This window comes from Pogoniulus pusillus, chromosome 13 (genome assembly GCF_015220805.1).
Source record: "Pogoniulus pusillus isolate bPogPus1 chromosome 13, bPogPus1.pri, whole genome shotgun sequence".
In the NCBI taxonomy this organism is placed as follows: domain Eukaryota; kingdom Metazoa; phylum Chordata; class Aves; order Piciformes; family Lybiidae; genus Pogoniulus; species Pogoniulus pusillus.
Window position 1 is genome coordinate 32,113,780 of NC_087276.1, and position 280,951 is coordinate 32,394,730.

General features: G+C 45.6%; 12 protein-coding genes across 27 annotated transcripts; 6 read left to right on the top strand and 6 right to left on the bottom strand.

The window, feature by feature from the left end:
* The first annotated feature begins 3,213 nt into the window (after positions 1–3,213).
* Positions 3,214–53,616, top strand: MYH11 (myosin heavy chain 11). Its single transcript, XM_064153891.1, has 42 exons — positions 3,214–3,277; positions 9,486–9,844; positions 13,983–14,139; positions 19,952–19,979; positions 25,340–25,442; positions 27,050–27,070; positions 29,378–29,470; positions 30,352–30,415; positions 31,159–31,257; positions 32,194–32,337; positions 32,662–32,757; positions 33,093–33,211; positions 33,374–33,526; positions 33,966–34,139; positions 34,331–34,504; positions 34,941–35,055; positions 35,884–36,077; positions 36,241–36,362; positions 36,461–36,530; positions 36,668–36,828; positions 37,272–37,380; positions 38,199–38,330; positions 38,605–38,811; positions 39,136–39,273; positions 39,874–39,997; positions 40,307–40,478; positions 41,041–41,253; positions 41,393–41,537; positions 41,622–41,828; positions 42,725–42,829; positions 42,917–43,069; positions 43,481–43,729; positions 43,956–44,168; positions 44,842–45,054; positions 45,373–45,534; positions 46,405–46,533; positions 47,071–47,159; positions 47,382–47,505; positions 47,632–47,840; positions 48,381–48,489; positions 49,037–49,209; positions 52,919–53,616. Exons 2-42 carry the CDS (start codon positions 9,503–9,505, stop codon positions 53,055–53,057), a joined length of 5,943 nt encoding a protein of 1,980 aa, XP_064009961.1. The 5' UTR covers positions 3,214–3,277; positions 9,486–9,502; the 3' UTR covers positions 53,058–53,616.
* Positions 53,617–56,643: 3,027 nt separating this feature from the next.
* On the bottom strand, positions 56,644–70,293 carry NDE1 (nudE neurodevelopment protein 1). 5 transcript variants are annotated; one of them, XM_064153895.1, is made up of 9 exons: positions 70,231–70,293; positions 65,443–65,572; positions 64,333–64,486; positions 61,651–61,799; positions 61,195–61,331; positions 60,028–60,207; positions 59,150–59,241; positions 58,079–58,212; positions 56,644–57,144 (listed from the first exon to the last, which is right to left on the bottom strand). In XM_064153895.1, the coding sequence occupies exons 2-9, from the start codon at positions 65,526–65,528 to the stop codon at positions 57,051–57,053; spliced, it is 1,026 nt and encodes a 341-aa protein (XP_064009965.1). In that variant the 5' UTR covers positions 65,529–65,572; positions 70,231–70,293; the 3' UTR covers positions 56,644–57,050. The 5 variants fall into 5 exon arrangements, with proteins under 5 accessions (XP_064009965.1, XP_064009964.1, XP_064009963.1 ...); XM_064153894.1 differs by having other exon boundaries at positions 70,166–70,289; XM_064153893.1 differs by having other exon boundaries at positions 70,040–70,289.
* Positions 70,294–73,277: 2,984 nt separating this feature from the next.
* Positions 73,278–98,612, top strand: MARF1 (meiosis regulator and mRNA stability factor 1). 8 transcript variants are annotated; one of them, XM_064153897.1, is made up of 27 exons: positions 73,278–73,451; positions 74,671–74,878; positions 76,655–77,323; positions 78,322–78,496; positions 79,305–79,531; positions 80,346–80,463; positions 81,214–81,386; positions 82,140–82,571; positions 83,078–83,250; positions 83,373–83,537; positions 84,255–84,444; positions 85,097–85,275; positions 86,157–86,237; positions 86,572–86,808; positions 87,599–87,718; positions 88,061–88,236; positions 88,466–88,686; positions 89,328–89,470; positions 90,206–90,339; positions 90,805–91,007; positions 91,959–92,186; positions 92,980–93,210; positions 93,312–93,524; positions 94,277–94,337; positions 94,426–94,560; positions 95,490–95,660; positions 96,213–98,612. In XM_064153897.1, exons 2-27 carry the CDS (start codon positions 74,732–74,734, stop codon positions 96,443–96,445), a joined length of 5,235 nt encoding a protein of 1,744 aa, XP_064009967.1. In that variant the 5' UTR covers positions 73,278–73,451; positions 74,671–74,731; the 3' UTR covers positions 96,446–98,612. The 8 variants fall into 8 exon arrangements, with proteins under 8 accessions (XP_064009967.1, XP_064009972.1, XP_064009971.1 ...); XM_064153902.1 differs by having other exon boundaries at positions 95,562–95,660; XM_064153901.1 differs by having other exon boundaries at positions 83,376–83,537.
* Positions 98,613–101,293: 2,681 nt separating this feature from the next.
* On the bottom strand, positions 101,294–139,671 carry BMERB1 (bMERB domain containing 1). Its single transcript, XM_064153906.1, has 6 exons — positions 139,207–139,671; positions 125,202–125,325; positions 111,685–111,758; positions 108,814–108,928; positions 105,839–105,921; positions 101,294–104,456 (listed from the first exon to the last, which is right to left on the bottom strand). Exons 1-6 carry the CDS (start codon positions 139,310–139,312, stop codon positions 104,344–104,346), a joined length of 615 nt encoding a protein of 204 aa, XP_064009976.1. The 5' UTR covers positions 139,313–139,671; the 3' UTR covers positions 101,294–104,343.
* Positions 139,672–152,054: 12,383 nt separating this feature from the next.
* Positions 152,055–181,382, top strand: PDXDC1 (pyridoxal dependent decarboxylase domain containing 1). 2 transcript variants are annotated; one of them, XM_064153907.1, is made up of 23 exons: positions 152,055–152,144; positions 158,173–158,246; positions 160,671–160,736; positions 161,253–161,336; positions 162,201–162,347; positions 163,087–163,276; positions 163,981–164,049; positions 164,552–164,630; positions 165,371–165,455; positions 166,655–166,703; positions 166,812–166,913; positions 167,120–167,245; positions 168,746–168,796; positions 169,843–169,906; positions 171,529–171,617; positions 172,208–172,313; positions 173,595–173,766; positions 174,427–174,545; positions 175,304–175,425; positions 177,308–177,400; positions 177,494–177,590; positions 178,714–178,818; positions 179,580–181,382. In XM_064153907.1, exons 2-23 carry the CDS (start codon positions 158,197–158,199, stop codon positions 179,819–179,821), a joined length of 2,307 nt encoding a protein of 768 aa, XP_064009977.1. In that variant the 5' UTR covers positions 152,055–152,144; positions 158,173–158,196; the 3' UTR covers positions 179,822–181,382. The 2 variants fall into 2 exon arrangements, with proteins under 2 accessions (XP_064009977.1, XP_064009978.1); XM_064153908.1 differs by lacking the exon at positions 152,055–152,144 and adding an exon at positions 152,496–152,580.
* Positions 181,383–181,632: 250 nt separating this feature from the next.
* Positions 181,633–190,286, bottom strand: NTAN1 (N-terminal asparagine amidase). Of its 3 annotated transcripts, none has more exons than XM_064153913.1 (10): positions 189,928–190,088; positions 188,760–188,862; positions 188,604–188,669; positions 187,906–188,014; positions 186,852–186,925; positions 185,498–185,551; positions 184,650–184,703; positions 184,050–184,147; positions 182,104–182,217; positions 181,633–181,933 (listed from the first exon to the last, which is right to left on the bottom strand). In XM_064153913.1, the coding sequence occupies exons 1-10, from the start codon at positions 190,006–190,008 to the stop codon at positions 181,754–181,756; spliced, it is 933 nt and encodes a 310-aa protein (XP_064009983.1). In that variant the 5' UTR covers positions 190,009–190,088; the 3' UTR covers positions 181,633–181,753. The 3 variants fall into 3 exon arrangements, with proteins under 3 accessions (XP_064009983.1, XP_064009980.1, XP_064009981.1); XM_064153910.1 differs by having other exon boundaries at positions 189,990–190,069; XM_064153911.1 differs by lacking the exons at positions 186,852–186,925; positions 187,906–188,014 and having other exon boundaries at positions 189,990–190,286.
* Positions 190,287–191,481: 1,195 nt separating this feature from the next.
* Positions 191,482–206,602, bottom strand: RRN3 (RRN3 homolog, RNA polymerase I transcription factor). The gene is made up of 18 exons (XM_064153909.1): positions 206,526–206,602; positions 206,272–206,379; positions 205,728–205,784; positions 204,597–204,686; positions 204,382–204,511; positions 203,847–203,906; positions 202,791–202,854; positions 201,797–201,866; positions 200,097–200,195; positions 199,455–199,550; positions 198,881–199,016; positions 197,977–198,107; positions 196,716–196,846; positions 195,545–195,729; positions 194,964–195,072; positions 194,424–194,576; positions 193,497–193,584; positions 191,482–192,818 (listed from the first exon to the last, which is right to left on the bottom strand). The coding sequence occupies exons 2-18, from the start codon at positions 206,362–206,364 to the stop codon at positions 192,660–192,662; spliced, it is 1,851 nt and encodes a 616-aa protein (XP_064009979.1). The 5' UTR covers positions 206,365–206,379; positions 206,526–206,602; the 3' UTR covers positions 191,482–192,659.
* A 3,355-nt stretch (positions 206,603–209,957) lies between these two features.
* LOC135180990 (transmembrane protein 238-like) lies at positions 209,958–213,894 on the bottom strand. The gene is made up of 2 exons (XM_064153915.1): positions 213,294–213,894; positions 209,958–210,459 (listed from the first exon to the last, which is right to left on the bottom strand). The coding sequence occupies exons 1-2, from the start codon at positions 213,689–213,691 to the stop codon at positions 210,366–210,368; spliced, it is 492 nt and encodes a 163-aa protein (XP_064009985.1). The 5' UTR covers positions 213,692–213,894; the 3' UTR covers positions 209,958–210,365.
* An 817-nt stretch (positions 213,895–214,711) lies between these two features.
* RSL1D1 (ribosomal L1 domain containing 1) lies at positions 214,712–219,950 on the bottom strand. The gene is made up of 9 exons (XM_064153914.1): positions 219,789–219,950; positions 219,528–219,667; positions 218,595–218,733; positions 217,835–217,983; positions 217,587–217,688; positions 216,954–217,047; positions 216,742–216,870; positions 216,080–216,292; positions 214,712–215,213 (listed from the first exon to the last, which is right to left on the bottom strand). The coding sequence occupies exons 1-9, from the start codon at positions 219,822–219,824 to the stop codon at positions 214,887–214,889; spliced, it is 1,329 nt and encodes a 442-aa protein (XP_064009984.1). The 5' UTR covers positions 219,825–219,950; the 3' UTR covers positions 214,712–214,886.
* Positions 219,951–221,395: 1,445 nt separating this feature from the next.
* Positions 221,396–234,364, top strand: IL4R (interleukin 4 receptor). 2 transcript variants are annotated; one of them, XM_064153917.1, is made up of 10 exons: positions 221,396–221,944; positions 225,787–225,895; positions 226,650–226,791; positions 227,868–228,019; positions 228,979–229,133; positions 229,703–229,859; positions 230,601–230,700; positions 231,295–231,364; positions 231,469–231,545; positions 231,645–234,364. In XM_064153917.1, exons 2-10 carry the CDS (start codon positions 225,826–225,828, stop codon positions 233,749–233,751), a joined length of 3,030 nt encoding a protein of 1,009 aa, XP_064009987.1. In that variant the 5' UTR covers positions 221,396–221,944; positions 225,787–225,825; the 3' UTR covers positions 233,752–234,364. The 2 variants fall into 2 exon arrangements, with proteins under 2 accessions (XP_064009987.1, XP_064009986.1); XM_064153916.1 differs by having other exon boundaries at positions 221,396–221,788.
* An 8,416-nt stretch (positions 234,365–242,780) lies between these two features.
* IL21R (interleukin 21 receptor) lies at positions 242,781–257,522 on the top strand. Its single transcript, XM_064152743.1, has 9 exons — positions 242,781–242,877; positions 245,150–245,221; positions 247,866–247,971; positions 248,425–248,612; positions 250,226–250,377; positions 250,700–250,877; positions 251,946–252,042; positions 252,855–252,936; positions 255,710–257,522. Exons 1-9 carry the CDS (start codon positions 242,781–242,783, stop codon positions 256,607–256,609), a joined length of 1,872 nt encoding a protein of 623 aa, XP_064008813.1. The 3' UTR covers positions 256,610–257,522.
* A 9,455-nt stretch (positions 257,523–266,977) lies between these two features.
* LOC135180378 (interleukin-9 receptor-like) lies at positions 266,978–272,921 on the top strand. The gene is made up of 8 exons (XM_064152733.1): positions 266,978–267,056; positions 267,449–267,557; positions 268,825–269,018; positions 269,667–269,803; positions 270,120–270,294; positions 270,514–270,628; positions 271,586–271,670; positions 272,345–272,921. Exons 1-8 carry the CDS (start codon positions 266,978–266,980, stop codon positions 272,840–272,842), a joined length of 1,392 nt encoding a protein of 463 aa, XP_064008803.1. The 3' UTR covers positions 272,843–272,921.
* Positions 272,922–280,951: the final 8,030 nt, after the last annotated feature.

The following is a 280,951-nucleotide window of genomic DNA, read 5'->3' on the forward strand; positions in this document are numbered from 1 at the left end:
AAAGCTTAGCACTATGTGGCTGGTGTCCATTTACCTCACCAGACTGTGCTCATGATGAGCTGTTCTCTTTGGATGCAGACTGTCCTGATTGCAAGAGCAGAGCTCAGCACAAGTGGTAACCCTGCAGTACGCTTGTCAGTTCCAATCTCCTCTGTCAGCTTGGAGAAATGTGGATGGTTAGCTTAGAACCACAGAATCACAACATGGTCTGGGTTGGAGCGCATCTCCAAAGGTCATCCAGTCTAACCCTCTTGCAGTCAGCAGGGACATCCTCTGCTAGATCAAGTTGCCCAGAGCTCTCTCAAGCCTCACTTTGAGTATCTTCAAGGACGTGGTCTCAACTGCTTCTCTGTCCTACCTATTGCAGTGTTCCACCTCCCTCGCGGTGCAGATCTTGTTCCTAACACCCAGTCTCTCATTTCAAACCATTGCCACTTGTCCTGTCACTGCAGGCCTTTGCAAACAATCCCTCTGCAGCCTTCTTGCAGTGCTGTCAGATAGGCCACTATTAGGTCTCCCTAGAGCCTTCTCCTCTCCAGGCTGACAACCTCAGCTCCCTCAGCCTGTCTTCATAGCAGAGGTCCTCCAACCACCCCACCCCCCCATCATTTTTGTGGCCCTGTACTGGACTTGCTCCATCAGGTCCATATCCTTCCTGTATTGAGGGTACAAGCTAAAAACAGCCAGGTAGAAACATGTTAAAACACACAATTTGCTTACCTGTTATTTAGCAATCTGAGCCCACTACCCATGCTTTCTTTCCCCCCACTCTGTTGTATTCAGGTTACACTGTGGTAAGACAGATGAAAGTTCACTTCTTTCTTTCTTGGGTCCTTTTCCCTCCCCTCCCTCCAAGTACAATATTTGCAGTGCAAATTCAGCAAGGAGATATTTAAGGACAATCTTCTCAATAGGTCATTTTTTCTAGAAAAGTAATTAAAACAAATAAAGAGATCAGGGGATTTAAAATAAAGCTTGTTTTGTTGTTGTAAAAGCACTGTCCACTGAGAATCCACAGCTTTCATTTTGAGGCAGCTTGGTTTAAAACCCTTGGGTTTATAAAAAAAGCAAGAACCACAACATTTAGGAAACTCTAGGCAGGCTGTTACATCGCTGTATTCTCACCTTAACCTTGAAGTGAAGCCTGGAAGCCATGCTTACAGCTGTCAGCTTATACCCCACCTGGCTCAAGAGTGCAACTGCTTCAGTCCCAGCAGCCATGGGACCTTTCCAGCCTTTCCAGTCCCCTTTAATGTCCCCTCAATGTATCACTTTCCAGCACTGCCTCTGCTAAACACACCACTCAGCCAGCCAGCCTGCATCTGCACATGCATCAGTTTGCAGACCTGCCAGAATAATTTCCACTCCTTTTTAAGCTACTACTAAAATGTGTCTGGTTTTGTGAAATGGCTGCATGGGTTTAAAAGGAACTACTAAGGATAACCTTGATGACTGTTAAAATGCACTGCATTACCTTACTGCACTGCATTACTTTAGCTATACTCCTGTTTAAAAGCTAAGTTTGCAACCAGGAAGCTGAGGAAAAAAAAAAAAAAAGATGAACTACCCTGTGAGGAACTTTCTAACGAGGGCAAGTCTCTTGGATTTATGTCCTGGTGGTCATTTCCCTTGGCTTTGCTCCAGCACAGGCACAGTGCAGCAGTCCGATGGGACACTGCTACCTCTCGGGTCCCAGCGGTGCTCTGCATGGTCGCATGGCATCCCTGCACCTCAGCAGACACTGACCCTCTGCCTGCAGGGACAGGCTGGGACCCTGCCAGCGTGTTGGCAAATCTGGTCTTCTGCAGCTAGGGCCTGAACAGAGGTCCATCCCTGGCATTTCTGAGCTGCTGCAGGGAACAAAGCCCTCTCCTCTTTGCCCATATTGGTTCACCACTGGCCAGAGCTAGAAGGGGCAACAGGTCCCTCACACCTGCAAGCTCTTTGGTACTTTGACCAAATGACAGCAGAGATTTCCAGTCCTGCCTCCACTCATAAGTATTTTTTTAGGACGCTGAGACCAATATGAGCCACATCCATCTTCCCCAGGAGGGATTATTTTCCAGAGAAGACAGAGCTGTTGATGTCAAGAGAAATTATTTCACCCAGGCCTATGCTCTGACCCCTTGGGTATACACCATATTTAGTCTGTTGCTGAGAGGGGGTTGTTTCGGTATTTTGGATTTGGCACGTTGATGGGAATTCCTAGAGGATCCTAGCTTTCCCTTTTTGGGATGTCTCCATCCACAGGTCCTACGGCACAAGGCTGTTGGCTACCAGCAAAGGAAGCAGGGGGGAGAGCTGGGTACTGAAGGTTTGCGGGTTGTGAGAAAGGTTTGACAAGGACCAGATCACTTCCTAACCCCTGCAGGTCTGCCCCTGTCCTCCTCTCCCTGCCAGTGCAGGGTGCCTGCTGCCTGTTCTTTCCACTTCATCCCGGGGACTGTTGCCCTCAGTCATTTATCACTTCTCCTCTTCCTTTTATGGACAGAGGGAGGTATTTAATATATAAGAAAAAGTATTTACAGTCCTTTTCCAAGATCTGAGCTGTGCATGGGATCACAAAAGAAATTTTGGCAAATCTACTGGGGAGGTGGGAAACAACTGTCTTGCTCCCCCAGGGCAAAGGAGGCTTAAACCAGCCCCAGGCTCCAGATGTCACATAAACACACCGAGACCCATAGCCACCCCTACCCACACACCTCTGCTATGACACTAGTAGCCCTCCTCTCCCAGTCGGCCCCTGAACTCAGGGACTTAACTCCAAGAAAAGGAACTGACCATGGGCAGGGAGGCTTCTGTGCCCCACACAACCACTGTGACCTGCCCTTTGTCCTAGGCACAAGGGGTGAGGATGCTGTCAAGGTAGGAAGAAGTTTAGGGTCCATTTGTTTGACCAAACAGTTTCATCCCAGGAAAAAGCAAGACCTCTGCACCTGTGAGTGAGGAGTACCCATTCTGAGTCAGGGGTACCCTTTTCATGGCTTTCCAAAAGCCAGCAACACCTCACTTCCCTGAAGAGTGTCTCAGGGCAGAGGCAGCTGCCCAGAGTTAGGCCCTGCTGGGAGTGAGGTCCTTGTCTCAGGCTGTCTCTTTTAACCCAGGTACCAAGAGGATTTTCCAGCGGGATGTGGTTTCCAGGGCCCCTCCCCATTGACAAGATTCTCCTCCTCTATATAGGGAGGCTGCAAGGCGGGAGGACTTGGACCGTCCCTGCTGGTGGCTGCACAGGTTCCCGACGCTCCAGTTCCCTCTCTGCTCCCCTAGTCGGACGCCTGTAAGTACTGCAGGGGCCGAGCACCCCCGCTGGGGCTGGGGGTTCGCCGTGCTTTGGGATGGAGCACTCGGCAAGCTAACCGTTATGCTAGCGGGCACCTACATTCGGGCAGCTGGCACGCAGGTGGTGCACAGGCAAGAGGTGGGGTGGGACGCGTCGGGCACGCTCAGGCGGTTTATCCCGATCCGTGTACTGCTGACAATACATCAGAGACCATGCCCGTCTGAAAGCGTGCAGGGGTGTTCTAGCCTGTTCCTCAGCCACTACTCACTGCTGCTGCCGAACCGAGCCTTCGGGATGCTGTCTGCAGGGCACGAGTGGCGCTCCAAGCGAGGCAGCCAGCCCGCGAGTGCCGGGTGCTGCCTGCGGCGGCGGGCACACCACCTGCGCTCCGCAGCGAGGCAGCTCCTAGCCTGAGCTGCTCACCTTCTTTAACTGCTTCTACTTTTTCAGTCCTAAGACAGGAACTGAGTGCACTTTCCATGCTGTTTAAAGAAAGTATAACCAAACGGAATAATTAGTTTGCTAGTTATCCGGGTTTTAGACCGGGAGAACGTTTTGAAAGTAGAGGAAGAAATGGAAAAGTTTTTTGCAAAAATGCCCGAATATGTTTGGGATAAAGTTTAAGAAAATCCAAACGGATAACTCCCTGAACTGCATGGATTCAGACGATTGCCTTTTTGCGCAGGGGAAGCTAAAGCAGCAAGCTCTGAAGAGAGCGCCGGGAGGGAGGGAAGGCAGACAACAGTAGATGGCAGCACAGCGAGCGGCTGTGCCGTCAGCTGTGTGCCCTGGCTGCTCCCTCACACACGTGTGTGTGCATGTGTGTGTGATGCTCACCCATGGAGATGCTGAGCTGTACGAGAGACATTCCTGGGTGCCTATGAGGAAGCAGCATGAGCTATTTTAAGCAAGGGAGAAATCGGAAGGGCTGCGGTTATCGCGTACCCCCCACTGAGTGTACTTTCTAAAACACACTAGTTCAAAGCCAAGCCCACCTTCTCCTTCACTCAAAGCCTCGGCCTGACAGCAGGGTAGCACGCAACAAGACCCTCCGGAGGGACTGACTTGCTGAAGTCCCGAAGTCCGGAGTTTTCCCAAGCCACTCAGACAGGGGCTAAAACGATGAAGCCCAGAGTGCAAAGTGCTTGAGGCAGCAGTCACTGAGCCCACGACTCTCTTCTGGCTGCGTTTGCTTGGATGTAAACAATGATTTTTATTATCTCATTTGCAATTGACACACTAGTCCCTAAAAGGTATTTGTTTTGAATCTGTTATCATTACATTTTTGTGGACCAGCTAGTATTGAGAAGAACATCACCATATATGGTAGCACACATAGATGTATGCAGAGGATCCCAACTCTTTAAAGTTCACTAAGACTTATTAGTTGCAAATCTGTTGGCTTTTCTTTTAAATATGTTAATTTTAGCTGGAGCCAAAAGCTAGAGATAGCTTCACAACTTGTGCAAAGTCCAGCTAAAGCGTGGATCATTTGTGAATTCTAATGAATATGCAGAATCCAGTTTACTTAATAGAATGACATTTGGGGGTATCAGAAATAGTATTTTCAAGATAAAGGGAATCTATGCCTACGTGATGCAATTCCAGTCTTTTTCCCTTCTTTTCTAATTCCTACAGTTTATAACACAGGTAATAACTGAAAAAAAGCTATCAAGTATTTAACCAGAGTTATGCAGTAACTTGCATTGGCAGAGCCGAGAAGATCTGCTGGGAGACAAAGGCACTTACAGGCAATTTGATTAAAGTTCCTGGAGAATGTATTCCAAAGCAACCAAACAACCCAAAAGCCACAGCCCTGTGAAATTACTGAAAATGTTATTTCTTCTAGTACAGACTTTCCCTCTTCTGTGTCTGAACAACCATAGACTAGTACTGATGACACCTCCACACTCAGATGAAACTACCCATGATGAGAGTAAGCATTTGAAGGGTGGTCCCAGTAACCACTGTAGAGAGGTCAAAAGGCCAGGAGGGTTTGGTGGCCATGCCTGTGACACAGCTAACTGTGCTGGGGAACCAGTTCCCAAGCGAGGATCACAAGATTAGGACTCACCCATAGGTTTTGGTCAGGGTTTTTCCAAACTATGCTCAATTAGGTAATTCAGCTAAGTACTGGAAAAGTAAAAGACAATCAACCTGGAAAGCTCATAGTCAAGAACTACTGTAGCCCAAGAAATGCAGCTTGAGTCAAGCATCAGAGTACCAGCTCTTTCATGAGAAACCACTCAGGAGAGCAGGACCTGGCCTCTGGCAATCACTCATACTTGGTTAATATTTCCCTCTGCTCCAGCTGTTACTCCCTGTATGGCTGTGATAAGCTTTTATACTGACATGCACATCCTGCAGAGGAAGGGAGAAGTGCCCTTTATCTTCTCATTAGGGTGAAAAGTAGTCCCTCTAAGTCTGACCTAGGAGGCAATTCTGCTCGGCCAATAACCTTTTAATTAAAGCTCACTTCCTAGAGCTATTTATACTATATCCTTGGAACAATATACTCAGGATAAACCAGTTGTAAAGCCAGTATTCAGCTTCTGTCACTGACATGGTAAGGTAAAAGGCAGCAAAGTTCAGCTGCATACATCTGCAGTGGGACAGCAGGAGGAGCAGGAAGATGTGGAAGCATACACATCTTTAAGGCAAGAAATTCCATAGCAGTAGTATTTTTGTGATTGCTTTTTCTCTTCCCTTCCTCTGGACAGCTCACCTCTGAGGATGACTTAACTATATACCCTTGTACAGGGACTGTCATCTACCCAAGTGGTAGAGAGGATGAGAACCTCTTTCCATCTTATCTTATCTTATCTTATCTTATCTTATCTTATCTTATCTTATCTTATCTTATCTTATCTTTCCAGATAAGATACTGGCCTCCATTTCTCTCAGTCAGCCCTGAGGATGAAACCCAGCAGCTGGCCAAGGGGTAAACTTCGCCTTCTCAGGGAAGGCTCTCACCAGGCAGTAATGAATCTTTCCTTTTGGCCCGTTGCCCCAGTAACAAGCACGCACTGGACCAGTGCAGCAGATCTTTTGATTAGAGATGGAGTAGAAGGTTTACTGCCAAATTTTAACCAGAAAGCTGCAGCAGCTCATTAATTTACTGCACAGGGCAAATGAAACTGAGTTTGTGGAGCTCATCTTCTACCCCTTCCTTTCCAAAATCTTGCTTTATTATTAATATGGATGAATATTCATTAGTCCATTAAGCTATTAACATTAATTAATCCAGAGTTCATAGAATCCTTTTTCAGTACAGTGGTACCCAGCTGCTACTCAAACTCCACCCCCATATTCCAGAGGATCAGTCACAAAAAGATCTTTCTACACAAATCCATGTATTTTTCTCATTGCTTTTCATTGTTCCATGTTTCCTGTAGGGATCTATTCTTGCCACATTTAAACTAGTCAAACACAGTGCTGAGATCTAGGGCACAAAACCCTCTATTTCCAAGCTCTGCACTTCATGACATCTCTTGCAGCTTCCAACCTTATCTTGCTTTTAAGAAGACTGAATGCAAATAACAAGGTGCAGAAAGGTGCAGGAGAATGTAAAGAAACACAGAGAGGTCAGCTCTGTTTCATACTGTAAGCTGTGAAAGATGCTTTTGACCTAGGATGTAAGAAGGAATGGAACTTTCCTTTGGTCCTTGGGCATTGAAGCAGGGAGGAACTTTTGGGTGACCCAGCATGTGACAATGCTTTGTAGCAGGCCAACAATTTTATATTTGGTTGGGGTTTGGAGGTAGGTGGTCAGGATGATTCAGCAGCTCGATTTCCACCACCATTTTTTGTGGACAGCCTGAAAGCAGCAGGGCTTCACTCCATGAAACTCAGCTTGGTGGATCAGTCTGACAGCAATACCAAATTCCTGTTGATTTGAGTGTGGTGTCCCTCAGCCACAGGCAGCACGATCCAATTTTCCTGATGCTTCAGGATAACCTGGGGTCTGCCCTGGGCCTGCGAGGGATTGAAACTGTCACACTCCATTGCCTCCCATGCTGCTGGGGCAGTGGGGCAGAGAAGATGCCTTGCCCATTTCTACCACAGCAGGATGAGAGGGCCCATAGCAAGTTCCTGCTGCTGCCCAAGCCCTCTGCTCCTCGATGCACAGCCCCGGCAATGGAGCACAGCTCCCTTCGTTCCCCTGTCCAGCCAGCTTTACCCTGCAGCCGCCAGCTGGAAAGCTCAGCTGGAGAGAATACCATCTCCATTATTGGAACTGTGCGGCTCTACCAGCCCTCTTGGCAGCGAGGGAACATGTTCTGCCTTACTGCACACAGAGGTCAAATAGTTTCCTCTTGCAGCTCTCTTCCAAGAATCCCCTGGGAGCCAGTGAAGGGCCACATCCTACCGAGCTCCCTCACCCAGGAGCACTGCACGCAGGCCAGTGGCATGCACAGAGCCAAGCTGTTAGGGTCTCCTTCCTGCCCACCCAGACCACCATAGGTGAATTTGCCTGCTGGAGATTTCCAGGCAAGGCTGGTGGCTCTAGAGCCAGCACATTTAGAGGAAAGCTGGTTCTATTTCAGGTGAGAGAGCATTTAAAGAGCCAGGGCATCTCATGCCCACTGCGTCTCAGTGCAATGCCATCTAACTCTCTCAGGCACTTCTAAAATCCTGGCTTTGTTTTTAAGCTTTATGCCACCTTCAGCATGATCCATGCTTCTCTTCTCTCTCAGACCTCTCACACACTTTGGCCTTGCAAAAAAACATTAATCTGTGGGAAGGCTTCAGGGACAAATATTTGGAAGGCAATCTCTGATGCTCCCAGAGCACAGAGTGTCCATCTGGCTGCATACCACAGAGCCTGATCCTCGCAAAGATCACTCTGCTTATGGGTTGATTGCTGACATCTTTAGCAGTCAGTGCTCCAAGCTCTCTCAAGATACATGTTTGTCTGCATGCTGTAAATGTTAAATTCATTCTCAATAAGGAAACGAAACAGGCTGTGTCTCCTAGAGCTATTTCTCTTGGGCACACGACCTTCCATGCTCCGGCTGTAGCTCCTCCCCAGCTATCTCTCTGCTGCCCCGCATGGCAGGTTTCCCACTGAGCGCCACTCTTTCCCTGCCCTGTGGCAAACCACAAATCCTCTGTTTACTCCTACCCTTAGAATTGTGTGTCACGTAGGACAGAGCAGACCACCCGTGAAAGCTGCAGCATTACCAGCACAGATGTCGCAGCTAGCTCCTAACTTCCAATGGCCAGAACAGCAAAGAAACTGCTGCCTGCCCCTCAAACAGGGTGCAAAGCAGCCAGACCCTGCCACGGCTCTCGCTAACAGAGCAGATAGTCCTGGCTGCTTTGTCCGCGTGTGACCGCACGATGCTGGTGTATCCATGCAACTGCAGGACACAGGCGCCTCACCCTCCCAACGTGAGCATCATGGCTCACGTTATCGAAGAGCTGATGCAACCTGCAGGCTTGCTGCTTTGCTCTGCTCTCTCACGTGACAGACATTTACCCTTCGTAAATGATCAGGTCCCACCGTCTGAACCACGGGAGAGCTGCAGACTACTGCTCCCTCACCAGCAGTACTGATAGCAGTGGTGTTTCTGGCTTGTTTTCTCCTTTTTAATTTGACCTGTCCTTAATCATATTCTTCTCTAACCAAAATGGTACCAGAGTCATATGAAACAGTCCTTGGAAAGCCAACTACATTGCTGTCCTTTCCAGAACACAGCCTGTGAATTGTTCCACTGATGATTTCATTATTGCTCTGCTGTCAGTAAACATTCAACAGCACCTGAGAAACTGTGTACGTATCTGAACCCGGTTAAGCTTGTGATGGGCAAGACATGAGAGTGCAGGAAGCTGTTCAGCTGGAAGTCTGAGTGCAGTCCTGACGGTCTCCTTGCAGAGACATCAGCTATGCCCTACTCTTCTCTCTGATCTCCAGTACAACAGAAGTAATAAGTGCAGGCATTCTCATTCAGTTTTGTGCCAAGAAGCTTTTGATTTAGGCGAATTCAGACACAGCAACAAAGGAATGGGAATCCCAACACAGGTACTCTAAGGTGGATATCTTTTGGGCTGGCACCTGAAAGAATCTGCATGGAAGTGAAAGATACGACAGAGGCCCCTAGTGCTTAGGAGCTACCCCAGGGCAGGTCTGACAACTGCGTTTGGCCTGGAATGTCTCCACATTTGTCTCCCTTTAAAGCAGAATATTTTGCTTCCTCAATAGGTGTCTGCCGAGTCACAATGGCTCAAAAAGCTCTCAGTGACGACGAGAAATTCCTCTATGTGGACAAAAACTTCGTTAACAACCCACTTGCCCAGGCCGACTGGTCAGCAAAGAAACTGGTTTGGATTCCATCAGAGAAACATGGATTTGAAGCAGCAAGTATCAAGGAAGAGAAAGGGGATGAGGTGACAGTGGAACTGGCAGAAAACGGAAAGAAAGTGACACTGAGCAAGGATGACATCCAGAAGATGAACCCCCCGAAGTTCTCCAAAGTGGAAGACATGGCAGAGCTGACCTGCCTCAATGAAGCTTCAGTGCTGCACAACCTAAGGGAGAGATACTTCTCAGGTCTAATTTATGTAAGTGAGAGCAAGCACGCACACCGCATGGCCCACTGCATGCACCCCTGGCACAGGGCAGCTGACCCAGCCACTGCTGGGGGCACCTCCTTGCATGCAGCGCTGCCATGCAAGTACCAACCCCTCAGTGCTGGCATCCTAAATCAAAACTGCTTTTAGTTCCCTTTATTCCACACAGCACTGCTGCTTCTTTAATAATTGCTTCTTTACATCATGAAATTAAAACATATGAAGATTTCTTCCCCCAAACTTGCTGAGTCTGAAAGGATAGTTGGCTTGGAAAGTACTTTCCAATAGCTGAACACTACGCCTCAGCCCTGATGGTTAGAAAAAAAGATGCAATAGAGAATAGTTAATAACTCCAATGTAAACCTGAACAAATTTCCAGTAACTTGCAAAAAGAATATATGGAGAAGCTGAATCATGCAGCATGCAGGGCTTTCTGAGGCAGAGCTCCCACTGAGAGGCAGTGACAAACTCTGGTTTAGTGGGTGCTTGAGTAAAGCCTTGTGTTTGAGTGAGTAGATCAGCACACTAGAACTCACCTTAGTCTGCTCTCGAGGACCAGTGTGTAAATCAATCGAAGTCACACACACCAAGAGTTTTTTTCCCCCTCCCTGGTCTTGATCGGCCAAGCCTGGGCAAATGATAACCTTCTCCATGGCCATGTGGATTAGGGCCAAGATTTTCCTGTCTTCCAGTTCACACAAGTATATTAACAGGAAGTGTATTTTTGACATCGATAACCCCACAGATAGCAAATTGCTCAGTAAGAAAGCCCAGAAAGCATCTCTGGACTTTAGCTGCTATCTGTGACTCCACACGAAAGATCCCTATGGTCTGCAGCAGAAAGGTAATCCACAGTTGCAGTCTCTGAAAATTCTGTCTGCATGACAGGATCAGTGACAGGTGAAAGAAAATACAGAGCTTAAGTAAGAAAGTTTGAGAAGCAGGAGTATAGCTCTCATCATTAATATGAGGAATGCTAAATTGGAAAGTAGGAAATGAAGCAGGAAAGAAGGTAGTTCCATACAGTCCAGCAAAGGAACTATTCAAACGTTATGTATAACTTCGAGGAGCTAAACTCAAGATCTTTCCTTCAGGAATGCACCCAAATGCACATCACCAAGATCCCTGAAAGAGCCTAGACTCTCCCCCCTGCCAGTGCTGGAGTTTGCTGTTTTCTCGGCATGGGCACCATCAGTTACTAAACCAAATGTTCTGCACTGCTGCAAGGTCTAAGAAGTAGCTGAAGAATAGTGGGATTTATTTCTTTATTCTTGTTCCCAGCAACACTCTGCCCCAGGATTTACAATGTTTACTTGGAATTTTTGTGGAATTTTTACTTTCTAGAGGAAAAGAAAATTAATTTTAAAGAATGGATAATGCCATTAGAAAGAAAAAAAAAACCACACCTAAATCTATCAGAAATGAAGTTTTGCTTCCCAAGAAGTTAGATTTATAGATGGTCTTTTCCTTCATCATAGGTGATTAGGAGAGAAGGGCAAGGAGTGTGTTGTCACCAACTCAAATTTCACACTGCTCAGAACAAACGGAATCTGTCTTGTCCACATGCAAATTTGATTCAAAATGATTACACAGACATCTATAAATCAGGAACCCAGATTCTGGCGAGTAGATAGATGAGGCAAGTTTCTTCTACCTGTATTCATTGGCACAACTCAGTCTTCACCTAGGAGTGCAAAATGCTTTCCTAAACACAGGGCACACTGCAACCAGAGATGGGATTCCTCTGCCCAAACAAGGGCAATACAGATACAATAGAGATGTGTGGGTTTGTGCCAGCCTCTCTTAAAGACCCACCAGAAGTGGCTATCCAAGGAATACTCAAAGTCAGCACTCCTATGGATATTATTCTTAAGACACTTGATATTTCATTCTGCCTCCAGACCCTCTAGGAAAAGATATGGCTGGAGGTTCCCTCCCTGGACAGGCTGTTCCCGAAGCAGAATGATTTCAGGAACGGAGCCTTTCCCACACATGCTCAGGCAACAGGCTTAGTTACTTTCATCACTTAGCATTTATTTAGTGTCCCCAGATCCTAACAAAGCAGATACCCAGAGCTACACGTGGTGAAACCAGGGGGCTGGTCAACTCTCCTGAGGTGAGAGATGGTACCAGTCACAGTCCAGTTAGAAATTTCCTGAAACTCATCATCTCCACCTTAGCAATCTGCTTCTTGTGCCCTGAAGTCAGCTCTTCAAAAGCATGTTGCTGTATTGCCTGGTTGTGCAAACAGCCCTGCATGTGGCAAGCAGGCAAATGCCCAGCAGTCTCAGGGAAGGGCAGCCTAAAGACATCTCTGAGTTAGAAATTTACTCTTCTATTGTCTGTCTTGGTTCAGAGTGATTCCTCGAGCAGAGTAAACGCAGGTTTACTGAAAGCACCCTGCAAACCCAACCCCTTGCTTATCGATTCTTTAAGGCCCTTGGTGGTCATTCTAGGATAAAACAATGTCACTTCTCACGTGTATCGTCCTGGCAGCACTGAAGCTTGCTTTGACATGATTAGCACAGAGTTTCATCCTGAACTCCACTGCCAGTGAAATCCAGCACAGTGATTATCTATCTCCCACACCAAGGGTTCTAGCTCGGAGATATGGAGAACCAGCAAAGGCCTTGTTGGCTTCTTTGAGACTATGGTGACACGGTCACAACCTGAAACAATAGGAGAGGTCCTCATCACCCAGACATTGTCCTGCCCAGCGTGGAGCACCCAACCTGCTCCTTGCTGCTGGGGGCTGCTGGACGCCCCTGCCGTGTGCTGAATGCCATATAAAGCCCTTGCGCCGTGCCTAGGCTGTGTGGTGCCATTGCCTATTATGGTCAGGAGAGGGAAATCCCAGCACCCAGAGCCGAGCCTTCCAGATGCCATCTTACAGTCCTGTGCTGCGCTGCTTCCTATGGGGGGAGCAAGCCCCGGGGCTAGGGCCTGGCAGCAGCTGCAGACCACTAAGGGCTTGTTCAGAAACGAAACAGAAAATCCAGACCCACTTACGCCTGCAGCAGAAGCAGCAGAATCTCCCTATCTCCGTCTTTCGGTTTTGTTTAAAGTGGCATGGGTTTACAACTAGCAGCCATAGCCCAGCTTAGATGCCACACCAGCCCTGCAATAAGAATCTAAAACACGGTAGAAATCTTTTTTTGGAGGTTCTAAGTGAAAAACCCTTGTACCTTGCTTACTTTTAGCAAGCGTTAGTGCAATACGGCTCGGCTATTACCACCTGCTGTTACTTCTGCTCCATTTCAATAGCTGAAGCATTCCGAAACACAGGAGAAATCAAACAAAAAAGAACGATTAACAAAAGCTGGAGGAAGGGCTCTCAGCCGGTAGCAAACATTCTTGTTGGTTTACCTATTTTTATGCCAATACCTTCTTTAAACTGCAATCAGAACGGCCCTTTTCCCTTAAATTTCCTAAAGCAACAGTCGCATCAGGAGTGGTCACTGCGCTGAGGCAGCTCTTTGGAACCCCAGGACGTTCTTCTCAAGGAGTCTCAGCAGTCATTTTTGTTACAGCTCTTCTTACACTCTTTTATAAACCTTCCTTCTAACACCAACCCGAGATGCTTACCCAGGATTCCAGCTTACAAAATGTGACACCTGCCTCAGCAGAAGACATACCCTGGATGCCTCCTCCCTGGGGGTGGTCAAGGCCAGGTTGGATCAGGTCTTGAGCAGCAGCTGAGTCTAGTTGAGAGGTGTCCCTGCCCATGGTGGGGAGATTGGAGCAGGTGATCTCTGAGGTCCCTTCCAACCTGAGCCATTCCAGGATTCTGTGCTGTAAAGAAGGACCGCAAATGGTTGCAGCTGTTACATCGTCACTGCTAGGTGCTGAAAGTAACCGAGGGCAGGAGCTGCGCTGGCACTGCACAGCGTTCCTACACACTGCTAAAGTCAGTACTTCCCAGCAGCTTGCTTACCAGAAAGAATCCTCTGTGCACTTGGGAGCCAGCCATGGGAGCACCTCTGCAGTCACTGCTTGCTTCGTTACCTTAGGCAGAACAGAGAGAGTCACTTGCTAAAACCCTGTGGGTTTAGAGCAGCTGCTGCCCTCGTTTGCCTGGCTAGACATGGTAGATGAATTAACCCTGGGTTCTGTTTGAATTCCCTTGCAGACATATTCAGGTCTCTTCTGCGTGGTGATAAACCCATACAAACAGCTGCCCATTTACTCAGAGAAGATTATTGACATGTACAAGGGCAAGAAGAGGCACGAGATGCCCCCCCACATCTACGCTATCGCAGACACAGCCTACAGGAGCATGCTGCAAGGTAGGCCAGCCCAGCGCCCCCGCGCTTGGCGACCGCTGCACCTTTGGACCCCACGTGTGCTAGCGCAGGCAGAGGAGATCTGCTGCGGAGGGTGACACAGGCTTTCCAGAAGTTTCAGAGGAATTCTTTGGCAGGAACAGCAGTTCACAAACACTGTGACTCAAAAAGGAAAAACAATCCTTTCACCCATCTGTGTCGAGGCATGTGGGAAGGTTTCAAAGTCAAGCAAATAGTTTTGGCAAATACGGGCATGGAAAATGCTTCCCCTCCACCAGAGCAGAGTATTCCAAAGTTAGCTGCTAGTGCTGCTGGGTCTGTCCACGCTGCTTCTCTCTCTCTCTATCCCCTCGCAGAACAAATTCAAACAATGCTGGGGGGCTGCTTTCATTACTTTGAAGCCCTGAACAGTAATGTGCTGGTTTGTAACAATAATGGCAAGGAGCAGCAATGGGAAAGCAGTCAGGCACCAAACGGTGCAAAACAAAACCTTTGCAACTCATAGTCTTTGCCTTCTGCAGTCACTACTGGCAGACTGAGGGGGTTTTGCTCCAAATTAAAACCAGAGTTTAGGGATGAAGAAGCTGCAGTGATGAATGTGTGAGTCTGTGACTTCCAGGCTAGGTGCTGGGAGGAGGAGGAAGCAGCTTCTTTCTTTTCACTTTTTTTGGTGTTCATAATAATCCCCTGGCCCCGCCAGCTCTTGGGGAAGCTTCACACCTCATCATTCATGTGCGCCCTTTCAAAGGAATTCTTGACAGCAGAGTGGAGGGCGAGAGCGAGTAGAAAGAGGGAACAGATCATCAGCTGAACCTTTAAGAGAAGGCTCTTCCACCCTCTCCCATCCTCACCACGCACAGCTGGCATGGCAGCTGGGGAGCATTCCCACAGGAGTTTGTGTCAAAAGCCCAGGACACCCACACTTGGCTTGCTTATTTACTTGCACATGCCATTTGGAGTCTCTCCATCCCTGACGAGGGCCTCAGCTAGTTTTAAAGCTGTGCTTTTGTTTGTAAAAATGTGCTCATATTTTGGGCACAAAAACCTGAAAATAGCTCTAATTATTCATCCAGATTCTATTCACTTTGGAGCGGTGACAGTGGGTGTCAAGCCAATTGCCCACATGCAACACCTACAGACGCAGACTGCTTCGCTGCTCCTCCAAACACGTTTGCAAATGGAACATAAACAAAACTTCTCATTCACAAACATAGATCAGGGCACTCAGTATTTCCCTTGTGCGATTTCAGTATTGCTCCTTATCTGGGAAACTTGCATACTTTCTTCCTGACAAAGTAAAATGTATCTTAGCTTCAGGAGACTGAAGAATTATTCTGGTACTTTGTGACCAGAGCCTCTTGGTCAAGAGCAATCAGCTTGTTCAGGTGTCTCAGGGAATCTTTACCTTAAATCAAGCTTTGGTGTCTGCAGATCGCTGGTCCTATTGTAGGGTCATCATCTGGGAATCCCAGCTCTTCACACTCTCATCCTTTCCTCTGTCAGCACAAACATCCAGCAAAACAGGCATGCAAGGCTGCTTTAGAGTTTTACTTGGTTAATGTGTCCCATAGGGATCATGTCCCATCAAAGTTGCTCTGGTAGTAGCACTTACCCAGGGCTGAGAGAAATCAGACAATTGGACTTTCCTCCAGAGATGCAGAAAAGCTGGAACTTCCCAGGACACAGGAATTTACAAAGAGGTTGGCTGGGCAGACAGAATTTCCACTTGTTCCAAGTGGTTCTGAGCACCTAAGGCCCTTGTACAAGTCACATCCATGCTGTCTCAGGCTGAAGCTGGGGTGCTGATGCCTTGCTCAATCTGCGGATTACCACATCACTAATGCAGGATGATCATTGCCCAGGCACAGAGACTCATTCCAGTCAGAACAAGAATAAACTTCAGCTTTCTTTAACCTAAAAGGCTAAGAGAAAGCAACATTCCGTGAGAGCATTTGTGTGTGTATCTGTCCCCAGGAGCTACCACACTGAGCCCCACTGCCTGCCTTTACAGACAAGCTGGCTGACCACAACTGCACTGACCACAACTGCAATCACAAGAAGTCACCTCACGCTTCTGCATCCACCTCCCTCTCTTATGTTTTGGATGAAGAAGCTCCTCAGGAGCACAGCTGCCACATGAAGGGCTTCACCCCCATGCCAACTCATGCACTTGCAGCAGCAGTCCTCATGTAGTCAGAATGCAAAACTGCTTCAGGTGAAAACCATCCCTTGCTTTTGCTGACATAGTTATAAGGTGGTCCCCAATCCTGATGCACAGTGTGGCTGCATTAATGCTGGTCACAGCAGCAAGGACAAGGCACTGCAGGCAAGGAAGGAGGAGCTGGAGATAGGTGGATGGCTTCTTGTAGCTCTGCCACCTTTCAGCAATGATGCAGCTGAGGCACCAGTCCAGTAAAGATGAGTAATTCTGTCACCTTCTGCTATCTTCCCTGCATTCAGCAAACAGCGAATTAATGCTCAACACCACAAATGCAAAAAGCCAGGTTATGCAGCAGTAGTAATAGCTATGAAGTTGGATACTTAGGCTTTTTATGAAGTTCTCTGGCAATAAATCACCATGAAGAAGACATATTACAGCTTTCTGTGGATTCAAGAAGGTTATCTATGTTCTGCAAAGCCATTTTTATGCAAGCTTGAGTTGAAGATGGAAAAACAAACAACCTGGTAGTTACTGGGAGGTATGGGAGGGAAACATAGTTCCCAAGACCTCAGAAAAGAAGGCTGCTGTGGAAAGCCATCTGTGCACGGTGTCCCCAGCAGGACTGCGCAGAAATGTCCCTGCTAGGCAGGGTGGTTAGTAGCGAATGTAAAGGAGCACTAAGCCAGTGCTGGAACATGGCTCCAGGCTCCTTTTTGCCTTTTATGGTAGCGCTGCCAGCTCGCTGCTTCTTTGTGATAAACCATCTGATTTTGTTTGTGATTAAGCAGAGCTAGCCAGGCTATCACGAACAGAGGGACAGAAGATCCTTGCAAGACATCTGGAGGTGTTGGGTGCAAAAAACTAAGCAGACTCCAGAAAATGAAAAAATGTGAAGTGCATGTTTGGGAAATCTGGTGGGGGCTAGAATGTAAATGCCAATCTCTATGCTATTAAAAATGGAGGAGAAGAAAATCCCAGTAGATTCTAAACATCTAATTAGGCATACAGGGGGTGGGTATGATAGTCTTCCAGGTAGTTTAAAAGGGATTAACCAAGAAGCTATTGGAATCTACAAGACATGCTTTGTTACTTTTTTAAGTCTAAGGAATCATGCTCAAGAAGTTTTCTTTGTGCAAGTCATCCTCTTCTGATAGACCTACCCACATACAACTGCAGATTCCCAAAAGAAGACACAGTCCTTTCTATAGAGTAAAATGTTACAGAACAGAAATAGGAGTAAACTAATTGGAGATCCCTTGAAAGTAAATGAGGATCTGCAGCTCAAGTCAGGGCAGAAGAGGATTAGATTTCGTGGTAGGTTTCATCCTTACCTCCTCAATTCGTTAGGACTGCTGAAGGAAATAGAGTCACCTCTGGAACATCCATGAATGTGTACAGGACAGTTTGTCAGCATGGGGCTGTGCAGTACAGGTGCATAGTTCAGCAGTGCAGGGCTGAAAGCTTGGAGATTTCACATGGCTGTCAAATATAAGGCAAGCTGGAAGGGGATAAGCCCAGCTACCAAGAGAGAAACTTGCAAGAATGCAGTGGGGTTGTTCACCCACAGAGAACAAGCAGAAAATATAGGTCCAATCTTGGAAACCTTTCAGACTCCAAAAGAAAGCTGGAAGCAAATACATATTTTTTATTTACCCCTAAGAAACCTAAACAGCTCTCAAACTGCTGTCAGCCACAGTCACAAAGTGCTGCTTCACCAGAAGGCATCTCTGGAGAGATGGCAACCATCCAGCAGTCAATCCTTTCAGTCTGAGTCCTTCCCACCATTCCCATCTCATTCCTATTTCAGCAGGATTTGTTGCCTCTAGCTGCATGACAGGCTGGGCTGATCCAAAGAAACCTGGAAACTCAGGCTTGGCTTGTACAGCCTATTCTCTGTCCTAGGGCATGCGGCTCAAGTTCTGACCTTCCCAATACCTTTCTGCCCTTGTGTTTCAGCAAAGCTGCTCAAATGCATGCATCCATGCAAGCCTCTGTGGTAGGCCTGTTGTGAGATACCTTTAGGAAGGAGTTTTCACTTACTGGGGCAGCAATGAGCAGTGAGAAAATACCTGGCTTGCAGGCCAACATTTTCTAACGTTCCCTGAGCTCAGAGATTCCACTGGCAGTTCTGTATCAAGGAGGCACTCTTATTTTCTGTATGGTACTTATGGGTTTGCAATGCACTATCGATATATGCCCGTGGTTTCCATTTACACAGCAGGGTATTTTTAGCAAGAATTCCACCGTGGTCTCACTCTATTACCTCAAAAGCAAGCCTAGCTCCTATCCTGCGGTGAAAAACATGGCTTAGGTCTCCTCCTCCCACCTGTCTATGTGGTGGAAGAGTCCTGCTGTGCCGAACGCTGACAAATACCTCCAGTAGACATTTAGTGAGGCATTTGGCACCAGTTTACAGACTAAAACAGTTAAGTGGCGCCATGTGCCACGCGTGCGATCACTAAAGCAGTTAGTGCCACAGCTACAGAGGAACTGGGACAGTGAGAGGGGCAGGCAATCCGACAGGCAGCCCCGCGAGTCACCCCACACACCGAGCATGAGGTGGAGGAGTTCGTGTCCTACCAGCTCTGGCCACAGGCTGCAGCGGGCTCACGCTGCCTCCGAGCCGAAAGACACGAACACTTGCTTCTGCCTGGATTAGCTGCTTAAAGACTCAGACTTGTTAACTACACACACTTCTCAGAACTGCGTTTGACCTGCCTGGGAATTTCTGTTCTGAAATCAGAACTGATCACAGCAAACAGCTTAGCTGTACATGTTTACAGAGAGGGCAAGCCGTAGAGCCCCCTACAACCACAGACTTCTCTGCAGTCTTGCTTCCCTAGAGCTTTACAAAATAGGTCAGCATTGTGGAGCACATCACATAACCTTAGTGGTTTTCCTGCCCATCACTGCCTAAAGATCTCAGCCTGAGAACAGCCTTTTGGTAGAAAAGTCTATGTCAAAGTTCTGAAGGTAAAGAGAAATTACAGAAAGCATAAGCATGGGAGGGATGCTGCAAGAGCAGGCTGTGGAGCTGGGATGTAATCCCAAACCTTCCTGCAGCACTACAGCATCCTGTACTTTGCTGCACAGAAGCTTCCTCCATGCCTCACACAGTGGAAATGGAGACCTGGCCCCATCTGTTTGTAAGTCGTGATGCAGAATGTGTTTGCTGGCCCTGTCCACGTCTCTCGGTCTGAAACGAAGCAGAGTTTGTTATCCAGGGAGTCGAACTGCCCCGCTTTCAAAATTCAAACCTTTGCATAACCAGCTTAAAGCATTCTCAGGTGCCCTATCTGCCCAGACCGTCTGCAGCGGGCTGCCAGCCATATTTCAGAAGCACAGGAGAAACCTGAGTGTCAGGTTTGAAGTCTTCTGTTATAATCTGCTTACAGGGAGCTGATCCTTTTGCCGTCCTCATTACAGTTCATCTCCAATGGAATTTACAAAGAAGGATTTTTGAACTCTTCACCTTTTGTTCATTTTGGGTACAAAATCTTTCCACTAGAGATGTTATTTAAATGCAAGGCAAATTAAATGAGATGTGAGCCCAGTACTTTTGCCTAGTCGTGGGTTGTCAGGTTTTGGAGGGTCTAGGCTGTCCAGTGCAGAGCCTTACCAGTGCTAACTCATGGCTCCTTTCTCTATTTGCAGATCGAGAAGACCAGTCCATCCTGTGCACGTAAGTGAGCCCATCTGTCTGAGCACTGTTAGTGTCTTGCTTTGTGCAACATGGATTCAATGCTGATGGAACACACTGAACTCGCCTCTAGTAAGCCTCACGTCCAGTTCTAAACATACTCCAGCAGATTCACTTGTTGATAAAATACAAAGCAGGTATCAGTGTCATAGGAAGCCTTAATGAGCAAACCTCTTTCTTTTAACTGGCTTTTTGAATTTAGAGATGTAGCAGTTTACAAAGAGCAACTGGAGAGTGTGATGGTGAAGCTCTGTGCATAGAGAGAACAAGAGATTGTAGAAGGTTCCTAGAGGAAGCTGAGGCACTGAGGCACACAGGGCCCCCCGGGTACTCACTGTGCTGCTCCTTGGTGCTGACTGTCTCACCACGACGGCCCAGCTGCCGTAGTTTTTTGTGCCGGGGCACGACAGACTGAGATGATTCCACTTCACTCTTCTGCTAAGGAAAAAGGGCAGTAAAATAATAAGGCTCTGGCTGAATTGGAGATGAAAATACAGAAAGGTTGTATTTAAAGATATGCAGGAAAAGACAAGGCACATGTGAATCCTTAACACCTAATGAGATACAGGACAATTCCCCCAAAACCTTCCCCCCAGACAAACAAAAAACCACCACCAGAAGCCCATTGTTCATTTTCTCCCCTTCCCCACTGTCTCCCATTTAGGCCCAAACAGGCCAAAATTCACTTCAGGCCCCTGGGCTACAGGGTACCTCCTGCGTGGTGACCCAGACACCATCCCTCTGGAAAAGCTGGAGAGGCAGGGAGAAAAGAGAACGAATCGACCTCGCTGCCCACTTTTACAGCGTTTGCAGGATTATGGGATTGAACAAGATGGTTATGGCATCTGGGGGCAACCACTTCGTCCCCTGGCATGGAACTTGGTGTTTGTAGTTTTCTTAGGGACTCTGGGATAACCTGGAACCTCCTCAAACCATGGCACCAGTTCAGCTGTCACTGCAGAAGCCTCCGATCTTTTGTGTTTGTGCTGTTTGCATATGCTGTAGCTAGCACGGGGAAGGTTTGGTACCTCCCTGATGGCAATGGGTACCCACCCCGGAGCCTGGGGACAAGGCTGAGGGCTCAGCAGCCCTTAATCACCAGTGAAACACCAGCAGGCCCCCTTTGAGCTCTGCCTTCGCTTGCTGGAGGCTCTCCCTTGAGTTTTGTCCTGCCAGCGTGATTCAACTGTTGTGCTGTGGGTCAGGCAGTCCGTTTATTGCAAAAGCTCTGCTGTGCACAGCTGGCTATGCCACGAACTCCTGCTGATTCTGCAAAGCACTCAGACAGTTGACTTGGACTACCTGGCCCTCAGGTTTGACCTTTGCTCCATCCCTCCATTGCTAGTTGACGTTAATTACCTGAAGGCCATTAGGAATGCTTCTGATGTAATGTTGTGTTTGTTATATCAAGCATCTCGGAGTTTCTAGTGCTGAAAGAAATAGTAACAATTCTATTCTGTGCCTGGTACCATAAGGGCTAGTACAGCTCTAACCTCTCTAGGAGCAAGAGTCCATTACACCTATCAATCCAGATTTTGTCCTACAATGCATTAACACCTAGAAGAGATCTAAAATTGCTTCAGTGATGAAATAAAAGCTGGCCATCACACTCTTCCCAGGATGAAACATGTCATGGGAATGAAGACTAATTTCTGATATGCATTTCCTCTTCTATTCCTGTACTTTATTTTCCATTAGTAAATCTTCAGATCTTCTTTTAACTTTGGAATACTTGAATTTCGAAGAGACTTACTTCTGCAAATCTGCACCTTTCTGTTCATGATAACCCACTAAAAGATCCATGTCTGACAGCTCCAAGGCTGGAGCTGGCAAGTGCTGCTGCCTGGCCCTTCTCCCCATGCAGCTATCTGGTGCGGCGCTAGCCCCAGGCTGGAGCTTGGTGCCAAACCAGTTTGCTCTCTTCTGGGATTCCTCTGACAAGTAACGAGTGGGATCAGTCAGCTGGCTTCTCAGGCAGGGCCCTAGGACAAAGATTCCCATTGCCTTTGCACATCTCATACTGCAAGGTGGAGGCTGCCAAGCCCCAGTGTGCTTTGGAGCACCTCCTTGGGTGCTCTGTGCAGAGGCTCAGCCTGAGGGACATGTGAACAGGCATTTCTGTGCTGCACTGCTTATGGCAGCAACTGTTGCAAAGAAGCTCTGCTGCTACCATGCAGGTGTTTCCAAAAGTGGAATTAAGCTAAGTCTTGTGTTGTAATACAGAAAGCTTTCAAATATTCATCCAGAGCCCATGCTGTTTACACTGATTTTCTCGGTCTCACACAGACATACTGGGGTCTTAGCTGCACCGCAGGCTCACCCACACACTCCAGTACAGCTGAGTACTACACAGGTGTCTAGTCCTGTATGGAGCTCCTAGAACAATGCCTGCCACGAAGCAAGGGAAGGATAATCTAGAGTGCTGTTTCTAACAGATGAAGCCTGTCCATCTAAAGGGTCCTTCTGCTCTGGGAACAGCAAGGATTTCTTAGGAGGAAACTCCTTCTTGGGAAATGGATAAAGTAATGCTGTTGAGCTGATCACAGCTGTGCTGTGGGACCTGCCTTCACATTGTTCTGGCGTGAGCTGGCTGCTCTATGTACAGCAAGCAAGAAGGATGATTTGAGATGCCTCAATTAAACAAATGACCAGTCTGCTCCCGGAAGGCCATGACTAGGACAGTAGTAACAGGGGTTTATATGGTGAACACCTAATTTGGGTTAAAAACTGAGGAAAACCAGCAGTTGGAAGAGGGAGGGAGATGCATCCTGGAACAAGCCCATTGTGTACGACGCATGTCCAACTACTGAAAGGTGCATGCAAGAAGATGACTCCTCTTTAAAACCTCAGATGCTGAAGTTGAGAAAGCATGCAGATTTCAAACCAGGTGGGATGCTTCACACCACTTCACAATGAACAGTTTCTGCCAGCCCCAAAATTATGGTACTTCAAGGCATAAGCAGAGAAAATCAGCATGATTAATTCTGTTGCAGCTCAAGACTTCTAGGAAAAATTTCATCCATCTGTGAAGCAAGCCAAGAGATTCACATGCTCTCTTCCTCCTGAGTCTCTCCCCTTCTAAGCTTCTTGATGTTATGAGGCGCTGAACCTGACCCAGCCATTCCTCCTCATTAGTTAGTTACCAAAGACACAGTGTTTTATCACTGAGATGAAATCTAGACATTGTCACACAGATGTGATGCATTCTTCAGAGTGTGAGGGCTGCTAAAGTTATGTAATGAATACTTGTTTATCAGACCCGGCTGTTACGGACATGGAAAGATTATCGGCTCTGAACATTATTCTTCATTACTGACTGACCTTTGAGGGTTTTTTCCTACTTGTTGCTGTTGAGATCCTCTCTTGTTTTCCATTTCATATTGGGGAACTTTTCATTGCCCACTTCAAAAGAAAGTTATAGCTTCAAAGGTTATCTGCAAGGAAAAAACCCAAGGAAACCTTTCAGCCTGTGCAGCAGCAAAGAGTTAAAGATGAAAGCAGGGAACAAAAAGTTGAGTAACTTAAGCTTTAGAGGATGGTAGGCTAATTACAAGCAAAAGGATGCCATATATGGTAATACTCAGGGATTCAGGGGCCAGCCAAATGATGGGCACTGCTGCCCTGGGAGAGAGGAAATGCAATTCCTGTAGTGATGAACTACAAATAACCTTTAATAAAATGGAACAGTTCAAAGCCTGCCGTTGGCTTGAAGAAAGCCTTTTTTCATTTTTCCCCAAAGACACAGAGCTGCAAGGTAGATTTATTTGAAAGCTTTCTATGTATGTGTCTTCAAATCAGCGTGTTTGCCTTGGAATTGTTCCCAGGACACTTACTTGTTATCAATAAAACACAGAGATGTTTTAGCACTGAAGGCCAGGCAGAGATGGAGCCAGCTTCTAAACTGCACAAATTAAGCCCAGCCTTGTGGAAAAGAAGGTGTTCATCTCAGCTAGGGCTGGTTGAAACTCTAAGAGCCAGGAGAAACAATCCTCGTCGCGTTGTACCTCAAGCAGGAATCGTTTCCGGTTTCCCAAGGTTCACATCAGTGTCGTTGCATGACGAAGTTTCTGCCCAGCGCTTGCCGTATTGTTCAGTGTCCATTTACCACTGGTCCCTTGGTAGGAAAAGTTAACTCTTGTATTTCCTCATCAGGGAAAGCAGCAGAACTGCAATGGATCCAGCTAAAGAGTTTCAAAAGAGCTGACAAATACCCTTGGGATTTTTTGAATCTCTTGTTCATAGAATCAGCCAGGTTGGAAGAGACCTCCAACATCATCCAGTCCAACCTATCACCCAGCCCTAGCCACTCAACTAGACCAGTTCTTATTTTTAACTCCATCTTAGTTTAAATCCCAAAACAAAGAGGTCCAACTTACGTTTAGACAGTGGACTTCCTTGCAGCACTAGCTTGACATGTCTGGAAGAACTAGGTTATCACAGCCGTGCCCACCTGCATGCTCTTTTGGATTGCTGAGACAGGACAGCATAAAAACACTTCAATCTATATAAACATCTAGAAGCCTTCAAATGATGAAAGGTGACAGCGAGGGAAAAGGAGGCTGCAGAACTTCTTCTGAGAAAAGACTGTGAAAATCTGGACCTCGTACCTGTACTTCGAAGAACACTGTTTTACTTTAAGAGAAGGCTTAGGAATTGCAAATAAACTTAACCTGAAAGTCCTCTGGGAAGCAAAAAGCTACCAGACCCTTCCTGCTTCCCATGGGACACAGAGCCCCACAGGGCACAACTGCGATGCCAATTCTGCTGGTCAGACATCTTCTCACTCCAGGTGTTCACTGCTACTCTATTAGCAGGACAGTCCTAGCTTTGGTCTCACTGAGTTCAAGAAGCTTCTAATAATGGAGTTAGATGAAGCAGGATCATTTGCCCAGCACTAATGCAGGCTGTTAGTCTAGTGCCAGAGTTTCAGCACAGGAAACTATTGTATTACTGCTGTTGTTTTTTCTTACTGCTGTACCAAATCATACTTCGTGTTGCATTTTTTGGTCTTAAAATACAAGCACACTTCTTGCCAGCCTCACTTCTCATAAATGTTCAGATGCTGCCAAGATGAAGTGCTGCTCAGAAATGCACCATGCTTCACAGTTGCCTTAAATGGCCCAGTGTACAGCGTGCAGTCTCAGGGCTAACAGCACAGAGACAGGGCTCTGATAACACTCTTTGGATGCTGAAAATCAGGCAGATTTGGAGAGTGCTGTCCAGGGGCGAAACTAACCAAGCCAAGCAGGTTCCACTCCTGTTTGTATGCACTGAAGGCATCATATGGCAGAAAGAGTCCTCTAGTTACCTACCTTCTTTCGTGTTACTTTCTTTCCTCTCAGAGGTGAATCCGGTGCTGGCAAGACAGAAAATACCAAGAAGGTCATTCAGTACCTGGCTGTTGTTGCTTCATCACATAAGGGCAAAAAGGACACCAGCGTCACTGTAAGTGAGCTCTTCCATACTCACCTCTTCACCAAGTCTATTGGGCTGTGCTAACAGCAAGTCAACATCTGTGGCTTGCCAAATGGTCGACGTAGTCAGAACAGCTCTGTTTATGGAGGGAAAAGAAAGCTTGATTGGCACTGCCTTAGGCATCACAGCAGAATGTACTTCATTAGGAGAGAAATACCGGTAGCCTTCTATGTGCATAGCACCTATTTATATCCTCCTATAAAGGCCCTGAACCCTGTGGGGGCTCAGGTCCTTATTTTACCCTTGGCCCCTGGCATCTAAGGAGTTTGGGAAAGCTTTCAGCTAAGACATTGCCAAACTGCATCACAGAAACTTATACCAGCATTTAAACTTGCAGAGTTTCGATTTGCTTTGGCAGCAAGTGGGGTTTTTTTCAGGTGGCCAAGAGCCTCAGCACAAAACCTGTCTTTGGTTTGTGTTGCTCTGTCAGACAACAGGTTCCAAAGGCACCATTTTTTAAAAGGACTTTGTTCCTTCCCAATTTGGAACAGGTTTGCCTCGGTGACTGCAGTTTCTTTTCTTGCTCTGAACCATAACCCCAGCTCGTTCCTGCTCAGTTCCCAGAGAGCAGCAGCGTGGCTGGGGCTCTCAGCTGCCTTTGCTGTGTGCAGTGACACAGCTGCAGGCTCTGTGCCATTGCCAGGCCTTTGGAGCTTCTGCAAAACAGGGCAGCAGTTCACTTTTAGAAACCAGTGTGCCCCAGATGCACAGCTGGGTCCAAAGGAAGTGCTTAGCAGGGCAGTGGGAAACAAAGCAAAGATCTGACCACACCTGCGCTGCGTCTCTGCCCTTGCCTGCTCTGCGTGGCAGCAGGCAGAGGACACCAGAGCAAAGGGTGTCCAGCCTGGCCTCTTCCCCCAGAAGTAACTGCTGTGTATGTACAGCTGATTGTGCTCCGAGGCAGCACACGGAATAGATGTCCCTTGGCAAGTGTATCTTCTACAAATCTGTGAGTAAAGCTTGTGGAAGCAGTCCAAGACTAAAGGCCCTGCTCAGTGCCTGGGGAAGTGAATTTGTGGTTTCAAGGCCATCCCTAACTGGCATCTAACTGCAGTTCCTGCTAACTCCTCTGGGAAATTATATGAGTCTTGGGATCAAATTGGACCCGAGACAGACATGAAGGCAAATATCCACCAGCTAGGAGCTGAAAGAAAATCTAAGTTGTTTTATAAGATGCTGACAAACAGCAAGTCAGTGACCAGGACTAATGATGCTGCAACATCAGTCATTAAAAATGAATGCACCACAAAATGCTTGAGTTGTACTAGAGAAGAACTGGGGGTTCACCCTAAAACATCTGATCTTGTCTGGTCCTGGGAGACTAATCTGGTACTGCATAGAAGTGCCACCCTTTGCTCCAGGCTTTGGAGTGTTTTTTATTCCAGATTAAATGCTTTCTAGATGTTACTGGTATCTGTACTCCTGGTGTGTCTGCCATAGACTTCGGGTGTCTGTATTCCTGGTTTAATTGTAGGGAAACTGCACATTGGTTATTTTAATACAGGGAAGAGCAATAAACGTGTCTGTGTGATGGAAATGATACTGACATTTGTTTTATGCCATGTTGTTCAATGCAGCAAGGTCCATCTTTTTCTTACGTGAGTAACTTAGCCTGTTTGGTGTGTGTTCAAGGCACTGAGTGTAGACCTGCATGCTATTGTTGCACCTCCAACTTCTAAGAGAGATTTGGTTGAAAGATGTTGTGTGATACCATAAAAAGCAACAATAGCCCCAAAAGCTCTCACAAAACAGCTCTGTGTCAGGCTCCATGGTAAAGAATGAGGTCTGGCACAGGCAGCGTCATCTTTCCAGCATCACTCTCTTCTGTGTGTATGTTTGAATCACATCTCCCACAATCCTGAAAGAGCCACTCAGCCTGAAACTGAGCCATGTGATTTCTGGATGAAAACGCCCAAGTGCTTTCTGTGCTCCAGGTTGAACTTTCTAGGACTGCTGTGAAATAATTCCTAAACCTCACAGCATCTGGTTGAGCTGTTTGGCTGCATGCTTTCCATTTGCTGCTGCTTCCAATCTTACCCTTAACTTTCCACGTGACTGTTGAGAATTACTCACACCCCGAAAGTTAGCATGCTCATAGCTTCTGCTGTGGTGTGCTGCAGCAATGCCAAGGGGCTGCAGGTGCTACAGCAGTTTCTGACAGGCCCTCCTGTATTTGGCACGCTGTGCCAGCATGCCAATGCTTTGGGAATACAGGCAGGTCTGCTGAAATATTCTTTCTGTTTCTGTGCCAGGCAAATGGGAATATTTTTTATGAATTGGTTTATTTTTCCTCCATTCCAATTGCTGCCTCTCAGATTTTGGCTATGATGAAGGGCAAAGCATTGCCCCTTAGGTAATTCAGTTCTTCATTTGACGAGCTCTCTGCAAAGCAAAAAACAATTCATTGCTGGCATAAGCAACTCTGTGTAGTCCAGCAGACCTAGAGCTGCATCACGGCTGTGAAGCCTGAGCTGCAGTTCCACAGCTCAGGTTTACATTAGGAGCAGGTGGTATCTCCCTCAGCTTAGGCTCTCTCTTGGCTGCCCCCACCTGACTTCAGCAACAGCCCTTGCTTATAGTGCAGGGCGCAGGTTTGCAGAGTGGAACTGTCAAGAGCTGCTCAGTACAGAGACACTTCAGAGACTTAGGAATATATTATTCTAGGGCTCCTAGAACAGCAGGTTTGGAAGTCTTCCTTCCCTCTTCCTGCAGCTCTTATGTAGTAAGCTTGGGGGGGATTTTTTGAGAGGTTTTTCTTTACTTTTTTCAGCTTCAGTCTTGATACAAGCCTTAGCGCTCAAAAGATCAAGGCCCTCAGGAAGGTGCTCATTTCCCTATCTTACACCGTGCCGTGAAGCTCAGCTATTTGTTACAATCTGTTGTCTTATAATGATAGTCTTGAGACAGCTCTCGTTACTGCTACCTAAATCACAAGACTTCCAGCAATGGCATTCAGTAAAATGTTACCAGCTTTGCATGCTGAGAAGCACTTTCAGTTTCCAAATGATTTCCCCTAGCTTTACTTAAGTATTGCCATATTTTCTGATTAAAATGATATCATATTATCTATCAAGGACTCTCTGCTTTCAGGGTGAGCCATCTGACATAATGCATGCTCCCAGAGAGCAGCAGAGAATAGCATGACAAGAAGCAAATATGAGAGGGAGTGAGCTCATAGGACAGAGCTGAATGAAATGCTCCAACAGGCTGCATTTCTAAGCCAAGGATTTCTTCAACTTCATTGACTTGTTTACAAACAGGAGCACTAAATGCATGTGTTTTCCACTGCATGGTTTGCTTCATTAGCAGTTACCGGTTGCAATTAACAAGGCAACAGGAATTCTGTGTGTGTGCATGAGAATTCATGATCCCAGTTTCAGATTCATAAGTGCATTCCCATGTTTAACCTAAAGAGCCTCGCATGGAATAGCATTAATAGACTTGATGAAATCTGCTTTGTAGCTTTGTGCTGCATTACATTCAAGTGATTCTTGGCGAGTTGTTCTAATGACATCCTCATTTGCTAGCACAAGATAGAGAATTAAACTAACTTGAAAAAGACATGCTAGAGGTTCCTTTAAGAATGGCCCTTCTAAAAATTATATTAAACTGGAAATTAAACCCAGAATTTGACAATGAATGGCCCTTTTTCCAAAGAATGGCCAGCCATGAGGCTAACCAGATGAACAGATTCATCTGTCACAGGCAAAGGGCAAGAAAAGGGTCATGTGTGCAGGACAGCAGTCAACTGCACAAAGAGCACCAGCAAATAAAGCCACACGAAGTGGAGTACTCACCAAAAAAGTTAGAGGTTTCAGTTATCTTTCACATTTATCTCCAGTGTACATGTAATGACTTTAATTAACTATGAGGTTTAGGGTTAACTACATCTGAATGAATTCTAGGGTGAGCTGGAAAAACAGCTTCTGCAGGCAAACCCTATTCTTGAGGCTTTTGGAAATGCCAAAACGGTGAAGAACGACAACTCCTCCAGATTTGTAAGTAGGAGACATGCAGCTGGGGCTGGGGGCTGGTGGGGAGGTACAGCATCTTCTGAAACACAGTGCAGAGAGTGGCCTTCATCAGTATTTCTCTCTAAAGACCACCTTAAAGCCCTTCAGAAAGGTTCAGAATTCCTCTCTGAATAGGAATTTTGCCTTACAGAAGATTAAAGATCAGCTCAAACATGACAGCACTGTTGTCCCACACAATTCAGCAGTCTGTGGCCTTTCAGTCATTTCCTGCTCCAGGACATTCAGCTGCCCCTTTCAGCACATTTGCAAACAAAAATCCATGCTTCCTCTTTCTCTACACCACGGTTGGTTATGTATCTTATAAAGTGTGACTATTACTCAGCAAGAGTGGTTAATAAATTAAAAACTGCAGGAGAAAAAAGCCTCACAGATTCAAGTTAGAATGATACGAGCTGATGGCTGTCACTACTTGCTGGCAACTCTTTCTGGGAGTGGAGGCAGACAGCTCTTTTCCCTGTAGACCCTCTTCTCCTCCCATCTCTGCTCTCTCCCTGAAAAGACCAGGGATCCAGGCAGGGAACCCTAGCAGAGGGACGTTGTCACTGACCTTGTGGAAATCCAAGTAGCAAACAGACATTGTCATAACACCAGCTTCCAAAGCCTGGCCCAGCGGGGAGGACTCCTTTTCCTCTAAGAGCCTGAACAAAACACAGGAGCAAATTTCTGCAGAGGGAAGATCAGAGAAGTTTACTTCCTTTCAGGTTTTAACAGGGGCTGTCCCCGCAGGAGGGCAGCAATCACATTACTCTTAAGATGATGATGCACATGTGTTATTAAGCTAGTACTAGGAAACCTGGCATACCCTTGAAAGAACAGCCCAACCTAGATCTGCTTTTCATTCACAGGGCAAATTCATCCGCATCAACTTTGATGTGACAGGCTACATTGTCGGAGCAAACATAGAGACTTGTATCCTTTTCAGCTGAGCTGCGCTGCAGACAAAGTAAGGTGGACAGAAGGAAATAAGATAAACAGGCCCCACCACATGCCTAAGAAAGGCAAATATTGCTGAGGCTGCTATAAACAGCAGTGAAGGGAACTGGCTCTGTTCACGCTGATACCAGCCTCCCAGTGTGCCCTACTCCTATGTTTACAGTTTCAGGTCTGTTTTCTCAGCTAGAGCAAAGTGAGCATTTCCTCACATGTGGCTTCAAACAAACCCAATACCTAAGGCAGTGGCAGGGGACTTTAAAGTAGAGTCCCAGTAACAGCAGTGGGAACAGACTGGATTGTGGTTAGGGCTGGATGTGCTCTCGGGAGCCATGCGGTCGTTTTGTTTCGAACCGGCGCGACCGTCCATGGGTCGCTCTGGCTCCTCCTGCTCTACTTTTGCAGCTGCAGAAAAAGATCCGAAACTTTACTGTTCCTTGCTGGTGCACTTGGGGAAAAAAGTCTGACTGCACTGCTATTATCACTGCCATTTCCCAGAGACTTTACCATTCAAGAAGAGACAGGCACTGGATCCAGTCGTTGTGGTGAGAATCATACCAAGCCCAGAGCTCCTGGCACAAAATTAGACACATGTTCATGTTAGACAAGCTAATGGCAAACATTCCATTTGGGCAATGCTGTTGGTGGTTCTGAGGCTGATGGCACAACTAAAGAAGGACCAAAACATGCTGTTGTGTTTTTTTAACACACTTGACAACCAGATCTGCTTGAAAAGTCCCGAGCCATTCGTCAGGCAAAGGACGAGCGAACCTTCCACATCTTCTACTATCTGATTGCTGGAGCTTCTGAGCAAATGAGAAGTAAGTGACTTGCTGACGACTCCTGGATCTCATGGAACAGTCTCAGCAACGTTTTACTTCAGTAAACACCCTCAACTTCTTTAAGCCTATGTAATTCAATCCTTTCTGTAAATAAGCAGCTCTTTAGCTGTAGAAAATAATTATCTCAAGTGAATGATAAGAAAGCTTCAATTGATGCTCACCTGAGACAGGTTGTTTGCAGTTTACGGAACGATTCAATTTACAGCAGGTGCAAACCCACGTGGATCCCATCTTAAAGGAAACTGAGAAGGCTAACAGAAAAGAGCATTCTGGGGTTTCTTCAAACAAAAGAATTTGTGGGTTTAGATTAAGAAAATGTTTTCCGCACAGCACATTATTACAGTGTGAGCTCACAGCTTCAGAATGTTGAGAAGGTGAGAAGTGTACGGATTACACATAACAGCATGTACTGAAACATCCTGGTGCAAATAGGATACCTCTCCTTAGGTCACTGCTTGCAAATGAATGTATAAAACAATTAATAACTCTGTATTTTCCCTGGGTTTTTTGTGCCACTTTTGCTGGCCACTGAGGAGTCTTTTGGGTTGGCCTACTGTGGTTGTTACCTGGATTCACTGTTACCTGATATGAGTTTCCATAGGAAGAGATGTAATTGAGTAGGTTACACATGGTGTGAAGTAAAACTCTTATCAGAAAGAATGGCTCAGGTTTGAGTCCACGGGGTGCAAAACTACCCTGTGGGGCAGAGATATTCCTCAGTTACTACTGAGAACTGGAAATTTAACACAAGCTTGCTAAACAAAGAGTTAGGTTGAAAACATTAGCAGGCCACAGCACCCGAAAGTCCTTACACAAGCGGCCCACAGCAGGGTTCCTGCTCTTCAGCAGGGGAACTCAGAAATCAAGAGCAAGCAGCTGATGCACTTACCTGAAGCTTCTCTTCTTTGCTTTTAGATGACCTGTTGCTGGAGGGCTTCAACAATTACACCTTCCTATCTAATGGCCACGTGCCCATTCCTTCTCAACAAGATGACGAGATGTTCCAGGAAACCTTGGAAGCCATGAAAATTATGGGCTTTAACGAGGAAGAGCAAATAGGTAAGAACTGTTAGCAACACTGGACTCAAGGCATACACCTGCAAGTGACACCATACAGATGCCCAGGGATGCAAACTGCCATGCCCCAAGTGACACCTGGTGGCAGGAACTGCATTAGCCCATCGCTTCAGCCGTGGACCTGCTGAGGAAGCAGAGCTGTCACATCGCACCCCTGTGTCAGTGACTGAGGGCTGCTGAGAAACAAACCTGTCTTGCCTTGCAGAGCAGCAGTCCAAACTCCAGCCTTGTGTGTGAGGGAGGTGACAGCAGCATTCTCCACTACAACAGGAGTTCCTTATCTGTATTATCTGTTTCTCCTAACAGCTGTACTGAGGGTTGTTTCATCTGTCCTACAACTGGGTAATATTGTCTTCAAGAAGGAGAGAAACACTGATCAAGCTTCTATGCCAGACAACACTGGTATGGATTTGCAACTTTAAAAGATCATTAACACTAAGAAATTAATAAAATAGCAGCAGTGATCACTCTTTATCAGTACTTTGTAATTAATTGTTATAATATATATGCATCACGGGCTTTAAAAATATTCATGCTTCAACTTAGCTCAATTCTTATTACCTTTACTAGTAGTCTGGATAATACTTCTGTGGCAAGAGGCATCTTCTCTGTGCACGGCAGAGGAGCTCTTAGAGAAGATAAAGAACTTCACACAGTTTCTGAGTTGCTCATGTCACACTTAATGACGGGCTAGGAGAAAGCTCAGTCTGAAACAGTATCTCCTCCTTCTATTTCAGCTGCACAAAAGGTGTGTCACCTGATGGGCATTAACGTGACCGATTTCACAAGGTCTATTCTGACCCCAAGGATCAAAGTAGGGAGAGATGTCGTTCAGAAAGCTCAGACCAAAGAGCAGGTTTGTACTGGCACTCTGCTCAGCTCTCCTGAAACAATTCCCTTGGCTTCTTTGGTCCTCACACCTCATTTAAAGGGCCATGCCAGTTTTCTGTCCTATCCCTGCAGGAATGAGCAGCTGTGTTTCTTCTTTCCCTGACGATTTCCTCTTCCTTATTTCCAGGCGGACTTTGCCATAGAGGCTTTGGCCAAGGCACAGTTCGAACGTCTCTTCCGCTGGATTTTAGCTCGTGTCAACAAGGCTCTCGACAAAACCAAGCGGCAAGGCGCTTCCTTCCTGGGGATCCTTGACATTGCTGGATTTGAGATTTTTGAGGTACGAGCTGAGGGACACAAGCTGGCTAACCTTCTACAATCACACAGCGGTTTGCATTTCAGATGACAAACATTTAAGCAGAGAGTCACAAACCCAGCGTAGTTCTTTCAAGCTGGCTTGCAGCATGTAGCCAACACAATCCAGAGACCTGCTACACCTGGCCACTTGCCTTTCCTGTGGGCAGGAAGGGCCGGGGGCTGGCAGCATGCTCCTGCTAGGCAGCTGCAGGGCTCAATGTATAGAGCCAGGTTCTCCTTTTATGGCTTATTGAACAGGTCCCAGTGCAAACACTAGCAGTTTAGAGAAACGTGGGACCTTGTAATTGAGTTATTGTGCTGTATAAAGCCAAATACACACTAGCAAATTCCATCTTCTTGTGTAAGTGCCCTCTGGAAGGTCAGTTTCTAACCTTAGGAATTCACTTTCTTCCTCTGCACAGATCAATTCCTTTGAGCAGCTGTGCATCAATTACACTAATGAGAAACTACAGCAACTTTTCAACCACACAATGTTTATACTGGAGCAAGAGGAGTACCAGCGAGAAGGCATTGAATGGAATTTCATTGACTTTGGCCTTGACCTGCAACCTTGCATTGAGCTGATTGAAAGACCAGTAAGATTGTATCGCTGTAGGTGGGATACTGTAGATGTTGCATCAGGATCAGTTATATGGCAGTACAATATCGGCCGTTGAAGGTGTTTCAGGTTCTTTGGTGCCCGGGAGGATTTCTAACACAAGGGATAATGAAAGTGGTGCCCTTCTCTGCCTGTGCTGAGACTGATCCCATATTGTTCACATTGCAGACCAACCCTCCAGGTGTCCTGGCTCTGCTGGATGAAGAGTGTTGGTTCCCCAAAGCTACTGACACATCTTTGGTGGAGAAACTATGTCAAGAACAAGGCAACCATCCCAAATTCCAGAAGCCGAAGCAACTCAAGGATAAAACTGAGTTCTGTATACTGCACTATGCAGGAAAGGTACTGGGCAGATTTGAGCTATTTTGACTTAGGAAACTTTGATTCTGGTAGCTGCATCAATAAGGGACAGCTTTAGTTATAGAATGGATATGTTAAGGGCTTTAAGTACAGAACACCTGAAATAAGATTTGCAAAAGGTTCATGGCTGTGCTAAGGTCACTTGAAAACAAAAATGAGCAGCACTAGGGTTATTGGACATCCTAGCTATTCAGATTCCTGTCTGGCAAGCAGATTCTTAATGGGTTTGCTTCAACTTTAGTAAGTTTATGTCTGTAAGAAACTTCCGAGGCACTAGTACCTGCAAGAGCTCGTCTCAGCCACAGAGAGCTTTCCATGTCATTCTCCTCTGTGCAATGCTGTTAGCAGCAGCCTGTGCTCTTGCATTCTCCAGACTCCTTGGTCAAGAACAGATTCTTGACACAGCACCTTCCTGCAGGTGACCTACAATGCAACGGCCTGGCTAACTAAGAACATGGACCCACTGAACGACAACGTGACCTCTCTGCTCAATCAGTCTTCAGACAAATTTGTAGCAGACCTTTGGAAAGACGGTATGAATTGCAGCTCTGAGCCACAATGGGGCTTAAAGTGAGACACTCCTGCCAGATCTTTCTGACAGCCAGCCCCTGCTGGCAGGACACATGTGTGGGCACGATAAGCGTAGAAGAGACTGAACTAAGAAACAAGAATAATGCATTCCAAAGACAAACTTCATGAAAGCATCATTTCAGTGTTTCAAGTACTATCAGTAACACTCCGTAGTTACCACTATTCAGCAACATAATGGAAATCATTCATTGTGTTATCACGTTATAACACTTCAGACTTCATTTAGTACATGCTTTAGACTTCGCTTAGTACACGCTGTCCCTGCAGTTTATGAATGTCCTCGGCAGAGGAAGGTCTGGATGCAGATAAACTCTGTTACAGGGATCTGTAACACGCACTACAGTACAGGTATCTAATACATGGGCGTAAATGTGCATGCAAACATCAGCAAGGTGGCTCAATTATCAAACCAGTAAGGGAGATGACTAGCTAGACCTTGAGAACCATGGGTAACATGGGAGTCAAGAGAACTTCCTGGTCCTGATGCCAACCTGCCAGCTGAAGATTTTGCAGGACTGTCCTCTTTAGAGCAGACAAACTGTCTGCTCTATTCTGCCACCAATTAACAAAAAACCTCGTTTTCATGTTGTACAGTTGGGCAAGCTACTCCACAGGCTCTTCTAGTGCTTCTGTTAGTATGCTTCCAAGGCACCACAAATATAGTGGTCTGCTTTGGGAAGCTGAATTTTCACCATTACCACTGGCAGGTGGAATGTGAGGTGATGACAGTTCTCACAAGAATTCCATTCCTACTTTCTTTCCTGGTTCAGTGGATCGCATAGTTGGGCTGGACCAGATGGCCAAGATGACCGAAAGCTCCCTCCCTAGTGCTTCAAAAACCAAGAAAGGCATGTTCCGGACCGTTGGGCAACTTTATAAGGAGCAGCTGACCAAACTGATGACCACCCTCAGGAACACCAATCCCAACTTTGTCCGCTGTATCATTCCAAATCATGAGAAAAGAGTAAGTTTCAAATGCTCCATTTTCCAACTCCTGGCACGTTATTCGTGCTCAGCCACCCATTGTGCTGGTACAGTACAGAGCTGAGTGATGTTTTCAAACATGTGTCTGGCACGACTGCTGTACATTTCTAATGTGCTAAAACCACTTTCTGCTCCTTCCTCAGGCTGGCAAACTTGATGCCCACCTAGTGTTGGAGCAGCTGCGTTGCAATGGTGTCCTGGAAGGAATTCGCATCTGCAGGCAGGGATTCCCCAACAGGATTGTCTTCCAGGAGTTCCGGCAGCGGTAGGCATCCCTCACGCGCTCCCAAAGCTGGGTTTAACAGATTTGTACAAAAGAGCCTGATGGATTTCAGCCTCCCTAACATCAATGTCTTTTGGCAGATATGAAATTCTTGCTGCAAATGCCATTCCTAAAGGATTCATGGATGGGAAGCAAGCATGCATACTGATGGTGAGGAATGTATTTTGGATCGTGTCAATAACCAGTTCTATACCTCTTACAGAAAAGCTGTTGAGACCAGAAAGAATTAATTTTTAATACCCTAAACCTCAGCATTGGGGTTTACAAATATCCATGTTTTCTTCCAGATCAAAGCATTAGAACTTGATCCCAACTTGTACAGAATTGGGCAGAGCAAAATCTTCTTCAGAACTGGCGTTCTGGCTCATCTGGAAGAAGAGAGAGACCTGAAGATCACAGATGTTATCATCACATTCCAGGCTCAGTGCCGTGGCTACCTAGCAAGAAAGTAAGAATACTCTCCAAGAACATTCATGTTCTCTGTATATCAAAAAACTGAAGTGCTCTTGTGTTTTGTTAGCTGTTATTTATAATGCACTAGAACTCAGCATGCGCCCAGTGGAGTACTCATTCCTTTTGGTGTAATTACAGGGAAGCAATTATATTGAGAGGCTGCTCACACACACTGTACAGTAAGGTTTCTGAGGCTATGACCTAAAGAGTGCAAACAGCTAAAAGCCAGAAGAGTTTCACAGAACATCAGAAAGCTGAACAGAGTGATCACCTCTCTTCGAGAGTGCAGGCATTGCTGAATTGCTGAAAGATTTTGTGCCACATTCTGAAACCACGTGGCTCATCAGGAGCCTTTCATGGCTCTTTGCTTACCAGGGGTATCTTGCAGACACCTTTGTTCTCAGCCTGAACCAATGTTCTTTGTATCTGTAATGACAGAGCCTTTGCCAAGAGACAGCAACAGCTGACTGCAATGAAGGTTATCCAAAGAAATTGTGCTGCTTACCTGAAGCTGAGGAACTGGCAATGGTGGAGGCTGTTCACTAAAGTAAGTGGCTCTGCTCAGCTTTCCAACAGAAAGCAAAGGCATGTTGTCAGGCACACGCCTCGTCCAAAGGCCCTTTCAGCTGACGGCAAAAGCCTCGCCACTTCCACAGAATTCTGGGCCTGAGATACTCATATAATGCATTAGCATCAGGGTTAGTCCTGGCTTCAGAAGAAAACATACTAGATAAGCAGAGGTGCTTCAAAGATTTTGCATGGTTGGGTACTTCACTTCACAGGGGTGAATAAGACAACAGTAAAACTGAATTCTGTGACAATGCACTTATATGTCCACAGGGCACTCAGTGGCTCAGGAGTTCCCTGACTGGGGCATCTTCCTGCTAGGCACTTGAGTAGCTTGAGTCTGTTTTCTGTTGAAGAGGCCTGGTACTCTTCTCCAGAATAGCCTTCAGTCTGGATGCAGAAAACTGTTTCTGCTTGCACTGATGGCAACTTCCTCTGCAGCCAGAAGCAGGCAGCAGCACACACCTGTGTGTGCATGTTGCCTTTCCATGCAGATGGAGCTGTTGACCATGATCAGTGGACAAAACCAGGCTTGGAACCATTCAAAAAGTGACACTTTTGGAGGCAGAAGTGCTCACGAAGCCCTAAGAACTGACAGAGATGGCCAAGAGCAACACTGCAGAAGCTTCCTAGCTTAAAGATGCTTACATCAAGCTTGGCAGGACAATATTTGTCCACTACCTGAGCCCCAACAGACAGTGCTGCCATCAGTGCCAGTCAGCCTGGCAGCTTTATGTGTTGGGCTCATTAAGATGAACACTGACAGGAACCATTCTTAAAAACACCTTTCATGTTCAGGTGAAGCCACTGCTGCAAGTCACCCGTCAAGAAGAAGAAATGCAGGCCAAGGATGAAGAACTACAGAAAACTAAAGAAAGACAGCAAAAAGCAGAGAGTGAGCTGAAGGAGCTGGAACTGAAACACTCACAGGTATTCCCAGCTGCAAGCCTCTAGAAAATGCTAGCTGTTCTCTCCCCATGGCTAGATGTTTTCACAAGAGAAGGGGGGGTTGTTCTTTGCTCACAATTGTATTCACACCAAAAGTTTAGTGCAGACAAACTCCCAGTTCCTTCAGTAGACCCCCAACACCCACAGTGGGTCTCACGGTAGAGCTGCCTCCCTGCGCACCAGGACTGCCTCGTCTAGTCACAGACAATTTATTCACCATCCAAGACTTAAATTCCTATCCATTTTATTTGCGTAGCTTTGTGAGGAGAAGAACCTCCTCCAGGAACAGCTTCAGGCAGAAACTGAACTGTATGCTGAAGCTGAAGAGATGAGAGTTCGTTTAGCTGCTAAGAAACAAGAGCTGGAAGAGATTCTCCATGAGATGGAAGCCAGAATTGAAGAGGAGGAGGAACGCAGCCAGCAGTTGCAAGCAGAGAAGAAAAAGATGCAACAACAAATGCTGGTAAGGAGGCATAAATGACAAATAGAGAGAACAACTTGTACCTCTTAGAGAAAAAACACCCAGAGACTGGCAAGCCATAGCCTATGGAAGTCCTTGCTACACAGCATCTCAATGTTAAGTCCTCTTTTCTCAAAATCCCCACAAAATTCAGCAAACCTTTCCTTCTAACTAAATCACCACACATTAGACTGTCCAATTCTTAACAAAAGCAGCACTCTACAAGACTCCTCACATACAGGGACAAACATTAGGCATTTCCTGTTACCTAAGTAGTATTTTTATTTCGAGAATTCATGTTTTGTGGATTTCTTTTTCCCCTTAAAGGACCTCGAGGAACAGCTGGAAGAAGAAGAAGCTGCAAGGCAGAAACTGCAACTTGAAAAAGTGACAGCAGATGGCAAGATAAAGAAAATGGAAGATGATATCCTCATAATGGAAGATCAGAATAACAAGCTAACCAAGGTAAGCCTTGTGGGGCCATTTTCTTACCTTGAGAGAGAAAACCTCCTCTTTCAACAACAGCAATGCTCCTGGCTATGCAGACTCCCCAGACCATCAGTCCAGCCCCTGTCAGATTGCTTTCTGATCATCTTTGCTCGTTCATGAAAACAGTTCAAAACTGTGTAAAACTGCTGGGTTTGAGACCTGCCATGGTAAAAATATCTTCAAGCAAAATACTCACAGCAGTTACGCACAACCAGTGCTTATGGTCCCAAGTAGAGTAAATAGTTCTCTTGGTTTTCAGCTAATTTAAGCCAAAATTTGTTATTAAAACTGGGACTAAAGAGGGATTCCAGTACTTTTGAAAGGGGGTGTTTCCTCTGAACTGCATCCTGTGCTTACCAGCCAGCAGAGTGAGTACAGGGTTCTGACAGCAGCTGAGCAGAGAGAGTGGAAGTGCAAGACATCACTCCTCAGCTTCTCGGTAATTGACAGATTGAAATGTATCACTACAACCTCAAACATGTAGCTTTCAAAGACAGTATGTTTTCAGCTGGCAAAGAGTTGTTTTCATGACCACCAGTGACAGACACTTGACAGAAGTATTTTATTTTTCTTAAGGAAAGAAAACTCCTTGAGGAAAGAATAAGTGATCTGACAACAAATCTTGCAGAGGAAGAAGAAAAAGCTAAAAATCTCACAAAGCTGAAGACCAAACATGAATCTATGATTTCAGAACTTGAAGGTAACAAGAACAGAAATAATTTCTACCAGGTTTTTTGCCTTGGCAAGCTGTCCCTCCCCTGTCGTGTCCCCATCCCCCACCCTCCCACAAAACCAAACTCATCCCCCCTCAAAAAATCCCAACCAACCCCAAACCAAGCAAGCAACCAAAACTCTGAAGACAGCCTGGAGAAGCAGGCTGCTTCCCCAGTGCAATACTTGTATTTCAATGCACGGCCCCACAGGAGACCAGAACAGTGTTTTGCCTAAGTTCATGACCAGATTAAAGACTCCTTCACAACTGCACTCCCATGACCAAACCCTTTTTCAGTGCGACTGAAGAAAGAAGAGAAGAGCAGACAAGAACTGGAGAAACTGAAGAGGAAGCTGGAAGGGGAGTCAGGTGATCTACATGAACAGATAGCAGAGCTCCAGGCACAAATCGCTGAGCTGAAGGCACAACTGGCCAAAAAGGAAGAAGAGCTGCAGGCTGCTCTAGCCAGGTACTCGCTTCTGAATCTGCAGACAGGTTGAAATTCCAGACTTCAATGTGTCTCACCTCCCTAGATAGCGAGATGCTACAGCCATGAGATTCATCTCTCAGTTACATCCTCCCTGCATGCTTTCCCCCTTATCCAAATTTCCTTCCTGAGAAACAATGCTGTTGTTTGCCCATGGGCACTGGAGCTTGCCTCAGGACAGCAGCAACAACTCCTCTTCCCGATGGCATTGGCAGTGCTGGCAAGTGAAGAACGAAATGTAACAACTCGCTTCATAGGCAAAAGGCAGAAATGACTTAAGAGTGAAACCCTGATCCATTCCATAGTCTGTATAAATTGAAGTGGGACAACACTCAGCCACAGCTTTTCCTGAGCCAGCTGATCAGCATGTCCAGGCTCTGTGTCCCGATGTCAGATCCCTTCTGCACCAGTCTCTTTGGTACTCTTTGCATACTCTTGCTACTGTCTTGCACAGAACCTATACATATTTAATCTCTGTATATTGATCTCCCAAAAGTGATTAAAATATATATATTATATATAAAATTAAATACTTTCTTTTCAGGCTTGAAGATGAAACTAGTCAGAAGAACAATGCCCTCAAGAAGATCCGTGAACTGGAAGCTCACATCTCTGACCTCCAGGAGGATCTGGAGTCTGAGAGAGCTGCAAGAAACAAAGCAGAAAAGCAAAAGAGAGACCTAGGTGAAGAGCTGGAGGCTCTTAAGACAGAGCTTGAGGATACTTTGGATACCACGGCCACCCAGCAGGAGCTCAGGTATGGAGATGCAGCACACAGGTCACAAATGTCACCAGGCTCAGCACACACACTCTAGGAGCTGTGCAGCAGTGCTGCTTCCCCAGGAACTGGAACATTTTGTCCTGCTGCTGCTCCATTCACACACATTACCTTCCAGGGCAAAGCGAGAGCAGGAGGTCACCGTCCTGAAGAGAGCTCTGGAGGAGGAGACTCGGACTCATGAAGCCCAGGTGCAGGAGATGAGGCAAAAGCACACTCAAGCTGTGGAAGAGCTCACAGAGCAGCTGGAGCAATTTAAACGGGTAAACATAAATCCATCTCAATGAAGATATCCACTAGGTAGCAAAGCCTCCTTTTATACATCTCTCTTCACTCCCTGCTTGTAGGCTAAAGCAAACTTGGATAAGAACAAGCAGACACTGGAGAAAGAGAATGCTGATCTGGCTAATGAAGTCAGGAGCCTGAATCAGGCCAAACAAGATGTGGAGCACAAGAAGAAGAAGCTGGAAGTACAGCTACAAGAGTTGCAGTCCAAGTACACTGATGGAGAGCGTGTTCGGACGGAACTCAATGAGAAAGTGCATAAGTTACAGGTAGGAAGGACTGTGGCACTTGGACCGTGGGAAGGTTGGCTTGTTCAGTCTCATGAGTATGTAATGTATCTGGAGGAACCTTCAGCTGAAACACTCCTGCTTTTCTCACTTGGCCCTTCTCTGGACTCCTCCCTCAATTAGCACACGAGTAAACAATTACTGCCACGGTCTCTGGAAGCGAGAGCTTTTAGCCCCCACCACCACTCTGCACACACTGCAGCCTGCAATGCCACCACTAGTTCAGTGACTGCCACATGTTTCACAGTTTCAGTTCATCTGGTTCTGGGTAGTGGAGAACCCTGATAAGACTCTTGGAAGTTGATTAGACAGCTATTAAACACTTGAGATGTGCTTAGAGAAAAATGACGCTGAAGCTTATTGATACGCCTGTCACAGCAGCACTAACCTCTTCCTTACATGACTGGATACATTAAAAATAGAATCGTAGTGTATCAACTTCTGCCGGACCTGGGAAGAGGAAGGAAAAGCCATGAAATCCTCATGCCCCTTTGCAAGTCATTGAAAGGAACATTGTAGAGCTGCCTTCTGAACAGGACTAGGGTTTGATACATAGTAGTAAACTACTAAGGTGAACTAGGCAACAATGCCAATCGACCTTGGAGGTCTCAATACTCAGGTCACAAAGATGACACATGCAGACATTGCAGTTTATATGTAGGATTTAGTTCCACAGGAGTCAAATTCCACATATTGGCCACAAAAATGATGGAAACAGTTGTGAATTCCAGTATCTGGAAGCACTGTTGGTACCTAAGGTGACCCAGAAGCATAGGAACAGATTCAGTTAAGATTTCAATCTGGAGCAAATTAAAGTTTGCAGGAAGATTCTGGCATTGTGCAAAATAACAGAGTTTATTCCCTCTGGTGTCTCCTAGGTTGAGGTTGAAAATGTTACTACTTTGCTCAATGAGGCGGAAAGCAAGACGATCAAACTGACCAAAGACGTCGCAACTCTAGGATCTCAGCTACAAGACACGCAGGTAAGCTTGCAGCCACTGGCAGCTCACAGAACATGAATGAAATGCACTATAGAGAAATCTCACTGTCAACTGATGTGGTGTCTGCAGGAGCTGCTGCAGGAAGAAACACGGCAGAAGTTAAACGTGTCTACCAAGCTCCGTCAGTTGGAGGACGAGAGGAACAGCTTGCAAGAGCAGTTGGATGAAGAAGTAGAAGCAAAACAAAATATGGAGAGGCATATTTCAACACTGACAATACAGGTATCAGTGCCACATATAAATCACTAGCTCTGCTACTGTCAGATCTGGCAATGACTCCAGAGGTGCCAGACCTGTAGAGCTACACTGGCACAGTCAGGGAACCAGTGCTGTTAGCCTAGATGGCATCAGTGAAGCTCCACAATGGAGCCAGCAGCTTCCCTCTTCTTTAAAGTGTGACCTCAAGAACAGGTACAAATGTAAGGTAGCTCCCCATTTAGTCTTGCACACTAAGCCTCTATGTGCCTACTAGGGCTGTGGTCTACCTCCTTTTTTGAGGGCTGGGTGATGAGTAACTTGGTGCATTACCTTGGTCAAATTAGGTAAGATTCCTGGGCATTAGTAGGTTTCTGGCCACCTTGTCAGCAGTCACAACAAAGCAGTACACATTTATCCTCTCAATTCAAATTGCAGCTCTCTGACTCTAAGAAGAAGCTACAGGAATATACCATCACAATAGAAACCATGGAAGAAGGTAAAAAGAAACTTCAGAAGGAAATTGAAAGTCTCACACAACAGTTTGAGGAAAAGGCTGCTTCTTATGACAAACTGGAAAAAACCAAGAACAGACTCCAGCAGGAGCTGGATGACCTGGTGGTAGACTTGGACAACCAGCGCCAGTTGGTCTCCAACCTGGAGAAGAAACAGAAGAAGTTTGACCAGGTACGGGTTCTCCGTTGCTGTGCTGTCACCTCACCAGAGACTGGTCTGGTGAAAGCTAAGGCAGGGACAAGAAATCAACTGACGCTTAGTTACACACAGATCAGATAAATGGTGTAGTTGTATAGTTTTGCCAAAAGGCAGGCATCTGTCTCTGTCACTGACACCTGACAAGACAGGCACAAGAAGAAAATATCCTTACTAATAACTCCCTCTATTAACTCTACAGATGCTAGCCGAAGAGAAAAGCATCTCTTCAAAATACGCAGATGAAAGGGACAGGGCAGAAGCCGAAGCTAGAGAAAAGGAAACAAAGGCTTTGTCGCTGGCCCGAGCACTTGAAGAAGCTTTGGAGGCCAAAGAAGAACTGGAGAGAACGAACAAAATGTTGAAAGCTGAAATGGAAGATCTTGTTAGCTCCAAAGATGATGTTGGCAAGAATGTAAGTTTTGACCTTGGAATGATTTCCACAACAACAACTTAAACTAGAGACTAAGGAGCAGAAGGCTGTGCTCAGTGTGGGAAGTCCTCTGTAGCACACAAAGCCATCCAGCAAGCTCGGGTATTTCATTAGGAATTCAAAGGGTCTTCCAGTTGTGCCCCAGCTTCCAAGGAACAGTAACCCAGCTTTACTATCTAACATGGCTTCAAGCAGATTTGCACTGATTTCTAAGACTGAAAAAAACATTAAAGATATGCTAACTAATTTATTAGTGTATTAAGTAGCTTTGAAGTTGTAAACTCCACAAATCTGGTTTCATTAGCCGTCTTCGCCACAAACCTAGTATTTACCCACACAGCTGCAGCAGATTTCCACTGCTGCATTGTCAATCACTTCTTTTTTTTACAGTGACATAATATTACTTCTAATACCAAATAAATGCAATTATGATACTTGACTAGATCGAAACTGAGCATTTGAGGCAAAAAGAATCTCAGGTTACTTTAAGACAGATTGCAAGTGTAGGAAAAAATACTAATTTGCCATTTTCAGTGCAGATGAGTTCATTCATTGCCCACAGCTGATGCTTTCAGACGTGGCCTATACTGCAGGCAGAGTGTTTAACTGGAATTATTTCTTCTAACAAGCCTATTAAATTCTCATTGCTCAAAAGGTACATGAGCTAGAGAAATCTAAACGCACTCTTGAGCAGCAAGTAGAAGAGATGAAGACACAATTAGAAGAGCTAGAGGATGAGCTACAGGCCGCTGAGGATGCCAAACTCAGGTTGGAGGTCAACATGCAGGCACTGAAAGGCCAGTTTGAAAGAGATTTACAAGCCAGAGATGAACAGAATGAGGAGAAGAAAAGACAACTCCTTAAACAGGTACCATTCCCTACTATTACCTCTGTAAATTATGCACCAAGCCAGCTGAAAGTCCCAGCCTCACACCACTATTAAAAGCACCTCGCTGTAAGAAAACCTGACACTGCCCCCTGCTTGGTAGAGAAAATACAGAGCAAGCAGGTTATTGGGCTGAGAAAGGCACAAGACTGCCTAACAGTTTTTTTTCCCCCTTGTGCCAGTAGCTGATGCACAGCTGCCTACAGATGCAGCAATGCAGCACCACAACCTGTATTACATGAAACATATGACACAGGCAGAACCTTGCCCTGAGCTTCGCTTCTTCTCTTTAATGATCAGCTCCACGAATATGAAACGGAACTGGAAGATGAGCGGAAGCAACGTGCCCTGGCAGCGGCAGCCAAGAAGAAGCTGGAGATGGATGTGAAAGATCTGGAGAGCCAAGCTGACTCTGCTAACAAAGGTCGGGAGGAAGCCATCAAGCAGCTCCGCAAACTGCAGGTATGCAATCCCACAAAGACAGGTTTTTCCCACTGCTGTCTTCTGTACAGCCATGATAAAGAAGTTAGGTGATACCTGTGAACTTGCTGCCTATGGCAGATGATTGGCTAGAGGGGCAGTTTTAGCTGGGCTCCCAGATGAAAGGATCTGTGCTGTAATGCACAGTGGGAATGACAATGGAAAACTTCACATAGCAAAGAACAAAAACTTTAAGTTTCATCACTGCAGAGACCTCCCAAAATTCTCTGGTCAGAGCTCATCTGCTACTGACTTCCCACATGAAGGAAAACACAGATTCCCATGGAGAGAAAGGGCTAGAGGATAAAAACCTCTTACAGGGCTTCAGACCTGTTTTCAACCTGACTCTGAAGCAAAAAGACTGTTCAGAAATGATCTTGTCTCTGAACTACCATTGCTGTGTTTGTGCTGCAAGTCCCCATATCAACTGTTCTGTCACATGCTGGCAGCCAAACAAGAGAGAGATGGAGCATGAAGATTACCACTGCACATGTATTCAAATATGCAGAGGAGACACAGACAAGAGGTGTGACAAAGGACAGAGCATGCAAGTAGGAGCACTGCTTTTCTGGAAGAGCATTTCAGACCTTGCCAACATATGCTAGCTGATCTCTCCAGACAATGCCATTGAAGCCAGCATCCTGATTGTGTAGATACCTGTCTTTGCTTTTGGCCATGGTGCTTTCTGCTGCAGTCACAGGAAAGCCAGACAAAAATTGAGGCCTTGAGTTCTAGTGGGAGGTGTCCCTGCCTATGGAAGGTGTTGGAACTGGATGAGCTTTGAGGTCCCTTCCAACCTAAACCATTCTATGATTCTATGAAATATAAATCTCTGTTATTCTTCTCAACAAGGCTCAGATGAAGGACTACCAACGAGAGCTGGATGATGCACGGGCTGCCAGAGAAGAAATATTTGCTACAGCCAGAGAAAATGAGAAGAAAGCAAAGGGCCTGGAAACAGAACTCATCCAGCTTCAGGAGGTAAAGTGGGAAACTTAGAACAATATGAAGCAGACAACACATGAGCCTCAGCAGCAAAACAGAAGTGAAATCATGAAATACTTAGAGCTTTCCATCCCCAACAGCACCTATAACAAGTGCCATGTGCTCCATTAACTCCACTAAAATTTTGGGTGTGCATCTGAGCATAGCCAGATCAAGCTGAAACAAATGCCCTTGGAGGAAGGCCCAGCTCACCAGTCTTACAAGGAAATTAAGTGGATGACCCAACATAAATTGTTTTAAGTAGCTATGAATACGTGAAGTCTTCTTATTGCTATTATTCCTACATGTACTAAATTACCTTCTTGCAACTAAACCAAATAAAAGAGAAAGCAGCTGTCAGGCTGGAAAAAGTGTCTTTTATTGTACTTCCCTAGCATTTATGACAAGAATTTATTGCATTAAAAGGGCGACTCCCCAGTTTTGCTAAGTTTTCAGCCCTCTGTATCATGCTGTAACTGTTTTAACATTCACTTGCTATGTTTGTTACCATGCTGCCTTTTCCTTTTCTCCTAGGATCTGGCTGCTGCAGAGAGAGCTCGCAAACAAGCAGATCTGGAGAAAGAAGAGATGGCAGAGGAGCTTGCAAGCGCTGCTTCTGCAAGGTAGGAATAGCCTGGATCATTCACCGGGCTGCAGATATGCTGCTGAACATCAGGTGTTTGCCAAAAGAAGCTATGTACCTGCTCACGGCCATCTGGTCTGGACATCACAGCACACACATGACTAGTTGCACTGAAATGCCCACTTCTCTTTTCTTGATGAATTGCTCTCACTTCACAGTAGCTTCAGACACATTTAACTGATCAGACTCATTAAACTCACAGGGCAAGCCTTCAGGACGAGAAACGGCGCCTGGAGGCAAGAATTGCACAGCTGGAGGAAGAGCTAGAAGAGGAGCAAAGCAACATAGAGGCAATGGGTGATCGCATGAGGAAAGCGGTACAGCAGGTAGAACCCATTCCAGCACCTGTCCCTCCCTGTTTGTGCTCCAGCAGAAGCTCTCTGGTTCTGGACAAGGACTTGGAGGTTTGCACCTGTCACTGCTCTCGGTAACAGCCACTCTCGCCCTTGCAGGCAGAGCAGCTGAACAATGAGCTGGCAACAGAGCGCTCAGCAGCACAGAAGAATGAAAATGCTCGGCAGCAACTAGAAAGGCAGAACAAAGAGCTGAAGAGCAAGCTACAGGAGATGGAGGGAGCTGTGAAGAACAAATTCAAAGCTACAATTGCTGCTCTGGAGGCCAAAATTGCTTCTCTTGAAGAGCAATTGGAACAGGAAGCCAGGTACTGGTCTCCTAAAGGGCACAGCTGTCCATTCACTGTTCCAGTTACTGAGGCAAAGTCAATAAAGGCATACGGGGCTTGTGTCATCAGGCTCTCAGTGCCACTGAGGCTTGATAAAGTCTCTCTCTTCACATTAGACATATGGCCAGGAACTGCATTTGTTTCAGTTTCTGATTAAGAACCATTTTATTGCTGAAAAGTTCTGCCGGTGTCTAAGGCAAGGATTTATTCCCCTATATTCTGAAGTAGCTGCCCTACAACCCTGCCATGTTAGTTGCCATAACACACTGTGCCATTTGTAGGATTGGTGTGGAAATCACCGGTGCTTTAGAGCAGATCTCCTGGAGCACCTCCAGCATACAGCAAGGATGGGTATCTGATCTCATCAGAACAGCACCTTTAAGTGTTGCTTAGAACTCTTCTGTTCAGTTCAGTAAGGCCTTTAACACACAGGTCCTTGGTGCCAGTTTCACACCATGACAAAAGCAGGTGAAGAGCACAGACCTTCCACGTCACTAACCGCTGCACTGTCACTTGCAGAGAGAAGCAGGCTGCGGCCAAGACTTTGCGCCAGAAGGACAAGAAGCTGAAGGATGCCTTGCTGCAGGTGGAGGATGAGAGGAAACAGGCAGAGCAGTACAAAGATCAGGTATCAGACCATGTCATGATGGTCTTAGTCTGGGGCACAGGGAGGTTCAGGTTTTACCCCAAGAAAGGAAGATTCTGTGGTTTGCCTCGAAGAAATGGCCCTCCAGAAAGCAGACTGTGTGCTTGGGCCCTATGCTGGCAGAGCTATACAGCCCCTTGCTAAACAGTCCATGCCAAGTGCCAGAGTCCTAGTCCTTTTGAGTCAGCAAGCTGCCACTCCAAGGGACCAGTGACAGACAGGATGGCACAGAACATGAGTGGAGGTGGTGAACACATTTTGATTTAAAAGTTTAGCATCACCTAACGCACACTAACCTGTGAGCTAGGAAAGCAAAGGTGGGACTGTGCGGAAGAAGAAAGGAGGTAGTGTCTGGATACAGTAACTACTGGCAAATGGACTTCATGAAGCAAATGTATTTTCATGGGGTTTAGATTTTAAGTTCCTAACTTGGATCCAGGCCATGTTTCAATAAAACTCTCAAGAGAAGAAAGAAATTAAAATGAGGGATCAGTTTGAAATAAAACATTACTCTAAAATTCCCCCTCAGGCAGAGAAGGGCAACACACGCCTGAAGCAACTGAAGAGGCAGCTGGAGGAGGCTGAGGAGGAGTCTCAGCGTATCAATGCAAACCGCAGGAAGCTGCAGAGAGAACTGGATGAAGCCACAGAGAGTAACGAAGCCCTGGGCCGTGAGGTTGCAGCACTGAAGAGCAAGCTCAGGTAGAGTGCCCTTGTTTGGGACAGCCATTCCCACACACTGACAGCCTTGAAACGTAGAACTAAAATACAAAAAGTGAGAACAAAATCAGCTCAAGAACAGACACTGACAGTGCTGCAAACACACTCCTTGTGTTAGCTGCGCAGATACAGCAAAAGACCAAAGTCAGAAGGTGAAGAGCAGCTCATAGACTGCAGCAGCCTCAAGATTTCAGCTGTGGGATGAAAGAGTGTGATCAAGTGACATGGGCCTTGCTCTTTTTCTAATCAAAACCCCTGCTGGCTTAAGTAGGAACAGGATTAGGCTTGGTTGCTTCTGCAAACACCCCTTCTAAAACGGCTGTATCTGTCTGTACAGTAGCAGTCGCCAAGGGGTAGAAATGCCTGTGCTTTGCACACCTACACATGCACAATTTGCACACGGCGACCATGGCAAGTCTTAGACACCACCACATCAGGGATTCAGCATCATCACATCAATGTCATCAGGCCAAGGAAAAGATTAATCTGTTCCTTTGCATTTTCTGGTTAAAGCTGACTGGGAAAGAGAGGAAGCGGTGACCTGTCTGCTACATCCCTGCACTCCCGGGGTTAGAAAACAGCTCACTGGCATAAAGAGACTGATCTGAATTATAAGAAGATTGCTCTACCTACATCATCACACCACAAAGATTTGCTTTCTACTTAAACCCATTAGCACTTCAGATGAAAGCAAAGCCCCTGTCTAGCTGTGGTCTTGAAGCAGTTTGCCTGTGTTTACAGTAACACATGAACTGCCACGTGCAGATTCAGCTCAAAGTGAAGTTTGGGATGTGGTAGCCTTTCCCATTAGCATCATCTGGTGTGGTGCATGCTCCTGGCTGCTTTACAAAGGAGTGGCTAGACACAGCCCTTTTTACATAGAGACCCATAGGTTCATTTTTGGTTTATCTAGATGTAATGTAATTGGCTGTAATGTGCTTTGTTTAATTATTTGAAAGTAATCTACCTACCTCTGACCATGACCATGTGCTTAGTTTAACTGCCTGGGACTCTCTATCTCTGTTTCAGAGGGACACAGGAACCTTCGCATGACTAAGCAGGTACCATGCCTTCAACTTTGCAGCTAGCTTGTGTTGCACAAATTCCCCTTTTCTTTGGCCCAAGTGACAGTTACGTGAGGTTTCTGCAAACTGTGAAGGCTTGGCTATCTTGGCATTAACCTGTTTTACCAAGACAAATATTACAATAAGCTAGCTACCACCAGCAGTTCAGCAGCAAGCCATCTTTCTTGCCAGTAGGTTACCTACTGATGGAGCTTTACCAGCGTGCATTCCCACAAGCTCTACCAAGAGTACCCAATTAAGTACTCTGACATTTTATGCATGAGAATTGCCTTTTTTGCACCTCAGGTTTGCACACAGCCAAAGATTAAACCGTTAAATACACCACTGATGAGTAAACCTCATTAAAAGGACTAATGAAGTATCACAGCATGTCAATAGAGTGCCACAGGTTATTTCTGGCACATGGTGACATTGCCACCAAGGCAAGATCCCACCTAACTCACCCAAGGTTTCAGAAGATCTCACTTGCATGTGATTTATCACACATACACTACACAGAGAGAAAAGAGAAGGTCTTGTTCTTCATTACACAGCACTCTGTGCCTGTGCTGCTTACAAGCAGTTACTACTTGGGCTTTCAGAACTACCTTACAGACGTTACATTGCTTGCCTACTGCCAGTGAAACACAGAGCAGGACACTGCCTTGTAATATTTGTTTATCTTCTCTTTTACATATGCTGAGGTTTGCTGCAAACATACAAATATTTAAAGAGGATGCCTTGTCCTTGCACCTGCCTTTCAGTCAGCCTGGGGTTTCCAGTTTGACTACTATCCAAGCACTACTCCCATAACACTTGTTCAAAGAGACTGAAAATAGAGATGCTAAGCAATTGCTAATGCTTCAGGCTTGTCTCAGCTGTAGGCATTAGTATTAGGCTACTAATGCAGGAGACCACACAAATATTATCCAACCCATAAACCTGTTTAAGAGGAACAGATATAAACAAAAAGTTCCAGAACCAGTTTAAAGAAGTATTAATTTTATACATACTGCAACAGTTCACATTAATAAGAGGCTGGAGTGTGACAGGGAGTTCACTTTGGAGCTAAAGTTTAGGGTACAGTTTAGAGTCATGCTGTTACTCACCAGCCCCACATTCTCCTACAGCACTTCAGTGAATTACCTTACAAGTGACTGGGAAGCAGCTGAGTCCAAGAGGGTGAAAGGCTCTGCCTTCCTTGACAAGAACTTACGAACTCACTCATCTGGCCAGGACTCTTGTTAACCAGCAGTAACAAAGCAAACACTGCTGTTAGACTGTCAAGCACATGCCAGAGCTGAAATTACACAACCTTGTATTCAACACATACCATCAGCACCACCACAGCTAAGGTTAACTAATAGCAGATCATAAATGAAGCTTTATTATCCAGCTAGCTTCTTGCTCACACTGACTGTAAGGCAGAATTGTGGAAAACAGACTACATGCCACATTTCCACCTTGGAAACACAACTTGCAGGAAGTTTGTCCAGCCAATGTTCACCCACTGCCCTCATATGGAAGATTGAACTTTAGTCTTAAACAGCTGCTTCAGGAGGGACATCGACTTAGCCTTTTGCAAGGACAAGACAAGCCTTTAAATATTTATGCATGATTGCTGTACCCCAACTGGCAGATGGATGTATTTAACACAAAATTAGTAAATTTGGCCCAACATTCAGTGACCATTATTTTATGGCATATTTCTGTAGTCTCAAGCCTTTACAAAGGTTTGCTTAATGAGGGGTAAGGGAGAGGCCATGTTACAAAACTGAAGTGTTTTGTAGCACAGTAGCAATGGAGGCCAAGAAGAGATAAATCCATCTTCTGTCTCACTTGCTCACACCTCCCAAAAAATAACCTTAAGGACCAACATGTCCTTGCCTTGGGCTGTGGCTATGAAGGGATGGGAGGCAGATGGGATAGGAAAAGGGGTAGGATGAGAACAGCATTTTCTGTAAGCTCTTTTGCAAGGCATTTGCAATGTTAAGCATCAGCTCCCAAGTTAAAACAGTTCCAAAGCAGTGATGGTTTCTTCTCTCCCTTGGGAAAGTGATTGGAGCCATGCACAACCCAAGAGGACAGAGGTGTCCTGTGGTGCACTCACCAAGGCAGACCGCAGAGGGCCTGTGGGCAGGACATGGCTGCCCATCACACTGCTCCAGTCCCAGGCCTGAGGGGCCCTCAGCAAGAGAAGGGCTTATTCAGCCTGCCAGTCAGAGAGCCAGCACAAGCTCTCTTTCTCCCCGTGTTTTCCAAAGGGGCGGGAAGGACACTCCCTCGCTGCTGTGCGCGCAAGCAATGCCCTTTCCCATTCCCTCCGAGCACCACTTGCAGTCCCCATAGAGGAACACGGCAAAACGAGTAGAGGAGAGCTGGAGCAGAGGAGACTATTCAGACGAGAACTTTAAGCCTAAAACCAGGAATCCCATCACCGTTTCAAACAACTGGGTGTCCCACTCGGTCCACAAATGACTACAGAACAAAGCTGTGGTAGAGGCCCACGGCTCTTAGCTGTTCTGCATTTAAAACCATCAGCCCCACAGGCATCCTTACCGAACTGCCTATTGTGAGCACTGCCAACGACCTAACAGCTGATTTCATTGTTTAACTCTTAACTGCAGGAGGGGAAATGAACCAGCATCTTTTGCCCCACCCCGCAGATCTGGAGGCAGAAGAGTAATTGAGAATGCAACAGAAGGAGGTGATGAAGAAATGGATGCCAGAGATGGAGATTTCAATGGAACCAAAGCCAGTGAATAAGCACGCTTCAAAAACTGCACTGCAGCGAGGGGAGGGAGGAGGATAGTTAGCACTGTGTAAGTTTGCTCGTAGTGTCAAGGCCACATACACCCACTCCTCTGACAAAGATGAAAGCACAACTGCCCTGTCTCCCGTGTATAGATTGATGCTAAAAGTACTCCAAAATCTATTGTATCATGAAGGATGTTTGAACAGGTAGGGGGCTTTTAACACTCAGCATAATTGACTTTGAGAAAACTCCAGAAAGTGATTTACAGTAACTCAGATGATTTAAATCCAAGTGAACTACAGTTTACACAGGATTTATGAGACTGTTGCAAGAAAAAAAAGGCATTGGTTAGTTAATCTTTTCTGCAACTTTCATTTTGTCTTGATTACTCAATTAACACAGGGTTTTTTTCCTGGTTATTACACCCCTGATGCACCATTCACAAGGTGGAAGTGCCTTTTTAATCACTTACTGAAAAATAAAATATCCTTTGTTCAAATTAAGTCAACTGTTACAGTTTTCGATGCACCATGGATGTGCTTACACGCTAATAAAAGGCTACAAAAACCACTCCAGTACTCCTGTGTAGAGCTCTCACCTGGGTGCAACACGGCACGCCTGAGGGAATGAGGGACGTAGCAGGGCTTCTGCAGAGCGCAGATACCTTTCTGAGAAGGTCATCTCTAAGCACTAGAACAAAAACCTGAGCTTCTCCTAAGCAACTGCTTTGGAAAGAACAAAAAAACCCAACTCTGCACGCTGAGCTAGACATACAATGGCATGAAGTACCTGGGAAAGCTTTGATTACGACCGACAGTGCTGAGGCGCCCTAGGACGCCTTGTCGCATCCAAGGCTATGACAAGACCTGCAGGACACTCGCAGCGTTCCGGTGCAGCAGCTGGAAAGCAGGCAGTGTCTGGCTCTAGACATCTGAAACCACCCTCATATTCTGTACGCGGAAGGCTATTTCCAACTAACGCAGGGTGAAAAGTAAGCAGAAACAGCAGCCCACGCTGAACCCAGCCAAGCTATTCCGCATTAAGCAATCAGCACGTGGTTCTTTCTTTTTTGGTGCACTCCAACAGGACAGCAGCCCACTACTAGATCCGTCCCGTTCCAGTACTGCAGACAGCAGCCATCTCCGTGGGCACGCTGTGGCAGCAGAGAGCCACGCACAGCAAAGCCAGGAGCAGAATGCTCCAAAGCCCGGAGGACAAAGAGCTCACTCCTAGGTCGTACAGCAGCGTGACCACAGGGAGAGCAAGTCACTCAAAAACACCCGCTTGACAGCTAATGCAACATCTAAGCAATGTTCCAGAAAGCACAGAGATTAACTGGAGATACAAACTAAGCAGTATTTAGCCAGCAGAATGGGAGGTCAAAGAACTGTCTCTGCACGTGGAAGACTAAGAGCTAGCTGTTAAAATTCACATCTTGCGAGTTCGCACCTGTGCAAGCGAGGAGCCCCAGGAAGTCAGACTTCTTACAGAATGGTCTTAAGCACCAGTGCTTGGAGCAGAACCAAGACACTGAACCTGGAGCCCTTCTAAAAGGAATTACTCTGGATTTCACATGCAAATTGGTAGATGTTGGTCTGATGGCTAGAGCATTGCCCTAGAACTTAAGAAACTCAGGTTCCAGTCCCGGTTGTCCAAAGTTTTTTGGCAAAACAAGCAGTTAAGGGTTTCTTTAGTAACACCATAGAAACATCTTTCTGCAATGGTGGCAGAACTGGAGTTCCTTCCCGCCCCCCCCCCCCCCCAAAAAAAAAAAAATTCCTCTCCACAATTACAGAGTTTTTGGTCTGATTTTGACCATTCTCCAAAATAAAGGGGGACCTTACTGCTCTAACTACCTGAAAGGAGGTTGCAGGGAGATGGGTATAGGTCTCTTCTCGCAAGTCTCACTACAGCCGTAGCCACATAAATGATGGGTCTGTAAAACACCTAACAACATGGGCACAGCTGTGCAGCTTGCTGCCTTACCGCAGTGCTGTGTCTGAATCTGACCACAAGCCAACTTGTTCAGCAAGCAGGCAAATTCTGGAAAGATAAGGAAAACGCAGCTTGTCTTGTCTGTTCCCCTCTGGGCTGCACAGCCCACGTGCCAGCACACATACAGTAGGCCTGCTACTCATGGGCAAGAGAAGTGTGTCAGCTCCCAGTCAGAGGGAGGGCAGAGGCTCAAGATTAAGGGAGCACGGTACAGCCCAGAAGCATATTGAACTATGGCAGTATTTACATTCTTTAGGGTAGGAAACCATGAGAAGAAAGATGCAAGAAAATCTTTGCATGTCATCCAGTACAACAATGCCTCTCCAACTTTATTGATCAGAAACAGAGGAGTAACTGGTAGCAAACATCTGTGCATAAACCAGAGCACCAACTTGCAGAACCCAAAAAGAACCAACAACTAGCATTCACAATAAGCTTTATTCCATTCCCCAGGCAAGCCAGCTTTGCAGGTGACCTGGCAATGGTCTGTGGGTATATCCTATCCCAAGGAAACAGATGCATCAGTGGCTATTTTCACAACATTTTCTTAAAATAAAACACACACACAAAAAAAAAAAAGAACCAAACAAAACCACCATGAAACACCCAAAAACCCCAAACAGAAAAACATAACTAAACAAACCAATACATTTATGCATTCTCTTGTCCCCTGCACCCACAAAGCGCATAAAAATTGTTTAATGACAATTATTTTTGAAGTGCAGGCTTCCAAAAGGTACACTAATATACTGTTAGTGAATCTACTCATCTAAAAAGCAACCCAAAATGCAGTATTATTGTGTAGAGGAGAAACTATTTAAAAATAATTCTCTACTTACATGCATTTGTATAGCATAAAGGACTTCTCAGCTTTAAAAAACATTTCTACATTAGGAACAGATGAAAGCATTTCTCAACAACAAGACCAAAACATCCCAAAACAACCCCAAACCACGGCACATTAAAAAGGGCAGGTTTGGGCACCAGTAAAATCCATCCATTAAAGTGTTAGCTCTCAGAACCTAATCAGCTCCTCTGCTTCCTCCAACTGCCAGGCTTTATGGGCCACAGTATGGGAAGCAAAAAATGAGCTGTCTCTGCTAAGCCAGCCCAGAGTCTCCCAGTTTGCTGTTAGCTCTGGGGTGTCTCGAGTATTCTAAAGCTTTCAGCATTCCTCACCTGCAGCTATGACCTGCTCCTGGCAGCGAGTCATGGCTTACAAACCCATGTTACCACTGCAGAGACAGGTTTGTGTGCAGCAAGACTCTGGCCAGCAAACATCCCACAAAGAGCCAAGCAGCTTCCCTGCAGAAATACACCTACCTCTGCATAAAAGCACTCATTCAAGGGACTGCAGCACGCAACAGTCAAAGCCAGCACAACCAGAACTGCAGCTAGAACACCAACAGCCAAACCGAGGAGCTGCAGGAGGGAATGCTGTCTCTGCTGCATGTAGAGCAGGGGTCCTCAAATTACGGCCCGCAGGCCGGATACGGCCCCCCAGGGTCCTCAGTCCGGCCCTCTGGTATTTACGGACCTCCCACCACCCCCCCACCCCCCCCCCCCGGCGTCGGAGGTTGGGGGGGAAACCAAGCAGCCACTTCCTGCCACTTAAATGCATCCGCCGGGACTGGGCTGGAACCACAGTCCGGCCCCGGACAGTCTCAGTGAGCCCGCCCCCTGTTTAAAAAGTTTGAGGACCCCCGACGTAGAGGGACAATGGCTTTACTGGCAGCATCAAGAGAAGTCACTTTCAAGGAGATATTTAGAGCAACTGATGTAGGAAACAATTGTAAGTCCTGCACAGCTAGACAGCATTGATTTATCACACTACCCCCAGAAGCTGGCCAAGAGGCCGGGACAGGCAAGGACACTGCCAACTGCAGTTTCTTGTTTAGCTCTCACCTACCCTGAGACTGCTGCCCGATTGCTCAGTGATATTCCTTTAAAAACTGAAGTTTAATATATATATACTTTAAAAACTTCTCCTCCAAAGCCAGTCAGGCTTTTCATAGCAGCATCTTGACAACACTTTGTGAGGAATGGCTCATCGGTCCTGGAACATTTGAAGACCGTGTTCCAAACTCCAGGCGTTTTGCTAACCTGCAAACACAAACCAGAACATTTCTTGCTCAGTGTCACCATCTTCAGAGTAACTGGTTACTTCCAGAGCACACCACTCAGCCCAGAGCTCGACAGATACAAGAACTGCATTCCAGGCACTCGTGATCCCACTACCAAACTCAGCTGATTGTGTACTGTAACACAGGGCTCCATTTCCCTCCAAGCAGCAGGAAGGGAGACTCTTACAGGTCTTGGAATTGCAGCTGTAGCATTACAGCAGCAGATGTATAATCAGCTGCATGAATATCTAAAGGTATGACCCTTGAGGGCATCTTTTAGAGGCTTTCATGAGGTTTCTCCCCAGGCTGGCAGAGTACTCCCTCCACACAGCTTTGGGCACCAGATACAGGACAAACCAGTATTCCCAGCACAAACCAGTATTCCCAGCACAAGGGTCTAGCTGAGTAATTCAGCTTGGAACTGTAGCATAAGCACTTAAATTGCAGAGAAACTGAAGGCACAGGATCAGCAGGGTTTAAGCAGATGTGAACTACAACCTGGAATGACTTTGCTGGGTTTAGTTCATTGGTTTGAAGAGGAGGCAACTGTTTGAGTGTTCAGACAAGTTTGCAAGTTGAGTCAGGTAACTTCCCGTCAGCTGATCCCTGGAAATACAACCTAGCAACAGTCCAGCATTCGGATTGAGCAAACCCCTTATTTGCCTTTCTCACAGCTCCCCCATAACTAACCGTCTTAACTGTGACAAGGGAAGTCCCTGTGTACCATAACCTTCCTTGTACAAGGACACAAAGCCTAAAATGAGCCAATTAGCAAGAACTCCTCTGCTGTACTTTGCTACCTTTAAACACAGGGCTTATAACAAAATTAAGTTTATAACTTAATTTGGATTTGTGTTTTCCAAAACTGGATTTAATACTACCAACTGTTACCAAGACAGGAGAGCAGCACTCACCCCATATCACAGAGAGGCTGGTGAGGGCTGAGGCGTGTTTCTAGGTCTCTGCTCATGCACATGGACACCGTGGCTCTCTTCGGAGACTGGTCACACACAAAGTTTCGGCAAGATGCAAGTTTGGACTCCAAAGCCTGATGTAAACAGAGGTGAGGCAAGTGTCAGATATGACTTCCCTCTCCTGAGGGGGCACACCCTCTGTGGCACTGTGTAGTACTGTGGCACACCAGTGTGGCATTAAGACAGCTTGGGTTTGGGGTTTTTCCTTATCCTGAAGTGAACTGTCTAGTAGAGGAACCTGCTGGACCCAGTGCCAAATGAGCTCTGAATTTTTGCAGAGAGGCAGACAGTCATCTCTGTAAAGCTGAATCCCTTTTTCTCCATGGAAGGTTAAGGAATCTGTGGTGTTCATCAGCAGGAATACATCCTCAGCTTACTCAGGGAGATTTTGCCATCTTTCTTACAGGGCTCTTTAGATTAATAAATGTTCATCTGCATTATCTGCTTCCCTAGACACATAGCACTTAGACTCTGCTAGGTAGTACACCTCAGGATCCAAGATGTAAATATCATATTCTCTCCCACACAATCCCATCCTAGACCACTCTTCCTGTGTCACTTGTGCCAACGCCCTGGCACAGTAAGGGAGAAAAGAGAGGGAAGTCACAGGAGAGATCTTCCAGCATCAGCACTGCCTTAAATACCAAACTACCACCCAACATGACATTAGGCCTTGCTCAAAAGAAAGTGGACTCCTAAGGCAAACTTCATCAGAAGCCCTCTGGAGAGCAAGCACCAGTCTGCTTTCTTCTTCACCTTCCAAAGGAACAGATCCTTCTCCATTTGCTCATGGTGGCTCATTCTTTCTGCACTTGCACTTTCAGAAATGTGTAGAGGAAGCAGAGCAGGGCCTGTCTTTATTTGGCACTTGGTCAGAAATACAAAGCCCAGATGAAATTTCAAAGCCATGCTTAGCTAACCTGGGGTCAAGATGCTCTTTCCAGTCTCCCCTGAGCAGCAGCAGGCTGCTGCAGTTTCAGACAGAGCATTGGCTATCAGGTAATCACTTACTCCCACTTTTCGCAGCAAGTCTCCCACGATGTTAAGTGCAGATATTCTTGCAGCAGGTGTGAGAGGAGTGGCACTGTAACTGTCCTCAAGACCTGCAGGGCACATTAAAGCAGCACACATCACTCACTAAAAATCTCAAACAAAATCTATGAAACCAAAAGAAAGCTTTGCCACAGGAAGTCAGAATAGAGGCTGACACAGAGAGCCAACATTCACCTTTTTGTAACATCTCTGGATCTTTCATATCCATGAGGAATATGAAAATATCTCCCTGAGACAGCTCAAGTTACACTGTCATAAGCTTAAGTCCTTAGATGTGCTGTGGCTTGGCTTTCTAGAGATCTGGTTTTACCAGCCTACTCTCCATCTGTATTGCTGCAGTAGGACCAGAGGAATGTGGCCTCAGAGAGGAACATCATCTGTTCTTTTACTACAGATCTTGAAAAGTAGGAGGAATTTGAGAACTGTTAATTTCCTCCACACAAAACATACTTGTAGGTTAAACATATTGAATCCAACAGTCAAGCTCTGTCAGCGCTCAGAGCTATCGTACCACAAGAATACACAGCACAACTCACTGCACTGCATGCATACACCTGAACAGTTACACACTGAAGTCTAAATCCCTCCACTATGTCAGCCTAACATCTCTGGGACAGCTGCCAGCTAACAGCACAATCCCAACAGCTCACCTTGTCCCTCACAATTGTTATTACTAACGGTAGTTCAAATCAAAGGGAAAAGAGCAGCCCAAAATCACTGTCGACAAATTCTGAAACAATCAAACTTGCTCCCTACTGTTCATTCCTCCTTCAGTCAGAAACTAAAGAAATCAAGATCATGCAATAGTATTTCTGTGTGGGGTCCCTGTCAGTCACCTCTCCTAAGTGTCACAGGAGTGTGCATGTTGCTGTTGGGCACCCGGTGCACTGAGGGAGTTGAAGGCACGGATAAGGATGCTTGAACTGCAGTGTCTGTTCTTTCTGTTTCCAGGGCAGATCGCATTGGTGTTTTTGGTTTCTCCTGTTTCTGCTGCACTGCAAGCTCCTGTCGTAGATCTATGAAGGAAGCAAGACAAAGCAAGCCTTTGGAGTATATATGCACCAAAACAAAAACAGGTGACAATGTTTTTTCAAAAGACTGTTCCTCTTGTGGTAGTGAAGTTGCTTATCCTTGTAAAATCACTCCAGGCACATGCTTGCAATCTGGATGACCACTAAAGACTTTTCTGGGATTGGATCAAGATGTTCTTGTTGTATTAGTTCAGTTGCTATTATCTTGCTTCAATTTTCACACCCTTACGCAATGCTCCCTTTGAGGCAGGGAATTAACTCCTTTCCAAATGTAGGAGACAGTACATCAAGACCAAGCTTAAGCACCTTGGTGACATTCCAGTTCAATGTCAGGTTAAGATACTCCCATTGTACCCTTTACTCTTCTACTCTGGTTTCCACATGAAAACAGAGCTTAGGGCAGGTGGAAACGACACCATTATCCAGCCAAGGAAGAGAGCACTTTGGTCCCACAGCCTGGCTGTAGCTTATGGAAACCACTCAAGGACACAGAATCTGAGCAGACCTGAAAATAGAAGGTGCTCTGCTAGATCCATGGTCTTTCTTTTCTCAGCCAGCCTTACTGACAGGTATCCAAAAGCCAGCACACGAGGCTGTTCAAAGGTAACTAGAAGTCAGCTGTAGCCTTCCTGTTTTACTGCTCAATTAGCTCTACACTGGCTCTGCTTTTCACAGACCAAGAGGCAATGAGGCCAGCAGTTATCAAAGATGACCTTTTCGGGTACAAGAAGTCAGACAGCACATGTCCCAGCTGCACTGGTTCTTCTTAGCCCAAGGTCCTGAAGCATTCTGTGAACTCCTCTGGAACAAGGACTGTTTAAAGGGAACAGTCTTGAAGGTTCCTCATTTACTTCTGTGTTTCAGATAGCATATTATAAAAATGCAAATTAAAAGATCTAAGATACATGGAGAGACGTGAATGGTGATAAGCCAGGAGAGAAGAAAGGCAAAGAGGAGTAATTTCTGTCCAACCTCTAGCTTCATCCTTCAGGCGCTGCACAGACTCCAGAAGGTTCTCTTTCTCATCCAGCTCACTCTCCAGAAAAGCATTTCTTTCGATAGCCTGGTTCAAACGCTGTTCAAAATCTTCCAGAGACATTATAGTGGCTCTGAAAGAGAGTGTACGAGGTATCCCCACCAGATCCTTCAGGTACATAGAGGAACTCCTCTCACCAGAAAAAGGCCAACATTGCATTTTGGCTGGGTTTGCCTCATTTTATCATTATTTTAGCTTGTAAGATATGAACAAGTTCAGTGGAAGGAGCAGAAGGGAAAGAAAACAAGCACATTTTCCATCTTCACCTCTGTGACCACCCCAGTGATTAGTTCAGAATGGCAGTGCTAACAAGTACAGCACCAAATACAGTGCAGTGACAAGTTCCCAGGACAGAACAGAGAGGAACAAAGAACATACAGGAGGCAGGTCACCTTTTTGCTCTTTCCAAGTCATCATTTGCTTGCTCAAGTTCTCGAATGTATTTCTGAAGTTGATCTTTAACAGCTTTTGTCTGCGCCAAGTCATCTTCCAGTGCAGAGATTTGCCTGTATCTTTCCGAATGCTCCATTTCAATCTTTTCCTAATCAAAGGCAAATCAAACAGTACATCAAGGACTTTGCAATGCACACTCTGAGGCACTTTGAGCCCCTCCAAAGGGCAGAGAAGGATGGTGTGAAGTTCTTTTGAAAAATGTCACCTTACAGCTGGCAAAATGCCAAAGCAGCCAATTGCTTAGGTACTTGTAGGCTGCCAGCTGTCTCCCTCCTGCTGTTGCTGCTATCTGCAGAGTAAGCGCCAAATCATGTGCCAGGGAAGCTTCACAGCTTATTCTCTACTACAATGATTTAGATACCCCCACCTTACTATCAGAGCACTTCAGCAGGCCAGAGACTTGCCTGAAGCTCCAACATTGCTCTCGGCAGCACTCCTGAAGTGTTTTTGCCACCCAGAATTTAAGTACAACATTTGAAGTTGCTGAAAATACATCCACACTGGAATTTGAAAACCACAGCATGTAGTTTAGCACAACAGACAATCTAAAGACAGCTGGTTTAGCACGTGAAATGCATAGGCAAAGAGAAGGGAAAGAGATTCCCATTCTGAATGAATAAGTTCTTCTTTGATTACAGTATGCTGACAATTCCAGACCTTTGACACATGGTTACATGCTGAATATAAGGGCACACAAGTTCCAAGAGGCAGATTACTTTCAACAGACTTTTCAGGACTCTAAATGAACCTTCCAAAGCATTCTTTCCATTTTTAGGTAGTGTGAATTCTGGTTTCTGCAGGAAGAGCAAGCACACACACTAGCCTGGCAAGCTCAAAGCCACAAGCAGCGTGGGCCTGGCAAAGTTCACTAGTGTTGACCTAGATGCAGACACCAGCCCTTGATGGGCTCAGTTAACAGGGCTGCTCAACAACTTCATGAGCTTAATGCTTTGCTCTTGAATTGATTTAGATAAAAGATCAGAATTGCAAGGTTTGAGTCTTTGTTTTTAGCCAATTGTAATGAAGTATCAGCTGATCTGGCCATCAATGGTGTCTCTGTTCCCTCCCTGCAGGCTGTCACCACGGTTTTCAGGCTGCATGAATAGCCAATTGTTGAAAGGTTCAAGCAGAATGCTCTTATAAAGTTATCTGCTGTGAAGAATAACCTCAGATTTTCTAAAATATGTTTACCCTCCACTTTTTGTGGCTCTATGTTGTTTCTTATGGTTTTAACTCAACCACTTTGGCTGGTTGCCTTCTCTCATCCTAGTTCCTTTAGAAAAAGAAAACAGTCCACCTTCTCACTGAAATGAACTCAAGTTTAGTTGAACTTATGCCTTCCTTCTCCCCAAACTCAGCAGTTTCCAGGGGTTTGTGTGACTGCATGGAAGAGCAGGGCAACACTCCATACAACATGCAGAGCTGAAACACGCCTCAGGTTTTATCAGAACGCTGCAGGGATCATTGTGTTGGCGCTAGAAGAACAGAAAACTGCCTGCAATGGAAAAGCACGTCCTTGAGAGTCGTTTGGATGAGAGCTTAGACAAGAGGCATTGCAGACCTGGATTCACTCAGTGATTAATCACTTGCACAAATATTTTCACTCCCATTAGCTCATTATTGCATCCAATTGTGTAGAAGTAGTGCAATTAAATTAATCTCTGCTTCCACAAATATTGGCCTAGCCCTACAAAACATAGTATTATGTTTCTTAGGTGACAATACCTCACTTGTAAGTAAAAGCCAATGAGAGGAGGTTTTCAAAAGGCATGCCAATTTCAGTCACCATTTTTCCCTAAATGTAAGAAAACTTACCAGTATTTCCTAAACCTGCCAACCAGCACAAGGGGACTAGCAGCAGCCTTCACGAGACTGAAGTGAGGTAGCCTCATCACTCCTCATACTTCAGATAATTTCACTCTGGGCAGAAGTTCCATTTCAATAAATTCACATCCCCTAGCTTTATAATCGTGCAAGTCAGTGCTTTTCAGCTGAACCTTAGTTTGTTTCACAGAATGCTAAGCAAAGGCAAAGAGGATAAATTCTTCTTCCCGAAGTACAGACAAACTCCTTAATGAAACCAAGATTGAAAATGTTTCATGCCTCTCAGTTCCGCGTGCTATCCACTGACTGCTGCTTCCCAGTTTCTGATACCAGATAAAGACACCACACGGTAAAAAGGCTTTTAAGTTACTGAGTTTTCTTACGCAATGCCAGAACACAGGTGGAGTGTTTGTATTTTGATTGTTCTGCAATACTGCCCATGTCAGCACAACACAGACAGCAAGAAAGGCATGAATAAAATCACAATGTAGATAGAAGAAGCAGCTCTGCTATGCTCACATTTTCTCTCCACTGCAAACAATTTTCTTCCATCTCAATTCTATCCCCACACATAGCTAAGCCTGCTAACAGGGGTTCAGCAACATTGCCCAGGGGTCCTCAAAGCAGACATCAGATTGGTATTTCTTAATTTTTCAAGACTTGCTTTTGTGCAGTTCTCTGTTCAGTTCATTTGTAAGGCAGAAGGCCTCAGCCCACGAGGCAAGCTGCATCAACACATGGCTCTTCCATTCCCCTTTGCATTGAGATGGCAGATACTGTGTGCCACCCACTCTTACTTTGACTGACTCCAGCTCCATTCGCAGACGATTGTTTTCTGACAGGAGGTCTCTGTTTCTGGACTCTGTTTGCTGCAGCTGAGTCTCCAGTTCAGCTTCATACTCTCGACTCCCTTCTTGGAATTCATGCAACTCCTCTTGTGTGTTCTCAGCACTAGAAAGCAATTCCATCAACATAGGCCATCATAATGAACAAAGGAAAAAAAAAAATCTCTTTTTACTTAAGGTTAATAAAATTACAGCCTTTTACCATAGAAGGCTTTATGTCCTTCACCATACACATTTGACTGGAAGAAAGAGCCATACACTTCTCCACCAAGCAGGGAAAGGCACCCAGTAGCAAACTGGTAAACAACTTTCAAAAGCCCAAACGAATAGAAAAATGCCAAAGTTTGCCTTCATGCTACAGGTGATGAGAACGTGTGAAGTCTCTTGAGCATGCATAGTGTCCACTTCCATCTGCACTTAATCCAGTTTTTGATTCAGTTATGTACTCAGAAATACAAAAGACAGCTCTCAGTCAGCAAGAAAGAGTTAAAGAGAGAAAAATGGAAGGAAAGCTATTCTTAAACTATTTTCTTGAAATAATCCTCCAACCAACCAGCACTAAAAGGTCTGAATGTCTAAGGAAGGACCCACTAATAGCAGCACCCAAAGAGTTTGGATTTTTTTCCACATTTACTGCATTTAGATCAACAGACTGAGCTAAGAGGGAGAGCAAAGCATGTCTATTCACAGCCATAAACCCTTTTCCACCTACATGCCATCAGACCTTTCTTGATCTACAGAGAGATGTAAAGGGTGAATGGCAGCATTTCTTCTGCAGTGGCCCAGAACTGCAACAAGGCTCTGCAGTGAGTTACGCTGACTTGGCTGCCCAGAAACGCAGGCAGGGACACAATCTCAGCACACGTAGTCATACTCAAACCACAGTATTTACCAAAACCAGCAGTGCCACAGCAGCACAGATTCACTGCTCAAATAAGCATCAAGGACTCTGGGCTGCTGTAGTAGCAGCATTGCTACTGCTGCCACTCAGGATAGATGAACCACCTTGCAGTGTTGTGCACTCTGTCGAACAACCTGAAAAGAACAAAGCCACTGCCTTACCACTGCTTGTATTTCATAGCCATCTCTTTCCAGTATCTGGCTTCCTCTTCCACCGAGCTGAAATGATGTCCTTCTGAATCTTCCATGATGACTACTCAAAGTTTAAAACTCTTGTTTCATTTTTTCACCCCTGAAAAATCGAAGGATTGAGCATAAGAACTAATGACGTGAGCTACCTCAGTACTTCTTGTTGCAGAGCAGTGCACCTCTCCTCCCAGGAAGTCACTGGATACCCACAGACCAAACTAAAGACCAGCCTTGACAGGGCTCTGTCAGATATGCCATAAACATTAAAGAATCCCTACCAAAAGATCAGGTCCCTTTTCCCAGCTCTCCCACAGCTGCTCCATGCTTATGCCACAACCCCAGCAGCAAGCACCTTTCCCACCGTCTGACTAGACAGCACAGGGCATCAAACATCAAAACCTAGCTGCAGCTGTGCCAAGGCACACAGAACACATCTCAGGCACAGCTTCAACTCCAAAGTGCAATTAAGCTCGATTTCAACAACTTTGAAGACCCTTAAGATGAAATTAAAGAGAAACTTTAAAGAGATAAAGACAAAGTACTCAAGAAAATGTCCTGTGTTACCATTTCCAGGAACACCTAAGCTTTTCAAGGACATAATTGATGGACACATGAAATATTTCTCCCCAGGTTAACACAGAGCTACCCAGTTTTAAAGCTAAAATATTGCATCCATTAATGGCTAAGCACCACAGCATATCTGGATAACTCAAAGAATCAGCCATGGGAGAAAAGAACCCCAGAAATTTCCAGGGAAGCAAGGATAAAAGCTTCACAGAGGTTTTAGTGAGATACCGCCTGGTTGGACTAAGTATGCAGATAGATTGCAAAAAAACCCATGAACTATCCAGACCATCCAACTGTCCTAGTGCCAGCACCAACTCAGTCCCAAGACACTATCCCAAAGGGGAATGACACATGAGAGAGCTACTCAAGAACCTCAATTTGATTGCTCTTGCTCAAAGACTTAAGTAACTGGACACCACAATTAAAGCAATGCCCTCTGACGTGCATGATGCATGCTACTAAACAGGTCACTAGCAAATAGAAGGTTATATGAGTTAGTCTTGACAATGCAGAAACATGAAACCTCAGCGTTCTGGATAACCTGGCCACATCCAATCCCTCTGAGCCAGATTCCACACAAATTATCAGGTGAATAGAAACCCAGAGAGACCAAGAAGAGTAAACAGAGGTGTATAATTCATGACAAAAGCAACTGTCAGAAAACTATCACTGAAAACTAACGATTGAGGAAACAGTTCTTCTGCCAAGTTTCAATTCCAGATCTATTGAGCAAAACCTTTCCCAGTGGCAACCCTGAAGGAATAAAAAGGAACAGCCAATACCTTTCATTTAGGTATCAGTCCTGCCACCTTCTCTTCTTATTTATGATACTCAGGAAATGCTGGAGTGGACCTTGTGTGCAGCGTGTCATAGCTAATGAAAATGTGTATCTTCTGCACATCTAGTGGACTCAAGGAAGAAATATTCAGAACTCGTGTCAAGACCTTCCTCTCCAGAAAATCACTTGGGCCATCTATCTAACTCACCTGAGACAAACGGGAGTAATCCTTACCTCTGCTACAGAAAACACTACCTAGGACTCAAGGGAAGCTGCACCGTACAAGCCCTTTCCACAGCCTAGGTGACGTTCAGGAGATTGAGCAAAGACGAAGCGTCTGTTACAGCTAAGTGGGCTGTGCCCACACACCTCATTGCACAACACCAGCTAAGCACTCAGAAATTACAGTTACTTGGAAGGGGAGATGGAAGGTAAGGGAAAATGTTACTAAGCTTTAGTTTTTATAATTCAGTTCCTTGATGCAAAATGTTAATTAGACAAAGCTACATATCTTCCTTCTAACAAATAAAAGCACTGTGGTATAGTGACACACTTCCAGAGAGATGCCTCAAGGCTGCTGGTCTTGGTATGGATTTACAGAAGCATCCACAGAAGAAAAAGAGGAAAAGGAGTGCAAGTAAGGAGGAGTGATTTTCCAAAAGAAACCCTTGACCATTAAAAAGAAGAAAATCACAACCAAGTGTAATTGATGTACTTGACCTCGGATAGCTTAGAGCACATCTATTATTTTTAAGCACACTGAAAGTGCCTTTGATGCTAACAAGCATGTCCTTATGCTCAAGGCAGTATGGACACGCACACACCAATGCACACAGCAAACTTGTGAGAAGTCTTCTCTTTTACAGATGAGTGACAGGGAGGGAGGATCAGACAAAGAAGTGATGCAGGTGCAAGGAAGAATGGAGAAAGACCAGCATCCATTAATGCGGTCAAACACCAAAGAACAGCAATCTACGGTTTGCTTTAGATGGTTACTTCTCAGCACTCAACTCACAGGAAGGTTCTGTAGATCAAGAACAGAGATTCTGCCTGGTTTTGTTGCACAAATTAAAATGTATTTCATAAGCCTCCAAAAAGGAAATCTTCTGACAAGTATTATACTAAACCACGTATCTGGGTTCAGTCAACAAAAACAGTCAGATAAAAATGGAGTGCAAGACACTACTCCTAGAAGCTTTCAAACAGCCCTCTGGAGGCAAACCATTGAACTCCCACTGGCCTCACAAGCCTGAACACACTTGCGTCTGGCTTGCAATTGTGTTTTCATGTTGCACTTCAGTTTGTTCTTTTTGTCCTTCTAATTTTAATTTTTGAGATGCTATGAGCTTTTCCTAACCAAGCCCTATGATTTATAAGAGTTCCACAGAAGCATAAAGATGGTGTCCCCCTTGATTTCTAAGCACATCCTTGTGAAGATGAGATTACAGACCCACTCGGGATGTTATCCATTAAGAGTACGCCGTTTCATGGTTACCATTACTTAATAGGACTTACAATTGTTAAACTACATACACACAGGATTGTAGACCTATATTTATTCCACAGACGTGTCAACGTGGCCGAGATTGTTTCACTACTACCCCATGCCACAGGCACATCTTTTTGTCTGCAACACAAAAAAAGACCTGAGTTTCCTGTACCCTTGCACTACATCATAGCTCACAAAGGTTTTCAAACTTAAAGATACAAACTTAAACTGAAAATTTCAAATTACTACTTTACACCAAGTAGTAAAGCTTGTTTTTCTGAAATAAAAAAAAATAAACCAACAAACACCTACAGTAAAACTCATGTACATCTTTCTAAACTGCTTGCAGAGCAGGTAGGATTTTGATTTTCTTATTTTTCCCCCTGCTGCCTTCTTCCTTGATTTTTAACAGCTTGGGGAAAGGATGCAAAACCCTTGGAGAGTAATTAAACCAATTAGGAACTCTACACTGTTTAGGCTCACTACATAAGGGAAGAGAGTCGGGGGTGATGAAGGTTTTAGCAGTGTTTTGTTAAACACTGGCAAATGTGGGGGGAAAAAGAGGAGTGGAAGTCCTGATGCCTAGCAGACACACACTGGCTGCACCGTGTTTGCTTTCACACACATGATGCCGGAGAGACACGCGGGCAGACTTCTTCCCTGCAAGCAGCACAAGTGCTGGTCACAGACATTACAAAGCCTCTACATCATACAGGAAGTGGAACAGTTCGTGGGTGGGGCACAGACTTTTGCAACGAGAAAAATACCTCAGCATGAATATTGCATTTTGCAATTTCATGTACATAAGAGCACAAGTAAAAAAATATTCACGAAGGAAAAAAACCACCACAAACAAACCAACAATATCAAAAAAATGTAGAGCCACAAAAAGACACACAGAGGATTACTGGAAGAACTTCCACTTGGCAGTCGGTCCGAGTTCACCAGATTCGCGAGGACCCCAACTTAGAATAAAGTACTCCAAACAAACCTGCGTACAAAACACTTTAAAAAGCAAACACCAACAACCAAAAAAACCCAAACAACAACAACAACAAAAAACAACCCACATCCGAAAACTAAAAGAGCCTTTTGGCTTGAACAATGTTGGCCTATCTTTGTATCACTGCCTGATGTTCTCAGACAGCGAAATTAATGTAATAAAAAGGAGCAGAAGAGTATCATAAACACTACTGAATTATGCCTGGCACAGACGAAGCTCCTGTCAGACAGTATTTCTTAATCGAAAACCAAGCCAACCCCCCTCTCTACTCCTGAAAAGTAGCTTTCTTATCCTATGAAAATTATATTTCCTTAAAACAGTCCCTTAGGAAGTGCTTTTCCGTAACGCAGGGGTGCATTTTCTTTTGCTTAAGCCATACAAAAGGAAACTCACACCAAAGTGAAAGAAGGGGAAGAGGCGGCGGGAGCGGCTGGCTAACGCCAGCTCCCACAGCTCGCACTCGCCGATTAGCTAGCTGGTCGGGGTCTTCTCGACCAAAAAGCTAAATTCAGCAAAGCCCGCAGCTTTCCAAATACCAGTCCAGCTCCGATACTTTGACTCTCCAGCAATTTCTAGAGGAAAATCCACAATTTTCTCTTCAGAGATGCCCGAACTCGATTCCTCCAGCTGCAAGCCTCGGTCAGCTAGGCAGCGATCTGGGGTTTCCCATTCCGAGCACGAAGTCTGAGGGGAGGTAAGCCAGCAGGCGCGACTCCCACCCTGCCCTCCTCACCAGAGCCGTGAGAGCAACTCCAGAAGCACAGCCAGGTTCTAAAGGATGTGGGGAGGAGCGGGGTCCGTCTCCCTTTGCCTCCCCGATCCTGCCCCAGTTACCACCGCAGGACGAGGTGAGCCGCACCGAAGGCGCGCGGCCCGGCCATGCCCTGCCGTCCGCGGGCAGCGCAGGGAGCTCCCAGCCCTCACCACAGCGCCGCGCGGCTCCGCGCCAGCAGCCGCCGCTCGAAACGGCCCGGCCGGTGCGGACGCGCCATTGGCTGCCGGTGCGGACGCGCCATTGGCTGCCGGTCACGTGCGCGCCGGCCCCGCCAATGAGCGCGCGCCCGCGGGGCGCCTCGACCTGTTTCGTTCCCTTTTCAAACGGCGCCGGGGCAGGGCGTGGCGCGGCCCGGCCGGAGCCGCCAGCCGCGCACGCAGCCCTGCGCGGGGACGGGGCTGCTGCCGCCCTGTCAGCCCTTCTCTGCTCCCTGAGGTGCGGCGCACCAGGCTGTCCAGCCAGAGCTTGGCGCCGCGATGCAGCTTTAAGCACATGTTCAAAAGGAGGAAAAGCTTTACACCGAGGTGCGTGTTGTCCTTCATTCCAGCGCAGCGAGCAGCGCCGCAGCGGCCACAGCTACTGAATGTCAGCACGGTTATTTATAGTCTCCTTTTCGTAACCAAGGGATGCTGCAGCCCGTGTCGCAAGGACCAATCAGTCTATGAAACATTAGATACTTGCACTCATCCACGTCTCGGCACGATGTCATCATTCCAGAAAATGAGCAGCAAGCATCCGCAGGAGTGAGCTGCGTACAGGCAGTGGGACAGAGCTGCAGCTCAATGCAGCCAGTAAGATTTATGCCATGCCCTCAGCATGCAGGGTCAGTAGGAAGGCGACTGAGGTATGGGGCGGCTTTCTCAAGTGCCCTAGGTGCGTTCCTACCCAACCGCGTACACAAACCCTTGGTCATTAGGCGTGTCTGGCATTTCCTTCCCGAGTCAAAGCAAAAACACAAATCAACACCCAGGTGCAGGTATGCTCCAGCCCACGTACATGTGGCCGCATGTCACGGAGTATCACTTCACACCCCTGCAGCAGGTTTTAGGAACTGCTGGATGACAGGCACCCACGCATGGGCCCCGAGCCCAGCTCCCTTTACTTCCCTGACACAAAACCAGACCTGGAGCAATCTCATCTCGTATGGACTTAACTGTCGAAACTGGGAATGTGGCTCTTGCAAAGATGTTATACAAAAAGGCTCGGACTGTAACAAAGGGGGTGGAAGCTTTTCTGCATGAATATTCATTAAAATAAATCTATCTGTTGCCATGGTAACTCTAACCAAAAAAGGAGGCCATAAATAATTACACTTTCAGGTGTTAAGCAAAATAACTCTGTTTTGAGGTCTGATGTTCAACAGAAGGGAGATTATTATTATACAACTCTGAACAGAAAACCGACGTAGGTATTATAAAATTGGGTTAATAGCAATTTGCAGTTCTGTCATTACTCAAGAACGGTTTTGTTATCAGATGCATTGCAGAAAATAAACCACATACTATCACAGTGTGGCCTCAGGCCTGGGGCAAGTCTGGGACTAAGGACATTTCACTTAAACTCTGAACAAATCTTTGAGGGCACTGTGAGTACATAGATGGTATCAAAGGTACCTCTGAGGATTATTAAGTTCTCAAGCTGAAATATTTGTAAAAAAGACAGCAGAAATTCTCAGATTTGAGAGGAAGCTGTTAGGCTCTCACCCAGTTCCAAAGCAGCCGGAGCCTCAGAGGCAGCCCCAGCAGCACTACTGTATACCAGCAACAAGTATTTTTTCACATGACTACAATTGCTGTCTCTGCCTTGTTTGCAGTAAGAATCAGAACCTGTGTCTATTTTAAAATCAAGAGAGGAGAAGGAATGATTCTATGCTTTTTAGTTTTATGTGTAATAATTAATAAACAGCAGATTTCGGCGGTGCTAGGGTCCGTGTGCTGGTCATTTCAATGGGATTCTTCCACGAAAGCTAAGTGGGCAAAAATGTACAGACTTTGACTTCTGCTAAAGTTACATCACCTTATCTTTTGGCAGTAGGCTTCTTATGGGAATTTGCTTTGCTGCAAGACTTTGGCCCAGAACTCTGAACAAGCTGCTAAAATGTGAGACAGAGTTGTGTTTGTAGAGACAGCAAAAATGAAACTACAAATAGAGTTGTTGAGACAAGGACTATTAGTAGCACAGGTGTTTGAGGAAAATATCAATGTGGAAAGCTAGAAAATCCTAGAAAGAATAAACTCATTAATCTTCAGTGGGTTGGCAGTGTCACCCACACCAACAGACCCAGTAACTCACAGGTTATTAAAGCTGAGGTAGCAATGGTCCCCTCCCTTTGATGCTTGGCCAGAAGACTTCAGATTTTTTATCAGGAGGCAGGGACCATGTTAATGACTAATCCAACGGTCTGTTAGCTTTTCCTTTTTTTGCTAGCCAGCAAAAACTGCATTTCTTAGAGCTGCACCTATCTTATTTATGGAATGCTTAATACAAAGCCAGTGATGGCCAACGTGACCCACAGAACATATAGGAAGGTCAGGCACTTCCAATGAGATCAGCACATAGCAGGTTTTTTGAACACGGCTGTCCTCAGTCTTACCACTATACACTGCCTCTAAGGGAACCGGATCCTGAAAGTGCTTACCTGTCCTTCCCTGGCCACCTACCAAGATCTTTTGTGTGCAAAGAGAAGTTCTAAGTGAAAGCTTAAACTCTGCTCAAGGCGCCACAAATTATTACCCGCAGGGGTCCAGGTCAACGCCACGGCAAGCTCCTCACTGGCCGCACATTCCGGGCAGCAGAGAGCTGCTTTGGATACCCAACAGGACAGGCTCCTCCGCAGGACTGCTGGAAATTCCTCCAAGGCAACTCTGCCCGGCCTTTGAAGGGCTTTAGGTGTAACTAGACTGAGACCCACCTCACTCGTGGGTCTAACGTGGGGGGGCTCTCCTCGGTGGTCCCGCCAGAAGGACCTCGAGTGCGCTTGAGCAGGGCATCCTTCATCCCCATAGGTGCCGCCTTCGTCCCCTCAAGGCGGCCCTGGCCCTATCCAGCTGGACGCGGAGAGCACCGCAGCCCCTCTACCCTGGCCTTGTCCTGGTCCCGGTCCCGCCCCGGCCCGCACGTCAGCCGGAGAGCCGGGCCCGGGGCAGCCTTAAAAGCACAGCCGGCGGCCTACAGGCCCGCTGCGCGCCGCGGGGAGGAGCGGAGCGGAGCGTTACGACAGCGCCTTTGCGGCAGCGGCTGCTTTCCGGTGCCCCGCGTCGCTTGACGGCAGAAGGAGCAGAGAGGGAAGAGGGAGGACAACAAAGGGAAGGGGTGCGAGGGGCCGCGGTGGCATGTGAGGGGCGGTGGCGCTGAGGGCGGCTCAGCTGAGGTGAGACGCGGCGGGCGGGGACGAAGCAGAGCCAAGTCAGGTCCAGCGGCTCCCGCTAGCCCGAGGCTGTCTCCGTTGTCCTGTGGCAGCGGAAGGGCCCCGAAGGAGCGTGGCGGACGGGCAGGGACGGGGCCCGCTCTCCGCCCGGGCGGAGCTGCACGGCAGTTTCGGCGCGGCGCCTCCCTGCGGCGGGAGCGGCCGTTTGCCCGACAGCGCCGTAGGGCGCCGGCGCTGCTTGTCTGGGCAGGAGGAAGGTCCAGGCCTCGCCGCTGTCCCTGGAGCTGCCGGCCAGGCCGAGCTGGGAGCACCCGCGGAGCTGCGAGCCGCAGAGGGCGAAGCACGGGCGTCGTAGTGAACTTCTTGTTTGTTTGTTTTAATTACCAGTTTCATTCCTAAACGAAACGGTGCTGCTAGACATTTTAAAAGTAGCATACTCTGGAAGTGTGGAACTCGATTAATGGTATTTTATACAGAATGATTTTGGAGTACCTAAGGCTCATGTGAATAAACATTTCTACTCAAAGCAAAAATAATTTGTGGCCAAAAGTAACACTGTGGAATGTATTCCATGGTTATTGCATTTAACGTTTAGGCCATAAAACCCGACGAAGTGTAGGCTGAGTACGGTATATAGTTGTAGAGTAAGAAGCTTTTATTGCAGATCTGTTTTTTCCTGGTGCAGTGTGGCTGGGCCTTAAGTTCTTTGTGGTTCTGTATAGCTTAATTGATGTGGGCAACTGCAGAATTAGTAAAGGTGTTCATAAATAATTTTAACGATTTAAAGCTGCATTTAAATACTAAATGTGCTGTGCTTAATGCATTTTGAATATAATTGCAAAAAACAGTGAATATGCAGTTTAGTTCTTCCAGAGGAGTTCACTTTCACTGATGAGCTATTCTTGAAAACTTACCTCATGACTCCATTTTCTATGGCAACACACTGAAAGCTTCAGGGAATCTTACAATGATTGCATCAGTGCATTTTGGTGACTCTGGCTAATGTCACAGTGTTTTCTGCAAACTGCCTCACCTGTGCTGCAGGTTGTGAGGAATATTCCTCTGCTAAAGAGAAGTAGTCAAGGCCATGTACTATGTGCATAATTAAATCTAACATGAATAATGGAGTTTCGGTGATCCAATAGTAGAGGAATTCAAAAGACCAATATGGTTTATCTGTCTTACCTTAGAAGTTATTTAAAGCAAGCATTTTTTTCTTTAGCAGGTGGGAAGAATGAAAGGGAAGAGGAATGAAAGAATGTTGAACCTTTTTGTTTGGCTGTATGATGGAAGGAAACCGGACGGAGAACCTCAGCAATAGATCATTTGGATGGCTTCAGCAGCAAGAGAATGATGCTAAACCATGGCTCTGGAAATTCTCTAATTGCTTTTCTGTTGCTGAACAGTCTTTGCCTTGCAGTGCAAAAACGGTAATTTGCTGCTTTACTAAAAGCATAAGTGGTGTCCTGATACAGAGTGGTGTAACTAACTATACCTAACTAGCCTGCTGTGGAGAGGGGAGAAGGCAGTTACCAAGGTAAGTGCAAAACCTGCCTGGGAATTTAGGGACTTCAGTTGTGCCCACAGCTTTCATTACTCTTGATGAAAGCAGGTGAGTTGCTCTGCTTGACAGACTTTACTCTAGAGCTTCATTTGGAATAATGCAACTGAGTGTCTAAACGTGTATGGCACCCTCTTGAAAGCTCTCTGAAGTTATCGTGAAAGGGTAGAGTAGGAAAGTAGTCTCTGGGTTTCCAGGTTTTAGTCAGTTTAGTTTGGAATCAAATTTAGAATTTTCTGAGTTGCTATTGTAGTCACAGCAATTGTGGATACTGCTCTTCACGAATGTCTAACTTTTACTTGCCTCAGTTTCTTTAAATGTTCAGTTCTGTAAATGTATGTGATTATATCTAGGATGCAAAGTGCTACAGAACAGTGCAACACACCTTACTTGAGCAAGCAAACTCCAGCTGTTAGGCAGCATTCATGCATGTTCAGGCTAAATGTCAGTAAAAGACACAGGAGAAACAGAGAAGCATATGTCCTGTGGTGTTCCTGTTCTTATGCATTGGGCGTTTGGAAGGGAGATGCCGTAAGTTCTGGAATTTAGCAGCTAAGCCAGTTCCAGAGAGATTTTTGGCAGTGTCGTCAATTTATAAGATGTGTCAAGTAGAGAGGAGTGGTTTTCAACTGAAGTAATCAATTATTCAGTACTGTTTAGTAGGAAGAGCATTGAATTCAATATGGGAAGTAAAAGTTGTTCCAAAGTGCTGGCCTCAAAACTCTGAAGCAGTGAGTTGTATGAGGGTTAGTCATGCTGACCTTGACTGTTTTGGTGCTTCTCATAATCTTGCTTAATTTTTGCTTTAATTTAAAGCCTGTGCTTTGTGCACAGCCTTTGTGCCTGTACATCTCATTATCTTTGAACAGGTAAAAAAGCATTTGTATATTCCTGTGAAAATATAATATTTTCTGTTCTCTGTTAGTTTATTTCCTTGATATAAATTCTATCTAAAGGGAGGTTGTAGCCAGGTGGGGGTTGGTCTGTTCTCACAGGCAACCAGCAATAGAACAAGGGGACAGTCTCACGTTGTGCTGGGGGAGGTCTGGGCTGGATGTTAGGAGGAAGTTCTTGACACAGAGAGTGATTTGCCATTGGAATGGGCTGCCCAGAGAGGTGCTGGGGTCACCATCCCTGGAGGCATTCAAGCAAAGCCTGGATGAGGCACTTAGTGCCATGGTCTGATTGACTGGATTGGGCTGGGTGCTAGGTTGGACTGGATGATCTTGGATGTCTATTCTAACCTGGTTGATTCTGTGATACTTCTAAACAATGAAGTTTTTTACTTTGTCACATCTGTTTGCTCTTACAAAAAATCTTTCTCCTTTTCAGCTGCAGAGTATCAGCCTTAGCCTAACAGTTTTCTGCTTTTCATATTCTATTTTCCAGACACATTGGTATGTGGTTTATACCTTTTTGATTTTGTCCAAAATCCACTGATACCAGTGTAGCTCAGGCTGGCACATAAGACTGGTGTGTTTGTTTTAGTATTTTACATGTTCAGACAGTGAAGTAATAGTAATAAAGACAACACTTCTCAGTTTCTCTTACTAGTCAAATTGTAAGAGTCTAAAAATGTGCTTGCTTGAACTATAAAACTGTTGGTTTATGTGTCTGAATGTAGCTGAACTTTCACTTTTTTTAGAAAGATTACATGGAGAACAAGAAAGTTGCTGCAGAACTGAAGGATGCTTCATCACTTCATAATGCTGGCTCTAAACAGTTTCCATCAGTACCACTTCCTGATGTTCACCCTCTTCAACAGCAAATACAGCTTTCACCTGGCCCGAAAGTAAGCTGCTGTGCTCATGGCTCTGACTCTTCCTGTACTCCACAAATGCACTGTGGTGGTGGTGGTGGTGGTAATTTGGTTCACCCTGGCACAATATTAGACCCCAAAAGCACTGGGACGATTACTTGTCAAGTGGGGTCAGGATTTGCTTATCAGTCTGCATCTTCGCTGAAGAACCCTCCATCTAGAAGCAATTTGTCAGGCATAGCGAGTGAGTTCCCAGGCATGTGCGTAGAAAACAGTGTCTCTTCCTGTCAACATCTGCCCTGTTGTGGAAAACTCCATTTCCAGTCCTGTCATGGTAACATGCACAAGCTGCATCAGTTCCCAGCCCTTCAGAGCTGCACACCTTCTGGCTATTTCCCTTGTTCTGAATTCTCGAGTGGGGCTCCAGGTCACTTGGATGAGCATATTGCACAGTCGGAGCTAACATCACATGTGTGCGCCAACCCTTTGCACCTAAACATGGCACCTTCCCTTTGTGTAAAAGGCTCTCACTGCTGCAGTGACTGCTTGAGCAAGGTTTGTACATATCCCATTTCTTCTTCATTACGCATGCTATATGGCTAGTGTTGAAGTAACCTGTGAGCAAAACACAGCTTCCACAGGTTGCATCTTGCATCCTCCTGGCTGGTGGAGCACAGTCCAGCTGTGCCAGATAGCCTTTTTGGAAACTCTTCTCCTAGGTAATTTAGCTTGCTAATGAGGCCCTCATGATGTTCAGCTTACAGGGGATTTGTAATGTACTCAAGCAGAATTTTGACTGGATTTTGAAGACCATTGCCTCTCTTGGACAGCTCCAATTAAAACATTGCATAGCAAGGACTGAGAAAAGGCCAACAGTCAACATGACTCACAAACAGGCCTTTAGTCATCAGCTGTTTGAGAGTGCGAGTGGACTGACTGGTGCTGTAAGGATAGGCTTGTTTTGGTGTGATAGGTCTTAGTTCAGTCTCTGCAAATTTGTAATTTGTTTCAATACCAATGTAGTACCTCTCAGAAGTCTTTTAAGACTCTGCTTGAATTTTAATGGGATTTTCAAGTGGAATAATACACTTAACTTTGCAAGCTGTTACTTACATTTCCAATTTTGAGTTAGTGTAAAAATGAAATGTTTCCATTTCAATAGATGGTGAATAGTATATTTGGATTTATGACCACTATGGGTTTTTGGACAGGGAGATGATTCAGCCTTGTACTTCTGTGCTGATTTCACATGCTTGGTTGAGGGATTGATTTTTATTTAGTTATTAATTTTTAGAATACTTATTAGTGCTTATTAAAGGTGACATGTCTTGATGTGCCGTTTGGTATAATGTTTCCTTACGTTTGGAAATTGAGCCGTATGGTAGAAGACTCTAGGGTAGAAGCTTACACTTCATGCAGTGATAGGTTAATTGGCTGTGTGAAGTACCACTTCACTTGCTCTTAGTGCAGAAGGTAGACAGTGTTTCTAGCAAGGAGTGGCATGTATTGATGTATGCTAAATGACTCTGTGTTTTGAAAAATTGTTCCAACAGCCAACCAGAAACAGCCTAGCTGATGCTACTAAAATCTGGCCAAATATTCCTCCTCCAAGTGCACAGACTGCATCTGTTCCTATCCCAATATGCAATGGCTGTGGAACCAAAGGAACAGGAAATGAGAAGAGTTTGCTACTGGCGAGCAGCCTTGGCAAATCACCACAGAAATATGGTAAGCCTCATTTGCTTGAAACTTGGACTTACTAGATGTCATCTGTAAATACTGCTGAAGAGTTCTCTTAAGTTGCACTGTTCTCTAGAAATTCTTTGAAATTGTAGAAAACTAAGCAGTAAATGACCTGTTTTGCAGAATCATTAGAAGGATGTAGGTTTTGGCTACCTAGTTAGCTTCCTGTATTGTTTCTGTAGAGCTTGGTACTATTCTCTTGCTTGGTTTTGAACTGTGAGGATTCTGTGTTGGTTTTGTGCGTCTCTTCCAGTTTTGTGGGGATGAAATGGGTGTATAATGTTAATTCAAAATTAAATAGCTACTCCAGAGCATTGAAACATCGGAAGCTTCATTTGCATTTCTTAGTCTCTAATAGCACAAGCTCTTAACTTCAGTCCCCTGAACTGTAGGATGCCTTTTTTGTTCCATGTCACCTTAATTTTCTGAAGGCTCTGGCATTACACTGGATCTCTCATCCACTTCTGTTGGTGCTTTATCTAATACACACTGTAAATTTGAACAGCTTTCATGTTTCACTTTTGTTACTGGTGTATAGCACTTGCTGACTTTAGTGTGACACAACTTCACACAGTTTTTTGCCAATTGAACATTTGATAACTTCTGTTAATAGATTACTGGGTGACTTGAATTTAAAAGCTAAGCTGAACTTGTATTTTTACACTAAACTCCTATTAAAGAATCTAAGAGAACACGAAGTTGAACTTGCATTCCTGGGCATGTTGTCTGAAAGCTAACTGTGCCAAGTTCACAGTATCTTAAGTGTAAAGTGAGCTGTGTTAAACCTGTGCAGGGTCTCCGGAAGTTGCAATAACAGGCCAAGTTCTGGAAAACTTGCCTCCCATTGGAGTCTTCTGGGATATTGAAAACTGCTCAGTTCCCACTGGTCGCTCAGCTATAGCAGTTGTGCAGAGGATTCGTGAGAAGTTTTTTAAAGGTCACAGAGAGGCAGAATTCATCTGTGTGTGTGACATTAGCAAAGAAAATAAAGAAGTTATTCAGGAGCTGAACAACTGCCAGGTATCTAAACACCATCTGCTTGATGTTCTTGCTTGAGAACGTGTGTCCTCTCTGCTCTAATAGTGATTGCTGCTCTCTGAAGCTTTACAGTCGCTTCTGCTGGTTTTAGTGCATGAGTTCATAATGGGTGGAGTCTTTAATGCTGCACTTTCTTGATGTGATACATCTGAAGACTGAAACTGCATTGCACTGTGTAGATTACTGGTTTAGCTTTACTCAGAGCGTACATGGCATTTCTAGTGTTATCTCAAACCTTTGGCTAAGCCATTAACTATGATTCTGTAAACATAACTTTTGTACTGTTGTTAGTGAATACTGTGCTGGTATGCTGGTGGTGAGGAGTTGCATCCACTGGGACACCTTTCACACTGCCTAGTTTTTCCTCAATGCTATTATGTTTCTTGGTATTAAACTTTGTATGTGTTTCTTAGAAATGCCCTTCCCCCCCCTCTGAATTGCAGATACTGTAACATTCAAGTTGACAGTTCATCTGCTTTTGGGAGGTAAAGTTAATGATAGTAAATCCTTGCCGTCACCCTTGTATTTCAGATGAAGGCTTATGGAATGTTTTTAAGGTATGTTAATTGTTCTTGTAACACTGTAACAGAAGTCACCCCTGCTGAACAGCTAAGGCTGAAGTTCATTGCTAATAGAACAGTTTGAGATCCATACACAGGCTTCATGCATGTGTACATTTGTTTACCTAAAAAGGTGCACGTGAAAGCTTGTATTTCTTAGCTGTGAAAAGACACGTAAGCAAGCACAGTTCAGTCAAGCTTTTCATTTAGAGCATGTCTGTGTATTTCCTCCATAGGTGACTGTTGCACACATCAATGCCACAGCAAAGAATGCTGCTGATGACAAACTCAGGCAGAGTCTTCGGAGATTTGCTGATACACACACTGCGCCTGCCACTGTGGTTCTTGTGTCGAGTAAGTGCTTATGGTACTCAGCTGCAGCATACAATTGGGTTCCTTTTATCAATAGCGCTTTTGCATGTGGTGCTGTTCTGCTTTCCAAGGTTCATGTTTAGAATTGGCTTTCATGGAATTGCTCAAGAATTATTAATGTCAGTGGCAGCAAGGGTAAAATAGGGTCTGTAGGATGAGGACTTGTCTCAGTTAAAGCAGCACTGGAATTTTGTCTCGTTGGGTGTCAGCTATATCAATAAACATGCTCTGAGGGTAGACAGCTTCAGCAGGAGGCTCACTGAGTCTCCTGTGTGGTAATCTTTCAGAATGCTTTGAGCAAAATGTATTTGGTGTGGGTTTTCACTTGCGTAGCAGTGTAGTCCACAGTTAAATATGCAAGCCACACAGCTCATGGCCGTATGTTGCCTGGGCTTTCTCCCTGACACTAAACAAGAGCTTGCTATGGAAGTGTGCAGTACTAGTGGAATGCCTTGCTGAAAGCTGTTACTAGAAGGAAGCCCTTGTTGGAGACTAAATGTGAGCTGCTGATCTAAGTGAGGTCTTTTGAGAAGCCTTGTAGCTGTTGGTGCTTTTTCATTGGAAACTATCATTGATAAATAGAACTTGTCAAATGAGATCTGGGGTTTTCCTGTCCGAGCCTGTTTGTGGTTGTGCTTGTTTGTTTAGGGATTTCTGTGTGTTTAGGATGGCTTTTTGGTTGGTAGGGCTTTTAGCTTTTTCATGTTGATGTTTTTTTTTTTTCCTCTCCAGCGGATGTTAACTTTGCTCTGGAGCTCAGTGACCTGAGACATAGACATGGTTTTCAGATCATTTTGGTGCATAAAAACCAGGCTTCAGAAGCACTCTTACATCATGCTCATGAGCTTATTTGTTTTGAAGAATTTATTTCAGACTTGCCACCAAGGTTACCGCTGAAAGTGCCGGTAAGGTTTTTAACAACAACTACTCTAATGTGTCAACTTCCTTTTTTTCCCCTCCTCTTCTAATTTACTGGGAGAGCAGGTTAAGATGTTTTTTTGTAGCGAGACATGATGTCTATTGCATCTATTTCAGTTACTCCCATGTAATTATGTACTTTCTGCTTCATAGCTGAAAGAATGAAATGGGAAGATGTCATTAACTAAAAAAGTAAAGTAGCAAGGCTGCATTATTACTAAATAATTTATCAGGTGATGTATCTTACATGCTTTGCACTGGCAGAATATCAGAGTAAGAACTTAGCTGTGCATTGAAACAGCTCTTGTAGCTCAAAACAGTTAAAAATGCATCACATTCTACTGTGGTCGTTTTAGGCTTTTTTTTGGTTTTGCGTTCCTGACAATTCCCTCTGGATTTGCACTGTTGTCTTTGCACAGCACTCATAGCTTTCTCTTTCTTTGAAATAACTTGTTATCTGTGTATGGGGTTGCAAGTGGTGATGCTTTCTTACCTGGAGAAGTGATCAGGTTGCTTTCTTACATGGAAAAGTGATCAGGTATTGTCTTCTAACTTGGTATTGGAAATGGCAGTTTGATCTATTTTGGTCTGAGAGTTTTGCAAACAAATAGAATGCTGCCAAAAAGAATGCCATGGGGGATTTGTAGGGGGAGAGCACGTCACCAGAATCAGCTTTAAAATGCTGGCTTTGAAGAAGAGGCTGTGCTGACATGAATTAAAATCTTACTCCCTTTAAACAGGCATGCCATACCCTGCTATATGTTTATAACCTACCAACAAACAGAGACAGCAAAAGCGTCAGTAACAGACTCCGGCGTCTGTCAGACAACTGTGGAGGGAAGGTGCTGAGCATCTCTGGTAGCAGTGCCATCCTCCGCTTCCTAAACCAGGAAAGTGCTGAGCGGGCTCAGAAGCGAATGGAGAATGAAGATGTTTTTGGCAACAGAATTGTAGTGTCCTTTACTCCCAAGAGCAAAGAGCTTAGTGAAACAAAAAATGCCAGCTTTGTGGGAACTGAAAAGGTGAAGTCCCCCAAAAAAGTGAACAAGAACACAAAGCTGTGCCTCCTCAACAAAGACTCAAGTGATCAGTCTTCTGGCATCAAAGGCTCTGCTGGGAAAGGACTCCTGGTCCATGGATCTGTCAGACTAACAAGTGTTAAAAGCCTACAGGTACTGTTGTTAGACCTTTTTTAGTGTTCTTGCTTTTTCTCGTGCTCTCAGGATTGCTTGTGATGTCTTTGCCTTGTCAGTCTGGTTTAATTTATAACTCCAATGTACAGTGAACTATTGTTGTTTCATTGGAAAGCAGACAAATTTGAGAGTTGTTTTTAACTTCTCCCTACCTCCTTTTCCTCAGTCTGGGAATACTGCTGGTACTTACTGCTGTATCTCAAACCTTAGGGCCAGCTTTAGCTTGTGTATTGGTGTTGAATATAACATCTAGAGTGATCCACTTACCTAGTTTTAAGGAAATTTAGAGTAGATGTGCAGTGTAGCAAAAATTTTAACAGATTGACAACATCTGTCCCTGAATATGAAACGGTTTTGGTTATGAAATGCCAGTGAAAATACAGTTAAAGAAAAATGTATCAGTTATCTAGGTTTCCATCACAAGTAAAGCCTCTAGTAAGCAGGGTCTAGTTCATTTATGCTAACCTTTCATCTGTTTCATACAGGAGCTGTGCTGCCTTGAATCAAAGACCATCAATAGAAGTACGGAACATCAGCAAGAACATTTAAGAGAACAAATTCCTTCTCTTCAGAGCAACTCTAATGCAGCAGTGATTCCTATGTCTCTGGCAACCAAAAAAACTGGAACAGGAGAATCATCCTGTAAAACTAGTCAGAAGTATGTTCAAAAATAAAGACAGCAAAAGCTAATTTTGTTGTCTTTTAAAAAGTCAAAAAAGCTAACTATTTTCAGTGTGAATTCTGCAATATAATGTGTGTTTTTTTATATATATTTCTAAGTAGAAAAGAGACCTCTGCTTCCAGAAGCATTACCAACTCCCCTGTAGATAAAAAAGACAAAGATGAAGCTGTATTTCAGGTCAGCTATCCTTCTGCTTTCAGTAAGCTGACAGCCTCTAGACAACTCAGTCCTTTATTCATGTCTCAAAGCTGCTGGTCATCTCGGTAAGTGTCTTATGTGGGAGGTAAAAGTGAGGCTTCACCAATACGTACTTTGATAATGACAGCTGCCTGTGGGGTTGTGTAGGCTAAGCACATTAATACACTGATTTATGTGGAGCCAAACAAAAGAGTGATGATGTTTCATAACAGTTAAGAGGGTGGATATAAATAGAAGATGTAATGAACTCTTTCAGAAGCTTACTGTATTACAATTGTTTCCTGCAAACTTCTGTCTTCGAAACTTCTGAAAATGTTGTAGGTCCTTTAGACGTCTTCTCTTAACTGCACTGCCTTTGACATTCCCAGTAACTTAGCCAGGCTCATTCAGTTCTCATAGACTTAATCAGCTGACCTTTGCCAATTATTGAAGTCACATGAATGAGTTTGACTTTTTAATGGTAGTAATGTAATAGAAGACTTGGTGCCACATATGAAATGGTGTGACTTTGAAAGATAATATGAATGATTTTCTACTTTATCATGAATGTTGTGCTTGATTTTTTTTTTTAGATTTTTTTTCCCCCTTTCTCATGGAAAGTGCTTATCTTGTCATGAATGTTGTGCTTCTGGCAAAACTCCTTTAATCTGTGCACGAGTACTAAACAGATACCTTCTAAGTGCTGGATTTGTGCACTTGACTTGTGTCTTCTTTTTGAGGAACTTTGAGGTCTGTATATCAGAGTAACGCCACATTATCTCAAATACTTTTGTTTTGCCCAGGAGTATGTCTCCAAACCTCTCCAACAGATCATCTCCACTCACATTTAATGTGGTAAATCATAGCAGTGGTACTGACTGTCCTGATCCTTTTGCAAATGGTGCAGACGTCCAGGTCAGCAATTTGGATTACAGATTGTCCAGAAAGGAGTTGCAGCAAAACTTGCAAGAAAATTTCTCAAGACATGGCAAGGTGAAGTCTAAAATACCTTCAGTAAATGTTGTTTGCAGTATTTCTTTGTGTAGTTACAGATGTATTTCTGGTCTAGACTGAAGCTGGGGAGGAATGGCAAGCTATCCAAATGGGACTTCTGAACTTCCTGCTTTAAGAGGGAAGCAGTGTGCTTTTCTTTAAAGACTGCATCTTAGTCTGTAACATTCCTAATGTTGACAGTTCATTAGCCATGCAGGAAAAGCCTTAGGCTTCAGCCGTATAGTGTTTTAATGCTGTAAAGCTGAATTCCTGATGTCAGCTTAAAAATCGGTGTCAGTTAACTAAGTTTCTGTTTTGAATTGGAAGTGATCACAAAGTGTGATTCAGTGGAATGCAAGCGTGCAAGCAGAGGTCTTTTCTACAGTAGTCCTGTCTGCTCTGTAGATGGCATTCTTCTGGCAGTCTTTGAACACAAGCATCACCTTCCCATGTAAAGCAGTGTTAGTGTCTTGCCTTGGTCAAGGCTTGCTGCATTCAGTTCTTGCCTGCTGTGTACTGTTGGCCACGGTTCATTGTACTCGGTTCCCTTTTGTATTGTGTTGGTCTCCTGGTTAAAGCAAGGCTGTACTACTCCTGCTGGCCTTGGGCTCGTATTTTGTGATAAATGTATAAATTCTTCTCCTCCTTGCAGGTAAAAAATGTAGAGCTCAGTCCTCATACAGACTACCAGTTGAAGGCTACAGTTCAGATGGAAAATCTGCAAGAAGCAATCAGTGCTGTCAACAGTCTTCACAGATACAAAATTGGCAATAAAAGGATCCAAGTCTCATTAGTAACAGGGGCTGCTAGTAAATCACTCTCTCTGCTTAGGTAATAAGCACTTCTGTGGCATACTAATTGTTGTAACACATGTTTAGTAGATGAGAATTAAAATATTGAGCAAAGGAATGGCAGAAAAAATAAAGTAACCTCTGTCCTATGAGCTAATGAACATGTTAAATGCAACTAGGCCAATCTTCACTTCAGCATTTTTACTCTGTTTATTGTAAGCTGCATCTGAAGAGGCTGAATCTGTTTGTATTTAGTAGTTTCACCGCCATTTCATAATACTGGTGTGCATTGTTCTGACATATTTAGTTTGCAGCAGAGTTAAAATTACACTTGGCATCTATTTCTTCTTTTCCTCTAGGGAAGTCCATAGGAATTTTAAGGCTAGGATATGAGGTTTAAGTGTTTTTGCTGTTTCTGTTCTCTGTATGGAAGAAGTGCTAGTGACAAGTGTCTTGTACCAATTTTTTCTGTACTGGAAGCATTAGGAAAAAAGTTGTCTTTGTTTTTCACTGGAAAGAAGTGCCTGGACCCTATATAGAGTATCCTGCAATTGTGTACTGTTTGCAGTTGTACTCTACAGCTTCATTTCATTCTTGCCTTTTATGCCTGTTCAAAGGTCGCAGTGAAAATGAACAGGCTAGTAACTTATGCTGCACCTTTAATGTTTCACTTCAGAGATGTTCAAAATCTTGCCACCACCTGCAAAAGACGCAGCATCTTCAGAGGTATTGCCTGAGGAGTTAGCAGAAATGCTACTGAAATAGTGCCCTGATCTGAGGTGTTAGCTTGTATAGTGCTGGGAGGAAAGGGAAAGCAGTTTGTCCTGCTAAATTTATAGTTCACAGACCACATCTATCGATACCTCACCAGTCTGGGTTAGATACTAATGCCAACAGATTAACTTTGTGCTTGTCTTATAGCTCAGAAACGATGTCCATTCTGCAAGATGCACCTGCTTGTTGTCTGCCTGTGTTCAAATTCACAGAAATCTATGAAAAGAAGTGAGTTCTGAATTGTTTGTTTTCTCTAATACTTTTGAAAGAAGCTTGATCTTTTGTTTACAGGCAATTAGTGATGGAATGGAATGGAGTTACAGGGTGTTGAGATTTGCGTTAGGTGTTGCAGCATATCTATCCAGAGATGATTTTCTTAGTTCAAAGGCTTTTCATAGAGGGCTTTAATTTCAGTGTTTTCTGTCACTGATCTACATCGAGGTGAATAAGTTAGTTACTTTGTGTGGAACACTTTCTACCCTGCTATTGTTTCTTAAACAAAAAATGCAAGTGACTGCTTTCTGCCTGCATTTCTAATATGTATTTATCTCTCTTCTTGTAGATTCGGACATAAGTTAACCGTATCAGACCTGTACAAACTAACAGACACTGTGGCGATCCGCGACCAAGGGAATGGGCGCCTGGTGTGCCTTTTACCCAGCAGCCAAGCCCGGCAGAGTCCCTTGGGATCTTCACAGTCACATGATGGTTCTTCAGCAAACTGTAGTCCTATAGTATTTGAAGAGTTGGAATATCATGAGCCTGTTTGTAAGCAGCATTGCCTGAATAAAGACTTTATGTAAGCACTGTATAAAATACTACAAAATCTTAAAGTATCTGAACAGCAGCTGGGATGGGCAGGTGTGTTACAGCTGAGGTGGCCATTCGTACAGGGTGTTCCTGGCACTACTTATGTGCTTAGAAGAATATCAGGCAGAAAATAATGAGATGGCGCTGTGGGATTTCTAGGCAGTTCTTGTAGCTCAGTCTCTTCAGGTAAGATTCAGGTATTCTAGCACAGCTGCCAAGGTTCAATACTTGTTAAGCAGAAGCTGAAAGCCCTCCTCTAGTTGTGTAGGAAAGTTATACATACTAGAGATCTCAGCCTGAATTTGATTACATAATTGTGGCTGGACCAGATCATTGTCCTCTGGCTGCATAGAAAATGATTCATGGTAGGTAGAAGAGTTCCTGAAACCATGCATTTAGTGTTTGTCTTTTATTCAGCAGCAGCCACCATGTTGTGCTGCGAGTTACTAGATGTTCACTGTTAACTGCCTGGTATGTGCTGCTGAACTTACCTTATTATTAGCAAAACTTCTATTTATTGGCTAAATTATTGCTGGGTTTTCCTTTTCAAATTGAAATGTGGTCTTCTCACTATTGCTTGTCTTCTTGAAACCTGCTATAGCTGTATTTTTGTGAAGAAAAGATAGGAGGTGCTTGTGACTGTACAAAGTGGTAATGCCAGCCTGTAGCAGTGCATTGTATGCATCTAGTATGCTTGCTGTGGGTATGTGAGCACAGCCATGCTGTGCTGAGGCTTTTTGTAGAATGAGCATATGAACTTCAACTTTTTCTTTTCACAGTGAGCATGACTTTGATCCAGATTCTTACAGAATTCCTTTTGTGATTTTGTCTCTGAAGACATTTGCTCCCCAAGTCCACAGTCTTCTTCAGACACATGAGGGTACTGTGCCTTTATTAAGGTAAAGTGTTTTGATGTGGACTTTTAGTGTTAAGGGCTGAGATAGGTTAGAGGTTTAAAACTTCACTATGTCTGGTTAGTGCTCTGAAAATAGCTGTTCTAGAAAAGCTGTGGTTCTTAGGTCCAGCAGTGTCTTCTATAGCAAATAAGTACCTATCCTTGTTTAATTCTTGTTGAAAATCCCCCACATCTGTTTCAAGTGTGCATTCTGTGAAGATTTCTGTAACATGTTGGTAAACTGTTGAAGCATTCTTTAAAGTGTCTCAAAAGAATGCTGCTTTTAGGATAATTGTTGTGGTGTTATTTTAGTACATAATGAAATCTTTTTTCTTCTCTTCTGAAGTTTTCCTGATTGTTATATGTCAGAGTTCAGTGATCTGGAAGTAGTGCCAGAAGGCCAGGGTGGCGTTCCTTTAGAACACTTGATTACCTGTGTTCCTGGAGTTAACATTGCCACTGCCCAAAATGGAATTAAAGTCATTAAATGGATACATAACAAGCCACCACCTCCCACTACAGGTAAGCATTTCTGTTCAGAATCCTTTTTTCTGAGCTAGCCTTTGAGCTATTAAATTTAGCATCAAGTAAACTTCTTGTGTAATTGTTAAGCTTCTTATAAAGATAAATTTGTGGCTTGAATGTTTGTTTTTTTCCTAGCATGTGGTGTGGCCTGGGTCATAAATAGACTGCGATGTTTCAAGGGAAAATATTAGTGAAAGGTTCAGTAATACAATTTTCTTCTTTGTAGATCCTTGGCTTCTACGTTCTAAGAGCCCTGTAGGTAATCCACAACTTATTCAGTTCAGTAGAGAAGTGATAGACCTACTTAAAAACCAGCCATCCTGTGTCATACCTGTCAGTAAATTCATCCCAACTTACCATCATCACTTTGCAAAGCAATGCCGTGTGTCTGACTATGGGTATTCTAAGCTAATGGAGCTGCTGGAAGCAGTGCCTCATGTGCTGCAGGTGAGTTACACAGCACTGTTCCTCTTGGAATTGTCATCAGCTGTCTGAGCGCCTGCTTGGTGTTGTGTGACAGAGGCTATGCCCTTACCTCATCCACCTTTTAAAGAGATGCTTAACTGGACCTTGAAGCCTGATCATTTCTCTTGTCTCTATTATCATTCTCACCCTTATGAAGCAAATCCTGGTAAAACTACTTAATCTAAGTCTCTGGAATAGAGCTTGAAGCTACATTTAGCCTCTACTGCTTGAGTAAAAAGTTTTGGTTGTGCCGTTTGTATGAGCCCAGCAGCTGCTGACTGCTTGTAAGTTAGGCTGTGATTGAAAAGATTGGCGTGTGAAATCAGTCAGGAGAAAAGAAACACATCAGCTGACTGTGGGGCACAGCAGTCATCATTTGAAAATGACCAGTACAGGTGTGCAGCAGGTGCAGTAGCACTGGCAGAGGAAGCATTTCTTGTTTTCTTGATGTCGAATGACTTAGTACAGGAGGTGTTGATAGCTTCACAAGACAGCCTTTCCAAGCACAGTGCTGTGTATTCTTTAGTTCTAGCCTACCCATACAAGGACTGACTTCTCAGTGCCTCGTGGAAGAATTCCCAGAGGATGCTGGCTGCCAGTGATCAAATGCCGTTTTCTTTCAGATTCTGGGCATGGGTTCCAAACGCTTATTAACTCTGACGCACCGAGCTCAGGTGAAGCGCTTCACCCAAGACCTGCTGAAGCTGCTCAAGTCACAGGCCAGTAAGCAAGTCATTGTGAGGGAGTTCTTGCAGGCTTATCATTGGTAAGTTATTTGTCATGAAGCAAGAACAGCTGTGCAGTGGTGACTCCAAAACCTAGTGCAAGAGAAGTACAAACCTACATTACATCTCTGTTGTGATGTGGAAGTTCAAAGTTCTAATGAAAACAGAAAGTGAAAGCTCTGTGGCAGGTTTTGACTGCCTTGAGTGCTAGGTTCAGCTAACTTTATTGAGTTAGAAGTGAGTCGTTGTATTTCATTACTTTTTTTTGAAGCCATGGCTGCACAGTTGGATTAAGCAAGCGGGTCATGGCAGATTACCATAAACACAAGGAGATGTAGTGTTAGGTTCTCCTTAAAGGGGAAGTATGGACTGATTGCTGTAGATATCCTTGCTGCTTTAACTGGGTCTGTCTGTAACTGTTGAGTAAATGCAGACTGAAAGTGCAGCCAAAAGCTGCTGTAGAACACAAGTGATTAAGACAGCATAATTAAAACCTGGGCTTGAAAAACGCTATTTTGTGTTGTCACCACAATTAAGTCATCCACCGTTTGGTATGTAGAGCTTGCTTCCATCATCAGATGAGCTGTGTCTTACTTATCTTGTCAGAATGGCTAGGTCATTTGAATTCCCCTTTGCTTCAAATGCCAGTGTTCTTGCCAGTATGAAAATGAGAGGGGATTTTAAGGACTGAAGGCTTATTCTCTCATCTTACACACTTGTTTTGCGTACCCACTGTGCATTAATACCTGTACTGTACAATTTCCTACAATTCATAGGTGTTTCTCAAAGGACTGGGATATTACTGAGTATGGGGTGTGTGAACTGGCTGATATCATAGCAGAGATTCCAGATACAACCATCTGTTTGTCACAGCAGGATAATGAAATGGTAATCTGTATTCCCAAAAGAGGTATGCTCCTGGTACTTTTGCTACTGCCAAAGAAACTGGGGAGGTTGACTGTTTTAGGTCTGTACTGATTGTGTTTCTGCCCTCATCACAAGACTGTGAACTTACAGCAAATAGGAAATGTATCATTCCAGGAATACTGAAGATTGAACAGACAAAACAGTTGTCAGAACACCTGCAGAAGTAGGAAAGTTACATAGTTAAATGTCTTGTGGAAAGATTAGGATGGGTTGCTTCCATGTGGCAAAAATACCAACACATTTGGCCATTCAGTGTCTTCTAGTGCTGGTCACCTGGTATTTTGTACTTTAAACATGTAAGCTTATCGGGGGTCCTCACTAGTAGAAGAAAATAGTGACTTGATATGATGTGTGATCAAGATGATCAATCACTGCATTTGCTTATTGTTTTCTGTTGCATTTTCTGAGTGTTTTGATGAGTTGTTCTTGCTTTGGCTTTGAATTTCAGAACGTACACAGGAAGAAATTGAAAGAACCAAACAATTTTCTAAAGAGGTAGTAGACTTACTACGTCATCAACCCCATTTCAGAATGCCCTTCAACAAATTTATCCCATCTTACCACCACCACTTTGGTCGTCAGTGCAAACTTGCTTACTATGGGTTTACAAAACTACTTGAACTCTTTGAAGCCATACCAGATGTCTTACTTGTAAGTTTTCAAATCCTCAGCCTTACTAAAGCATTTTTTCTGAGATCTGTACAGCTGTTTCAGGAATGCATGTGGTTCTTAACTTTAGTGTGTGCTATAAACCATATACCCGGAATAATGGTTAAGTTTGTTAACAAATCCAAGTTTTCTAAATGAGATTACAATATCAAGTACATCAAAATTATTGCTGACCATAGAATCATAGAATGACTCGGGTTGAAAGGGACCTTGAGCTCATCTACTCCCTGGCATGGGCAGGGACACCTCTCAGCTAGACTCAGCTGCTCAAAGCCTCATCCAACCTGGCCTTTGAACATTCCCAGGCAGGAGGCATCCACAACCTCCCTGGGCACACCTCTTCCAGAGTCTCACCACTCTCATACTAAGGAACTTTTTCCTGAGGTCCAGTCTAAAGCTGCTTTCTCTCTGCTTAAAACCCTTCCCTTTTGTCCTAATGTTAGACACCTGCATGAAAAGTCCCTCCAGCCTTCCTGTAGGACCCTTTCAGGTATTGGAAGGCAGCAATAACATCTCCCTGGACTATTCTTCAAACTGAGCACCCCCAGCTCCCTCAGCCTGTCCTCATAGCAAAGGTGCTCCAGTCCTTGGATCATCTTTGTGGCCTCCTCTGGACTTGCTTCAGCAGCTCTTTTGCCCTCCTTATAATGGAGACAGCAGAACTAGACGTGGTATTGGAGGTGAGGTCTCATGTGGGTGGAGTTAAGGGGAAGAATCCCCTGTCCTTTCTGTGGAAGTTGTTTCTGAAATGTTAGTAACTAGCTGCTGCCTGTATTTCATCATTTGCACATCTTTTTCTTGCCCTGTCAATTCTGTTGTGGTATCTGAGCCCTCCATAGAAAATCATTGCCTGCAGGCACTGCAGTTCAGTTGCAGGTTGCACTTTTTTCACCCAGACTAAATAAATCTCTTAGTTTAATTTCTATTTCATAGGTATTGGAATGTGGGGAAGAGAAAGTTCTCACACTGACAGAGGTGGAACAAGTCAAAGCGGTTGCTGCCCAGTTTGTTAAACTGCTACGGTCTCAGAAAGACAACTGCCTTCTGATGAGTGATTTACTGCCCGAGTACAGTAAGACCTTTGGGTACACACTGCGTCTGCATGACTATGATGTCAGCTCCGTGCCAGCTCTGATGCAGAAACTTTGCCATGTCGTAAGGGTAAGCTTTTAGCTTTGTAGTGTGTCCTGTTGTGCTATGGAATTTCCTGTCTCAAATCACAATCTTCTTAATACTGTACTCCACAGATAGTATTTCATGAAGTTAGGAAGTCTAAAGGGATTTTAAATGCATCATAGAATCAGTCAGGGTTGGAAGGGACCACAAGGATCATCTAGTTCCAACCTCCCTGCCATGGGCAGGGATGCCCTACCCTTGATCAGTACCTTCTGTGCTCCTGTGCTCCTATGACAGTCTGTATGCTTTTAACACTTCAGCTTTTCTGGGAAGACTTGTTCTTATTTTGCAGATCAGTAAAAGATTGCATTCTGGTACTTAAAGAATTCAAATTAGTTTTCCCCACTTCTAACTGTATAAAAGCAGTAAATTCCTGAGAAGCATAGCAGTTGTCAGTCTCCTAATGCATTATCCTAATTCTTTTTTATCTGTGGATTGAGGCTTTGATTTAATGTCAATATGCAGAAGATCTTACATGTTAGTGGAAAAGAGGTTGCACGGACATGGACATGCTGGTTTAGTTTCTGTAGTTCTTTTAATTTAGGAGCTGATGTTCAAGATGGAGTTTAGTGAGGCCCAGAACAGAGTAAAGCCACTGCATGAACAAACTGCTCCACAGCTTTTGTGTATTTAAAGAAAACTTACATAAATTTCTGTTGTCCTTTGTGCTTTCAGCTAGAGAAGTGTCAGATGCAGCTGTGGTCCAACCCCAGCTCCACAACTTAATTTATAAATTAATCTCTGCTGCGTCTAACTTATTCCCAATTCATTTTTCTAGGTTGTTGACACGGAGTCTGGCAAGCAAATTCAGCTGATAAATAGAAAATCTCTGCGGACTCTAACTGCCCAACTGCTGGTCTTGTTGATGTCCTGGGATGAAGCATCCTTTCTGTCTGTTGAGCAACTTAAACAGCGTTATGAAACAGTCCATGGTACTTCACTTAATCCATGTGAATATGGGTTTGTGACCTTAACTGAACTCCTGAAGAGTCTACCTTACCTAGTTGAGGTATGTAAGCCCTTTTTTCCTTTCTGGTGTGTTTCATACTCTGAAGAGACATTGTGAATAGATGGTTTGGAAGTACTCAAATTCTTTCTCTTTTCCAACAGGTTTTTACTAATGGCACAGCAGAGGAATACGTGAAACTTACAAATCTGTATATGTTTGCGAAGAATGTGAGATCCCTGCTTCACACTTACCATTACCAGCAGATTTTTCTTCATGAGTTCCTTGTAGCATACAGCAAACACACCGGAGAAGTGCTGCAACCCAAATCATATGGATGCAATAATTTAGAAGAGCTCTTGGGAGCCATTCCACAGGTGTGAAAATGTCTGGTTTGTATCACTGCGTGCAGGTTTCCACATGGATTCAAGAGCAGCACCGCTGCAGTTTCTGTTGATGCATGTGAATCACTGTAACAATTGCCTTTGCCGAGGAGCCTTACACCAGTTGTGTTTTAGTAGCTTCTGAGAAGTCTGGACTATAAGGAGTGCTCCTGGGTTTGATTCTTTGGTGTGTGTGTGGGGGGGATTTTTTTTAACCTGTTATAGTCAAATTTTGCTGAAGAGGTGAGGCTGCAAATGTCCCTGGCTTCTGTATTAAATTATATAATTGGCTCATTCAAGACTTGAGTCAGCTGTACTGAGGCTTTGTTTTGTCAGGGGATTATTTGCTTTAGAAGTGAGGCATTGTGGGACCTTGTCAGAAGCATCCCATAATGCAGTTTTGCTCTGGCATCTTGTCATCCACATGTCCTAAGTGCTCTAGGATAATTTGCTGATGCAGTTTATGGCTATAAACCTTCTTTTAATCTTTCTTTGTCACTCTGTATTTCAACATAGATTTGTGAGTACATAGTTAATAAACTTCCTAGCCATAGAGTTTGCTGCTTTTGCATCAGCTATTTTGAGACAGTGCTGGGGTAGTGTAGTGCAAATTAGCACCACAGTTCAGTTTACTTTCAGAAATGGTGTCAGTGCAAGGCTAGATCGAAGGCAATGAGTGAGCTGCTTTAGACTTTGAGCATAATGTGGGCTGATGTTTCATTCTGCTTTTTTATTTCCCTCTATAGGTGGTCTGGATTAAAGGACATGGCCATAAGAGAATTGTGGTGTTGAAGAGTGATATGAAAAGTAAGCCAATTCAGTTTTCAGCAGCATCTTAGATCCCCCCTTTTTAAGGACTCAAGTAGGTGACCCAAATGAACTTGTATTTTTGTAGCTCGTTTTAGCTCTCCTAGTCTTCCTCCTGCTGATCATGTGGATGATCCTGGAAATCAACTTGCTAACCATAGTGGATGTGATATGGGGAACCGAGGATCCACTTCATCACTGGAACTAAATCTAGGAGCACCTGGTAATGGCAAACTGATTTATCTAAGGAATTGGCTGCTTATTTCCCCAAAGATGGCAATCAGAGCAACACAGGGAAAGCTGAGTGATTTAGTCAGTCTGAACTCCTGTAGAAATGCTATGCAGCTCAAGAACTAGCGAACCTCTCCCAAAGTCTGTAGTTTAAGAATGTCTCCTCCTGACAAGGGCATCTGTTCTCAGCTGCCTTTACATGTAGTGCTTCTATGAAAAGACGGTCCCTGGCGGATTTTGGTAGGAGTGTATGCTGCATTTGGTGTGCTCCTTTGCCATGTCTTCTGTTGGGTGTTACATTGGTTTGGTTACTTATTTGCAGCAATGGCAGTCAGGCCTTCAGATAAAAGTCACAGAGATGGCAGCCTCATACTTGGTTCATGTTTTGCTGTGGTCTCCAGTTATTTACCACCTTACAGGCTGCAGAACCTGTGGAAGGGTTCTTGAGTGGTTTCAGAAGTTCAGGTTTATCCCCTGTAGTAGGGGCAAGCCACCTTATTTTGGAACTCTGGGCTTAATTTTCACACCTGAATGTGTGATGGTCCGTAAATTGTTGGTGGGCATGTCTGCTACCTGCCTTGTCAGTTAGACTACTCCTGTGGGACTTGAGTGGAGGAGCTGAGGAAACAAGTTTGCTAACTACCAGATTTTACTATAGGTATATAATCAGGCAATAGGTTTAGCACACTATTGCTCTGTCTGCTGCGCTGTCATTAGATAATCTTGATCCAGCAGTGTAACTATTGAATTGATCTGAAATTAGTTAACATTAATTCAACTAGCTCAGCGTTGCTATTTCCAAAGTGGCACAGGTCTAAAATCCTCACAATTGTATCCAAAGACTTCACATTTACTAGCTCTAAAATAGTGACCCCTTCACAGCATGCAGATCCTTTGAAAGGTGTTCACTTATTTTTGTAGTTCCTAATCAAACTGAGCAAGAACTTCTTTGCCTCACAAACACATCTCCTGTTGACCTCTTGTGTGAGCCAGTTCCTTCCTGCCTACCATCCCCACAGCTGAGACCTGATCCAGTGGTTCTGGAATCTGCAGACCTCATTCAGTTCGAGGAACGCCCTGCACCCCTCTCCGGTAAGAGTTTACCCATGGTATGTTACAGAGGGATGCTCACTGATGTGGTGCCTTGCCCAGGGTGCTGGGTGGCTTGCATAATTTGGCAACCAAAGCATCCACCAAGTGGTGAATTGCCTGGAATTCCATTTGAAGGCATAGGTACGTGTGCCTGTATTGCATGCTAGCTTGTGGTGGAAGTGCGGGTGACTTCCCTGCTGTCACTGTGGAGTGAATTGTGTAGGGACCTTACCCAGCACTGAGCTGGGTATTTTGTCAGCCTGTAGCAGTCTTTCCACCATAGGGATTTTTTTGTAGTGCTTTTCTGAGCACTGAGATGCTTGGTGTGTGAGAATTCAATTAAACCTTCAAGTCGGTACATGATGCAGGCAGAGCCAGAAGCAAACCTCACATCAGCTTGCAGAGGTGCAATTGACGCGTTCTCTGCCTTCAAATCGGGCCGGCGAGTTCTTTTCAGACGTTTTATTGCCTATTACCAGAGAAGCATTCTTGATTGGTGTATTTCACCCCCCGGGAATAGAGCATCAATAACAGAGTTGCCTTTTTTCCTAGAAATAATGATTTTAACAGAAGAAGAGAAAGAAAGAATTGTTACCACAGCTCAAGAGAAAATGACCTCTGATTCTGTTGTATGTAATACCACAGAGAATGCTTCAGTGCCTCCCTGTCAATCTTCTGAAACCCAGCTAAACAAGGAAGCAATGGACAGCCCAGCCAAAAGGCAACACAAAACCAAGGTGAAATTAGCAGCAAACTTTTCACTTGCACCCTTAACCAAGCTTTAACTCTATTTTTAGTGTGAAAGACAAGTTCCTATGGACTCTGCACAAAGTAACCTGTTTGCTAGCCCTTATGTATTTTAATGAAAGGCCTAGAAGAATTAATTTCTATTTACTGTATCCTGTGAAGATTTTGTTCCTTTTACAATGAGCACAGCTGTTAGCAGAGCAGATATTTTCTATTATTTTGAAAAATTTCTGGCATTTGTTAAATTACTCCTAAATTTTACAGTTTTTCATAAATGTGTTCAGTAAAAGCAAACTATCAATTCAATTACAATGGAACAGGTTTTATTTTCCCTAAGCCTCACTGGTGGTGTAATCATACCTATAGCATACTGTGTTCTATAGGCTGTTGCTTACTGGTGTTGTTTCAGACAGTATTAATAAAATGCATGATCTGTCTTGCCGAAGCCTGTGGAGGAACTTAAACTTGCTGACATGAAATGCCAAGACTGAGGGAGCTCATTGTACTCCAGAGGAGGAACTTGTTCTCTAAGCTTTCAGGTGACTTGTAGCTGCATTGGCCATACTTTGATCTGGAGATGTCTGTAGAAGGTTATGTGGCTATTTGGTAAAAGCTGTTTTAAATCTAGCTTCCAGTTCCATTTAGGAGCTTTCTGCCACATCCATGCTGTAAGCTTCCCTTTTCTATTTAGTTCCAGTCTGGCACAGATCTGGTTAAGGAAAAGACTGTCTTGGTGTCATGAGTTGAAGATACAGACACAGACATTCTTTTGTGTCTGAAAATAAAGTTAGGAAGATTGATATTTCTGAACTATGCATTTAATGCATAAATTACAGACAATGGAGCTGGTCTTGCTAAAATGTGTTGTGCTGGAAGGTGTTGATGCTATTTCCACCTGTAAGGAATGTTGTAGCTACATGTGGAAATGCTAAGGTTGTTCTGCTTAACCTTGTTTTCTATTTTTAAGTCTGTTCAGTAAGTGGGAAGTTTATTCTTTGATGTGCTGTCTTTTTAGCTGTGTCTGGTTTTATTCTGAAACTTACTTCTAGTGTTGGAAGCTTTTTTTTCCAGTTGGTGGTATCTTGTGTTGGCTTTGAAAGGGCTGGATTTGGAGGAGAGGTTAGATCAGTGGATGACCTTAACTCTAGCAGAATTGTGCAGTGTATGAGACTTCATACCCATTCTGGGTAACTGTGGCATTTACAATGGGTTGTATTTGCCAGGCAGCAAATTAATTGCTCGTAGTATTGAAAGAGCCTACACTAGAGGTTTTCCACTGGCCCACTGATTTTTACTTTTTTAAGGTGAGTTCTATTGTAATGTATAAAAGATGGAACATGAACTCTGATTTCTCAGCCAGCAGCAGGAGATGCCACTGAATGGCTACAGGCAGAGTTTTACCAGTCAGATTTTGCTATAAGATGTTTTAACTTCAGGCAAGCTTTACCAGTAGTGAGCTCCTCGCCATTGTGAGTGCAGAGAAACACTCGGACCTTCTTCTGAGCATTGTGGCACAGTGTGGTGAGTCTTTAGGAAACTTCTACAGACATCCAAGTTTTGCCTTCTATAGTTGTAAGTGAGCTGTCTTGGAAGGCTTGTAGTGAGTTAAATGCAAGAATGTCTGCTTTTGCCTGTTTTGGGAAAGGCAGCAGCGATCAGTCCAGATCTTTCAGATGAGCCTGCATTGGAGAAAAGAGGACAGCCTGAAATCAGACTTTGGGATGCAGCTACAAGTCCTCTGGAGTACTAAAGAGAGCCAGTTTGTTTTTTTAGAGGAGAAAGTGTTCATCAACCCGAGTGTGGCAAGCATAGCACTCATGGAGGTCAGCACATCTTGTCTGGAGTGGTGTGTGATTCTGATGGAATTGCTGTTGGGGAAGTTGAGCTCCTAGTGTCACAAAGCAGCTGGTGGACTGGCAATCCATTTTTTTTATCCAAAGGATTAAATGAATGATGTGACTTGCAAATTGAAAAGTGTTACAACCATGAAATTCTTTCAGTGTGCTACTGCGGATTTGTGTCTGTTTCAAAAACAAATGTCACCTAAGCCCTCAGTTCATGCACTTTTTTCTTGCAGTGGGAAGGAGAAGAAAAGAAATTCTTTTCTTAGCAGTCTACTTGGTTTGGACACTTTCTTTTGTGGCTCAAGTGCTGTTTTGTGTGTTGGGACCAAACAGTTGTGTCAATAAAATTTTCAAGCAAGCATCACTCTGTCCTTATTTGAAGACCTGTTGAAAATCTGTCCTAGAATCCTTAGCTTGTTGCATCACATTGACTTTAATCCAGGTGGATCAGAGGGGGAAAATTGGGATTTATTGAAGAATGTAAACCTTGCAAATCCCAGCCTGCTCTTCTGGACAAAGTGCTCCCAAATGTTGCAATTCAGTGTGTTGGCAGATGTGGTCAGCCTCTCCTAGGGCTTTATGTGTGGTGGCTTGGCCCTGGCTGAGTGCCAGATGGCCACCCAAGCCACTCTGTCACTTCCCTTCTTCGAAGGGCAGGGGAAGAGGGAAAGTGTCCTGACTCAAAGGCCTTTTGTTATAGAAACTATTTAGTAAGACAAAAAGCAGAGGCAGAAGAGCAAACCAAGCTGCTGTTCTCATCTGCCCATCAGCCAACAGTGTTGGGTTGCTTCTGGGAAGCAGGGCTCCAACACATGCAGCAGTTGCTCTGGAGGACCCATGCTACCAGCAACTGTCCCCACACTGCCTTCTTCCACTTGGCTTTTATATTTGAGCTGAATACCCCTTTGGTCAGTTTGGGTCAGCTGGCCCAGCTGTGTCCCTTCTCAAGATCACTCCATCTACTGCTGGGGGGAGAATGTTGGAAAAGCACTACCCTGGTGCTTGGCCAAAACACTTCTGTGTTGTCAACACCCAGCTACAGCACTACAAAAGGTGCTCTGGGGAGAATGAACTCCAGCTCTGCCAAACCAATGCAGTACAACATAATGTTTAGTGTGTCTTCTGGGAGGAAGTGATAGTGTTGATCTGACTAAAGGAAAACACTAGTGCCATGGGGTGGAGGTGTTGTTTTCCCTGAGTTTCAGTCCCCCTCTGAAAGGTTACAACTGATGTGCATGATGGCATTTGGAATTTTGCTGTGCAATGAAGCAAAGTCACTTTTGAGTTCTAGTGCCTTGTTTTCCAACTTGCTGGAGGTAGTAACTATCCTGGAACTGCACATCCAGCAAGAAGTCTACTTTGCAGCTTCATTAGAGTGCTTTAAACTTCCCTTTGTTTCTGTTAGACTCTGAAGTAAAGTTATTCTGCAACTACCTTGTACTGTTCTGTCATCTCACAGCTTTATGGACAAAAGAGCTGCATCAGCTACTCCTGACTTTCTTTTTGTGGCTTTAACTACACCATGTCACTTAATGGAACTGTTAAGTGGAATAATCTGCTAGAGTTAGGCCTGCTGCAGGTAAGTATTCACCTGACCATGTACTTGCTTGTCCAGTAAGCCATTTTAAAGTAACTATCTAAACCCCTTATTTCTCAGGAGACACTCCATAAATAATATATCACTCTTTAAAAGGAAGGGCAGGCCATTTATAGAAACTTGCTGGAGCATCTTAGGCAGCACGACAAATTCTGTTCTGTTCTTCTGGTAGCTGTGAAAGTCTACAGCAGACATGAGAAAAGCCCCTTGCAGCACCTGGGTATGATAACATAGGTGAGCCTGGTTTCAAGGCTGTGTCACTCTTCTCATGAAATAAAAACAGGTCATCAGAGGGGCTTTCTGGCCTGGAGGTGCATAAGCAAGTGGCAAGGGTGTGCTGACAAGTTTCCATGCAGGAAAGTTTCACAAAGAAAAGCTTTAATCAATTTCAAACCCAGCTGTGTACTAGGCTCGAAAGACTGGTTCAGTGGAACTCTGGGCATGTTAGGGAAACCAGGCACGTAGCTCCAGACCATGGAATTTCTCATCTTTCTAAGTGGAGACAGAAATAGTTCTGTGCACTGTTGCTCATCGCTCCTGGTACTTCCTGTGTGGAAGCTGTCTCCTGTAAGCTGGAAATGCTACACTGGAAGTTGTTCAGCTGGAGTGAGCCTGTCTAAAGCATTGTAATGTTGTATTCTAGTGCCACAGTTTACAAGGCAGTACCCGGCTGAGAGCGTCCTCCTCTCCTCCCTTCGCTGCTCTCTCCAGCAAGAGCATGTCCCTACTCACCCCATGCTGCGTGCAGGGGAGGTGGCTTCTGGATGATAGGGAACTTTGAGCTGCATCCTGCTGAGATCTTGTAGGCCTGAGCTCAGGCCTGTTGAAGGTGGAAGGGGTGAAGGATTCTAGGTTTTAGTCTGACAGACTTGTCCCAGTTTGTGAATGTATTCATTCTGCCTGGTTGCCTTCTGTACGTATCTACTTGCAAACAGAATCTCCCTTTAAACTTCCAATCAGTGTTGCATCATCTCCATTTTTAATCCCCCAAAGGAGTAAATATCATGTCTGTCCTCTAGTCTGGGGTAGCTTGTGGCCCTAGAGGGGGACAGCATGTCAAAGCAGATTTGAAAGTTCAGTCTTCTACATGATCCAGTCTCTTATTATCCACTTCTTTCCCTAACTGATCAGGACTTTTAGGTATCAATATATACATCCTGTAGCATCTTACCACAGTTTGCTCAACCTCACGTAAAGCATCACTGCAAATAACTGCCTCTAGTTACAAAATGCTGGAAAGGATGCAAGCTCAAATGTAAATGAAGTGCTACTCTGAGACACTTCCTCATTCCTCTCTGAGACAAGTCATGGACATAAACTCCTTTACCCAAATTATTCCTTTCTTGTAGAATAATAATCCTGTTCTTTTCCAAAATAGCAGCAGAGCTAAGTGCATCCCACTCTACTCCACAACCACTTCTTTCCTTTAACAACAAACACATGTGTACTATAACAGCAGCTTAGTTTATTTGACAATACATTTAACTTTGCAGAGATTCAGGAGGCCTAGAGGCGAACCTTTTGCTGGTGGAATCAATAATTAGTACTTGACCAAGATCCTTTCCATGTTTACCAGTTCACAGAGGAAGTACTGTTAAATGCACCATAGATGGACTTTTTTTAAGAGGCCCTGCCTTCTTTTGCAAGTGCCAGCCAGGATTTCCAGGTCTGTTGGGTGTTTCAGTCTTTGCAGACAGTGAGAGATATCAGCACTCCTCTCTGAAACGATGCCACTCACTTGGTGCAGTCACCTAAAGGGGCTGGTCTGGTATTGCCTGTTGGCTTTCCACGTGGGGAGTGTGCAAGGTGCTATGTTCACGAGACCGTGGAAGTTCTTGGGAATACTCCCTGCTTTTTAAAAACAAGGATGAAGATTTCTACATACTTTATTCCTTCCTAAGTTTAATTTGTTTTAATTATAACCATTATGCTTGAAATGAGCCATCAGGGCACTGTGTTCTGGATGGACAGCACTATAAGCTACTGTAGAAGGCAGCTGAGACCTGACCTCACAGTCTCAAACTTCCAGGACTTTATATTGCTAAGCAGCATCACTCACCCCTTCTAAAGGAACTGCTCATACACTGCAGGCAAGCTGCTCAAACCCACCCAAATAAAAACAAGGCTCAAGCGTTTGCTGGCTACAACCAAAGCCTTCCAGCTGAGCAGGCCAGAACTCCTGAAACTGAAGTTCACTCTCATTACTACTGCTGCAGTTGGAATCCTCAAAGGGACTGTGTATCAGTAGTAAATATTCATACCTCCTGCCTTTTCTCTTCATTTTAATTAAGTGAGGGGGCTCGAGTGTTGCTGTGTTTCCTGTTGATGAATGTTTTTCATACAAACCCACATTCTACTGATTTTTCTTCTCCAGAGACTACAGACTGTGTGCAGCATGCAGGCATTGCCCCAGTCATCAGCATAGCCTCACTCCTTGCCTTACACAAACTGCCAAGTCCTCCTTTCAGTACCCTGGTACTTACCAGCACTCACACTACTTGGTTGCAGGAGCTGATCCTTCTAAGACTTTGGTGCTTCACCAGATTTCCACCCTGCTAAATTCCATCTGCTTTTGTTAATGGCATTGACTATCTGCCTGTGTCCAAAGATTCTGGTAACCCCCTCAGGTCTCAACTGGGTACTAGCCACTTCCAGAGGCTGCTGAATTTTGCAGAAGCCAGGGACTATTTCTTCCTCTCCAGTCTGTGTTCTTCCAAAGAAGCAGTTTTCCCCATACCCCTGCTAGTGTACACAGGTGCTGCAGCGCTTAATGTGCCGCTGTAGGTATCGCTAAGGAGGCAGTAACTGTCAGTGGTTGTTCAGCCTTTGGATACGTTCGGTCCTCTTGCCCGTGTCTTTGGTCAAAGCCGCTTAAGTGCTGCATGTCGTGGTAGAAACCACCTGTGGTTTTGACTCTCTGATCCTTAAACCTTAGGGGACTTGATGTAAATTCTGTCTCGAGCGGGTCTGCAATGCTGAAACAAAGGGTTCTGGAAAGGTGAACGTTCTTCACTGCACCGCTCCAGCACTCGGCATGAGCGTCCACTTGTATGAGAACAGCCTGAGTTACTTTAGATGGTTCTCCTTGAGCCTCAGCAAGATACTTCTAGGCAGTGTCACTGTTTATCCCTTTCAGGTACCTCTTGGTTTTTTGATTTCTAAGGGTGGCTTTAAGTGCACACCTCACCTAGCTTCTTAAAATGGGATTTCCCTCTTGAGCAGCTTTATCTGGGGAATAGCTCACATCTGTTTATTTCTAAGCCTGAGATTTTCACATTAGATCCATATACATTTATTTTACTATTTACACCTGTCACAGTACATTTATATGGAATACCATCACACAGACAAACCAGCTACTGACAGCTAATATAAAGACAGTAGATTCCACAAGTTTTAATCTGCATAGAGACCAGAAACACGTTTAGTGGTGAAGCACAGGCATTCTGCATTTCCCTTCATTTTAAACCCTTTTTGTGTAGAATGTGACCTCCCTACAAATATCTACTCGTGTGTTTGTACGTACTCATACTTTTGTCTAGTCGTCAGTTTGTCTTGGGTGGTTAGTGTCTTCTTATGCCTAGCAGTTTGTATTTCTTAAGGTCATGTAGTTGTTTTGAGCACTGCTTAAATATTAGTTACATTTTGTTTGTCTTCCACTCTCCTCCCAGCCACCTACCGAGGATACGTTTCTCATGCTGCACATAACTTCTAACAACGGACAAAACGCCCTGGGTGAGCGTTTCTCAGACTCCACGTAAGGTGGAGAGCTAAAAGAGAACTGACACAGCTTTAGACTGCACCGTCTATCTGCAGGTTACTGTAGCTGTGCTTGCTAAAGCTTTGCCACAGATTTCTTTTCCCTGGTGCAAGCAATACTAATTTGACTTTGGTAATTCAGAAATCACGTGGGATATAAGAAAGGCCTATCTCTACTTGCAGCATCTTTGTCATTGATCCTCTTTAGGAAGAACTGGAAGCAAAACTCCACAACAAGGTAGTTGAACATCACGCCAGTTAAAGTACTTTGTGTGCAACATCAGTTATCCTGAAGCTGCTCTATCCACCAGTCGTGCTACAGACAACGCTGCTCCTTGTTTTGAAAGCTGGCCAGAAGAGGCTATTTCGGCAACTGGAGTGCTGCTTGGCAAGGAAGAGAAGTGCACATTCTTAGAGTAATGGCCCATTAAAATTGCTGGTTGCCACCTCTCTAGATGAAATCGACCCTCTTTTCACCTTTGTCACTGGGATGTTTTTGTTGATTCTACTTCAGATCTTTTCTGGTCACTGGACAGCACTAAATAGATTTCTTTTGGTTTTAGGCATGCGTGTTAAGTGATCCATGCAACAGTGAAGACCCTGCCCTCCTACATTCCATCTGCTACTGTTGGATCAGTCGCTCTTGAATCTCTCAGCAGGATGCTGTTGGTTCCCCTCACCGTAGTTTCATTCACTGAAAACATCTGAGAAGACAAACGCGGCAGAGAGCCCAGAGCTACATGATGTTGCATTGTGTGGCCCCACAGCAATCTTTAATGATAGCCAATCCTGCTTTGGCAATGGTGGGCTTGCTTGGAGGAGGCTCTGCCTTCTTTTCTGCTGGGCTGCCTGCAATATTCAAAAGAGGACACCATTAAAACCAAGAGCTGGTCAAACTATTCCTTCCCACTTCTGGCTCAAAGAATGCAAGCTTTTCCTTGCCCTGCCCCCTAAACCCTGATTCATCTTTTTAATGCATTTAGGTAACAGCCAAGCTGGCAAGCAGGTTTTATCTGCTCAGGAAAGCTTATCTCTGCAAGGGAAGCAGCTAAGAGCTAAAGAACCCAGACATCTCCACGGGAGACCAAACTTCCTGAATCTTGTTCAGCCCAGGTAACTCTGATCACAATCCTGGGGTCAGGTAACAGGTGCTTCCACAGAAAGTCATCTTACTGTGCTTAAACCCCCACAACCGAGGAGCTGAAGAAGTGTTGCTAAACGTTACTCTTGTTTCAACTGGATGCACTAATTAGGAGAACAGGATAAAGGTATGTTTTGGTTTTCCACGATGAAAAGTTTCTGTTTAATGGTGCATTTATAAGCAGTGACATGAAGTAAAAGAACATGGGAAATGAGTCATGCTTTCTGTGAGTGACTAAGAGAGTGTAAATAACTAGCGATGCATCTTAAAACGTCTCTGTCGACCTTGTATTTGAAGTGCAGAGTCATTACACGTCCCTCTGGCAACTCTTAGTGAGATCTTAACCAGTGCAAAATGGCCATGTGTTTGGATACAGCTGGTGGACCTACCTCCCCTTCTAAGGGCACCACTCTTTTATCTTTCTGCCTAAGAGCTCAGTTTAAGACAAGTCAAAATCAGAAATCAGTCTGTTAACTTTTAGAGCTTATGCTGTAACTGTTTTGTTTGAGAGTTACAGCTAAAAGCTTCCAAGGGATCATGCAGTCAGCCTAGTTTCTGAGAAATTAGCATGTTTGCAGTTCTGTCAATGAGTGATTTGGGCTAGGTGCTCAAAAAGCCTATTTATGCTGTTAAGATGTAAGAAATCTGGGGCAGCTGTGGAATTTTGCAGCCTTTCCTCAAGTTTCTGTCTTGCCTGCAACCTAACAGGCAGACTTTGCTTCTGATATGCTAGCATGTATCTTAGGAGGGTTTTTATCCAGGTATTTCTGCAGAACCAGATGTGAAAACAGTTGGCAAAAGCCTAGCTGCTTACAGAAGCTAGTTGTGGCAACGTGTCCGCAAGTACACTTGGCATATTTAAACAGACACAGCCTCCAAAAGAGGCCGTCGGTGGATTGGAGTCAGTTTGAAGCATCTGAATTCCAGGGGCCAGCAACTGCCGACGTCCTCTCTTGTCCCAGGCCCACCTAGCTGGATTACCCTAGCTTTTGGCAGAGGCTGGCCCAGCCTGGCCTTTGGAAATGCTCTTGTAGCCAGCCGTCTCCTTATCGGGTTGTGCTATCGTTCCTGTGAATGCTTGGGAACTCACTGGTAGGAGATGGTGTTGCTTTGTCTAAGGGTTTTAACTTGGTGCGCAGGAACTCAGCCATCTCTTTGTCCTCTTCTTTCTCTCTGGTGGAAAAAATGAAAATGTTACAGAAATAACACTGGTCGCTCTGCAAACAGGATAGTAACACCTAGGGAGCAAGGGTCAAACACTAGCAAACAGCTCAGTCTCTGTTCTTTCAAACACTTAATTTTGCTGCCTACAAAAGAACTAACTGAAACCAGTAATAACAAAGGTTTTGTAGAATCCAGAGACAAGATTTCCCCCAAGGTTCTCTTCCTTGTTTCTGATAGTGTTGGATTCGTTGTACTCCCTACTCAGCAGGCTTAAACCATAATGTACATAGGAAAGCTACTGAACCCCTAGTATGTGCCCAGAGAAGAGCAGCAAGGCTGGTGAGGGGTTGGAGGCCATCATACGAGGAGTGGCTGCAGGAGCTAGGGTTGTTTAGTCTGATAAGGGACATCTGACTGCTCTCTACAGCTACCTGAAAGGAGGCTGGTGTGAAGTGAGGCGGTTTCTTCTCGTAAGTAACCAGCAACAGGATGAGAGGAAACAGGTTGAAGTTGTGCCAGGTGAGGTTTAGTTTGGACATCAGGAAAAACTTTATTAGTGAGAGAGTGGTGAGAGGTGGGAACAGGCTGCCCATGGAGGTGGTAGTGTGGCAGAGACCATCCTGGAGGTGTTCAAGAAGCTGTCAATGCAGTGCCCAAGGATACAGTTTAAGGGTCGCGGTAGTTGGGTTACAGCTGGACAATGAAGTTAGAGCTCTTTTCCAGCCCTGGAAAATAAACGTTTCTGTGACTTTAAACTGGCCACATGCTTCCTCTACAGCGTAATGCAGAGGATCTGCACTGCTGTGGTTGCATTACTCATTTTCTAAAGGGCCACTCTGACAAAGTACTGGATCTCATGGCACAATGTCCACCTGCAGACCAGTGACAAGTGGCATCCCTCGGGGGTCAGTGCTGTCACCGGTGCTGTTTAACGTCTTTGTCAGTGATATGGACACTGGGAACTGAGTGCAGCCTCAGCAAGCTGCAGATGGCACCAAGCTGTGTGGCACAGTCAACATGCTAGAGGGCAGGGATCCATCCAGAGGAACCTGGACAGGCTGCAGAGCTGTGCCTAGACCAACTTCGTGACATTCAACAAGGCCGAGTGTAAGGTCCTGCACCTGAGTCAGTGCAATCCCAAGCACAAGAACAACTCCAGGCTGGGTGGGGAATGGCTTAGAGCAGCCCTAAGGAGAAGGACCTGGGGGTCTGGGGTGATGAAAAGCTCCACATGAGCCTGCAGTGTGAGTGCAGCCCAGACACAACCCTGTGCTGGGCTGCAGCAAGAGCAGTGTGGGCAGCAGGGACAGGGAGGGGATTCTGCCCCTTGGCTCTGCTCTCCTCTGACCCCACCTGCAGTCCTGGGTGCAGTTCTGGAGCCCCCAGCACAAGAAGGACATGGAACTCTTGGAGCCAGTGCAGAGGAGGCCACCAAGATGCTCAGAGGGCTGCAGCAGCTCTGCTATGAGGACAGGCTGAGAGAGTTGGGGCTCTGCAGCCTGGAGAAGGCTTTGAGACAACCTTGGAGTGGCCTTCCTGTATCTGAAGGGTGCCAACTGGAGGGCTGGGGAGGGACTATTGACAAGGTTTTGTAATGACAGGATGAGGAGGAATGGATTTAAATTGCAGAGGGGAGATTGAAACTGGACATTACGAAGAAGCTCTTTACAGTGAAGGTGGTGAGACACTGGCACAGATTGCCTATGGAGGTGTTCAAGACCAGGTTAGATGAGGCCTTGAGCAAGCTGTTCTAGTGGGAGGTGTCCCTGCCTATTCCCTCTGCCAGAAGATGACCACATTAGGACCAAAGTAACTAACCCTGGCTGTATCTGTCAACGCTATTTCCAAGATGGTTCTTTCACTTAAATATTAACACAGAGTGTGCTGGCCGAATGTCTTGGTTTAGAGCAAAAGCAGGTTTTACCAGCAACAGACTGAAAGAGAAGCCTCGTGCTTGTCTGTGACTGTGAAGTGACACTGATACATTCACACCTGCATGGTGCACGGCAGCACGTTTTCAGTAGCCTACAAGTAAGCCTCTGCACTGTCTGACTGCTGCTGAGGGGTTCGTGATTTGCACACAGCAGCAGCAGATGAGAGCTCTGGACTGTTACTAGCTCAGGTTTCTTGTCAGCTGCTGCCTTTGGCCAGCTCTCTTTGATCAGCGGCAGGACTCTGGAGGCTTTCTTTTCTCCTGTCCTTTGCTAAGAATTTCAATGTGTTGAAAGAGATACTGTCAGATGGGATAAATGGACTGTGAGCCTTGAGCCTCACTGCCAAGAGAGGCAGGGGAAGCAACAGCAAAACCCTGGGCGCCTGCAGAGCTCTGGGCTCAGTGTAACAGCTGGAAATGAACTCCTCTCTGGACAGTCACAGCTTTCTCAGCCTGTGGGCTAGAAACTGAGCTAAGGCACTTCTGAACTCATGCCGACGAGTTAGGTAGGCTTGTGTTAGTGAGTGCAGTTTTGCTTTGTTTATTTGGGGGTTGTTTCCTTGCTATGGCACAGTGGGAATCTAATTATGAGATATGATCACTGGGGTTTGTCTTTTAAAAAGGCAGATCTGCCATGTCCACAAATACATCTCTTAGGAAAATTCAATTTCGTGTCTAATTCTTCTGCCAAGAGGATCCTCTGGTAGCACCGAAAGTCCTTGACACCTGCCGCCTTCCGGCAGCAAGGTGAGAGACCAAACCCCCTTGTGGTCATGAGGTGGCACAATCGTTACTGGGACAAGGAGCTACAGAAGGGTTTTCCTACGGAACCAGGAGGAGGTTTTTAACTTGGTAAGAGGTTTTAAAGGACCAGTTCTCGCCCTCTGATGTAAATGTTGCCACTCCCTGCGGTGCAGCATTAGGCTCATGCAGTCTCATGAAGGAGTTCAGTTGCTTTCAGCTCTTACCGTAATCTCTCCACCTCTGCATCATCTACAAGAAAATCTCTTTTTTGTACCAGTCTATGGATCTTCTGAATCAGTTCATCCTCTCTTTGTTTCTCCATCTTTGTTTTTTCTTTTTCTGGTCAAAAACAGAGAAAAGAGACTACTGCTTATGGTTCTGGGACATGGGAGGGATGGGCACAGCAAACGACTAAGAATGTATTGCTGACTGAAGTCAGTGGTTCTTCAGACCAGAGCCACCAAAACCAGCAAGTTCTGGGCACTGCCTCTTTTGGTTTTGTCTTTCACGTAACTGCTGTCCTCTTATCAGCTTAATGTTCTGGGACTCTGGGGCTTGCCAAGCTCACTTTTGCTGTTGAATTACCCTGCAAGACACTGCTTTCAGTTTTTGGGTTGGTTCTGTTTTTTATCAAAGCAAAGTAAGACAATAGCCCAGGACTGCTGCATTAAAACCCATGGTACAAACCCCATTTCACCACCCTGAAAGGAATGATTTCTTTGTGTTTCATGACAGTTTTGGCCGTTGGCTTTTTCTTGTAAGGCAGGCGAGCTGCACAGCTACACAGACAGCATCAACAGCAACATATGGGAAAAGCAGTGCAAACACTTTCCTTGTGCTTCACAAGCCCAAGTCAGCTGAGAACTGGCCAGGCTGTGGGGACTGGGTTGGCTGTAAATTGCTTTTCTAGTGTGAAAGATGTGCCTGTCACTAACGAAATCTCATGAATATTATGGATTAGAGAGAGGTACTTTGAGGTTACAAAGCAAACTTATTTATGACAGAAATCTTCTAACCTAGCAAGTGGAGCAGAGAGGAGAAAGCCAGAGGCAAATCCTATCCCTATGTGTTTCAAAAAGCTGAAAATTCTGATGAGCTGAGAAGCCACTTTTAGTTAAATCAAGAATTCTGAGTTTGAGCAGTAGAACTGTTTAGAGAACAGTAAGTTGTGGGAGGGAGGGCAAACTGCCTGCAGTCTGTTGTGACTGAGACATATTACAGCTGCTGATTGGAACCTTTAAGATATTTGAAACAGATAAATAAACCATACATTAGAAAGTAATGTTCATTACCACTTAATTTTGGATCATGGGCTTCAGGATGCTTACTGCTGGCAGTTCTGCAATAAATCCCTTCCTTGCCATCTGAGATAAAAGTACCTTGAATGTATTTTCAAGATAATGAAATTCTGTAAGTCTCAACTCAGGAAGTCACACTGCTGGGAGAATTTAAAGTGATGGGCTGTGCCAGCAGCAGAGGAAATAATGTGTAATAGAAGGCTGCGTTGTCTGGGAGGTGTTATCTCTATCTTTGAGAAATTACAAGCTGTTTCTTGGCTGCTGTTTCAAGACTTCCACATTTGTCACCTATGCAGGATTCCTCCAAATCATGTTGAATTTGCAGCAGTAAGAAGAGAAGAATGCCTGAAATCATCACTGCTTTTTCCTCTTTTTGCCTCTGTTTATGGAGCAAAGGATCTCCTCCTTTTACTAATGAAGGTAGAAGCTACTTCCTTTCAAGATGCCCTCTTCCCAGATTAGGATGTGCTCTGCTATGGTATCCTTCAGGAAACTGCCATGACTTGGCCCATTCTCTGCCTGCCATGTGTTTCAGTACAGAGCACACAGGCCAAGTACTGCATCCTCTGTGCCCTGAAAGACTGCTCCATGCCCACCAGGATCCAAGAGCAGGTGTCTCAGCACAGCTGCCTGCGCCAACAGGAGCTGCCAATGAACCTGTTTCTGGAAAGCGATAGTGTAGGTTAGGCAAAGCTGTGTCAGCACTTAGTGCTGTGTGAATGCCAGAAGCTTCTGTGCTTTTAAGACTGAAGTATTCACCTTGTGAGCCTGCCAAAAGGTGGTGCTGCTGGAACTGTGCATCCTTCATTGTTACGTTGCTGAGGTTTAAGTGCTAAAAAGAAGCTGCTGTCTGTGGGCCTCTGCTTAAGACTTTGTGACTGGACAACCATTTCTAAAAGGCCAAGTTAAAAGTAATGGATAGGAAAGCTGCAACTAGATGAGGTGAGGCAAGGAGAGCAATTCTTATTTTCTAGGATTCATAAACCTTTCCCATATCATTTAAACCAAGTGAAATTTAACCGTGGGTGTGACAATGAGCCAGCGTATGGAGGGAAACACCAGGCTCACAGGGATGGCTACAGATCCTTCCTTCCTGCCTTTGTCTCGGCTATCCCAAGCACTTGTGCTTTCTTGCTAGCAGTCTCTGTCTCCCTTGAGATTGCCAAGGGAGCGCAAGCCTTTGGCACCATCTCCTACAGCAAACTCCTGGCAAGGCTGACAGCCTGCAGCTTGGGCTGGGTTAACAGTGTGTGGTGAAGAGTGGTGGTGAATGGTGCCACATCCAGTTGGCAGCTGTCACTAGTGGTATCCCCCAGAGATCAGTACTGGGCCCAGTCCTGTTTAATATCTTTATCAATGATCTGGACAAGGGAATTAAGTCTGCCATTAGTAAGTGTGCAGATGGCACTGAGCTGGGAGCAAGTGTTGATCTGCTGGAGGGCAGGAGGGCTTTGCTCTGCAGAGAGATCTTGACAGGCTGGATAGATGAGCAGAGTCTAAGGGCTGGAGAGCAGCCCTATGAAGAGAGGCTGAGGCAGCTTATTTTGTGAACTAAGGGCAGTGCATGTTGGTGTTTGCAGAGTTGCTGCTAAGGCAGCAGTGAAATAACAGCACAGAAAAACATTTCAATCAGGATTAATGATGAGAAGGAAAAGGGGAAGAAGAAAAGGGTTAGAAAAAAGAGAGATGAAACTCAACCTGAGCAGGATTTCTGCTTGTTAGGGTCAGAGGGTTCCTGATACCATCCCCACCCATGCACCACCCAAGCGTTATCTATGGGTTGGAAACAGCCATTACCTGGGATGGCTACCAAGCTCTGCAGCTCGCTCTTAAGGTTCATAATGTCTTTGCACAGCTGGATGTCATCCATCCTGCAGAAACAAAGAAAGCCTGGTTCAGAGGCATGCAAACTGTGTTTTGTCTTGATGGCACTGTGCAAAGCCCATCTGAATGCACAAGCATCCTTTGCCTGGGACCAGTGCATCAGCTTGAAAGGCAGAGTTCTAACCGTGGCCTACTGACACTGCTCATTGCCCAGTCTAACAGCAGCAAAAGCTGTTCTGTACTGCCTGCCTGCTGAGCCCTCGGTACTTGTCTTACCAGGATCTGATGTGTGTGTAGGGTGTATCTGTCTCTGCCAAGTACTTCAGATTCCTTCTGCTTTCTCTAATGTCACCGTTCTGGAAAGGGAATCTGTCTAACAGTCACAAAAGACAGATCTGCCATGTTGCACATACTGCAGCAACAGCTGGGAAAGGAGAGCAGAAGCAGATACTTTATTTGGCACAGTCCAGACAAGAGGTATATTCCACTGTCAGCTTTCTTTGTGACCTTATTAATAACTCAGCCTTGATACCCAAGACCTGCAATCATAGTTTGCCATCTAACTATTTTGAGGTCTTGTGCCCTGAGTGAATGTCTTCCATGGTTCATGTGACTGCTTGAAATCCTTGATGTGGGCAGAAAGTTCATTACTGACAAAGAAGAGAGCTAAATAAAAACCCCACCGGTAACATTAGCAGAAATTCCACCCTCAGTTCTTACTGAAATTGACACCCTGAGAGCTGCTGTGCTGAATCATTCCCCTGGAAGCTGGCAAACTTCAGCACTGACCTCCTGGCAGATGTTTTATTTCAGTGTCTTAGCCACACTGGCAGCCAAGGCTCTGGTGATGGTTCTGAGGGCCGCATCAGGGGTTTCCATTTCGCACTGATACTGAGTAATATGAAGAAGCAGCCTCTGTGACTCACTGTAGGTTCTTTAGCTCAGATGTCACCACCACTGTCCTCATGTTCACAACCCTGCCTCTGAAGGGTGGGCTGCCTGCTGCCTAGGCGCCTGAGGGTAGCTGAAGTGCTATGAGAACAGGGCTTGTCACAGTGGTATTTCAAGGGGAAAACCCAAGAAGTAGAGAGCGTGGTCATGGGAGCGCACAAAGGATAACGCAATGGAATGGCTGCGTTAAGGCAGGGGTTTGTGGCACAAACAAGATCTTCAAGGCAGCCCAACGGCTTTTGTTCTCCTCGCCACCTCCCAGGCTGCAGGGAGCTGTCCTTCTGCTGCTTTGCTCCTCTTGATCCTTTTATTATTCGCTGCTTTCATTAACCCCACCTTACCTGTTCTGCTCTCGCTGCAATAGGACAGCTATTCCCGTGCCTTTTTACTTCTCTCCCTGTGGAATGCTAACCTCTTTTCGCTGTTTAGGTGCCCCTGTCCCCCTCTCTTGGGGATATGCTTTCCCACCATACATCTGTCTTGTGAGACGTGCCTTTGTTGGGCAAAGCAGTGTGCTAGCCTCAGGGCTGCTCCATGGGTCCATGGGGCACTGCTGTGTGTTTAGGGCACTTGGAGGTAAAGACACTTACACTGATGATCGTTCTTACTTGGGCTCCCTTCATTATCCAAGCTGATGGCAAGCAAAGCCTGTTTTATTCTTGAGATCCATCACGCTAGATGGTACTGGAATTATTTTTATCAATTAAGAGTTTAAGCACTATCCCCTCAAGAGAATGAATATTCCAACTGTGCTGGGATGTGAGCAAGCCTCACAGCTTCTTATCCCTTCCATGTTTGTGCAGTTTGGGTGTCGTTAATATGATGAGTGTTAATGTGTTTGAGGACAAGGGCCATAATTAACAAAGATGACAGTTCCTAGGTGAGATGCTCAATATGGAATGGCTGTCTGCACTACTTGAGGATCTAGCCCCTAGATATCATTTGAAGACAACACTGAGTTTCTAGAAAAGAGGTCTCTAAGACATAGAGGGTGTTCTTTTTTCTCTGTCAGGTGGGTGGGCTTCATTATGGGAAGATCTGGAAGATGTGAATTAAAATACCTCACTGTACCAGTTTGGCTCCCAACACCTGCTGTCACTGCTCTTCTCTCAAGATCTTCATGAATTTAAAGTACTGTGGTCAGTGTGTTCCAAGTGAGCAGTTCCATGTTCAGTAGTCCCTATAGCCCCTATGCTCAGTCTGTGCCAAAGGTTCTGCCAGCGTCTTGCAACTGTGGCTGCAGCAGTTCCTCTTGCAGCTTTGGCTCTTAGGAATCTGCCTGCAGAACGTATAGCTAGCACCCTCCAAACGCATTCTTGGCATCTCTTCTTCCCCACCTAAACTTTGTTCCTGCCTTGTAATTCACAGGAGAGAAGGAAATGCATGGCCAAACACTAATCAACTCTGTGACAAGCTGAATTCTAGCAGTCATAAGCCAGCTAACCTCTCTGGAGCCCTAGCTCCACAGGCCAGTGCGTTTTGATGAGGAACACAGACTAAACCAACCACCTCTACCAGTCCCCTTAAGCACATGGAGCATCTTTCCTCCCACCTGTGTCAAGCAGCTTTTGGCTTCCATCCACTCCACGGTGCTGATTAGGGTAAAGAAGGATGTTATCTGATTAAAGGAAGGCTACAGAACACATTCATCAAGAACATGTGCAGGGTTCACCAGCTGACTTCACGAAAGCAGGAGCTGTAGTTGCTTCTAACTGTAAAACACATCACACACATGCTAGCAAAGAACACTACCTGTAGGGCTACAATTGCTGTCCTGGGCAAAAATTATCTTGTTGCCTTCAAAGTAAAAGGAGGAAGAGAAACTCCCAGAAAAGAAAGCTCTCAGGAGACCATTCAGTCTGTGCTGGTACTATGAACCTTCCTCTTTTTTCCCCCTTGTGCTCTGGTTCTTGGATGCCAGCATTTATAGGAGGCCCAGGAGAAGTTAATGCTTCTTCTGAAAAGAATTCAAATCCCAGTGGATTTCTCATCTGAAAGGTGGGCAGTCAGCAGAGTGTGGCTGAGAGCACAGCTGTATTATCATCAGACCTCTTTTAAGAAGCAAAAGGCATTTGGAAGAATTCTAAAGAGAGCAGGAAGCTGTAGAGGAGAGAAATCAAAGCTCCCTTGGTCCTAACCTACAGAGAAGCTGGAGTAACATGGGAAGCTGAACTCTGCAGCATTCTGTCCTCTGCTATAGGTTAAACCTACTGCTCTGCAAGATGGGCAGAGAAGTTAGGTTATTGTCCATTCTATTTAGGAGCACTACTCTGCTCCCTGTGCACCTGGCATCTCTCTCAAAGGAGAGCAGCAGAGTCAGGCTAATGCATGCAGAATGCAGTGGCTTTTCCCCTGTAGATACAGTATGGCACAGAGTAATCCAACAACGCTCTCCAGGCCTGCTCCAGATGCTTGCAGAGAATTTGCAATACGCAGCCAAGCTCTGCTGAACTCTGATCTCTGGAACAGATAGTGCAGTGGTTCCAGGCCCCAGGAAACAGCTTTTGAGGTTGAAGAAAAGCTATCAGGAAAGCAAACAGCACTCCCAATATATCAGTCTTTCCCCCAAGGCTGAGCTTTAAATGGCTGCCCAGCAAGCTTCAACACCAGTTCTGAGTAGGATAAAACATTTCTCTTATTAAGTGCCCAGATTCATTCCTGGGATAACTGCAATAGTCTTGAACTAGGGATGAGTTCTCAGTGTGCTGGCATGTGTTCCTGACGCCCTGGCTGCAGCTCTGCCTTCCTCTTTCTTGGTGGTTTATTGCAAGAAACCGTCTGTGTGCTTAGAGATAATCACATGCAGTATCCTTTCCCTGCTTGCTATTTCAAGTGCTATCATCTAAACCTAAAAGCAGACTGTATTTGGCCAGAAGGAGGGAAAGCTGAAAAAGCAGCTCACAACAAATAAGCAGCACAAGCAAGAGATCCTCTGAACACGTCACACAACGGCAGGAAAACCAGCGGCTCAGGAGAGCCTGCAGTAGCTTGGCACAGTGACTCAGCCCCATCCTGCCTTCCTGAGGTCCAGTTACCAGAAGAGTGCTGCAGGCGCTGCAAATGAGGTGACAACATGAGTCACTTTGGCTGTGCACCATCTGGGCTGAGGGGCAGCAAGGCGAGGACACAGAGAGAAGACCTCTCCCACTCAGCTGCGCCCTGGCAGCTCTGGCAGGCTGTCTAACAATAGCAGGCAGGACACAAAAAAGCAGCACTCTGTCCCGAACTCGGACGAAGTATTTTGCTTTGTTTCAACAGAAATTATTCCATAACAGCAACACTTTTCTGCCTTTTCAGATGAGGAAGAAAACCACATTCCCTAGTGTAAGACCTAGGTACCACCCACAGACATAGATGGGTAAAAATGAAAATTACAGTGAAAGGCAGCAGGAAAAATCATTTAATGGTCATCCAAAGAAAAAGAGGTGGCCAACAACCTTGATGAATGATTGATGTTTGAGAGTAAGAACTGTTAACAACAGCATCAAATGCCCTTTTCATTGATTTGGGGATGAGCAGAGCAGTTCAGTGTGTCTAGAGAGCTGCTGCCTTTGCTGAATGATTTTCAAAGCTAGAAATAGATCTGTGTTCCCTCTGGCATATCTTCTCCCTCTGAAAGAGGAAGTCTGAGATGATTTTGTTTTCTGTTATGGCACTAAAGGTAAAAAATAAATGCAAAGTGGTTCTGCTGGTTTCCTTCCCTCTCTTCCAAGGTGATCCGCAGGCACTAGGTTACTTTTAGTTCTGCTGTAATATGTTCCTGTTTCAGATGTAAAATGCTGGTACCAGTTAGAGCCTCTGAAGACTCTGATATTGCCAGTCTAGAGGTGGCCTAAGAATCAATTGTTGTGCTAAGTCACAAGTTGCTATGTAGATTAGAAGTATCTGGAGAAAGACTCAATGTAGGGATAAGAAGATCATCTCCTTGGTGGTGTCACCAGTGAACATGCTGAACATCAGGAAAGAGCAGCCAGTGGTGATGAAGAGATTTGGGTGACTGAAGTACAAAGCTACCTAGAAATGAGAGAGGGCTATGACCAGAGATGGCAATGTGTTGGCAAGCTGCAGATTTGTCAGAATAAGGACTGAAGTGGGGAGGAGGGACATCACTGAAGGCTGCCTTTGGGGATTGCAGGTGCTTAAGGCCTTGCCAAAGATTTGTGGAATCTGGAATGGTCTGGGGATACAAGAAAAGAAGGAGTTTATGTATGTCCCCCTTCTAAGTTTGACCCCATTTTGTCCCTGTCAACTGATCTTAATTTCTTAAAGCTTCTACTTATAAATCTGTGAAATCCCAGGCAACATTTAATAAGTACAGCACACTGGTCAGAGTGGTCATGGTGTGTGTTTCTCACCTTATCTATTCAGCACCTGGTGCTGCTCAAGGTGGAAGATGCAGAGTTGGCAGTTAAGGTACCAGCTTGATGAGTAGCCTGCTCATCAGGCCAGGCTACGGATCAGCAGTCCTCTGCTGAACTGCTGAGGAGGAGCAGTGGATGTAAGCACTGGACTGCAACTTGTGATTCAGACAACTGAAGATGGCAGGACTTGAAAATCTTGGTCTCTGCAGGGCATATTCCAGGCATATTTCACTGAAATTCAGAACAGTGCCTAAAGAAGCTGTCTGTACTTCATTCTCACTGACAGTGCTCAGTTCTCTTGAGCATGAATTAACCAGGTTAGACCTCTAAGATCATCGAGCCCAACCTATCACCTTCGAATTAACTAAACCATGGCACTAAGTGCCTCATCCAGCCACTCTTCCCGGGATGGTGACTCCACCTCCTCCCCAGGCAGCCCATTCCAATGCCAAGCACTCTTGCCGTGAAGACCTTCTTCCGAACCTACCCTGTCAGTTTGAGGTTGTGTTCTCTTGTTCTGTCACTGGGTGCCTGGGAGAAGAGACCGACCCCTGCCTTGCTACAACCTCCTTTCAGGTAGTTTGTGCCAACCACGGCATCTACTACACATGGAAAATGCTGTTAACAGATCATTTTCTATTCAACGATTGTTTTCCTAGTTGTCCCACAGAAATAGTTATTAAAATTCTTCCTCTTCCATGTATTTTTAAGACACAAGCATCTCAACTAACAGGTACTAAGTCTGGTATTCACTAAATCCTTGGCTAATGATCTGTTTATCAGCACACAGCACTAACAAACCTCTCTTCCTTTCTGAGCATTCTAAGGCAGCTCCTTACTGCCGCACGGCTGACAGCACAGCCTTGCATCTTCTGGGGCTGACTGCCTACCGACAAACAGGGCAAAGGAGATGGCTCTACAGACAGATCAAGCTCAACAAAGGCATTTTTCTGTCTTTGAAAGCTTATATTTACACTTTCCATTTGAAATGCACAGTCCAGAATTTTACAATTCTGTCCTAAACTCATGCTCCTGAGGCTTCCCAGGCCCCCATCCAAAAAGCTGGGAAATCCTCCCCAGAGCTGGACCTTTCTGGAATTCCCAGGTCTACAGTGAGCATGCTGGTATCCTTCAGGCTCCCAGATCCATGGCAGTCTCTAATCTCAAAAGCCTTCGGCTTTGAGCATTGATTACAGGCTGTGCCATTTCCCAGCTTGCAGTGTCCTGGTTAGGTCATCGAGGACTCTGGGTGTTTGCAGTAGCACACCCCCGGGACAGACAGTCACAGGCACAGGTTCATCCCACCTTGTAGAAGAGTGTGTGCCACACTGGGCATAGTGATGGGACAGCCCTGGCATCGCTCAGAAAGCCAGGCTTGGTGCTTTCCCTAGTGGTACCTTATGGAGCTGACAACCTGGCATCTATGCTCACTGAAAAATGTTGACTTGTCATCACACAGCTGCCTCCTCTGCAGCACCCCGAGGGGCACACGAGCAAGATCCAACCAGGATTCATAGCAAAGGATATGACATTGTTAAAGATTATAGAACTGTGAAGGAGAAAAGATTTACAACTCCTTTCTAGGAGAAGACAGATCTTATCTGAAACCAGACACCAGCAACTACATGACAAAAAGGGCCTGGCCGTGTGGGTGTTCCTTGCACTACAGTATCAGCTAGATGTCCAGCTCCGAGGAAAGTACTAGATGGTGTAGGGGGGTAAGTCAACAGTCCTTAGAGGTTAAGAGAGGACACGGTTAACCTTAGGGAAGAGGAAACAGAAAATCCACAGTGCAACCACAAAAAGTAGCAGAGAAAGAACCAGAAGCAACCAAGTGGCAACACACAAGCAGCGAATTGCCACTCCAATTCACACCCTTGGCAGCCTGTTCATTTCACTGCGCTCCCTTTCACCATCACCCAGGGTGGTGCTCAATGTGGCATTAAGCTGCTGAGAAGCTGCAGTTGATGCTACATTAGTGAGTCACTGGAAACAGACGAACTGTTTAGTTGAGATAGTAATTAAAGTTCGAAGAGAACTTTGTTGACAGGAAGCCAGCAAACATTTCTGCGGGCTGTGCAGAACAGTGCTCTCTCTGAGTTCAGCCAGCAACGAGAGGCTGCCTGCTTCACCTCCTCACTCTGTGTGAGTCTGCTAGGTTTACACCACTTGTGATAAATTAAAGCATAGAGTCTCTAAGTTGGTTTATTGAAGGTTGTCATCACCAAAGGAATTAACCTCCCACTTCTGCAGTTCTCGTGTAGCTTGATGTTGCTTTACTTTGGCAGTGGTTGCATAAAGCCAGGCAATCAGACCTACCTTCTTGTACTTCAAAATGCCAATGTTCTGTGTGTGCTGCAGAAGACATCAGTGTTGATGTGTTCTTAGGAGGAGAGTGGAATCTGAATTCTCCTCCATGGTGAATCTGCCCTGAAGTTGAGAGTCTACCATTATGTCAAACAGTTTACAGGGGTAGGAATGACCATCAGTGACTATCTCACTACCAGCGGTGGCTACATCGATGTCGCAGCTGTAGGAGATTTATGGGGTGGGTTCTTTTCTTTGCAAAGTGGGAAAAGGTCAAAGTGAGCCCCAAGGATTAATGATGGACTCTAGACAGCTAATGAAGCTGTAGGTCTGCTAGTATGAGTTTAGTACCAGACCAAGTCAAGTTACAGCTAATTTATCTGCATAACGGATAATTGTTCCTGGGATTATGAGTAAGCAAACATAATAGTGTTAAATAGTCTAAACCCATGAGCGAACCTATGGAGAATTTCATTATGAGGACTCTGGAGAAGAGGGAGTCATCTAATAGTGCAGAGTCAGAGTCTACAAAAACTATGACTAATTCTAATTCTGCTAAGTCAACTGGATGTGAATTGTTCTTTTCACAGTATGAGCTGAGCCATGTAGCAGCCACACAGACAGAAGCAAATACTGTGTGTTATGCTGGTACTATTTTTACAGATAAAACAAGCTTAATGAAGGAAGAAAAACTGTTTTCAGTAATGCCTACAGCAACCTAACAGAGCTTACTCTGTAATGTATTATGGTCCCTACACATAAAAAAAGCCATTCACTATCACCCACGTGGCAGAAATAGCCACTCCCAAGACAGCCTCACAGGTGGAAGCAACATCCACAGTTTTAGTTCAAGGTCATCCAACAGAGCTGGCTTCACACTTCATGTTCCATCTGGAAAGCCAGCAGTATTGGGCACTGGCAGGCTTCCCAAGGAGCATGGGCCAGGATGACAGGGAGTGCTGTTTTCTAGGAGCTCTGTGCCCTTCCTATTCTCAGCACAGGCAGTAACTGTGGATGATCTCACCTACACTACTCATACTCACTGGGTCAGAATATGCTAATACGTTTTGAAATGCGCGCATTTGGCCCTTAAAATCATTTTGAGGTTCAGTTCTGATCTATTCCTCTATCATATAGATGTCTGGGGTTTTGCTGTCTGTGTCCTCTGCCAGCTAAACATCATTCTCCATTGTTATGATCATGTCTTTTTCCATGCCCCCCAGTTGCATGAATCGCAAACTGCTCCTGCAGCCACACACAAGTATCCGCAGCAGTAACAAAGAGAACACTGCCTGAGCAGCTCCTTCATCTTTCAGGCTGCTATCTTACCAGGAAAGCAGAGAAGGAAGTAGAGCAGAACTGGACAGGGAATGAGAGTGTGCATGTTCTGAAGCGGTGCGCTTGCTTTCTTCAGCAGCAAAGACAGGTGGAAAAGTTACAGTCTGACCCAAACTCTTTTGTAGAGAACACCTCAAGAAGTGAGCTGAGAGAAGCCTGAGAAGCAAATGAGGATGGAAATGCTGGCTAGCTACAAACTGATGCTTTTCTGTACACGTTGTCTGCTTCAGATCAACATATGCCAAGTCCTCAGCTTTCCTGACAATAAACCCAGAAGAGCTGGAGACAGCTTATGATGACTTTAAGCTCTATTTTAGTTTCCTGGGCTGGCTGGAGCCTCTTCTCCTTGATAACAAGCAACAGGACTAGAGGAAATGGCTGTGCCAGGGGAGGTTCAGCTTGGATATTAGCAAGTACTTTGCTGAAGAGATCTCAAACATTGGAATGGTCTGTCTGGGGCAGTGCAGGAGTCATCATGTCCAAGCAGCATGTGGACCTGGTACCTAGGGACTTGGCCTAGTGTTGACCCTTCAGTGCTGGGTCGAGGGTTGGACTGGGTGATCTTGGAGGTTTCTTCCAACCAGATATATTCTGTGATTCTGTGAGATGCTTGCAATGGCTTCTAGCATAGGAGAGATGCTACAGACAGACACAATCACTACATGACATTGACATACTCTGAGGAGGGCCATCCTGACAGCCCACAGCCCTCTGTGCCACACAGCCCAGCAGACAGTAATGGGAGTGCACAGAGCTTGTGAGGAAGGAAAAAATTCTTCACGGCTGTTGCAAGAAGAGAATGTGGTCAGGGGAAAGGTCACTGCGGCGTCCCCGGGCAGGGCAGCCATTGTGCACCGTGTGGGAGAGCTGACACCCCAGGTGGCCAAAGAGGCCACTTCACCCGTGAGGGCACTGCCTTGCATGGCTGTGCAGTGGAACCTGTAAAATAAAGTGTGCCCCTCGTTAAAGGAATATTTTCTGCCCTTTCCTTTCTTCAACCAGAATGAGAAGCCCATGGGCAGGTGAGATCTCTTACTTGGCAGCTGGCCCCAGTCTCTGTGAGTTACTGGCGCTGACCTGGTGTCCAAATCTCTTCCTAAAGGTGGAAAAGTTCTTCCTGAGCTGCAGTGTCCCATCAGTGGCCCCGAGTGAGGGCAGGGAGTCCTGTGGTCACCCAGACGTCTAACCGCCCTACTGACAGCATGACTGCTGCCAGGAGCTGCGGGGAGCGCAGCAGCTACATCGACAGCTTCCCTGGTTTACCTCAACAGGCACTCCCAGCGAGGTGTGTGGAATTTGTTCAGATATGGCTGAGCTGTCCTTCACTTCCACTCTGGGAGCCGCCCCCAGGGCCCGTCAGGTGCACAGGCTAACGCACCACGTAGTGCTGTCTGGGGGTTACCTCTAACACTGCTCACTCTTTTTAGTTTATCCCCACTGCCTCAGCCTCAAACACTTTAGTGCTTGTTTTGAATCAAGTGTCTTTCTTCCTCACCATCCCACTCGTCCTTCACCCCCATAGGGTGACTCTCCTGAAGGTTTCAGTGATGATGAACTGCTCAGTAAGTGTTTTATTTAGACACTTAAGCATCACCAGCTCCAAGCACTGTAAAACACATGTAGTGATGGAGCAACATATTTCATTTTATCCCTTCTGCTGTACTACAGACTTCATCAGTCATTGGTGAAATGCTGCCCACTGGGGAGAAAGAATATGGACCTCATAGTATTACTGTGATCAAAAGAAGGCCTTGGCACCTTTACTTTGAAGGCTAGGAAGCCATCTGTCTGCTTTGCTGAAGACTCTCTCATGCACATGTTGCTTCAAGAGAGACACATATTATAGAGACCACAGCTGAGGAACCACGTAAAAGAATTATTACACCAGGGATGGTGTCACATAGCAGTAGAAGTTCTCTGATTGTCACAGAAATGTGGAAAATGCAAACCAGCTGCAGGTCCACTGAGCATCCAGACTCTGCTAGGGGTGTTTTCAGTTGGGGTTTGGTGTGGTTCTGGAGCTTCATTGTTGCTTTTTCATACCGGCTGATATGGTAACCTGGTGCAGTTCCATGCCTTCATTCCTATTTGAAGGCTACCGAATTTGCTTGGGCAAAACTCTGACACAGGAGCTGAAGGTGACACCTGTTGTTGCAAACTGTCCAAACATCGGTTAAGAGTGAGCTTTATTGTTATCCCATCTCAGACTTCTTTGTGCATCTTCTTCAAGGACAACAACTTCAATTTCACCAACAGTCTTGGAGCAAGTTCCTTCCTTGGCTTAAATCTGCATTGCTCTGACAGGGGAAGAGCTTGCTCTGATTTCCACCAGCAACAGGTCTATATTGTAGTGATTTTTTTCTGCTGTGTGCAGAATCGTGCTGGGTGCTGGTATGCACAACGAGAACTGACAGGCTGCCAGCAGGGAGCCATGGTCTTCATTAGGCCTGTCGATATGCTCATGACCTGTGGCTTGTTTCCTTTATTGGTAATTTCTTTAAAGCACAACTACAATGTATGTCCTTCTAGCTTTAGGATCTAGCTATATGTGAACAGCCATGCAGAGAGAGTGAAAGAATGAACTGTTACTTCTAGCAACATAGCTGGAGAAGTAAGCAGTGTATGGATGTGTAAGATTGAGCTATGTCATTAATGTTCATGCTTTTATAAGAACTAAATGAAGCCAAATTTAACTCAAGAGAACTTCTATTTTGCTGCTAAAGGCACGGTTTTCTTCATTGCTGCACATGTGTTTTATCCTTCTCTTGTGACTGGATGAAAAGCTAAAGCAGGTATGGGAACTGAAGAGATCTGGTTCTCATTACAGCTCTCTTGAACTTGGTGGCCTGATCATAGGTGTAGTACTGCTAGTTATAGCCATGTGTCCAAAGTCAAGTCTGCCTTGAACCTGTTTGAGGTGGTTCAGTTTCATGCAGCTGGTTGTGAAAGTCATTCATAGTGGAATCTAGCCCTGCCAGAAGAAAACGTCTAAAATGCATGTACAGACTTCTGCCTTGGGGACTGGAAATGCATTAGTTCGGTCTCATTCCCTTTTCAGTGAGCTCCTTCTCTGGAGACTTTCAAAACCTGCCCGGATGTGTTCCTGTGCAGCCTGTCTTGGGTGATCCTCCTTCGGCAGGGGGGTTGGACTCGACCTCTGGAGTTCCCTTCCAACCTCTAACACTCTGTAGTAGCCCTGTGTTAATTTCCTTGCTAAAACACCCAGTAGGCAACCGAGAGCAAAGAGCGCAGTGAGTGTGAGCACAGGGACGCGAACAAGCTGGCCATGAGAACCAAACAAGCGGCACACGTGCAGAACGATGATGTCTGCCATGGCTCTCACTTTACTGGGACAGTGCTTTGGTACAGAAAACAACAAGAGAAGCACAGGGTTCAAGTATGGGGCTCCTTGATTAAATTTATGTACAAGCCAGTAACCAAGCTATGGTCAAACCTCTCCTGTTCATTTGTGCCACTACAGCAATACTAAAGGTCAGTGCCACTACTCCCTGTTCTTTTTTCCAAAGGTGTCTGAGCAATGGTTCTGGGCTGAAGTCTTCTGGGCTAACACACAAGGACAGATACCTGTGCTGTTTGAGGGATGGGTTTTCAACTTCTGGCAGTTCAGGGCAGGGCACTGGAGATAACCCCCAGGCATAAGGGCTAAAGCACCAGTCCTGTTTTTGTACTTCAAAGGGAGAAGGCAGCAGGGGAGTTTTTCAGGCTACTGTAGTTTCATTAATGCCAAGGGTCTGGGTTCAGCAGGTCTTAGATCCACTGAGGTTCTTTCCCAGTAAGCAAAGGCATTAGTTTCTGACCTCAGGTACTCCCAGACAGATGGGACTTCAAAACAATATATTCTTTATTACTAAGCTCTGGACTTAGAGATTCTGTCATTTTGGAATACAAAGCCTATTAACCTCATCAGGAGAACTGGATTAATATTCATCAACCTTCAGGGAGGCTCCTATACCTGACCCTGCTGGCAGTTTTGGAAACCTCTCCTGCAGTACTGCTATTTAATTTGATATATCAAAATGTGCTTTGTATTCGTAACTCAATGGCTTCCACTTAACAAATGTTAGACCTGGGCTTTTATTGTTCCAGAACACAGTGTGCTCTCTTGTGATATGAGCTAAGACCACTAATGGAGTGAGGAATAAAGCATGAGTTAGGTTAGACTGTAGAAGCTCCAAATCCCCTGCCTGTTGGTATTTCCTTCAGACAAATACTCTTGCGCCAAGGGCTGAAGTCAGGTAGAAGTCTTTGCTCTGTAGTACACAGTCTGCTAAAGTTTCCTTTTGTAAGTCACAGATCCCTTTTATATCACCTGCAAATCATGCTGAATAAAAAAAGGTAGCTTCCTTTGCAACTACAAAAAACATTTCCCTATGGCATTTCGCAAGCATTCACTTAGCTGAGATGCTCTTTATCTTCCTTTTAAAATGTCAAGCAGATAAAAGTCTTCTAAATAGCATTCTTTGGTATTTTGATTAATTTTGCCCGGTGCTTTCCCAGAGCACTGATACTTACATAAACCTGAGCTCTGATTCTCTTCTGACTAAGACTTCCCGAAGCCTCTGGATCTTTGCCATCTCCAGCTCAATTTCATCAGGCATCATTGTTGTTTCAGCCATTGAAATAATGTCCAGTTCACCTGTGTGTGAAAGCAGAAAATTAATTAAGCTAGTCAAACCATCTTAGTGGTTGGGGCAGGGGGGTGTTTAACATCAATTTTAATCACAGAACTGTCTGGCTATGGGGTAATTAATGCAAGCAGTAAAGAACATCCTGGATGCTGCACTGACTGGTGGCTCTACTGCTTTGCTTATTGCTTTCAATGTAACCAGTTTGAAGTTAAAGAATCCCTAAAAGTGACATTTATTTTGCAGTCAGCATCTATCGCACCCCTAAGGAATCCCAACCCAGTACATAACTGTAGCTATTGCTCATCAGGCAGCATCACTGCATGCTGATAGCACAGCCATAGACTGCTACAAAGCTCACTCAAAGCAATTATTTGCAACTCCAAGCAGTTGCAGTTCTACCTTGGTGCGACACAGTGAATGTTGACTGATGAAGGTTTCCCTTCTTTCATTCTTGTCACTCTCTGTGCTGTCCCATCTCAGCCTAGTGTCTAGGGCCTAGAGCCAATAGACAGGGGCCAAGGATATGATGAGAAATGATGCAGTGTCTGACCCTGCAGGGCTGAGTGCTTCCTACTAGGGTGTCAAAATCACTGGAGAAGATGAGCAGCACTTTGTAGAATTACTTGGCACCATGTAAGGCCGGGCCCCTTCAGCAAACACTTCTCTTTAGTCTTCTAAGAGAAAAACAGGGGCACGAACACTGCTCAGTGAGGGTGGAAGGAACCAATTTGTAGGAGATGGATTGGGAAGGAGCAACTTTGGAAAAAAATATTCCAAAGGCTCACCATACTTGGCCTTCATTCTGAACACAAGTTTAAAGGTGAAAAAGTTAAGAGTGCCTACACGTTTTGGTACCCAAATGGAGAGGTGCTCCTGAAAGCAGACCTGCTTCAGCTGCGGTGCTTTCAAAAAGAGATGTGTACAGGATTAACTCTCCAGGGGGAGTGACCTTGAACCTGACACTAGGTGGTCTTGACCCCTCCCCAGGGGTGCGTCTGAACACTACCAGGTGATGGTTAGCCCACTCTCCCTTCCTGTCTAAAGATCCATAAAAGCAGGGAGCTCCTTGCCTTCCTTCTTCCCAGCATCACCGTCCTGTTCCTGGTTCTTTGTTTTACCACATGGCCATCACCCACGAGTCGGACAAACCCACTGCCATCAAAATCTGGTCGTATTTACACATTTTGTATCTTGTTTTCCCTTCCCTACCCCTTTGTAACTTCCCTACCTCAGATACCTCTCTAATTTATTGTTAAACTTTTCTTCTTTTAACTTCCAAGTCAGGGAGAGATTATTTATTTGGCTGTGCTTACCTTTTCCTCTCTCTACATCTAATTCCTTTCTTTTGGGAAAGAAGGGGGAAGAGGGAAGGGCACTCTATAAATTGTTATTGGTTCTATCAAATATATTTGAGTCTCTGGGAATTTAAATTAGAACCGAGACAATACAAGGTGGCAGAATGCACTCAGCATGATTATGCAGAAAGCAGGAGACAAAACACATCAGAAAAAAAGCTGTTCAACTCATTCTGAAGCCCCTCATGACAGACTAAGCACAAACAGCTGAGAAGAGCTTCTGACAGAAACTTGGACTAGGAATGAACCAAAAAAATCTCAACCAACACCGGCCCTGCCTAAGCCTAGTTCAGAAGCACATGCTCTCCCAAAACGGCAGACATCCCATAGCACACAAAGAAAAGGCACTTTCTGTCTACATAACTAACTAACCTGTCTGCTGGTTTGGGCTCCATTCCATAATCTTCAGTATGAAGAAAATGGTCAAATAAACATTAAGAAGATTGCTATTTTATTCGAGATAGCAGAATCTGAAGGAACAAAAAAGCTACACGAATTTTGAAATGTCTTCCACAAGAGAGCAACCATTTCTCAAGAGCTGTTTTTAAAACCCAAACTACAGAACCGGTTGGTAGGGTCAGGCTGTCTCCTTGTGCATCTGAACACACAAGTGCTGCTGTAGAAGAGGGACTTTCCAGTTAGAAATCGGTCTGCCAGGTGTGCTCAGTCGAGGCGTAGCCGAGATGTCCTAGCGGGTGCTGGTCCACCTCTGCCGTCAACAGCCACGTCACAGTGTGAAGCACATCAGCCCTTTCCAATTCCAGCCACTAAGGTAGCTGTTGACATACAACCTAAAAACTTTGGAAATGCTAGATCCCAGAAGAACGTTGAACACCACTGAAAATGCCTGAGGGACTTTATCCAGCCCCACTCTTCCCTTCCCATCATATTCTTATCTGGATATGTGGAATGAGGAACCACGGCGAAGTCTTGAACTCAGCAGCAGTGTAGCTAGGAGGCTGTGGCACCAGCAGCAGCTGGCCAGAATCAGAATTCACTGCTCACTGCACGCTTATAAAGGACCAGTCAAATGAAACTGTAACAAAGATTCTCTGCATAGTTTTGCCTCTTGTTGCTTTGGGGGTGTGGAGTTATCTTCAATTCTTGCAGCAGAATTGTCTTTGGTGCAAATTTATTTTCCAAACCCAGAAAATTATTCTGATGCTACCATGAATTAAAGCTGACACTACTGGTAATTAGAAAGATAACCCAGAAATATATTGCACATGCATACATGTCTTAAAATGAGTTCCCAAGAGCTCAGAAGACAGAAAAAATCAAGTAACTGTCTTGCTTCCATCTCTAGCTGACTTGCAGCTCTAGCCTTAAACGCCCCAGAGTCACCCTGGATCAGAGTAGCTCTCACACCGATGTCAGTAATTCAGGAGGGGAATCACGAGCAAGCCTTAAGCCCTGAGTATGTGCTTAAAGCTAACACAACAGTTAACGTGACAAGCAGTAATCCAGTCTGGCCTCTTGCAGAGCACTCACAGACTCTCTTCCACATCCCACTCAGCGTGTGCTGGAACCAACACAAATATTTCTGAAAGCTAGCCAAAATGACACAATGTTTTCAAAAGAACCAAAAATGTAATCCAGGCACCACGAGTTTGAAAGTTGAGAGGAACAGAGATAGAAACCCTACGGTACTGCTTTGCAGCTGGTCTGCAGAGATGTCACCAGGACAATGCAGAGAGAGGAGTGGTTTACAGTACCTGTGCTGTGAACATACTGTAAGGTGATTCCTTCCCGTGGAGATCTCAAAATGGAAGGTTTTTCAAGAGCTGAACCGCAGGAACTTTGAGAGGAAGAAGAAAACCAAAACAGACTGGGCAGTTGAAATGGGAAGAAATGTGAAGGTGAGAATTTATAGAGACACTGTGGTGCTGGAAGGGATTACGAGCAGTTTCAGAGGGACAGACGTGACCTTCCAAGGGAAAAAAAAAAGAACGAATAACTGATTTCCACTCTGCAACTCTAGCTGCAAATGCCCCAGGGTGACTTCTCGAGGCCAGGTCATACTTCCTGACGTTCCTCTGGGAACTGCTCCATTCTGCGCTGAATGCCCAACTTCTCTAAGCTACCCCTTCCTAATGGGGAGAGCCTCACACCTTCCCCCATTGTGATCCTCACCAATCACCAACCTGAAATTCTCTTCTAATACTGTGGGTAAGTGTTTGACCTGCCTGGCAGCAGCTAAGCTGAAGAACAGTTAATTATTTTTCATTAAACGGTTTGAGCTCTTGGGATGTAAACCACTTGGGAAAGAATAGGTTAACATTGCTGAGCCTTTGAATGTGGCTCTAGCTCTGTCCCAGTGATGAATGATAGCTTTAGTGCTTTCACACATAGCAGATTCACACAGAAATCTCTCATAAAAAGAAAGAAGAAATGGTTCATTTTACTTAAAGCATGCATGAGTTGACTGGTTTTTACCATACATTGTTATTAAGCTCTTTCTGGTATTCAGCCAACATTCATAAAGCAGAAGTGGAGACAACACTGAGATTAGTCACAGACAGTGACAGGATGGAACTATTTTGTCTGCTCTGTGATATCCAGGATGATTTTCAGTGACAAAGAAACATGGAAAATGTTATTGTGAATGCAAAAATATACTAGTATGAAAACAATACTATAAAGAAATAAAATTCTCAAGCTATCACATATAGTGAGAGGGACTAAAGAGGTAAACCCGTAGCTACTTGTGCATATTTTTGCTTCCATTTAATTGCAGGCTGGTGTAGATAAAGAATGAAGTTCATCCTCAATATGCCAGCCAGAAATGGAACATTAGCCACCTATGATGAAAAACACCAACAAAAAGCCAATCAAATCAGTAAGTACAAAGAAAACTTTAAAACAAGCCTAAAGTAATACAGTGAGCGACAGGAGAATGCAGTACCCCTGGTGTCAGTAACTTCAGACAAATTGGTGAAGGAATGCTGTAGGGAGAAAGTAATCATCAGCGAAAACCCTGCTGCTGCCCCTGCGTGCAAGCGTATTGCTCACTGCAGCTCACCGAGCTGCTGCACGCCTCATCTGGGGAGATCAGCACCTTGTAAAAGACAGGCGGCGTCGGTAACGCACAGGGCGCCAAACCTACTCCACCAGCACCTAAAGCAGTTCGCAGGCAACCTGCAGTCTAGAGGCAGCAAGAGCCCTCCCGAGCCCCGTAGGGGTACACAGCTGCCTGTGGCAGAGCCAGTCCCGGCCCGGCTGTCACGGTGTGTCTTCAAGGCACTGCTTTCCCTCGCCTGTGAATCTGCGGCTGTTGGAAACTCTCACCCATTCAGCCTTGAAGACTCTTCTCAGTCATTTAGCAACAGAAGATCTCCAGCATTTTCATCTTCTAGTGCCACTTTTTCACCTCAGACATGGATGAACCATCTTCAGTGAGACCCTGTGTCTGCTCAGTTATGACTGTGGGGAGCTCTGTAAAGGACTGCAGCTCAAATCAGCCACATGGCTCCTCTAACGTGGATACCATCCAGCAACAAACCTGGCTGCTCAGCACGCTCCATTGCAGTGCTTTAGCTGAAAGTTATTTTAAGTCACTGCTGCCCTGGACTGGATTTGAACTGAGCCATTTGAGCCCTATTTCCCGTCCCTTAAACTGCCATCCAAAAAAATCCTTGTTAAAATATCGTTAGTGGCTAAGTTCTGTTCCAAATCTGGGTCAGCACTTCTGGGGCTTTCTCAAGAACTCAGTTAAACTCTCAAATTAATCTTTTTTCCACAATAAATGCTACTAGAGCACAGCACTCTCTTGCTGCTCTTTCAGATAGCAAAATCAAGACTTTCAAAGCCCACTGTCAGTTGATGAGCTGCAGCAGAAGTATGCAGGAAGCACAGGCTCGAGGTGGATGAAGAAAGAACCAGGTGGTACAACTTCAAACCAGCACACTCTGTGGAAACTCAAATATCTGCATAATACTGGGCGAGAAGAAACTGTTACAGTTAGATAATGTCCTAGATTAAAGAAGAACCAGCTGGGTCCTGCATTGGTCACTAGCCTGTCACCTGGAGGCACGAAGGGCCAGGCTCCCAGCCGGGCCTCTTACTGTACCTTCTGCTGCTGCCTCAAATGTATTCAGAAGCCCCAAGGTTTTTCTTCTCTTTGCTTTAACCCATCTAGGGCAGGCAGCAGTGCCAATAACTAACCTCTGGTTGAACCTCTACACCTAACGGCTTACTGCCAGTCTCGGCTGCTGCGGCAGGCTGTCACTGGGAAGCCCAACAACGTTGGGGTTACAACTGCCTCCTGCCTGCAGTGCTATTTATTCAGCGGTTTGTGCTGGAATTATCATATGAATACAGCCAACAGCAGAGCACAACACAAACATCTGCAGCAGGTTTTGCTCCTGGCTTCCCCAACAGCGTGCCATTAAAACCGGATAGCCTGGGAGAAGGGCGGATGGCATGGCATAGCAGCAGTGTGCAAGTGACCCGAACGTCGTGGTGCTGAGGGCATCGCAGCACTGCTGCTGCTTTGACTGCCTGGCCTCAGGCCATGGACACGGTGCAGCCTCGGCAGAAGCTCCTTTCCCTCTCCTTTTGCTCAGGAGCAGATTTCAGGCTGAGTAACCTGTAGCAAAGCACAGCATCTCTCCGAGGTACCAGGAGGAACTATCACACACTGAAACTTGCCATCTGTGAGAGGAGAGGAACCCTTGCATTCCTAGTAATGCTTGGAGTCACTGGGAGAAGCACTACTGAAGCATCAGCAAGAGAAAAAGGCTTTATTTTGCAACTGGAGAAAATAAAATACTTTCTGCTGTGCCTTTGGATGATAGCTGCTTTTGCACAGCCTTCCAGTACTTGAAGAGGGCCTACAAGAAAGCCAGGAAGGGACTTTTCACAAGAGCTTGTACTGATAGGATGACAAGGAATGGATTAAAGCTGAAGGAGGGCAGATTTAGACTGGAGAATAGAAAAAAAGTCTTTCCAGTGAGGGTGGGGAGACACTGGAACAGGTTGCCCAAGGGGGCACCCTAAATGTGTTCAGGGTCATGTTGGATGAGGCCTTGAGCAACCTGGGCTAGTGGAAGGTGTCCCTACCTAAGGATGAAGGGTTGACACTAGGTGATCTTTGGGGTCACCTTTGTCACAGAGGGGAGAAATTAATTGGTGTGAGATTAATAATCTATAAAAATAGATATTTATTAACTTCAATATTCTGAACTCTCGCCACCCCCAACCACGGAATTTCAGTATTAAAAGGATCTTACACAGTTATGAAAGACATTCTAGGATTAATACCACACCATAACTTATTAATAACTAGCAAACAGTTCAAACTATAAATAGAGAGAGGAGTTTCCCCATGGCTCAATGCTGCTTGGGGTCTATATACTATTTGCCCAGCAGGTGGGCTGAAAGCTCTTTCTGCTCTATGGCAGGAATCAATAGATATTACAGAGGCATTAAAGCATTTACTTACAATTCTTATTAATTATCAATCACCCTCCAGGGCTATGTCACAGCCTATTACTAGTGTCCAGACTTCAGGGGAGTCTTTGCCCATGGACTTTGAGGCTGGAATCTTGAGAGGAAAGGATGAATCTTCCCAGCTTCTGGGGAAATTATGGTCTCTGACCTTGTTCTTCTGGCAAAGGATGCAATCTCTGCCCTTGTCTCCTGGCTTTTCCGGGAAGCTCTGTCCAGGACCTCAGGTGCAGGAGGAGTGTGATGCTGTGCAGTGTCAGCATGGTCTCACACTGGCTACAGAGGCTGATCACGTGCAGACAAGTGGGGTCTGCTCCTGGTTAACTCAGCAGCAGTGGTGCTTACCAGGCAATGATAAGGCAGAGGGTGTGCAATAGAGTACCTGGCTGCACGGGAGTCTGGGCTCCGTAGGTAAAGGCAGGCAATACAGGATCTGGTCCTGATAACTCACGACAGGGGCATGCAGGTGTGTGCAGCTGGCTGGGAGACTATGGGAGATCCTGTCTCCGTAATAACAGCAAAGCAAATAGGCATGCAGGCATAAGCAAGAAGCAGTGCTGGTGAGTCTCAGCCTAATAGTGAGTGAGTGAGCAAGGGACCCTGAACAAGCGAGCGTGAGCAGGGGGGCCTGAGCACTTTGTTTACCTGTGTGCCTCTATTTATCAAATATGGACTGAGATTAATGGCCCTTTGGACACCAGAACAACCAATCAGGTTGGCAGTCAGCCAAACAATACCATAATAGGCAAAAGCCACAAGCCTGGACCTTCTAAATATGGCAATCACACGGGCCTTACACTAGGCAGGCACAAGCTGGGCATGTGGGCTTAGACAAACATGTTTACACAAACACATTACACAACCTGGACCCTGGGCAGGCCAGACTCCATGGCACCAGGCCTATTGTGCCCCTTTGTGCTCGTTATGTGTTCACCTCTGGTTATGGGCAGAAAAACATGTCCAGGCAAAGCAAGACATGTATAAGCCTATTTTTGGGCCTTCAAGCCCTCCACAAGAACCTTCCAGCCCAAACCATTCTATGAATTTATGGATTGGTTGCCCAGGGAGGTGGTGGAGCTCCCATCCCTGGAGGTGTTCAAAAAACATGTAGATATGGCACGTGGGGACATAGTGTAGTGAGCATGGTGGTGTTGGGTCAGAGTTAGACTCAATGATCTCAGAGGTCTTTTCCAGCCAAAACAATTCTATGATTCTGTGCTCATCTGTCTGCCTCTTCTCATCCAGCCTTTGACCAACTGAGTCCTGGCCAGCATTCCACACTGACCATCAATGCTGAATGTTCTGTAAGGTAGGGAAGGACTCCTTTCTCTTTGCCAGTAACAGGCTGTGATGCCTTACATGTACGTGCATGGCTTGAGTCTGTTCCAGCCTGCATGTGTGTTCTGCCTGGTTTGATCAGCCCTCACTGATCAGCACACAGGAATAACTTCAAAATAATACCCGAAACCAAACCTGAGGCTTTCTTTATGCAGCATCTCAGCAGCGAGGCCTACACCATACAGGCTGCAGAGGAAACAGCAACAGGCTGAGAGGACAGGAGTTTGTCCTGAGGAGATGCCATATGTAAACAGCCCTTCCAGGCATGCAGCAAAATCATACTTTAGTAGAATTCAACAGAATTTGAAGGAGCCTTTGAACCACATGGTCATGAAAAACCTTACTGCTGAAAAGCACCAGAGATGCTTCTCACTGCCGTATCATTTCCTTCCGAGGTGTACTGCGGCAGCAGATGTGGCTGGAGATGGCTCCCTTCAGTCTGCCAGCTGTGGTCTGAGCCCGCCAGCACCATTATAGCATCAGGATCCAGGCCATGAATACTTCTAAAAAATTATTCTTCTACATGACCACAATTAGATTTACAGCCCAGCCATATTAGAACCTGGATCTCCACTTCAGAAGAGGCTCTTTCTCATTCTACCATGACCTCATTTTAAAGTCAGGTAGGCAGAGAACCTCAGAAGCACTGTGTGCAGCTGTCTGCTGCACTGCCAAATCTCTGCTCCGCCTGTTCCACGTCGGAGAGCCGCAGGTTATGAAAAGATTCTTTTGGTTGCTTACCCTGTACATTCTCGTTCTTCTCTTCAAACTCTGACATTACATTTTTATTATTTACCTCTGCAGAAAGCCTGTTGGCAGCAATCTATTCTTTTCCATGTCAAGGTTTTGTACCCTGTGGTTTCACTGAGATTTCACAGCAGATTCACAGTGTTGAATATGAACTCCTTCCTCTAACTCTTGAAATCCTTTTGGTTTCTATGGTATCATACTCCAAGTAGTGCACACAATGATTCCTTTCACGCTCGATACCTGAAAGCGTCTGTCTCTGCCCAGTACCCAAATGAGAATCTCAGTTGCTTTGTATCTTGGGTGCTGTGCTTCCGTAGATCAAGCAGTACTGCACTGCAGAAAGGCTGTTTTAAACCTGAACAAGATCCTGCTTCCAGTTTTCCAGTTCAACTGCAAATTCCCAAGCAGAAGCAGACATTTAGGGAGTAAAGATTGTAGTTAATTAAGGATGGTCTTCAGTAATTTTCTAACTAGGTTTATGGTCAGTTGATGGTTCAAACTTTCTAATTTAGGGACCATTTTCTGCTGTGTTCTATGTTTAAAGACATATATCAGCACAAGTCCCTAATGGTAAGATCTATCAAGATCTTGCCTCTCAAAAAGAGCATCAATTAAATTGCCTTGTTTGTTATCCTGAGAAATTTACAAGCAGTAATTACTCTTGGCTTTGTGTTTTGTCTGTTTCTGACAGTTCCAGTTTCCTAAGTGGGTAACTACCCAACCCTTTAATCTTACACTTCCCCCGGGGAGAAAGATCTCTCTAGTGTTAAGAAACTGCTCTGTGCATAGAGTTCATTCTGGCTGTAAAGCTCTCAACAGCTGTTCTTCAGCTTTCACCTTTCAGCGTTCTTCTCACTTTTGATTCTCTCAAAATCTGGTTGTGAAGACAGAGGTCTCAGTTAACTAAGAGGAAAGGATGGTGCCCAGGGAAAAGAACGGTGTATGTTAAGGAGAGGGAAAGAAAAGGCTTTTACTGGAAACTAGTAAACTCTCCAGAGCAGTAACATTCTGAAGCAGTCTTTCAAATAGAATGTTGGAGGAAAAGAACTAAAGCTGTTCTAGACTAAGAACATCTTTAAATAGCCTGGCCTCACTGATTGTCTGCAGTTGCAGGAGGCTGGACTCAGGAGGTAGAAAAACTCCTTTGACCGATATCTGGAACTTTACTTTTTAAGGTAAGATTTGCTGCTTCAGGTGCAGTATCCTCTGCAGTCAGACACTGCCCACACAAATTCCAGCCTCCTTCTCCAGGTGTGAAGTGCGTAGTGTGATCTGACAAGAGAAATCCTATCTTGTCAGGATTGAGACCCATCTCTGCTTTCCTACTTCTTCCAGCTAGACCTAGGGGTGTTTGCTTATGCAAGGAACTGATTCTGTACAATAAGACAATTTGCTTACCAATTACCTGTAACTGAAATAATTTCTAGCTGTAAATTTGTATATGATTTGGTTCTGGTTTACAGCACTATCATCATTTACAATGTAGGCTGTTTCTACCACTGAGAGTTCTACTACTTTATGTCCTGTCTTTGACCTATGACTCACCATACCCTGGATAGTTCCCTATCAGTCTATTTTCGGGGGAGAGAGAGAACTTTCCCTCAGTAGTACCCCCTCTGGTAGCAGTTTAAAAGCTAATACAAGCTGTATTTACAGACCAGGAAAGAGAATGCCAGCACCCGCAGCAATGAGTGCCTAAGGAGTCAGAGCCTGCCACTGAATTGAACCTTTCTTAGAAAAGGTAAGAGAAAGATAACTACCTTTGAGAATTTTCCCATAAGCTGGATAAAAGCTGCAGGCCTGATTTCACTGTGCCATGACATTAAGTCAGAAATACTGACTTTTTAACGTGGCTGAAATGTGCAGGAAGCGCATCTAACGTGCACAGATAGAGGGGATGCAGGAGTATGTCCACCAACGCAGATCACCCTAACGGCACTTACAGGCTTAGGAGCTTTGGCACGCCAATTATGGGACTCAACCTCGCCACTTTGAAGTTGATTCCAAGGCGGTTAGAGAACTTGTGTGCCACAGCTAGTTCCTGTGACAGTCACTGATAACAGGGTGCACACATCTCTTCAGCCCGTTAGAGGGCAAATGCATCAAAATGAGAGAAATGCAATCATGAAAACAGCAAAGGGAGATCAAAATTAATCTCTTTATAAAATCCCTTTTGAACTCAAGGACCACTGAATTAAGAAGCCCTGAGACCTTACTCATAGCGTGCTGGGCTGCAGCAAGAGCAGTGTGGCCAGCAGGACAAGGGAGGGGATTCAGCCCCTTTGTTCTGCTCTCCTCAGACCCCACCTAGAGTCCTGTGTGCAGTTCTGGAGCCCCCAGTACAAGAAGGACATGGATGGAAGTGTTGGAGCCAGTGCAGAGGCCACCAAGATGCAGAGAGGGCTGCAGCATCTCTGCTATGAGGACAGGCTATGAGAGTTGGGGCTGTGCAGCTTGGAGAAGAGAAGGCTTGGAGGAGACCTCATAGTGGCCTTCCAGTATCTGAAGGGGCCTACAGAAAGGCTGGAGAGGGACTACTGACAAGGTCTTGTAATGACAGGACAAGGAGGAATGGGTTTAAACTGGCAGAGGGGAGATTTAAACTGGATGTTAGGTAGAAGTTCTTTCCAGTGAGGGTGGTGGCACAGGTTGTCCAGGGAGGTTGTGGAGCACAGAATCACAGACTGTGCCCCCCTGGGCAACCTGAGAACTTTTTCAGAGCCATTACAGCACACTGGAAAGGCAACATCATGAATGGTGTGACCATGTCAGACTTCGGTTTCCAGCATCCCCAGTGCCTGATCTGAGCCACAACCTTTGCAGGGCCAGCACAGCCTGTTTGCAGAGTAGTCTGTGGTATCTCATCCAGGCAGTTCTGTGTCTATAAAGGAGGATTAAGCGATTTTGAGTGGGATTTAAAGAAAAGCTGTCTATATAATTAGGTCTGCAGAGAATTATGACAGACTTAATGAGGTACTGTAATTGGATTGTGCAAGAACTGTTACTTCCGATTGTAAACAAACTCTAGGCTGGGTATCAGTACCAGATTCCTTCTTGCAGATGCTCTGACAACAGGATTTTCCACACATCTGGCCAGTGGCTTTAGGTGAGGTGTCAAAACAATCCTCCAGACCAACGTTAGCTGTCAGTCTGAGACTGAGTAAACTCAGCCCTGACTACTGGATGAAGGCTGTGGATATTGTTCTACCTAGACTTTAAAAAAGCCTTTGACACTGTTCCCATGGAATTCTTGTGGACAAACTGGTAGCCATGGCTTGGATGTGCGCAGCTCTGCTGGATAAAGCACTGCTGGATGAAAGGGCCCAAAGCACTGTGATAACTGTGAAATCCAACTGAGGGAAAGGTCTGTGCTAACACATGCAAGTAGATGTGCAGCAGCAAGACCCTGGCCGCTAATAATTAACATGTTCTTTCTCAAGGTAGCCCCTATCCGCAATCTGCCAGACTCCCGCTACACTCAGCCCCTTTGTGGTGGATTTTGGTACTTCTCACCTGTCTGTGTTTTTTAGGGCTGGTTGGACTTTGCAGAATACAAAGTACTGTCAAGAGACAACTACGTTCAGAACAGAATCACAGGACATGCTGGGGAATAAATTGGCTGCACGCTCTGCTGAGAAACGTTGGACACACACAGCCCACAGCTAGACAGAAAAGGAAAGCAAAGGCAAAACTCTTCGAGTGGAATAGGGGCACTATTGGGCAAGGGTAGCTCTGAACAAAACCAGACATGCTTACAAGAAGGAGAAAAGCACATGTCTGTATCATGTCAGAGAACCTGCAGAACTGCTGCATGTGTCTGAGTCAACCAACTCAAGCAACCATGATTTCAGCCTTCAATTCCATTTCAGAAAGCATGGAGTTACTCAGTCCTGAACCTATGCCAGGCACTGCAACAAGACCAATGCTGCAACTGAAATAGTGGGAGAATTACACCCCTGTCATCAGCATCTAGTAGACAACACCACAGGTATGGAAAACCCAAGGCAGAGGTAAAGCATGAGTCCAGAACACTGCAGTATCTGAAAAGTCTAACCATAGAAAAGTGTGTGATAAACTCTGCTGTGGGTTGTTAAAAAGCATGCAGGTGAGACTCCACAATGCACATCAGAAGATGGATGGTGAATCAAGAGTATCAGCAATCCCAGAACCTGCCAAGAAGGCATCACAACAAATACATACAAACAAACCACTTTTTCCTGTGGCCTAATCAAACACTTGATGAAAATTAGCAAGATCTTTGTAACAGCCTTTTCAAGATTTCTTGCCTCAGTGGTTACCAGGAAAATCAGAAGGGGCTGACAGGCTCATAGGTTGTAGAGAAGATAATGATAACCAATACCTTAGAGAAGACAAGGGCCTGTGGATAACTTGAACTGGCAGCTAGGTTATCATAACTGCTCTTTATATCAGCATTGTGAAAGGGTCAAGGTTTCGGGAAAGCTCTTCCACCACAGAGCATTTGTTGAGCTCATGAAGAGCGCAGCCCCTGAAGAAGTGAATCAAGTGCGGCGTTCTTGCACTCTCTCCCAGACACAACGGAGAGAACAACGCGGCTGAAATCTGTGCCTTCCAAACGTGAAGCACATTGAGACTCCCAATGTTTATGACACGCCTTATATTAAATTCCAGCTAATAAACACCGAGGGATTGCTCTCGTCCCAGTCATTCTTCCTCGGCCACCTGCACATCGCTTCGCAGCCCGTAAGGTAACCCTGGCGTGCCCGGAGCCGCACCGGTATCCAGCCCTCTGCTCCCCTGCCCCCCGCCACAGAAAAGCCGTTTGTCTCCGACGCAGCCCCCTCGGGAAGCAACGGCCTCAGGGGGCAAAATGGTCACACAAACCATCGTCCCCGAAAGCCCGAAGTGGCTTCGCCCCGTTAGCGGCAGCACCCGGACACAGGGCCGGGAGGGCGGCTCCGCCGCCCCGAGCTGCTCTGGCCAGTCGGACCCCGACTCGCACCCACGCCCCTCACTCACTTCTCCCCAGCGCCTCCGCCTTCCACTCAGTCTCTTCCACTGCCCCGTAGCGTCTCATCGGTCTCTCGGCCTCCGCGCTGGCCGCGATGGATCTCCGCAGCTCCATGGCCGCTCCGGGCGACTTGGTGCTCCGCAGCTCAGTCCATGCCGTCGGGACTACTGCCCGATTGCCGCGAAGGCGCTGCGGAGCTCAGCGCTCCTCTGCGCGGAACGCGGGGCCGCGACCGGGTGTTGGGGGCAGGGGCGCTGCGCACGCTCGGTGCGGAGCTGGGGCGGGGGGAGGCCGAGACACAACCCTAGCCCCAGCCGCTGCGGGGGCCGCGCTCAGTGCGCGCCGCACACGCGTCCCGGCCGCCGGGCCCTGCGGGGCGGGTCGGTTCCCTCCATCCCTCTTGGATGGGCAAGCTGAGCTCCACAGGGGTGCTGCCGTGCAGGCGACAGCCCCCGGCTAGCTGCCTTTGGCTCTGCCCATCCCCGCACCTGCGCTCACGTCGCATAGCCGAAGCGATTCGGCAAGCGGAGTCAGTAAATACGCTCACTGCCAGGGCACTGCAGGACTGGCCTCCCTATGGCCAGCGCAGCACTGAGCATGTCGTCTGGCCTGAGAGGCTGGGCAACAATGGCAAAATCCACAGCTACTCGTGGCTCCGGCAGTCTAAGACATCGCAGGTTGCTGTGCACGCAGCCTTTGGCTTTCCTGAAAGTCCTGCACTGAACAGAGTAACGCTCCAGCATCGTGCTGCCACGAGCAAGGGGGCAGCACCCAAACGAGTGATGGAGTGATGTGAGTTCATGTTCCTCACAACCATACGTATTTTTCATAAGCGTGCACCTCTGTTGCTTAATGCAGCCTGCAGGGTTTAGAGGAGAAGGAGGTGATTGTGCAGAAAGCTCAAGCGTGCTGACAATTACTGTTGTAATTTTCTTCCATTGTAAGGATACAAATCCTGAGCAGCATGCGTCAGAGTGCCCCGTTGCTCTTTACTGTGAGCATCCTTTCTGATAGGAAGACAAGGAAGCACAGTTGGGCAGGTTACCCAGTTCCACGCAGCAAGCCAGGAGCTTAGCACTCCCTGCTTCATGTATGAGGAGTTGCGGGCGTACTGACACCACTCAACGCATACTGAGTGCATGAAAGCTTGTTAGCTTGTCACCTGCCTCGGCCTACAAACTTTGTCTTGCCCTTCAGTCATCACCACTTCAGAAGTACTACCCTGATATTCAGTGATGCACTTTACAACGGGACTGATGCACTGCTGCTATACTCAGGAACCATTTTGTTTGGGGAGTGCTTCACGCGTTGGAGGAAAGAAAACTTGCACGTTGGTTTCAAAATTGTAACACTGAAAACCTCCAATCCTACCTTTGTTTTTCTGAGAACTGGAATTAGCTAACAAATTAAAATTATTTGGACAATGTTTTAGGAGGTCTTCTGGGCACTTTAATTTTTTCTGTGTCAGCTGTGCTGCCCAAGGATATGCCATGGTTTGAGCAGCAGATGTGCCGAAAGAGCTGTCATTGACTGCAATGCTTCACCTTTGCTGGCTTTGGCATTTAGATATGGAGCCCAAACAGAGCTGTGAGTCAAACAGAGAAGCTGGTGGCAGCACTCTGCACATCTGAGTTTGGGTGACACTGCATCTGTGCTGGGGTGGGCTGGACTGACTCACTTGTAGAAGTGAGGAATACAAGTGTGGGAGTAACATAAGAGCCCATCTGGGATCTGGATAGGAGCTGGACTAAAGGAAACAGGATGATTAGGGAAAAGGACCAAATGTTGGTACTTCTGAGATCTGTTTAGCTTCAATCCATTGTTTTAATTTTTTTAGGTCATTATAATGCAAGTGAATTGTTGAGGAGATAGAAGAATGATTGTAGAAATGGTTGATTATTTAAAGCTCTGCATTCATTAGTATGGGAGAAAAGCACCTACTAGCTAAAAACTTGGATGCATAGAGCTCCCTTATGAAAAGCAAAGGATGCATAAGGTGATTCCCTCTGACTAGGAAGTTTTCACCTGCTTATTTTGAGAAAGCAAAAATGTTTGAAAAGGCATCAGTACCCAGATCCATCTCTAGTCGGGACAGAAGTGGCACAGTGTTCGTGCAAACCACCTGCCTGTGTAACACAGGTTATGGGACTTACAGGAATTTGTCCCATAACATCTGTTTGAACACCAAGTCTTGCTTCAGAATGCGTTTGTATTGGAGCAGCTACCAGAATTCCTTAATATCTGATGTCATGGTTTATTTCCTGTGAAAGTGCCTCTTCTTGAATCTTTATTCTTTAAGTCTTATGGTTCTCTGTAGCTCTGGATTCTTAGAAACTCCACACTTACTCCTAGTATCCTGTGCAACCTCTGTCCCTGCATCCCATCCCATTTTAGCAATGCGTTAGGAGCCCAGGGGGAGTCAGCCTCCACACATTCACACTGCTGTGCTAGAGCCCCTCTGACACCTCCAGATCTCACTTGTGGAAAGCATCCAGGCACAGGTGAAAGGCTGTGCTAAAGCACTAAAGGAAAACTCTGTCTGTTGGCAAAGCTGACAGTCAAAGGGAATTTAGTATGCACACACTTAGCTTCACAGTGCTTCCCCTCCTGCATGATCCTGTGCAGAAGCACTGCTGTGGGATGAAGACAAAGAGTGCTGCAGCCACGCTGCAGGTTCTACACAGCCCTTAGCACAACAGGGTGGTTGTAGGGCACCGTTCTTATCAAATAATCCCTGCAATAAGGGGTTTGTCTGTGCTTGAAATTTAGCCAGCTCAGGACTTGCTCAAGGAGCCAACTTCACCCTGTGATGTGGGTAGAAATGAGTGCGCCATACCTTAGAGTAGGGGTTATCTGAAGCTGCTGCAGCTGTAAGCCCTGAATGGTGCACCACTAATTATATGTTTTATCTGACACACTTCACAGTGTCCGGATTGAACAACACTGAAGTGGTCCATGGCCCAGAAACTGTTCTTCTATCTCTGCATATTGCTGCCTATCATTGGTCTTGTGTGCAGTAAATGTTAACTGGCAGCAATGGAGCTGCAGAATCTCAGTGCCTATCTCTTACCCAGATTTGTGATAGATCCTATCTATCACAGGGTCCATGTGTATTTGGCTCTTGTGAAGCTGGGTCCGATCTAGCAAATATTTAGCTAACTCTACAAAGGAGGAGTACTTAATTGCTTTTCTATCTCAATCAACACAAGAGCCTTCCAGGTCCCAAAACACTCTCTGGGCTGGACATAGCTTGTTAAACATTTGGTCAGTTTAAAATACAGTTTACGTGGAAGTGAATTGATGAATCAATGGTCTGTGGTCAGCTATGCCAAGTTTTTTCAGTGTCTGTGTTTGACAGCTGAGTCTGTGCTATAGTAGTTTGCTCAAGGCATAAGCAAGAACTTCAATGGTTTACCACTACATGTAGAGAGAAGACTTTGCCTGACAATCTTTACATCTTGTCAGAAAGAAACTAACAATAACTCATTAGAATTTAAGGCTAGACTGATTTATATGGGTGTTAAACATTCATTAGAATCCATAATTTCTTAGCAATGCAGAAAATCCTCCTTTATTTGAATTCCATTCTAGGTGACATGAGACCTGACATCCCTGGTTTGATTCAGGAAAAACTCTTTGCTTTGCATTATGCAAAGATTCAGAGCCAATGATCTTTTCTTGTCCCTGCTGGCCATGAAGTCTATGAAACAGAATTTTTCAACTTGAAACCCTTCCATAAGGCTTCCTCCTCGTTCTAAAAATAGAAGTTGTTACAGCAGGGAATGGAGGTGGTATCTCTCTTCCAGTTGTGGAATCCGTTACACCCTTCAGCCTCAAATCTTCTGACCTGTTTCCTTCCCATGCAAACTACACTGAGTGTGGTCCTTCAATAAGGATCCCACTGCTAATCTCTGTTCTATTTATTTTTTCTTTTTTCCCCTACCTGAATTCCTCAGTTCCTTTTACAAATGTATTCATTATCCAAACATATCAAAGTTTTACCTCTTTCTAATAAAAGAGAAATTAAGCTTACTGTTTTCAGCATAAGGCTTCATAGATGGGAGTTCTGCTCTGAATTTGTTCAGAAGTGGCAGGTGACTTACTGTACATAACTCACCTTTAAAGGAGTGAATAATCCCTGCTTATCTTTTACTCTGCTGCTGCATTAAGATCTGTGACACCAAAGAGAGCTTTTTGCTGTGTGTGGTCCATGGAGATCCTGTAAGAACCTTACCTAAGATCTGGCTTTGTTTACACATGCGCTAGTTAAACAGACAAAGAGTAGTATGTAAGGCTTACTAAGCCTTGGGAGGATAAGACACTTTTCAGTCAACTTGAACTTCCTTATTTTAATCAAATTCAAGTATTTCTTCCACATCTCAGTGGATTTGCACTAGCAGTAGTGGCAGCACAGGCAGAAAGCACTGGCACTTACAGCAGAGAATCAGAAGGCTGAGGCTGCATAGATTTCAAAGCTGTGCTATATAAAGGAGTTCATGTATCAGATACAGTAACAAAGTACAGCAGTTTCACCTCCACTGCATTAGGAAACAGGTTATTTTATGCTGTGTTACTGGATGCTTGTTTCTCATGTGAAAGACAGAGGCCTTCTGGTGAATTTTCCAAGCCTAGAAGGATGTATTCTGCATACTTGTAAGCACAGGAGCTTCATTTGCATAACAGATTTGCAGTACAAAAATACATTCTGAAATTCTCATTTAGCAAATTCAGGCTCTGCACCTCCATAGCTATCCAAAATAACAGAGAGCTGGGACTGCAACTGATACAAATGTCATCTTGTCCCATTTGCTCTTAGAGAGGATCCACAACACAAACATGTCACCTGAATCCATGCCCAGTAGCTATTGGCAGTGTGTGCCCTCCTTCCTGAGCACCAGCATGGTGTATAATTCTGCCCACCTTTCTGGGCATGAGATCTGCATGTGCAGCTGGCAAGATCAGTGCAAATCCCTGGAATAGTCACAATGCCCTCATGGCTGGTTTTGAAAGGCCAATGGAATCATAGAATCATAGAACCAACCAGGTTGGAAGAGAGCTCCAAGCTCATCCCGCCCAACCTAGCACCCAGCCCTGCCCAGCCAACCAGACCATGGCACTAAGTGCCCCAGCCAGGCTTGGCTTCAACACCTCCAGCCACGGCCACTCCACCACCTCCCTGGGCAGCCCATTCCAATGCCAATCACTCTCTCTGCCAACAACTTCCTCCTAACAGCCAGCCTAGACCTGCCCTGGCACAGCTTGAGGCTGTGTCCCCTTGTTCTGGTGATGATTGCCTGGCAGCAGAGCCCAACCCCACCTGGCTACAGCCTCCCTGCAGGCAGCTGCAGACAGCAATGAGCTCTGCCCTGAGCCTCCTCTTCTGCAGGCTGCACACCCCCAGCTCCCTCAGCCTCTCCTCACAGGGCTGTGCTCCAGGCCCCTCCCCAGCCTTGCTGCCCTTCTCTGGACACCTTCCAGCACCTCAACATCTCTCTTGAATTGAGGAGCCCAGAACTGGACACAGCACTCAAGCTGTGGCTTGAGCAGAATAACCTCCCTTGTCCTACTGGCCACACTGCTCATGAGCCAGCCCAGGATGCCATTGGTTCTCTTGGCCACCTGGCACACTCCTGGCTCATGTTCAGCTAATCTCTACCAGCACCCCCTCTGCTTGGCTGCTCTCAGCCACTTTGTCCCCATGTTGTAGTGCTGCTTGGGGTTGTTGTGACCAAAGTATAGAACCCTGCACTTGGCCTTGTTGAATCTCATCCCATTGGCCTCTTCCCACCCATCCAGCCTGCCCAGATCCCTCTGCAGGGCTCTCCTACCTTCCAACAGATCAACACCTGCTCCTAGCTTGGTGTCATCTGCAAACTCACTGATGCTGGACTCAATGCCCTGGTCCAGATCATCAATAAAGATGTTGAACAGGACTGAGCCCAGCACTGATCCCTGGGGCACACCACTGGTAACCACCACTCTCTGGGCTCTGCCATCCAACCAGTTCCTGACCCAGCACAGAGTGAATCTGTCCAAGCCATGAGCTGCCAGCTTGGCTAGGAGCTTCTCGTGGCAGACAGTGTCAAAGGCTTTGCTGCAGTGCAGGCAGACTCCATCCACAGCCTGCCCCACATTCACCAGGTGGGTAACCTGATCATAAAAGGAGCTCAGGTTGGTGAGACAGGACCTGCCCTTCCTAAACGCATGCTGGCTGGGCCTGATCCCTTGTCCATCCTGTAGGTGCTTGGTGATGGCACTCAAGATGACCTGTTCCATCACCTTGCCTGGCACTGAGGCCTGGCTGACAGGTCTGGAATTTCCTTGTTCCTCCCTCTGGCCCTTCTTGTGAATGGGTATCACATTGGCAGCTTCCAGTCTTCAGGAACCTCTTCAGTGAGCCAGGACTGATGATAAATGATGGAGAGTGGCTTGGCCAGCTCAGCTGCCAGCTCTCTCAGCACCCTAGGATGGATCCCATCTGGTCCCATGGACTTGTGAGGATCCAAGTGGCCCAGGAGGTCTCTTACTGCTTCCTTGTGGATTACAGGGGGACTATACTGGTCCCTGACTCTATCTGCCAGCTCAGGAGTCCAGCTGTCCTGGAGACAACCTGTCCCACTAGTGAAGATTGAGGCAAAGAAGGTGTTAAGCACCTCTGCCTTTTCCTCATCCTTTGTCACTATATTCCCCTCTCTGTCTAACAAGGACTGGAGGTTGTCCTTGGCCCTTCTCTGCCATTCAGATATTTACAGAAACATTTTTTATTCTCCTTACCAGCAGTGGCAGCCTAAGCTCTAAATGGGCTTTTGCCTCTCTCATTTTTTTTCTACAAGATCTAGCAACATCCTTGAACTCTTCCTGGGACACTTCCCCTCTTTTCCAAAGGTGATATACTCTCTGTTTTGTCTTTAATTCCTTCAGCAGCTCCCTGCCCATCCAGTCTGGCTGCCTCCCTCCTTGGCTCGTCTGCTGGCTCAATGGCACAGCTGCTCCTGTGCCTTCAGGAGCTCTTTCTTGAAGCAGCTCCTGCCTTCCTTGACCCCTTTGTTTTTAAGAGATGTTTCCCAAGGAACTTTCTGAGTTAGTTACTTAAGTAAGCCCAAGTCTGCCTTTTGGAAGTCCACTGTGGAAGTTCTGTTGATGCCCCTCCTGGTTTCACTCTCTAATTTCATGGTCACTGGACCCCAGACAGCCTCTGACCACCACATCCCCCACCAGCCCCTCTATTTGTGAGCAGCAGGTCAAGCAGGGCTGCACCTCTGGTAGCCTCATGTAACAGCTGAGATAAGAAGTTGTCCTCCATATGCTCTAGTAACCTTCTAGACTACCTCTTCTCTGCAGTGTTAAAGTCCCAGCAGATGTCTGGCAGGTTAAAGTCACCCACAAGAACAAGAGCAGGTGATCTTGAGGCAGCCTCCAGTTGCTTAGAGAGTAATAAGTCATAGAATCATAGAATCAACCAGGTTGGAAGAGACCTCCAAGATCATCCGGTCCAACCTATCACCCAGCCCTGTCCAGTCAACCAGACCATGGCACTAAGTGCCTCATCCAGGCTTTGCTTCGACACCTCAAGGGACGGTGACTCCACCACCTCCCTGGGCAGCCCATTCCAATGCCAATCACTCTCTGGCAACAACTTCCTCCTAACATCCAGCCTAGACCTCCCTCAGCACAACTTGAGACTGTGTCTCCTTGTTCTAATGTTGATTGCCTGGGAGAATCAACCTCTCTTCCTGGTTGGGTGATCTATAACAGACTCCAACCAGGATGTCAGCCTTTTTGGCCTTCCCCTTAATTCTCACCCATAGGGACTCAACCTGATCATCCTTAATCTCTACCTGCATGACATCCAGAGCATCCCTAATGTATAGGGCCACTCCACCCCTTCTCCCTCGCCTGTCTCTCCTGAAGAGTCTGTAGCCATAGATTACAGCACTCCAGTTGTGTGAGGCATCCCATGACATCTCTGTGATGGTGACAACATCATAGTTTGCCTCTTGTACCAAGGCTTCCAGCTCCTCTTGTTTGTTACCCATGCTGTGTGCATTGGTGTACATACACTTCAGATGGGCTGCTGCTTTTACCCCTATCTCTGGCCTACCACCCTCAGCCTCCTTTGTTTTGTCTCTAGTACTGTTGTGTTTAACCCCCTCCCCCTTCCAGTCTAGTTTAAAGCCCTTTCAACAAGCCCTGCCAGCTTATGTGCCAGGATCTTTCTCTTCCTCCCCCCCCTCCCCTCTGGAGAGACAGAAGGACAAATCTCATCCACACTGAATTACTAGAAGAAGCAAAGAGACGTTTATATATGTGTCAAATTGGGTACTTAGTCACATTCTGTCCTGCAGGACTGATGCTTTCCCCAAGTGCCAATGTGCAGCACCCACCCCAAACAGCTCTGACCAAAGCTAGTTGTCATTGTTCTCTGTTAGAAGATGTTCAAATACTTTTCAGGTTTGTACAGTCTGTGAAATAATTCATTTGCTATAGAGATTTTCATGTAGAAGAAAACAAGTTTGCCCTGTGAAAACATGGTCTCCACAAACACAGCACTTTCTGTTTTCTCTCAATAAACAGGTTCAGTGCCACTTTTTAGATAAGAAATCCATTACATTTTGTTCTGTAAAAGCAATCCTGCACTGACAACTATTGTCAAGTCTGACAAGTGATGATTTTACATTCTATTGCCCTTTTTCTCGCAATTTTAAGTTGCTTGAAAATTAAACTACAGCTAATATTTCTGCCTGGTGAGGCAGTCTGCTATGATGTGTGAAGGGGTACATGCTCTGTAAGTTGGCTGTTCCCAGAAGAGATAGGCTGGCAGCATGCAAATAATGAAATGCTAATATACAATTGCCCTCTCTTGTGGAAAACAAACAGGCACAAAGACAAGCTGTTCCACTGCTTATACTAACCAACAAATGTTGAGAGGGCTGCTAACTTGAAACACAGCAATGAGACTGCAGTGCAATTTATTGATCTTCACCAACTCAGTTTAGCAGTTTGGAATGCATGCAGAACTAAAGTTCTTATTCTCTGATGATTCTTCATCTGCATAGTCCTCTCTTTGGGGCCATATGAATGCTGGCTTCACTGTGCCATCTCCACTCTGTTGGGAAAAGCCAATGAAGGGAGCCCAGACAAAGCCACTGAGCCCACTGTAAAGTGTTCACAGGTGAACATGGACTAAAATGAAGCTTGCAGCTGTGTTGAAAGGAGAGACAGCTCCATTAGGTCTTAAACCTACACACCCAACAAATCCACAGACGTCTCACTGTGCTGGGTAACACTGAGATGGCATCAGCTCAGGGTTTATGAGAAAGGAAGGCTCACCGAGTTACTCTCTAAACTCACCTGCACAAAAGGTCAGTACATCACTCTGTCTGAAGTGAAAAAGAAGAATTTGTTATTCTTACTGATTTCAACCACAAAGGTTCATTTTTTCTTACCACATCCAGTACAGACCGAAACATCTTTGAGTAATGCTATGTAAAAGCTGATCAGTTGTAAATTAAGTTGTATAACTTGGAAGTTGCAGTATTAAACTTGTAATGATTTTCATGAGCATCTATGCTAGGAGTTCGCCACACACATAATTTTTGCTAAGCACAGTGAAGTCTTCGCAGTCACCTGGCAGCATGCACATAAGCACACCTACCAGATGGGTGAGCAAATGTTTGTTTCAGCCATGAATGAAAAATACCACTGAACACTGTTTGTTTCACACTTGCAATGCTCCTTCCAGTTACTCATACATGTAAGGCTTTTCTGTGAAAATCAATGGATAATTTACTCACAGAACAGAAGGTCAACAGGAACCTTACGTTTTATTAGGATATAGCAGGCACTGTTTTTAGAATAACCATCCATAATTTTATATGCTCTTCTTTTCTATCCTACCTGTACAGTTCCTCAGTGTGAAGGGAAATTCACATTGCATCAGAGTTTCTCCTATTTTTTTTTTCTAATCTATCATTCTTCCTTCATCTGAGAAATCCTTAAAGTCCTTAAATTGCTCAGTTCCAAGGCAGCACAAATATTTTTTTCCCATGTAAGCAGAAATTCAAACCAAACCCAGGTACTTGTACCAGAATCTTCTTGAAACAAGGGATTGTGTTTCTAAAAGTGAGATGGCTGTCCCTGGAAAGAGCAGTTCCCTGTAACTAATGATTTTAACAGGTGCTCATCTAAGTGTTGTCAGTGGCATTGCTAACTAGCCACAGGAGTAGGGGTATTTTTGAAGATAAAAGGCACTACAGCCCTCATCAATGCTGTTGCATTGCAGGACTCTCAGTCAAACAGAGCTGAATGCAAGGGTGGTGTGTAAAGACTATGCACCTGAATTAATCCTAGTGCAAATCCTAACCCTCAACCCTAACCCACTGTGCTTCCTGAGCTTTGGTCTAAGGTGCATCATAAGTGCACTATGCAGTGCGGCTGCAACCGTTAAGAGGCAAGTGAAAATGAGGTGCTATTTGCTTTTATATATATATATATATATATATATATATATATATATATACACACACACATATATATGTCTCTTGGTTAGATTAGTAAACTATGGCTGTTTGTTTCCACTTCTGCTGGTTTGCAGTCCAGTTTCTGTTGCCTCACTGAGCAGGGCTGATGCACACCTGCTAGGCAGCCCCGGCCCATGTGGTTCCTCTGCTGTTGAGTAGAAAGCCAGATGTGACAGTTTGGGTGTTCCCTGCCCCCAACACACTTTAGAAATCACCCAGACTAGACTCAGTCGGCTCTGGAAATATGAATGAAGCTATTTATTTACAGCTAGCACAATATACAAGCAGATATTTACAGTATATACAGTTATATACAGAAATATACAAGGTAAAAGGTAATACAGAAACATAACTCCCCTCCCAGAAACCTGAGTCCCCAGGAGGGGCTCTCAACCACCCCTCACCTTCCCCCTACCCCTCTCAACCTTACCCCAGTAAGAACAGAGGTTTGTCCAAGAGGTTAAGAAGCAAAGGTGGGTAGAGAGTGTGTTACAGAGATGCAGCTCAGTCAGCAGCCCAAGTGAGAGTGAGAGAAAATGCTGAGAGTGTTATCTAATGTTTTCATTTCTTCCTCCCATAGTCCTCAGCAAGACGGTGAGGGAAGTAGACATCACCATTGTTTTCCTTTCACAGCCTGTAATCTACTTCTTCTCACCAAAACATTCTAGATAGCTTCAAACTAGCACACCAGAAGTGAAGTCATTTTACCCCAGAGACCTGTGCACAAGTCTCTGTATGCACAGAGCCCATCTGAAGGCAGTTCTGCACAGGGAAGCATGGTGTGGTTGTTAAGGGTGGGGCAAGATGTATTCCAAAATTAATATAATTTATTTTTATATTAATATAGTTAATCTCACCATATAATTTTTTTAAAATCAGGTTCTTCGCATGGTCATGAAAAATATTACACAGAGGGCAGCAGGTAATTTAGAACACTTAAGAAATAACTAGCAAAAGGCAAACATTAATTCAACTAATTGAAATTGGAAAGAGGTCCTTGGGGCCAGTGATACTGCTTGCCCACTAGAGTGACTCAAGAAGCTCCCTTTTGCTTAAAGCAGAAGGCACTTAGGAGGATCTTGAATATTTACTCACAAATGTACCTCCAGATTCCCAGCACTATAGTTTCAGACAGTACCCGAACACTTGAAGGGAGTTCTGTCGGTGTCTTGTTAGTTGGTAAGGCTTCTGGAATTTCCCTTTGTCTAGCAGCATGCTGAGGCTGGGGGGGGGGGGGGAGCGTCAGCAGTCTCTGACCTGAAAGCACTTGATGCTTATTCCTGCTAAACTGAAGCAGTTTCAGGCATAGAAGCCCAAGGCATGAGGGCTTGCTGTTATGCAGCAGGCAGACCGCGGCAGGGTACAATGGCAGAGAGCACGTTGTGCCTACCTGCTCATCTATCAGTTCAGCCCAAGACTAATGGCTCTTTGGCCACAGATTAGCCAATCAGCATGGCAGTTGGCCAAACGTGACCATACTAGGTGAGCTAGGGCTTGCTTTTACCCTTATCAGGGGAGACACAGCGTATCAACACATGTGGGCAGGAAGACATAATGGCACCGAGCCTTTGTCATCCCTTCCCGCGGCTGCTTCCCCCATCAGCACAGGGGAGGGAGAACAGAGGACATGTCTGGACAAGCTTAGGCCGACTGACCCTCCACAACAGTGGTGCAGAGAAGACAGCGCCGCACCCGGGAGGCTCAGGCCCGTGTGCGCGAACCCTCTCCAGGCAGGAGGTGGGTTTAACAGATTTGAAACCATTACAGTCTTCCAGGAACAACTACAAACAGCCACAGATGGCTTGTAGCTTGAAATAGCTACAGCAAGTGGTGTGGCCCGGTGTCTGAGAGATGCCCCGTGCCGGGGCCCACGGGCTGTCTGCACACACAGGCACAGCCGGGGGAAAACAGAACCTCAGCAAGTGCCTGCAAGTCCTGCTATTGAATACAGAGATAGAAGGACGAGGAACATACACCAGAGAATTAGCCCAGCTTGAAAGACCAGAAATAAAGCTCTCGAAAATTGGGTTTGGCTTTCCGGAGCCGCCAAGCAGGGTCGTGCGCCCTTCCCGCCCCGCCGCGCCCATCGTCGTCGTCTCTCCGCCGCGGGAAGCGACGGAAGGCCTGGCAGAGCAGGGCTGCCCGTTGCCCAGCATCGGTGTCGCTGGCGACTCCGACGGGCGCGGACGAAGCGCATTTCTCGGGGCTGTGTCCCCCCGCGGCTCCCATACGTCGAGGAAGGGTTCTGACGTCACCATAACACGCTTCTGTAGGCCGAAGTGACCACACGGCGGTGACAGCCGAGAGACTACTGAAGGCTGGAGCCATGGACAGCGCTCCTGCGATACCGGGCCTCCACCACCTACCGTCGCGGGGACTCGAACCCACTACACAGAGGCGGCGGAACCCACACACTCGACTCCCCGGCAAGTGTCCATCGCCGCCCGAGCCGCGCTCACTGCGCATGTGCGAGTACCTGTCACCTCTCCGGTCGCTCTCCGGGACTGTTCCACAACCCGGAGTGGCACGGGGTGGGGCACGGGGGTGTGCGGGGACTGCCAGCGGGCGGTGTGCGGAAAAAAGGCAGCACGCTACGCTCCCTTCAGCCCGCGCTGTCACAGCGCACGGCGCCTTCCTCAGCGGCACCGCCCCGGATCTTCCCCGCCCGCCTGCTGCCGTTGGACTCGGCTGCGCACGGGGCGGGCTTGCCGCCGTTCCCTAGGTGAGCGCGTTCCGTTCTCCTCCCGCCGCGCCCCGTCAGCGCTGCCAGCGTGGAGCCGGCCGGGGCTGAGGCGGAAGTGCCCGGTAGGGAGGCGGTACGTACCGGAGATCCCGCTGGCCATGGACGCCTCTCTGGAAAAGGTCTGCAGGGCGCAACGGTGCCAGGGCGGGAGGGCGCGGCGTGGGGGGCCAGGCACCTGTGGGTGGAGGGTTGCTAAGGCGCAGCAGGCCCTGAGGGGCGAGCGGGCCGTGGAGGTGACGGAGCACACGGGCCGGTGTGGCAGCGCTCCGGGATCCAGAGGAGGAGGCTGGGGTCGTGAGTGGGTCAGGGCTCGATGCGGCACTTCCGCAGCGCCTCGACCGCGGCGGTGTATGGGCTCCGCCGGGTCTCCCGGCCCGCCTCCGCACCAGGGTCTGTGCTGCACAGGCCTGAGTCAACTTTGTCTGGCGAAGCCTTGAGTCACGAGTGAAGCCCACGGCCGTTCCCCTCTCGCTCCCCAGCCACGACTTATGCCTTTGGTCGCCTGTGTGAACGCCGCCTATTTCCGTGTTTCGGATCCATAGAAAGTCGGAACAGCTACCAGGAAGTGCTTTGGGAACGGGGTTTTTGGTTCATCCTCTTAAAAAGAAGATAGAGCTTGTTTCCTGGAAATGTTTGCCTTCAGCGGCCGAGAAAATATTGTTTGGCTTTTGTGGGTTTTTTTTTTTTTTTTTTTTAAATTTTATGCCGGAGGTGTTTGCTGCCCTGTGTTTGCTCTCATATGTGCCGTGTACTGTACAAGCAAATATTGATTCTGTAATACCATAAGCGACTGACATCTTTTGCTTTTATCACTGAGTCACTCAGAATCTGATAATCTGGGACCTGCCACACTTCTGTCTTTTGTGGCATCCACCCAGCACTTAAGAACACCTGCCCTAGGAGTGAGGATGGAATGGGCACTTGTACATAGCTTATCACCGTTGTTGTATGGCTTTGCAGATGATGTATGTTCGAAAGAATTGACAACTGATACACGTGAGAGATGTTAATGCATCCTTCCCCTTTGCACAGCGTATTATTGCCTTTGGTGTGATCATTGGAGCTGTCTAGTTCTTACACTGGGGGTACAGCTTATGGCAATGCAACATTGTCCAGCTGGCATTGGCAGCTGAGTCTCGGCAGTCCAGGGGACTTCTTCCTCTGCCCCCTCCCCTCTGGGTGGGCAAGGAGGAAAGGAGCCAGGAAAGTCCCAATGTAAGTTGAGACAAGGACAATTTGCTACTCTATTGCAGAGAGATCAGATTACACAAAGGGAAAAACAAAACCAGAAAGGGTACCAATGTGCACAGCAGACCAAACCCTGACAACTGGCCACTACTGCATGCAAACCGAAACCAGAACAAAAGGGACGAACCCCAGCCCAAAGACTGGGAAAGAGACACAAAAACCAGGCACAGGAAACTTTACAAACTAGAGGATAGATGACAAGTCCAGTAAACCCTGGCCAACCACTTTCCTGTCATATGGTGAGCACGCTGTCAGTGTGGTGTAGAATATATGACCCAGCTTGCTCCATGCCTCATCCCTCCTAGTGGGGCCAGTTAGCTTAAACCAACACAAACATGAAGGGTTTTAAAGCATTGGTGTATGAAGCAACGTTCTCCTTTTTGAATTTGTAATCAGTGTTGTCTTATAAGTGGAGAATGGCCCCTTACCCTTCCTCAGCATATCACCCCCTAAAGGTGAGATGTGCTGCCTGTAAATCCAGATACAGATTAGAGTTCTGAGTGCTTAAGAAGTGGTAACAGATTAGTTGCAACATAGGGAAGTAACCACAAGTCAAACCTAAAGCAAGTTAATCTTAGTGGATTGTTGAAGGCATGGTGAACAGATGTTGAAGCCAACAAATGAAAAAGTCAAAGTAGGGTAGTGAATGGAGTGATCTGTGAAGGGCTTAAGGAGGAAGGAAGTGACAGGAGGCTCAACAGACACTCTAGAAGAAACTGTCCAATGCCTCCTCAGAGCTTGAAAAGATACTGCATGTCTTGTAACTCGCCTGATTGCCTGTGGTCACAATCAGTCAGATCCTGCATTTCCAGAGAGGGGACTGAATGCAGAAAGTAGGGCTGGTGTGACATTTCATGCAGCTGTTCTGACCTCTCAGAAAGATGTGTTGTCCTCTGTTTCAGGAGGTAGCATTCAGTAAGTCATGCACCAGTCTTTTAATAAACAGTGAAAGAACATGAAAAAGGCATTTAACTTAATACTGGTTGGATTTTACGCACACTTGATATCACAGACTAGAGCAATAAGCTCCTTCATTGTGGTATATTTCTAGAGTGTATGCAGAAACGTTTTTTACCCCAGTGGTTTGTTGCTGCAGCCTTGACACGCCTATTCTTGATGTTTACAAGTAGGTAGTTTTCTGTTTCCCACCTCCATGCCCTTACTAATGTGAGCTGAGGAGGAAGCATATACAAAATTCAGGGTGAAGCTGTAGAGAGTTTTTTGACTTCCCTTAATTCAAAGGAGAAAATGTTGCACATAGCCACTTTGCAACTGGTAAAAAAACAGAAGGGAGTGATTTTCCAAATAAGCCCACATCCTAATTCAGAGACTTTCTGAATTTCCTAGAGGTTTGTGGATCTTAGTGTTAGGACTTGTAAAACTGTATTTTACATATTCTGCCAGTGCACTAGCAGAAAGGTTTCATGCATGTGCAGTTACTACTAAGTAAGACAGGATGAGCCACGAGGTAAATGTATGCAGGTTTTAATATCCAATGTAATTCAGCGGGCGAATTTTGTGTTAGCAGCAAACAAAAGCAGCTCAGAGCCCTTTTTGCAGTGTCCTGGCATTGTGCCCTCATCTACCACAGATGTGTTTTGAGTATCTGCATGTGAGTCTGAGGAAGGTTGGAGCAAGTAACTGCCTTGGAGCCACTGATCCTGTTTGGTAGAAACCTGAATTAAAGAGCATAGGATAGTCACAATCAGTACATTATGTCTAATCAGTTACTCCCTTGAAGACTCCCAAGAGCAAAACTGTTTTTTTTTTCTTTTCAGAGCTTCTTCATGGTGCCACTCTGTAAACCACTGAAAATGTGTGGAAATACTGCCAATAATAATGTGTAGATTTCTCTTCTAGCTTTGTTTGTTGGATTTTGAGTATCAAGTGCTTGCGGTGCATATATTGTTCTATTTTTTTTTAGATCTCTGTGATGAGGTCTTGAGCTATTTGTATTTGTACTTCTTTTTCAGTCAGTGCTTAAGTTGTGGCCAGTGGATGTTGTAGAAGCCAGAAGTGTAAAAACCCATTTTCTTTGCTAAATGCTGAGAGCTCTTGTGACAAAATACTACTGATTGCTGGTTCTTTTTGTTCTTCCCCCAAATGCTTCTTACTAGCCACTTCTAAAGCAACTGATCCAGTGTGACCATGCTTGGCTGTTGGTTCTTTCAGCCACCCAGCACATGCTGTAATATGAGTTAAATCCTTAAATATTTTGGTAACAATGGTCTGTGAACATACAGCAACTGTCAGCTTTCTTTTCCTGATCAGTGTTCTGGATAAATAAAGTCCTCATTTGAAATAATCTCACTACCTGCTATGATTAAATTTACTCTTCTGTCTGCATCTTCACAAGCAGGTGTGTTTGCTTGTTGCCTGTGTTTCAGTGAGCAGTGGTGGAAAGCATGTGCAGACCTTCAGGAGTACTGTTTTTCAGATGCTGTAGCAGACAAGCTATTATATCCTTGCAGCGTGGGTGCTGTAAGTTTTAGTATTAAAACTTGGTTTGGATGAGGTTTTTTTGAACAGCCACCGCCCTTCCCTCTAGCCGCCGGCCCTAGCAGCTGTCTAAAGGGTTAACTGCTCGAGGCTTCGGTATGTGGGCCAGTCTTTGGAAAAACGTATGGAGCTTGTGCTTACAGTGCATGTGGGATGTAGGGGAAGGGAGAAGAGACTCCATAACAGACATCAGAGTATCCTGGAGGGGTTTGCTGTGTAATGGGAAGGGTCTTGCCTTTACCTTCATGTTGAGTCGTGCTTGTTTTCAAGTACAGTTTAATACTGATCATTATGGCCAAGTCAGACTCTAACAGATGTTACCTTTCACATTCACTAGAAGTTTCTAGATGTTATGTAAGCTTTAAATGCATCAATGTTCAGGTCCAGGTCTCATGTGCCAGTGTTGCAAGCTCTTCCCAGGCTTCTTAGATCATAAAAGTTCATAAAAGAGACTTCTCCAAAGCAAAAGCAGTTCTTTGGAAAAGACTATTTAGTCATCTTTAAATTTATCACTGGTTCAGGAGAAACAACTGCTGTTATTTTTAAAACTCTTCTGCCCTGGCAGGCTTTTAACAAGTATCTGTTGTCATCTGGTTCCAGCAGGGAAATGGGGGCTTTGGACCTGTGTGTTGTAGCCAGAGGGCTGCAGCTGCTGGAAGAGAAGCCCTTTCTGGGCCAGTCTTTCTTCAGCTGCCTTACTGTTACTCTTGTGCCTAACCAAAGTGCATCTCTCCAGTAAGTTCAAGTTAAAAATTGTTTTAAAGGTACTAGAAATAGGAAAAGAGTATTTTAACTCGGCGTTTTCCCTTATGTTTGGAAAACTACTTTTGGAAATGTTTGACAGAAAAATCAGAAAGGCGAAGGAGCAGGAAAGAATGCTGTTTATTTCTGCAGTCTTAAATCATCCTCTTTTGTTTCCTAGGCAAGAAATCTTGCCATTTTTTAGCCTCTTGTGGGAATCATTGCTTGAATAGCTTTGAATACCTCTTACTTGAACTGGTAGTCTGAAGATAAAAAAAAACATACCCCAAACCTATCAATCTATGCAAATTTCCTTCTGAATTTTCACCAAAATGCTCAGTAACCTAAAACCTACCTTGCTGAAATTTTCCAGTCATTAGTTCTCCAAACAACTTATTTTCCAGAAGTTTACTTTCTTGTAAGAACAATCTTGTACCTATCTACTGATCACTCTCTCCTTTGATGAGAGGTTGTTGGGGGAGGTTACTGAATTTTTGTTCGGGTTTCTTTGGTTTCCCTCATCTGGTATGATAGAGGGGCTGATTTTTGGTTGCTTCTCTTTAATGGCAGCCTGTACATCTTAGGAGCTGACTTTTGAGTTATCCCAACTGAGGGTATGGTCATAGGGTTTTTTTGGTGCAGGAAGTTGAGTTCTCAGAGGAAGTAAAAGGATGATTTGTGAAGGTTTGCCTCCACAAGACTTGTGATCGTATTTAGGGTATCAGCCTGTTTTCCATAGTCTGTAGACAGATTAGGTGACCCTTTGTTTGGTTTTACTCCTTTTGTTTTCATGTGGAGGGTTTGTTGGTGGTTTGGGTTTTTTTTGGGTGGTTGCTTTGGCTTTGTTTCAACACATGCTCAATTTTGCAACTAAAACATAACCAGCAGTTTCTTGAATGCCTTGTGCTTCTCAGATCCTTCTTGCTTTCTAACGCTCTTTGGTTATGTATCAAGGAAAGTTCTGACTTTCCTTGTGAAGATGAAACTAGATCTATCAACAGTAAAATCCACAGCACGACTGAGTTTTCTTCTGGGTTGTTTTAGGCCAATAGCGTGTTCTCATTTTGTATATATCCAGGATGTTCAACATACTGTTGTTTTCAAGTGAGTACACACAGAATCTGACTGATGCATGAATTTGTATTGAGAACGTTGTAGGAACACTGGTTAAGATCAATGATTTTTGGCCGTTTCTTAAAAGTTGTTGTCTTTTTCCCTGAAAGGTGGTTGATCCGACTCTGGCAGAAATGGGGAAGAATCTGAATGAAGCAATGAAGATGCTAGAAGACAATCAAAGGTAAGTGCAAAGGATAGAAACTACAAAAACAGTAGCTGTGTCTGCTAGAGGAATGTCATGGAGGGGTTTTCTCTGTTCCTCCCCTGTTAGGGGGAGGTGAGAGATTAATTTGAGGTGGTTTTGAGTTTTTATAAAATTATTTATTAAAATTAATATTTACAAATTTACACCACCCCCAACCACTATGAAATCAAGGTTCGTTTGCAAAGTTATGAAAATAGCTTTGGGATATATTTTTACAGGGATTAATTATTAAGTGGAAATATCAAATTATTAACAATTATTGACAGAGAGAAACATTTTCTTATGCTTAATGCCTCTTAACCACTCTAGTGTTTGCCCAGCAAGGGCTGTAACTGTGTGTGCTTTCAGATAGAGATAACTTATATTACAAAGGAATTAAAGCTTGCTTAGGATGTGTTGCTCTTGAGTATTAATCATAAATCACCCTCCCGGGAATCATCTGTCTCAGCGTGTGCCCAGTATTGGGGTCTTGGTGAGCTGGAGTCTGTCCCGGCTTGCAAGGGATGATAAAGTTTTCCCAGTCTCTGGGGTAAATTGAGTTTTCTCTAACCTTCACTCCGGGGGTGATGTCTGCCTTCTTCTGGAAGCCGTGTGTCCAGGGATGATCAGCTGGCAGGAATTTCCCGATGCAGGAGAATCATAGAATCATAGAATCAACCAGGTTGGAAGAGACCTCCAAGATCATCCAGTCCAACCTATCACCCAGCCCTAGCCAGTCAACTAGACCATGGCACTGAGTGCCTCATCCAGTCTTTTCTTGAAGACCCCCAGGGACGGTGCCTCCACCACCTCCCTGGGCAGCCCATTCCAATGGGAAATCACTCTCTCTGTGAAGAACTTCTTCCTAACATCCAGCCTATATCTACCCTGGCACAACTTGAGACTGTGTCCCCTTGTTCTATTGCCGGTTGCCTGGGAGAAGAGGCCAACCCCCACCTGGCTACAATGCCCCTTCAGGTAGTTGTAGACAGTAATAAGATCACCCCTGAGCCTCCTCTTCTCCAGGCTAAACAGGCCCAGCTCCCTCAACCTCTCCTCATAGGATTTGTGTTCCAGGCCCCTCACCAGCTTCGTTGCCCTTCTCTGGACATGTTCCAGCACCTCAACATCTTTCTTGAATTGAGGGGCCCAGAACTGGACACAAGGATTTGCACGTGTTGCTTCTGACACGGGCTGGCAGCTAGCAAGCTGCGTTTGCAGGTTTGCAGACTGTCTGAGGGTCTGCTGAGCTCTAGGTCTTTCCAGAGCTACAGGACAGCTGGCAAGTAGTATTTATGCCATGCTGCAGGGAGATTTAACTCCGCAGATGAATCAAGATAGCTCTAGGCTAGGCAGGGGGTCTCTCGGCTCCCCATATATGTATGGTGCAGGCATGAATGTGCTCTGCTTCTCAGAGGGCTTGCAGATAGCTTGGCTGCACCTTGAGATCAATGCATGAGGTCTAAGCCTCTGTAATGCTTGGAAGTGAGCAAGGCCTGATCCTGTGTCTAGGCCAATACAAGTGGGTCAGGGCAGCAGGATGCTGCTGTGGATTAGAGCTGAGTCTAAAATGCTCTAAGCTTCTGAACTAGTAAACAGTCTGAATCGTCTGATTGGACTGAACGGGACTGAACAGGACTGAACACGTGGTGCTGCTGTGCACCCCTCTTTAAAGGCTCTGGGGCCGAGATTCGTGGCTCGTTGGACATCTAAAATGACCAATCAGGCTGGCAGTAAGCCAAACCTTGCCCCAATAGGCAGTAGAGATATGCCTGGACCCTCCCAATAGGGGATTACCTGCCCGGCCCTCAGGGGTACAGGGGCTGGGCGTGTGTGTGTTACACAATTTGTTTGCTGCCTCGTGGGTCCTGGCAGAAGAACATGTCTGGGCATGTAGAGGCATAGAAAAGCCTCAGTTTTGGGGCTACTGCACCTCCACCACAAGGAAGGATATCAATGTGGCTGTCATTAAGCAGGGAAGAGCTCATTTGCTTAGTAGTTCAAGGCCACATCATCGTTCTGAAGCTTACAGTGCTACACAGGACACCATTGTTTCTCAAATGATGGCATTAAAAATGTATGTATGCATGTTCTGTAATTCTCAGAGCAAGTGAAGTGAGTCTTTTTTTCAGGTGTGCTAGGTTGCTTTATTCACTGCTGTGCAGGTAGCTTAATTCCCATACATGAAACTCTCTTGTGTTTGACTTTTTCTCTTGAAGAACTGTACCCCCAAACGGGAACGCTTTAATTCAGTCTGACCTAAACTGACATATTGTTTTTATCTGATCTACTTATGAAACTTGTCAGTGAAATAAATTGCAAGCATGTCAGCTTGTATTTCTGCAAGTCAAAGTTTGCTACATGCTTGGTGTTCTAAAACACAAACTAGATACTTAGTTTATTCTTGTGTCTTTAACTTAGGAAAGTGGAGGAGGAAAATGAAATGAAGTATGCACGTAAGGATATTCCTGGACCACTCCAAGGCAGGTAGGTAACAATAGTTTTTAGATAATGCTCTTTACTCTTCAGAACCTGCAAAATGCATGCAACCTGTTAGTGTTCCAAGCAGCTTCTCTATCAATGCAAACACGAACATTTGCCAGGCCAGGCACTAGATCAACTTTTTCCATGCTCATACAGGATTAAAAAGTTCTAAAATGGTACAAATGATTCCTGTAGAATCAGAATCAACCAGGTTGGAAGAGACCTCCAAGATCATCCAGTCCAACCTATCCCCCAGCCCTATCCAGTCAACTAGACCATGTCATCCAGATTTTGTATGAGCCTGAGTTTCCACTTTTCAAAGTGTCCTACTATAATTAAGTAGAATTTTGAGCTGATTCAGCTACCGCATCATCATGATCTCTTTCTGACAGCAAGGAATGCTGTTTGTTGTGAAAGTGCAGCATAGTCTTTATGTCCCAAATGGCCTCTTTGTTAGGTGCTAATCCTTACCTTTTTTTTCCTAATGTGTTTTTTGTTTTCCCCTCCCTGGTATGCCAGTGGCCAGGACATGGTGAGCATACTTCAGTTAGTTCAGAACCTGATGCATGGAGAGGAGGAAGAGGAAACTTCACAGGCCTATCGGTAAAACAAGCATGTATTACTTTATATGGACAATATGTGGTTTTGTTACACTCTGATTAATGTAGAGCTTGCATGTTTAAGTGTTCTGAAGTGTCAAGATATTGTGCAATCATGTCTCGAGTCAGCTTACATTAGATTGTGAACCAGAATAATGCCTTAGGCTTAACATTTTAAAATTGTAAAGCCTTCACTACCAGTTGCTAAATTGCATAATGCAAAGGAATTGTTTCTGATATGACAACTCACTTTCTCCTGCTTTCTCAATGGCATTTCAAGTCTGAAAGTCTTATAAAGCTTTGAGTGCAAATGTTTTTCTGACATCTCTCTGTGTAGATTAGAAAAACAAAGGCAGGGGAAAAAAGGAAATGGAAATAATACTCACTAATCCACAGAAGATTATGGAAAACTAACATTAGAAAACCAGTTTTGAGATCAAAATAAAAAACCAAACACACCCTACCCCCAAGCTAATGAAAGTTATGCCCCAAAAGATACATTAAGCAGTCTCCTGAGCTCTCTGCAGGAAGAGAGAAGTTATGTCTTTAGTGCACTTCAGTGCAGACAAGGTGCTTAGTTCCAGCTGAGGCTGGATGGTTGGCAGAAGAAGCGATGGGGATAAGCAGCAGGGCCAGGTGAAGAGCAGGTGTTTCTGTTGGCACTGACGCTGTAGTCTCTGCTGCACACTGGCAGGAAGGTGACTGGAAGACTGGACTGGGGAACTGTGGTACTGCGCTGCTCTCTGAGTATTTAAAACTGAGTGTCATCAAAGTGCTGCAACTCCACAGTGAAAACATGCAAACCTAAAGTAAGCTGTAATGATTATGACATGTATTGAATTGGCAGTTACTCTGTTCTGGCCTGCAGACTTCAGAATGTCGGTGAGCAAGGTCACATGGCTCTGCTGGGACATAGTTTGGCTGCTTATATATCAGTGCTGGACAAGGAAAGGCTGAGAAAACTTACAACAAGGATCCTTTCTGATACTACTCTCTGGCTTTGCAGGCTTTTCAGGTGGGTTATTGTAAACAGTTTAGGTTTGACTAGGTACTGATAATTGGTTAAAAATGTGTGCAATTGGACTGAGCCAGTCAACAGAAGAAATCACGGTGCCACAGACTTACAGATGTTCTTTGAAATGCCTGAAACATCACATAACTGGGGAAAAAAAGAGAGACACTACTTGTTTAGTGGCAGGAACTTCTTAGTAACAGGTTTGCTGGAAAAATCCTTTTGTGAGCTGCATGTGGTGGCCAGAGGGCAGCTGCAGACAAGTATTTGCTGGTCAGGTGTTTAACCGAATTCCTGTTTCTTGCGACACGTCTGCAAGCTTCTGCCCATTTCCCTTGTTCGTACATCTCATTCCAGCTTTGCTAACTGAAAGAAGTTGAAGTTGCGTTCACTATAACATTACCAGTCAGGAATTTACAGCTCTGTTAAAAGAGATGAAAGCTTTTGTGCATTTCCTTCTGGACTGGGCTCTTAGCAAGCAAGATTTTGAACTCTGAAGGCAATCCTTAGGAACTCTGATATTTTTGCTTTCCTTCTTTATCTCCGATTCTAAATGAGAATGCATCCGAGGCTTCCCTCCTTGTTAATCTTGGGTTGTCTCATCAAAGTTTCCTCCTGCTCTACACAATCCTGGGTTGTTATGTACCTTCTCTGTCCTCTCATGAGTGCCTTTGGTGGTCAGTGTTACTGTGGTGGCTAAAGTGGTGCATTGTTGGTCAGATTTACTCAGCTCTTCCTGCAGGTATGAAAATGGCTCAGCCTATTACCATGAGGATGATCGCCAAGGCCTGCTGAAGATCTGTCGGCTCGTTATTCACACGCGCTATGAGGATTACGCTGTAGAAGGCTTTAATGTGCTCTGCGCTAAGCAGCCTGTCATATACATTAGTTCTGCAGCTAGAATGGGCCTGGGACAGGCTCTCTGTAATCAGGTAAAGCCATGCAGTTGGTTTGAGATGGTTTCATGTTGCATGCTTAAAATGGAGATTTTTACAGTATGTTGAGACTCTCCCTACAAGAGTGATGTTTGCAGGGCGGTCTGGTACGCTGCTGGCAGCAGTGCTGGGAAGCAGTTTGGGCCAGTTCTTTCATATCTGTGTGTCTGCCTGGAATCTCCACGTAGGAGACTTTGATTCCTCAGCAGCCCATCTCATTAGTGATGCAGAAGCTCTCTGGATTTAGCCTCCATATCAAAGGATAAACTTGGTGCTTACCAGCATCTGCACTGTATGATTGAAGTAGGCAGATTGCTCTCTGGTCAGTAGTAAAACGACCCTGAGCCTCCAGTGGAATGCTGCACACACACAGGGCACATGTTTGCTTCAGTGTTGTTTTAATTGTAGGGGTGTTCAAGAAAAAAGAGAACTAAGTTTGGGCTGTGGTATGTGCACAGATATCTTACTAGGAAAAACTGGTGTAGCTGATGTGCTGACCCAAACTTGAGTCTTGGTTTTTCTTGATTCTCCTATGCTTTCTTTTCTTTGCTATTCATTTGGGTATGTTTCAGCAGGAAGCTTACTTTATAATGTAATGTTCCGCCTTTTATTGTCATATTTACTATTTGACGTCTCATTCTGTTTCTGTGAACATTTGAAATGAGTGTATCTGTGTTTGAATTCCATCATTTTCATTGCAGCTGGGCTTGCCCCTTTCTTGCATGTGCCGTGTGCCTTGTAACACCATGTTTGGATCTCAACACCAAATGGTAAGTTTGTCTTCCTTAGGAGCTCTTTTGTTTGTTGTTTTTCTGAAAAGCCTCCTTATATGAATGCTGAGTACATTGTTAGGAAAAGCTTCTTAAGGCATTTCTTATTTTGACCTCTAAGTCTTCTGTGTTATAGCTGTGCAAAATGTAGATGGAAATAAAAAGCCAGCAGCTTTTATCTTGGTCTCATAATTTTCAAGGCATTCTTAGTTATATGCAGTAAGGTGCTTTTTAGTCCAGGAACTCCAGAGTCTGTAGTCAGAGGTGCATTTACAAACTGTGGCGTGTTTGTGTTACATTTTGCACGCTTGCTTTATCAACCTTCAGGTTATTGTTAACCTTGAGAAGAAATGCAAGCCACAAAGACAGACATTAAGAATGTCTTCCAGAATCTCAGGAAGTTTTCCATTTTCACTCAGTGCCTTTTCCAGTTCAGCAGAAACAACTCTGTGTTGTTGAACAGGTGTTTATAAATACTTACCTTTCTCCTTATTGATAACAGGATGTTGCGTTGTTGGACAGAGTGATTAAAGATGATGTTGAGTCTGGAAAGCTGCCTTTGTTGCTTGTGGCCAATGCTGGTAAGTGCTATGGACAAACAGTAACAAAGAATGTAGTGAATAGGTAATAAAATCCAAAATCAAAACGTTTTTTCTTTAACAGCTAAGTTGTCCCATGCTAAGAACTATCAGAAAATAACATCATGATCTAACAATTACCCTTCTGGGGGGGTGCTTGTTTGATTGATCTAAGGGTGAATTGTTCTGCTTATCTGTTAACATGAGAAGTTACTGTAGTGAATGCAAATCTCTGGTTTAAAATCAGTGTAAAACTTGAGGGCTTTGTGATGGATGTTCCATCAATTTTATCTTTATGACTTGTACTTTCCTTCAAGTAAAACATGGCTGCTTGGGAAAAAAATTTGCTTGAAGTGTGAGTATAGGAGGTGGCTGTTACTGCTTTGGACTTGGAAAAATGTCTGGTTTAAGTTCCTCTAGTTGAGGAAGTACTTTGAACGTATTTAAAATGTCTGCTTTTCTTGTCTGAGGCTGCAGAGCCTTCTAGTGCCAAGGACATCTAACTTTCTAAGTAACCGTAACGTGCATTGAGAGCAGAACAAGTGTCTTTATGTTTCCTTCAGAATTCCAATGGCTTATGTCACCATGAACCCGAGAGAAATATTGTCTAATGGGCTCTATTTAAACCTCCTCTTTGCTCCTCTTGTGTGGCTGTTCTGACAAGAGTGCAAGAGGTGCTTTTATGTGGAGTCCTAGTTTGCATGCTTATCTTCTGTCATTGCCTCTTTTCCTTTCTGCTAAAGGGACACCAGGTGCTGGACACACAGATAAGCTTGGCCGACTGAAGGAGCTTTGTGAGCAGTATGATATGTGGCTCCATGTAGAAGGGTATGAAGCTTGAACTGTTTCTGTATAACCATGGTCCTTAAAAAGGCTAACAGCGCAGAAGTTTGCAGCTAACCAGCTAGCAGGGAGCCATGGGACCATCTTTATTTTTGTCATACTGAGCATTTTACGTAATTAGAATCTTCTCACTTTGAGGTACAAATTATTATATAGAAGTGGTTTAAGTGGTTATTTCGGCACTACTTTGTGGTTGTTTTCACTCAGTTGGTGATCTTACCCAGCTCCAAGGGCTGGAGCACCTCTGCTGTGAGGATATCCTGAGGGAGTTCAGCCTAGGGAAGAGAACATTCCAGGGAGGACTTAGAGCTGCTTTCCAGTGCCTGAAGGGATCCTGCAGGAAGGCTGCAGAAGGACTTTCCATGAGGGTGTCTAGAGACAGGACAATGGTTTGAAGGTGAGGGAAAGTGGGATTAGACTGGATCTGAGGAAGAAGTTCTGCAGCAGGAGAGTGGTGAGACTTTGGAGTAGCCTGCCCAGGGAGGTTGTGGGTGCCCCCTCCCTAGGGGCATTCAAGGCCAGGCTGAATAAGCTGTGTCTAGTTGAGAGGCATGCCTGCCCATATAGAAGGTTGGAATAGGTGATCTCTGAAGTCCCTTCTGAGCTGAGCTATTCTGTGATCTGAATTAAAAAATGTAGAGGACAAGTCAGGGAAGATACTGCAGAGGGATTCTTGAGAATGAAATGAGTGTGGAAGGGAGGACACTTTAATGATGGCTATCAAGAAGGCTGCTGCATGTGCCCTGTGCAACATAACTGTGAGGAAAGTAACTTCCAAGGATTTGGACAATATTAATGAAGACTCCAGTGCTCTAATTTTTCTTTATTTTTTAGTTTTGAGCCTAGAGTAGAGACTCTGTTTCTCCTGATATTTTGTTGTGCACTCTTACGTTTGCATGTTCTTTGTTTCTGGTATCAGATTGAGATGGGTTATGCGTAGGACTTCAGAGGTTTATTTCCCCAGAGTTGGAACTAAGAAACATTTAGATGGAAATTATTTTTCAATTCTGTTTTTTAAGCCTTGGAATACCAAGCAGCAGCAGCACCTACTGCAGTGTTAATTAGAAATGTGTAAACAAAAGTTGTTCCCCTTTACACAGTAATATGGGATTTGTAAGCTGAAGGTTAAAAGGCTGTCTCTTAACACATATTAACTATGTGCTAAACCCACTCTCTTTTTCTAGTGTGAATTTGGCAACTTTGGCTCTGGGTTATGTTTCCTCTTCTGTACTGGTATGTCTTACTTTATCTAGAAACGTAATTCATGTGCTCTAGATTTTAAGGTCATGATCTAATCAAAATTTGCATGGCTTGTGTTCTGCTTACTGGAATAAACTTCAGGCTGCTACGAAATGTGACAGCATGACTCTTACTCTGGGTTCCTGGCTGGGTCTCCCGGCAGTGCCTGCAGTGACGCTCTACAGACACGAGGACCCTTCTTTGGTATGTTCAGCATCTCACTCGTCGTTCTCAAGATCTTGACACTTTAGTTTTGGTCGTGGTGTGATGTTGTGTTCTTTGTAAGAATCTAAATTACAATTTGCAAAAGCTCCCCTGTTTAAGCTGTGAAATATTCCATAAGATGGCAAAAGTGGACTAATCAAAGAGTGGCTGGCAGTGGTTTGATCGTTGTTTATTTTCCTCTTCAGACCTTAGCAGCTGGGCTGACATCGAGTCAGCCTGTGGAGAAGCTCCGTGCCCTGCCACTGTGGCTTTCCTTGCAGTACCTGGGCCACGATGGGATTGTGGAGAGGATAAAGCATGCTTCACAACTAGTAAGTAACAGCTTGTTGGCAGAATGTTTATGGGTCTTTTGCTTCTTTAAAGTTGGAGACTGTTCTTGGGAATCCTTGCCCTGTAATAGCTTGAGTCTCCAAGAAGAAATGGAGTTTAGGTGGCAGTGACAGCACAGGCGATATCCAGAGGGCTATGACAGGACACCATAGTGCTTAGGAATATTTTTTGCAATGGCTCTTATCCCATCTTTTAGGTTATTGTGATGCATTGTAGAAGAGTCAGCTCAAAACACTGCAGTTGTTGACAGTACAGCATATTGGGTTGTGTTGTTATTACAGATAAACTATGAAGGTAAAGAATGTGGGGAGGGATGCACTTTTAGATTGTGTATTTTATTAGTTTTTTAATGAGAAATACATAATCTTTGTTCTTTGTAACAGTGAATGTATCACTTGTTCTTGTTACTTCTCTGTTCTGGAAAGCTGCTCAGAGAAAGACTTTGTATTTTCCTATTAGCAGCCTATTGATCTAGGTGACAGTAAATGAGAAATGCCTGACAAGAAGGGCTCAAAGACATTTGTGCAGATGCAGTGGCAAGTGCACTATTTGTGAAGCTGAGTCCTTAGACTAGTAAAGATTAAGGCCTGATACAATATGTTAGTTGGTTTGCAAAACCTTTTTCCTTTAAAGGTATAGCACTTGAAGGGCAAAATGGAAATGGAAAGGTTCTGTAATGGTTAGTGAAGAAGCTGTTGGCATGAAAGATCTAAAGCAGTGGCAGTATCATCAGTTATTACGACTTTGTGGCATCTAAGACTGATCTTAGTTTTATAACAGTCTATTAGTTGTCTTAAACCACAATGTAAGAATGTCTTTTCTAATGAAAATCACTTAGGAAGTCATCGTAACCAGTTGCTTTGGTATCTTTGGGCACACGAGTTGCTCTGCTGCACCCTGCACTTTAGTTAGGGCATCTGTAACAGCTCTGGGACTTTGTCAATAAGCATTCTGAGAGTGAAAACCCTTTTGCAGTTACTGTTCTACTAACACTAGGACATAGTCTTTTCATTACATTCTACATTGACAAATAAGAGCTGGACAAATCTCTGATGTGTCATAGGTCTGTTGGAAACAGAGATGCTGATAGTGACAATGGTTTTAAAGGGCAGTGGTTCAGAAATAGAAATGGTGGTAGGGCAATGGTAGTTTTTAAACTGGAGCAGGGTAGATTTAGATTGTACAGAAGGAGGAAGCTCTTTGTAATGAGAGTGGTAAAATACTGGAACAGGTTGCCCAGAGATGTAGCTGAGGCCTGGTCTCTGGAGACATTTAAGATGAGACTTGATGTGGTCCCAGGCTGCTTTAGTTGGAGATAGCCCTGCTTACTTCAGGAGAGTTGGACAAGATGACTTTTGAGGGTCCCTTCCAATCTGATGCACTTTGTGACCACTTAATGTTTTTCAGAGTGATTTTCAACTTCTAGAACTGTGTTTTAGAACTGTCTCTTCCTCTTGTTTCCCTTCTTTTGTGTCCTGTAGAGTCAAAAGTTGCTGGAAAACCTGAAAAACCTGGATTTCGTTAAAACTTCGGTATGGTCCTGTTGAATACATTGCTTGTGTGGCTTACTCTTGGCATGTGAAGTGAGAAGAGTAGCTTTGATTTTAAAAAAAACATCTGAAATCATAGCTGTCATTCCAAAGAGGCCTGGTATTGTAATTCTGTGCTGGTGTTCAAAGGTTGTATCGATTCCATTGCTGTGCACTCAGTGGAGCTGAAGAACATCCAGAGACGTTCCGGAGGTTGACTGCATTCCGTTTGAAACATGCATTTGTCCAGGAATGCAGTTTCCATAAGCTTCTCTGATATGTTCTGGTTGCCTGTTGCACCACTCTTGAGGCAGTATTGTGAACCTTGTGAAAATGTACACAAAACTTAGCCCAGCTGAGGCTTTGACTCTAGAAATAGCTGTAGAAATTGCATCTGCTGTGTTCATTCCAATTAATGGATGTCCTGTTCCAGCAGCTTGGTGGCTTTTTCTCCACACTCCCAATTCTAGTTGCATAGAAAATATGTTCAGCTTAGTATTCAAGACTATTAGTGGCCTTGGGAGTTCACATTACTGCAACACTTTCCTCTTGCATTGTTAGGACTCTGAATTGCAGCCTTAGCTTGCTTCCAAAAGTTGCCTGGCCCACTTCTCCTGTCTCCAGAGCAGAACAAATTATTGTCTTGCTATTCCTGATGGAACTTTCTTGACATCACCCACTGATTGCAGGGTGATTTCCAAGAGTCTTTTATTTAATGTTAATATCTGAAAGTAATTAAAGCTAAGTAAACTGTTGTAGTCTATTTGTTAATAACATGCATAGGTCTCTTTCTTTATAGTGGCTGAAATGTAGTTATGCCTTACTTAAATTGATACGGTTCTGCTTCAACTGAATTGTGATTTACTTTTCTGTGCTTAGAGACACTTTATTTACACTCCTAGAACTTCTAATCCCAAGAGCATGTGGACATTGTCAGAGCTTCCAAACAAAATTGCCTGCTTTGCTTGGCAGTCTAAGGAATTATGCACGGGTTACATCTTTTAAAAGATCTGTGCAAATGTAGCTAATAACTGTTGGACTTTTTTAAGGTTGAAGATGAATTGAGCTCACCAGTGGTGGTTTTCAAGTTCTTCCAGGAATATTCAAATAGAGGTATGTATATTTAAAGACAAACAAAAAAACCTCTTTAAAGGTTTTCAACAGCTGATTTGTAAAATTAATTTGACGAGGTAAAGGTTCTGTAGTGCACTTCTCTTGTGTCAAGTGAAAAAGCTTGTGAATGCCAGTCATAACCTAGCAATAAAATCCATGCATATGATAGCTTCTTTTTTTAGATAGACTTCACTGTTTTAAAATTTCAAAACAAGGAATTTTTTGCCTTCTTGAGTAAGGAGAGATTTACATGTGATTTTGACCTGTAGAGCAGGTGATGGAAGGCTGCAAGCTGTATTGGAAGTGTAGTGTTGGAGGAAGATCTTCCTTGCTTTTGTTCAGGCTTTCTGGTCTTTGAAAGTCTGTGGCAAGGTCAGTATTTCTGTGTCTGCTGCCTACCCTCACTCTTATGGCAGTTCTGAAAACAGTAAAACAGATGAGGGATAGCTCTGGAAATGCAGTCATGGGTATTAGGTGTACTCTCCAAGAAATGGGTTTTGCCCTCTTGTTTACAACAGAAGCTGCTCTGTTGCATGTATGTGCATGCCTTGAGGGTGAGGGCATCTCCAGCTGGGATGAAGCAAAATACTGCTAGAAAACTCTGTGGGGTTTTGGTGTTGACTGTAAATTTTGTGCGTGGGGGATTGTTCCCGGTTTTAACCCAGTTAGTGGTTGTGCTCACAAAGCTATCCAGGTCCATGACTTGGTAGATTGCTTTGTACATGGATGTTTTTATTTGAGAAGCTTTGCTAGGGAGCAGTCACCTGCCCTCATTACAAGGATGCTCTGTGTGTGTAATGGACTCTTAAATCCTTATTGCTGGTTTTGTGTAGATTAAAACAGAAAGTAACTATTAAAACGTGGAAAGTAGCTGAGTGCATTGAATTAAATACTGCAGCCTGCTGTGACTGGATTTTGCTTTCTGAAAACTGTTTTTATTTCTGTGCCAAACTCAAAGTACCATTTGCTTTGGTCACTTCTAGAACCGGAGCACGGTGGTGTTTGCTTTGGTCGCTTCTAGAACCGGAGCACGGTGGTGTTTGCTTTGGTCGCTTCTAGAACCGGAGCACGGTGGTGTTTGCTTTGGTCGCTTCTAGAACCGGAGCACGGTGGTGTTTGCTTTGGTCGCTTCTAGAACCGGAGCACGGTGGTGTTTGCTTTGGTCGCTTCTAGAACCGGAGCACGGTGGTGTTTGCTTTGGTCGCTTCTAGAACCGAAGCACAGTGGTGTTTGCTTTGGTCGCTTCTAGAACCGAAGCACAGTGGTGTTTGCTTTGGTCGCTTCTAGAACCGGAGCACGGTGGTGTTTGCTTTGGTCGCTTCTAGAACCGAAGCACGGTGGTGTTTGCTTTGGTCACTTCTAGAACCGGGGCGTGGTGGCAGTGGCGTTGGCTTTGGTCGCTTCTAGAACTTGTACACTTAACTCTGTTTTACTTCTAGTATTTGTAATGTACAACATACCTTTAAAAGAAATCCTTGTTAGTCAGCTGGAGCAGCTTGTCCAGATGTGTTGCACACCTAGGAAATGGAGCTGTCTTTTAGCTACATTTTAGGTTGCCTTTTGTTGGAGTAATAAATTAAAAAAAAAATCCACTTCTGTGATTCTTGTATCTTTGAATTCAGATCAAGCCTCACATGCTGCACAGGCCTCAACTATTCAGCACCCCATAATAAGCAACGATAGACACATTTATGATGCTTTGAATCAGTGGGTAAGAATGGATGTTTTTTCTCTTTAACATAAGATGGGTGACAGTGGAAATACTTCCAGGGTTTCATCCGTGACTATAAAATCTGCAGCAGTTATTGGAGAGCTGTTTGTCATTTGATGTTCTTCACAGACCTAGGGGGCATTTTGGATTTGAAAGATGGATTTGCTCTGAGGCAAAGCTACTTTCACATTTACGACTGTTTTACATGTAGTTACTACTGAAATTGTTACAGCATCTGGAGATGTTTGTTCCCTTGCTAATGTGGGAATATGGGAGAGCTTGAACTCTTCAGTGAGCTGAGCACATAGCTGTTTTGGATCATCTGTGTAGTAATCATGGCATGCCCAGCCACAGGGACAGTTCTGCAGAGACTGCTGACTTGTAACACTTGTCTTATCCTGAATTGCCATGCTGCAAAGCATATGTCCAGCTTTGTGATGTCACTTGCAAGCTAAAATACTTTGTTACGAGGAATGATATGAGCAAATCCCGAGATTTTTTCAGTGCAGGGTTTCCCTTGGCTGTGGGAGGTCAGCAACGGCAGGAGGCCATGCAGAGTTCGGTTCTTTGACTGTGCCCCATCCCTTCAGCTAGGGGAGCAGCTGGCACAGCTGGTTCCTGCCAGTGGAGTTGACGTGGTAGAACTGGAAGATGAAGGCACATGTGTGCGTTTTAGCCCACTGATGACTTCTGCAGGTAACGTTCATTTCATTCAGCCACTTGTGAGAACTGGAATTGCAATGGAATTGGTGTAAAAGCAGCTGTTCCCTGCAGGCCCTGCAGTCTGCTCTCCTATGCTGAGGATTTTCTTACAAACCCCCAAAGCTGTCTTGGTTTTAGCTCTCTGGCAGGCCTTGGCAGTGGGTGCACTGCTCTTGTGGGTGACAAGGCCTCACCACCTCTGCAGAGAGACTTTTTCTGGTTGTTTTTTGGACTCATTAACAAGAGAAGGGGAGAAGCTGTTTCTGCCAGTTATAAAATATGAAGGATAAATCATCCCTACCTTACCTTCTCTCAGCTGCCTGACACAAGATGCTTGACCTTTCTGCACAATAGAGCTTGTGTTCAGATATAGCTACATCACTAGAATTGTTTACTAAACCTCTAGGGTTTTAGAATCATAGAATTGTCAGGGTTGGAAGGGACCTCAAGGATCATCTAGCTCCAACCTCCCCCTGCCATGGGCAGGGACACCTCACACTAGATCAGATTGCTCAGAGCCCAGTCCAGCCTGGCCTTAAAAACTTCCAGGGATGAGGCTTCCACCGCCTTCCTGGGCAATGTGTTCCAGTGTCTCACCACCCTCAAGGTGAAGAGCTTCTTCCTCACATCCAGTCAGAACCTACTCACTTCTAGTGTTGCTCTGTTTTCCATAACTGGGGGGGGGGGGGGAATAAAAGTTTGTGTGTTGGGAAGTGTTTAAGGCAGCACCATACATGTGCTTGGCTGAGTCTTAGTGGATGTACAGAGGAACTTGCAGGGGCTCAGAGTGATGCAGGGCATCTCCTTTTAGCTCATGTAGGGTGAGTGGCCCAGGCTGTCAAAACACCTGATGGTGATGTGAGAGGACCTTGGGGTGCAGAAAAGTAGATTTTAGAACAAATTTACTTGGCAGTGCCATGATGTTTTTTTGGTTTGTTCTAAACCACCACGAAAGCTAGTTCATGATCTGTTTGGATATGGTAAAAGGAATTTTTCTGGTGCTAGCTACTAATGTAACAGGAAAGGGTATTGTGTCCTTACTAGCTTGTAACATCATAAAGTCCCTTTCATTAACTTCCTTTTGATTAAATCCTTGCTCTCTGTCTTGATGTATGAGTGCATAAATAACAGATGAAAGCTCACTTGCATGTGGATCGAGAAATCTCAGTACTATTTGTGATTGACTTGGAGAGTGACTTGGTTACAGATTCCTGGATGGAGACATCTGGGTGGTGTCTATTCACTTTGATTACAACTGACTCATAAGCTCTTCAGTTTTAGGAACTGAAATACAGGATGTTGATCAGTTAGTAGACTGCTTAAAAATGAAGATACCAGTATTGACAAGTACACTGCAACTGAGAGAGGAGTTTGAGCAAGAAGTGAGAAGAACAGTAGGCCTGCTGTATATTGAAGATCTTAGCTGGCCAGGATTAGGTGTTGTAAGGTAACTTGTTCAGTGTTTTCCTCATTCTGGATTTGAATAAGCTGTGCATTAGCACAAAGGGATACATTTGCATGTGTGGCTTGCTGGTTATTATCTGGCTTTACACCCAGTTCAATCTGTGAAGTGATGCTTAAAGATTATGTTTTCTATGTTTACTTCAATTATTTCTTTAAAGAATAGCTGAAGAGCTGTTTTAGCAAAGCCAGGGCAACAGTTCTAGTGTTGGAGGCAGTGTGTGGGTCTGAGAGGTGGATTTGTAATGTGCCAGTGCATCCTTCTGTACTTGGCCAAGGGTAACAACCTTTTCACCTATCATGGCATCCTTTGTATAATGAATACCACTTCAAAAATCCCTTCAAGTGTCTTTTCTGATCCTCTGCTGCCTTCTTCTGGGAAAGGTTCTGTGTAGTCCCAACAGGTGAGGTATAATCAATATATTCCCTAGAACACTCCTTTGTTCAGATAAGTTTGCAGCAGCAAGCTCACCCCACTCTAAAATCTCTGACTGAAAATGCCAATTCACTCACTTGTTGATTTAAGGGGTAACATTCTGAGATTTTTGTTTTGTGAAGTGCAGATGTTTGTAGAACCACACTAAAAGTGTGCATGTTTTTGATCGTGCTGTAAGTGAAATGACTCTCTTTCTGGCTTGGGTTGAAGATACAGCTGTCATAGTGATGGGAAGAACGATGGCAAGCAGGAAAAAGAGCTTGAAAAAATCAATGCAGAGCTTCTGAAGAAGTTAAACGAACTGGAGTCGGACCTCACTTTCTCTTTGGGTAAACACTGGTTTCAGACACTCAGCTGAAGCTGACAGTGGCTTCACTGGCTGGGTTAGAATGGGTCAGTGGGTGTCTGTGCATGGGTCATTGCAATGGAAAATGACACTGCTGCCTACAAGGCTGTTGTAGAAACAGCATTTGGAGCTTGGTGTCCTCCTCGCACATTTCAGCTGGTAAATTCTCAGCAGGGTGAGCAGAACTAATTGTGAAAGCTGACTTTGGAGCAACCAGACCGAAGAGTGTTTCCTTGTCAGTGAATACTGCAGTCTTCCTCTTCATCAGCAGGGTCTTCTCAGTTACTGCTATGTCTGCTGAAAAGCAGATCTCATTCAAAACCCCCGGACCCAGTTCACTGCTTTCTGTGGCTGCATCAAATGCTTCAAATGACTTTGATGATGATTAGCAGCACTCGCATTTACAAAGTGCCGTCTTATAGCTGAAACGATGTCCTTACTCAGAACTCTGATCTAGTCAGCTCTCAAAGATGAAGTGCCCTAGAATTGTGGAATTGGGCTGTGTATAAATAGCAGGAAGTAGCAAGTTTGGAGCTTATTCAGCACTAATATCTATTACACAACTGGCTGTTTTCTTGTGTAGATGTTTCTCTTTTTCTGAAGCCTCACAGTGCTGATCTTTTCTCAGCTTGCATGATGTATACTATACAGGCACTGCCCTTAGTTACTGCAGTGTGTGTGCAAGCATGAGAGCTGCAGCCATTGTGAGGGTGCATTGTGGTACTGGATTCTCTCTCACAGGTCCAGAGTTTGGAGGGCAGAAGAACTGTGTTTACATTGGCATGGTAACTGAGGATCTGGACGTGTCCGAGTTAGTTGAAACTATTGCAGCAACTGGCAGAGAAATTGAAGAAAACTCCAGAGTATGTATTGAGAAATCACAGAGCATTTCAGCACCTGGTTTTATTCCCTTCCAGAATGGCTTCAGGACATGGCTTTATTCTTTGTGAAAGTAAAAATTGTATCTGCCCACAACAAAGAGTATTAACTACTGTGGAAGTAATAATAAGCTGCGTCCACATAGGGAGAGCTTTTGTTACAGGATTGCAATACTCAGCTGAGGATGTCTTGATTTAAGTCCTTCATCCTGTGTGCAGTAGCTCTACTGAAAAACTTCAGTGATTCTGAAATAGACTCCTTTTATCACTAGTGTTTAAGCTGTGCACAAAAACCAGCCAAGCAAAACAAACACAAAAGGGAATGTGGGGGCTGATGTGAGCTGGTGTTTCTCATCACTGCTGGATGTGGTGAGATTGAGATTGTCATACAGCAGCTTTAAGATAAGAATGTGTCCTAAAATATGGTTAAATTTTTAATTGGCATCTTAAAACCAGAAGTTGCAGATTCTCTTTTGAAGTACCAGAGCTGCTGATGCAACTCCTCCTTGTCAAAACACTTACCTGATCAGAGCTCTCCATATGTTCCCTAAATGACCTGCATCACAAATGAGCACCTGACCCTTCATTGCTCTAGTGCTGGGCATTGAATGTCCTTACCTGAACAATAAATGGAGCTTCAGAAACCCTGTGCCTCTTTGTGCCATGAGGATGTGTTGCCTTTGCCAGTGACTTTTTTTCCAGCCCTGTTTTCTGCCCACTCTTGGCTCCCTCTGCCACTTTGAGAGAAAGTAAGGTCTGATTGTAGCATACCTGCAGCTTTCATTGTTGTGGCTGAGGGACTGGGAACTGACTGTTGGAACATGGGTCACTGTGATTCTGGAGCTTCTAGGGAGAAAGAGTTGTGGAGGATTTGGAAAGGTGCAGTCCTTGAAAGCAGCTGCAGTAACTTTGTGGTACTGAAAGGATCTTGCACCGTTTGATCCAAGTGTGAGAAGCAGAAGCAATCAGCGCAGCGACACCATTAAGGCAGGTGATATTTAGTACTGGGGGAAGCTTTTAGAAGAACAACTGCTCCAGTGTCAGCAAAGTGTGGGACGTGCAGGACAAAAGGTGCAGGCAAACAGTGGTTCCTTCCTCTCTCCCTTCTGCAGGCAGTGCCTTGGCCTACTTGGCCTGCTGTGGTGGTCAGTTCCTGGCTTGCTGTCCCCTAGAAAAAAATGAGCAGCTTCCTCTTTTTCCTCCAATGAACTGACAGAAACTCAAACTTCGGGCATTTGGAGCAAGTGCCTCTCATCTGGGCCTTGGTGTGATGTTAAAACCTACCTTAAATTATGGAAATTGGCCTTCGTCTTGCAAAAGACAAAGCTGTGACTGTTTCCTGATCACTGGGCTTGTTCATCCATTGCCTTTCCAACTCTCCCAGTAAGCTGCTTGTCCTTTAAGGGGCTGCTGCCACAGGTCCCCACAGGCGAGAAAATTGGCAGCTGTATATTAAACATGCAAAACAGTTGGAGCTAGACTGGCAAATACCTGTCTGGATTTACTGTGAGGCTGCTTTGTGTCTCAGGTACTTTTAGAAACCAAAACATACTCCCTAAACCTAAAAATTCTTCCCAGTTGGAATCAGCATCTGAGAAACACTTATGTGCTAAGCAGTTCCTTGAAGAACTTGGCTCACAGGTGCACTCCTAAATAAAATCCCAAGTACCTGTTCAGAGTGACATTCTGTCCTCTGGCTGTCTCTTCTAAAAATCCTGTAGTCATCCTGTACCTTCTTTAATTTGCAGTCATCCTGAAATAATGATTGCCAAAAGTACTATAACTGACTGCCCTGTGTGCATCCTGAAAAGCTGAACTGAAGACAATATCAAGTGCAAATAACAACCTCATTTCTGGTTTTTAATAGCTGTTGGAAAACATGACTGAAGTTGTTAGAAAAGGCATACAGGAAGCACAACTTCAGCTTCAGAAAGCCAATGAAGAGCGACTGCTGGAAGAGGTAAGGCTGTAAACATGAGTTACCTAGGTGACTTGCAGTCACTTGTCTGGCACGGGCATCTTTCTCAACAGCTAGTGTTTGTGTGCTTCACAGGGACTGCTACGACAGATACCTGTAGTAGGCTCTGTGCTGAACTGGTTCTCTCCGTTCCAAGCCTCACCAAAGGGAAGAACATTTAACTTAACAGCAGGTAGGACTCTGTGCCTCTGCAGTTGTGTTATGCTGTCAGACCTCGTCCAAAGGTCGTACTGAAGATGCAACACTCTTGCACTGCATGATGGTCATGCAGTGACCCTATTCTCAGGATGCCAGAGAGAGGGCTCCTCACCACAGTGCTCTCACTGACACAGTTTACATCTTGGTCCTGCATGTGTCATACTCAGAAGGCCCTGATGGACGTTGGCATTTGTTAGCAGAGGAACCATTTCTGCCACTCATGGCTATGTGTGCTGCAGGTTTGGTGTTGAGCTAACAGGGCAGCTCGGCTCTCGGAGCGTGGGTGTATGTGTGCATGTGAGTGTGCTTGCAGCACACCCCTGCTCTACTGGAACCTGATGTCTGCATCTGAAATCCAGGCTCGCTGCATCTGAAATCCACCCTGAGAAGTGTTTGCAGGTGAGGTAATGCAGAGCCTGATGCTAGCTGAGGAGGGGTATGCAACTGGCTTTGTAGGAGACAGCAAGGAATGGAATCCTGCGGTGTAAGAGAGGATCGTTTTGCTTGTGTTATTTGTGATTCATGGCTGGTGCTGTGAACAGAGCTGTCTAGCTTTTACATCAAAACAAAGCACATTCCAAAAGTGACACTTTGCACTGTAAAAATTGTGGCAGAGTCCTGAGAATATTCCTGAACCTGATGACATGTCCATCAGTTCTAGGCCAGTAGCCCAGCTGCATGCATCTGCAAACACTGAGAAAGGCTTCTGCTGTATTTGGGATCTTTTCTTCTGGAAGGTTCTTGCAGCAACGATGGAGAACAGTTTCCTTGGGAATATTTAACCAACTCATGGCTAGATAACTCCTCCAAGTGCACCATTCAAGAACACGCAGCTGGGAGCAGGTCAGGCTCCCAGTGGAAAGGGGAGAGGAGGAGGAAGGGCAACAGCATCACAAAGTGAGCACGAGGGGAAGCTCATCAGCTTTGGCTCAGGCCTTGGTGTTCAGAAATGGGTTACCAGCCACTGACAGTTTCAGCTCAGCCCTAGCACAAAGCATTACAGATCAGACTGTTGCTTGCCTTAGTAAGCACAGGTGAACACTAAAGTTGTTTGATCTGTGCTCTGTTCAGCTTGATACCTTTTTTTAAACCCACAGGCTCTCTAGAATCCACAGAGTCTACCTATGTATCAAAAGCCCAAGGAGCAGGCACCACTCCACCACCAACTCCTACTTCTAGCCTTGCAAAGCAAAGACTTCCTGGTAAGTTTCTCTTAGTTTTATTTCTAAAACTTGCTAAAACGTTCTGCCACGTGAGTTCTGTGCCATGGTAAGACTCAGGCTTCTCCATCTTTTGATACACGGAACTAAAGCTTGTCTCCCAGTGCCTTAAATCCACCATGACTTCTGAAAACTTGGGCATGGCATCTGTTCTCACTCCAGTTCTTCCTGGGACTACTGGGAGTTGTTAGTCCATTAACTGACAATTGCTAAGTCTGGAGCATTAGGTTGTCACATGAAAAACTGCAGAAGCTGCATTTGAAATACATGACTGGGCATTATGTTATGCTTTTACGTGAGTGTTTCTGTTGCTACCCAATGTTTTGTGGACAAAGGCACTCTAAGGTCAAGGTCTCTTACATCTGTGGCACTTCCTGTGTAGATGTATTGGCAACTAATGTTGATTTGACTGACTACAGTTGTAACTCCCTTGCTGACTTGGTGGCTTCCAGCCTGTGATTATCAGTGCTACCTTTTAGCCTCGAAAGACTTCACCGTGCATGTAGGCAGATGGATTTTAAAAGCCTCTGTGTAACACAAGATAAAAGTGCAGGTGCTGCTGCCTTGCACAGGGGTCTGTACCAGCAGGGAAGTACATCTGTGCTAGGTACAGCTTAGCACCCAGCAACAACTGTTTCTTCACAGCTGGACAATTCAGGTACTTGCTTTAAAACTGAACTTGAGCTTGCTGTGTTCTGTAATTGCTGCCTTCACTGATGCAGTGCTCTTCAAACACTTCACAGGTCAGAAAATATTTAAAAGGTCTCTAAGAAGTTCTGATGCTTTCAGTGAGACCAGTTCAGTCAGCCACTGTGATGAGCTGGATCAGAGACCCCCAACTCTATCCCCTGAACCTCTGGAGACAGAAAAAACAGAGGAGCAGAAGGAGGTGGCACAGGCAACAGAAACAGACACTGAGGACATTCACAGTGACAAATCGCCATATGGCTGCATGATGGCAGAGGAACGAGAAAGTCAAAGATAAAATCCAGACTGCAGATCGCAGAGCTGGCAGAGGAGACCTGTGCCCAGGAGGCCAGGTATTAACGATGCATTTCAAACGTGAAGAGTGCCATATGCTGGTACAGTAATGCCTGCTGTAACCTGGGGGTTTTGCACAAATATAAACTCCCCCTTATGGGACAGACCTTTGTCTTACCTTGTTACAGTTCCCTTACTCCTCTGCCTGCCCGTCACCAAAGTACCAGTGCAATTTCATCAGCATTGTCAGCACAACTGGCAGTTATCCTGCTGTAGGAATCCAAGCATGGTAAGAGTTGCTAATGAGCCGATCAGCCATACACAAGATTAAGAATACAGCTGCACCCAGTAATTGTAAAGTGATCTTATGTTAATACACTTTAAAAAATAATCAACTGCCAATTATTCACCTTTTTAATACATAGAGGCGAGTTAAGCCTCCTGCCAAACCTCTCCTGAAGTGACACTATCTCTCTTCTGCTGCGCTTTTTTCACCCTTACTTAGGACCTTGCCAAACGGCTGTGGTGTGTTCAGCACTAGGAACCCATGCCTATGTATATAGGAGTCACGCCACCATCACTCATCTGTTCTGCTCTTGCATGTGCCCCATTCAGCTGAGGGGACTGGGATGCTTCAGCCTTTTAGACAGCAGTGGTGTCCCCGCATGCCAAGAAGGCTTCCTGCTTCTGCCACTGGAGAGCACCAAGGCCCTGGCACCTTCCTTTGCACGGCCCTTATGAACCAAACACTACTGAACACGTTTATGTAGCGTAACTAACTGAAGGTCCTTCTCTTGTGCATTTTTAAAGGTAGTTGTAGTAAAGCTCGACAAAACAAGGCATTTGTGATGGTTTCAACATACACTTCTTGCATATCAGTAACTTACCTATGGCACAGTCAGGGAAATGATACAGGTTATTACACTGCAGCACAACTCCATAGTGTCCAGGACAAAGCAATGCAATAGATAACTCCAAAACTAAGCTAGAAGCCTCCCCAGTCCCAAATATTTTTAATCACTCTGCTGCAAATTTTTGGAGCCTTTTGTAGAAAAAAAAAGACCTTTCTGAAAAGCTTGCATGAGGGAAAACCACCCCCTCGCTGTAGACCTGGACACAAGTACTGGACTCTGCTTCCTTTGGTTTGGGTTTTGGTTCCTACCTCCCCCCAGAAGACAGAAATTAACAGCAGGTGTAGTGCTAGCAAAGCTTGATCATCTGAAAATTTGGGGTAGGGGTTGAATTGTGCTGTCACCTGATTTGACTTCCAGCTTCTAAATCCTGTGGGGCCGGGGTGCCATGACCAAGGTTATTTTTGCTCTAAATCAGCAGTGCAATTTTTTTTCTAAAGTGCAAAAACAATTAAGCTGAAGTAGTCTTCCTGGTTGGCTTCTTTGGTGCAATGAAATATGTTAATAAGAGTCAGTTGGTGGAGATAAAGTTACCACCACAATAATTAATTTTTAATGTTTTTATATTTGGAAGTGTTAAACCAGAAGTTTTGTTGGAACGAGCTTCATTCTTTAGATACTATCTGAATGTTTCAATAAAGATTCTTCAAATTACTGCTTTGGGAATCAGTTATTCTTGAAGAACACCTCCCAACATTTCAGTAAGCTTTAAGTGTATGCATCTCCCTTTCACCTTGTGTGGAAAATCCTGTAGTGAAGTGCATGGCAATATCCTGACTTCCCCTCTCAGCACCTCACCTCTCTTCCTCTGTGCCCATCACAGCACTGCAACAGAGCACAGAACAAAGCCCAGTTCCTGCTTTGAAGTGGCAGTGTCCCACAGCAGTAATGCAGAACAAGCAAGTTACTTCTGCAAAATACTTTATTTTGAAAAGCATAGGAACAATGCAACTCGCTTTTTGCAACAACTCCCTCATCTTCCAAGACGCTGCTGCCCTAAAGCAGGGGTGGTGTTGGGTTCCAGGTTAGATCTTACCAGGACAAACCTGTTCCCACAACCCTTCTCCATTTTTTTTGTAGAGGCGAGGTTTCCTGTTGGGGAACAGGGAGCGAGAGGGAAAGGGATGTTCCTTTAAAAACGTTAATGTAGATCTGATGTGAGAGACAAAGTGAGGTGGCTCTGCCAGGGGTGAGGTGGAGAGGTTCTGAAAAACAAGATGGTAGCAAGAGCTGCTTGATGTGCGAAGCACAACATTCTCAAACACTCTGCCTTCTAATAATCTTTCCCACCCTCCCCAGCAGTACACTGAGAGAAGTTTTGACAGACATCCTCCTCTCTCCGCTCCACTAGGAGAAAAAAAACTCTCTCAGGTACCTGTAAAATCTGATGATCATCTTGTTCTAACCAGAAATCCACATGTGGGAAAGGCGTCCAGAAGTAAGGCCCAATATGGAGTTGTTCCATCTTTGCATCATAAATGTTGGTCAGCTGTAACAACACAGGCAGCAGCCTTAGGCAACAGCCAGTGCTTACACAGATAAATGACACTGCAAATTGACTTCATTTAGAAAGCCTTAAGCTGCAGCTTCTGTCTTAGACAAGCTCTGTGCCTTCTCAGCCCCACTTCATTCCTGTTGCACTAAAATTATCCAATTACTCTTACAAACAAGACATTAAACTGTAACAGCAACCCCAGAACTGAAAGAAACAGCTGGGATTATGCCCCTGGCCTGAATCTCTCGACATAAATTATCACAGAATCACAGAATTAATCAGGTTGGAAAACACCTTTGAGATCATTGATTCCAACCTAACACCTCTAACTAAACCATGGCACTAAGTGCCTCATCCACCACCTCCCCAGGGCAGCCTGTTCCAATGCCTATCTAGGTCCCTCTGCAGAGCCCTCCTGCCCTCCAACAGATCAACACTTGCTCCCAACTTGGTGGTGTTTGCAAACTTACTGATGGAGGACTCAATCCTCTCATCCAGATCATCAATGGAGATATTAAACAGGACTGGGCCCAGCACTGATCCTTGGGGTACACCACTAGTGACAGCTGCCAACTGGATGTGGCACCATTCACCACCACTCTCTCGGACCAACCATCCAGCCAGTTCTTGACCCAGCACATAGTGCCCCTGTCCAAGCCACGAGCTGCCAGCTTGGCCAGGAGTTTGCTATGGCAGATAGTGTCAAAGGCCTTGCTGAAGTCCAGGTAGACTACATCCACAGCCTTTCCCACATCCACCAGGTGGGTCACCTGGTCATAAAAAGAGATGAGGTTGGTCAAATAGAACCTGCCTCTCATAAACCCATGTAGCTGGGTCTGATCCTTTGGACATCCTGTAGGTGTCCTGTGATTGTATTTAAGATGATCTGCTCTATTATCTTCCATGGCTGACAGGTCTGCAATTTCTCATGTCCTCCTTCCAACCCTTCTTATCATAGAATCATAGAATCAACCAAGGTTGGAAGAGACCTCCAAGATCATCCAGTCCAACCTAGCACCCAGCCCTATCCAGTCAACCAGACCATGGCACTAAGTGCCTCATCCAGGCTTTGCTTGAAGACCTCAAGGGACGGTGACTCCACCACCTCCCTGGGCAGCCCATTCCAATGCCAATCACTTTCTCTGTGAAGAACTTCCTCCTAACATCCAGTGTATATCTACCCCGGCACAACTTGAGACTGTGTCCCCTTGTTCTGTTGCTGGTTGCCTGGGAGAAGAGGCCACCCCCGACCTGGCTACAACCTCCCTTCAGGTAGTTGTAGACAGCAATGAGGTCACCCCTGAGCCTCCTCTTCTCCAGGCTAAACAAGCCCAGCTCCCTCAGCCTCTCCTCATAGGGTTTGTGTTCCAGGCCCTTCACCAGCTTTGTTGTCCTTCTCTGGACACGTTCCAGCACCTCAACATCTCTCTTGAATTGAGGGGCCCAGAAGTGGACACAGCACTCAAGGTGTGGCCTGACCAGTGCTGAGTGGAGGGGAAGAATAACCTCCCTTGTCCTACTGGCCACACTGTTCCTGATGCAGGCCAGGATGCCATTGGCTCTCTTGGCCACCTGGGCACACTGCTGGCTTATCTTCAGCCTACTAGCAGGAGTGGCATACCAGGGAGCTGTGCTTCCAAGCCAGGCTTACCCCGGGGCACTGGCTTCATCTCCATCGACATCCTTTTCTTCTGTTCCTTCTCATTCGTTTCATTACTGACAGGACACAAGCAGAGTATTTCTTCCTCTAACTTCAGGCATTTCATCACCCCCAGCTGCTCTCCCCCTCTGGCAGAAGCCCCTTTCCTCCTGTTGCTCCTACTCACCGGTGCTCCTGTTAAAACATGGGCTGAGCGCAAATCCTCATCCGGCCCTTTTTCTGGGAAGGTTGCAGGGAAGATCTCTGCTGTTTTAACGTTCACAGCTGGTAGGAAGATTTTAAATACAGCACCAATTAGTTCCTATAGACACTTAGTCTAAAAACGACTACACAACTATGTTGCAGGAACTTTAGAACCCATCAAATACTAGTCCTGTATTTCTCAGTACCACAGCCCCCATGATAACTTATTTGTACTTACTTTGCTTTGTAAGCATTTCGATATTCCAGAAGAACATTTTTAGAGATATTAAACTACTTAGAAAAACTACAAATGCACAAGGAAAAGAGGGTTGGATCCTAACCCAAATGTTAGAACAGTATCCTGGTACTGAAAAATCATAACCACATTTAAGTGGAAAAATGTTTGTATTTGCATGCAGCCTCTGCCACCTGTGCATTTCTCCAGACGCGGTATCAGAAGGACCCTTCCAGCAGCCATATCTGTCTTATGGGACAGCCTTTTACCTTGTTACTGTAAGCAGCCCATTTATTACTGGAATCTAAGAAGCAATCCAGTTACAACAGTAATTTGAATTTAGCTCACCAATTCCATAAATGATTGGAAAGTGAACATCCTTTTCTTCTCTGTCATTCAGCTCTGTAAGGAAAAGAAGTCACCTCACACATCTCTCGATTGTTCTTCTGAACAACATTCATTTAGATCTGCTCTTCCCTCCTAACACAAAGCTTTGTGTAAAGACAGAAAGAAACCAAGAAAGAAGCCTAAAGAACTATGATGAAGGTGGTGCAGGTCAGTAACACACTTGGAGCCCAGGGCACAACTCTTCATCACCTAAGCATGGCCAGCTACAGCCAACTGTTGCTCCACTTAGCACAGGCAACATACAGGTAAACCCCAGCACTGAAGATGTCTGTGCGGTGGTGGCAGGCTTCCAAGATGTCAGTCATCAACAGCACTGAAATGCACAGATCACAGAAATATGACCTACAGGTGATGTGAAGAAAGGGAAACTGCTGCCTCTGTTCCCTGACACCACATGCTGTGAGCTGATGGAGTTTATGGATTCACCAGGCCCTGTGGGGAGGCAAGTCTGACAACCCAGCAGGTCAGAGGTCTCCAAGTGCCTCTCTCAGCTGCCTCTTACAAATGTCCACAGACACACAGCCTCCTTCCGCTGGACAAAAGTAGCAAAATAACCTGGTCATGATCACAGGTGGTTCTGCTACCACTGCATTTCAGCAGCACTTGCTAAGGAAGGAATCCTTGTGGCATTATCTTGACATCACCATGCACACACTGCTGGCAATGAAACTGAAATGCTAAATTGTTCTGGAGGACTTGTACTGCTCTTTCTTACAGAACAGATGGAACAAAGCGTGACAAGCCCCCTGCACTTCCATACTGCAAAAGCCATGGAAACGTCTTCTTACCTGTTACGCAGAAAGTCACTAAATGAACATCATCTGGCTGGAGATCAAATGCTCCTACAGCAACAACGACAGCAGCAATGTGTAAGAGTGACTGGTGGCAAAGCAGGTGCTGTACCTAGGTGAGGGGGCATTGCCAGTGCTGGGCACTGCAGAACAGATCCCTACCCCACTGATCTAGACAAGGCAACCGAGTAAAAAGCGTTTTGCAGATTTGCTCCAAAGTAACTTGTTTAAAATTAAAGCCACAGCTAACAAACATGACAATGATGTACAGGGAGCAGCCACTTGTAACAGCAGAATCATGCTGCAAGTGTTCTGCCACGTACTCATTTTATTGGCACTGGTTTAGCTCAGGCACCACATCAGCACTGCTTTAGTTCACTATGCATGACCAGCTCACGTTTAAATGTCTTTTCCTAGAATGTCACATACATAGTGAGGGCACCCAGCCTTTCATTAGCTGTAAATGAATTCTGCTTCTCCTCATCCCACACACTAGAACTTGCCTTTTGATCAAAGTATCAAAGTTCTAATAGCAGTACAGTGTTATTGTTTCAAACTCTAAACTTGATGCATGAAACACGTATCAGAAAGCAGAAGATTAGGGAAAAAAGAGTTATCCAAACACTTTATTCTGTACAGAACTCCCATACCACATACAACACGGTGGGAGTCAGCAAGTGTAATGGGCACAAGGGTGCATCCTGGGTCCTTCACCAGTTTGTTTTTCCCTCTTAGTTATCCCCTTGGTCACTTCCCTCCAGTCCTGACCTATGCCCCCATCCCTGCCCCTTCCCCATAAAGCAGGGCCAAGGCCCCTCCACCCTCAGAAAGCACCTAAGACAAACTGGAGCACCTGGAGGTCAGATGGCTGGCACCTTACATTTGTAAAGCACCACAACCACATCTCTGGACTATAGATTTTACAAGCAGATGTAACATCTTTCATCAGACCATTCCAAACAATAATTAAGTGTTACACCATCACACCAATATTAACTAACAGTCACAGATGTATAGATTTATTCAGTGGCAACGCTTGAGCAAGATCAGGTGCACAGCAGCAGCAGAGCCAGGAATCAAGCCCACCTGAACTGCACCCTGGTTCTGCACCTGAGTAGACATTAGAAGAAATTACAAGCTTAGGGCCTCCACCCCCACACGCTGGCCATATGCAAGCCTCAGAGGTCCAGCCCGTCTCCACACCAAGTTCTAAGGTAGAGAAATCACCCTTCAAAACAAATGTAGATTTCTGTCCATTACTTGAGAGGGGGCTCGGATTACAAACTTCACCCAAAGCCAGTCAGAACTACTTAATGTTTTGGACATGAGAGTGGAAAAAACGTGAACTTACTAAGAAGCTGATTAGTAAGTTTTTGTGATAACTGCCTATCATCATTGAAACCTCCAACTAGGTGCACTTCCAGCCTAACAGAGATGGAACAACAGGAAATTAAAAAGACATCCCAAAATGAACAGGTTTACAAAATCATCCCCAGCCCACACTGCAAAGCAATCATTAGAGAAGCCTCACTTACAGTCGCATGCACCACGCTGGCTGGTATTGCATAGCAAGTCATGGCAATTCCATTCTGAAGGCTGCAGGGACCACCCAGGGAACAGCACACATTGGCAACTTGCATGCAATTTTCTCTAACCCAGTGGTATCTCTGATAATCAGCACCTCTAGTCTGGACTGAACTTAGTAGCCACCTTTCAGTTCCAAATACAGGGTTAATTGAACATGAAGATTTTTGCCTCTGAGACCTCCTCACAACTATTCTGGACCACAAAGCAGGGTTCCTCTCTGAGAAGCATCTAACAAATCTGTTAAGCCTCTGAAAAGGGCTAAGAAATCATGAACTTTTGGACACCACATCTTAATTGAGTTTTTGTTCTCAAACTACAGGGGCAAAAACCTCCACACTCATAAAGAACCCTGCCAAACTCCATCTCAGAGCTTTTTCTCTTCTGACCTGTCCCCACTTCATCTTTTTTTTTTTAAAGTGAGACTTAGAAAAAGCCCAAATGGATTCTCAGATTCCCAAGGGAACTGACAAGACCAACAATCTGGAAGGAAAAATATACCATAAACCCAACCCAGTTCTTTAGAAGAAATCTCACATCTGAAACAAAAGTTAACTGGGAAAGTGCAAACACAAAACTTCATCATCACAGCATTTTGCAGACGCTCTTCAGAGTGGAACTGCACTTTAAGCCCCTGCTAAAAATACTCTCAAAGTCATCACGGAGGAAACTGGTTTCACTAGACACGTGGTTCCTGATCAGCAGCGATTTCCTGCAGTTACCTTGCCTGAACCCCGTACTGTCGCATGGAACTTCCCTGCTTTGCAAACTGCAGTAACTTCTATGAAACACAGCACACAAGAAGTAAGAGCAGAGCTGACCTGCCATATCCTGCAGCGCTAGAGAAGGATTTTACTGAACTCATGATGAGTGACACCTCGGCTTCTGTGTCCGATCCATCACAATGTGTCAAGCAGGTAGCTCCGCTGCCTGAGGAAGACGTGAGAAGACAGCTGATGACACGTGGGAGGCCGTTAGGTATTCTAACTGAAACACCTAACAGCTCACACTGCAAAAGTGGCGTAACAGCTACATCCACCACCAGCTCAGCTCCTCTCAACAAAGCAGCGGCTGACTGAAGGAGACAATAGCCACTTAGTGCCCCACTGTAAAATCAGGACTCATGTGAGAGGCACAAGTGCCCTCTTACCCATGACCAGGCGATGTCAGAAATGCCAACACATAGTGACAATCTCCTCAGAAATCCTACCTCTGTTACTGCCAAACCCTGCAGCACCAAACTGCCAAACACAGCCAAGGCCTGCAACTGCTGCTACCTGCTGGTGACAGCAGCAGGTCAAATTCAGGATCTCTACTCATTAAGCAACCAGAATGCGGAACCTTTGACAGTGAGAATGTTGCCCTTTAAATAACTCCTTTAGTTGCCAGAACGTGTGACTTTTTGAGATGTGGATTTATGTAAATGCAAGTACAATTTATTTCACAGATGCAGCAAAAAGCAACACTGATTCATTGCTTCAGAGGTACAGGTTTTCTTCTGGATGTCCTTTAAAGATACCTGTGTCTCGGAGCACAACTATGTGGCAGGTAGTTGCATCATCTGATCCAAGAATGGAAACAGAACCTATTTTGAAGGAGAAAAACACTAAGAACTCTGGTCTCAATCCCTGCTTCAGAGGAAGAAGAAAAAAAAAACATTTATGTTCCTACATACCATCTTTAGGGGTAGTCACTGCAAACTCTCTCTGCTGGACATAGAGAAGACCTTTGGGTTCCACAACTTGAGCAGGCTGACTTCTCAGAAGTTTTGCCTTTGCCTAAAGACAAATTATAACAGAGACTACAGTGGCTGAATTCTCATGTGTATCCATTACTTGATAGAACCATCACCTCTGAAAAGCAAAGGGATACAGATCAGAAACATCCATGGTTTGTATTACAGAGCATTCTGAATTTTGGTTATGTTTTGCCTTCCTGACGCCCATCTAACAATCGTTAAACACCTAAAAGCCTTCTCCCTGGTTTAGAGGTGACAAAATGGAGGTGTAACAAACAGCAACAACGTTTGACAAAGATTACACCACACAACAAGACTTCCAAGAGCTGATCTTGAAAGTTTAATTAGGGCAGGAAACTTTTGAAATGTAAACGTTTCGGGGTTTCTGCTGCTACAACCCAGCGTATTTACTTAGCCCTTCTCAAAACACTGTGATTTCTTAGCTCGCAGCACATCCAGATTCCCGGGCCGGCCATGGCTGCTCCAGGGCTGTCTCAGACTTGCTGAGCAGGCCGACAGCCTTCATCCCGGGGCTCAAAAACCACCTTACAGTTTTATCACTTTTGCACTAATTTTCTGAAGAAGGCCCTCGGCTTCAATAAAGAATAATTTCTCATGAGAAATGTTCCCTCAATCAGCTCTGCTGGGCAGTTCCTGGCTCAGAGTCCACCCTTAGAATCACACCATTTATGTACTGAAAGCGAGGTCAATAGCCTCATAAAAGTTACTGTCTCTCGTCGTCCGTGTGTGTTGTTTCGCACAACAGCGGACAGCCGGGCCCGGCCGCACGCAGAGCTCCCACAGCAACCCCAGTTCCCCGCCTCCGGGCATTCACCGCGGATCTCCGCCGGGGACACCGCATTCCATACTTCCAGTCAGTCCGTGTCTTCCCGCTCCGGCAGCGCGGGGAAGCGGTGGAGCCGGGACATCTCAGCGCTAGGCCGCTCCTGCCCGGGGCTGCTTCCGCGGCCTCCGCCTCGGCCCGGCCAGCCTTAGCCTGTTGGGGCTGCCCAACGCCGCCACCCATTTCGCCCGGCCGAGGAGCCGGGTTTTCTGCCCGGTACCCCGGCCCCGCCGCTGCTCCTCCGCGCCGCCGCCTCCTCACCTCGAGGTGCGGGTAGGCACGGATCACGTCTCCTGTGGGCCGGGTCAGGTCGATCCGCTCACCGTTAACCAGCAGCGGCATCTCGGGGAGCAGCCGGGCGCGGAGGCCGCAGCGGGTCCGCGCCTCCTCCTCAGGGCCGCGCCGGGCGTCGCCGCGCCGCACGGGGCGCTGGGAAAGCAGCGCAGCTCGGCGCCCGGCGGCGGCGGCACCGCCCGCAGAGCCATCGGCAGCGCCGGCGGCGAGGCCGAGACAGGGCCTGCGAAGGACGCGAAGCCGGGCGGGGCGGGCCCGGGCAGAGACGCCAGAAGCGGAGTCAGTCTCTGGCAGAAAACATGCCCTGTCATGTCGCTGCCTAGCACCTGTCACACGTTAACGTCGCAGAAAACCCCTCCTCCGGCGACTGCGAGGTTATTAGTACATTATCATAAAAGAACACTTTAGAAACAAACACGCCCACGCTCCAAATTCACAAAGAACTCCACCTCTACAACCACAAGAAGGAATTTTCAAGACTGCCCCAAAGAGGACAGCTTCTCCTTAAAGACCAGGGATTTCTCCTCCAGCCGCCCGCGCACGAACAGCACCGCAGCAGCATCCGAGGTCAGCGCACAGACGAGCACAGCCAGGCACTGCACACTGCTTACAGCCACCACGGAGGAAAAACAGGACCCTAGCTCTACGTTTGCAACCCGATTCTGACAGATGCAGCAGATACTTTCTCAAAGCATACATTGTATTTCGCCCTCTGAACCAGCATTCCTCTCGATACTGTTAACATCAATCCTGTTAGTACCGAGAACAGTCTCCAGCAAAATGCCAGCACACCCGTCTGAAATCACTCTCGGCAGATGGGATCTACTCCAGAAGAGGTTACAGAAACACTGTGGAGCTCCCTGTTGAATCCGTGGTTTAAGCAGGTCCCTTTAGTATATGAACATCAAGTCTCCAACTTCAGTATAGATGACCCAAGTTTGCACATTTTCAACAGCATTTTTCTCATCACTTAGGTCTTTTTTCTTTTGCTTTTAATGAGATATGGAAGTTCCCGAGTCACACACCTGGTATTACAGCTTGGAAAAGTTTATACACGGTATTTCCGTCCGGAGAGCATCTTCCCCGTAACCCTGGCTTTCTCTGCCGTGCAGGTGGTGTTCAGCATGATTTGGGTTGAGAGTTGAGTACCGCAGACATGTATGTTTTGACTCATTCTCACGCTGAAGGTGTCAGCGTCAATATTAAACTGCAGTTAACGAAGCAATGGTCTTCGTTCCGTCACTCTAGCCTTCCTAATCTGTTTTGAAGCGGGGTGCTTGGTCTCCTTGTTTTGGCCTTGCTTCACAAGTTTTAGCTGAAACGGTGCCATCTGATCTGCATAAAGCTCCCTCCTTCAGCCGCTTGGCAGGCCAGCTCTGTGGATCATTGTTCCCAGAGAGAACAGAAACATCTCTTGGCTGTAAGCATTTCAACCTGTCTCCTGAAGTCCCTAAATCAACCTGCGCTCCTACCCCACAGTAACCTGGGCAGTTACTCCACACATGCCAAGCCAGAAAACAATTATTTCAGATGGAAATATATTGTTTATTACTCAGGATTAACAGCAGCGAGGACTAAAATTAGAATGAAACCTTGTCTCCATTTATCTAATGATGAACAGATTCATTGAAGCAGGATGCCTAGTTACACAGAAATGTGGTTTTTTTCTAGGGTGTTTTTCACACTGTTTGCACTGATCTGGACAAAAATGCTGTCTTAAAAGCCTCCAAGTTCAGATTCCAAAAAAGGGCAATTAGAGTTTAGTTCCAAATGCACAAAATTTTCAACTAAATGTTACACAAATAACATTTTTTTCCACCAGCCACCAACCATGAAAAGACAATAAACCTACACAGAGAAACTCTACACTGACACATGGACAACACAAAGACATGTGACACCATCACTCCCTTTCAACGAGGGAAGGCTATTTTTTGTATTTTCATCATTCACACATAAACTTCAAAACCTGAAAATAAATACCTGTCTCAGAGCACTTCACAAGCACCCCAAAGAAAACTATCTACAAAACATACATTCAGCTACTCCATCATCCTCGTCACTTTCAACAACAATCACCTTTACAAGTCTGAACTTTCACAGCTGGGAAAGTTGTGTCAGCTACAGAGGTAAAGAGCAATAATGCTGAATTATCCGAATGCATTGTCCACTATCAAGTGGCTTTACCAAATACTGTTCTACAGACAAGAGAAACATAAGAGGTGTGTGCAAAAGAATCACTGTCAGACTGAATTCACGGCTTCCACAACACGGGATGAAAATCCTACTTTGAAACCAACCCAAAACCAGTCAACAGAGTACAGATTCAATACTGGCAATGGAATTCTGGTTGCCACAGAGCATTAAGAAAAATGACCAGAACTTCACCCTGATATATAAAACCTTGTAGAGAAGCATTAGTAACAGAGTCAAGAAAAATGATTAGAAAATCCTTCCAAGCCATAAAAAACATTTCAATGTGAAATATGTAAAGTAGCACCCTATTTATTCTCTAAGCTTTTCTAGCAACATATGACTTCTTTGTAACATATCTTTAGAAATCTGATGATCAAGAAGCAATAAATTCTCTTAAGCGTAGCTATTTAAACATTTGCCAGTTTGGAAAGTTGAGCTAAAGTCACTTTTCAGAGCAAAACATTGCACACAATTTTCAACCTTTTCACTTCCAATTCTCCATGTCATTGAGGGTACAGCACAAAACAGTCTGAAGGGGAGCCAGTGCTGCCCACTGGGCTCCGGGTGTTTGACTCATAAGAATTTGCAGCAATTCCAACCACACCATCGTTTTGAGGGGTTTCTCCTTTCAAAAAGTCATCATCCTCATCTTCAGAAGTACCCTGTGTAAATTTAAAAGAATCAGTGAGAGTAGAAAGCTACTCCAGGTCTCTATTAAAGATCTGACAGAAGCAATGAATGTTAAGACCAAAAAGGGCTTTTCTAAAATAAATTCTGAAATGTTGCAATATTCGAATCTGACAATCAAAATTATATAGGAAAGTTTCTAGAGCAATCAGGCAGAACAAGCTACAACAGCATAATATATTTTTATGTTTTATCACAGGAAGGAAAGGAAAACGCTGTTGGAAGGACTCAAAAATCCAATGCAGGACATCCTTTTGCAAGACAGTAAACAGGCTACATAGCAGCTTTAGAGAGACCTAATTCAGGAGTTGAGATGTGCTACAATTATCACTACTACCTTGAATGGTAAGAGAATTAGATGTGCTCTCATCATGAAATGTGGGAACTGAATCCTTTCTACAAAGTGGATTTCCTAGCCAACAATATGTCCACATTCTCAGAGTTCACAGTGGCCCTGTGTTGCCAAATCCTGCAGAAAAGGCAAGGGTTCTCAAAGCAAGAGTGGATGTATCCCTAGGAGCTTTCCAATTTCAGTCACAGTCTCCCCTATATGTTTGACATTCTCACATCTGAACACCAAAAAGTTAATCCTGCAAAAGCAGCTGATGGAGATTTGGCAAAAGCTGAACTGCATTTTAGTGAGAAGAGATTACCTTTCTAATGGGTTTCTTGAGATTCTCCAGATCTTCAGCACTCAGCTCTTCCCAAAACTGATAAAAAGGATCAATGGTCTTCTTTGATCTGAAAAAGGAATTAAAACACAGGATGAGCTGAGTTATTTAGTAAAAGTCCAATGCATTTCATTTCAACAATGCAACATAAAAATGCTTGGCATCTGACAGCGCTGTGGGATTTTACAAACTCTTCCATTAATCCCTCTATAACCCTGAATTAATCTCACAAAGAAATCATGTTATTTTGCTGAATTGTATCAATTAGAATCATTTACTTGAGGCATTCTGATACAGTCGTGTCTTCTAATTCCTAGCTGGGTAATAACAACCTATTAGTATTATTTAGTTATATTGTATATATTATAGCTATATTGACATTGTATCATTACTGATACTAATAATTTCTAAGAAATGTCCCCTTTAAGAGATTAAAAAAAAAACACAATGCTGTCCTCTAATATCAAGATGCAATTAATGCATGTAAGCACTAGACACTTTGAAAAGCTGCCCATAACCCACTCTTTGTTAAAGAGCAAGATACTTGAAAGAAGCTGAAGTCTCAAATCAAGAAGCTTATTCACTCAAGGTGCAAAAAAGCCAAACCAGGACAACAACAAAAAATGACATGCCACCACAGCTCCAACAAAACTGCTTAAAACAAGGAAATGGGAAGAAAAGTCACCAAACATCAACTAGATTTTCAAGGAAACTGGGTCCCAATTCTCCACCACTATGTCACAGTGGGGGTAAACTTCAATTCAAACCTTTGACAATCTCCAGTTAAAATATGCAACAAAAAAGGGAATAAAGATCAGAGCAGAAAGTAAAATGTAGAAACCATGATAGTTTCTTACACTTTTAGTTCATCCTTTTCTACAAGGCATAAGTGAACTGTTTGAACTGTACCTTTTGAGAATGTAGGGATCAAAAGGGAAGAAACTGTCAAGTGGGTTAGTGCACGTCTGCACAAGGTCACCCCCAGCACCACTCCGAACAACTGGTATAAACTGCCTGTTGTTCCTTTCAATGATTGTGTAGCAGAACACCAACTGGTATTTCCTTTAAAAAGGTAAAGATAAGCATTTCTAGCACAGCAAAAGCAGCAATTTCAGACGCTGTAACAATACCAAGTTATTTTTTAACATAAAATACCAATTCTACCTTCAATTTTCTATTCAGAGTTTTCAAGAGAGTCAAAAGGTAAGAAGCCTATTCCCTTCCTCTACACTCTTCTAAGCTTCACTCCTGGCTCCAACACAAAGCCATCAGTACCACAGTACTGCAGGATTTCATTGGAACTGAACCAGAAATAAAGTGTTACATAAGTTGTCTTAGATAATACTCAACACTACCCCTAACAAAACCCATATTGGAAGTCCTGTGCTGTTTTCAGACACTCACATACACTAATGTCTTTATAAAGCTGAAACTGGAAAGAGTAAGTACCTGGTAATGGCAGCAAACAAGTTCACAACAGAGGGTATACAAATCTTCAGGGGGTTTAGCTGACACATGACAATACGCTCAAAATTTAAACTCTGTAGGTATGACAGACCTTGAAGATAAGAACAATGGACAAATAAAGGTTATATACCACACAACATTTCTAAGAATTTCCAGTCTGGCCAGCCTGCACTCTGCACACCACCACAGAAGCACACTCTAGGTGGCTAGATCTCCTCTTACAGTGGAGATCTAGCCCCTGGCTTGTTCAGCACAAAAGCTACTCTAAATGACGGCAACCTGCCATGTCAAAGGAATCCTTCTAACACAAGACAGTACACTTACCCATTACAGGGACTAACTGAAGCATGGTCATCAAGACAGATTCAAGCATGCTCAGTCAGTGGGGACAGATATCAGGGTTGAGTTAGTCACATTATTTCCAACAGTGAGGGGGGAAAGATTATTCAGCTTGGTAGGCATCTCATTTTATTCAGAGCACACCACCACAAACCATTACAAAAACACACCATCAGTAAAACTTGCAAATGAATCCAAATATCATGCAAACTTAATATACCTACCTTTCCTCAAGTTTCCATCCAAAAGTTGTTTATGACGGAAAATAAGCGTGTAGAACACCGCCTGGCACGTAGAATAAAATGGCCCATGGAGAGCTACATCACAGTAAGCGTTAGCCCCTGTATCCTGATTATCAATGTATTTATGCAACCAGTTCACCAGAAGATCCAGACATGCTTTTACAGTGCTATAACGGGGGGAAGAGGGAGAGGAAAAAAAGGAATATGAACCCAGCCCCTGAAATGGTGTAAAAAACATTTGAAAGTAGTATTCAAGCATCAGTGTGGCTACAACTACATTAGTAAGAAAATCTCGTTGTAAAACAGGAAGTTCTATTATGAGCTTTCTCTTTTACCTCGGCAGAAAATAACTCAGTAAAAACTTTGGTCAGTGAAAGCACAAAGTGCTGGAAGAGATGAACCCATGAATGCAGGTTGCATGTAAAGCGTACAGCAGACAATCAGATTTCTGGTCTACAGGCAGCACAAACAGATGCCTCCCATGTTCAGCAAGTAATTCCAGTATCAAATTAAGTTCAACACTAAAGTCACTGAGCCTGCCATAAACAGCATGAAAATACAGAATGTATTCTTACCCATCCGCTGAAATTATTCTAATCTATCTGTATCAAAATATTAGAACTCTTGACTTCACTGCCTCAGAGTCTGCATAAAATGCCTAACACTGGGCATTAAAAATATCTGCTTCTGAACATCCATGCATCCATGAGTCTGCCTAGAGTCAAACAGACCTACCCATGGTCAGTATTTCTTGGTAAATGAAGCTTTAAACAGCGAGTCACGAGTCCCAGCAATCGTTAGGCTGCATCCCATAAATGCAAAACTTTGCTGAAAACTCCAATGCAATACTGAAACAGTATTGTAGAAAAGACAAACAAGACTACTTATTGTTTTAGGCTTACTGGCAAAGCAGTGGGAACTGTGTGTGCATGCTGTGAATTCTGCACTTAACCTCAGCTATCACTGCAGGTCATTTGGTTTGCTCATATATATTAAAACCGCCCAGGGAGGTGGTGGAGTCACCATCCCTGGAGGTGTTCAAGAAAAGACTGGATGAAATGGTCTAGCTGACTGGATAGGGCTGGATAATAGGTTGGACTGGATGAGCTCGGAGGTCTCTTCAAACCTGGTTGATTCTATGATTACAACTTACACAACTGGAATAAATTTAGCTCTTGCCAAGAAGCTGCCAATGTAACTCCCAGCAGTCTGTCTGATCACTGAAGGATTGTTTGGATCATGCAGTTTTTTCCAAAGATGGTCTAAAAATGCCTCAGCCAACCCCTGGAAAAAGACACACAGAAATCACAAGTTTTTATGCTAATTACTCTCATTAAATAATAGGCTCCTAACACTCAATTCCCATAATTCCACAACCAAAAATAACAAAAAAAAACCCTAACAAACAATTTACCTGTAACTGCAGTAAGCAACCACTGCTAGACATAGTGGAAAAGCACTCTTCTCTTTGTACTTAGTTGTAAAAATTAAATGGAACCAGAAGTCTAGGAAATAGTCAGGAATAGATATACCGCAAGTGTTTAAAAACAAGAGGAGTAAGAAGGCAAACACAAAATGACTGTTCACTGTCTCTTGCAGCAAAAGAGATCAGGAACATCCAATGAAAACAGCAGGAAGATGGAACTTACAGGAACAAAAGTGATCCTTCACCTTAAATGGTTTTAATGTGGAACTTTTTACCACTCAAGTTCATGATGTCAAAAACTGACACGAGTACAAAAAGCATAATATGGTAATTTCCCCTTAAACTGACCACCATGGGCTGTTACTATGACAGAACTTCACTTTGGCTCAGGAAGTTACTGAACTGCTGCTGGAGGCTGAGAGGGTATTTCAGCAAAGCACAATATGCTCACCCTACATTCTTTCCAACATATCCACTGTGTACTGCCATCAGAGACACAGTGTCAGCTTAACTGGCTCTTGAGGTGCTCTTATGGAAAAAGCAGGCTTACATTTACTGCTAGATGGGAAGAAGAACAGGAGTTTGTTGAGTGGGGGAACAAACAGCAGACAGTTTTCAAACTGACAGTCTAACACAGCATCTCTAAGTTTTGAGATGCTGATGGGACTTGCTCGTGCACTGCATCTTGAGCTCAAGGGTCCAACTGATTCCTGTAGAAAAGGTCTATTAACCAAGGTCCTTCTCACCTGCTTAGATTCCACCAGCTTGCAGTTAATGAACAACATAAGAAGAGCAATCACACAAAGAAAAACTTGAAGGAAAGAACAACCGGTAAAGAAAAGAAAGTAAAGGTACTAACGAGTCCTGAATGTACTGCCTCCAGACTAGGATCGCAGCAGGGAGCCACCATTTTTTGTAAAAAAAAGAGCCAAACCAAGAATTTAGTAATGACAGAAGACATTGCATTTTAAAACCAGCTTCTACTCACCAACTTAAAGCTACAGATGTAAAACATGAAGTACTGTACGTGACATGAAGCGTGAGTTGGCAAAATGAGCTTGTCGAAAACAGAAACCAGATCCCGATACAAGTCTTTTGTTCTGTCGATGTCAAGCTTGCCTGTACAACAGGAAAGCAGAACAGAATGAGCATTTCAGGAGGCTTCCTGCCCTCGTGCTGCAAAAGTGGCATCTTTCCAAACCAGTAAGAAATATGTAAAGAAACACTGTCAAGTTGACTCCTCTATTTACCTGACATTCAACCTGAGTTGAGTTCTACTGCTTTTGATGGTACTTATGGAGAATGTCTGTGCACACAGGTACAAAGCCAGCAGATGTGCAAACACTGCAATCACAGGTTAAGGGCCCAAAGAAAACATTAAGTGACCTGACTTGTGAGGAAGATACAACAAAATGGTTTCTAAACGTTCTAATATAGAGATCTAAGAATTCAAACCTTCAATCAACATCAGTGTAAGACATTTCTTTCAGATTTTATCCTTTAACACTAAGTCTAGCTGTAGCGCTTCCAACTCAGCGACACTGTTTTAATTGGCTTCCAGACTGTACAATATTGAAAGAACCCACAGTTCTCAAAGTCAGAGCAGTACAGAAGTCTTCTGATAACCCGGAAGTTTTGTAGCACAATGGAAAATCCAAAACTCTGTTTCCTGTTACACCCTGTAATGTCAGTTTGGACACAGTGTCATATAGTCTGGCTGTCTCCAACTGTGTACCTACGCATTCTCTGCCAATGAGAGTGGGCAGAGAGAGGAACAAGGACCAATGTGCTGCCAGCAGAATTCTGCCACTACAGGGTGATAAAGCAAGAGCCCCTCTTCTTTCTCCGTGTTAGCTAAACAAAAAAAATAGTTATACTTCAGGTGTTCTTACCACCCACGTGGCAAACATCTTTAATATAGGAGAACAGGATGGTCATCAAAACATCCAGGCACTCCGCAAGCGGATGGGCCATTCTCTCACTCCTGGAAGAGACAGTTTTGTCTCCTTTTCTTTCCTCATCTTCCTCCTGGCAGACAAAACAGCAGACACACAGCTTGTATATACACAAGGTAGCAACAACAATTATGGGACAAGTGAAATTAAGATCCTCCTCCCTTTTTTTTTCCCAGAAAAAAAGCAGTGTCTAAATCCACAGCTTACTGTAAGCAACGTCTTGTAAACTAAACCAATTCTCCCCCAGGAATTCATTAATTAGATTTATATATAGCTGCTTGTATCTTTACATCATGAAATTGATTGACTGCACCTATGCTGGATATTTACACGAATATAATCAACAGCTCCAGGGACCACATTACTCATTTGTTCAGCTGTTCAGGTTTCAAGAGTTGTGCACACAGCAGTAACAACAAAGCAATAATGTATTCCTGCACTGTCCTAGTTCATAACCAACTTTGAAAGGAGATCTACTGAAAACCCCTTGTAGTAGATCAAGATAGCAAACCATGTCAAAAAGTCCCTCCTCTGTAGATTTTTCCTCATTATCAGGGTTATTAGCAGTTTCTTCAGCATCTTCAATATCTTGTTGCGGAGTGCTAACCTACAGTTGCAAACAAGAAATTCATCGTTAGAAGATCAGGAAACTTTTGTTTTTCCTTTATGTAAGAAATGGCAAGCAATTTCTAGACTAGATTTTGCCCTTGACTGAAGATTTTTAAAAGGAATGACAGGTATATCCCTCCAGAATACAAGCTTTCCCCAGGCTGCTATACACTGAGGATCTTTAATTTAAATTTTAAAAAAAGCCTTAAATAATTTATCTCTTGCCTTTAAGATTGCACATCCTTCTACTTCAAAGATAAAACAGATCAACTATGCAAAGAGAAGAATATTCTCTGCACATCAGCACTGATCACCATGGAACAGTTATTCTGATTCTGGCACAGAGACTCCACTCGTAATGTAACAGTACTCACAGCTACCCTTGGGTGTGGAATGGAGTGAAAATTTGATTACCTTTATACTCATGGTCATGAGCACTACTACAACATACTTTTGGTTGAGCACAACACTGAAGTGTATTTCATTTCCTGCTCTGTGCATTTTAACACAAACTTCCTTAAAAGATGGTACAGGACAAACTTACATCCAGATTTAACAGCTTCTCAATAATCAGCTCCAGAATCGGAAGTCTCAGAGTTGGAAGGTACACTGTAATTCGTAGCAGGTTATGAACATAACATTCCTGTAACAAAAAATTATAAGAATATCAATGGAAACTCTAATTACTGCCAAGGCTTCTTAGGAAACAAGTTGCGGAATCTGTCACCTAAAGAGCCAGAAACAGGTTTAAACAGACTGTATTCAGTGTAGAGTAAGTTAATGTCTAAGGCAAACATCATCTTTCATTTGCCAAGACATATTATCAGTAACTTCTTAATCTACTATTTTTCCAATTTCCTTCAGACAAACTATAAATATTCCATAGAAGAAGGTAGTCGTTTCCATCAGAATTTGTCTAAATCTTCCCTGGGAAAACTAAACCAAAACACATATTTCTTACTATATCTAGCACCAGCACTAGTAAAATCGTTTGAAGTGAGACCAAAGCCATCTTTATTTCATGTTAGTATAACACACCAGCAGCAATTCCAAATTCTACAAGTAAGTGTCCCCAGAGTCATCTGGATTACGATTCAAGCAGGTTACCAGACAGGTTTTGTGAGCATGCCACGAACCTATACACACGCGTACACACATACAAAAGGCGACTACAGCACTCACACGGCAAAGCTGTCAAGTAGGCACAGAAAATGCAGCACTTTACTACCTGAAGTAGCCAAGTGTCTCTGTGAACGTGCATTATAAGCCAACCTCTAATTACATGAGCACACGATCTTTTCACAGGTGGTCTGGCTTGCTCAGCACATTAAATGGACAGAGCTAGTCTAATGAGGTTGTAGAAATTGGAAATATTTAACAACAATGCATGGACCATAGTTTTTACTACACTTGATTTCAATCTTGCTCTGAAAACAAGCTTCACAGCTTGCCCCTGAGGTGCTAAATGAATCAATCGATAAAAAAAAAAAAACTCTTCTCCTTAACACTATATAAGACCTATTATCCCACTTCATTTACGGACAGGAAACTAACACCCAAAGTTATTGGGAGTTAAAAAATAATTTAAAAAAGGCAAAGCATACAAAGAACTTCGGGTATTTTCCAGCACTTGATGAGTACAAAAGAGTTGCAAATGAACTTGGTTGGTGGAGGAGGGCTCTGCTCTTTTGTAATATAAAGTGACTACATATCAAGTTGGAACAAGTAAAGATCACCCAAGAACTGTACCTGTTGAAAGTTGCCAGCTTGTTTTCCACTACTCATGACCACTACACCAGAAGTGTAATGAAACAATATCCTACACTATTGGCAACTTGGATTTCACCAATAACACCCACTGCTTCCCGTCTGGCTGTCAGATCTCCTATTCTGACACTTTCTAGCTCTGACAACAAATAAAACTGGTACCCTACCATCTCCTTACTACACAACATTGAGATTCACCCTCAAAGAGGTCCATCTTGTGCACTGATTAAGAAAGCAATCCTGTGGAAAAGATATGCAGTTCTGTCATTGCAGACTAGCATAATGCTTATGCACAAGAAACTGACATATGCTTGGACAACCCTGTACTGAACAGACACACCCATATATGTATATATAAAAAAAAGTAATTTTAAATGACACCCAGCAATCAGCATTCAGTGTTACCAATTGAGTTTATGCTATAGAGTATACTTACACATCAAAAAACAAGTAAACAAAAACATTCATAGCACTTACCAGAGTTCTTTCTGATTTATTAATGAAAGGGAAGTTTTCCACAAGTATTGGCATTAGGAACTGTGGTGTCCTACAGTTTGGAAACACACAAAACCAAACCCCAAAACGTACAGGTTATTACCACAGAGAACTGAAGTCCCAGCACTCTAAAGACAGACTGGAACAAGCCTATTTCACAGTAATTTTATTTTAAGGCAATTAATGTATGTTGTTTTTTTTAAAGAGCGGACAGAATTATTTTACTCCCTGTATGAGTTACATAAGAGGCTCTTGATGCATTAGAAAGAAATACAGAATTACATTTCAAAAGAAAGACACAGAGGAATTACAGAGCATGCACAGGATACATGACAACCCCCTTAAACCTTCCCCCAACCTGACCAATCTGCAATCCCCAGTGCTCCTCATCTACTGTCCTGGCGCCTCTGCCACCCGTAAGCCCAAAGAGGCCTCTGCAGGCCATAACCAGGCCCACTCCTCTTTACCTAGCGCCCACCAGAGACAGCAGGCAGGAGGCAGAGGAAAGGAAGATGAACTGGCCTTGTTGTCAGCTCATAAAGAGACAGCAGAATTATGGGATTGAGTAACAGTATTACACTTTCCTGGGTCCACCCGCTGGACTCCTCTAGTCCCCAGAGGACTTTTTTAACTCTATGATTCCTAAACATACAACATAATGGTATAAAATTGGGCTTTTTGCAAGGATCACTGAACAGATAACAAGTGGCAAACTTTCACCACGGACTTGTTAAAAGCCACCTGCTACAAACACAACTTTCCCTACTTCCTATTTCCTTTAACAAGATTTTCATCTGCTGATGTCTATGGCAATTTCATGACTGGATAAAGCATTCCACTACTCAGTGAGTATTAAGAAAAACCATGCAACACAACTAGGTATTGTGCTTCCAATTAGGAGGAAAAAAAATCATCAGTTCAGAAACGTTGAATCTGGAAGGAAAAGGCACACAAACCCAGGGGATTATATACTTACGAAGGAACGTATGTTGCAACAGTTTGTAATGCTCTATGGCATGTATTAAAGTTGTCAGAAAGGTCTACAGAAAGAAAAAAGGTACTCTTAGGAATTTGGTTACAAAGACTTGATCAAGAACCAGCAAAACCAGTTCACACCAACTAAACATTTGAAAGATTTCCAAGCAAATGGCCACGGCCAAAATGTTTGTTTCATTTTATTTGGGGGTGCTGTGTTGCTGGCTAGTTTTTGTTTGGACTTTTTTGGTTGCCTGGTTGGGTTGTTTTTTTTCTTCTGGGGTGTATTGCTTTGGCTTTTTACTACCAAAAGAAGCATGAAAAATAATTCCAAGTAAGATTCACAGCATCAAAAGCAGTAAACTCTGGATGTGCTGCCAGCCTCCCTGTGAGGTGTTGTTACATACTCTCATACTGAATGCTAAACTTGGAAATCCAAAATGTATCCCACGATACAAATACTTAAAAGATATGTTAAACCTAAGTCTGCAACTAGATAAAAATCCATTGAATGATTAGGTCTCGTTTTCACACAAATCAAACTAACAACTAGTGAGGATTCTACAGCAGGCTTTTTGAGTCCAATCAGTGTCACAAGTGAACATTGAAATTTATACCAGCATTCAAGATAAGAAAACGTTAAATTCTTGGAAGAATTTAGCTACCTGTTTGTCTTATCAATAAACACACTCATCCCATGGTATTTTTGGTATTTGTACCAATGGTATTTGAGCTTACCTCAGGAAGACTAGGAAAAAAGAAAACAAATACTTGAGAATCCAAATACCTAGTTTTACTGCAGTAAACCCTCTGGCAAACAAACACCTCCTAAGTCTTTGTGTTTTGAAACAACTTGGACTTGGGAAGGCTTTCCTGTGCATTCAGCCTTATTCCTACAGGTACTGCACCTACAGGAATATTTTTGAAGCTGGAGTACAAGGAAGTCTCTGACCGGGGAATTTAAGAATGTACAGTTTCTTAATGTCTGCTACACTGCAGACTTCTTTACTAGAGGTATTACAGCAGCATACACAAGCCATGCTTCCCTTATACTCACTTTCATCATCATCATCAGAATCTGAAATATCCACATCATCTTCTCTGATGGTTATTCGAGCTAGTAAAAAGTGAGATTATTATATCAAAACTGCACAATTCTTACAGGTAACAGTTTCAACACCAGAACAAACATACTGCACAACAGTCTTCATCAGGACTAAAGCATCAATATCATCCACAAAACTTTCCAAAATAAGCAAAGTTCATGAAAAAGCTTTGTTTCATTCATAGAACTAGGAGGTTCTTGAGAACATCTGACATGAGCCTCACTGCAGCTTGTGGTTTTTGGTAATAACAAACAAACAGAGTTTATCTTTTCCAAGATATCTTCATAAATGAGGCCAGCATTAAGTCTTCTACAATCTATGTACAAAGAACTGTCTGTACTACAATTCAGCTATTCAAGTCAAGAAAGCAGTGAACAGGACAAAAAACCAGCCCAGTCCCTGTGTCACACACTGTAACTATACAGAGTTATCTGGGGAAGACGCTGTCATAAGCAAACAAAGAAGGTGAAGAGAAAAGTAACTTACGGGGGACAAACTGGGATACGATCATCCGCAGGCATGGCCTAAGATGGACAGTTTGTGCTGACACGAGATTGCCGAGAAAACCCAGATATTCCTCCACCACTTCTCGGCTTCTTCGCAACCATGGCAGCTTCTGAAAGTAAGCAAAGACTAAGACGTCCAAGAAAGATGTTTTGAGTACAAGTCTCAATCTTCCCATGTAACAAACAGACATTTACCAGCAAAACGCTGACCAGTTGTTCAAGTTCTTTGGTCAAATACACAACAGAAGCTCGAAATTCATGCAGCCAATTAATGATCTGGGCATCCTTAGAATAAACAGAGAAAACAGGTAACTATTCCAAGAAACAGTATTACCTATTGCTAGAAAGTAACAAAATCCTTCACAATCAAAGCATAAGATTGGAAATGAAAAATATTTTCACAGCAACATGCAAAGAATTTCTTTTGTCTTCACCAATGACATTCTTGAATGCAAGAACAAATGCATGCCAACAGCCTGCCTGGAAGGACAAAGTGACAGCCCGAGCAAGGCACGCTGGCCTTACACAGAACATACTCACAAGAAATGGCATTCAGTCCTTGTTTTGTTCCTTTTTGCTCTAGGTTAAGCAAAGTGGACATTCAAGTCTTGGAAATTAGAGACAGACCAAAACAGCAGCAAAGCTTCCAGAAAATTTCACATTGATTTTTCCTGTACACTCCACAAGGCCTGCTAAAACTGAAGTACTGTACAGAACGTCCTCTTTAAAGAGAAAAGGAACTCAGTATAGTCCTATGCCTACTGCAGCATCCTTTTCACAGCTTTGTGATTGAATTAAAAAAAAAGGGACAAAAAAGGCAGACCAAAAATGTGACAGATACTCACAGCTATACAGAAGATCTATGAAAGAGTATTTCTGGGCATAACTATTAAATATATTGGTATCTTATTGCCTAATGAAACAAGTTTTAACTGAGAACAGGGCAAGTTAAATAATCATGTAACTTAATGGCTGTGAAAGTCAGAAACCATGGTTTGACCTGCAGATCACACACTGGTGACACAGAAAGATGGTATCTGGAACAATGACAGACCTTGCGACCAAGCAAAAAGCTTCTTGCTGTAGAGCAAAAAGGCTGTAAGCACGAGACACCACTGGTCAAAATCCTACATATGATACATACATGTAAAAAACAAATGCCCTTTACTCAAGTTTTAGTTCTGACAGTTTCCATAAAGAAAATAAATAAATAAGCTAAATGTTTACAGCAAAAGGTTTAGATAAGCATAAGAATGACTTCTCTGATGATTATATGCAGACAGACAAACTTCAAATCACCAGACCCATGACTACCAACACTGTTACCTTTATGTCTGGATCTGACAGCTGATGCTTTAACAACTCGAAATCTGTGGTGTCACCCTAACAGGAAATAGAAAAGCTCAGTAAAAAACTGGTTTTTTTTCCAGGTAGAAACACACATTTCACCAGCTTACCTAACAACCCACTTCTGTTGAACAGCAAGATGAAGAGCACACACAAAAGAGAAAGCACAACGAAGACTGAAGCAGCAGTAACAGAGTGCTGTTCCTCAGACAGCTGAAGCCCCTAAGTGACTTTCTGCTGCTCTCCCGGTAGACAGCTGCGATCACTCCGTATCGCACGGCGTCCATCCAGGACGTCACTGAGGCTGACTCACAGGGGAAAGCTTTTCACTTGCACAGCAAGAGCACCTGGCACAAGCCCATAGCACTCGGTCGCCCTCAGTTTTTCTCCCTAAGCTTTTAGACTCGGTCAAGACGAAACAGGCACTGAGTTACGCCCCGAGAGCCAGCACACGGCAACGCGCGCAGCCTCAAAAGCCGCCGGAATGGAACCGCGACAACCGGCGCCGCAAAGCCGTATTCACCTTTTCGTACTTCAGCAAGATCTCCGTCAGAGTCCCCCCGAACCGCACCGTCTTCCTGGGCGGGGAGCTGATGAACTCGTCCCCTCCCAGCATGGTCACGGCCCCGCGCTGAGGGAAGGCGAAACCGCGTTGAGAACCGGCGGGCCTCCCCCGGCCCTCTCCCCAGCGCCGGGGCAGAGACAGGCCGCCCCGGTCAGCGCCGGGGCAGAGACAGGCCGCCCCGGTCAGCCCCGGGGGCCCTGCCGCGCCCTCACCTCGCCGTGCGGCGGCAGCGGCACGCGCCCCGCTAGCGGAGCACGCGGCGGCGCCCCTCGCGCCCCGCCTGCCCGCGCCGCCACATGCCGCGCGCGGGCGGAAGAGAACGCGCGCCTCTCCGGAAGCCCGGAGCGCCCCGCCCCTCGCACCATAGAGAGGCGCGGCGGGAAGGGCTGCGGCCGCTCTGTCGCCGCTGTCTGTGGTGCGGGCGGACCGAGGGATCTGGGCGGGGGTGGACGCTACTCTCCAGCGTAAGTGGTGGAGCTGGAGCTGGGAGAAAGCAGCGAAAGCTCCACCGGCGCCACTGTTTCGGTTTGAACGTTGACCCCTATGTGTAATGATAGCACTTGTCCATAACTGGCACCCACAGCCCGCAGGTCTCGAAGGGCAGCGCCGGTAAACGCGTCAGCCAGCGTCCGCGAAGGAGTTCAACGCGTCCGAAGGAAGCAGAATCCAGGCTGCGGAGTATTAATTCAGAAGCAAACTCCCCCAGCCAGGAGGTCAGGGTGACCACGCGGGCAGCTGCCCGAGAACGGGTCAGGGCCGCGCGAGGACCCTCGCCACAGACGGTGACACCAGTGCCGTGGAAGCACGGCTGACTGCCCATCAAACAATTGTTTCCTCAATCGCAGAAGAATAGTAATGATGCTTAGAAAGGAAAACTAAAGGACCCAAACAACTTACTCGAGGTTAAAGAGGGGCGAGTATCCACCCCAGACAAAGCAGGAATTTGACCTTGGGAAGCCGTCGAGTGTTTGCTAGCACGGAGGCACAGCTGGGGAGTTTAAACCAAGCTTTTTGGGTGTCGTCACCCCCTCTGCGTAGGCTAGGTCTACATTTAAACACAGCACTAGTAGCTCTGTCACTCAGACTGTGTGATGGGCTCCTCTGTCTCTGAACTAGCAACAGCTTTTACTCTCTAAACGTCTATACACAAATACTACAATTGAGAAAATAATTGTCTGCTTCTATTTTAAAGGCTGTAGTGTTTTCTGGGTTGGTTGGTTTGTTTCAGCACATGCCAAATAACTATACTACAGGATGAAGCAGGTTGAAGATAATAGACTTCAGAAGGAATTAAACATTCAGTAAGTAAAAGCCTCCAATAACTTCCAGAACCAGCTGTGTAAGCATGAATGGAAACATGCACTTTGTTCATCCTGACATGATATTTGTAAACGTAGTTGGATGCGTAACGTTTACTTCTCTCATTCACATCACATACTTACAGTGACATCCTACATTATTTGAATTTATCCCCCTCGACCAGCTGTACATATTTGCTTATTTTCTACACAAGCTGCTACTGCAATAATTCTCTCCCTTCCAGCAGCTCTCACCCTCAAGAGTCACATGAAACAGATTTCTGTAGAATTTACTATTAACTTTAATTTCTCCTTGGAGAAGACATTCTCACTTAAAAGTAAACCATGTATACATTAAACTTCCTTTAGATATAATCCACATCTAAAGAGTCAACAAGCATTTAAACCTTTTACTTAGTTACAACTTACAGGGTTGGCCTTCTTCCTTCAGTGGAATATAGGATGCTGTTGTGAGTCAGTTTTAAAGCCTAACCAGCAACAAAAAAACTCTTGTATAGTCAAATCTTGTAACCAGAGTTGAGTTATTCGTAGCTTGGGCTATGTTTTTAAGCCAAGTGCATAGGACAGTCCTTTAAGCCTAAATGAATTCTAGCTTTAGATGCAAATGCCAGTGTTGACACATCAGAAAGCAGACCTAAATATGTACAGGTGCTTCCTTCTAATCAACAACATAAAAAGTTCGTTGCATGGACTTTGTGCTGCATTAAGCTGCATCTGATAAGGCTTTCTGGAGACTTAAAACAGCGTTAAATAGATGTTAATGTTTAACTGCTAGTCATTCAGTTGCCAGCTTCTATTCAGCGTTAGCCTGTCTTATTTAGAAGGCAAACATGAAGCGGTGACTGGTTTGCATTTTCAAAAGGAAAGGATTGTAGCTAACAATAGTTTCCACTGCTCGACAGCAAGTACTTCGTATCTCATTGTTCAGACACGCCATAGTAGTGACATTCCAGTACTTCTCTGGAGTTAACATCCTGTCTCAGGTCCTATATTTAATTTTTCAAACATACATGATGTTCAAATTTGTAAACGTTTCAATGCCATGCAATTTTTCAGTGAAACTGCAACAGTTGACAACATCCTAGCTACCCTTTTACACAACAATCATTAAGTACTGATACTGGAATTCATAAAATTACAGAATCAACCAGGTTGGAAGAGACATCCAAGATCATCTAGTGCAACCTATCAACCTCTTTAAGATTAATTACACTGTAATCTCCAGTGAATGCAAAGCCTGCCTCTATTCACTCTGGCAATTGATTACAACACCAGATCAGAAAGGAAAAAAAAAATCTTCTCATCACATTAAGTATGTGAATGGCTGCCCTGAAAAGTTTTGGCTTAGTTTATGGCTGCTACTTATCATTCCACTTACTAAACATTTAATCACATAAATCCAGTTTACAAGTGAAAAAGCAGTTCTCTCTGCTTAGAACAATTAAAAGATAGTTATTTACACTGAAGCTGTGATCTATAGGTTTTAAGGCAGGAGATTGTTTCATTTGTTGTTGTTTGTTTGGTTTTTTTTTTAATCAGACCACTGTAATAACACAGAGGTGTCACACTGCACTTCCTCTAAAAGGAGAAAAAACATTCTATATGCTCCTAAACCCTGCAGTTAGTAAAGAAGAAATAACACTAAACCCCTTCAACTTCAGTCTTCATCTAACCTAGATGAAAAACTGAAAACATTTAGAGTGTGTTTAAAAATTAGAATTTGCATTAAAAATACAGAAGTTACTCCAGCAATTTATCAGAGAACATTGAAAGACATGTCAAGAGCTCACAAGGAAGTATAGCCACAGTGCTCTTAGTAAACACTTTCCTTAAATCCACCTCCAGTGTTTGATGACGTGTGGCAATAAAACAACCGTGCGTGAAAATTCTAAGACTTATTCATGTTTGCTAATGGTGGGTTCAAAATCCTGTTATTAGTTCAAAACCAAAGGAACTCATGAGACATTTCTCACACAACAATTTTAGGTATCATCAACTTTAAAATAAACTTTTTTTCCCACAGGTCCTACTTTGCAGTTACATCTAAATGTAAATTTGTTTATAAAGTATCAGAGTGTTAATCACTGGTGAGGGGTTTTGGTTGTTCAGCATTAGGAAAATAATACCCGACATCACTGGACTAAAAATGCTTCTTCCTCAAGTCACCACACTATATCATTTGCAACTATGAAGAATGTACTGATATGACATCTCTGTTTTTACTTGTATACTTATAAAATCTCAAAATCATTCCAAAACAATGGTGGAACTTTACAAGAACCACTATGGATTGTGTATTTACACTACAAACAAAATTCTACTACATTTGCAACTTTGCACCAGTAGTTTAATGCAGGCATTTTAAAAGCACCCTTACAAACAAAAGTATTGCACTGGCATCATAAAATTCACAGTAAGTTTAACTTCCAGACCTTGGTAAAACAGTGCAAAAGCTTTTCATTGTGCAAGAGTTTTTAATCCATACATTCCCAGGTTACTCAAAACAAAAACATGTCTCTGTTACATGCTGCAGTGGTTTTTCTGTGAATTGTGTTTGTTTCTTGTTTAGTTTTTCCTTCTTAATCTAATTTATCTTTTGAAATGATGAAAAATACCCACAGAATGCTGTCCAGTCCAACACTGAAACAGGTGTGTTCGGCAGATATGCCTCCATGTGTCCGTTTTATACAGAGTCCACAGTGGTTGCAGAGGTTATTCCATAATGAGAGAATCCTACTGCATCGAGTGGGGAGTTCTCTTTCCATAACTTGCACCACTTCCTCCAATTTTTGAGGCAGTAACTTCAATAGCCATGTCTTCAACAGATCTTGAAGATAATGCATTAAGAAAATGTTACTCAAAAATAATCTTAAACCAAATATCGAACTCTTCATATAAATTCATATATGACTCTAAACTTTAAGTATGACTTTAAGTCAGTCTCAAAAGTGTTTTTCCTTATGTTTAACAGCCAGCTAGGACTCAGATGAAAGATCTATCAGGTCAACAGCTCAGCTCCAATGGTAATCAAGTGTGGATGTCTCAACAAATTGCACTGCATTAATAGCTCCTCAGGATATTACTTTAACTGTCACTGCCTCAGGTCTTCTTGAATCAAATATACTATCTTTTCTGTTTCTTCATCTGGCTTTTTCCCATGCCAAATAATCCCACACTTCAATTACCCATCATGTGGCAACTCACTGGTTCCTGCTTGGTCTTGGGAGAGGCATTTCCCATGTACCTTTTTCATACCAATTATAATTGTAAAGACCTCTAAGGTATTTTATACTCTTCACCTCTTTCCAGACTCACGCACCCCAATCTCTTTGTTCTTCCTTTAGGATAAACCATATATTGAGAACTTTCTCCCTTTTCACTTTTACTATATAAAGATAGGAAATTGGAACAGCATGCAGTACTCCATTAATAACTCTGGGAAGTTATTAAAAAGTAAACACACCATTTTCCAAGCACAGTTTTCTGTAAGGAAACATTGAGCCAACAGCTCATTTCCCAAACACTTGCATTTTTTTTATATTAGGTGAAATCTGAAGTTCACAGCTCAGGAAGCTCTTCTAACAGCCAATATGGTGTTAGAAGCTTTCTTTGTAGTTTTGTTTTGTCAGTGGTGGTATTGGCTGTGGTTTCCATTGTTTGTTTAGGGGGTGGGTGTGTTTGTTGGTTTGTTTGCTTGCATTGGTTTTGTTTGGGTATTTTGTTGGTGGGTGTAGTTCTGGTTGTGTTTGTTGGTTTGGCTGTTGCTTTGGGTTTTTTTTTTTTTTTGTATGGTAGTGGCTTTTCCTCTCTGTTGACAATATCTGCTCAAACATGTTTAACCTGTTTGGTTAAGTTCCTAAATATCTCCTGATGGGGAGAGGATTTGGACAATGATGATCTTATTCACAGTTTTTTTATAAGCTGCAAAGTATTTCAGATGAGCTTACATCAAAAGGGATCCCTGAATAGTCTTTGGAGGTGCAACTGTTTGTTATCCTTTATTTTACCATGAAAATTAGAATAATACTTTTTACAATGTGTAACAACTCTTACGCACTCCCTCTGTTTTGGTTCCTTCCAAATTACAATTAGTAATGCAGTTGTATCAAAGTTTGTTTACTGTAGTGTGAGAAGCTGTTGTGTACTTGGGAGAGCCTGCAATAAATGACTCTATTCATCTGCTTCTTTAGTTAGTGATAATAAGCCAGACATTATTTCTAACTACAATCGTTAAGATGTAAGATTTGAAATAGGTAAAAATAGTGGATAACTTTCACTACTAGAAGTTTATTGTAGCAAAACGCATCTATGCATGCTGAAAGCAGGACCATCTGAAGAGAGTGCTTCATCTAGTGAACTCCCTAGCTGTAACTGCTGTAAACATTACATGAAAAAGGTTAAGCCTAATCATTTAGCAAATGCCGTTTCTTCCCTGCAAATATGGAAATGTCAGTTCTAAATCCATTTCAGAGGGGGAGGAAAAAAGTCTAAAAAGAGTGACTCACTTTTAACAACCTGGTTTCTAACTGCACATACAGTTAATAATAAACTAAATAGCAGTAAGAAATCTGCTGAAGCTGGATTGCTGCTGTTCTTATTCCACCTACAAGTTTTCTCTTAAGCAAGTTATCTATGTTACATCTCCCTACTATTATAACTTTCTTCCAAGAAAATTATGTGGCCTTCATGACAAGACTATTTCCACATGTCCTTTTCTGTAAGCCAGAAGTAGCTTCAAGATTTAGTTTGAAGAAGTAGCAGGGAAAGCTGATGTACCGAATCCCTCATGGTTCAGATACTTAGTACAAAACTCATTTTACAGGTCCCTCAGAAATGGACTTTGTGTAGTACACTGAAAGCTTGACTTTCCCTCTCCTTTCCTTCAAGACATTAAACGTATATTTCTTACTAAACATGCCATGTTAACAAGCACACCAGGGATATTTTGAAAGGCTTCATCTTCAACCACATTCAAAGCTGGATCTAGGCACTTAACACGCTGGATAGTGGCACATCTTTTTCAAATGTCTGAGGTTCAAGACAGGTAGTTTAACTATTGGTTGTGTCTATGAATTTGAAACTAATAGCCACAACTATGTGCCTAAGTTAAATACAAGTCGGCATTTCACCTTCTTTGTTGTTCTCCAAATACTTAATACTGATTAAAAGGGAGCTTCCCCTGACAAGAAGTCGTGTAGATAGTAGTTAATGACTGTTTCCTTACCCCACACTTATTTTCGGCGAAGACTAGTTCCGAAGAGCACGCAGCTCCGTGCCCGCATTCTCACAGACCTCGCAGTACGCTCTCCCCACGCCAGCTCCGTCGCGCCCATACTGACCTGTTCCACTCTTAGGCGTCTACAGGAAGTGTCCTCCCTGCCTAACTGAACTCGGGCGGCCTTTCTCTCGATTCCTGTCAGCACCTGAGCTGAGAAAGATTCCCCGCAACTTTTTTCCTCTGTATCAGCTGTGAGCGAGTGGCTGCACTGAACAACTCTTCACTGAATCTCAGGTAAGAGTTTCTCAAGTTCCAAACTGAAGATTCCCCTCGTCCTCAGCCCCCCTTCCGTTCACCCCTCCCTATAGCTGGAACCTCGGCACGCCGGCACGCCCCGGGACTGGCCTCCTTGCAGCCGTGGGCACCAGTCTCCTCGGTCTCACCTGCCGGAGCCGGTGGGGCGGCCCCGCGGGCCCCCAGCACACTGCAACTCTAGGTCGGCGGAGGCGCGTGAACGCGAAGCAGGAGCGAAGGCTGAGGAGAGACGACGGCCGAGGCCGTACACCAGCTCCCGCAGCAGACTGTCTCCGCGACCCTTGGGCGGTGCTAGCCCCACGTCGTCGCGCAGCTCCTCCGGCGGCACCTCCAGGTTGCCCGCGTACCAGAAAACCCACCAAATGAGGCTGAGGAAAATGCCGATGCCGCCCGCATAGATGAGCAGGTCAGAGAAGAACACGTCAGCGAACACGCCGGCCAGTAGTACGGCCAGGCCCAGCGCGTCGAAGGCCAGTGCCAACCAGAAGGCCACCACACAGCGGCCCAGCCCGCCGGGGGCCGCCATGGCGGGGAAGCGGCGGCAGCAGCAGCGCCGCCACCGCCGCCTCAGGCAGCCCGCACCTGAACGGGCCGCCCGGGCCACGCCCCTCCATCGCACCTGCGCGCGGGACCACGCCCCTGGCCGAGAGGCTGTGGCCACGCCCCAGCAGCCGCTGAGGCGTTTCGCGGGAGCCGCCCTCAGCCCGAGCCCACCGCCTCGTCAGCCGCTCCGAGCTGACTGGCCGAGACCCGGTTCCTGCAGCTGGCCCCTCCCTGTCAGCGGCACAGAGCGACCGCTGAGGCTGAGGGGTCCCTTCCTCCTGCCCGTGACTAGCGGAGGCAGCTGGTGCAGCGGGTTCTTATTCCTCTTGCTCCATCTAAAACAGCAGGAGCGGGTGTTGAGGGTGATCTGCAGCGACTGCCAGTGCTTTTGGAGTTGAGGCACTCCTCTCAAGTGGTGGTCGCTCCCATTTCCTTGTTTGGGTGCACTTGAGACTGACACAGCTGGACACAGCTCTACCCGTTCGAGGCAGTTACCTCATCTGCCTTACTTTGCTCAGACACCCTAGAGGGGAGGCACCCCAAAAAAGGTGGGCTTGAGATAAATGTACATCTCCACTCTTGCAAGAGGAGACAACTTTTGGTTGGCAACAGAGGTAAGAGGCTACAGGCTTGAGGAAGCTGAATATGGGAGGAAAAATACAGGTAAAAATAGCTTAAAAATACATTACTTTTTCACTTGTTATCAGGTGGTTAACCTAAATATTTATAATCAGTTCAATAGGTATCAACCCCTTTTCATTATATTGGACAAATTAAGAGCATAGCAGCTATCTCACACTTTAAATTGCATGTTAAATCGTTGCTGCTTATGTTGCGCACCGCTTTTGCTTCAGCCCTGGTCCCTTCCCTTACTAAACTATGCGTCGGGAAGGTGTCACATATGAAGTAGGTCTCAGCTTTTTTCTGGAATAAACCTGCCTGCCCTTTGACACTTAATTTGAATGGGGATAGGCTGAGTCAGGAAATGCTAAAAGAGAGGCAATTCAAGATCATGAGTTTATTCGTTCCAGCTCATTAGGTAGAAGGAAACAAATTAATCATTACAAGCCTCGGTGGAAAAAAAAGCTCTTGGGATTAGATTTTCTTAAGGTATTTTACTTCATCAATATATTTGTCTACTAAAAAGGCTATATAAAACATGTTACAGCAAACAACAGTCATGCTGACTGTGGCCTGAGTGTTTTCTTGGGTGCTGGCTTTCGTGTTTTTGAAGACTTCTTGGCTGACTGTATTGACTTGCCAGCGTTAGGTGCTGCAAAAGATTTTACTTCAGGCTTTTTGGGAATCTTTTTAAGCTCTTTTTCTTTATTTGCTTCCTTTGGCATGCTGAGCTGCTTGTCTTTTTTCTGTTTTGATGATGTCTGTAAGTCAACACACTCTTCTGTGACTTTATGTTTTGGAGTCTTCAAAGCCAGAAGTCTTTTTCTCTTACCACGGGATGCTTTAGTTTTCTTGCTCAGGTTTCCTGCACTTGATTCCATTTTCTGTATTTAAGAAAAAAAAAAAAAAAAGATAAAATCACCTGTTTATCTAGAAACATTCTTACTATTTTTCAAGAAGAGGAAGCAATGAAAACCACTATCAGTGACAAATGCTTTCTACAGAATAAATAGGGCCCCAGCCCAAATGATGTGTACACAATTTCAGTCTTGAAGCAGAGGATTAAACACAGAAATAATGAAAATAATGAAAAACAACCCAAATGAAATAGTAAGAAAGCAGGTATTTAATATGCAAAGATCCTCTTAAGCCAGTGAATTACTGACTTCTGCTGACACAGCTTTAAACACGAGTTCACATCTCCCCGCTTAATAGATTCAATACAGAGCAACTTCACTGGAAGTCCAGCTGCATACATGCCTTGGAGTTCATCACATATTCCCAAACTGTCCTCATGAAAGATGGCTGCTGTCATCAGAGCAACTCATAGAATCCAGCTTTAGCTAGATCTATTCCAAGGATATGCTCCACTCACAAATGCAACACAATGAGTCGAATTTTTAAGTGTTACTGTAATTTTTTAAAAATTATTTTCTTTCTTCTGACTTCAGCACTGTCAGTCAACCTAGAAAAGTTGCTGTTATTCAGAAAAATGTGTAAGAGGACAAAAAACACTGGGTTCCTTCATCTGTAAGAGGGGATAACTAAAAAATACACACCCCCGACTAACTACACCAAGGCATACCTGCCTCCATACACTCAGGTCTTGCTTTTATGATATAGTCACAAAAAATCCAACTCACTTAAAGTGTGTTTACAGACAGCTCCCCAAGGAATAATGAGTCATTTAAACAGTTCAGAATGTTTAGGCTTGACTGAAATGCAAGTCTTTCAATTACTCAATGATTACCTCCAGCTGATCTAAGATGGTTGTTTGTATAGGGACCAGTTGTGGTATTTCTTCATCATCATGATCATCTGGTTCTTGGACTCCTTCATTTGCTTTTATCTCAAGGTCCTGGGTAGCAGCAGCTGTATTATTAATTTCAGTTGTCAAAGTGACTTGACTTGACTTGTTTTTTTTAACTGCTTTTTTGCTCTTGGCCTTCTTTTTCTTTCCCTCCTAGAATTAATTTGAAACACGTCTCAAATCCCCAAGACATTTCTAAATGAGTAACTGTTGTTTTAATACAGTTAAAAATAGGACTTTGAGTACTGTTAGCTAGACCTGGACTGGTCAACCATATGCAAATATGAAAAAATGCCCTGTTTTCAGTTTAGCCAACAATGGATGCATAGTTTCAATCCACACATACATTAATGCATGTATTTTCAGTTCATAACCAGAAACACTTAACTCACTTATTTCCAGTTTGCTTCACAACCCATCAGGGAGCTTTTAGTTTTGTCAGCATTACTATTTGAAGTCCTCAAGAGTCAGGAGGATGTAATTCATAAATGCCTGGGCTCACCTGCTAACTTTTACACCCATCACATCGGACACTATAATACATAAAAAGAACTAGTTGCTCCACCTTGGGTTTATGGAAAGCTGGAATCATTTTTTTTTACCTTTACTTCCTTTTTTCTTTCAGATGGCTGTCTGTCAAGCTCATCCAAGTTGGAGATACTCGCAGTATAAATTGGAAGTGCAACTGATTTCAGAGTTTTGAGGTGAAGAATTTTTATGTTTTTCCAATTCTGCAACAACAAAACCAGTACACTGTGTAAAAACAACAAGTCTGAGTTATGAACTGACTTGGCTCTAAAGCAATCAGCAGTACCTTTGGTAACTTCTTAGCAATCACCTCAGCTGCTGCAATGATGTTATGTAGGATCTCATCAGCTTTCATTCCAGTGTGACCTATACGTGCCGTACTGAAAGAAGTGAAGAGTAATATTTATTCTGGGGCAAATAAGCATATTGGTGCTGGTTTTAGCCATACCCAGAAATGAAAAAAATAAGGCTACTCATCCGCAGCTAGCTTAACTTGTATAAAGGACAGCTGGCTTGGCTATTGCCAAAGTATTTTGAATAGACTAGATTTACCTGTATTAACCTTTTTGTGTTTGGATATGAAACTTCTGCCTACTACTACTAAGCATATTATCAGTTTAGATCCTTTTGTATGCACAATACGTGAAAAAAAAGCCTTACATAAACAGAGTATCAATCAGATTTTTATGATATCGTACCTGCTATTTGACAGCAACCTAAAATTCTTCAGGTACAAGGGAAAAGAGACAAAGTAAAACTTTACAGTGAAAAATCTTAAGGTTCAAAAGAGCCCATACCTGGAATGGTGACCCTTAACTTCTTTTACTCACATATTAATGGAATAAAAGAACTCACTTTGAATTCCCACAGTTAAGGCAAACCATCCTGCAAACAAAGTTACAAATCTGCTCATACTTACTAACAGCACCCTTTGTTGGTAACTGGGAGCGTAGTCCCTTGGATATGTTTGTTAATTTCCTTAGCAAGATTCTTGGATTTCAGGTTTACAGATACAGGTGTCCTAGAAAAGAAAGGCAGAGGTTTAAAGCAAAATGACAAGAACAAACCAACCCCACCCCAAACCCCAACCAAACAAAGCTTTACTAAGAAGAACATAATCTTATAAAGAGATAATGCAAGGTGGATATATAGAATTTAAAGACCTACTTCTTCCTTTCATAGAAGTGTTTTCCTAGATGTGAGGGCAAGAGTCTTCTGATGCGGTCATCAGACAGAAAGAGATCAAATCTGTTCAGGAGGCGACGTTTTGCTTCAAATAGTTTGTACTCTTTTTTGAGAGTTTTGTACGAGATGATCTGCAATGCAAGTAAGAGTTTAGTCCCCACTGCTGAAAACGCAGCCTAGAATACCTTTTAGAATTGCACAGATCAACTTGTGTAACTGATAGTCTACCATGGAGCAGTATTTTAGAATGTGTAAGACTACCAATAGGAACAGGATACAGAACTTTCTGTTTTAAGAATCAAACATGTATCTCCTGCATAGTAACTGCAAATCAACAAAGAGAACTTGAGTACATTCTAGCATCTAAATCCAGGTTAAATTAAACAATAAAATTGTTTCCATAGTGTTACTGCTCATAAACAATCCAGTCTAGCTGTGAACAACTTAAACATTATTTTGGTGTCGTTCCTGTTGTTCAAACTAAATATTGTGCAATTGCCTAGCAATAACATGTCTGCTTAAAAGCCTAATTCAAAGTGAATGAATTATTCTGAGCAAATATTGCAATTTAGAAAAACTAGTTTGAGTAATCTCAAAAATCTTACTAGACATTATTAACTCAGAATGCAGAACATTGCCAGTAGAATACTGAACATCAGGAAGTTATAACTACTTTCCCTTTTTGCTAGTACAACAGGAAATAAATGATACTGTGTACTATACTATCATATCTCTCTCTTACCTGGCTAACACTGCTGATCCCATTCTGGATTAAAAGTTTTCTGTACAGATTTTCAGTCTGTTCTGCTGATAAATTTGGTTCATCCTTTGTGAAGAGGCAAACCTCAGCTGTTTCTGTCCAGATGCTGTGGGGCAATGGTCTACAATGAGAGTATGAGATGGAAACAATACATGAGAGGAGAAAAGTTTATTCCAGAACCAGACCTACACCAAGAGATCATTACCCATTACTACCCTGGTAGTACAAGTACTACCAAGAAGCTATGTATCCAGATTCTGTTCTTTGTTAACTACTAAATATTCTCGGTGGAACCTATGCTTTTTAAAGTGCAGAGAATTGTAAATGCTCATCAGTCATATGCCATGGCTTTATTCAGACAGCCTGCTGAACCCATCTGTCCTGCCAGGAGTTGTTACTACACACGTCCTGGGAGAAGGATCACCTATTCTATTTATACTATGGCTGCATACCGTCCTTAGCCAAGTCTTTGTGGTGCTAGGTCTCAGATAAATAGATGTGAGCTTTTCCAATACAGCACTGCTACAGTTTAAAGTAAAGCCTGTAATTCACGTTCAGGTTTGGGTATCACAAGAAAGAAGAAGCCGTGTTGCTGATGATTTTGGTGGTGGTTTAAAGACAATGAAGAGCTGGATTTCTTGAGCTTCAGGATTGAAATAGACGTACCTTTTAACTGGCGACCAACAAACTCGGCATTCCTTGTATGCACAAAGCAGCCACAGCCGAGCTTCCCACTACAGCGGAAGTGGAGGCAGGCAAGTACTCTGCCCCGCCAAATCTTGCTCAAGGAAAGGAGCTGCCAGGGCAGAATCGCGGCAGCCAAATCCCTTAAGCTCACAGTAAGCCATGTGCTCCTTTCCAAGGCAAAGGATGCGAGCACCCCCTGTAACCACGCGGCCCGAGAGAAGCTCTTACATTGTGATGAGCTGCGCCAGGCGCGGCACCTTCCAGACCGTCACCAAGAGGTGCACGCTTTCGCTCTCGTTGAGGAGCAGCGCCTTTCCCTGGGCCTTGCTTCTGGCGAACGCCAGGAGAGCCTCCACCGCCTTCTTGACCTGCAACGGCGCGGCAGCGGCAGCCGCCAGAATTTCGTTATGTTTACAGCCCGGCCGGCCCCGCAGCCGCCAGAATTACGTTACGTTACGACCCGGCCGCGCTCCCGCCGCCCCGCAGTACCTGCTCCCTGTCCAGCTGCGCCGAGCCCTTCGCCATAGCTCCGCCGCCACCACGTGCGCTCCCCACGCCTGCGCCTAGGCACGTCCGGGGCGGGGCGCGGCGCTCGGCTCGGGGGTGGCTCCTGCGTCAGGGCCAGCCGCAGATCGGGCCGGGTTGCGGTCTCTAGGTAGGGCAGCTGCGCCGCTGTAGGACTGCCCTCGCCTTTAGCCTACTCGCGTTGACATCTTTGCTGGCCACTTTGCCTCCGAGTAACATATTTAGGTTGCTCCTTTTGGGCTTGCAGGGTCAGAGCTGCTCCCTAGCCAGTGCTGTCTCAAGGGGCTTCTTCCCAAAGAGAGATTTGCATTTGCCTTTGCTGAATATTGAAAGACTTATGTTTCCTAATCCTGTCAGTCTGTCTAGGTCTCTCTGTACGAGTGCTAATCTCAAGTCCCCTAGTTTCATGTCATCTGCAACGTTGATGTGACCGTGCTTCAAGTCCCTGACAAAGGATGTGTCCTAGGATAAATCTCAGCAGTACTGCCTTTGCTTCTGGCCTTCAGGTAGAGTACAAACCATTATCTCTGCTCAAGGTCTCCTTGCATTCAGGCCAGTTTTAGCCATTTAGTTTGCCTCTAACGTTAGACTGTAACATTTAAGATACAAGAAGGTTGTGGGAGACTGGTGAGAGCTGTGCTAAAAAGATGAATGCCATCCTTGCTCCTCTGCAAATTTTATCGTTTTCTCATAGAAAGTAACTAGGTAGGTCAGGATGTTTTACAGCTGGTCAAGCACCTCCTTCCAAGATGACTTGTTCCATTATTTTCCCAGGAACCAAGTGAGTATGACTGGTCAGTGGCTCCTGATACTCCTCTTGGTGTTTTGTTTTCTGAAGGTGGGGGAACATTTGCCATTCTCTGGTCACTGGAAAACCTCCCTCAATTTCCTTTTAAAGATGACAGTCTTGCTCTGACTTAAGCCATCTCTCAGCATCCTTGAATGCAGCCTAACTGGACCCCAAATCACATGCCCCACTCAGCAACCATCCCACATGTCCTTCTTTGGCCTTTTGATACTGTTGTAGCACTAGAAGCTTTTCCTGTTGCCCTTGATATCCTGGTCCGTTTCAGTCATAGGTGAGACTTTATTTGCCTTGAGAAGTTGCTACATGCCTGAGCTGTTTCTGGGTTCTTTCTTTGCAGCCTAATGCTGATTTTCTGAATTACTACCATTTTGCACTTGAGTGCTGTCTTATGTTCTCTGTTTAGCCTGCCTGGCTCCGGATAATCTGCTTGTTTTCTCGTGTATCAGGAGGGGCTGTTTTTGTTATTGGAAGTGGTTTGTCCCTGAAGACCTGCTGCCAGCTTTCCTGAGCTACTTTGCCCTTTAGAGCTGCCTTCTGTGGCATCCTGCCTACCTGTTCTCTTGTAGTGCAGTGGCCATACTTCCAGTTCTGTGTATTGTTTTGAGATCAAATCTAGCCTGGAACTATGTGGTCTCATTCTTACAGCACTGTGTGTGCCCTGGCAGCTTTGGGCTGTCTTCATTCATCAGACAGGAAAGCTGCTACCTGGATAACGCAGCTGTGCACAACCAGAGGTTAAATACGCATAGAATTAGCAGTCTAAGCTGTTCGCTCTTCTGCTCTGGATCTACAAGTAGAAATTATTTCTGTGGAGGTGGATCCGGCTGAGCCGCGCCTCCGCCGCCGCAGAAAGCTACCACCGCCTTTCCGCCCTCATCACCCTCCCGAAAGCGCCGGCGCAGGGCGGCTCTCCCCGCCCCGGTAGCGCAGTCAGGTCCTGCCTGCTGTGGGCTGGGCTCCGCGTACCCGGCCGCCCCTGCCCGCCTGAGAGCCGCTTGTGCCGTGCCCTAGTTGGTGCTCTGCGGCGGGGCGGAAGACCGGGGCGGATCTGCAGGTGGCACGGGCACAGGTCCGCCTGGGACCGAAGCGAACTCAACCCGAAGCCTGGGGGCGTAAACCTGCCGCGCCGTTCCGACCGGGAGCCGGACCAGGCAAGGTACCTCCGACGGGTCGCCTTTTGCCTCCGCTCGGACGGCATCCTTTCCATTTACTGTGTCCGGAGCCGGGTTCGTACCACTGATGTTCTGCGGCTGCCTGCCGCTCCCCTCCGGTACTAGGAAGGAGCTCCTAATCCCGACCTCGGCGCGTCCCGGTGAGGAGTCGTATTCGAGTTGTTGTGCCGCGTGGGCTGGCGTCAAGACGGGACGGGTCGGGCACAGTTCCAGTTACTGCTCGAAAATGTCCCTTGGGTTCATAAAGTCCTGGAAAGGTGGGCCCGGGGGGTTCCCGGAACGCGCGGTCTTCCGGGGAGCGGCGGGGACCGCGGGCGCTGCCGGGGCTGGAGCCGCTCGGCCCCATCTCCTCTTGAGCTGGATCTGCTCGGGGCCCGCTGGAGCCTCGAGTGGTTGGCAGAAGCACCTCTGCCGGGAGGTCGGCCTTCTGGAGCTCTCGTCTGGGGACAGAACGGGTGTAATACCCCGTTGTGCGGGAAACCCAACCCGGCCCGACCCGTGGCGAGGCTCAGCCCGCGGCGAGGCTCAGCCAGCAGAGCCCTGCGGGTCCTTCCCCGAGCGGGGCTTGCCGAGAAGCTTGGGGCCAGCTTAGGCTCAGCTCTTACTCCAGAGGCACAGAAAACGGGGACCAGAGGGAAGCGGTTCGCTCGGCTTGGTCTCGGCGTTGCGTGACTGCGGGGCTGTTCTTCGGCACTCCATATCGGTGGAGTCCCTGGAGGTGTTCGGGAGAAGCCTGGATGAAGCATTTAGTGCCGTGGTCTGGTTAACTGGATAGGGCTGGGTGCTGGGTTGGACTGGATGATCTTGGAGGTCTCTTCCAACCTGGTTGATTCTATGATCCATCATCAGTTTCCATTGTTTCCGTCGGATTTAAGTTAGAAAATATCTAAAGTTACTTTGCTGCCTGCAAACCACGATTTATAGTCTGTCAAAGCACCGTTTCCCTCGGAGTCCTCATTTCCGTGTTAGTAATGCCTCTTGCTGATTTCTGCCTTCCGATATGGAAGTCCTCTGGATCGCAGAAACCTCCATTTAAGTCATCGAAGTGTACCAGTTTCAATTTTTTTATAAAGGGCACCCCTCTACTCATTTTGATAGGCACTTCTGTGTTTATGAGGGGTTTATCTCGGTGTGCCCCTTCCTGCTGCAGATATGCAGATCTGTATGTTGCTGTACATTGCTGCCTAAAGTGACATTAATGATAAAGTATCCCAGAGTACATGAAGGAATTTGTGGAATGAGGATGACATTGAAATACTAGTAAAATTACTCATTTAAGAAGAACAATAGAGAGTATCTTGTTCCTTTAAAATTCTGAAGTTAAGTTCTTTCTTTATTCATACCTTGAGATAGGAAATCCTGCATGAGATAAATGCATCCATTGTGCCCGTTCATCTTGAAAGATAAGAAATGGACAAAGCCTCACCCACTAAAGAATCCACAGTCGCAGGACCTGGGCTTTGCCTTTTTGCTTGCTCCGTGCTCTGCCTCACAGCAGCGTGGAGAGATCGCATCCACACAGTGCTGTTAGCTGAGTGGAGAAGAAGCGTATGGGAGTGGTTCGCCCTTCAGTTCAGGTGTCAGGTTGACCAGAGTTGCCATCCTTAACTACTGGAACTTCTAAACATCTTCCAATCTCCTCTTTCATACCAGTCATTTCCTGCTCACACCTCACTTTCCTTGGATGTATTTGGTTACTGGGTTTGCTCTGATTTTAGCATGTTTCATAATTTTTAAAGATTACTGTTTCATTCTCTGTTATAAACTGCAAGCTAGCAGAGCTCTTGCCATTTTACCGTTTTCTCCCCTTGCGTTGGATCTGTTGTCCACTACTCGTATTTAAAATCCCAAAGTTTGCAGTTCTGTGAGACTGAGGTTAGGTCCATTTCCATCATCATGTGCAGAGCCTTTCTTCTGCGGGACCCGCAGTCTTGCTCTGCTGTTGTGTGCTGGTGTGACGCAGGATGCTCTGCCAGAGGTCTGAGAGTTTCTCGGAACTCCAGTCATGCGGCAGCATTGCTTAACAATGGGCTGGAGAGCAAACACTTCCTCTCGAGAATTACAGGGAAAAGGAGGAAAGGGAGGATTTTTTTCTGAGCAGCAGCAAAGGCGATTGTGTTACTTTTGAAAGATTGCTGTGCTCAGTCAGTTTACAAACCGTGAAAAGCTCCTCTCTTGGCTATGAGAAATTAACCTTTTGAGTACATCCTTTATTTCTAAGTGAGCAGCAGCTGCCTCAGCTCACAAAGGAGCTTCCAGTCTGATCTTCTGTTTTCACTAACAGTGTTCTTCTCTCTTAACCTCCAAGATTGAAATTTCCTATGTTTAGTTTTTAGATGCTCCTTTTAAAGAGAGCTCAGTCATTCACGTGAGAAGGGAAGAAATAGTTTCATTGAATGTGACTTGTGATGAGTGCAGAAACCTCAATTATGAGGTAGTTGCCTTGGAGATGAACCTGAGAAAGTGAGGTGGAGACTGACCAGAAGTGAGGAGCTAGTACTTGTAAATGTGTTTCTCACCAGCTGGATTTATATAGATACATTTATCAGTAAGAGCTGTGGTCTTCATAAAATGAGTGGGCTTTTCTCTCTCTTACTCAACTGAGGAGCAGCCTGGCTGTTGCTTACCTCACTTTATTCTATTTGAATATTTGACAGCAGGTATTCAGGAGCTGGGCTTGCAGTTCTTGCCAGCTTCAAAGAGAAGTTCTCTGAGGTGACGTGGCTTTGGCAGTGTGCCTTTGAGGCTGCATGTCCTTGCACGTAGTCAGTGCCCACAGACGTGCTTCCGAAAGGTCCTTGAGTTTTGCCTAAGCTAATCACCTCCCTGCTGATCCCTCACCAGCTCCCTTTGCCTTCTGTGCTGCCGAATCTCCAATCCAGTGAAAGAGTCACGCATGGTTCTACTGTTGTAGTTGGAACAGAGGGTACTGAATCACCATCAACAAATCCAGGTGGTGCTTCTGCTTCAGAACATCTGCAGAAAGCCCTCCCCTCTGCAGTGGGCCACACAGAACTGTGAGGGCTTGCAATCAAATATATCACCTAGGAGCTTTGCAGATGTGAGCAGAGCAACTGTGGCAAAGATAGCAGCAACACTAGGCCCAGACTTGGAGATCAGAACATACCAAGATCAGGAGAGGAAGGGATGGGAGGGTTGTGTATGTTGCTGAGTGAGGCCTGACCCCCTTCACACCAAAGGCAGATTCCTGCTTGCACCACAGCAGGTAGCGTAATTTTACCAACATTCTGAGTGCACCACACACGTTCCTTGTGACAAGAGAGGTGACAGCCACCTCTAATCCAGAATGTCATCCCCTGCTAAGGGGCCACACTGCATTGGTGAAAGAATCTTGAGGAAAGAAGGTGTTTTGAAAGTCTTAATTACTTCATCTGTTTTCAGTTTACTTAGGCAGCCTCACTATGCTTAAAGAATTCAGTGCTGTTAAAGCTGCATAATATCCCTTCTCCAGAGCTGCTGATGTCCTTTGGTAATGAATCTGCATTCTGCCAGGGCAAGGCTCAGAGGCCTTTGCTATGAACCTTTTTGAGAGGATGATAGTCTTCATTATCTAGGGCACTCCTGGTGATAAGGCTCGGGGAGAACTTTTTAGTCAATAGATCAGGCACTTCATTCTTGAATTCTTTTGATCAGTGGCATTACAGGGCTTTGGTGATTTTGGCCTAGAGCTTGCTCCTTTAATATCTGGTGTACTATTGGCTTTGCTTTTGTAGTAACTAGAAGAGTAGGTCCACTGCCAATGACAGTTTAGTATCCTCTGTAATTAAAACTTTGCAAGAAAGTCTTCTAGCTCACTTATACTTATTCTCCTACACTTCCCATTGATCCATGGACAAGTTTTTTGGGATCAGGCAGTTCAGAGGATGTGGATTCTAACATCTGCCAGAGTGGCAGGAAAACCTACACACTTACCTCAGTTGGGGTGCTGATGTAACCTTGCAATGATGTCTTCTGTTGGCAGAATTTCAGCACAAATTGCTGAACCTGGCCAGTGTCAGCGATGGCAAGGCTTCCACGTGCTGCACTGCATACCCTGTGGATCCTCTTCTTTTCATGTGCAACAAATGAAGGTGTGTTTTAAATTATTATGCCGAAGTTTTTATCAACAGCGTTTTCCTGTGACTAGTAGACAACGCTGTTACCTTTAATTAACTAATACAAATGTGTAACTTCAAATACCAGAAGTATCCCTATACTGGGATAAATTCTTTGCCGTTCTTTGAGCTTTTCAGTATCCTCTCAGTGTCTGAAACAGTGGGACTTGAAATTTCTCTGGCTCTCTGGACACTTCCATAACAGTGTCAAGTGGAAGCCAGAACAGGCAATACTGACTGAAATTCAGAAGAGGTAGTGCTAGAAGAAGGTCTGTGTCAGGAAGGTTGGGACAGCAGGGAGGGCAGAGCACACCTGTGCTTGGGGAGCTTTGAGCTGCTGTAAATGAAGCAGGTGTATGTGTCTGCAGTGACCTTGGGCTGACTCCTACCTGCATTGTGGCTTTTGACTCTTTGGTATTAGCACATAGGATGATGCTGTTTTGTAGCTAAATACTGATGTCTCTTAGAGCTGTGAGATTTTCCATCAAAGGGCTGTTGGATGCCTTTCTATTTCAATATCACTACTGCAGCCCTTCCTCTCTGAGACCACAGATGCTGTCTCCAGAAGAGACTTTCGGTGACAGGCATCTCCTTCCATGTACACAGAGCATGAGAAGTAACAATGCTTGCACTCGATAGGAGTTTGGTAGCTGTCTTTGATTAATGTGCTGCTTAGTCCAGTTTATTCTTTCTATTCTCTTACCTCTCATTGTGTGCTGCTTCTCCCTAGTTACGGCTGCAGGACACGTGCAGGAATTTGCTTGCTTCACTGACTATGACAAAGAGTTAGTTTGTCACTGGAAGGTGCCTGCACACATGGATTGCTCCAAAGAGTTCCTGATCTACTACAGGAAGGAATCTCATCCTCTGCTGTAAGTAATAAGATCTTACGTTTATCACTGCTGTAACTTCATATATCCTATGGCCCTTATCAACTTTGACTTCACTCCCCTTTCCATGAGAATCTGGGACAAAATGGAATCCAGGTTCTTCTTGCCAGGAGGAATATGGCTTGCTGCAACTAACAGCATTCTCTGCTCAGTGGTCTGCTCTTCTGCAGACCTCTCTACTGAGACCATTCAGTACAGAGGAGTAATCAGGTACTATTTGTAGGAGTGGTAGGGTTCTCATAAATTTACCCAGCCTTCATTTCATGCAACATTTTGACCACCTCTGCAGAAATCTTTCCTGGTTCACCAGGCTGTAGCCTGCTGGGAGAGATCCTCTCTCCTGGGGCATAGATGGTGAGCTCTTTGTGCAGCCTAACTCCTTGTTCAAGCACAGGCGGATGTCCCTTTTCTGCAGCAGGGATGATCAGCATCTCCTACATAGGAGGATGCATCTGGGCTATCCTGTTCTTCTCTCTATGATTTCGACACACAGACCTCCAAATCAGCTCCCATATGCAGCTAGTATACTAGCAAGCTGTGAGTCTGTTCCTTTAGAGGCTGCAGTGTGGTAGTGGGTGTTAATTTTTGCTCTAGGGGTCAATCCTCAGCCTTCCTGTCAAGTTTTACTCTGTGCCATACAGATCACAGAATGCTTTGGGTTGGAAGGGAACCTCGGAGATCATCTTACCCAATCTTGCTGCAGTGAGCAAGGAGGCTTGCAATGAGATCAGGTTGCTCAGGGCCCCATCAAGTTTGTCCTGGAACGTCTCCAGGGGTGGGGCCTCAACCATATCTCGGCAAACCTGTTCCAGCATTTCCCCACTCTAATAGTAAAATACTGGATATCCAAATACAGGTGTCTGAGGGGTATTGGGGAGGGTGGGTTGTTTGAGAGGGAGCTGTTTTGGTTTGGGTTCGTTTGGGTGAAACCTTCTAGGAACTGAGCTTGTTTGCCTCACTTTTGACTAGCTTTATGCACTGGGAAGCTCGTTTGGAGCTTTGCAAGAAGCCGTGTGCACACACTCCAAACATCACCTTGTTGTCTGCCTGTTTTCCAGAAACAGTGTGTGTGTTCCCGAGAATGGGAAGGACAGGCTGTGCACCTGCACGATCCATCCCAAGTTTTTTGTGTCAGGCCTGACGTACATTCTAGCCCTGCAGTTCAATGGGACTGACACATGGAACTACCACGTTACACCAGCCCTGGTTGGTAAGAGACTGTTTGCTTTGTCACCAGACCTGTAATCCTTGCTAAATCCTTGTGTCATTGGAATAGTTTTTCCCTTATCAGAGGTGAACGTGCCATGCTGGCTTAAATGCAAAATCCATTTGGCTTAGAAACCCAATTCTAGAGTGGATTCTTCAGGAAAGAGTGTAAGGAATGGAGCAAGCAGAAAACGATTCTTCCTCTCAGCTGCTGTGTGTGGGCTTAGATGGTCTCCAGAGCATTTTGCTCTTGGCTGTGGGATTTGAGGTCAGAGAGGAATGTACTCCCCTCAGATTCTCAAAAGACACCGGGCTATCCCTACTGATTTTTTTTGTGTTCTTGTCTCTGATTTTTCATGCTAGTTGAATCATCATCCTGGGAGGAGATTTTTACAGTAATTGCTGTTGGATTATAACAACCAGTGACAAAAAAACAATGACTGCTCTTTTCCAGGACAGAGTGTAGATGTCGTCTGTGTAGGCACCTGGTTTGTTAAGAGCAGTGCTTATTCACAACACTGCCAGGGAGATCATTCACAGACCGTAGGCAGGCATTCATCTGAGGTACTTCTCTTCGGAATGCTTGATTATTGCTGCTGCGTATCAGCAGAATGAGCAGAAGCTTGCAGCAGTTTCTAATAGACAGGTAGCCAGGCTACTCTGGTTGTGCTGCTGTCAGAAGCTCTGTGCCAACCCCACAGTGGGCTGTTCTCATTTTTTCCAGGCTGAAAGCTGCAGCAGCAGCAGCCTGAACCTGCAATTTGTTCAGCCAGCTGGAAGGCTCAGTGCTTGTTAGTGAATACCTTGCCATTGCTGTGGTTTGGCCTTTTTATCCTCGTGCTACATCACAGCCTAAAGGGCCAAATGCACTACCTGTAATGAGATCTGGTGTCTGGTGAATGTTTGTCTCTGCTTCTCTCCATTGGTGCCATGTTCTCCCTGGTTGTGTTTTTTAACATACAGTTAAGCCAAGGCCCCCCAGTAATCTTGCCATTGAGAAAACTGAGAATGGTAATTTCAATCTGAGCTGGGAGGAGAGCTACTCTCCTTCATCCATCCTCTCTGGGCAGCCAGTCATCTATGAAGTGAAATACTGGAGGAAACAGCACCCGACAGAGGTAAGAGACAGTGATTGTCTAAATTTTTTGTCTTACTGGAAGCTTTCAAGTCAAAAAAGTCCCCTGAAAAGTCTTGACAATATTTAATGAATAATGGTGTAAGAGCCAGGAATGGCAAGGCCTCCCATGTTCCTGGTCACACTTGTCACAGGTTACATTGTCCCAGAGTGGTTTAGCTGGGCTGACTGCTACTCCAAAATGGTCTGCTGCATTTGATAGAGATTGAGAAAACAATGCTTCTGGTTCTTGAACTTCATTTACTCCTTAGATAGCAGGAAGCTGGAGGTTCTTCATGACTCCATGGATAGTGGAGGCATTTTGCATACCCTCTTGAACAGTTGGGCAATTAGGGTTGGGAGGCTTCTGGCAGGGAAAGCACATGCATGGTGGCATGTCACAAATCCTGCCTGCTGCTGACAGCCAGCAGCTGTCACACCCAGCGGCTTAGGTGTGCAGTTAGTCACTTGCTCGGCTGTGAAAAGGCACTGAAACACGCAGCATCATCAGCCACCTGCTATCAGGAGCCCTTCACCTTAGGAATCAAGAGACTTTTCCCACTTTCTTTTCAGGTTTCTGTGAAAGCAATTAACTACCAGGCTAAAAGCTTTGAAATTGTGGCAAGCTCCCTGCAGAGAGGATATGATTATGCTGCAAGTGTGAGGTGTAAATACCTTGACTACCCAGCCTACTGGAGTGAATGGAGTGAAGAAGTTGAGTTTCCCTATGGTAAGTATTGTAACAAGTAGTAGCTTGATGGAAGGATGTTGTCGTTTTATAACCCATATCATGCTCTCCTCTCAGAAGAGGGTTGTGGAATCACTATCTTCACCCTTCTGAACGTGTTGTGCATACATCTGCAAAGGCTTCCACAGAAACTACACAGAACAAAGCAGCTCCTGAGGAAACTGAGAGAAGACTAAAGGAAGTTGGATTGTATGGCCTTGGGTACAAAGGGCTGGAAGGGGATGTGCTTACTGTACAGAAATGTCACAAGGTCAGACATCAGGGAAGGAGAAGAGATGTTTAAAGAACAGTATTGACACAAGAGCAAGTGAAGCTAAGTGAACAAGAGATATTTAGGCTGCAAACTCAGCAACTTTTGAATGTCAGAAGGCTGGAGGTTTATAAAAATCTCTGAGGAGCAACAGAAGAGGACAAGATGCATGGCTGCAATGCCATTTTAGGGACCCTGTGAGGGGTTTGTCCCTGGGAGCTGACAAATGGCCTTGCAGTTCATTGGCTTCTCCAGCTCTTAGCACTCCCAGTAACTGCAGTTCCTGTGCTGATCTTCCTGACATGCTGCACATCCTCGTGCTGCTATCTGTGTGTGTTCTGTTCTTCATCTGCTGGAGACTGTATTTTACGTCTTCTGAAGGAGCATTTTTTCAGGTGCAAGGGAAGAGCAGTGGGTCTGGTATTGCAGGTTTTGTGTTTGCATGCACATACACAGCTGTGTTTATTTAACAGATTACCAAACAACAGCTGAGGATGCTCTGCGGATGGCTGTTCCTGTGGCCTGTGTACTGATCATGGCAGTGTCCGTCAGTTGTTACTTCTGTTTTACCAAGTATGTGGCATACACTTCACAGGTCTTATGGACTAGCAGTTTGCTCAGATATCAGAGTCGTTTAGTGTGTAGCAGAACAGGAATCTAATGTTTTGTTTTCCCTCAGCACGTTCATCTTGCTCTCCATGAGCAAACATCTCACAAACAAATTATTTGCATCCTGTCCTCTGAGCAGATAACAGAATATTCCCTGTTAATCCTACCAGAATGGGTTGGTTACAGTGTCAGAACAGGATACAGTTACAGAGTTTGGTGGTTTTCAGTCCTACCTTTGCTGGAGTGCCAGTAATGGTGGTCCAATATCTGCATTTTTATTACATTTGTTCCATTACAGCGGAAATGTGAAAGCCAGGCCCTGTTTTGCCCATCAGTTCAAATATGGTCGAAAGGTGTGGCTGGCTGTGCAGAGCAGTCACAGCAAACATCGACATCTTTGCACCAGGGTAAAGAGAAGCAGCACTTGGAGAAACAAAGAACAAGCACTTCCTCTTGATGCAGTGCAGGTGGTGGATAGGGAGAGAACAGAAGAGGGAAGTGTGAACTGGTGGAACTAAAATGCAGGCAGAGAAAATAATTTGAATTCTTCTCTTGCAGAGTGAAGAAAGAATGGTGGGATAAAATCCCAAATCCAGCAAAGAGCCATCTGGTTGTAAAAAATGTCAAGGTAATTTAAAGACTTTTTCTGATCAGCAGTAGAACGTGCTGTAGTGCAATTGTCTGTCTACTGCAGCTCACACACGTCCTAAATCTCATTCCTGTCTTTATTAGCTTTCAGTTTTGTGTTACATTGATGAAATTAAGTTCCCTTTCCATGACTTAAAGCAGAGTCACATGGAAAACAAAAGGTAAGTATAAAGGAAAAAAACCCAAATACAAGACCCCAACAAGTCCTCTGCTTCAGTGTGAAATGTTAACTGTCCTTTCTGTTTTACTCCCACGCCCAGAAGTTGCACAGACTGTTTGTCTCAGAGGTCATCAAGCCATAACTTCAAGGGAAATGATAACATCAGAAGTGTTGAGAAATCCTGCAGTTGCCATGGCAAGCCTGGAGAGTGGTTTCCCAAAGGCAGAGGTGCAGTTTTAACCCCTGAGGCAGTTCCAGTGGAGTCTGTAGAAATTTGTGAGCGTTTAACAGAGATGGAGGCTGACAGCCAGGAGACCAGTGACCAGCTGCCTGTCTTTGAGCCTTGTGAGGGCAGCGTCGATGCTTTCAGAGAACACAATGAAGCCATAGCTAGGATGTTCAGTGATCTCCTGGCAGACGAAAATAGTGTGCAAGACCCAGACATTACCAGAGGCGAGAATAAAACTTTTGATAAACTGGAATCAGAAAATGCATCACATCAAAGTCCAAAGGAAAGCACCACCCAGCATCAGCAACCCTTTGATATTTCTCATACAGTCTCCCTTTTCACCAGAGCTTCTCAAGAGGACTACAGTTGTAGTACAGCCAGCAAGAAGTCAGAACAATCAGAAGAATCCTTCGACTCTGGCTATCGAAGCTATCAAAGCTCCAGCATAAATTCTGCTTCTCTGGATGCAGGAAGTCTTCAATGTACAGTTCACCAAGGCTTTTTTCCTTGCAGTTCTGGAAGTCGTCATGATTCGTGTGTTCTGATCCAGAGATCTCCAAATAAAGCATCCTGTAGGACCAGAGAGGACAGTATAAGCAGCCTTGCACACAAGAGTTTTGATCCCCTTGTGTCTCCACCCATGGAGCTGTGTAGCTCTGCCTACAAGAGCTGTGACACCCTTATGTCCCCATCTGTGGTGCCCTGTGGCTCTGCATACAAGAGCTTCGATGTTCTTGTGTCTGCATTCAAGGAACCAATTAGCTCTGCCTATAAGAGCTTTGATACTCTTCTGTCTCAGTCCGTGGCTAACAGCACCCTGGCTCCGTGTTTTGAAAATGTGTGCTTCTCTCTGGCTTTGGCACAGATTTCAGAGACATCAGAACTTAGCTGCAGAGATCAAATTTACCAACCTCCTAGCAGTGGGATGTGTTATGCAGGCTGCAGATCTCCCTGCACTGAGCTTGGTTTTCAAAATACCTCTTCAGAGCAGACTGATATTCCATCTTTCTTCACACCTGCAAATTACAGTGCTTCAGCCTTCCTGCCAGAGGAGGAAATGCACAAGCAAGTAACATACCAAAATGTTCGTAAGAAAGCCACTGTAATGCCTTGCCCCACTGGACCTCAAGCATCTGGTTGCCAATCTTTTGATAATGCAGTGAAATGCAGTGGCACATGCTGTGATAATGCCAGGGAGGGTATCTCTGGCTCACTGCACAAACCTTTTGTTCATCTTTTGTATAGCAACCTGGGAGAAGCACTGCCGGATCCCATCTGCGTTACACCTGACCAGAGGACAGATGGCCACATGTGTTTGGTTGTGCAGCATTTTGATCGCAGCATTGCCCCACGTTTAGCCTCCAGTAAGAGTGTTAAACAGACCAGTGATGGTAGCCTCCAGATCATCAGCTCTGATGAGCTGCCTGCAGAGAGCAAAGATGAAAACAGTGGCGGAGAGGAACAGGTTTTGTGTTTGCTGGAGCAGAGCTGTCAGGATTTTAACAGCAGAGAAAAAACTGCAAAGGGGACAAAGCCCAACAGCTGTAGCTCTGCTAAACAAGGAGTGCAAGAGAGAAGCAGTAATGGGCTAAGTGCTGACTTTCACTGCCACACATATAAGCACTTAAGAGAACTTGGAAAGGCAGGGGAGAATAAAGAGGTGATGCAGCACGTGGCAGGCAGGAAGTGTGGCTCAGCAGCTGCCTTACCAGAGGAGTCACTGGACAGCACTGGGCTAAACTTAGAAAGAAAAACTGCAAAGCCCCCGCAGCTCCTAGTCTCAGACAAGTCACCACCTCCTCTTTTTGTGGACAGCTGTCCTGATTCTCACATCATTCACAGTGAGGGCTCCCCACTGGTACCTGCAGTTGGGAAAAGACCAGTAGAACTACTGAGGGAAAATGGGAAGAATGGGAAAGAGATGGAATCTGTGCAAGGCCTTGCCCAGGAGGACAACTGCTACATGAAGGTAGCCTAGCCACACTTGTCAAGACTGATCTTGACAGTCTTGGGAAGTAAACTGTCTGGCAAACTGAAATGTTTGTTGTTCAGTCTTGTGTGAAGCACAGGCTGCTGTCATTCAGACACACGTTCCCTGGGTTAAAGCCCTGGTGCCTGCTGCAGGGCCGGCAGCCCCCGGTGGTGCGGGCCCCTGGGGGACAGGAGGGGTTAGCATCTCCCCATTGCAGCTCCAGCTCTCCCCTGGCAAAGCCAGAGCTGAAGTTCCTCTGGCTGGGATTGTTCTCCAAAAGCAAGCAGTAGGAGTTCTTGGGACAGTTCCTGGGGTCGTTGCCCCAGTTCTGTGTGTTGCTTGGGAAGCTCTTGAAGATGCTGGGGAAGATTGTACTGGATGACCTTGGAAGGGGCCTTCCAAGTCAGACCATTCCATGATTCTGTGAAGGTGTCAACACAGCAGGAAGTGGGACACAGGTGCATGTCAGAGGGGAAGTGGCTGACTTGCACTGACAGCATCACACAGCTTCTGTAATTTGTGTATTGAGCAGGGAGGAAACTGTCCTCTGAGCAGCTCTGTGTTTCTCTCCTTGCTCAGGCAAGACCTGAAATAAAGATCGTTGTCATTTGTGCTCAAACGATGGTATTATTGATGGCTGGCTTTCAGCAGAGAAGCAAGCAGAGTTACTTCAATCTTCCACAGCTGTAAATGGAATTGGACATTTCTAAGCAGTGTTTTCCTAGGAAGCTTATCCAGTTCATTGTCAGAATTCCTAAACTGGTGTTTAGCTGCATGCTCTTGTCCAGTCAGAAAGGGAATCGCAGCCACGGGGCAGCAAATGCTTCTTGTTGGATAATTAGTCTAAAAGTTTTACTCATGGTTTGAGCTGTTCTGGGGCACTGTTCCATGTTTTGGTATGGTAGTTCTGCTCTGGTATGCTGGCAGTAGCACAAAGAGCCATTGGGCTATTTGCTGTGTGTTAAAGCACAGAGACAGGCCCTCATGTCTTAGGGAGCCTGACTTGCAATGCCCTTTACCAGGAGGAATCCACCCAAGATGTGCTGAACACAGGAACCATTTTGATGCATTTTATAGGTAAGATTTTTGTCCTACAAAGGTATCCTCCCCCTTGTCTCACTGTTTCTCTGGTGAAGTCCAGCTGTAACTCTTGGAGAAGGGGGAGCCCTGTTCCTGTGCCTTTGCCTAACCTGCAGTGGTGATTAACACCAGCAGCCCAGCCCTGTCCTGTGCTGGGCACAGCATGTCACTGTGGCGGCAACTGAGTTGACATGCCATGTTCCCCTGTCACTTCCTTGACCACCTAGAGCTGCTGCCAAGCTACAAAACACAGGTTTGTGGCCTAGGATGGGGACCTGCCCAGGGTGTGGGGCAGTGCTGACTTTGGGTTGGCTGCTAGGGTTGCCAGCAAGACTGTTGGCCTGAGCCACTCTTCAGGGGCTCAGCCCGTGCTGGTGAGGGCAGCTGCTGTCCTGAGACAGGAGCCTCTTGAAGGCTGAGAGTGTCCAAGCCCATTCTTTTTAGCTACTGGGGGCTCCTTCAAGGACAGAGAATGACTGATTGTAGTCAGTGGATTTTCAGTGTTTTCCAGGAGGTTTTGTAAGACTCTGGTGCAAGTGGAGGCTTGTGCCAAGTTTAACCTTAGTTTTAATGTAATCTATTACTCAATCACTCAATTTCCACATTTTTCTTACCTGGCTGCCTACCAGGTCTTAGTAACCTGCCTCACCATGAGCAAGATAGGTTCCCAAGAAGAGCAGGTGTGTTCCCAGGAGAGGAGAGGCTGGTTCTGGTGCTTTGCTTTTGCTCTGCAGCCACTGTCCCAGCTGTGCCTCTTGTGCTGTCTCCTCTCAGAGCAGCGTTAGCTCTGCACCCGCATGGGAGAGTTGCTGGCAAACTCCTGCCAGTCACGAGGCTTGTCACTGCCTGTGGAAGATCAACAGTGACCTCAGGACAAGGCTGAGTATGGAGCAGAGGTATGAGTGTGTGGGGTGAAGTTCTTGGAGATAGAGGCAATTTAATTCAGGGTGAAGGAGAAAGCAGCTCTTTAAACAGCTTGTCTCTTTGTCTTGCTTTGGGACCCTCTGTTGTTCAGGCAGGGTGCAAGGATGTCCAAGTGCTTATCCATCATGAGCTGCAAACTTTCTAAGAAAATAGATTCATTTAGGTGTGTTATTACAAGTAACATGGCCAAAGGAACAAATAATAAGAGAACCAAATGAGTGGGGCTTGCCTTCCAAAATCTTGCTCCCTAAGTTTACTTCTAGCTGTGAAATAATGTGACAATACTCCCAGGTGAATAGGGAGTGAGGTGACAGTTTGCTTTCTCCTAACTGTGTCTTCTGCAGCAAAACTCAGGGAGTGTGGTGCGTACAGTTTGCGTTCTGGCTCTGACAGCAGTGCTTGTACAGTGACCAATGGTGCATGCAGCTGCTCTCCCAAAGAATAGCTGGTTTTGACTAGTGCTCCGGGGAGCAGGCATGCAGACTCAGATCACTTCACAGAATCACGGCACATTAAAGGTTGGAAAGGACCTGCAGAGATCTTCCAGTCCAACCCCCTGCCAGAGCAGGATCACCCAGGGTAATCCACACAGCAACGCATCCAGGCAGGTTTTGAAAGTCTCCAGAGAAGGACGCACCACAACCTCTCCGGGCAGTCTGTTCTGGGGTTCTGTCACTCTAACTGTAAAGAAGTCTCTCCTCACATTGAGGTGAAGTCTTCTATGTTCAAGCTTGTAGCTGTTGCTCCTTGTCTTATTGCTGCAGACCACCGAAAAGAGATTGGCTCCCTGCAGTTGACACCCACCTGTTGTGGTTTGGGAGTTTCCCCCACCCCAGATTCACCAGCCTAATGCAGCCAGCTGGAAGTTAAGGACTGAAGCTATGTTTTACAGTGTAGCACAAATTTACAAGCATATACAGATATTTACAATTATATACAAGTTAAAAGGCATGCAGAAATACCAAATCCTTCCCGAGCAGACGGACTGCCCAGGAGGGCTCCTGACCCACCCTCTCCTTCCCCCCTCACCCCTTATCTCAGAAATAACCAGATCAAGCTCTGTGTAGCTCACATGATAAATCTGCAGAGCTCTGAGGCGAGTTGTCAAAAGCCAACAAGGAGTCAGGAGGAGATGATTAGATCAGGTTACCATGCAGAGGAGTTAAGGCAAGATGCAGCCAGACATGCAGACTGAAGAAGTAGTGAGAAGCGAGTGCCTCATCTTAGATTTTGACTATTTGTGTCATGAGCAGAACACATGAGCAACATCACTGTTGTTTTCTTTCCACAGCCAATTGCTTAATTTCTCTCATTAGAATATTGCAGTTAGCCCCAAACCAGAACACCCCCCCCAGATGTTCGTACACATTGATCAGATCCTCTCTCAGCCTTCTCTTCTCCAGACAAAACAGCCTCAGGGCTCTCAGTCTCTTTCCACAGGGGAGATGCTCAAGTTCCCCGGTCATGCTCGTGGCTCTCTTCTGGACTCTGTCCAGCAGGTCCCTGTCTCCTGAACTGGGGAGCCCAAAACTGGAGAAAATATTCCAGGTGTCATCCCCTCTGCTCCAGGCTTATATATGGTGATGTATTACACCCTACCCAGTTTGTTTTATTTCACCACACTGCTCTGACCGAGGCAGCAGTGTCATGCCACCAGCTCTGCACGGAGTGCTGCAGCTATAGCACATAGCTCTCTGACTGAGCTGCAGTGACAAGGTTGGAAGCCAAGCAACGATTCAGCATGAGCTTGCTGACAGTCAGAGCCATGCGACAATGGACCTGTCTGGTTTCCAGCTGTAGGATTATTGTCTCTCAAAGGAGACAGCTCTAAAAGAAAGGAAGAAAACCAGATGACTGAGGAAGAGGACACTTTTCAGGTACCTCATTGCCAAAACCGAAGTTAAAGCTTACTAAATTGCAGAATCTTGGTGTGTTCTCCCACAGTACTCAGTAACAGCCAGCAGCATCACATCACCCTGCTTTGCCAGCTTCTGACTGTTGTTATTCCCTTGGCAAGCTGAGAAAGTGATGCTGTGAGGGAATTTACATCTCTTTACTCTGTTTGTCCCTTGTGTTGTCCTGCTTCCATTCTGCTCCTTCTGTGGCTTTCTACAATGTGGAAGTTTCCACACAGTAGCGTTCTACCCCTTCAGCAAGACTTCAGGATGAAAGAGAGGAGAAGCTGGCTACAGCCCTAGGCGAGCAGGGTGGGGAGCTGACGCTGAGGCATGTTTGGGGGTAGGGGGTTACTGTTCCTCTGCTCTTAGAACAGTTGCTGTAAGACACAGCACATCTGTGCAGCAGCCCTAACATCCTGTGCTCTGCAGAGGCAGCTGCACTGCCATCAGCCTCTGGCCCACAGCCTGTCTTTGCAGAGAATGTCTTCGAGTGACCTGCCCCAGGCTGTGGAGTGTGGCAGGTGTCCTAAGGAGCTGCAGTCCCAGTTTATTGATAGATGAGTTTATTGATGGATGAGCTGCTTCCATGGTCCTGTCTGTGCTCTGTTGCATAAGAGCAGGACATTTACATCAGTGTGGTGTTTTTCTGCTGCTTGAAGGTTACTGAGTTGATGACTAATGTATTGCTGGGACTTTCCTACTAGCTGCTATTTCCCCAGTTCTTTGACACAGGGGAATTTACCAGAAGCTGAGGAGTTTGAGGTTGGCTGCTTCTGCCCAGCTCAGCCACTGCTGGTTTCACTTACAATGAGCCACCTACACAGCTTGAGAATTGTAACAGGATAAGAAAGCACTGCATTGCCTTCTGAGGGTAGAGTTTCCACACCTGGCTCAGGCTTGTAACCAGTCCCCAGGTCTTGTCCTGATGCCCTAGAGAGTTGCTGAGAACTAGCTCTGCCCTGGCCATGGCTGGCCCTAAAGTTAGCATTCATGGCCTTTGGCAAGTAGTCAGTAGAGGTTCTATAGGATCTGGCTGTGGCAGGCTCATGCTGTGCTGCAGTCACTAACCAGTGCATGTGTCTGACAAGCTTTGGGTTTGAAGGGTGCATGGGGCAGTTCATTGCTGGGTGGGCTAGTCCCCCACTGCTGAGCTGAGGCCCTCCAGAAGCAGGTAGTAAGCTCCTTCACAAGATGAGCAAGGCAACAGAGCCATCAACCTGCAACACTGTTCCACGAGTCTCTGGGATCAGATGGCAGTGTGACAGCCATCTGTAAGAAGGGCCAGAAGGAGGATCCAGGGAACTCCAGGCCTGGCAGCCTGACCTCAGTACCAGCAAAGAGTATGGAACAGTTCATTCTGAGTGCACTCACACGGCCATGCAAGACAACCAGGGCATCCATCCCTGGAAGGGTTCAAGAAACATGGCCATGTCACTTGGGGGCATGGTTTAGTGGCCATAGTGGTGTTGGGTCAGTGGTTGGACTCGATGGTCTTAGAAGGCTTTTCCAGCTGAAACAATTCACTGATGATTCTATATGCCCCAACATATTTCAAGGCGCCTCTCATAACTGCCTGTTTGTCCATCCTGCGTTTTCTCCTAAAGACACAGCATAGCCCTGCCAGTGCGAGGAGAAGCCACTAGGACTGCATGCTCTGGGCTTGGGATGGAGTCAGCAATGCTGCTGGAGTCTGTGATCTGCCATGCCAGCATCTCCTGTAGCTCACTGCATGGAGGCAGCTCAGCTTTTGCTTTGAAAGTGCTTCCAGAGCTGGAGATTGGAGATAGCTGCTGTGGTTTCACCCTGCAGAGATGCCAGAAGCTGTCCAAGACATGCTCAAGGCTGTAGGCAGCCCTAAGGGTGGAAGGCTGCTCTGAGATCTTGGCCAGGCAGCATGGGTGGGGTGTGCTAGTTGTGTCAGCTGCGGTAAGACAAAGAGTCAGGAGGCTCAGGTGAGGCTCTTGCCATAAAGAGCTGTACAGCAGCAGCAGAGTTCTGCTTTTTGTGCATATCTGCAAGCAGACACCTCGGGGTGAGCTGATGGATGTTGGCTGTAAAGGAGATGCGTGAATGGAGGAGGCAGTTCTGCCAGCACTGCTGACTCAAGTGAGCGCTGTGGGATTGTGTGCTGGACTTACTGACCTCATTCAGAGCCAGTGCTTTTTGGAAGTACAAACGCAGACAATGTGACCTGGGACCAGTCCAAGAACGACTGTGATAGGGGAAGGTGGAGAGGTTTGGAAGCATCAACTGAACAGACAGCAAAAGGCAAGTGCTTAGTCTGTGGAGCTGCAGGACCTCAGCTGTGGTGTGGAGGGTGTGTGGGGAGAGCAGGCATCCCTGTGGCCCTGATGTATGCAGTGTAAGGAGGCATCTGTGGAGTGCTCTGGGCATAATTTGCATGGTGCATATGAGGGTGGTGAGTCTGAGAAATGTTTCTGTTCCAGATGGTCAGGGTGAGTTCACAGGCACAGTCATTCCTGTTTCTGTTTACCAGCATGAGTCTGGTGATTTCCTAAGAGAAGAGGAGAGCCTCTGTGATCCTCTTCACGCCAGCAGGACGGGTACAGGGCTCTGTGAAGGTAAGCCCTTTGCCCTGGTAGCAGCCAGGTGGACCTCCTCCTGCTACAGCCTTTGTAGAGAATCGGTTTGGATTTGATGTATATTGGGGAGAACCAGAGGCTGAGCCCAGCATTAGTGTCTACAAAGAGATAACTGGCAAAGGCAAAAGGGAGGCAGGAGGGCAGGGTGCTGGGGTCTCTGTAGGTGACACTCAGCATTCACCAGACCAAAAGTGATGTGCTCCTCTGTGCAACATCCTGTGTCCCCTCACAAACTGCCAGGTGGGGAGCTTTGTTGTTTTTCACCCTGCCTCTTTGCTGACTAACACCTCCGCTTTCTGCCTGCCTCGTTCATGTTTTACCCCATTTCCTGAGCTTTGAGGTGGTTTCTTCTGTTGCCTTCTCTTCCAGTAGAACACTGCTACTCGTCTCAGATGTTCTGCTGTTTTAAAGTCATTACTTAGAGTAATGTATGATCATCTTTCTCCTGAATGTCACCAGCCAGTAAAGGTACCTTTGACCCCAGAGTTATACCCAGCTTATATCTTTGCTGATGCTGAGGATATTGTTATCATTCCACTGGGACAGGAAGAAAATACAGAGGTAGTACTGCTTGTGTGGGCCCTTTTACCCACATCATGAAATTAACTACAAGAGTGACTAATTCTCTTCTGGTGAAAGCAATTGTTACCTCTGATTCTATTTCCTGTGTCTCTGTTCTCACTGATAAACACATACAGGTGTTGCCCTTCTAGTAATGGCAAAAGTCTTTTGGGTTGACAATAACTTCAGGACAATCTACCAAGCCCTCCCTGGTGTGCCTCTCACACTTGCTTCTTGGTGAATATAGTGAAGGCAGGCTGGACTGAGATTACAGCTGAGTGAAAGCAGTTCCCTCTTGTACCACATCAACATAAGTCCCTGGAAGCTGAACTGCTCCAACTTTCCAAGTGCTTTACCTTGGGGGCTGGATTCTGCTGCTCTGAAGTGCCATAGAACCTCAGGTGTAGAGAAATCAGTGCCCACACAGCAGAGTAGCTGTAGAGCTGTGTGCTCTTGGAGACAGTCACTGCGCACCAAGTCCCCTGGCTTTCTTTGTTCCATGCAGATGTGCTGCAGATGGCAACAAGTGTGTGGGCACCCAGAGATCCTGCCTCCCGCTTGTGTGGGAGCGAGGCCTCCTCCCTGCAGTGGTGTGAGGGTTGGTGCTGTTGCCCTGGTCCCAAGGGCCAATATGAGGAAGCAGAGCACAGGGTTACTTAGCTGACTCCAGTGTGGTGTGCACTGTGTTTTATAGCTAAGGTTAACCATTTAATGCCTTGGTACTGATGGCTTCTTGCTCTACTCTGCCAGCTCCACTATGACCTTTTAGATCTGAGGCTTGTGAGTTTTTAACTACCCTCCCACATTTTTCTCACATCAGAGCCAGAGAGCAGAGCAATACTGTAATAAATGTTGTGTGGGTGTTTGGACATGAATTCATTGCCTCCTTTGCTTACCACATCCTTCCATCAGCACAGTAATACTGCTACAGGGCTGACGTCAAGCGCTGAGTGTGGCGATCATTCCAGCACACTGCAGCCCTTGGTGAGGCAGAGGAGGCTGGGCTCTTGCTGATGAGGTCCATTTGCTGCCCAGCTCTGGCACATGCAGTGCCTGCAGCTGCAGTGATGATTTAGCCAGGCTGGCCATAGGAGTGTTGGAGGGCTGAAATGAACATCTGAGAGGATGGTGCAAGGTAATGTCCATGTTTCCACAGATTTTCCCTGCTGCCAGTTTGTTGCTGCTTGCTATCTGTGACTTCACTGTAAATCCTTCTTAGAGCTGACGGGGTCCTTGTGCCCCTGCTGCCACTGCTGTTGGCCTTTACTGAATGGGCAGCTAGACCACCCTCTGTCACCCGTTGGCTCTCTGACTAGGTGGCACTGCAGACAGAGAATGGACTCTTACCAGGAAGAAAGATTGGGCTTGCAAGAAGCTGCCACTCTTTTTTTGCTTAGCCATAGCTGTGGCATTTATGTTCTTGTGCTTGGAAATACCAGCTTTTGTGTTGGATTGGGGTTTTGGGTTTATTTTACCTAATCTGGGTACCTTAGAGACATCATCCATCTTTGGCAGGTTTTAGCACAGTATTTCTAGGTCCTTCATAAAAACAGTCTTTGTAAATGTCTGTCTCTGTATGGTCCCATTTCCTCTTCTCTGGTGTCTTTCACCCTTGTGGCATTGCCCATCTGCACACTGGCTGAGCTTTTTTTACAGTGCTCTCACTCATGTGCCCTAGGATACTGCAGTGGTTTGCAGCAATGGTGCTTAGCAGCTGTGTGGTGCCTGGCATTTAGTCAGAATTAAATGCCTGTGTTGCCAGGATGCATGAAGCTGTACCAAAGTCCCCACTTCAGACGGATAAAACAAAAAGAGATGGCAGAAAGGACTCGAGGCCAGGTTGGACAGGGCTGTGTACAACCTGGTCTAGTGCAAGGTGTCTCTGCCCGTGGCAGAGGGCTTGGAACTAAATGATCACTAAGGTTCCTATCAATCCACACCAGTCTGTGACTCTGACTTTTCTAACGCCATGCAGGAGGACGAGTTCCAGCCTCTGCTCGTTGCCCACTGCCACTCTTTCCTCCGAGAGAACAATCACACCAAAGACAGAAGCCAGTGGGAGGGATGTAGAGAAGGGGAGGTGTCTTGGGATTGAGGCTTGCCAAGAGCTCGGCTGGAGGGAGCTGTCCGTCTCTGGGAAGCCGTGAGGGCTTCCAGACCTCTCAAAGTCCACAGAGAGACTGCCGCAGAGCTGCATCTTTCCAAGCTTTTCTGCACACACATCATATCCTGTGATAGCAACCCGGAGCACAGCCAGGGGGCCAGTCACACGCTGCGCTGGCACTTTCTGCGGTGCTCCCAGAGGCAGCAGTCCTTCCCCACCACACTCAGTAGAAGAGCTGCGTAAGATAAGAGTTGGACTGATCTGTGGCTGCTGGCAAGGGTGAGAAATAGGATAGTGGAGTCCCAGGCGAGGAAGTATCCCCTCCTTGTTGCACCTGTGTTAGCAGATCCTCCTGCTTCTCTAGCATGTTTTTGCTACTGTGCTTTTATTCCGGAAGCTTCTTTCTAGGTTGCAATCTTGTATGCAAACCTCTCTCCAGTGTGTAATGGCAGCCTCTGGTATCTCCAGACGGCGTCTTCCTGATGAGCTACCTGGGCTCATTGCTTTGATTTTTCCCCTGCTTAGTCCTTCCTGTCCCATTGGACTGATGGTGCTATGCTGTCAGCAGAGGAAAGGAAGCAGGGAAGGCACTTGAAAGCCACTGTTCAGTCAAAAAGCACCAATGGCTGCCCGTGCATCGCTCTGTCTACTTACACGGGAATGGGGGAGCTACTGAAGTGTCCTGAACATGAAACACTGGGAACACTGCCAGTAGGATTCAGAAACAAGCCCTGAATCTGCAGCACTCTCTGAGGACCTAATCCTTCCTTCCTCTGAAGAAAGGGGCAGTGAGTTGCCTTTCTTGGCTTTATGGGGTGGCCAGGAGTGTGGAGCATGATAGGCACAAAGTAAGTAACACTGAGATGTACTTCTGCAGCAAGCCACAGTACCAGGCAGCACTAGTCCATCCTGCAGTCCAGAGCATCTGTTGGGTTCAGCCAGTGAGAGAGCTTGGAGCCTAGGGAAGAACAGCAGCAGCCCTCAGAACTCTCTCCAAATGGGAACAGGCCCATCTGGGCAGGTCATTAGCATCCTAAGCTGGAAGACCCTTGAACACTGACCCCAGCAGCAATAGCTTCCAGGTATTTCACAGGGAGGAGGACAACTCAAAAGGCAGGAGACAATGGTGTGTCCTGTCTCTAGGGATGAGACCCTGCAGACCCCAGTGTCTGCTTCTGCAGCACAGTTGCTATTCAGCACGCTGCAAGAAACAGGCCCTCAGCCTCAGTGCTAGGCAGTCATAGGCAGCTGCTGCACCAGGGGATGTCCATCTCCAGGACCTCTGTTTCCATGGTGCAGCCAAGTCTTGGTATGAAGTCAGGTGAGCAGATTTCAGGTGGCAGGATAGCAGGTAGTGGTATGGCTACAGTCACACAAAGAAAACTTGTAGAGCTGGGACCCAAAAGATCCAGAAAAGATGTTTCCACAAGGAAATCTATGATGCAGAAAAAAGGCCTGAAGCATGAGGAAAGAGTTTTTGTTCCACCACTCGCAGCAGGTGAGGAGGCTGGCAGAGTGCCTGGGGCTCCTTGCTGAAGGGGCAGCCTATGCTTCATCTGCAGGACCTTTGCCCTGGCAACAGGTCCTGGAGAGGCCCGGATAGTCCAAGGTGAGGCAACAACAGCATGGCTGCTCCTAGCACAGGGCTGAGGTGCTGCAGCTGTGAGGCATTCTGTGGCACCTCCTAACTGAGCCTTGCTGATCTCATCTGGACACTGTGGTGCCTTGAGAACAAGTCTTTAAGCTCAGAAGGGGCTGCAGGGGCTTTTGGTGGCTGCTAAATTTATTTAGGTTTCATTATTTGAGTAAACCTGGGAAATTTTTAAGCAGCACAAGCCTTCCCCAGAGGGGCCTCACTGGCATTTACTCTGCTGAATGACTGGGTGTTTGATGCTGGGGGGGGGGGAATGCAGAGGCTCCCCAGGACCTGGCCCCTCAATCTGCATTGGGGCAAAGTCTGGTATACACGCTGCAGGATGAAGTGATGGAGGGCAGCCCAGCTCTCCAGGAGGAGGACTTTGGAGGGGCTGGTGGATGAAAAGCTGTCCATGAGCTAGCAATGTGCACTTGCAGCCCATTTGCAAATGGCTTGCCAAAAGTGGGAAGTTTACTTTTAGACACTTAAGCGAAAGCAAGACTAATTCCATCTCAAGCTTTGACATGCAAGTACGTGGCTGAGCTGAACCTCCAAGTGCTTGGTTGGGGTTTTAAAGTTTGTTTTGTTTGTCTTCCAGGGCATACGGTCAGAACCAAAATGAACAAACTGTGGCTCCAGAGTATTTCCTTCTTCCTTTTATTCCATTACAGTAAGTTCTCAGCCATCTCTTCTAGGCAACGTACTCACAGGATTTATCTTGCTGGCTGTTGACACAGGCTCTGCTGTGATGTGCATGGCACAAGATTGCCATGGGACAGCAAGCATCAGAAGAGGGGGAGAAGAGGAGGCTCAGGGGTGACCTCATTGCTGTCTACAACTACCTGAAGGGATGTTGTAGCCAGGTGGGGGTTGGCCTCTTCACCCAGGCAACCAGCAATAGAACAAGGGGACACAGTCTCAAGTTGTGCCAGGGGAAGTATAGGCTGGATGTTAGGAGGAAGTTCTTCACACAGAGAGTGATTTCCCATTGGAATGGGCTGCCCAGGGAGGTGGTGGAGGCACCATGCCTGGATATGTTCAAGAAAAGACTGGATGAGGCACTTAGAGCCATGGTCTAGTTGATTGGATAGGGCTGGGTGATAGGTTGGACTGGATGATCTTGGAGGTCTCTTCCAACCTGGTTGATTCTATTCTATTCTATTCTATTCTATTCTATTCTATTCTATTCTATTCTATTCTATCCTATCCTATCCTATCCTATCCTATCCTATCCTATCCTATCCTATCCTATCCTATCCTATCCTATCCTATTCTATTCTATTCTATTCTATTCTATTCTATTCTATTCTATTCTATTCTAAGGGTTCCATGGAATAACAAGTTAGGGAAGAGTCTCCATAGACCTTGGAGGGCAGACACAAGAAGGTGCATGGCTGGACAGAGCTGAGTCAGGCTGCTCGCCCCTCTAGGGAGAAGCACCAGTGGAGAGAGTGCAGAGGTAGTGCCTGCTGTGCATTGAAGTGGCTTCTGTTGATATTAGGCGTAGGGTTTCCTCCACTCAAAAGAAAATACTTCATCATAGGAAAGGTTCTGGAGGCCAGGACTGGAGTATGCCCAAGGCTTATGGCTGCTGTCGGCAGGTCAGCCAGGAACAGTGGAGTGAAGCTCTCCAGGTCTGAGCCCCTTTGCTCAGGACTGGGCTGTGCAGTCACTGCCAATGTCGGTGGTTTTCACCCAGTGTGCAAGCTTCAGCTGACTCAGAGCTGACTTTCTGAACAAGTCAGTTGGATAGAAATCAGCAGCAACAGTGCAGGGAGCAGTGCAAGCTTAGCACTCTGCATTCTGCTTCTAAGCAGAGCGTTGGACCTGCTTCAATGCTATAAATAATCAGAAAAGGTTCTTTCAGGTTTGTGTCTTTCTGCCATACAGGCCCATTGTCATGTCTAGTGTGAATGCTGTGCAACACAAGCCAGGGAATTACCCTGTACTAATTCCTGTTGGACCTAACTAGATCTTAGTGTTAAAAGTATTTGAATTTTGCCTCTCAGGCTGCCAAGGACAAGACAATTCATCCTAGCTCTAACTGGGCTGAAGACAATTAATTATCCCCATCTCAATAAAAACCTATTCTCCTCCTAGTTCTGTCAGCAGATTCTTGCCCAAAGATAGGCTTGCAGATTGCCAGCTACCTAGGTATAGTTCTCTTCACCGACAGACAGCATAGGGTAGAACAAAAGAATGCTCATTAGTTATGCTTATTAAAACTGGTTGCCGTCTCTAAGGGAATGCAGAGGGGGTTAGAACCGTGTATTGTAGGAGAGAAAAGCTAGACCAAGGAAGAAGGGGTGTGCTCATGGCTCTGGAACAAACACTGCTTGTACCAGGGCCCTCAGAAGAGCCTACTGAGAGCTCAAAATGAGAAGTTAAAACTGCATGAAAACTTCAGAACAAATTTGTGAATTCAGTGTGAAGTGAAAAAGTCAAAATGATACAAAATGCCAACCACATCTCTTGACTCCCTCCTGGTTTGGTAAAGCGCAGGCATGCTCCTGGCACCCTCCCCAGATTTCCTCTGTGGCCATCCTTTCTCTAATTTACAAGAGGAGCAGCATAAAGTCTACACCTGCCTCAACTCTGTGGAGAAGCCTCTTTCAGTGGATGTGATCCTCAGCCTGTGCCTGTCGCTTTGCCACCAGGATGCTCTGTAGGAATCAGAGTAGCTACAGATGTGCAAACTTCTTTTTTTCTTCCCAAATCCTGTGAAAAGCAAACTTTGAGCCTCCAGAGCTGAGCACGAAGAGAATTGTTATTGCAGATACCAAGCTGCAGAAAGCAATAAACAGCGAGAGAATGGTAAACAAAGAATTCCTAAACCACTGGTTTTTGAAATGGCCAAAGGGCAGTGTAGAGGACAACCAAAAACCGAGGCTGGCAAAGAGCAGCCCTGGCTTAGGAAACGGAGTCGTGAAGGTGCTTGCATGCCTGTTTCTGGTGGGACGATCTCGCCTCTTCCGCGTGCCAGTGAGCAGAAGTAGTGCGTGACTCTGCTCTGGTGGCTGTGGGAGGGCACTGGGAGACGCCTGCAGATGCAGCCACAATTCAGACATTTCCTGGTATTTTTGCATGCCATTTCCTCCCATGGCGTTTTCAATTGACTTTTGTTTGCTGCTTCTCTTGCTGTCAACGATTTGCCTCTCTGTAGAGGTGGAACACATCTTATGCTCTAAGACTGGAGACCTTCAGGAAGGCTGGCACAAAGCAGTCTGTTTCCTTCAGATGTAGTGGGAGCCCTGAGGCCTCAGCTGGCTTCATCGTGACAGCTGATGTTGTGTTTTGTCTTTCCAAACTTACAGCTACATGTTGCGAAAACCTGACCTGTTTTGTGGATTATGTACAGACCCTGTCCTGTGTCCTGAGAAGTGACTTGGGTGCCAGCTCTTACAGCCTCACTGCAACATGGTATGTCTCACGAGGATGAGCAAAGTGCAGCCAGCTGGAACTTCTGCTGTGGTTGTAGAACAGCAGTGTCCGTCTGTCCTAGGTAGAACTCTCGTTCTTGCTGCCATGCTGCTTTTCACTTCTTACTTCACACTCCAGCTATCAGTTGGCTTCTCCCCCGGCTCCCATGTCTCTGCCTGCACTGCTGGCCACTCATTGCTGCAGTGACTTTCTCTTCTGGCCCGGGGATACCTGGTGAGCACCTTTTCTTCCCACAAACACTTCAGCGTCACTTTCATGCTTCTCTCAAAAGTGCCAAGCTGAGAAAATAGAGGGGAAAAAATCTGTCAAAGTTCAAAGGTAAATTTTTGCCTCTTTTTTTTCTTAGTGATTTCAGTTCCTGGTTGTACATCAACATCTTAGTCCAACTACAACATGTGGTAGATGTGAATTTGTTTGTTTTGGTGGGTTTAGGCTTTCTGAGGAAGACTCCGAGAATGTTGTGGCTGCCTGCAGTCTCCTGCAACTGTCCAGGAACACAAGTCACACACAGTACATGTGCACCGTGGACATGACTCAGCTGCTGGCAGATGTCAAAGTCCAGGTGGAAATTGATGATAGACAGCATGTGATCTCCAGAGACTTCTATATGGCAGATAACAGTAAGTACGAAAAGAGGGGGATTGGACAAATGCCTTCTGGCCTTATGTCTGCTAGGGGAGTCTGAGCAAGGACTGCGGACAGTGCTGCTTTCAGCTTTGGGCTCCCCAGCTTAAGAGGGACAGGGATCTGCTCGAGAGAGTCCAGCAGAGGGCTACAAAGATGAATAGGGGACTGAAGCACTGCCTGATGAGGAGAGGCTGAGGGACCTGGGGCTGCTTAGTCTGGAGAAGACTGAGAGGGGATCTAATAAATGTTTATTAGGGTGACCCTCCCAGGTCAGGAGGTGGGGAACAGGCTCTGCTCACTTGCTCCCTGGGACAGGACAAGGAACAATGGATGGAAGCTGCAGCACAGGAGGTTCCACCTCAAGACAAGGGGGAACTTTTTGATTGTAAGGACCACAGAGCACTGGAACAGGCTCCCCAGAGAGGCTGTGGAGTCTCCTTCTCTGGAGCCTTCCAAGGCCTGTCTGGATGTGTTCCTGTGTGACCTGAGCTAGATTGTATGGTCCTGCTCTGGCAGGGGCATTGGACTCGATGATCTCTTTGAGTCCCTTCTAACCCCTGACATTCTGTGATCTGTGACTGAAGGTGGCAGCCAGTGCTGGGGTGCTATGTTTGGGGTGCACTTGTCTACACAGAGCACTGTGCTCTTACTGTGACCAAACTATGCTTGCACTTGTTCTTGGCTTGAGGCTTAAGGGTGGTAGGAACTGCTTTAATTCCAAATGCCACACAGGAGCCCTGGGAGGCTCTAGCAGAGGACGCCTGAACCAGCCTCACATTATTCTGGGTGGCATAAGGTGTTCCAGACACAAAGGATGTAGCACTTCCCCTTTCTGGGGCAGTTGCTAGCCATCTCTTCTGCTTGACAGGAAGGCTAGCTGCACTCCTGTAGTGCCTTGGTGGATGACAGGGGTGTTTAGCCAGGTAGTCAGGCATCATGTGGGCATATAGAAGGATCTTTCTGCTTGGGTTCTTCTGACATTAAATTGTCTTTCTGACATCTAACATCTCAGGAAAGCCCCCAGCCCAATGGGCTGTAGGTTGGGTAGTGGTGCTTTGCTTGTCTCCTAGCCGTCCTCATGCAGAGATGTCACAGTGCAGTGATGTACTCTGCAGGCTAGTGCTGGGGTTTGCCCATTACAGCTTCTTGAGATATTAAAGCACCCCACAGGGGACCCAAAAGCTTGTCTCTGAGGCACTGGGGACACAGGGATTTGCAGTGGGTTTGTGCAGTGCCCATGAGCACCAACTTTGCCTGGGGCTATGTTACACTAGTTCTGCAGGTGACCATGACTACCTGAAGCCCTCCTAAGAGCAAGGTGCTCCCTGCAGGTCCCTTGTGCTATCTTCTGCTCCTTAGGTGATAAGGAGGTTCAGAGACAGGTGGAAGGAGTATTCTGAGAAACGTGAGCCCAACTTTACCAAGCTGCTGAGGTGTGAGTTTCTGTATATGGCTCACAGCTACTCAGCTTGAGAGGTAGGAATGTTGTGGGCTCATCCCTGCCGGCGCAGCTTTGCTGCATACTTGCTCTGCATTGCTGACACCACACTGAGCTGCCTCTTGTCTGCAGTCATGCTATGCAGGGTAACACCATCCTGTCTTCCAGTCAAACCCCAGCCTCCGTTCAATCTGACTGCCGTGTTCTCCGAGGGTTACAATATTTCCTGGGAAACCATCTACCAGAACTCTCCTTACTACTTTCTAAACGAGGAGCTGCAATATCAGCTGCGTTATAAGAGGAGGACTGACACGTGGGAGGTAAGATGTCAGTTCACCACCAAGTAGGATGTGCCAGCCAGGGGGCAGCCAGCACAACCAGGACAGGAGCGGAAGAAGGGCTGTCCAGAGTCAAGAAGCAGAAACGGTTTCAGCAGGGCGGGGTCTGTGGGGAAGGCTGGTGGTTCGCTTTCTTCTCATGCTGTCTTGCGCGGAAGGATGCCCCAGGGTCTCCTGCAGCTGCTGAGCAGCCATGGCCTTGCAGGAGCAGCACTGTTTCGCAGGGCTCCTCGCCGTGCAGCAGCGAGGTTAAGGTGGGAGCTGTCACTGCAGCTCAGAGCGTTCAGTGTGGAATCGTTCGCAGACCCAGAAGACTAAAGCTGTCCATGACGACAGACGGACACTGCTGATCCAGCCGTGGGAGCTGCAGGCGAACGCTGAGTACGAGCTCCAAGTGCGAGCCAAACCGCGCCAGGACAGCGGCTACGGCGGAGTCTGGAGCGAGTGGAGCCTGCCGCTGGCGCTGACAGCCAGGCCTGCCGGTACGAGCCGCGGCTCTCCTCGCCTCTCGCTTGGTCCAGCGTCGGAGTGCTTCCAACCCTCGCCAATGAGGACAAGTTCTCATTAGCCTAGTGAAGGGCTACCCGGGCAAGGGCGCTTGCTTACCCCTAGGCCTGGCCTGGTACCTCCTGTCTGCGCTCCTCGCACTGTGGCCAACGGGGAGAGGGTTTGGTGGGGCTGGCCGCGGCCTTGGGTGCCGCAGCAGGAACGGCGTTCCCTCTCTACTGTCAGCTGTCCAAGGTCCTGCTCACAGCTTTCAGAAACCCGAGATTCGGTAGAGGTGCCTCCGCTGCTGGGGCTTAGTATTACCTTCAGTAGATGGAAGACTGGATCCTGCTCTCCGGGATGAACTCTGTGCCTGGACTCTGATGTTTGGTCCTGCTGAGCATGGCTGTTCCATTTGGCAGCTACCACTCCAACTCCGTAGGGAGTTCACAGTACCTTATGCACAGAAGTGCACTGGCACTTGTGGTAGAACAAGGGCTAGAGAAATAAGGAGTCAGTTCAAAGAGAGCAGAGCAGGATGAGTGGTCAATGTCGAAAGCATGTGCTGAGCTGCCCTGCTGCCACTGATCTGCAGCTTGAGCTGAGCACACGGTGCTGTGGCAGCAGGGTCAGGCTCTGTTTGCTGAGCGTTGTCTGTGTCCCAGGGCACAGAGTGGAGAGCAGCCAATATGCACTCATCTGGCCAGTGACTTTTCTTCCTGTGTCTCTGGCCAGCTGCACTCTCTTTTCGGGATGGATCATCTCTGGGCATATCCCATAGAGGGTTCAGGCAGAGTTGGAAACACCAGGGGTCTTTGAAGCTGGGAGTTGTTGGGTTGCATTGCAGCCAGACCATAGGGCAGCTGAGGCACTGCTCCTTTAATTGATGAAGTGTTCTCTAAGCATCCTCATGCAGCCCTTGTGGCTGGAGTGCTGGGCCCCAGGGTGACAGCCTCATTGTCCCTAAGAGAAAGACTGGGATAGAAAGAGAGTGTCTTCTCACAACCCCCTGCATACTGAGCAGGATACAAGGCGAGCCTGGATGACCCTATCTCTTTCTCCAGCAGTGGCACAGACGGCAGGCATGGGGTGGCTGCTGCTCTTGGGTGGTGTTGTGGCGATCACTGCCTCAGTCACAACCATTCTGGCCAAACAGGAGAGGTAAGAATGCTTCAGGAAACTGGAGTAAATGCTTCTGCTCTGTCTTGCTGAAGGTGAGGTGTTAGCATGCAGCCTTCTTTAATCTCGTAAATCCATGCAAGGACACAGCTATGGGCCTGAGAGGACCAGAAAGGTTGGTGCCCAGCTGGTGTACTGGCAGGAGCACCTAGCATTTCTCTGATGCTCTGCTGCCATTCAGCTGACTGAAACAGGACAGTGGCACGTGGAGACTGACCAAGGGCTGCCCAGCCTCCCAGGTTGCTCTCCTGGCCCTGTCTGTGCTCTGTAACTGCCAGATGGGAGCCTCAGCCAGAGCTGGCCTGCCCCTTTCCAAGCTGACACAGACTCCTCAGTGCTGGCTGGGGCTTCACTGCTTCTCCTGCTAAGGGGTGGGATGTGCACTGCCATGGAAGAGTGCTGCCGGCTGCTGCAGCAACAGGGCTGGCACAGACCATGGGCATGGGAAGACTGCACAGGGCAGAGCTCTGGCTCGCGTGTACAGACCAGAAGCCATCCCAGCCCAATGGGGAGGCACCTCCAGCACTTGGTGCTGTTTCAGGAAGGAAACAAATTGGCACCTCTTTACTTAGTGGTGTGCCCAAGGCCTGAGGCTGAGCTCCTCCTTGGAGGCCCACAAGAAAGGCCATGAGATGGCCCTAGAGAAAGAGAGATCCTTGGATCTTAAGGCACCTACTAACTTGTGAGACCAGGCTCAGCAGATGATTTCAGCTGCTTGATCTGGACCTGGAGATGTCTTGCTTAGCATCTGGAATATGTGCTTAACCCCAAAGCCTTTCTCTTTTCTTTTCCAGTTTGTGGAAGAAGGTGGCTTGCATCCCAGATCCTGCTTCCTTTTTTACACCTCTTTATGTGGCACATAATGGAGATTTCAAGGTATAAATGTGCTTCATAAGTGAGGGGAGCACATAAGGAAGTTAAACCAAAAGACACACCTTGCTACCCTGGGCAAGAAATTTGGATTAGGGCAGTGGGAGAGAGGATCTGTTCTCAGGGGAGTGACAAACAGCTCCAGGTATAAGAAGCAGAACTCTCCAGCACCTATTCTGTGCCACAAAGGCCTTTCTGCCAGGGCCGTGCTGCATATTCCCTGCAGGTGCTGTCTCAGTGGGTGAGCTGAGCTCACATATCATCTGTGAAGCCTGGGAATCCAAAGGGAATGGAGAAAGAGATACCAGGACAGTAAGTAGGGCTTTCCAAAGCTCTGGTCCCACGCTGCCATCAGGGCTGTGGAGCAAAGTTCATTGTAGAGCCAGAACTGAGTCCCACAGGTTCAACATCAAGCCTTGTAGCTCTCACACAGAAGACAGCTGTGCCTATCATCTGGGAGGATGTCTGGAGCTTTGGGGGCAGGTAGCTACTGTGGTAGCACAGTGTAGCTGCTTCCCTGTGAAGGAAGTGTCTTTGAGTAACTTGGCCCAACCCTCCCAAATTCGCTTCTGGTTAACACCAGCCAAGCACACTTGTGTGACAAAATGGTTGCAAAGGCTGCAGTGTTTGCTGCAGTTCTTCACATACAGAAGTAAAAGAACATCAAGGTTGTATTAAGCTGGAAAGCAACTCTCAGTACTGTTACCAAGCTGTAAAACTGCTGGCATGTGAGTGCAGACGTCACTGCCTCCTTAGGAACAAGTTCCTGTTGTTACAGCAGCACTGATGGCAGACACTTCAGTGACTGATTTTTGTTTCTGCTTTTTCTTAGCCCCTCTGGCAGAGGGACACCGTCTGGGTACTGATGATTTTCACGTACTTTCCCAGTGCTGCATGGCTGATGTTTGTTGTTAGGTTAAGTGGTCTTAGACGGGTGCCACTCAAGCTGAAGTCTGCAGCGGCTGCCTCACTTCCTTCCTGCCTTCCTCCTTCAGCCCTATGTGGCTTCCCGTGTCTGCACAGGAGGGGCACTTCTATCCTCGTGTGAGGCAAGTGCTACAGGTTGCTTTTCAGGGAAAGGAACCAGGACCAGGTGGACTCAGTGTGGGAATTCCTGAGAGCTATGAGCTAGCATTCACAGTGGAAGGGGAAGCATCCTGCATGTCAAGAGACTGCTTCTCTCTGAGAGAAGCCATAGGGGTCTCTGCTCTGGAGGAGTTACATCTTGCAAGATTCTAGTGAGGGTGGTCGGTGCTGCTGGGAAAGAAATGAGCCTCACTTGCTAAAGCTGAGTTGTTCTTAATAAATTTGCAGATTAAAGCAGCAGTTGCCTACATAGCCACAGCACAGAATGCACAGGCAGAGAGTGTCAGGAGGCTGTGGTGACATCACTGATATGTGAACAGACTCCAGCTGGCAAACTATCTATCAGTGTAAGGCTCATTCAGCTGCATCCTGCTTGCTTCATGGTTAGATTGTGTCTGTGAATAATGATCAGCAAATTACAGCAGCGATGCTCTGCGGACCGCAGCCCTGGATGGGGTAGGAGGCAGTGAGATGGTTAGAAGAAATAAAGACACAAAAAGAGAGGGAAAAACAGAGAACTGCCTATTACTCCTGTGTCTACATGGGTCTGAAGAGTTGCACTGGATGGGAATTTGCAAAGAACTGTTGGGGAATGGGAAATATCCTGGATTTCCTGCTGTTTCTTCAAACAGCCTCTTACCTTTCTGTCCATTACAGCTTTGTGGCTTAGGTTAGAAATAAACGAAATAGACTTAGTGCTTCCTTCGTAAGGAAGATTTTTTCCATGCCCTGTGTCAGAGGGTGAAAATCTATGCCAAGCTGTTCTCCCTCCAGATAGTTGCTTATGTTCAATTATACTGAGTGTAGTTTGGGACAGGAGGCTAGTACCATTAAGGCAGTCTGACAGCTGTGGAAACACCCAGCTCTCATGCAGCACATAAGAAGCCCTCACAGTGTCTATTCAGTGTTCATTAGTGATACAGGCCTAAAGTTTGTTGTGATCTGAGCACCTGATCAGTGACTTCTTCAAAAAGAAGAGAAATTTTTACTATGCTCTTAGGTCAGAGAAAGCCAGAGCCATCTTACTCCCAACTGTGACTGAATGCAGGAGGCTCGTGACCTAGAAATAATGGATGGCACAGGGCAGAATGTGATATTAATAGTGATGCAGAAGGGCAAGATTCTATGTGTGGCACTTCCTAATAATCTCAGTAAGTGTTGTCTGCAGCAAGTGGTGGCTCCAGCTCTTTCGAGATCTCAATCCCCTTCCAGCCCCTCCTTCTTTCTTGTCACTTTGAAAGAAAAGGCTGGTCTGGGACATGGTTGAATACAGACAATTGGGAAAAGCCCTGATCCCTTCCCAGGGAAATTAGGCGAGGGAAGTCACAGAGCAGGGCTGTGTGTGTTGGGTGCAGATGCAACATGCAGAGGAGGAAGCAATATCCAGGATAAGCTGGCAGGGCAGCCTTGGTGGCCTCCAGCCAAAGCACATAAGAATGCTGCTATGGGTGGCATTCCGTGCTGCACAGAGAAAACTGCAAAGCCACATAAACCTTCCTGTTACTTGAATCAGTTGTCCTGCAGCTGCCTGTGTCTGGTGATAACAGCATCTTAGCTCCTGCTATTTTGGAGGAGTTAGTGATTTTAGAGTTTGCCTCTAAAAGGGTAAGAACTTTGGTACCTTCTGTGGAACCTCAAAACTGATGGTACTAACCTCTCTCTCTCTCTCTCTCTGTGTGCATCTTTTGTGCAGAAATGGGTTGGTGCATCCCGTATGAATTTCACTGAATGGGGAATGGTCCTTCCAGAAGTCCTAGATGTTTACACCATGTGTCCCTCCAGCAGTACTGCATGGGAGGAGCTGCCTGAGCTAAGAAAAGATCTGCCTTGCAAGCCCTGTGTGTCTTGCCTGACTGCCCTCGGCCAGGACAGTCAGTCCCTGCTGTCTGCTGTGAACAGCAGCAGTGGGACTAAAGACCAGTCGTATGGGCACTTGTCCATTGACACTGTGACTGTGGCTGATGGATTTACACCTTGTAACTGCCACTGCAGCTGTAGCCATGGGTACAAGGGACGGGAGCATACCAGTGAGGATGACAGTGCTGCAGAAACTAGTTACCCCATGTTTAAGGTTGATGATGAAGACACAAAGATAGCCAGTGGCTTGCATCTGGCTGACCTGAGTGCACAGGACAAAGTCTTTGCCTCAGGTTCTGTGTCCACAGACCACCTGAGGAGTACAAGTGTCCTAGCCCACCAGCAGCTAGAAAGGGCTTTGGAAGGAAGGATAGGGAGCATCCTAGAAGACCTCTGCTTGCAGCCTGATCAGTGGGATTTGGAAAATCCAGGTTCTCTGCCTTCTCCCGATGGTGAAAGTGTTTCCTACAGTGAAGGCTCCTGTGACTTCTCCCCTCACACTTCAAGGCCTGGTGACAGTTACCCGATGATCTGTGTAGATTTGGACACTATTGATAGTGGCTTTGTGGACTCAGACTGTGGGAGCCCAGCTGAGTGTGAACTTGACCAGAACAGCCAGGCCAGCTGTTCTTCCATCCCTCTGGAGCTGGTGGGGGAGGACTTTCCACGGAGTTACGTCAAGCAGTGGGTGTCTTGTGGCTCTGATGGCCCCATCAGTGGAACACAGACAAGCTAAGGGCTTCATGATGCCTTGCAGCGTCTGAGGCCTTTTCCATGCTGTGCCAGCAGCAAAGTGTTAGCAAAATTCAGAAGAGAAACAACCTCAGGTTGTGCAAGCTCTGTTGCATACGACTGCAAACTGTTAGGTTCACAGAAATCTCTGCCTGTTGTTGCTTGCCCTATTGATGTCTCAAATGTGATGTAACTGTTTTTTTCCTTTTTAATTTCTCCTCCTTTTTTTCTTTTTTTAGAATCCCAGGTCAGCCCCCTTATAATGGCAGGAGAGGAAACTGTCCCTTGAAAAGTGCCTTTTTGCCTTATGTAGGTTTGTACATTGTTTTACAGACACCTTCCACAGAGTACAGAACTTTATTTTCCCTGGTATTCTCAAACAATTTGAGAACGTGGATCTGTACAGAAGAATGTTACATTAAATTCCCCACCCCCCACCCCTTTTCCAGACAACGCTGATGTTACTTTTCTTTTTAGTACCTTTGGCTCTTTAAAAACAGTGGTATTGTTGATTAAGGAAGGTCCCAGCCCTGTCCATGGGGTATGACGAAAAGCAGTTTTCATATAAGTATCACAGAACTGCGTGTCCAAGAGACCAAACACAACTCAGGTTTCAGAAGGACTTTGCCTTTCCAGGTGGAGTTCGCGAATGAAAAGTCTTCAAAACATAATAAATTCCTGACAAACTCTAACCACCAGGGCTTTCTGCTGAATCAGCACTTCTCCCAGCATTTCCCAAGCACGTGAACTGAAACACTGAGCAGCTTTTAGAAGCATGCAGAAGTCTCAGAAACGTTCTACCTGGTTGTGCCTGCGACTCCGTCTTCTGCCTTGGACCTGGTCTGCTGCAGTTAAACGGTCAGTAGCACAAAGTTTGGGCAATTTCTGCTAACTAATAAAGCCAACCATGAAACTTCCCTTTGCACTGTACCTGTGACTGCATTGCCCTCTGAGGTCTCTATCTCTGTTTTGTTTAGAATAATTGTCTTCAGAAGTTGCTGTAATGCCGAGATTGAATGTGAAGACCTACATCTTATGTGGACATAGAAGTACTAAACTGTGCTTGGTTCCAGATAATCTGATACCGAGAAAACCACTGTGATGAATGATTTATGTTTGCACTGCAGCAATGATCTCCCTTGCTGTGGTACAAATAAACTCTCTTTCCTCTACTGCAACTCTTGCCCAAGACCTTAGCCAGCCCCACAGCTCGCAAAACAAGAGGGATCACTGCAGCGAAGAGAAGCTGTTTCCTTTGCAGGTGAGTGTGGGCAGGGCTTTTCTGTGTGTCCCTGGTATGATTGTGCAGAACAGCCTCGGTCTTTGCAACATTCCTTCTGAACCTTAGGCATCGGAAGATGCAAGGTCCTAGAAACAGTAAAACAATAACAATAAGCAATACTATTCCTACAGTTTTGATTAACTCTTTTGCCCAAGCTGAAATTCCCCATGACATTAGCCAATCATCGAAAGGATTATGATTCTTTGTGATTTTCTCTGTATGATGCTGAAGCCAATCTACCTTTTTATGGATTGAATCACTATGATCAGACAGGTTAAAACAACACCTTCCCTCAATTTCGCTACAACCATAGTGCTAAAATTAGAAAGAGAATAAACCTGTTAGAGCTTTCACTAGTAGCATTAGTTTGGCAAGCTAACAACCCAAGCTTAGCTAACAATCCCAAAAGCATTTTCTGCAAGCAACAGTAAGTCGTTTGCTCAAAAGACCAAAAGTCCCAGACAAATGTCATAGTCACAGGAGAGTGCAGGTGTGCCACGTCTTCCCTGGCTCTGTGTGGCAATTGATGCTGTGGATTTGCAGATGTATCTGCTGTCCAGTATTCTTTCTCAGACTCCCATAATTCTGGATTCACTCTGTAGTTCTCAGAAACCTTGATGCTTTCATCACGCTCCTAAGCTATGAGCTGCGTCTGCCTATTGTGCTTAAAAACTACTAATTTCTAAATACAACACAAAGATACGCCCTAGATGTTGCTTTCAGGCTATTCTATTAGGCCTTTTCCCACAGTTCTTCATCTGCTTTTAGAAATTTAAGGCAGTGTTTGTCATCCTCTTGCAGGGCCCTTGCAAAAATATGACAAGCACATTGCCATCTGTGCCAATTAAGTGGGTTTTGGCCCTTGCAAAAGGTGCTAAACTGAATCTATTCCATTAAACCTTGTGAAGATACCCAAATTCATTAACCATGATCAAAACCTTATAATCTATACACATACAATCATCATTTCAGTACTCTTTTCGAGTCCTTTCCACAGTTCTGCTGTCTGAGCAAGACTTCTGCTCACTTTAAGAAAACAGACCAGTTAAAACAAGCTGATCTCCATCAACAACCTGTGAACATAAGTGAACAAATGCACAAACAGGGAAGGCTTCTCTGCTCTCAAACTGTCTCTGTAAAATCTCACTTCCACCCTTCCCTCAGTGACCCAGAGTGGCAGATTCCTGAGGAGCAATGCAAAGCACAGGAACGAGTTGGAACAGTGTGGTAAAGGCATTCGATTAAATGCTTGCCCAAGCAGGCCTGCTTGAAAGAGCAGAGCTGAAAATAGGCTTCCTAAGCCCTTCACTGCAGAGAATCTGTTCAGCCACTCCGGCCATGCCCAGGTAACCAGGCAGTCAAAATTTAGCTTGCCTTGCAAAGGCAAGGTCAGGCACTGAGAGGAGGGATGAGGTAGTAAGACGATGCCAGCAGCACCACTGTTTTAGATAAAACCCTTAGGTGGCTGTGGTCTGATGCCTTTGGCACAGCGTTCCCAGCAATCAGGGACACAATGGTGGACTTTAGTGTGTTCAGTGCAACATCCTGCATCCTTTTACTGGAGGGCTTTCCACCAGAGGAAAAATGCTCTCATTTCCTCATAGTGACAGCGTGATCAGCATGCAGTAGTCCTGGACTGTAGTACTGAGCAGACTGGCAGACTAACAGTGTGTTCACTGGCCAAGCTTAAAAGCAGGTAGACACAGAAATCAGAGTCTATCTTCAGCTATTTCATGATCCAAAATGTGTCATTGTTCATGCTGAGAAGAGCAGCACAGAGTAGGTGCTGCATCTTCCTGTAATGTGATGCTTCTCCTGTTTATTATGTTTACCTCTATAGTGATCCAAAAGCAGAGAAGACAGCAAAGCATTTGGTTCAGGGTTGACAGTAGATGAAACAGTGGATGTCAATCCACTTGGAGCACTCAGTGCAAAAAGAACTTCAAAGTAGATTCAAATCTCCTGATGAGAAACACTATTTGTGAGACAGTGGAACAGGTGCACCTGTGTCCCAGAAAATGAGAAAGAAGAGGCTAAGTGGCCTTTGGAGAGCAGGAGTTCGATTAATGATCCGTGGCTGAGTGGCACTTGGGCTGTGGGGGAGGTGTGAAGAAAGGCAGCTTGCAGAGAGCTATGACATTCGTGTGAGCACCAGTGCTCTGCAGTTTGGAATAGTAAACTGAAAGGAAACTGGGAAAGGAAGTCTGTGCTTTGTTGTTTGAGCCAAGCTGCTGCCGAACTCTTGTACTGATTTATCTCTCTGCCCTGATATGGTAAAAGCTGTACATCTTGCATGCCTGTGGTGTCTTTATGGTGACCTGCAGCAGCAGGCTCGGAAGACGCAGGGGTACCATTTGTCTCTACAGGAGACGTTTTCTGCTGCAGTTGGCAAATGACAGCATCTGGTCAGTCGAGGCAGCAGGTGCTCTTTGCTTAAATGACACTGAAAGTTGCCTGCATTTTGGGGGCTTTCTGTTTCTGCTGCTGTTCAGGGTTGTTGTAACTATGGAGAGGCAGGTACATTTAGATGAGTAGCTGTGGTGCCTCATGGGAGCTGGCAGATGCCACACTGGATGGGGAAGGCCCTAAAGGGAAGCAGAATAACTTAATCTGTACCAATTTGGAAACATCTGTTGCCATTTCTGCAGTGCCTCTGCCTTCCTGCTTCTTGGCCCCTAAAGGTCACCCTGGCAGATTGCTACTCAGTCTGTGCCTTGCCTGTTTCTCTCTTCCCCTTTCCTGGCACTAGGCCCATGCACATGACTGACTTGGATCCTGACTGTAACACTACCACTGCAGCACTGTAGCTGCGTATGGAAGGATCTGTTCCTTGTGTGCTCCAGGATGTCAATGTGGAAACACTGCTGTGCTTCCAGATCTGCCCTTTGGAGCACAGTGGAGGAAGGACAGGGCAGGACAGCTCAGGGATACCTCTGGGTCTTTGAGCACATCTGGGCAGAGACTTTGCACGGATGCAGTCTCACATCCAGATGAGGCTACAAAATGGCATTTTGTCACTTGGAGAGCTCTTCTGTCAGCCTTCTTTATATAAATGTTTGGATAGAAAAGGTACTTTTCTAGTTAGTAAATTAGTTGGCCTTTTAAATGTTAACCCTTTAACAGAAATTCCCTCATGTCCCCGTCACTAATGAGCACTTGCAGATGCAGCTACTTTAGCTCAATCTGGTAATCTAAGCAGTTTTTCATTGGTTCTTGACATTATCTTTGAAATCGGGCACAGTAAGCTCTGTTTTATTATGCTGCTGTTGCCGCTGCCTGATCCCCAAACCACACAGCCTGAACGATCAAGAGACAGAAGCGGCGTGAAAAGCGAGGCTTCCTCGGCACCGGTAAGAGTCGCACGTAGCTGCTGCACTGGGCACGCCAGGCGGGACAGAGGGCATGATGCTGTGTGTGAAAGGGGACTTTAGATTGTTTCTTTTACTAGGGCTCTAGAACAATAAGATCACCAGAAGGGTCTTTGCTCTTCCGTTCCACTAGTTTGCTCAGTGCAAAACCGCTCTGTTGCATTAACTCTTATACTGTTTGTGCTAGAAAGAGGTGTTTTAAACAACAGATTTTTAGGTACTCCTCTACAACTGAGACAGATAAATGTAAATGAAGCCAGCCAAAAGAGCCCTCAGTGTTTGGGACTTTTCAGACAAAACCATGCTTTTTAATGTATGTATATCTGTACATCTGCATATATATAGGGGTGTGTGCATGTGCATATTGCTTTCTTGCAGCAGTCGCTCTTTGCAGCAGCTTTTCATAAGCCTTTGGGATCTAGCTCTTTCAAACCTAAGCCACAAAGCTGTTCATGAGCAGCAGGTTGTGGGAAAATGGCTCTGCAAAGGTGAAGGGAGAAACAGCCTGGTTATGTGGAGTGATCTCTGGTAACCTGTGCCTCCTTCTCTAGCAGTTGGCATGTTAATTCTGTGGAACTCCTCTGCGCCCTTGACATGCTTCTGTCAGCCACGTGCTTAGAGGCCTTGGTGTTCAAGAGGGAGATGATCTAACATTAATTTTTCTTAAAGGACTTAGAGCATATTTTCTTGTGGGAAGGGAGGATTGAAGGAGTGCCTGTGACAGATAACCACATTTAATAGCACAATGGATCGCTTTGGAGAACGTGCACTTGGGGCTGACCTTACTGGGAGGAGAGGTGTGCATGTGTGTCCAGACACACTGTTCCCTGTCCCTGTTTTACTCCGTGGGCGTGAGTCAGTGCCCTGCCTTCCATTAGTGCCTGTTGGTGGTGTCTCTGAAAGAGACTGAAGGGACTAAGGCCAAGGAGGGTAGGCCACTTAGGAGTACTCACTAAGATGTAAGGAGTGGAGGTAGAGTGTTCAAGGGCCCAGCTCTGCTGTCCCTGCTCCTGCCATGCACCATTCCTTTCACCTTGCTGTGGGAGGGAGAGCATTTTGGAAAGGCTCAGAGCCATTGCCTAAGCAAAGCCTGAAGCTTCTGACTTCCCTTAAGGCTTAGGTGAGCCTAGAAGAGCATCCAGAGCCTGGAGATGAAAAAGGCCTTTTTTGTGACCCATTATGTTTCTCTGCACAATTCTTGTCTCCTTTTCTTTATCACATCAAACATAAGCTTTTTGTCCTTGAGTCGCCAACAGCCTCTCCTTGTCCTCTTCTCACTTCCACATCAAGGAGTCAACCCTTTCTGTGACACCAGCTCTCACCTCCCACTAAATCTTCAACTCCACCTAACCTTCCTCCATGCTACCACTGCACACACTGAAGGTGCTGCCTACAATTCTCTTGAACTACCTCAATCTTGCTCTCCTTAAAGTTTTGCTTTGCTGAGTTGTTAAAGCTCAATGTCTAGGCAGCCCCATGTCGAGGCTGCACTGTCACATTGGTGTGTCACTTCCCCTTCCACTGGTATCTAACAAATAATTTATTTTACCCTACAACTTCTCAAAAGCAAAGAACACTTTTTCACTCTGTGTTCTGTTGGGCCACCAAGGGAGGGAGTTAGCCAGAACGTAAGATATGCAGCCCTGACATCCCCTTCCCCTCCTGTCATTCTATCAGCTGCCTATATTTCCCAAAAAGCAATTTCAAATATTTTAAACCACAGTTGGCACCACACAGATTTTCCAAATGCTCTCAACTGCTTATTCACAGATAGCTCTTTCAGAACTGTTTTCATCTTTTCAACAACTTTAAAGTGTGAATTCCAACAGAAGAGGTAATGGTGTTACAATGCTGCATGCAGCTGCAATAACATTTCTTTCCATTTATATGCATCCATGGGCTGTGAGTTAACTCATTCACAGCAATTGATAGAATCAAGCAGGTTGGCAGAGACCTCCAAGCTCACCCAGCCCAACCTAGCACCCAGCCCTGGCCAATCAACCAGACCATGGCACTAAGTGCCCCAGCCAGGCTTGGCTGCAACACCTCCAGCCACAGCAACTCCACCACCTCCCTGGGCAGCCCATTCCAATGCCAATCACTCTCTCTGCCAATAACTTCTTCCTAACATCCAGCCTGAACCTGCCCTGGCACAACATCAGGCTGTGTCCCCTTCTGTTGCTGCTTGACTGGCAGCAGAGCCCAACCCCACCTGGCTACAACCTCCCTTCAGGGAGCTGCAGACAGCAATGAGCTCTGCCCTAAGCCTCCTCTGCTGCAGGATGCACACCCCCAGCTCCCTCAGCCTCTCCTCACAGGGCTGTGCTCCAGGCCCCTCCCCAGCCTTGCTGCCCTTCTCTGGACACCTTCCAGCACTTCAACATCTCTCTTGAATTGAGGAGCCCAGAACTGGACACAGCACTCAAGGTGTGGCCTGAGCAGTGCTGAGCACAGGGGCAGAAGAACCTCCCTTGTCCTGCTGCCTGCACTGCTCCTGAGCCAGCCCAGGATGCCATTGGCTCTGCTGCCCACCTGGGCACACTGCTGCCTCATCTTCACCTCCTCTCTGCCTGGTTGCTCTCAGCCACTCTGTCTCCAGCCTGTAGTGTTGCTTGGGGTTGTTGTGGCCAAAGTGCAGAACCCTGCACTTGGCCTTGTTCAGTCTCATCCCATTGGCCTCTGCCCACCCATCCAGCCTGGCCAGATCCCTCTGCAGGGCTCTCCTACCTTCCAACAGCTCCACAGCTGCTCCTAGCTTGGTGTCATCTGCAGACTCACTGATGCTGGGCTCAATGCCCTGGTCCAGATCATCAGTAAAGACAGTGAATAGGATTGGGCCCAGCACTGATCCCTGGGGCACACCACTGGTGACAGCTGCCAACTGGATGTGGCACCATTCACCACCACTCTCTGGCTCCAGCCCCCCAGCCAGTTCCTGACCCAGCACAGAGTGAATCTGTCCAAACCATGAGCTGCCAGCTTGGCTAGGAGCTTCTCGTGGCAGACAGTGTCAAAGGCTTTGCTGCAGTGCAGGCAGACTCCATCCACAGCCTGCCCCACATTCACCAGGTGGGTAACCTGATCATAAAAGGAGCTCAGGTTGGTGAGACAGGACCTGCCCTTCCTAAACGCATGCTGGCTGGGCCTGATCCCTTGGCCATCCTGTAGGTGCTTGGTGATGGCACTCAAGATGACCTGTTCCATCACCTTGCCTGGCACTGAGGTCTGGCTGACAGGTCTGGAATTTCATTGTTCCTCCCTCTGGGCCTTCTTGTGGATGGCATCACATTGGCAGCAGCCAGTCTTTGGAGACCTCTCCTGTGAGCCAGGACTGTTGGTAAATGATGGAGAGTGGCTTGGCCAGCTCAGCTGCCAGCTCTCTCAGCACCCTTGGATGGATCCCATCTGGTCCCATGGACTTGTGAGGATCCAAGTGGCCCAGCATTTCCACACTGCAGGATCTTGTTCAGTTGGCTGTGTACCATTCCTCCAGATAATTCTCCTATAAGCTTTTCAGTGTTACATGACCTACTTATAACTAACATTCATGGCTTCTAACACAAACATTTGCATTTAAGCCTGCTATATTTTTTCCAGGTGCCCTAGAGAGCCTGTATGATATGCTGCAAACACTGCAGAACTGAACGGTCAACTTCTTTGGTGGGGAGAGATCTGGGCAGAGTACTAGCAATTACCTGGAAATATACTGTCCTGGTTTAGTTCTGCTGGCCTGTGTCTGTCTGTGTCCCCAAACAGGCTCTTGCAAGCACATGGATAATCCTACTGATTGCAGTGCTCTCTGTTTCATGTTTAGTCAGTCTTACTGCACTTATCACAGGGATCGTATGCAGCTCTGATCGGTGATAAGCAGAAGAGACTTCGTGCCTCTCAGCATCCCTCAGCTAATCAGCTAATGGTGACACTTCCTCTTGACAGCCCCCACTCTGAAGATCTGTAGCAAAACAGGATATTTACCAAAAGAAAACCCCAAACCCCAAACAGACAGAAAAAACCCCCAAAACCCAAACAACATAAATGAAGAGGTGGTGAAGGGTAAGCCAGAAAGATTCTGTTTCTCTTGACCAGTTTCTGAAACATTGTGATTGTTTTGCTGTTTCACTCAGAAAAGGGACACTGCAAGCAGGCATGATTACAGGAAAGAGGCTGCTAAGTGGGTGTTGCTGTCTGGCTTTGTGAAATCTGTGACTGGAAGGATGCCACTTGGTCATGGAGCCCATCTTCCTGCTGCTGTAGCCATCAGATCGTTTACTCCCCTCAGTAAAGCAATCCTAATGATTGCAGTATTGCAGTCCTTGATAAATACAGACGCTCAGTCACATCTATTCAAGACTGCTTCAGACTCTTGGTCAGTTCTAACCTACAGTCTTATTCTACAGCCAGGCCATACCCATCTGGTCTTGTTCTAATGCTGTACTTGGTGTTTCTCCTGTCCTTTTCTGGACATAAAACCTTGTGTGTTAGAAAATTGTCCAGTCAGAAACACTTTATGAGAAAGGATGATTTTAAAAGAAAACTTCATCAGGGAATCATTCACAGAATGGAATCTCTGGTTAAAAAGGAAGATGGGACGTGCAGCATAACCATGTAACAAGACACACTTCAGACACCCCTTCAGCAACATGGGCAATGGCTAAAAGCCAAGTATGCTCCATCCTGACAGTCCTTTGGTGTGGAACCTATCAGTGCTTCCCTCCGAGCCTGTCTCTCAGAGTTTTCTTTTAAGGCAAGGAAATACTTCTGGGAAGGATTATCATCTTAAGGTTCCCACACTGCAGGTGAGAATCTCCATTATCTGCCTGGAACTGCAGCATCTCATGCATGTGTGTTTGTAAGGCAGATGACTGATGGGCTTGAGTTTTGGTCAGATATGAAATGGGGGGATTTCTAAACCAGAAAGTTTCCAGGCTAGAACACCCATCTCTATCCTAGCTTTTGTTCCTGACCTCAAAACCTTTCAGTAGGTCAGGACAATTGCAGGTGGCTTACAGAAAGGCTCCCTCAAAAGTTTTGTGACACTAGCAAGTCAAACGAGCCTTCCTTCAGTGAAGAGAAAGGGGAGGTACAAATAGCAGTCATTCAACTCTGTAAAGGAAAGCAAGAACCAGCATCGCAGGCAGCAATGGTGTTGAGAGCTTTCAGCCAGTGACTACTGTCAATGGACAAGCTGGTGACAGAAAAAAATCTCTTCAAGCTAGAACACACAGAAATTGTGTCTGCTCCAGGAGGCCCCTGAGCTGCAAACATCTAGAGGCTGAGACTGTTCTCAGAGAAGAACATCTGTGCTTCTCCTGTTGCTATGGTTTTTCCAAGCATCTGGCTTGGGTTACTGTCAGAAACAGGATGCAGGGAAACAACCTGGACTTTTTGTTCCAACCCACTGTTGCTCTCTGCTGCTCTTAAGTTGTCATAAAGCAGATGCCAAAAAATGCAGGAGGATGGGAAAATCAGAACAACTGTTGCCCCTGATCAAATGGCAGGAATTAAACCTGTCTTTTGGGGCAGGTGGAGATTTATCTTTCTTTTACTGGCATGAGAGCAGTTCCTGCAGAAGAAATAATGTAACTGAGTTGGTGCCTTGTTTGACAGAGTCAAGGTCAGCTTCTGTCAAGGCTGGCAGAAGCTGGCAGGTAAAGCTTCACCCAGCCGGCACCAATGCTAACAGAACTGCTTCTAACAGTTACTGTTTCAGATGCTGCCTGGAATGGGAGGAGATGTGTGGCAGCTGGGCCTCCAGGTGTGCATTGCTGCCGTGCTGCTCTTTGGTGGAGGAAGAGGGAGAGGTAAGAGGAAATCTGTAATAGGTGCCCGATGGGAAGAGTGGCACATGCATATGTGCACTCCTTTTCCATTTACAGGCCCTAAAGCATGCAACACAAGATCTTGTGACTGCCCTTCTTCAGGTCCAAAGAACTGGTACAGCTGGCTGGCAATGCCAGACCTAGGGAACTGAGCACATCTGGCCAAGCTGGGCAGCAGCAGTGCCCGAGGTCCCTGCCCTAAAATGTGACACTCATCTCATGCAGTGAAGTGTGGTGTAAGAGAGCAAGAACATCATGAGAAAGCCTAGGTGAGGTGTCAGTGGAGGAAGCACCAGCAAGTGATGTATCTGAGGTACCGAGCAAGGTCTTCTCAGGTGGTACATGAATGCAGCTCTGGTTTCCTTTCTCTGCAGAGTTCCCTGGCAGCCTGAGCTGCCTGAATAACTACGTTACTACTGTGAACTGCGTGTGGGCAACAGAGGAGCCCGTGGGCAATGGGCCTTTCCACCTGCATTTTATCAAGTAAGGTTGCTGCACACCAAGAGCTGTCTGGTGGTCCCAGCATGATGGTACAGAGTCGACACAGGGCCCAGCCGTGGGTTTTGTTCTCTTCAGAGCAAATCTATCATCTCACCACCCCCTCTCCAGGCTGCTTTGGAAGCTGCTCCCTTCACACCCTATTATTGGGCTCACAGCCTTGGGGAGAGCAGCAAAGGTCCAGCACACCTGCTGCATGGTCTCATGCTGGCTTAGGGCAGTCCATCCAGCCAGAGTCCCCTTCTGAAAGGGTGCTCTCAGCACAGAGAGCTTTCCCATCCCAGCCTCTGCTCCCCATCATCTGGGGACTTCCCCAGCCTAGCACCAAGTTTTCTAACAAATTTCTAATCACTCCTTGTCTTGCTGTCTAGAAACTAAACCCCTAGTGGTGTAAATTAGTTTATACACACACACACACACACACACGTCCACTGAGTTATAAGCTTCAATAACAGATTTAGAATATTAGGTGAATATTTTTTCTGCTAACAGAAGAAATTAGGTGAATAGTTTGCTAAGTGAAGGGACAACAAGCATTGTGACAGGCTAATTTGAGGTGAGTGTCTTCAGATCATAAATGTTGTCTTGACTACCAATATGCAGTTAACTATTACATCAGGGTAAGTCAAAGTAGCCCAGCTCTTAACAATACTGGACTTCAAATCTGTGAAAAAGGCCAAGCTGACAATCTGGTATCCCAGTTTATTGTGGGACTGCGTGCAACAAGAAAGACTTGCCAAAAATTTAGCATTAGATGAAAATTTAGCATTAGATGATTTAATAAACCATCTGTCATCCTGTTACGCTGTGCTTGTGAGTATCAAAAATCCCCAGACAGCAAATCACCCTCTGACATGCTTTGATTTCAATGCTTGCTTGTTTGTAGCAAAAGAGGCTTTAATGTATGAGGTGCTAGCTCCGTGCTGTGCACTTTTAGCTAACTCCTACCTCTGCACCAGCCACTTCCCTGCCAGCAACACTTAGCAGCCCTCTTGCTTTCAGAGAGCAGGGAGCATGGACTGGATCCTGTGCAGAGCTCTTGGGAGGTTTGGTGCTCTCAGCAGTGAGGTTATGGAAGTGTCTCCTTCCTTTCTCTTTAGCCCTGCCATCCAGTCAGCTTCAGTATTGCTTTCTCTGACATGTGCACTGAAGAGGTTCATGTTCTTCCAGAATGTGGTTCTGAGCTAAGCTGCCACCCATCTTCCGTAAGTTGAAAAGCACTTAATGACTTTCATCCCTTTTGTTCTTCTAGCCTCTGGTCAAAGGGCCGCAACGCCAGCTGCAAGCTGACTGCCAGAGAGAGCGTGCAGGATCAGTACCACTGCACAATCTGTTTTGCCAGACAGATCCTGGAGACAGATGGTTACAGAGTCTATCTCCAGGGCAGCTTCTTTGGCCACAGTCGCACCTATATCACCTTTCCAGAGTACAGTCCTCGCAGACACAGTAAGTATGAGCCAGGGTAGCTGCCAGCTGGGGCTCTGCACAGAAACTTTGGGTAAGTCTGACGTGCTCTCAAAGAGGTGTCTCAAAGACAGCAAGTGAAATAAACCAGACTGCCCATTCCTGGAGAGTGTGGGGCTTGATGAGTGAGAAAGCAGTCCTAGTGCCCTTGCATTCTGACTTCCCCAGGACTTCACAGGGGGCTGGCTCTGGAGCAATTGTCAAGCAGACTTATTATCTGCATCATGTTTTCTTGTGCCATGGATAATGTGCAATTGAATTGCCTGTACAGGTGTGGGTTTGGGTTTTTTTTTGTTTCTTTTCCCCTAAGAAATGAAGCCATGAGGAAGCACAGTCATGGATCTAATTTAAGTGTCCCATGGCCTGGCAATTCAGAGAAATGCTCTAGCATTCAGGATCTCAGAACTTGTCTGTTAGGCTGTGTGCTGGAAATGCAGATGGTTCTTGGCTTGCATACTATCACCAGGGGATAGCCTATTCTCATTAACCGAGGGCACTTCTGTAGCTGTTTTGGCCTACGCTGTAAGCTAATTTGATCTACTGATGGTCTTACTATCACTCATTAGATCCAGCCTTATCTTTCAGGACTTCAGTCAGCCAAGTATGATGCATCTCCTTCTCTATTTGCAGTAAAACTGGATCCACCTTTGAACATCCAGAGCAATGCCACTGCCAGCAAGTGTCAGATATGGTGGAGTGTGCCCAAGTACCTTGCTGAAATTCTCCAATATGAGCTGCAGTATAAGGAGTACAGCATGTCCTGGGAGGTAACCGGAGGCACACAACGATCCTGCCTCGCTCTTTGGGTGCAATGGCCTTCCCATTCAGCTCAGGGCCTCCTGGCAGCTGTTTTAAGCTGGCCCTTCTGGTTTCCCACTTCAAGGCTGAAAGGTTTCATGTAAAACATCAGTACTTAGGATCAGAAAACCTTCTCCTGAATGCTGCATTCAGAAATTATCCATCAAGCTCTCTTCTTGTATCCAAGAAAAGATTTGGAGAAGAAAACAGGGGAGGGAAAGAGTATTTAAAAGAGCACCCCTTTGCCCAGCTTTGTTGACAGAAACTCCTTGTGGTGCCTTGCAGATGGCACTGAACAAGACAGTGCCCAGCTGGCTGCCAGAGCTGGCAATCGAAGCCTCTGAGTTCCGTGGCAGCGTCGATTACGCTGCACGAGTTCGCTGCAAAGTCTCTGACAATGAGGATTCTTACCAGAGCCACTGGAGCGAGTGGAGCCAGACAACAGTGTTTCGAAGAGCAGGTAAGAACAGCCTTGTTTAAACCTCAGCTCCTGTCTTCTCATGTCCACATTACAGAAAAAAAAGGGAGATACCTGGTAAAATGAAGCTCAGTTCAGAACTAGCTTCTTTCCAGTTTTCATAGCCAGGTCTTTAGCTGCCTGTCTTGTTTGGTTATTTGGGGTTCTGTTTTGACTCCCAGACTTTTTATCAACTATTATCTGTGCTGATTCTTTTCCTAGATGTACCAAAACTGCCTGAAAAGATCCTTAATAACCGAACTATTCAATTCTTGTTCATTCCTCTGAGTTTTGCCACTCTACTCTACCTTTGTTGGAACTGCAAGCTTTCTTCAAGGTATGTTATAGTTTTTCATTAAGCTCCCCTTGACTTCTAGGCCTGAAGAGGGTAAATCAAGTGTCCTTAAATCCTTTTTGATTCCTGTTTCTGCTGCACAGACCCAATTGTTTTCAAAAACTCTTTTGACAGTCTTAGGACACAACCTGTTCCTTGGCTGATGATACTTAATGACCCACTACACAATTCTTAGGGAGACCAAAGTGTCTTTGTGCCACCCAAACTCAGCTCAAGCTCAAGGCTGATGGTCTCTTGGAGTTAAAGAAATGCAGACATAGGCATTTTTGTTAAGTTTCATGTAGATGCACTGAAAGTGCAAGTACACAGCAGTCCATAAAGGCAGTTAAACTGATGTTAAGCTACTTGTGACGTGTCTGGTAGTAGCCAGTATGTACAATACCGATACAGGCAAGAAATTCACTCAGATTCAGCGTTTCTTAGTTGTACAGAGAAAAAGTCTCTCTACAAGCACCTTGCCACACATTCTTGTGCTCCACAGACACAGCTCTACTGGGTCAGATGCTAAATGCTAAAATACTTTCACAGGCTGGGCTCTAGTAAGGGGACTAAGACGTCTGGCAGAATTTCTCTAAGCATAATGGAACTAGAATGCTCTACAGTGCTTCCAGAAACAGTGGTTTAGAGCAAATAAGTTGCTAAAGAAACACCTAAATGACCCAGTGCATGTAGTAAGTTATAGACTAGCATTGAATTTGTAGCACACAGCATTCCTCAGAAACTTTGAAGAGTACATCTCAGGCTGGAAACTTTGGATGCATGCACAGGAGGCAGACAAGTGAATGCCATGTCAGAAACTGTGTGAAATGGGCTGCTTGTGCAGTCTTGCAAAGATGAGAGTGGGGCTTTCATCTCATCAGGGTCTCATGCCATTGGGGCAGAATGCAGAAAAATTGCCTGTCAGCTTTCATTATTTTAAGTGTTGTTTTCTCACTTCAGGGCAAAAAGCCTCTTGTGCTTTAACATCCCCACACCAGCTGCTTTCTTTCATCCACTCTATAATTTGCACAATGGGAATTTTAAGGTAACAAGTTTAATTTCTTTCTTATGATCCTTGGTACACAAGGGAAGGGATTCTTTTTTCTGGTATCAGTCATTCTAGTTCCTTAACACAGTTACTAATACATGGTTCTAGTCTTCCCGAGAGTTTACATTCTCAGTTTCCTTCTTCTACATACTAGCTGCACCAGAGCCTTCTGCCCAGCTTCTCTCCTTAGGAATAAAACCCATCCAGTCACTCTCTATCCATGCTGAACATGAAAGGTACACCCTGCCTTTACAAAGCCAAGGCAACGCAAGCACCTGGTAGCATACTCTGGAGGTGAAGTCTTGGGAATTGCTAGTGAACTCTTGGGAATTTAGCAGGTGGGTTCTCTGCCCTATTAAACTAACTTTACCCGGAAGATCTGCACTAAATCTCTGGATTACTGTGCCAAAGCCATTCAGAAAGACAGTTAGTTTGCAAATTACAGCTCTAAGCACAATGCCCTGAAGGAGGAATTGATTTTTTGTCGCAACGAGGGTGATGAAATACAAGAGCAGCTTAATCAGAGAGGTGGTAGAAGCCCCATCTCGGAAAACATTCCAGGTCAGGTTGGCTAATGCTCTGAGCAACCTCATCTATTTATAGATATGCCTACTGACTGCAGGAGGTTTAAGAGTCCCTACTAATCCAAAGTGTTCTAATCATTTCACCAGGACTGGCTTGGACCTAGTGAGGCTTGTAGCCAACTCAGAATAGAAGAGATCAGCAACTCAAACAAAGTGACTGCAGATGAAGTTTCTGATCTAAACACCCAGGAACTGATTTCCCAGATCTCCTTGAAACCTATGGACAGCACAGATCTAGCTGCTGCAGAAGAAAAGTTTGTATTTGACTTAGGTCCAAGCGAGCAGTACGTCCCCAGCAAGTATTTAAGAGCTGACGGGACAGAAGTAAGGCTGGGACTGTTGTTCACACAAAAACATTATGACACAGTTGGCCTGAAAATCTCTGAACCGATTAAAGCCAACCTTGAGAGCCCTAGCGTGGGAAGGAATGATCCCCCTCACCCACAAGATGAAAAGGGCAACTTTCTTATGCACCAGGAGTCCTTGGAGATAGCTAATGTGTCCTTCAGCAGCAGTGACTATTGTACCTTGTGTGACAATGACACCACAGGAGGTCTGATTCCTGCTGAACTCCTGAAGCTCTAGAATGGTAATAGCCTTGTCAAACATCAGAATGATTAGAGTGATCTTCTCTGAGGAATAGTGCCTGCAAAGGCCTTTGTGTCTTCTTACCTCCCAACACTGTCTCTTCAGGTGGATCAAATGGTGACTGTGCACACTGTTAAGTTTCAATTTCAGTACTTCAAAAAAGCAATGTGACCAACTCCTGGCTAGCAAATACTACCTCCACAGGCATGGCAAGGCCTGACTCCAACAGTGGCTGCTGGCTCAGAAGACATATGGCCATGCCCTTTTCTAAATTAACCTCCTGCAGCAACAGAAGTCCAGCACCCCTTGAGTCCAAGGAAGCAGCAGCAGACTCGCTGCTTTTCCTCTTCGAGAGTTATTGGAACTGTGTGCCTCACAGAAGCAGCAATATTTGCAATGTGCTGAACCAGGCAAGGTGATGGAACAGGTCATCTTGAGTGCCATCACCAAGCACCTACAGGATGGCCAAGGGATCAGGCCCAGCCAGCATGCGTTTAGGAAGGGCAGGTCCTGTCTCACCAACCTGAGCTCCTTTTATGATCAGGTTACCCACCTGGTGAATGTGGGGCAGGCTGTGGATGGAGTCTGCCTGCACTGCAGCAAAGCCTTTGACACTGTCTGCCACGAGAAGCTCCTAGCCAAGCTGGCAGCTCATGGCTTGGACAGATTCACTCTGTGCTGGGTCAGGAACTGGCTGGATGGCAGAGCCCAGAGAGTGGTGGTGAATGGTGCCACATCCAGTTGGCAGCTGTCACTGGTGGTGTTCCCCAAGGATCAGTGCTGGGCCCAGTCCTGTTCAATATCTTTATTGATGATCTGGACAAGGGGATTGAGTCCAGCATCAGTAAGTTTGCAGATGACACCAAGCTAGGAGCAGGTGTTGATCTGTTGGAAGGTAGGAGAGCCCTGCAGAGGGATCTGGCCAGGCTGGATGGGTGGGCAGAGGCCAATGGGATGAGACTGAACAAGGCCAAGTGCAGGGTTCTGCACTTTGGCCACAACAACCCCAAGCAGCACTACAGGCCGGGGACAGAGTGGCTGGAAAGCAGCCAGGAGGAAAGGGACCTGGGGGTACTGATAGATAGTAGCTGAAGATGAGCCAGCAGTGTGCCCAGGTGGCCAAGAGAGCCAATGGCATCCTGGCCTGCATCAGGAACAGTGTGGCCAGGAGGACAAGGGAGGTTATTCTTCCCCTGTTCTCAGCACTGGTCAGGCCACACCTTGAGTACTGTGTCCAGTTCTGGGCCCCTCAATTCAAGAGAGATGTTGAGGTACTGGAAGGTGTCCAGAGAAGGGCAACAAGGCTGGTGAAAGGCCTGGAACACAAACCCTGTGAGGAGAGGCTGTGGTAGCTGGGGTTGTTTAGCCTGGAGAAGAGGAGGCTCAGGGGTGACCTCATTGCTGCCTACAACTACCTGAAGGGACATTGTAGCCAGGTCGGGGGTGGCCTCTTCTCCCAGGCAACCAGCAATAGAACAAGGGGACACAGTCTCAAATTGTGGTGGGGGAAAGTATAGGATGGATGTTAGAAGGAAGTTCTTCACACAGAGTGATTTCCCATTGGAATGGGTTGCCCAGGGAGGTGGTGGAGGCACCGTCCCTGGAGGTCTTCAAGAAAAGACTGGATGAGGCACTCAGTGCCATGGTCTTGTTGGGGAGATAGGTTGGACTGGATAATCTTGGTTGTCTCTTCCAACCTGGTTGATTCTATGATTCTATGATTTAACCCCTACCATTATTTTAAACCTATGTATGATTCTTCATAAAACCATGATAAGTGATTTTTGCTAAAGCAGGTAATTTTGCTTTTTGATATTGGTGACTTCAAAGGGTTCCTTATTTCATCAGAACTGACAATGGCACTATGTGAAGGGAATCGGTGAGTAGACCTTGTTCTTCATTGTCCTTGAATGGTTGTAACTACTTCGACTTCAACAAAATTTTATTCCAAGGTAAATGGCTGGGCTGATCTAATGGAGAAGGCTGAAAAGCAAGAATAGCACAGACAAGCTTTATTGAATCACAAAACAGGCTAAGCCCACTGCCTCTTCAGAACTTTTATTACTTCTCTCGAACTGGCAAGTTTATTTTCTGCCTTAGACACAGATAATCCTGTATAATTGATTACCCATCATACAGATTCCTGGAGCCTTAGTTATATCTCCTAGATTTAAAAAGCTAAACAGCTCTAGCAAGCATACTGAGATGTGTACATGTGCGTCTAAACTACAGTCACACACTCATTCCTCTTTGGGAGGTCTTCCCTTGTCCCTCCGGTGACTGCCAGCACTGATTATTTTTGGCACTGCTGTGGTGGTAGGCCTGAAGGGGCAAACATGGGCTTATCCAAGCTCAGACATGTTTGCCTGCCCCCCCCCTCCCCCTTCTGTACTGCGGAAGCAACCTTGGGAGGGGAGGGTGAAAGCCCTGGCTTTGCCTAATATGGTGAGGCCTGGCAAAGTGCCATTCCGAGTGGCTAACCGGTGTCCAATGCCCCACTAGTCACGGTCTGGATATTGATAAAAGGGATGAGCAGGTAGCACAGGGCTGCTGCCACCTCATTTTGCATCCTGAATTTGCCTGGAGAGCTGGCCAGGAACAGGCTCCAAATGCCTGCATGTGGTTGCCTTGCATCGCCCCCAGCGTGAGACCAGGCACACCTCAAGACACCCTGCCTGCCCCTGAAAGTCTTCCTGCTAAGACTACAAGCACTGGAGACACACAGATTGTCCAGAGGAGCCAGGGACAAGGTCAGAGATTGTCAGCCTCCTTTCAACAGAAGCCTGGGAGAAATCAAGTCTCAGCAGCCAATCGGACAGAGTTCCACCTGCTTTGGGTACTGCCTGATTTAGAGTTTTGTGAGTAAATACTTAAAAGCCTCTTCCAGTATAGTATTTGCATTTGCCACTGTAAGAAGTAAGTGCTCCAGTTTTGCCTGTGCCCTGCCTGTATAAATTTCCAACCTGTGCATTGTTTTGAACCTGTGACTAAGTTTCTGGCGAGTCCTAATGTTAATAAACAGTTTTCATAGTTATTAACAATCATCGCCTGGACAGCAAAATTAATACAGATTATTAATTTTGCATAATCCTTCACAACTGCAAAGAAAGACTTCAGTGAGAAGTAACGAAGTAGATTAAAACATCCTTCACAAACTACTTCATCTGGAGGAAATGCAGCAACAGAAGGAGGACTTCATGTGACCTTGTGTGACAGCCAGAGGAAGTGCCAGAAGTGATTTGTTCTCAGTGTTGAAAGAAAAGACTCTTCTGATATCTGAAAAAAAAAAAATCACCTTTCCAGTCCTTTCTGCTTTTTATCTTGTAAAAAATATATCCAAGAGTGTGTTTTATACCATACCACAATCTAGTGGCAGGAAAAGAACAAGGTATTACTGCCACTAACAGTTGCCATAGTTTCCTATGAAGAAAATCTGTAAAACAACACCACATGCCTGAAGGATTTTGGTGATCCCAAACTTTTAAAACCTATAGTATGGTTTGATGTAGTGTGTCAAATTCCAAATCTTCAGAATTGGAGAGTTGCTTCCTGAAACTGTTAGATCAGTTGTGTCTGAAATCTCTCAAAATCTACACAGTCCTTGCTTAGGAACTTGTCTGCACAGAAGTGGAACCAGAATGAATGTAGTAGGAAATTACTGGAGAGAAATCAAAAGTCATGGATGCTGCTGCCTATGTCCATCAGGCCAGGCCAGAGAAGACAACAGGCTGACTGTTAAAGGGCAGAGTAATTAATGGCTGAATTCTATGACCTTAAAGGTCTTTTCCAGCCTAAACAATAATATGATTCTATAATTAATGCAAACTTTGACTTTTCAAATGTTTGAAAGCTTTGGAAAGAACTTTGACTACATGAAGCATTAGTAAAATCGGTCTGAAAACATCATAGAAGAAGTAGGTGAGGGAAGAACTAAATGCTCTGCCCAGTTGGCAGATGAAAAGCACTAAGTCAGTGCTGCTCCCACCACCACCAGAAAAAAAAAGTGCTAAGAAGACTCCTAAGGGAAGATGTATTTTACAGCTCATAAAGTCAAGCTGACCAGCATGGTTGGCATGCATGTGAACAGCAGTATAGCTCCACTAGTGCCCACCTCTGTTGTAAGTATTGGTATTTCCAGTAACAAGTGATAGAGCTGTATCTGTGTCGGGCATTAGCCAACTGCATGCTCATTTCAGGAGGGGTATAAACACCAGCCTGCATGTTTCACAGCAGTATAGGTATCACAACACTGACACAAACTCATTTTGAAAGAGCACAAGCATTATGACACAACACTCAACCTGCTGTGCCTCTTCAGTCAGGATGTCTTGTCTTCACAGGGGTGGCTTCTAATGCACAAAAACAGAAGGCAAGTGTCAAATAGCAGCATTCCCTTCAGCCCTGAGCCTCGGGGCTTAAATCACTAATCTGCAAACTTCTGCACAAAGGTGCAGAAGCCAAGCCTACGAAAGCAATCTTTTTCCTGACACCACCATCAGTCGATGGCCAAATAAAGCCATAAAACTTTTCCTGGTTAAGTAAGCAGACAGGAGAAGAATAATCCCAGAGAAAAGACAAACAAGTCTATTCTTTTTAGTTTACTTCTGTAAAATTTGATCGTAGTGTAATCAAAGGACAGAAAACGTTGGTTAGACTCAGAGCAGTAGCATGCGAACTCTGTTAGTTCCAGCTCCACAGCCCTATTGCTCAATCTTTCTTGCATTTCTGTGCTGCAGAAATCTTTCTCTTTTACCATAGGCCTTTGCAGACAAGCACAGTCTCCTGAGTCTCCCAACACCCTTCAACAGAGTGTATTCTCCTTCACAGAGCCATCCACAAGTTCACTCATCTATCCAGTAAAAACAGAAAAAAAATGATTAGTTTAGCTGAAATTACTGAAGATTAGACAATCTGCAGATCTGTTCCTGATAGAGGCAGGAAGACAGAAGCACTAATCAAGTGCAGATATCTAAACCATCAGTTTGAAAGCAGAAGCTGTCATATTTGAGGACATACACAATTATGTACTAGTGATCATAACTGGAAAATAGGAGAGGATGTTCTTTTTTTATGCTAGGAAAGGGAACAAACACACACATGTGCGTGTGTGTGTGCTTGTTTTTAACAAGATGCAAGCCAAGGATTAAGTTGCAGCACAAACCCACAGTACTTGGATTGCTTCTTCCTTGATGCTCACACAGCCAAGTTGACTGACAAAATCCATAATCCCAGTGTCAAATCTTATGATTTTAGGGCTAACAGCTTGATGTGATCAACACACTTCATCATTCCAGTGCATATTGGAGTGCAGCACACAGCCTGCTGAGACAACAGCTCTGAATACTACTTGCATGTGCAGCAGCCCAGTGTTTTGCAGTACTTGTGCCTGTCTAGAAGCAGGATTTTTGTATTCCTATATGAAGGCTCAACACATTATGGGTTTTTCAGCCACTACAGTCTCTTGGATTATCTTTTGCTAACATGGTTGACAAATGCTGAAAAAGTTGTAAGCAAGTGTAAATGAAGCATGAATTTAAGAAAGGAATCAGGGCATCAACCTGGACAGCTCGGAAGAGACTTTTTTGTAACATAGTCAAACCCAGACCATAGATGTATTGCAAGTGAGATCCACAGTACTAGAGACGAACATAAAGAATGCTTTCACATAAATCAGCAGCATGCCTCACCTGGTTTCAGTCACCAGAATTGACTGCCCCATCTTCATATGAGATTACACTTTTCAGCAGCTTGCACAGTGGTTCCAACAGCTTAATGAACTGTGGAAGGAGGCACAGCAGGGTCATACACATAAAGAACACAGCTTTTTGACTCCTGATATGAGTTTCTTCCTTATCATCATACATGCAATTTAAAGACTACTGATCCCTCCCATCACACTCCCTTGCTTTCATGCTCTAAAATCAGCACTGCTGCTGCCAACAAACTGAGGAGTTTTATCTGCTAGAGGTATGAAGTTACTTAGTATTTTGTGGGAGGGAGTATATAGGATGTGTTCTTCCTAGGCTGCGAAATATCAGACCAATTCTGAGCAAACAAATGCAGTCAGCAACCTTTCTGAGGCTACCTAGTCCAGTGCCATGCAGGTCACCTGCCAATCATAGACCAGAATCATAGATTCAGTCAGTGTTGGAAGGAACCACAAAAATCATCTAGTTTCAACCCCCCTGTCATGGGCAGGGACACCCTACCCTAGATCAGGCTGCCCAGAGCCTTATCCAGACTGGCCTTAAACACCTCCAGGGATGGGGCCTCAACCATCTCCCTGGGCAACCCATTCCCGGCTCTCACCACCTCTCATGGTGCAGAACTTCCTCCTCACATTCAGTCTGAATCTCCCCACCTCCAGCTTTGCTCCATTCCCCCTAGTCTTGTCTAAAAAGTCCCTCCCCAGCTTTTTTGTAGGTCCCTTTCAGATACCAAAAGGCCACAATAAGGTCACCTGGGAGCGTCCTCGTCTCCACATTGAACAGCCCCAATTCTTCTCAGTCTGTTCTCATAGGAGAGGTGCTCCAGCCCTCTGATTATCCTTGTGGCCCTGCTCTGGACACACTCCAGCATCTCCACATCCCTCTTGTTCCAGGGGCTCCAGAACTGGATGCAGTACTCCAGGTGTGGTCATACTAGAGCACAGTAGAGAGGGAGAATCACCTCCCTGCCCCTGCTGGCCACACTTCTCCTGATGCAGCCCAGGCTCTGGTTGGCTTCCTGGCCTGCAGGTGCACACTGCTGGCTCCTGTTGAGCTTCTCGTCCACCAGCACCCCAGCCATTCACTGCCCAGCCTGGATTTGTGCTTGGGATTGCCTCGACCCAGATGCAGGACCTTGCACTCGGTCTTGTTTGAACCTCCTGAGGTTGGCTTGTGCCCACCTCTCCAGCCTGTCCAAATACAACCCGTATATGTGAGCTAGGGAAAAGCTTAGGGTTTGTTTATCATATGCCTGTCTCAGCTCTTCTGACATCTGTTATTGCCAGTTTTCCCAGCGGAGCAGTACAGTTGCTTACATTTGCAACTTATATATTAATAATTGGTTCAGCTCTCTAGGTCTAATACTCAGAGAGCTACAGATGACTTTGCAGCTATAGGGTCAGTTACAGAAATGCTTTCCTCATCCCTGTGATGCAGAGACTTCAGTAAGGACACAGATGGCACACATCTGGGTGAAGAACACTGTCACGTCTCCTCTCCATGTCATGGCTGTAACTGGCTTGATCATGCTCTCCTTGGACTCTCAACCACATCTTCTGCCCAGGGCCTGAGAGCTCCATTTAACCTATATTTAGGCCCGGGTGAAGTGTTTTGTTCTCTATCTCTGTCATTTCCTGAGTGGCCCCTGGACACAGGCTTTAGGTTGTATTTTTGATTAACTCCTTGGGTGGATGTTGCAGCTGTCTCCAGTCTTCTCTCTGGCCCTGACTCCTGGATGGATCAGGGATATGGTTCATCATCTCACCATGCCCAGAGTGTCGGTGAGATCTGCTATTAGCATCGACCTCAGTCCTCTTCAGAGCTGCTGCCAATATGCTCAGCATGGCAGAGGGGCAGTCCATCTTTCTGAATACTAATGGAACTATCTCACCTAAGATTACATGTTCTTTCCTACAGGAAAGTCACTCTTGCTTGTATCTCTAGTTTCCTGCAATACTCTGTATTCACAAAGTCTGGCCAGCCATGATCAGGGCATTCCCTGGGGCTGCAACAGGCACTGGATGAGGTGTGACTGCCCTTACACGCTGGTAAGAAATGCAGAAAGAGTAGAGCTACTTATCCCTTGTTTGACGCTGCATGCTTGATTCTGATGCAGTTCAGCGAACTAGATGGGCCTTTCTGCACCAGCCTCCCGAGTACTCCCTCACTGGCCCGTCAAAGTGTGTCATCCCGGTGCTGGCTGACACCCAGTGTCTCCCGTGGGGAAACGCACCTCCACTCGACGTGCACACGGGTGGGCAGGGCTGCGCTCTCCACACACACACATGCAAGAACGTTTATTGCAAGGGGTAGAAGCAGTAAGCACTTCAGTCCCGGGCGGTAAAGGGAAGCCTTACATGAAACCTGCCTGTCAGAACCGCTGGCCGCACCCTCAAGG

Coding starts and splice junctions, on each gene's coding strand:
- MYH11 (XM_064153891.1), top strand. CDS start 9,503: ATGGCTCAAAAAGCTCTCAGTGACGACGAGAAATTCCTCTATGTGGAC. Junction 25,443..27,049: donor AAAAGGACACCAGCGTCACT/GTAAGTGAGCTC, acceptor TGTTCAATGCAG/CAAGGTCCATCTTTTTCTTA. Junction 43,070..43,480: donor TTTCAACACTGACAATACAG/GTATCAGTGCCA, acceptor TTCAAATTGCAG/CTCTCTGACTCTAAGAAGAA.
- NDE1 (XM_064153895.1), bottom strand. CDS start 65,528: ATGGAAGATTCAGAAGGACATCATTTCAGCTCGGTGGAAGAGGAAGCC. Junction 61,332..61,650: donor GACTTGGAAAGAGCAAAAAG/GTGACCTGCCTC, acceptor ACTCTCTTTCAG/AGCCACTATAATGTCTCTGG. Junction 57,145..58,078: donor CAGCCTCTCTGTGATATGGG/GTGAGTGCTGCT, acceptor TTGTGTTTGCAG/GTTAGCAAAACGCCTGGAGT.
- MARF1 (XM_064153897.1), top strand. CDS start 74,732: ATGATGGAAGGAAACCGGACGGAGAACCTCAGCAATAGATCATTTGGA. Junction 82,572..83,077: donor CAAGTGTTAAAAGCCTACAG/GTACTGTTGTTA, acceptor TGTTTCATACAG/GAGCTGTGCTGCCTTGAATC. Junction 84,445..85,096: donor ATTTCTCAAGACATGGCAAG/GTGAAGTCTAAA, acceptor TCCTCCTTGCAG/GTAAAAAATGTAGAGCTCAG.
- BMERB1 (XM_064153906.1), bottom strand. CDS start 139,312: ATGGAGCTGCGGAGATCCATCGCGGCCAGCGCGGAGGCCGAGAGACCG. Junction 111,759..125,201: donor GAATCAGAGCTCAGGTTTAT/GTAAGTATCAGT, acceptor TTGTTTCTGCAG/GATGGATGACATCCAGCTGT. Junction 108,929..111,684: donor GAGCTTGGTAGCCATCCCAG/GTAATGGCTGTT, acceptor GTTTTTGACCAG/AAAAAGAAAAAACAAAGATG.
- PDXDC1 (XM_064153908.1), top strand. CDS start 152,560: ATGGACGCCTCTCTGGAAAAG. Junction 163,277..163,980: donor GACAGGCTCTCTGTAATCAG/GTAAAGCCATGC, acceptor TTTTCATTGCAG/CTGGGCTTGCCCCTTTCTTG. Junction 168,797..169,842: donor TGGATTTCGTTAAAACTTCG/GTATGGTCCTGT, acceptor GACTTTTTTAAG/GTTGAAGATGAATTGAGCTC.
- NTAN1 (XM_064153911.1), bottom strand. CDS start 190,271: ATGACAGGGCATGTTTTCTGCCAGAGACTGACTCCGCTTCTGGCGTCT. Junction 188,670..188,759: donor AGTGACTACCCCTAAAGATG/GTATGTAGGAAC, acceptor CCTTCAAAATAG/GTTCTGTTTCCATTCTTGGA. Junction 184,148..184,649: donor TCCAATCATTTATGGAATTG/GTGAGCTAAATT, acceptor TCTTCCTACCAG/CTGTGAACGTTAAAACAGCA.
- RRN3 (XM_064153909.1), bottom strand. CDS start 206,364: ATGCTGGGAGGGGACGAGTTCATCAGCTCCCCGCCCAGGAAGACGGTG. Junction 199,551..200,096: donor AGAAGCTGTTAAATCTGGAT/GTAAGTTTGTCC, acceptor TTGCAACTGTAG/GTTAGCACTCCGCAACAAGA. Junction 195,730..196,715: donor GCTAAATTTATTCCAGTTGT/GTAAGTTGTAAT, acceptor CCCCCGTTATAG/CACTGTAAAAGCATGTCTGG.
- LOC135180990 (XM_064153915.1), bottom strand. CDS start 213,691: ATGGCGGCCCCCGGCGGGCTGGGCCGCTGTGTGGTGGCCTTCTGGTTG. Junction 210,460..213,293: donor CGCCCCACCGGCTCCGGCAG/GTGAGACCGAGG, acceptor ATTATCTTCAAG/ATCTGTTGAAGACATGGCTA.
- RSL1D1 (XM_064153914.1), bottom strand. CDS start 219,824: ATGGCGAAGGGCTCGGCGCAGCTGGACAGGGAGCAG. Junction 216,293..216,741: donor AAAGAAAAAAGGAAGTAAAG/GTAAAAAAAAAT, acceptor AATTAATTCTAG/GAGGGAAAGAAAAAGAAGGC. Junction 215,214..216,079: donor CCATCTTAGATCAGCTGGAG/GTAATCATTGAG, acceptor TCTTAAATACAG/AAAATGGAATCAAGTGCAGG.
- IL4R (XM_064153917.1), top strand. CDS start 225,826: ATGGCAAGGCTTCCACGTGCTGCACTGCATACCCTGTGGATCCTCTTC. Junction 228,020..228,978: donor CGTTACACCAGCCCTGGTTG/GTAAGAGACTGT, acceptor TTTAACATACAG/TTAAGCCAAGGCCCCCCAGT. Junction 231,365..231,468: donor TGGTTGTAAAAAATGTCAAG/GTAATTTAAAGA, acceptor TGTCTTTATTAG/CTTTCAGTTTTGTGTTACAT.
- IL21R (XM_064152743.1), top strand. CDS start 242,781: ATGCAGGAGGACGAGTTCCAGCCTCTGCTCGTTGCCCACTGCCACTCT. Junction 248,613..250,225: donor CTTCTATATGGCAGATAACA/GTAAGTACGAAA, acceptor CCTGTCTTCCAG/TCAAACCCCAGCCTCCGTTC. Junction 250,878..251,945: donor GCTGACAGCCAGGCCTGCCG/GTACGAGCCGCG, acceptor CTCTTTCTCCAG/CAGTGGCACAGACGGCAGGC.
- LOC135180378 (XM_064152733.1), top strand. CDS start 266,978: ATGGGAGGAGATGTGTGGCAGCTGGGCCTCCAGGTGTGCATTGCTGCC. Junction 269,804..270,119: donor AGTACAGCATGTCCTGGGAG/GTAACCGGAGGC, acceptor GGTGCCTTGCAG/ATGGCACTGAACAAGACAGT. Junction 271,671..272,344: donor TGCACAATGGGAATTTTAAG/GTAACAAGTTTA, acceptor TCATTTCACCAG/GACTGGCTTGGACCTAGTGA.